Source organism: Oryctolagus cuniculus, chromosome 7, assembly GCF_051225735.1.
Source record: "Oryctolagus cuniculus isolate XC-2025 breed Fujian yellow rabbit chromosome 7, ASM5122573v1, whole genome shotgun sequence".
In the NCBI taxonomy this organism is placed as follows: domain Eukaryota; kingdom Metazoa; phylum Chordata; class Mammalia; order Lagomorpha; family Leporidae; genus Oryctolagus; species Oryctolagus cuniculus.
The window spans coordinates 152,209,676-152,466,394 of NC_142873.1; the positions used below are offsets into that span (position 1 = coordinate 152,209,676).

Sequence of the window (256,719 nt, forward strand, 5' to 3'; positions counted from 1 at the left end):
TCTCCCACGTGGGTGCAGGGGCCCAATAACTTGGGCCATCTTCTGCTGCTATCCCAGGCACATTAGCAGGGAGCTGGCTCAGAAGCAGAGCAGCTGGGACTCGAACCAGTGCCCATACGGGATGCAGCCTTCATAGGTGGTGGCTTAGCCTGCTGCACCAAGGCCTTCTCTCCAGTGAGAATTTATAACATCAAGAATGTGTACACACTTGCCCTAGCATTTTTTTCACTAGTTAAGAATGTGATGTCCCGAGCAGACATTTGGAACAGTGTTGGCACCACCTGGGATGCCTGCATCCCACACTGGAGTGCCTGATTTTGAGTTCTAGCTACTCCACATCTGTCTGATCCATCTTCCTGCTAATGCATACCCTCTGGGAGGTAGCTCAAGTGGTTAGGTCCCTGCCATCCACATGGGAAACCTGGATTTTGTTCTAGACTCCTGGCTTTGGACTGGCCCAGCCTGGCTTTTGGCATTTTGGGAGTGAACCAGCAGATGGAAGATCTGTCTCTCTGCCTTTCAAATGAAATGAAAGTAAATAAATAAAAATTTTTTTTAAAAAAGAAATGTGATGTTAGTTGAGACTTTTTTTTTTTTTTAAGATTTTATTTATTTGAAAGACAGAGTTACAAAGAGAGGTAGAGACAGAGAGTGAGGTCTCCATCCACTGGTTCACTCCCCAGATGGCTGTAATGGCTGGAGCTGCGCCAATACGAAGCCAGAAGCCAGGAGCTTCTTCTGGGTCTCCCACTTGGGTGCAGGGGCCCAAGCACTTGGGCCATCTTCCACTGCTTTTTCAGGCTGCAGCAGAGAGCTGGATTGGAAGAGGACTCCAACCAGCGCCCTGATGGGATGCTGGCACTGCAGGCGGTGGTTTTACCTGCCGCACCATAGCGCCTGCTCCTAAACTGTTGTTTTAAAACTTTTTATTCTGACACAATTTCAAACCTAAGGAAAAGCTGTAAGAATAGTAGAAAGAATTCCCAGGTGCACTCCTCCCAGGGTCCTCTGTGGTGAACATTTTACACATTGGCTGCTTCTTTCCCCATGTCCATTTTCTCTCAATCCAGTGGGTCCAACATTCCTGAGAGTGTAAGCCCTAGGAGATAGGAGTAGTAGAGCTGAGGAATGAAAACTGACATTTCCTTTTTTTCTTTCTTTTTTTTTTTTTTTTTGTCTTTTTAAGATTTATTTATTTATTTGTGAGGCACAGTTAGAGAGGGAGAGACAGAAAGGTCTTCCATCTGCTGGTTCACTCCCCAAATGGCTACAACAGCTGGAGCTGACCAGTCTGAAGCCAGGAGCCAGGAGCTTCTTCCAGGTCTCCCACACAGGTGCGGGGGCCCAAGCACTCGGGCCATCTTCCACGGCTTTCCCAGGTCATCAGCAGGGAGCTGTCTTGGAATTAGAGCAGCTGGGACTCAAACCAGTGTGCATATGGGATGATGACACTGCAGGCAGATGTTTAACCTACTATACCATAGCACTAACCCCTGATATTTTATTTTTCTAAATATTTATTTATTTGGAAGGGGGAGGGGGAGCTCTTCCATCCACTCCTCAAATTCCTGCAGTAGCCAGGTCTGCGCCACTGAAGTCAAGAGCCAGGAACTCCTTCCAGGTTTCCTACACGGGTGGTAGGGGCCCAGTGCTTGAGTCATTACTGCACTTTCCCAGGTGCATTAGCCAGGAGCTGGACCAGAAGTGGAGCAGCTGGGATTTGAGTAAGCGCCCATACGGGGTGCAGGCGGTCGGCCTAACAACCTCAGACCCTGATTACTCACTTTTGGAACTTTGTAAAAGTTTGAGCAGATTGACATCTCTTGCCCCTGGGAACTAATGGTTTATTCATCTGATTGTTTCTGAAAACACTGTAGCTATTAGAATTTGTTTCAGACAACTCTGTATCAGATGGAATTTTTTTCTGAAACAGAATTTTTTTTTTTTTTAATATGGCAACCCCATTATTTGAGCCATCATCACTGCCTCCTAGGGTCTGCACTGGCAAACTGAGTCAGAAGCCAAAGCTGAGAACTAAACCCAGGGACTGTGTTATGGGGCCAGATGTCCTAAATGCCAGGCCAAATGCCCACCCCAGTCTGTAGTTTTTATCTTATTTTCTTGACCAGAATATCAGAAGCTTCTGTTTCATCTAGAAGCCTTTTTTTCAGTCTGTCATCTAAACTTAGAACGTGGATGCCATTTTAAATCTTTGTGGCAACATAAGAGAAAACTTCCATGTTGGAATGGTGTAAAGGGAGATTTTTTTTAAGCTTTATTTTTAGTTATTTGAAAGGTGGAATTAGAGAGAGTGTCCATCTGCTGGTTCATTCCTCACATGGGCCAAGCCAAAGTTAGAAGCCAGGAACTTAGGCCATTGTCCATTGCTTTCCCAAAAGTAGAGTAGCCGGGACTTGAACTGGCATCCATATGGGGTGCCAGCATTGCGGGTGTTGGCTTCACCTGCTGCACTGCAATACCAGCCCACAAAGGGAGATCTGGAGTGCCTTCTTGTATCTGGAATGAGCCAGAAGCATCAAAAATATAAAATGTAGGTACAGATCTCCTTTTGATAGTTTGCACTTGACTTTTATTCTTTCTTTTCATTTTTTAAAACATTTATTTGAAAGGCAGAGGGACACCGAGAATGGGAGGGAGAAACAGAGAGAAAGAGATCTTCCATGTGCTGCTTCATTCCCAAGATGGCCACAATGGCAGGGGCTGGGCAGGCTGAAGCCAGGAGCTAGGAACTCCATCTGGGTCTCCCACGTGGGTGTCAGGGACCCAGTACTTGGGCCATCTGCTGCTGCTTTCCCAGGTGCATTAGCAGGGAGCTGGATTGGAAGCCGAGCAGCCAGGATATGGGATGAGGGCCTGGCAGGCGGCAGCTTAATCAGCTGGACCACACGCCCGTCCTGTTCTTTCTCTCTTAGCTATGGAAGATGGAGGGAGATAGAGAGGAATGGGAATATTTGATCTTTTATTTCCTGCAACCTTTTCAAAGGAACGTTTGTAGATTGTTCTTCGGTTAATATAAAATTAACGTACCAAAGTTACTATAAAATTCTTGGTATCCAGCTTTTCCTTAGGGCCCTGGTTCAGTATCTTGAAATAAAGCAGGGGTCAGCACTGTGGCGTAGCAGGTAAAGCCGATGCCTGCAGTGCTGGCATCCCAAATGGGCACCAGTTCAAGTACCGGCTGCTCCACTTCCCATCCAGCTCTCTGCTAATGCACCTGGGAAAGCAGAAGAAGATGGCCCAAGTCCTTGGGCCCCTACACCAGGTGGGAGACCCGGAAGAAGCTCCTGGCCCAGATCTGGCTGTTGCAGCCAATTGGGGAGTGAACCAGCAGATGGAAGACTTCTCTCTCTCTGCCTCTCCTTCTCTCTCTAAATAAATAAATCTTTTTTTTTTTTTTTAAAGAAATAAAGTAATATTTATTGTTGTGGAAAGTTCTTTTTTCCTTTTGCTTTCATGTTGGTACGTTCAAGAAACTTTGTGGGGCTGGCGTTGTTACAGAGCGGACAAGGCCGTGCTGCCTGTGCTGCCGGCGCCCAGGGCTGTTACAGCCATCTGGGGAGTGCACCAGCAGTGGACCCTCTCTGTAACTCTGACTTTCAAGTAAATAAAAAAGTTTTTACGATTTTATTGGTTTACTTGAAAGGCAGAGGTACAGAGAGGCAGAGAGAGAGAGAGAGAGGGGTCTTCCATCCGCTGGTTCACGCCCCAGATGGCTGCAACCGCCGGGGCTGAGCCAGGAGCTTCTTACGAGTCTCCCACGCGGGTGCAGGGGCCCAAGCACTCAGGCCATCTTCCACTGCTTTCCCAGGCCACAGCAGAGAGCTGGGTCAGAAGTGGAGCAGCCGGGACTTGAACCAGCGCCCATATGGGATTCCGGCGCTGCAGGTGGTGGCTTTACCCCTTCCGCCACAGCTCCGGCCCCTAAATAAATTTTTTTTAAAAAGAAAATTTCTGTTCTGAAGGAAGATCCCAACTGTTATTACTGAAGCCACGATTTCCTCCAAGACTGAACTTTGTTTCTAACGTAAAACAGGTCCTTTCTCGGGAGAAGGCGCGTTAGTCATCACGTGCCACGCTGCAGCTGGGAACAAGCGCTCGCACCCTGGACTTAGGGGCGCCCACGTCGCGGGGAGCTGTCCCCCGGGGGCGCACCGCCACCGGCGCTGTCCTGTCGGCGGCCACACTGCCCGTCGCCCTCGGGTCCTGCACCCCGTCATTTTCCGTAAAAGCCTCCGGTCGGGGGGGAATCGGGGGTGGGGGGAGGCGGGGGCTTCGGCGGTAAAGGTGTCCACAGCGCGGGCCAGACGCGGGGCGGGAGGGCCGCCGCGGCCGCAGTCAGCAGGTACGCTGACCTCGGCAAGAGCTGCGGACCACGCAGAGGCGGCCTGGGCGTGAACATTCAGTGATGAAAATGACCGAAGTGGCGCGAGGAGAGCTTGGTAGATGAGCAACGCTCCTGGACTGCCTGGTTGGGACTACACCTCCGCTTCTCGTCCTTAGCGGTCCCAGGCCGGGGCCATTAGCGGATCCTGCCGTCCCACTCTTGCTCAGCAAATCCAACTCCCAAACTCACCTTTCCCAACACCCGGAAGCCACTTTGCTCCCGCCTGCCCGAGCGACTGCCACTGCGCAGGCGCGGAGGTTAACGCTCTTCCCCCCTCCCCACTGGACTACATTCTGCGCAGGCGCAACGCCTCTGCCCGCCCTCTAGCCCGCGCCACTCTCTCGGCGGCGACAGCCCAGAGCTTCTCCAGCGTCATGTTGTTTGGTCGGCGACTGCGGCGCGCCGTCTGACGCGTTCGATTGCGTCACTTCCGCTCCCTCCCGGGAGGCGGTGCTGGGCCGGTGGCAAGCCCCCGGAGGGAGCCGCAGTAGTACGACGGAAGATGGCGACGAGCGGCGGCGATGAGGCGGCGGCAGCGGCGCCGGCGCCGGGGGCCCCGGCAGCGGGGGCGGACGCGACCCCGGGCTGGGAGGTGGCGGTGCGGCCCCTGCTGTCCGCGTCCTATTCCGCCTTCGAGATGAAGGAGTTGCCGCAGCTGGTGGCCTCAGTCATCGAGAGGTACCGGGCGGCGGCCCCGGCGAGGCGGCGCAGGGGGGGAGGGGAGGTCGAGCCGGAACGTCTGGACCCGCTTCCCGGCCGCCCCCGGCGCTCGCGGACCCCAGCCCCGCCCACGGCTTCGGGGCTTCCCGGGCCTGGGGGAGGAGGGCTTGTGCGGGGTTCCTTCGGCCGGCCTGTGTACATGATCCGTGCCTCAGTGTCCCCTTCTGAGCAAAGTTTGGGGGCCGCCCTCGCGGGAGGGCGTGGCGGGGCGCGCTCGAGAGGGGCTCGCGGTGCCTGGCGCCGCGAGGGGACGGCTCCGCTGCGTTAAGGTCACGGCGCGGATGAGTTTGCATTTCTCGCCCGCGCTGCCCTCGGCCCCCCGGCCTGGGCGGGAGCGGCGCCCGGGGTTTAGGTTGGAGACGGCCCGCGGAGTTTAATAACGGCCACTCCTGGGAGAGCCCCCGGGGGCGCGTGCTGTTTGTGGGGCCGAAGCCGCCGGTTTCCCCACTCACGACCGTGTATTTTGACGTTGGCCTCCGTGTGCGTTTCTGCTGTGTGTGAGATCCTTTACCCCCAGGAATGTATTCCTTCTCGCCCGCATCCCGGCTTCCCCTGCCCCGCCCGTGGGTGCGCTCCTGCGTGGTTTTGTCCCTCTGCACGGAGGATCTTAGGTCGCGAGGTTGTCTCGCACCACGCGGAGGTCTCGGGGCGGGGCGGGGGGCTGGCCTGGTCCTGCATGCAGTCCTGGTCGCGGCGTGTCGTTCGTTCAGGGCTGGGCCTGGGCCTGAAAGCCAGTCTCAGTTTTTCTAGCCAAGGCTCGCTGGAGCAGCTGCCTGCACAAGTGCTGACTGGGTCATTGTAGCCGCGGGCCCACCAGGGTCTACCTAACGTTATCGCGAGCTTGGAACTCGCCACTGTCACTCAGGGGAGGCCATGACTCGACAACTTGTTAATTGCGGTGCTGCTTCTTGGTGTCAGGCTTGCCATGTGTTGGACGGAGAGGTTTTGACAAATAGGAATGGTTGGGTTTGGTAGCTTCAGGGTTAAGTGCCCCGGTGGGTTTTCCTGTGTAATTATGAAGCAGTGTCCTGAAGGTGTGAAGCGGTATCAAGGAGGATGCTCTCAAACTATGTAGTTTCTCTCTTTTTTATTTTTTTTCATGGTTTTAAACATTGGAATTAGGGATATTTTTCCTGAGTCATGTTACTTATGATCAACAATGTACTTTATACATTTGCTTTTGTATTTTTATTTTTTTTTAAAGATTTATCTATTTATTTGAAAGTCAGGGTTACACAGAGAGAAGAGAGGCAGAGAGAGAGGTCTTCCATCCGATGGTTCACTCCCCAGTTGGCTGCACCGGCTGGAGCTGTGCGGATCTGAAGCCAGGAGCTTCTTCTGGGTCTCCCACGTGGGTACAGGGGCCCAAGAACTTGTGCTGTTTTCCACTGCTTTCCCAGGGCATAGCAGAGAGCTGGATCCGAAGTGGGGCAGCCAGGGCTTGAACTGGTGTACCTACGGGATGCCGGCGCCTCAGGTCAGGGTGTTAACCCACTGTGCCACAGCGCCGGGCTGCTTTTGTATTTTTACTAACATGAGCTGAGTAGGTGATGAAGTCCTGTATTCTGGGGCTAGGTCTTTAAGCTAGGATAGTTATGCAGCCTCCTCCAGGCTGGAGAAGGAACCAAAACTAAATATACTAAGCTAGGTTTTTGATTTGTCCTGCAGTGGATCCATCCGGTCGTAGCTGAGAAAATCAAGAGTTTGTAGACCAGTGAGATCTCTCCTACTGTGATGGATGTTTTATTAGAAGGGAAGATCTCTGAAGTCTGTTTTGGCTTTTCTGGTTCAGTTAACTTCCAATGTTATGTGTGCTCCTCAGAGTCTGTGAGAGTAGTATGTTTTTTTTAATATTTATTTTAATTTTTTAAAAAGACTATTTGAAAGATAGGGTTACAGGCCGGCGCCATGGCTCACTAGGCTAATTCTCCGCCTGCGGCACCGGCACCCCGGGTTCTAGTCCTGGTCGGGGCGCCGGATTCTGTCCTGGTTGCCCCTCTTCCAGTCCAGCTCTCTGCTGTGACCGGCCTGGGAGTGCAGTGGAGGATGGCCCAAGTGCTTGGGCCCTGCACCCGCATGGGAGACCAGGAGAAGCACCTGGCTCTTGGCTTCGGATCAGCGCGGAGCGCCGGCCACTGCGGCCATTGAAGGGTGAACCAACAGCAAAGGAAGACCTTTCTCTCTGTCTCTCTCTCTCACTGTCTACTCTGCCTGTCAAAATAAAATAAAATAAAATAAAATAAAATAAAAAAAAGAAAGGGTTACAGAGAGGGAGATGAGGAGAGAGAGCAAGAGAGATCCTCAGTCTGCTGATTTACTCCCCCAGTGGCTGCAACTGCCAGGCTGTGCCAGGTTGAAGCCAGGAGCCTAGAATTCCATCCAGGTCTCCCGGGAGGAGGAGGGAGAGCCGGTGAATGATCTTCCATCCACTGGTTCACTCCCTAACGTCTGCAACTACTAAGGCTGGAGCCACATGGACCTTCCACATGGGTGTAAGAAACCCAGGAACTTGAATCACTTTCTCCTGCTTTCTGGGGTGTGCATCAGCAGGAAGCTAGATAGCAAGTGGAGGAGCCAGGACTTGAACGTGCACTCCGATATGGAATGCAGGCGTCCCAAGTGGCATCTTAATCCATGGAGCAACAGTGTTTGCCCCTAGAATATCATCTTAAGAAAAATTTCCTAGAGAAGTGTTTGGCTTAGAAGTTCTTTTAAGTGAGAACAATTAAATGTAGCAGGTGTTAGTTTGGCATAGAGCACAAGTCAGGAAATGTTCTGCAAAGGCCAGATATTAAATAGTTGTAGGTCCTGTGGTCTGTCTGCAGCCTGCTCTACGCTGCCACTGTAGGGTGAAAGTAGCCATCCACAGTACTGTAGATTAATGAGTGGATGTGGCTCTGTTCAAAATATTTATTTGAAAGGCAGAGGGACAGAGAAAGATCTTCCATCTGCTGGCTTATTCCCCCAATGACTGCAACAGCCAGGTCTGGGCTAGGCCAAAACCAGGAGCCAGGAGCTCCATCCTAGTCTCCCAACATGCGTGGCAGGGGCCCAAGTATTTGGGCTGTCTTCTGCTGCCCTCCCAGGTTTATTAGCAGGAAGCTGGATCAGAAGCAGAGTAGCCAGGACTAACCAGCACTCTGATATAGGATGCTGGCATTGCAGGTGCTGGCCTGACCTGAGCCACAATGCCAGGCCCCAAAGTTTGCCAACCTCAGCTTAGAGGGTGCAAATCATGTCTAGCTATCAGTATTCTGTTCTTCAAAAATTTTATTTGCCTTTCTGGATGTTAGTAAGCATTTCAGAATTGTGGAAGTGTTTATTGCACTACCAGTTACAGCCCACAGAGTGTAGTGCCATCACTGATAGATGTTGAGGTGGACTTTGTTTTCTAGGCTCTACTTGGGTGGTTACCATTTCTATCTTCTGTAGTTCCCTTGTTTGTTTCTGTCATGCCTGCCATGTTCTCTCTCTCTCTCTCTCTCAAGATTTATTTATTTATTTGAAAGAGTTACACAGAGAGAGAAGGAGAGGCAGAGAGAGGTCTTCCATCCACTGGTTTGCTCCCCAGTTGGTCGCAGCAGCTGGAGTTGCACCGATCCGAAGCCAGGAGCCAGGAGCTTCTGGGTCTCCCATGAGGGTGTAGGGGCCCAAGAACTTGGACCGTCTTCTGCTGCTTTGCCAGGTCTTAGCAGAGAGCTGGGTCAAAGTAGAGCAACTGGGTCTCGAACCGGTGCCCATATAGGATGCCGGCACTGCAGGCAGCAGTTTTACCTGCTACGCCATAGTGCCGGCCCCCCATGTTCTTTTTCTCCAAAGACCTTCTGTTTTTCTGTTGTCATCTACTCTCTCTTGTTGGTTTTGATGTCCTGGCTCTATCATCCCAGCTCTTCCTATCTGGCAGTCTGCTTATCACTGAATTTCTCTGTTTTGACTGTGGGGTGTGATGACACATGTTCTAAGAGAGTCCTTGATCCTCCACCACTCTACTTTTTTTGTTTTGTTTTGTTTTGTTTTATTTGAAAGAGTTACAGAGAGAGGTAGAGACAGAGAGCTTCTGGTTCTGCTGGTTCACTCCCCAGATGGCTGCAATGGCTGGGCCAGGCCAGGCCAAAGCCAGGAGCCAGGAGCTTCTTCCAGGTCTCCCACATGGAGGCAGGGGCCCAAGGATAGGGCCACCTTCTGTTGCTTTCCCAGGAACCTTAGCAGGGAGCTGGATTGGAAGTGGAGTAGCTGAGACTTGGACCAGGACCCATATGGGATGCTGGTACTGTAGGCTACGGCTTTACCTGCTGTACCACAACACCAGCCCCCAAAATTCCTTTCTTAACTCTGGGCATGATATGCTGGTGAGCGTGTTTGTTCCTGAACAGTTTGCCTGAATGTGTAAATGAGCAAACATACCTCTTTCCCCTAGCCAGTCCTTCCTGGGCTGGCCTGGCCCGGCCCCTTCAGTGACAGATCTCTTTACAAGTCTCTGCCTCCTAGGTACTTCACACAATTTAGGGAAAAGAGCCCTAACAGGGCTGAGGGAGGCTGTTAGAACCATTCCATTAGATATTGTGAAGAAATTTCCTAAAGATCTTGAAAAGGAGAAAAGGACACATGGATGAAATGATCCTTTGAATTTATGATATCCATAGGATATCAGTTGATAGCGGACCTACAGGGCAGAAAAAAACAGTATCACCACCAAAAGATGGTGTGTAATTGCAGGGTTAGTCCTTGTGATGTTTCCATGTTTTGGTGTCGCATTCCCACAGATCTGTCAAGAAAGTGAGTGAAGCATCTGAAAGAAAGCTTTCAGCTCTTTGGTTAACACGGCGGGGTGTGTGTGTGTGTGTGTGTGTTTGTGTCCGCACATGCACATATTTCTGAATAAAGCATGGTTGAAAGTATCGTGAAACAAACATAATGGAGTCTGTACTTGGGAGCTCATGAATTTAATGAGAGGACAGAGGCTTATGGAGTTTCCACAGCTTAAAAAAAAAAAAAAAGTAGTTTGTTACCCAAGAGGGAGAAGGGAGGTGGATCCTTAGTCTTTTATTACGCCCCCTCCTCAGATTGCCATCTCTTCCTAAACAGAGCTGGACATTTCCAGAGCCTAGCCAGTGCTTTTTTTACTTACACATCAGATTGTCTTTCTGTGACCTGGCTGCTTCGCTGCTGCTCCCCTTTGTACTCTCCCTGCATTTATTTGGTCTGGTTATAAAAGCTTCAGATTCCGTGGCTATCAGCAGTGTTTGTGGCTCAGTGGTGCTTTTGTTGCTAAGTTTGTTAGATGAAGCAGGTGTTTCAGAAAGATAATTTGCCAGCCCAAGGAAAGACAAACTTTCATTTTTTAAAAAGATTTATTTATTTGCTTAAATGGCAGAGTTACAGAGAGCAGAGAGACAGAGGGAGAGGGAGAGGCAGAGAGGTCTTCCATCCACTGGTTCACTCTCCAGATGGCCACAATGGTCAGAGCTGGGCTGGTCTAAAGTCAATTAATTCTGCACTCCCTCCTTTAAGTATTTTTAAAACTAAATTTCCCCATTTTTATTCCTTGTTGCCCTAAGCATATTTTAAGTGGAACTGAGGACTGCTCTGTTTTTTCTCTCTCATTGTCTGTCTTTCCCCAGAGTGCCTTCTTCCCCTCCCTCCCTTCATCCTCCCTTCATCCTGCCTCCATCCTCTCTTCATCCCTCCCTCCCTCCCTCCCTCCCTCCCTCCCTCCCTCCCTCCCTCCCTCCCTCCCTCCCTCCCTCCCTCCCTCCCTCCCTCCCTCCCTCCCTCCCTCCCTCCCTCCCTCCCTTCCTTCCTTCCTTCCTTCCTTCCTTCCTTCCTTCCTTCCTTCCATTTGTTTATATTTGTGAAAGGCAGAGTTACAGAGAGAGGAGGATAGAGACAGATACCTTCCATGCTGGTTCACTCCCCAAATGGCTGCAACAGCCAAGGCTGGACGAGGTCAAAGCCAGGAGCCAGGCACTTTATCCTAGTCTCTCATGTAGGCACAGGGGCCCAAGTACTTGGCCCATCTTCTGCTGCTTTCCCAGGTGCATTAGCAGGGAGCTGGTTCATAAGTAGAGCAGCCAGAACACAAACTGGCGCCCATATGGGATGCTGGTGTCGCAGGCAGCAGCTTAACCCACTATGCCTCAATATTGGCCCCTTCTTTCTTTACTGGAAAAAGGCTATTGTATATATCTCGGGGAGGATGTTGTGTTTGTTAAATTACAGTGGGGTGACATTGAATGAGACAATTAAATGAGTTTATTCTTACATTGTGGGTGTATTTCATTATCAGAATAGGAATGAGAGAAACAGAATAAATTCATCCTTAAGGTTGACAGTTTCTGTCATACCTTTGGTAAACCTATTCTGGAAAAAAAAAAAAAGAGTGAGTGGCTATGAACTTTTGAAATAAAGCAGAGAAGGTAAATGGCTCAGTAAGACATTATACATTATTACATTATAGAGTGGGAAAACCTTTGACGAATAGACATGTACAAGTATGAAAATGGAAGAAAAACTAATGCAAAAGGAAGGGTTTAGTTGGGAGTTTGGTGACAGATATACAACAGGGACTTTTTAAGTGTTGCTTGGTATTTATAGGTTTTTGTTTCTTCCTTTTCATCTGTCCTGACAAACAAGGAGAAGTGACCTTTGGTGGACAGGAAGATCCTCACACATCATATGTGCTGCATAAGTTTTTTTCTTGATAAGGGGCTAGTCTAAGCTAAAGGACTACTTTGTGATACATTACCATTTATTCTTTTTTTTTTTTTTGACAGGCAGAGTGGACAGTGAGAGAGAGAGACAGAGAGAAAGGTCTTCCTTTTTTTGCCGTTGGTTCATCCTCCAATGGCCGCCACGGCTGGCGCGCTGCGGCTGGCGCACCGCGCTGATCAGATGGCAGGAGCCAGGTGCTTCTCCTGGTCTCCCATGGGGTGCAGGGCCCAAGGACTTGGGCCATCCTCCACTGCCCTCCCTGGCCACAGCAGAGAGCTGGCCTGGAAGAGGGGCAACCGGGACAGAATCCAGCGCCCCGACCGGGACTAGAACCCCGTGTGCCGGCGCCGCTAGGTGGAGGATTAACCTGTTGAGCCGCGGCGCCGGCCCATTTATTCTTGATAGATCCCTAAATAGTTTGCAGTGGCAGACTCCTCAGTGTGTGTGTGTGTGTGTGTTTTAAAGATTTATTTGTTTGAAAGACACAGTTATAGAGAAAGAGAATCTTCCATCTGCTGGTTCACTCTCCAAATGGTCCCAATGGCTGGGGCTGGGCCAGGCTTAAGCCAGGAGCCAGGAACTCCATCCAGGTCTCTCACGTGGGTAGCAGGGGCTTAAGCACTTGGGCCATCTTCCTCCGCTTTGCCAAGTACATTAGCAGGGAGCTGCATTGGAAGTGGAGCAGCCGGGAGTCAAGCAGGCACTCATGTGGAACTGCAACATTCCAGGAACCTGCTGTACTACAGCGCCAGCCTCATCTTCAGTGTTTTTAGAGGTGATTCGTCACTCACATTGGTGCCTTCCGAACATCAGTCTTTTTGGTTTTTTTTTAGGGATTTATTTATTTATTTGAAAGACAGAGTTATAGAGAGACAGAAGCAGAGAGAGAGAGATCTTGCATCCACTGGTTGACTCCTCAAATGGCCACAACGGCTGGAGTTGGGCGATCCAAAGCCAGGAGCCAGGAGCTTCTTGGTCTTCCATGTGGGTGCAGGGGCCCAAGCACTTGGGCCATCTTCTACTGCTTTCCCAGGCCATAGAAGAGAGCTGGATTGAAAGTGGAGCAACCGGATCTCAAACCAGCGCCCATATGGGATGCTGGCACTGCAGGCGGCAGCTTTACCTGCTGTGCCACAGCGCCGGCCCCACATTGGTGTTTTTGGCTCCTGTGTTCATTTGGCAGGTGGATAGTCTTGCTGGCAGTGAACAGAGTTCTGCTTACATTTCCCTTCCTAGGCTGATACTTCTTGCTAGGAAGCTTCTCCGGGGGGAAGGCATTAGTCACATCTCTTTGCCCTTTTGATTTAAATGAAAATATACATTTTAGTGCCTTTACATTTCAGGGGTTGTGGATTAGCATCTGATTTGGTAGAGAAGCTGATTTACATGTATCCAGGCCTTAGACCAAGGTGGGCTCCAGATTTTCACAGAAGAGGGCATTTCCTCAGCCGGGACAAGGGTGTGGATAAAAGTCACTGCATCTGTTGTGATTTAGCTTTAGCCTGCACACAGGGGGAGGTGGGGATGACTTGTACCTGGTGAATTTTGGACTTTAGCACTGCTCAAATAATTTCTTTAAAAAAAAATAATATTTATTTGAAAGGCAGAGTTATGGGAGTGGGGAAGACAGACATATAGATATATACATATATCTTCCATCCGCTGGTTCAATCCCCAAATGGTCACAATGGCTAGGCCTAGCCAGGCTGAAGCCAGGAGACTGGGACTCCTTCCAGGTCTCCCAGGTGGGTAGCAGGGGCCCAAGCACTTGTGTCATTCTCTGACACTTTCCCAGACACATTAACGAGGAGCTGGATTGGAAGTAGACGAGCTAGAATTTGAACCTGTGCTCATACAAGATGCCGGCATTGCGGATATCAGTCCAATCTGCTGTACCGCAACACTGGCCCCAGAAATCAGAAAATTTCTCTTACCTTGAGTTGTTGATTTTTATTTAAAATTTATTTTAATTTTTTCTTTGTAAATATTTATTTATTTGAAAGACGGAGCTACAGAGAGAGTTGGAGAGACTCAGCACCAAAGAAATCTTCCATCTGCTGGATCACTCCCTAAATGGCTGCAACAGCTAGTGCTGGGCCAGGCTGAAACCAAGAGCCTAGAATTCCCATCTGGGAATCCCATGTGGGTAGCAGGGGCCCAGTATTTGGGCCATTCTCTGCTGCTTTCCTTGGCGTGTTAGCAGGGAGTTGATTCGGAAGTGGAGCATCTGAGACTCATACCAGAGCTCATATGTGATGTGTCGCTAGTGGCTTACCCAGCTGTGCCACAACAGTAGCCCCAATTTTTGTTAAATTTTTTTGGGTTCACATGTATACTTGTACACCTTTTATGGGGCATAGTGCACTATTTCGACAGATGCGTACAGTGTACACTGATCAAGTCAGGCACCTCCCCACCCTTCCTCCACGTTTGGTGTCTACTGTTTCGTTGATGCTAATTAACTACATTATGGGCTAACCTTGTTTGATCTTCCAAATGTATTATTTAATTTGTATTCCCACTAATAGTATTTTAGTGCCCTGCTTTACTCTCTTTGGTTATCAATTAGCTTTTGGTATTTGCCAATCAGTGATATAGGAAAATACAGTATTATGTTTTTTCTCATTTCTTTATGTTCTAAGTGAATTTGAAGATGTTTTCTTTATATTAACCTTTGCTGCTCTTCCTCCCCTATTTCTCCTGCCCCATCCCCACCTCTCCTTCCTCTTCTGTTTTCATTTTATTTGAAAGGGAGGGAGGGAGGGAGGGAGAGAGAGAGAGAGAGAGAGAGAGATCATCCACTTGTTGGTCCTGCAACAACCAAGACCAAGAACTCCATCCGGATCTCCCACATGGGTGGCAGGGGCCCAAGTACTTTGGTTATCATCTGCTGCCTCCCACAGTACACATTAGCAGGAAACTGGAATTGGAAGTGGAGCTAAGGCTCCAACCCAGGCACTCCTGTATGGGATGTTGTTTTCCCAGGAAGCTTCATAATTAGTGTGTCAAGTGCTCCCCCTCATCATGTTGAGTCTGATAGCTTGAACATGATACTTAATTCTTGAAGCTTTGCTTTCTCAATCTTGAATACGCAGATAATATAACTACCTACTAAGTAGGATTGCCTAAAGAATTAAATAAGCCAGTGCCTACAAAGGGGTACCTGACACATAGTAAGCACTAAGTAAATGTCCGAATTTTTTTTTTTTTTGCAGTGAATCAGAAATCCTGCACCATGAGAAGCAGTATGAGCCATTCTACTCATCTTTTGTTGCACTTTCCACACACTATATTACAACCGTTTGCAGCCTCAGTAAGTATTCCGCTCTGTCACTGCCTTCTGAGAGCTTGTGAATAGGAGGATTGTTTGTTCTCTTGTTAGAGTGTCTGAACAAGTTGTTAATGAAGTCCATGTTTTAGCACTTCTAAGAGTAGAGTTCACCTAGGAGTGGAGACAGCTGTCTGTGATGGTGAGGCCCCAGATGGTCCCTGATCTAGGCTAATAAAAGAGTGGGAGTTAAATTTTGTTTATTTGCATTTTATTTGAAAGGCAGTGAGATAGACAGATGTGGGTCTGGGCTGGGTTAAACCCAGGAGCCCAGAATTCTACCTGGATATCCCACAGGGGTGGCAGGAACCCAGGTACTAAACTGTATCAGAAGTAAAGTAGCCAGGATTAAACTGGGCACTTCAGTATGGGATGGGGTTGTCCCATGTGGCAGCTTAACTGCTGTGCCAAACACTTGCCTCCCAAATGAGGTTTTTCTTTTTTTTTTTTTTTTTAAGATTTATTTGTTTATTTGAAAGAGTTACAGAGAAGGAGAGGCAGAGAGAGAGAGAGATCTCTTCCATCTGCTGGTTCTCTCTCCAAGTGGCTACAGTGTTTAGAGCTGGGCCAATCTGAAACCAGGAGCTTCTTCCAGGTTTCCCACATGGGTGCAGGGGCCCAAGCACTTGGGCCATCTTCCACTGTTTTCCCAGGCGCATTAGCAGGGAGCTGGATTGGAAAGTGGAGCAACCAGGACTCAAACCAGTGCCCATATGGGATGCTGGCACCACTGAGGCTTTACCTGCTACACCACAGTGCCGGCCCCCTAAGTGGGGTTTAAAAACTGTTGGGCTTAGATACCTGCTTCATAACCATTAATTCATATCCTTTCCTTTCTTGGTCAGAAACATTTCATTGATTTCACTAATGTCATTGTTGGTGTTTTAATTTCTTAACACATGGGGTTAGTAACTAAGGCTCTGCTGCTTGTTTGCTCTGGTGAGAGTGTGAGTTCTTCCGTTTTGTCTAGTATGTGAAGGGATTTTTAAGAACTATGTATTTTTAAATTTATTTCAAAGGCAGAGTAACAGAGGGAGAGACGAAGATATATTCCATCTGCTGGTTCACTCTCCAGATGACTGTAACAGCTAGGGCTAACCAACCTAAACCCAGGAGCCTGAAACTCCATCTTGGTCTCCCACATGGGTGGCAGGGACCCAAGCACCTGGGCTGTCTTCTGCTTTCCCAGGCATAGCCCCTGAAGAATCACTTTTTTTTTTTTTTTAAATATTTATTTATTGGTGCTGGCACTGTGGCGTAGTGGGTAGAGGTGCTGTGGTGTAGCGGGTAAAGTCACCGCCTGCAGTGCCAGCACCCCATATGGGCGCTGGTTTAAGTCTACGGCTGCTCCACTTTCAATCCGGCTCTCTGCTATGGCCTGAGAAAGCAGTAGAAGATGGCCCAAGTCCTTGGGCCCCTGCTCCCGGCTCCTGGCTTCAGATTGGCATGCTTCTGGCCGTTGCAGCCAATTGGGGAGTGAACCATTGGATGGAAGACGCACCCCCCCCACTGTGTAACTGTGACTTTCAAGTAAATAAATAAATCTTTTTTAAAAAGTTTATTTATTTATTTATTTGAGAGGCAGAGTTACAGAGAGGCAGAGGGGGAGAGAGAGAGAGAGAGAGAGAGAGAGAGAGAGAGAGAGAAAGAAAAGTCTTCCGTCTGCTAGTTCACTCCCCAGATGGCTACAACGGCTGGAGCTGCACTGATCCAAAGCCAGAAGCCTGGAGCTTTTTCCAGGTCTCCCATGCAGGTGCAGGGGCCCAAGGACTTGGGCCATCTTCCACTGCTATCCCAGGCCATTGCAAAGAGCTGGATGGGAAGTGGAGCAGCCGGTACTTGAACTGGTGTCCATATGGGATACCGGCACTGCAGGCGGCGGCTTTACCCACTATGCCACAGCACCGACCCTGGAAGAGTCACTTTTAACCTAAGGAAATTTTGTTTTTCTTTTGGGAAATTCATTTAGAACCTATGGGAAAGGAGAGAGAGAGTATAATGTGGTGTTTAAGAGCATGAACTCTGGAGGCAGACTTCTTGGGTTTTAATCTAGTTGTGCTTTTGTTCAAGTTATTTCACCTCATTTTGCTTCACCTTGATCATCTGTTAAAATTAAGGGAAAGATGGGATGGCACTGTGGCATAGCAGGTAAAGCCACTGCCTGCAGTGCCAGCATCCTATATGGGCACCGGTTCGAGTCCTGGCTGTTCCACTTCCAATCCAGCTCCCTGCCACGGCCTGGGAAAACAATAGAGGATGGTCCAAGTCCTTGGGCCCCTGCACCTAAATGGGAAACGCAGAAGAGGCTCCTGGCTTCAGATTGGCCAAACTCTAGCCATTGCAGCCATTTGGGAACTGAACCAGTGGATGGGAGATCTCTGTCTGCCTTTGCCTCTCAAATAAATAAATAGATGTTAAAAAAAAAAATTAAAAATTTAGGGTAAGGATGAGGCTGGCATTGTGGTGCTGGTATCCCACATGGGTGCCAGTTCAAGTCCTGAGTGCCCCATTTCTGACCCAGCTCACTGCTGATGCACCTGGGAAAACAGCAGAAGATGGCCCAAGGGTTTGGGCCCCTACCATTCACCTAGGAGACTCAGATGAAGTTCCTGGCTCCTGGGTTCTTCCTGGGCCAGCCTTGGCCATTTCAGTCATTTGGGGAGTGAACCAGCAGATGGAAGATTTTTCTGTCTCTCCTCTCTGTAACTCTTGATTTTCAAATAAATAAAAACAACAACAACAAAAATTGAGGGGAAGAAGATGATATCTATTTCATAGAATTGGCTTAAGGATTAAATGAGTTAATATATTTGAAGAGCTGGGTGCTGATTGTGATGTGAGTATTTTCTATTATAATTATCTTAATTTCCAGTGATTTTAAGATCAAATTGATGTGTAACTAGCTGATGGTTATCTGTCAGAATACCTTAGTCTCTTGGATTGTTGGTTGTGAATAATTATCAGAATGATATTAAGGATTCTGGGAATATACAGCTCAAAGCTTGTTTTGCTTGATTTATTGACTGTAAGGCTGAACAGTCTGAGGTTAAGTAAAATTTATATCTTTCTTAGTTCCTCGGAACCAGCTTCAGTCGGTGGCAGCAGCGTGTAAAGTCTTAATTGAGTTTTCTCTCCTGCGCCTGGAGAATCCAGATGAGGCTTGTGCTGTGTCCCAGGTGAGAGTGATGGGCCCAATTTCTGGTCCTAATTTTGAGGCAGGATTGTGACTAATGGAATTGATGGAGAATGGATGACATAGAGCAGAGGTTGGTAAAACATTTCTTTAATAGGCCACATGGTATCTCTTGCAAATAGTCACTGCCTTTGTAGTGTGAAAGAAGCCATGTTCAGTACACACATGAATGAACTTGGCTGTGCTCCATTAAACATAACTTACTGAAATGGGCCTGGGACTGCACTGGGGCTGTAGTTTGCTAATCTTTTGTACATGGAACTGTGTGATCTTTTTCAAGGACTGGAAATTTACATACCTACATGGATCAGGCAGGAAACAAAATGAGTAAAATGTGCTAGTTGAGAAGGTTTCAGGCCCCAACTACAAGGGCAAAATACTATTGGCCCTGGCTGATTGCAGCTGTGTAGGAATGGAGACTCAAAGTGCTCTGTCTGGTGAATCACTGCTATTTGTAAGGGAAACGTTCCCATTTTTGAAAAGCTGGCCATAACTTTAAATTAAAACAGAATACTGTGAACAGATTAAGACCAATCTGCAAGCCAAGTATGTTCTCTGAGAGCCATCAGCATGTAATCTCTGCTATAATGTTTTTTCTCAAATTATAGTTATTTCTATGAGCCTAAATTTGGCCCTTTACCCATTAGAATTCCTAAAAGTAGGAAGACACCTATTGAAAGACATAATTTGAATTTGTTTTCTTTTCAGAAACACTTGATTCTTCTAATCAAGGGCCTATGCACTGGCTGTAGTCGACTAGATAGAACTGAAATCATCACATTTACGGCGATGATGAAATCTGCCAAGCTACCACAGACAGTGAAGACGCTTTCAGATGGTGGGTACCGTCAACAGACCTGGTGACGTGGCCACCCTCCTAGCCAGCTTCTTCCTGTTTTACCTTTGGGTGGTGGTCTTCTCATCCCTTTTTGTGCTTTTGTGTTTTACAGTGGAGGATCAGAAAGAGTTGGCTTCACCAGTAAGCCCTGAGCTGAGGCAGAAGGAGGTCCAGATGAATTTTTTGAACCAGCTGACCTCAGTTTTTAATCCTAGAACTATAGCATCTCCACCTGTCAGTCCGCAGACTCTGGTGAGTTCCGTCAGACAGATGTCCTCATCTCTGGATTTAAGAGGGTAACCCTAGAATATGAAAGTGACATATTTGATGTTTGTGATATAAAATCGGGGGTTGGTGTTGTGGCACTTCAAGTTAAGCAATTTCAGCATCCCATATGAGTACCTGTTCAAGTCCCAGGTGCTCCACTTCCAGTGCAGCTCCCTGCTAAGGAACTGGGAAAGCAGCAGCAGATGGCCCAAGTGCTTGGGCCCCTGCACCCATGTGGAAGACCCAGATGAAGTTCTGGATTCTTGGTTGCAGCCACTTGGGGAGTGATCCAATAGGTGGAAGTTTCTCTCTCTCTCTTTTTCCCCTTGTCTATAACTCTGCCTTTTGAATAAATAAATAAAGCATTTTAAAAAAAGAGCGATGCTGTTTGGGATGTCTGCATCCTGATGTTTGAACAGTGCCTGGGTTCAAGTCCTGTTCTGCTCCTGATTCCAGATTCCTGCTAGTGAGCACCCTGGGAGGCAGCAGGTGATGACTGCAAGTAGTTGGGTCCCTGTCACCCATGTCAGAGACCACATTAAGTTCCAGGATCCTGGCTTCAGTCTGGCCCAGGCCTGGGTATTTTGGGCATTTGGAAAATTAAGCAGGAGAGAGATCTTTGTCTCTTGTGTCTCTCTGCCTTTCAGATAATAATATAAAAATGTGATTTGCATGCCATGCTAGAAAAAATAATTGAATAATTCAAGCAAAAAATTCTCTCTAGCTCCTCTCTCCATAGTTATTACTATTTTTATCACTGTTCATCTAAATATTCCTTATCACAAATGGACAAATATAACATATTACGGTTTTCTATAAAAGATATCACTCTGTATCCATAGAATTTGTATATTTAGATTTGTTTTATTTATTTGAAAGGCAGAGTTACAGGGCGAAGGAGAGTCAGAAACAGACACACAGAGAGATTGATCTTGGAAAAATAAACTATACTGGGACTGGTGCTGTGGTGCAGCAGGTTAACGCCCTGGCCTGAAGCGCCGGCATCCCATATGGGCGCCGGTTCAAGTCCTGGCTGCTCCACTTCCAATCTGGCTCTCTGCTATGGCCTGGGAAAGCAGTAGAAGATGGCCCAAGTCCTTGGGTCCCTGCACCCACGTGGGAGACCCGGAATCTGCTTCTGGCTCCTGGCTTTGGACCATTGCAGCCAGTTGGGGAGTGAACCAACAGATGGAAGACCTCTCTCTCTCTCTGCCTCTCCTCTCTCTGTGTAACTCTGACTTTCAAATAAATAAGTCTTTATAAAAAGAAAAACTGTATCATCTCCAACATTAGTGAGGAATGTTTTTCCACTCTTAACTGGAAATCTGAAGCGTGTCCAAGGTGCTACTGCTTACTTTGCACAGTTGGTTTGATTCTGAACTCCAGGGTGGCAGGCAGTGCACAGGGTCCTGACAGGCCTTGTGTTTTTCTTCAGGTGGAAGGGGAAAGTGATGAGCAATCATCCACAGATCAAGCTTCTGCTATCAAAACCAAGAATGTCTTCATAGCTCAGAATGTGGCTAGTCTTCAAGAGCTTGGTAAGATTCCCAATGACTGTCAGAAAGCTGGTTCCTCTGCTTACAGAAGTCTGTGAGAGCTGTTTGTAAGGTGCCTTTCCACTGATGCAGGTGGCTCAGAGAAGCTGCTGCGTGTATGCTTGAACCTGCCATATTTCCTACGTTACATCAATCGCTTCCAAGATGCAGTGCTGGCCAATTCCTTCTTCATCATGCCTGCAACTGTTGCAGATGCCACTGCAGTTCGTAACGGGTAAGGTACTCCACCCTGCTTATGCTTTGCATTCAAATGAGAAAGAGATCCAGCTGGTTAGTTTTTTGGATGCTGATTTTGTTTATCAAATTAAAAGTGAGTGATTCTAAGATCTTTCTGTTATGTTCCAGTTTTCATTCCCTAGTGATTGATGTGACTATGGCATTGGATACCCTTTCTTTACCTGTGTTGGAGCCTCTCAGTCCCTCCCGTCTACAAGATGTGACGGTCCTCAGCCTCAGTTGTCTGTATGCAGGTGAGACGTTTTGTCTGACGTCATTTTCTCTGTCAAGAACAAGTACTTTCAGGAAACTTTTTTTTCTTCAAGAAGCTTAAGAATCCTCTGGGCACTCTTTTCCCCTTTCTTCTAGGTGAAATGAGGTCTCACTGAGAAACTTTGTCATTGATCCTATTATTTCTTTTTTTTTCCTAAAGATTTATTTTATTTATTTGAAAGACAGTTATAGAGTTAGGTAGAGACAGAGAGAGAGGTCTTCCATCTGCTGGTTCACTCCCCAGATGGCCACAATGGTTGGAGTTGTGTCAGTCTGAAGCCAGGAGCCAGGAGCTTCCTCCAGGTCTCCCACGTGGGTGCAGGGACCCAAGGACTTGGGCCATCTTCCTCTGCTATCCCAGGTCATAGCAGGGAGCCGGATTGGAAGTGGAGCAGCCAGGACTTGAACCGGCACCCATATGGGATGCTGGCGCTTCAGGCCAGGGCTTTAACCCACTGCACAACAGTGCTGGCCCCTGATCTATTATTTTACTACTGGAATTGTGTTGATTTCATAGGATGTGCAGATATTGTCTACTATTTTAAAGGCCAAGGACTGTTTTTATATTGAGAAAAATAATACATAGTTCCTGCCCTTGAAGACGATATACCTGAGCAATGGAGGAAAGACAGTAGTATCCTATAAAGTGGGGTGATAAAAACAATAGGAGAGGGCCGGCGCCACGTATCACTAGGTTAATCCTTCCTAGCGGCACTGGCACACCAGGTTCTAGTCCCGGTCGGGGCGCCGGATTCTGTCCCGGTTGCCCCTCTTCCAGGCCAGCTCTCTGCTGTGGCCCGGGAGTGCAGTGGAGGATGGCCCAAATGCTTAGGCCCTGCACCCCATGGGAGACCAGGAGAAGCACCTAACTCCTGCCTTTGGATCAGCGCGGTGCGGCGGCCATTGGAGGGGGAACCAACGGCAAAGGAAGACCTTTCTCTCTGTCTCTCTCTCACTGTCCACTCTGCCTGTCAAAAACAAAAACAAAACAAAACAAAACAAAACAAAACAATAGGAGAGGCCGGTACCACAGCTCACTTTTCTAATCCTCCGCCTGTGGCACCGGCACCCTGGATTCTAGTCCCGGTCGGGGCGCCGGATTCTGTCCCGGTTGCCCCTCTTCCAGGCCAGCTCTCTGCTGTGGCCCGGGAGTGCAGTGGAGGATGGCCCAAATGCTTAGGCCCTGCACCCCATGGGAGACCAGGAGAAGCACCTAGCTCCTGCCTTTGGATCAGCACGGTGCGGTGGCCATTGGAGGGTGAACCAACGGCAAAGGAAGACCTTTCTCTCTGTCTCTCACTGTCTACTCTGCCTGTCAAAAACAAAAACAAAACGAAACAAAACAATAGGAGAGGCCTGTGGCACCGGCACCCCGGATTCTAGTCCCGGTCGGGGCGCTGGATTCTGTCCTGGTTGCTGCTCTTCCAGTCCAGCTCTCTGCTGTGGCCCGGGAAGGCAGTGGAGGATGGCCCAAGTGCTTGGGCCCTGCACCCGCATGGGAGACCAGGAGGAAGCACCTGGCTCCTGGCTTTGGATTGGCGCAGTGCGCCGGCCATGGCGGCCATTTTGGGTGCGAACCAATGGAAAAAGGAAGACCTTTCTCTCTGTCTCTTTCTCTCACTAACTCTGCCTGTTCAAAAACAAAAATGAAAAGGCAATAGGAGAAATACAGAATCTTCTGGACAAAGAGGGGAGATATTGAATCTTGTTATGGGTACAGTGCAGGTTTAAATGAGTTCCCTGGAATATAAAGAATGTTATTCACGTTCCCTTAAAATCCCCTTTTTTCCTCTTGCTTTTGCTGCCTTGGAAGCGAGGTCTGACAGCTGATGTTTCTTCTCTTTTCAGTTGTTGTCAAAGTCATTTTTTAACCCAAATCACTGATCCTTGGTTTAACTCTAAGACGTACCATAGCCTTGATAACAACTTCAGATGTTTGCTTGGTTTTGCACATGAAGGTTTGAGTAGGCAGTCTCAGGAGCACCAAGAAATTGGAGAGGTAGATTGATCTCCCTAAATTCTTCAGCAGCCTCAGTTTGAAGCTTGTGTACAAATAAGAGTATAAAGATAAAGGCATCTGTGCTCCCAGGGACCTTACTGTCTTTTAGAGGATAGTAGTAGATAATTTTTATGTGTAAGATACTGAATGAGAGTGAAGAGGAAATGCTATGGAAGTTAGAGGAGGCAGAGTTCACTTTCAGTTGGAGGAGGCAGTAGTTATAAAGGAGTTCTGGTGTTGTATTTTTTAAGACAGGTAGCATTTCATCACAACCATTCCTAGGTAGAAGTGAAAGCAGGGCCAGAAGTAGCCTAGATTTTGGGGGATGGTGTATGTATAAGCGTATAGTTTTTACCCTCCTCTTTGAATTTTTATTTTATTTTATGTATAAGATCTAGCATGGTTTTTCATTGGGTGGATGTCTTGGGTAAACCATTCCAGGAAGGCCACTTGGTTCAACTTTATGAAGCCTGTATCTTCTGTATACTGTTAGAAATTCTGGCAGCATATACTGGGTCTGTGTTTTCAACCATGCTGGTTGTATTATTATTATTTTTTTTTTTATGTTTTGTTTATTTATTTGATAGCCAACAGTGGCAGAAGGAGAAAGAGAGATACTGAGATCTTCCATTTGCTGGTTCACTCCTCAAATGCCTGCAACAGTAGGGCTGGGCCAGGTCGAAGCCAGGAGCCCAGAACTCCATACGGGTTTCCCAAGTGGGTGGCAGGTACTCGAGTACTTCAGATGGCATCTTCCTTCCCAGGCTCATCAGCAGGGAACTGAATCAGAAGTGGGGAGTAGCTGGATTAGAACCAGCACCCCAGTGAAAGATGTGAGTCTCCCAGCAGCAACTTAACCAGCTGTGCCATGATGCCCACCTTGCAGACTATGCTGGTTTGAGTAGACCTGATGGGAGTAAGAACCCTGATTTTATTTTTGCAGGTGGCGCTTGTCAGGCTACTTTCAAGGGTGCAATGAAGGAAAAAGAAAGAGCTAGTGCAACATAAGCTTTTTGGTCTATAGGCTTTGTGGGTAACAGTGGGTATTGTGTAGCTGAACAGAAGTAGGACTGCAGTCATTTGAACCTTGTCTTGTAGACTGATTTAAAAGGGTAACAAGATCTGATCTATATTTCAGGAAAATTGTTCAGGCAGCTGTATGCAGGATATTGTGTTGTGGGAAATACTAGAGGCAAGTGGACCAGTTAGAAGGAATTTGCCATCATTTGGGCAAGATATTCTAAGACCTGACCTAGAGCAGCTGCATTAAGAACAGAAAGCTAGGGGCCAGCACTGCGGTGTAGCATGTTAAGCTACTGCCTGCAGCACTGGCATCCCATATTGGTGCCAAATGGGTATGAGGCGTGGCTACTTCACCTCCGATCCAGCTCCCTGCTAATGTGCTTCTGAAAGCAGCAGAGGTAGCTCATGTCCTTGGGCCCCTGCACCCACATGGGAGACTTGGAAGAAGCTCCTGGCTTTAGCCTGGTCCAGCCTGGACCTATTTGGGGAGTGAACCAGTGGTTCGAAGATCTCTCTCTGTGTCTCCCCCTTACTTATGTAACTCTGACTTTCGATTAAATAAATAAATCTTTTTTTTTTTTTTTTTTTTTTTTTTTGACAGAGTGGACAGTGAGAGAGAGAGAGAGAGAGGAAGGTCTTCTTTTGCCGTTGGTTCACCCTCCAATGGCTGCTGTGGCCGGCGCGCTGCAGCCGGTGCATCGTGCTGATCCAAAGCCAGGAGCCAGGTGCTTTTCCTGGTCTCCCATGGGATGCAGGGCCCAAGCACTTGGGCCATCCTCCACTGCACTCCCGGGCCATAGCAGAGAGCTGGCCTGGAAGAGGGGCAACCGGGACAGAATCCGGCGTCCCGACCAGGACTAGAACCCAGTGTGCCGGTGCCGCAAGGCGGAGGATTAGCCTATTGAGCCACGGTGCCGGCCTAAATAAATAAATCTAAAAAAAAAAAAAAAAAGAGGGGACCAGTGCTGTGGCATAGCCGGTAAAGTCGCCTGCAGTGCTGGCATCCCATATGGGCTCCAGTTCAAGTCCCACTGCTTGACTTCCGATCTAGCTCTGCTAAGGCCTGGGAAAGTAGTAGAAGAAGGCAGGTGGGAGACCCAGAAGAGGCTCCTGGCTCCTTGCTTTGGATTGGCGCAGCTCCAGCCATTGTGGCCAATTGGGGAGTGAACCAGTGGATGGAAGATCTCTCTACCTTTCCTTTTCTCTGTGTAACTCTGACTTTCAAATAAATAAATCATTAAAAAAAAAATAGAAAAATAAAATGTGTTCTCTCCAGACCAATTTTCATTGCAGTTTCCTAGTGCTCTGCCTTTGACATTGGATTTGTGAATTTGAGGTTTATTCCAGTTTTCAGGGGATTTCTTATTTATTTGTTTATTTAAGGGGAACAGATTTCATGTATTTCATATATACAAGTTTTATTTTTTTAAGATTTATTTTGTTTATTTGAAAGAGTTACAGAGAGAGGTAGAGACAGAGAGAAAGAGAGGTCTCCCAAATGACTGCAGTGGCCAGAGCTGAGCCAATCTGAAGCCAGGAGCTTCTTTTAGGTCTCCTACATAGGTGCAGGAGCCCAAGGACTTGTGCCATCTGCTGCTGCTTTCCCAGGCCATTAGCAGAGAGCTGGATCGGAAGTGAAGCAGCTGCGACTTGAACTGGTGCCCATATGGGTTGCTAGTGTTGCAGGCAGAGGCTTAACCCTCTCCACCATAGCCCCAGCCCTGAAAATGTATTTTTTAAATATTTATATGTTTGAAAGGTTGATTTAGAGAGAAAGAGACATCTTCCATCCACTGATTGGTTCCCCAAATGCCTATAACAACTGGCACTGGGCCAGGTCACGACCTGGAGCTCACGATGCCATCTGGGTCTCCCACATGGTTGCAGTGGTGCAAGTACTTGGACCATCTTCTGCTGCATTCCCAGGCACATCTGCAAGGTGCTGGACTGGAAGCAGAGTATCCAAGATTCAACCTCACACTCTGATATGGGATGTCAGTGTTGCACATTGCAGCCTACCCCACTGTTAGAACACTAGTTCCTGTGTTTCAGTTTTGTGGATTCTTGAGAGTGCTCCACAATTGCAGTCTATCTTCTTTCTCAGGTGTGAGTGTGGCAACCTGCATGGCCATCCTTCATGTAGGCAGTGCCCAGCAAGTGCGGACAGGGTCTACGAGCTCCAAAGAAGAAGACTATGAAAGTGATGCAGCTACGATTGTCCAGAAATGTGTAAGCCACCATGTGGGAATATGGGCGCCTTGGTTGTTTAAATGAGAGAAAGTGGCCAGTTCCACTTACTTCTTGGAGAGAGGAAAGGACTTGGTGTATTCTCCACACTGCATTTCCTGGGTGGTGGATCTAGAGGGTCGGTGTTCAGGTTGCTCATTTGGCGTACTGGTTTGCACAGATGCTTACCTTTCTCTATGTGACAACTTTATGGTGGTAGTGGTCCTTGTGAAGGATTGTCATTCATTTGCAAATATATTTGAGGGCTGACTGTGTGTCAGTGTCCTTTCACGAGGGACATGCAGTGAAGGTCATGTCATGTAGTGGGAAGTGCCTCATAAATTGTGATCGAAGCTGACATGGGGCTCAGAGTCCTGCTTTAGATGTCACCTCAGAGAAGGTGGCATTGGGATTCAGCTCCTTGTGAAGATCAGGAATGTGATCATTGAAAAGGGACCCGGGACGTTTAACTGTTCAAGGTAATTTAATTTGTGTAAGATTTAGCATTTATAATGAAATCTGTCAGTTTGCTCAGGTTTTTTGTCTCTTTGATATTGGACAGCTTGAAATCTATGACATGATTGGACAAGCAATCAGCAGTTCACGCCGGGCTGGTGGTGAGGTGAGGAGCATGTTTCTGCGGTGTTTCTGTTTTATAATTGCTGAGACGTGAATATCTCTTTGTTCATGTTTCATTTTGTGCCTTTTACAACAGCACTATCAGAACTTCCAATTGCTGGGTGCCTGGTGTTTGTTAAACAGCCTTTTCCTCATTTTGAACCTGAGTCCTACTGCCTTGGCTGATAAGGGGAAAGAGAAAGATCCACTGGCTGCTCTCCGAGTCAGAGACATCCTTTCTCGTACAAAAGAAGGAGTGGGCTCTCCTAAACTGGGGCCTGGAAAAGGGTATGTGTCCATTTGATGAGTAGAAACTTATGTTTCATTTCCTTTTGTTTTGTTTTGTTTTGTTTCTCTGCCATTTTGTATTGATGAGGAACTAGTGTAACTCCTGTTTGTATTAGAAATACTTCTCTTTTGGGCCGGCACCGCGGCTCACTAGGCTAATCCTCCGCCTAGCGGCGCCGGCACACCAGGTTCTAGTCCCGGTTGGGGCGCCGGATTCTGTCCCGGTTGCCCCTCTTCCAGGCCAGCTCTCTGCTGTGGCCAGGGAGTGCAGTGGAGGATGGCCCAAGTGCTTGGGCCCTGCACCCCATGGGAGACCAGGAAAAGCACCTGGCTCCTGGCTCCTGCCATCGGATCAGCGTGGTGCGCCAGCTGCAGTGCGCCGGCCACAGCGGCCATTGGAGGGTGAACCAACGGCAAAGGAAGACCTTTCTCTCTGTCTCTCTCACTGTCCACTCTGCCTGTCAAAAAAAAAAAAAAAAAAAAAAAAGAAATACTTCTCTTTTACCTGGTTTGAAATTAACAATTCAGCTGATGGCCGTGGTCTCCTCCCTCTACATCATAGCTGCACAATTTTGGATAAGTCACCCATTCCCTTTGATCCTGTTTCCTCATCAGTCACAAGGAGAAAATATTTTTATAGTTTATATTTTAGGGTTTTTATGAAGTTCAAATTAGAGAATGTGCTTCTGATTTGTAACTGGGTCTGTTTTAGTTGGAGTTGAGTACTTGTGTAGTTAGCATATAAGGGTGAGAGTATTGTCATCCTGCTGTTTGCTTCTTGAAACATTTGAAACTGTTTTTGATGAAGTCTGTGCCATAAGCCTTGCTAGCTTGGAAAGAATTATTGTTTATTCATTCAGTTCCTATGACGTGCTAAGCACTCAAAGTGTTGAGGGTTTTGCACTAGAAAAAACAATGCCCTGCCTTTATGAAATTAATTGTCTAACTGTGGAAGGGCCAACAAAGTACACCAACAGATACATTATAGATTGTCACATACAGTAAGTATTGTAAGAAAAGCCAGAGCAAGGAGCTAGCAAGAGTTGGGCAAGTATTTAGTTAGTATGGTCCAGAAAGGGCTCTGCAGATGGGCTATGGAGATTCTATGTTATGAGACAGAGAATACCATGTAAGTATTTGGGTAGAATGGCTCAGGTTGGAGGCGGAAGTGTGATTGATGTTTTTGATGACCAGCAAGATCAGCACGGCTAGAATGGAGAAATTGAGGGGCAAGAGTTGTAGAAAATTAGGGTCTGGTGTTTTGTCACAGCGGCTTAAGCCCCCATCTGCACGCCAGCATCCTGGATGGGTGCTGGTTTAAGTCCCAGCTGTTCCACTTCTGCTGATGTGCCTGGGAAGGCAGTGGAAGATGGCCCAAGTGATTGGGCTCCTGCTACCATGTGGGAGATGTGGATGAAGCTCCTGGCTCCTGACCTCTGGCTTCAGCCTCTTCTAGCTGTGGTTGGTGCTACCATTTGGGGAGTAAACCAGCAAATGGAAGGCCAATTTCTTTCTGTCTCTGTCTCTCCCTTTCTTTGTAACTCTGCCTTTCAAATATATAAATAAATCTTTAACAAGAAATCAAAAAGAATGATAGAAAATTAGGTCAGAGAGGAAGCCAGTGGCCAGATCATTTGGGAACAAGTGCAGGGAGTAATTGTTAGAGGGTTTTCAACAGGGAAGAGCCGTGACATGCTTCATTAAGGATCTTAGAATCCACTTGTTGTATGGAGACTAGGCGGCAGAATCATAAGACAGCAAAGAGGGAAAATAGTGCATTACTCCAAACTTGCAACTTGGAATAGGGTGGTAGTGGCCAAGACAGAGAAAAGAGGTCCAGCTGAATATGCTGGAAGGTGCAGCTGAGAAGCTTTGCTGATGCCTTGGATGTCGGCTGTAAAAACGATGACAATGCACGTTTTTGGCTTGAGCAACTGGATTGTGTAATGTATTGACTTAGGTAATGCTGGTTTATGAATAGGTTGAGTGGAAGGAAGGAGGAGAAATAGTTTAATCTTGGCTATGGTGAATTAAGGTGACTACTAGGCTTCCTGATGAGATGTTGAGTAGGCTGAGTTTGGATATCTGAATCTGTAGTTCAAGGAAGAGGTCAAGTTCTGGACCTCATCAACAAATTATTCATTGAGTGTCTTCTCTGTCCTAGCTGTGGGTTAGTCTGGAGTGCTATATGAACAGCAACAAAAAGGACATATTGCCAAGAGACGTGAGATATTCACACAAACATGTCAGATTATATCTAAAAATACTGTAATGTCATTTTAAAAATGTTTATTTGGAAGACAGAGTGATACATAGATCTTCCATCTTCTAGATAATCATACAAATATATGTCATAATGTATCCAAAGAATATTATAATGGGGACTTCTGTTTTTGTTGTTGTTAAAGCTTTATTTGTTAATTTGAGAGGTAGAGTTACAGACAGAGAGACGAGAGACAGAGGGAAAGGTCTTCCAGGCCATAGCAAGGAGCTGGATTGGAAGAAGAGCAGCCAGGATGCAAACCGGAGCCCATATTGGATACTGGTGCTGCCAGTTTAGCCCATTATATGCCACAGTGCTGGCCCCTAATGGGGACTTTAAAACAATGTTTATTTTTATTTGCAAGGCAGAGTCTCTCTCACTCGCAGCAAATACACAGATCTTCTATCTGCCAGTTCACTCCCCAAATGGGAAACCAGTGGAAGATGGCCCAAGTCCTTGGGCCCCTGCACCCGTGTGGGAGACTCAGAAGTTGTTCCTGGCTCCTGGCTTCGGATCTGTGCAGCTTCGGCTGTTGTGGACATCTGGGAAGTGAACCAGTGGATGGAAGACCTCTCTCTCTCTGCCTCAGCCTTTCTGTAACTCTACTTTTTAAATAAAATAAATCTTTAAAAAAATAAAAAAAGGACACATATGCATTGTGTAAGCTTCAAATCACACAGATGAGTGTAAATATTAAAATAGAAAAATATCTTCACAATTTTTTTTTAAGATTTTTTTTTAATCCAAAAGGAAGAGATAGAGAGAAAGAAAAAGAGGACTTCCATCCTCTGGTGCACTCCCTAAATGGCTGTCTAAATTGCCAGAGATGGGCTGAGCTGAAGCCAGGAGCCAGGAGCTTCTTCTGGGTCTTCCACATGGGTGCAGGGGCCCAAGCTCTTGGGCTGTCTTTCACTGCTTTCCCAGGCGCATTAGCAGGGTGCTGATTTGGAAGTGGATCAGCCAGGACTTGAACTGGAGCCCATATGAGATGCCAGTGCTGCGACAGTGGCTTACTTGCTGTGCCACAGTGATGGCTCCAAAATCTTCACAATTTCTACGAGATAGATAAACCATTCTTCCAGACAGTTTTTTGTGCACATATATAAAATACATAAATTTACAAAACTTGAGATCACTCTATATAAAATACTGTAAATATTTTTCAGTGACACTGTTGCAGAGTATATCCAATCATTTAATGGCTGGTAGTATTCTACTATGTAAATATATCATAGGTGACTAATTCCTCTACTGATGCATGCTATTTAATAGGTTGCTGCTAATTTCTCTTTCTTTTCTTTAGAAGATTAATCTTATTTATTTGAAAAGCAGAGTTAGAGAGAGAGAGGTCTTCCATCTGCTGGTTCACTCCCCAAATGGCCACAACAGTCAGGGCTGGACCAAACTGAAGCCAGAAGCCAGGAGTTTATTCTGGGTCTCCCACATGGATGTAGGGGCCCAAACCCTTGGGCCATATTCTGCTGCCTTCCAGGCACATTAGCAGGGAGCTGGATTTAAAGTGGAGCAGCTGGGACTCAAACTGGTGCCCATATGGGATGCTTGCGTCTCAGCAGCTTTACCCGCTTTGCCACAATGCTAGCCCTGACTCCCAAATTTCTTGTTTTGATCAATCATGCGTTGATAAACTTTTGGGAACTTGTTTAGTTGTCCTTTTGGGGCAAATTCCTGAAAGTGCAATTGTTAGGACAAAGAGCACACATTTTCAGAAGTAAGAAGCAGAAAGAGAGACAGTACCTATCTGCTGATTCATTTTCCAAATGTATGAAACAGCTGGGGCTGGCCTGAGCTGAAACTGGGAGATTGGAACTCAATCCAGGTTTTCCATGTAGATGGCAGGAATCAAATTCTTCCAGCCATCACTGCTACTTCGCAGCGTCTGCTTGGCTGGAAGCTGGAGTCAGGAGCTGGGAATCAAACCTAGGCACTCTGATGTGGGAGGCAGGTGTCTTAAGAGCTCTGGGCTAAATGCTGGCTTACAGACATGTATAATGTTGCTAAACTCTTAGGAAAGTTAACACTGATTTGCATTCCCATGTATTGTGTATGCACATGTCCTTTGACACTGGGTATCATTAGTCTTCATGTTTGCTTAGAGGAGAAAAATCCTATGACATTGTTTCTACTGTGTTTCTTTGGTTAATACTGTAATTGTACGCCATTTCATATATTCATTGGTCCTTTTTGTTTGTTTTTGTAAAGTGCCTATGTCCTTGCCTTAGTTTTCTCTTTGATGTTTGTCTTTTCTTTCTCTTTTGTAAAGACTTATGTATTTATTTAAAAGCTAGAGTTCCAGAGAGAGAGGGAAAGACAGAGAGAGAGATCTTCCATCTGCTGGTTCACTCCTCAGATGACTATAATGGCCAGGGCTGGGCCAAGCCTAAGCCAGGAACTTCATCTGGATCTCCCACATCCGGGGCAAGAGCCCAGCTTGGGCCATGTTTTGTTGCTTTCCTAGGCCATTAGCATGGAACTGGATTTGAAGTGGAACAGCGGGATGTGAACTGGCACCCAAATGGGGTACTGGCATTGCAAATAGCAGCTTTACCTGCTATACCACAACACTAGCCCCTTTTTTCTGTTTAAAAATTTTTTTATTGGAAAGGCAGAGAGACAAGGAGAGAGAGAGACAATTAGTGAAGCCAGGAGCCTGGATCTTCCTCTGGGTCTCCCACATGGGTGCAAGGGCCCAAGCACTTGAGCCTTTTTCTACTGCTTTCCTAGGCCACAACAAATATTTGGATTGGAAGAGGAGCAACCGGGACTAGAATCTGTACCCATGTGGGATGCCAGTGCCACAGGCAGAGGATCAACCTATTGTACCACAGTGCTGGCCCCTAGAGATCTTTCATCTACTGATTCAGTCCCCAAATGCCCACAACAGCTAGGGCTGGGCCAGGCCTAATCCAGGAGCCCAGACGTTACTCTGGGTCTTCCTCATGGTTGGCAGGGACCCAGGTTCTTGAGCCATCAGCTCCTGTCTCCCTGGGTGCCCATTAGCAGGAAGTTGAATCAGAAATGCAGCTGACACTTGAATCCAGGCACCCCAGTGCAGAATACACACATCCTCAATGGACGCTTAGTTGCTGTGACAAGTGCTTAAACTGTCCTTTAATATTACTGATTTATATGACTGTTAAATGACATGTATATTCTGGATAAAAGGAAAGTTTTGCTTAAATGAAATGTAAAACCTTGTTTTCAATTCTCTTAGACTTGTTCAGATATTTTATAAAAGTCGGTAATATTAATCTTTTTCTTCTCAGAAAAATGATTCTTTAAAACTTCAACCAACTATTAAATGTCAGCATCTTCACATGACACCAAAGCTTTTTTTTTAGATTGATTTATTTGAAAGAGTTGCAGAGAGGGAGATGCAGAGAGAGATCGTCTATCTGTTGGTTCACTCCCCAGATACATAAAACGGCCAGGGCTGAGCCAGACCAAAGGAGCCAGGAGCTGCATCTGGGCCTCCCATGTGGGTGGCAGAGGCCCGAACACTGAGGCCATCTTCTGGTGCTTTTCCCAGGCCATTAGTAGGGAGCTGGATCAGAAGAGGCACAGCTGGGACATGAATTGTGCCCACATGGGATGCCAGGCGGTGGCTCTACCTGCTGTGCCACAATGCTGGCCCCTGTCCCCAAGGCTTTGAAATGATAGCTCCAATTACAAAACCCATTGATTGGGAAGAGTTTCTTCTGGGCCAGGAGTTCCTAACCTGAAGCCTGCTGATCCTTAGGCAGGCCACGGATGGGATTCAGTGAGTCTGTGACCTGAAATGATATGCAGATTTTGTGTGTGTGTGCACAGGGGAAGAGCTGTAGATGCTCACAGGGTTCTGTGAACTCAAAAATAGCAAGATGCATTGTGTCAGAGGTTGTAACTCATTGTTAATTATTTTAAGTTTTGTGTTTTCCTTTTTCTTTGTACAGGCATCAGGGATTTGGGGTGCTCTCAGTAATATTAGCAAACCATGCCATCAAGCTGCTAACTTCTCTCTTTCAAGACCTGCAGGTGGAGGCCCTTCACAAGGTGAGGAGGTCATTCTCAGGGAATCTGCATACTAATTGCTGGACCCTCTTCTGGGTAACTGAGTTTGGTCAAGTGACTTAGGTCATTCTTTCTGGCTGAGTCATTTCATTCACTCATCTTTTTTACCTTCAGGGTTGGGAGACAGATGGGCCCCCTGCAGTCCTGAGCATTATGGCCCAGAGCACTTCCATACAAAGGATTCAACGGCTGATTGACTCCGTGCCACTGACAAACCTGCTCTTGACGTTACTCTCAACCTCCTACAGAAAGGTGGGTTGTTTATTCAGAAGAACTTATAATATGTAATCTTTTTGAATAAGACTGATAATAACACCAAGACGTTTATAAATGGATATTTGTGATAATTTTCTTAAAATATTTTATTAAATATTTATTTATTTATTTATTTGAAAGAGTTACACAGAGAGAGAAGGAGAGGCAGAGAGAGAGAGGTCTTCCATCCTCTGGTTCACTCCCAAATTGGCTGCAATGGCCAGAGCTGAGCCAATCTGAAGCCAGGAGCCAGGAGCTTCTTCCAGGTCTCCCATGCAGATGCAGGGGCCAAAGGACTTGGGCCATCTTCCACTGCTTTCCCAGGCTATAGCAATGAGCTGGATCGAAAGTGGGGCAGCCAGGTCTTGAACCGGCACCCATACGGGATGCCGGCACTGCAGGCGGCAGCTTTACCCGCTATGCCACAGCGCCGGCCCTAAAAAGATTTTTATTATTTATTTGAAAGAGTGTCAGAGAAAGGGAGAGACAGAGAAAAAGAAATCTTTTCATCCATTGGTTTATTCTCCACATGGCTGCAACAGCCCCCAGGGCTGTGCCAGGTCAAAGTCAGGAGGCTGGAACTCTGTCTGGGTCTGCCATGTGGATGAGAGGGACCCGTGCGCTTGAGCCCTTTTGCTGCTTTCCTTGGCACATTAGCAGGTACTTGGGTTGGGAGCACAGCGGACAGAACTCACATTGATAAACTCCTGTTCCTCAGTGCTTGCCCTGTGGTAATAATTGTGAAGAGGAGAAGAATTCTTAACTGGTTGCCTGTAATCCTGACATTTTAATCTGTTGTTGATTATTAGTGTTGTGATATATGTGGCCGCTTGGTGGTTTGTATGATTGGCTTTCTAAAGCAAAAGCAAAGGACATACTTGGAGTGGGTACTGTGGCACACTGGGTGAGCTACCGCTTGAAATGCCTGTGTCCCCTGTCAGAGCATCAGTGTGGATTTCCAGTCCATCTTAATGCTAATGCATCGTGGGAGGCATGGTCCAGTAACTGGGATGGAGTTGCTGGCTCCTGGCTTTGGCCTGACTCAGCCCTGGCTGTTGAAAGCATTTGAGGAGTGAACCAGTGGGGGGAAAATCTCTCTCTCTCTCTCTCGCCCTGATATTCTGCCTTTCAATAAACGAAATTAAGCAAATAAATATTAAAGACAACAACAGAACTCTGAGGAAAGTCTGGAAGTCTTCCCTTCTGAAGTTCCCATTCATATCTGGTTGGGAGTGCGTTTGTGGGATAAAGCCAGCAGAGTCCTAAAGAAGAAAGTCTTTGGAGAAAGGCTTCTCAGATTTTGAATAAAAAGTGAGATATGGAGAAACGTTTTCATGGGCTGAATGAGGTTAAGCAGGATGGCTGCATTTTTGCAATCATTGTTTACAGAAGCTTTGCTGTCTTCCTAGGCTTGTGTCCTGCAACGGCAGAGGAAGGGCTCCATGAGCAGTGACGCAAGCGCCTCCACCGACTCCAACACTTACTACGAGGATGATTTCAGTAGCACAGAGGAAGACAGCAGCCAAGGTAGAGGCTGCTGTTTGCTTTGTCCAGGAGTGAGCTGCACAGGGCAGTGGGAGGTTTCCCAGAGGGTTACTGTTTACCGCTTTGTATCTGCCTAGCCTGCACCTTGATTGTGTGTGTATTCTAAAGTAGCATGTTATTTAAATAGAGCAGGTTGAACTACTGAGGTCTGAGTGATGTATACTACTTGCAGCCAAGCCCAGGTTGCTTCTCATTGCTTGTCCTCCAGAACCAAAATATATCTCAGCTGCTCAAATTTCTCCTCATGTAGACCCGTTTTGTGACCCCTGCACTGACTGAGCTCTTGTAGAAAATCAAAAGGTCACATGAGAGGTATTTCGTTTGGCTATTATAGATTCATAGCTTAGGGAAGCATAAATAGAGAAACTCATGACTTGTAATAGACGACAGGGCCAAACTAACATTCCCTCTGACGTAGTTTGGAGAGTGAAGAAGATAAATATCTTGGATCCCTGTGAGATATTGAGAGATGGGTGGTTCTTACATCATGGGGTTTACATTTGATAAGCATAAATTTACGTTTGAAATGTTTGGCTCATTTCCAGTAAAATGTGATTGTTTCTCTTCCTTTCCTGTGCTTCCTTTAAAAACAAAGCAGTTTTATTGAGGTATAATTTGTTATACAATCACTAAAATTCTCTCATGTATACATTTAGACACATTTTGATAAGTCTGTGTGACCTAAGCCCCACCACAATCAGGATATTCTTGTGTGCCTTTTGACCTAGCCACTTTTACAAAGCAAATCTATCAGTATTGAAAAAAATAAAATTCATATTTTTGTTGCTTTTTATTTCCCTATTCAGATGATGACAGCGAGCCTATTTTGGGGCAGTGGTTTGAGGAGACCATCTCTCCCAGTAAAGAGAAAGTGGCACCCCCGCCCCCTCCTCCACCTCCCCCGCTGGAGAGCTCACCTCGTGTTAAAAGCCCCAGTAAGCAGGCCCCTGGGGAAAAGGGCAACATTTTGGCAAGTCGCAAAGATCCTGAATTGGTAAGAGTGAATTTCTGAGGTTTCAGAGATGCGGATGTGGGGAGAAGGGATGTGGTGAAAAGCAGATCGTTTGCATGTTTTATAATTGGATAATTATATAATGTTTAGATATTTTTGCTTAGGACATAAATATATTGATAATGTTTCATTAAATAACTTGTACTCCTGGTATTGTTTCTCTGGTTGGTGGTTACTATCATAGCCTCTAGAATTAGAAGACAGAAAGTGGAGTCATTTGGTACAGTGGTTAAGATACTGGGCCAGTGCCGTGGCTCACTTGGTTAATCCTCCGCCTGTGGCGCCGGCATCCCATATGGATGCCGGGTTCTAGTCCCGGTTGCTCCTCTTCCAGTCTAGCTCTCTGCTGTGGCCCGGGAAGGCAGTGGAGGATGGCCCAAGTGTTTGGGTGCCTGCACCTGTGTGGGAGACCAGGAAGAAGCACCTGGCTCCTGGCTTTGGATCAGCGTAGTTCCAGCCATGGCAGCCATTTGGGGGGTGAACCAACAGAAGGAAGACCTTTCTCTCTTTCTCTCTCTCACTGTCTAACTCTGTCAAAAAAAAAAAAGATGCCCCCAATCTCATGTTGTAGCAGCTGGGTTAGAGTCCTGCCCATGCTTTTGATCCACATTCCTGCTAGTGCACACCTTGAGAGGTAGCAAGTGATGGATCAGAGTACTCAGGTCTCTGCTACCACATGAGAGAAGGGAGCTGGATTGGAGAAGGAATAGCCAGGACCTGAGCTGTTACCCATATATGTGATGTCGGCATTGCAGGCTGCGACTCAACCCGCTGTGCCACAGCACTGGTTCCGGCATCTTGTATTTCTTACAAATATTTGTGGTTTGTAGGAGCTTTGCACTCATAACTGATGTGAACTTTTATGCATTTCTTTTAGTTCTTAGGTCTGGCTTCCAACATTTTGAACTTCATCACCTCTTCCATGCTGAACTCTAGGAATAATTTTATCCGAAACTATCTGAGTGTATCTCTGTCAGAACATCATATGGCCACCCTGGCCAGTATCATCAAGGAGGTGGACAAGGATGGATTGAAGGGTCAGTGGATATGACGTGTGCCTGTGGGGATTTTTCTAGTGGGGCTTGGCTGTTGGCAGGGCAGTGTGCTATGTCAGCTGCAGGAATAATTGGCTTCCCTTTGTCTTCAAGGTTCATCAGATGAAGAGTTTGCTGCTGCTCTGTATCACTTCAACCACTCCTTGGTAACTTCGGACCTTCAGTCCCCTAACCTTCAGGTTTGTATGCACGATGACTACGTAGGCCAAGAGGCTTTTTTTTTAATTATTCATTTTTAATTTTTTGGGGGTATTTCTTTTTTTTAGATTTATTTATTTATTTGAAAGTCAGAGTTACACAGAGAGAGAAGGAGAGGCAGAGAGAGAGAAAGATAGGTCTTCCATCCGCTAGTTCACTCCCCAGTTGGCTGCAACGGCTGGAGCTGTGCCGATCCGAAGCCAGGGGCCAGGAGCTTCTTCTGGGTCTCCCACCTGGGTGGAGGGGCCTAAGGACATGGGCCATTTTCCACTGCTTTCCCAGACCGTAGCAGAGAGCTGGATTGGAAGTGGAATAGCCAGGACTCGAATTGGCACACCAGCCCCTAAATTTACTTATTTGAAAGCAGAGTTATAGAGAGAGAAGGAGGGATGTGGTGGGTGGGGGGTGGTTGGAGAGATAGTTTGATTTTCCATCTGCTGGTTCACTCCCCAGATGGCCACAACAGCTGAAGCTGGGCCAGACCGAGGCCAGGAGCCTGGAAGTCCATCCTGGTATCCCATGTGGCTGGTAGGAGCCCAAGCACTTTGGCCATCTTCTGTTGCTTTCCCAGGCACATTAGCAGGGAGCTGGATCAGATCGGAAACAGCTGAGACTCAAACTGGTGCTCATATGGGATGCCAGTTTTGCAGGCAGTAGCTTAACCTTCTGCACCCAAATGCTGGTCTTTCAGAACCTTTTCTACCAGCTCCTACAGGCTTTGGTTCTTCGTATTTGGGAAAGCTTGTAGGTCATTGAGTTGCTTCACTGGAAAACACATTGGGAGATTATTCTAGAGGTCTCTGTACTTTAATTAAGATAATTTCAAGAAAAAGTTAATGTTCCTGTTACCCCCAAGTCAGTAAGTGTAAAGAAAAGGAAAAACTCCAAAAAGAAACAAAAACTTCTAGTGATTATGCTAGTAGAAAAGTGAATAAGAGAACTATAAATAGCCAAAAGCCATAAGAAAATATGTTCAATGCCATTAGTAATTGATTGAAGATATACAAATTGCAATATTTGTTTTAAAAGAATTAAATTATAGAAAATGCTCTCATATACACTTTGACCCGCAAACCCACATCAAAAACATCTAGACCTTGATTGTGAATTTCCAGTCTTATGGTTTCTCTACCTTCTTAGGTAACTGGTGTCTTGCATTCTAAATCACAAGCTCCTCATTTCCTTAGTTCCATATGTAGCTATATTCCTTACATGAAGAACAGCTTATTCAGTTTTTTCTAGCTGGTGACATCATGCAGTGTGTAATCTTTTCAGGTCTTGTTTTTTTATTGTGTAACAATATCAGTTGCCAAGATCACCTTGTAAACTTCTGTAGTTCTTGTGTGGACTGTTGGATGATACCGTGTTTTGTTTATGATTGTACCACAGTATTCATCTTTTCCTTTTCTACTGATGGACGTTTGAATTGTGTCCGTGTTCATTGCTATTCCAGCAGCTCCGTGACCATTCCTGCGTGTGTCCCTGTTACACTAGACACGCGCTTCCCTTGCAAATGTGGCTGGGCATGGAATTGCCAGGTTGCAGAGTGCCAGACTGCTGTCTGCATGGCTGCACCTATTTTTAACCCAGCAGCAATGTGTCAGATCATGTGGATTCTCACCCTCTCACAGCATTTGGCAATGTCATATTTTTTTAATAACGATCAATTTATTTGAAAGGCAGAGAGAGGGGTTGGTGCTGTGGCATAACGAGTAAAGCCACCTCCTACAGTGCTGGCATCCCATACAGATGCTGGTTCGAGTCCCCATGGTTCCACTTCCAATCCAGCTCCCTGCTAATGTGTATGGGAAAGCTGTGAAAGATGGCCTAAATCCTTGGACCCCTGTACCTGTGTGGGAGACCTCCTGACTTCGGATTGGCTCAGCTCTGCCTGATGTAGACATCTGGGGAGTGAACCAGCGTATGGAAGTCCTTTCTCTCTCTCTCTCTCTCTGCCTCTCTGTAACTCTGCCTTTCAAATAAATAAATCTTTAAAAAAAAAAAAAAGAGAGAGAGAGATGGATCTCCCCAAATGCCTGCAACAGGAGGGGTTGGGCCAGGCAGAAACCTGGAGCCAGGAAGTCCATTGAGATCTCCCACCCTGGTGACAGGACCCAGAGGACTTGTCCCATCATCTGCTGCCCCCCCAGCCACATTTGCTGGAGGTTGGATCAGAAGTGAGGAGTAACTGTGACTTAACACAGACACTCCAGCCTGGGACCTAGGCATCCTAAGCAGCAACTTTAGGAATATAGTTGTTCTTCCCACCATACCTGGCCTCCCACCCACACTCCCATCCCTCCTCCTCCTCTCTCTCCCATTCCCAGTCCCATTCTCCATTAAGATTCATTTTTCTTTCTTTCTTTTTAAAATTATTTTATTTGAAAGCCAGAGTTATACAGAGAGAGAAGGAGAGACAGAGAGAGAGAGGTCTTCCATCCACTGGTTCACTTTCCAATAGATTGCAACGGCCAGAACCATGCTGATCCGAAGCCAGGAGCCAGAAGCTTCCTCTGGGTCTCCCACACACGTACAGGGTTCCAAGGACTTGGGCCATCTTTTACTGCTTTCTCAGGTCACAGCAGAGAGCTGGATCGGAAGAGGAGCAGCCAGGACTTGAACCGGTGCCCACGTGGAATGCCAGCACTGCTGGCGGTGGCTTTATCTGCTACACCACAGTGCTGGCCCCGAGATTCATTTTCAATTAACTTTATATACAGAAGACCAACTCTGTACTTAAAGATTTCAGCAGTTTGTGTGCATACTCACACACACACCCACAAAACTGTTTGAGAACAAGTTTTACAGTTAACTATTATAATACAACTCATTGAGGACAGAGGTCCTGCATGGAAAGTAAGTGCACAGTGAATCCTGTTGTTAATTTAACAATTAACACTCTTATGTATGATGTCAGTGACTACCCAAGGCTGTTGATATGAGCTGCCTAATCTGTGGAAGCCTTTTGAATCCACAAACTGTCAGTATTTAGCAATAATGACAATGACTTTTTTTTTCTTTTATTTATTTAAAAGTCAGAGTTACAGAGAGGCAGAGGCAGAGAGACAGAGAGGTCTTCCATCAGATGGTTTACTCCCTAGATGGCTACAACGGCCAGAGCTACGCCGATCTGAAGCCAGGAGCCTCCCCTCGGTCTCCTGCATAGGTGCAGGGGCCCAAGGAGTTAGGCCATCCTCTAGTGCTTTCCCAGGCTGTGGCAGAGAGCTGGATCAGAGTGGAGCAGCCGAGACTTGAACCGGTGCCTATATGGGATTCTGGCAGTGCAGGTGGCGGCCTTACCCGTTATGCCACAGCGCCAGCCCTGATAATGAGTTTCTTAAGATGTTAAAGTTAGTGTTCCTCAATCTTTAGTGTACCAGGGGATTCCTGGGAAGTTGAATAAAACTGAGTATTCCTAGTTGGAACCTTTCCTTTAATAGACTTTAATTTGGTAGGTCTCCAGTAGTTTGCCTTGAAACTACTTTGAGATTTTTTTTACTCTTAAGATTATTTCATGGATTCTCAGAATCAGGAAACAGCACAAAGGGAATGTTTATGCCTAGCGGGTAAGATGCTGGTTGGGATCCCTGCATCCCAAATTGGAGTGCCTGAATTTGAGTCTGGGTTCTGCCCTTGATACCAGCTTCCTGCTAATGTACACACTGGAAAATAGCGGATGATTACTGAAGCTTTTGGGCCCCTGGCCCTCCATGGGATACCTGGATGGAGTTCCTTGCTCCTGGCTCCAGGCTCCTGGCTCCTGGCTCCTGCCTTGGCTTTCCCTATGTGAGGAGTGAATCAGTAGATGGAAAATACCTCTCTCTCTCTCTCTCTCTCTCTCTCTCTCTACCCCCCTACCCCCCGTGATTCAGCTTTTCATATAGATGAAAATAAATACATTTTTTTAAGAAAGGAGAAACTACTTCAGTTGTATATAGCCTGCAGGACTTCTTAGACTGCATATTCAGTGTCGTAGTGCCCTGTCAAAGTTATCAGCTCCTTTCCCAGCTCTTAGTTTGTTTAGGGAAGCTTCAAATTTCATAGACTTTGGACTTTCCTGTCTAGACTCGCCCAAACAACACGGAAGTAGTATTTTTCTTTAGCAAATTGCAGTACTTAAAACTGCTATTATGACATTACTGTTTTAGCATTTAAAAAAAATTTCACAGATCTTGGTGTGGGTGTGCATCATGGTTACTGTTAACTACTGATGATATGGAAACATCCCTTTTCATTCTGTCTATAAACATGGGATTATAAATTCTTCCCCCAAATGTCTTTGCTATGATGGAAGAAAGTAAAGGATAGTATGTGTAATCTTGTCATCTGCCATTGAATTCCCTGACCTTGCATGTTCTTTTTTCCAAGCATGTGCAGTGTATACACACACACGCGCACATACACAATATCCTCCAAGGGGGTTTAATAAAGTGTATCTCAACCTGTGAAAGTAGACGATTAGAAGTTATATCTTTTTTTGTTGTTGTTGTTGACAGGCAGAGTGGATAGTGAGAGAGAGACAGTGAGAAAGGTCTTCCTTTGCCGTTGGTTCACCCTCCAATGGCTGCCATGGCCGGCACACTGTGGCCGGCACACCATGCTGATCCAAAGGCAGGAGCCAGGTGCTTCTCCTGGTCTCCCATGGGGTGCAGGGCCCAAGCACTTGGGCCATCCTCCACTGCACTCCCGGGCCACACCAGAGAGCTGGCCTGGAAGAGGGGCAACTGGGACAGATTCCGGTGCCCCGACCGGGACTAGAACCCAGTGTGCCGGCGCCGCTAGGTGGAGGATTAGCCTAGTGAGCCGCGGCGCCGGCCAGAAGTTACATCTTAAATGTTGTTTTCAGCTGTCAGGTCAGTAAAGGACTAGAATTCTCAGGAAGAACTGTAGGATTACTTGGTATCTAGAGAAGAAATTGAAAGTCATTGATGACTTTCAGGTGTCTTTAGTAGGTGAGCTTTCTGCTGAAAGACTGTGGGAGAGATATACTTAGTGTGGCCTCTCTGTTCTTTTCATGAATTTGTCTAATAATAGTAAGGTGGACAGGTAACTAAGTTCTTTTTGTTGTTACTGGTTGCTATGTTTCTTGATCGAAGTCTCTCTCACTACTCTCTTTAGTTGATATTAATGTCCTAGTAGCAAAGTACCCTGCTAAATATAGATGAAACAAAAATCCTATTGTCCAGGAATACAGTTTGGTAGGTACACAGATAAGTTATTGATTTTATTATTTATAAACATATTTATTCATTTGAAAGGCAGAGTGAGAAGGAGAGATGCAGATCTTTGATCTGCTGGTTCACTGCCCAAATGTCCACAATGGCACGGCCTGGGCCAAGCCAAACCCAGGAGCCTAGAAGTCCAACTGGATCTCCCACATGGGTGCAGGAGTCCAAGGACTTGGGCCACCTTCCACTGCTGTCCTAGGCCATTAGCAGGGAGCTGGATTGGAAATGGAGCAGCTGGAACTTGAAACAGTGTCCATATATGATGCCTACATTGCAGACTGAAGCTTAACCCTGCTGAGTCACAATACTGGCCCCCCAAAATGGTTAATTTAATATAGAATCTGCTGTGTGCCCATGTGCAAAAATGGAGTAGGAAGTGACAGAGAAAGGAGAGTGCTGGTGCTAGCACATGGAGCTGGGGAAGGTGGGCCTTTAGAGAAGCTGTGGCATGGGCCTGGGGGAGATGAGTACTGTTGGCAGGCCAAGTAGAGAATGAAGGGCAGAAGCCAGGAAAGTAGGGGCTGCATGATAGAAGGGTTTCACATGGACTGAGAGGCTACAGAGTACCTTGGAATTATAAAGATTATAAAGATTCCTGAGATCCATACAAAGGAACTGAAATCGTGGAGAGCCACTGGGCTGTGCTTCTGTAAGGTTAGTTTAGAAATAGGATGGACTCTGGGTAAAAAGGAAGTCAGTAACTGGTGTCAGTGAATTAGGACATGAAGGTGTTTATTTTTGTTTATTTATTTTTTGAGATTTGGAAGCAAGAAGAGAGTCAAAGACCCCCAGCTGGAGTGGCATGGAAGGGTACGGGGGATTTTAAGCACAGTTTTGGGAAAGAAAAAAACTTGACATTCTGTTACAAGGCAGGGACAAAACCCTTTGAAAGACTTGATTTGCAGTCTTTTACCCTATCTGGCTTGTTCTTGATGAAACAAAGAGCCATCTGAAGGGTGGGATAGGCAACATCACAGTAAACTGTGAGCGCTGAAGGGTGGAATCCCCACTCCTTTGCTCTTCTTATGGTGAAATTGGAAGCTTTCAAGGAGTGGGCAGGCATGAAAGTGTCTAAAATAATGCCTAGCTCAAAATCCCAATGAGATACCACCTCACCCCCGTTGGGGTGGCTGTTCCAGAAAAAGCCAGATTCAAAGTGAGTATTGGGGATGATACCTGTGCTTTGCTGGTGGGAAGGTCAAGTGATGTAGTCACTGTGGAAAAGGGACTTGGCAGTTCCATGAATAAATAACTGCATGTTATTCAGCAGTCCCACTTGAATACCCAAAAGGAGTGAATGCAGGGACTTGAGTGGATATTTGTATACCCATGTTCAGGTTCTTCAAGGAGAAGAAAACAAGTAAAGAAACATACATAGTAGTAGTATTCAGAACAGCCAGAAGGTGGAGACAACCCAAGTGTTTGCAGGCATTTAAATAGATAAACAAAATATGGCACATCCATCCAATGAATGTTGCTCTTACTCAAAAGGAAAGAAATTTTGACACATGCTGTCGCTCCCCCTCTTCGTGGAGGAACGACACAGGACCCTGCGCTGTTCTTTCGTCTGCTCGGCCCTCCCCGGGTTTGCTGCTGGTTCTTCCCGGGTTGGCTACTATCCCTTCCACCTCCGTGGAAGGGCAGTTCCCCCTGGCCACATTCCCCACTTCCGCAGGGGAGCGGCACACCGCCGGCCGGCTCTCTGGGGGCTGCACAGGTGTTCTTTCAGATGTTCCCCTTAGATGTTCCCCGGTGCATGTCGTCTCTCTCCTCCTTTATAGTCCTCCTCTGCCAATCCTAACTCGGCTGCCCACACGCCGAGTACGCTGCTCTCCTCCAATCAGGAGCAAGTCCTACAGTTTATTGATTGAACTGGAGGCAGCTGTGCGGAAGCTGTTTACTTCTCTCCCAGCGCCATATTGTGGGAGAGCAGATGCATAGAACAAGTCTTAATTCCAGTAACTCAGTCCAGTCCGGGCTGCTCCCCACAACATGCTACAACACAGTTGAACCTTTTCTTTCTCTTAGATTTATTTTTTATTTTACTTGAAGGGCAGAGTTAGAGGGAGAGACAGAGACAGAGCTAGGGCTGGGTCAGGCCTAAGCCAGGAGCCAGGAGCCTCTCTCAGGTCTCCTACATAGATGTAGGGGCCCAAGCACTTGAGCCATCTTCCACTACTTTCCCAAGTGCATTAGCAGGGAGCTGGGTCAGAAATGGAGCAGCTGTAATTCAAACTGGTGCCCATATGGATGCCTGTGTCACAGGTGGAGGCTTTACCTACTGTGCCACAATTCTGGCCCTGTCATGGCTGACTCTTGAACACATGATGCTCCATGAAGTTTCCTAGTCAAGGTAAATGCTGTGTGATTTCATTACATGAGGAACTTAGAGTAGTCATATGCATAGAGAGAGGTTGAATTGAAGTTCCCAGGTCTTGGGGGAGGGGAAATGGGGAATTTGTGTTTAACAGGCATACAGTTTCAGGTAAAGATGAAAAAAGGGTCCAGAGATAGATGATGGTGAAGGTTCCATAATAATCATATATGTACTCAGGTGCTACAGAACTGTGCATGTTAAAATGGGAAAATTTATCTTATGATATTTCTCCACAGAAAAAGCTTTTTTATAAGGTGCTTGGGAGGAGGGGGACAGGGGCTGTGGAATAGCAGGGAAAGCCTCCGCCTGCAGTTTAGGCATCCATGTGGGCGCTGGTTCAAGTGTCCCAGTTGCTCCACTTCCGAGCCATCTCTTTACTAAGGCTTGGGAAAGCAGTAGAAGATGGCCCAGGTCCTTGGGCTCCTGCACCCATGTGGGAGACCCGGAAGAAGCTCCTGGCTCATGGCTTCAGATCGGCGCAGCTTTAGCCATTGCGGCCATCTGGGGAGTGAATCAGCGAATGGAAGACCGACCTCTCTCTGCCTCTCCTCTCTGTGTAACTCTGACTTTAAAATAAATAAACAAATCTTTAAAAAAAAAAAAAAAGAAAAAGAAATGTTAGCTAGAATTATATGGGATTACGAGGAAAAGGTGAGATATGATATGGATAAAGGACTTAGTGCAGAAATCATGGCAAATTATTGAATGTGTTGAAGGTCATGGAGAGAAAAGAGTATTAATAGGTAATCATTGGGATTAAAACTAAGACTGGAGGGATGCAATTGTCATTGATGGAAACGAGTCAGGAAGGAGAGTTAGTTTGGTGGTAGGAAACATTGGATTTATTAAAAGAGAGAGAGAGAGATCTTCATCAGCTGGTTCATTCCTCAAATGGCTGCAATAACCAGGGCTACGCCAGGCCGGAGCCAGGAGCTTCTTCCAGGTCTCCCACATGGGTACTGGCACCCATATTGGATGTGGCATTGCAGGCAACATTATACCACAGTGCTGGCCGCTATCATCTTAAAAAAAAAAAAAAAAAAAAGATTTATTTTATTTGAGAGACAATATGACAGAGAGAAAGATCTTCCAACCACTGTCCTGACATGGCCAGGGGCTGGGCCAGGCCAAAGCCGGGAGCCTGGAACTCCATCTGGGTCTCCTACATGAGTGGAGGGACCCAAGTATTTGGGCCATCTTCTGCTGCTTTCCCAGGACTGCTGCTTTCCCAGGCCATTAGCAGGGAGCTGGATCAGCAGTGGAGCAGCCGGGACTCCACCTGATGTCCATATGGGATGCCAGCACTGCTGTCAGTGGCCTAACCTGCTACACTGCAATGCTGACCCCTGGATTCCATTTTATACCTTTTTTTTTTTTTTAAGATTTGTTTATCTATTTGATAGAGTTACAAAGAGGCAGAGAGAGCACTCTCATCCGGCTGGTTGACTCCCCAAATGGCCGCAGCGGCCGGAGCTGGGCCGATCCAAATCCAGGAGCCAGGAGCTTCTTCCAGGTCTCCCATGCAGGTGCAGGTGGTCCTTGGGCCATAGCAGAGAGCTGGATCAGAAGTGGAGCAGCAGGGATTTGAACCGATACCCATATGGGATACCAGCACTGAAGGCAGTGGCTTTACCCGCTATGCCACAGCACCGGCCCTAAAACCCTCACTTAAAAATATATTACAGGGGCCAGTGCTGTGGTATAGCAGGTAAAAGCTGCTGCCTGCAGTGCCGGCATCCCATATGGGCACTGGTTCAAGTCCCGGCTGCTCCACTTCCAATCCAGCTCTTTGCTCTGGCCTGGGAAAGCAATAAAAGATGGCCCAAGTCCTTGGGCCCCTGCACCCATATGGGAGACCTGGAAGAATCTCCTGGCTCCTGGCTTCAGATGGGTGCAGCTCTGGCCGTTGCATCCAATTGGGGAGTGAACCTGTGGATGGAAGACCTCCCCCCCCCACCCCCTTCTCTATCTGTGTAACTCTGACTTGCAAATAAATAAATAAATCTTTAAAAAAAAATGTATTACAAGGGTGGCCATTCCATTGTGGTGTAGTGGATTAAGCTGCTGCTTGGGTCACCCACATTTATTTTGTAGTGCCTGACCGAAGTCGTGGCTACTCTATGCTTATGATCCACCCTCCTGCTAATGAGCCTTGGAGGGAGTGGAAGGTCAATTTTCAAACCAAGAGATATGCATACATAAATATGAGTTATGAGTAACATATTATATCTACCTCCTGATACCGTCTTGTGTGTTGGAAGTGATCATGTTTGAGTAGTGCTTAGCTTAGGGCTAGGCCAGGAGTGACTATTCAATGTATGGAAACCACTCTTGAGATCTGCTATATTTTGAAGTAATATTTCCAAGGAATGGGGTCATCAAGGACGTTTTATAAGAATATAAATTAATTTGGCAGGCTTGGAAATTTATCCTGCATCCTGAGGTAACCATGATTTGTGTCTTCTGAAGCCAAGTGAGAAAGCACAGATTTGTCTGGTTTTCCGTTGGCATCCTGCTGATCTCTGTGTGCGTGTGTTTGAGAAGATAAGTTGTAGTTGAGATACAACAGAGCTCATTTGAAAGTGAAGCTCATTTGAAAGACATGCTACAACTGGAGGCAAAGAAGAATCTTGATTAGTTCTAGATGCCTTGACATCACACAGGCAAAATTTCCCTGCTAATATGGTTAATACAAGTTGTTGGATCTCCCCGTTTTGGGTTTTATGTGTATTATGTGACTGATTCTGAAAGAAAAACTGTCAATTATTGCAATTGCTTAAGAAGTTTTCTTTTGGAGATGGGCGTTGTAGCACAGTGGGTTAAGCTGCCACTTGAGATTTACGTATCCTGTATTGGAGCGCTTAGTTCAAGTGTTGGCTCCTTCATGCTTCTGATGCAGCTTCCTTCTAACTCACCTGGGAGGCCGCAGATGGTGGTCAGGTACGTGGCTTCCTGCTACCCACATGGGAGACCTGGATGGAGTTCCTGGCTTCAGCCTGGTCCAACCTCTGCTGTTATAGGCATTTGTGGAGTGCCTGTAATAAAAATTTATGATTAGTATTTTTAGTGAATCTCTCTCTCCCTCCCCCTCTTCCTCTAACACCATCTCTGTCAGTCTGCCTTTCAAATAAATAAAATCTTAATGTTTTAAAGAAGTTTTCTTTCTTTTTTTTATTTTTTATTTTATTTTTTATTTTTGACAGGCAGAGTGGATAGTGAGAGAGAGAGACAGAAAGAAAGGTCTTCCTTTTTTTTGCCGTTGGTTCACCCTCCAATGGCCGCTGCGGCCGGCGCATTGCGCTGATCTGAAGCCAGGAGCCACGTGCTTTTCCTGGTCTCCCATGCGGGTGCAGGGCCCAAGCACTTGGGCCATCCTCCACTGCACTCCCTGGCCATAGCAGAGAGCTGGCCTGGAAGAGGGGCAACCGGGACAGAATCCGGCGCCCCGACCGGGACTAGAACCCGGTGTGCCGGCGCTGCAAGGCGGAGGATTAGCCTATTGAGCCACGGCGCCGGCCAGAAGTTTTCTTTCTAAGGCACCAATTTTTCATGTTTTGTGTCTTTGGAAAATTATCCTGATTCTGCTGTTTAAATGCATTTCTCCCCCTTCAGAAGCTCATTTCATGGGGTTAGATTAGTAATTTTATTTTATTTTATTTTTTTTTATTTTTGGCAGGCAGAGTGGACAGTGAGAGAGAGAAACAGAGAGAAAGGTCTTCCTTTGCCGTTGGTTCACCCTCTAATGGCTGCTGCTGCCGGCGCACTGCGGCCCGTGCACCGCGCTGATCCGATGGCAGGAGCCAGGTACTTATCCTGGTCTCCCATGGGATGCAGGGCCCAAGCATTTGGGCCATCCTCCACTGCACTCCCTGGAAGAGGGGCAACCGGGACAGAATCCGGCGCCCCGACCAGGACTAGAACCCGGTGTGCCGGTGCTGCAAGACGGAGGATTAGCCTGGTGAGCCACGGCGCCGGCCAGATTAGTAATTTTTTTTTTTTTTTTTTTTTTTTTTTTTTTTTTTTTGGACAGGCAGAGTGGACAGTGAGAGAGAGAGACAGAGAGAAAGGTCTTCCTTTTTGCCGTTGGTTCACCCTCCAATGGCCGCCGCGGCCGGCACGCTGCGGCCGGCGCACCGCGCCGATCCTGTGGCAGGAGCCAGGAGCCAGGTGCTTTTTCCTGGTCTCCCATGGGGTGCAGGGCCCAAGCACCTGGGCCATCCTCCCCTGCACTCCCGGGCCACAGCAGAGGGCTGGCCTGGAAGAGGGGCAACCGGGTCAGAATCCGGCGCCCCGACCGGGACTAGAACCCGGTGTGCCGGCGCCGCTAGGCGGAGGATTAGCCTAGTGAGCCGCGGCGCCGGCCCAGATTAGTAATTTTTTATTTGTGCTTTTTTCCATGTTTCTGCAGACCACTTCTAAATCTGAATCTGGGTCCTTTGTTCTTTAATGTACTCCATCTTGTATTAAAATAGTGGACATTAGAGAGCAGGAATAACCTTTTGACCTTGTTGTTTTCTTTCATATCAGAATACCCTGTTGCAGCAGCTGGGTGTCGCTCCTTTTGCTGACGGCCCTTGGCCCTTGTACATCCACCCTCAAGGCCTCTCCGTGCTTTCACGTCTCCTGCTCCTCTGGCAGCATAAAGCTGGCACCCAAGGTGACCCTGACGTCCCTGAATGCCTGAAAGTGTGGGACAGGTAAGGAAACTCCAAGAGAAAGTCTACATAGAAGGTTTTGTACTTTTTTTATTTTTTTATTTTTATTTTTTGACAGGCAGAGTTAGTGAGAGAGAGAGAGAGACAGAGAGAGAGAGAGAGAAAAAGTTCTTCCTTCCATTGGTTTACCCCCAAAATGGTCACTACGGCTGGTGCACTGCGCTGATCCATAGCCAGGAGCCAGGTGCTTCTCCTGGTCTCCCATGGGGTGCAGGGTCCAAGCACTTGGGCCATCCTCCACTCCTTCCCGGGCCACAGCAGAGAGCTGGCCTGGAAGAGGGGCAACTGGAACAGAATCTGGCGCCTCGACTGGGACTAGAACCCAGGGTGCCGGCGCCACAGGCAGAGGATTAGCCTAGTGAGTCGCAGCGCCTGCTGGTTTTGTACTTTTTAAAAACATCTGTTTGACTTCTTTGTAGTTATCTTTGGCTTTGAGATCTTACTGTGATCATAAGTATTTTGCATGGGGACGATGGATGTGTGAAGGGCGAGGTGCAGGAAGATGTGCTGTTAAAAAAGAAGTATGTTGATTACGATTTAATAAAGAATGTTCCTATTACATGTGAGGGATTTGATGATCATCATTAGATAGGGCCTGGATCTTAAACATAACCAATTTTATCTTGACCTGATATTTTTGAAAGAGAGGGAAGAAAACCCTGTCCTTGGTTTTACTTTCAGCATGAATCCATTTAGATTGACTTTTTGGATAAATTTTAAAGAAATTTTTCCCTTGGGGGAAGCTCAGATTAATCATACAAATCCTCCTTAGATGGACCTGTATTTGCCATTTTTGTTTCCATGGTTAGTAGTCTTCAAAGCAGTTTGTTTTCCTAAAAGGCTTTGCTTTTCTATTCTCCATTCTAGGATCAAATAGCTCTAATGCTGGATTTGAGAAATCATAAACCTCCTTGAATGCCAGCTACCCAAATAAATTTTTCCTGGTGGAATCTTGCAAAAAGGCAGAGAGGATGGGAATGGGAGGCTGGGATTGGGGATGCTGTTGTACAGAAAAAGGAGCCCCTTTTTAAACACAGATGTTTTTCATAGTTTCCAAAGGCAGTGCAGAGAATTGGCTGGTTTTTTTTTTTTTCTTCAGAAAACCTGTTCTGATAAGTTCTCTGAATTGTATAATTTCTCTTTTATAGTTTGATAATATACTGTGTTATTTTTGACTATTATGCAGTGCTTTTAATGTTAGCATAAACTCTTGAAACTAGAATTACTTTTTTTTGAAGATTTATGTTACTTGAAAGTTGCACAAAGAGAGAAGGAGAGGCAGAGAGATTGAGGTCTTTCATCCGCTGGTTCACTCCCCAGTTGGTTGAAATGGCCAGAGCTGTGCCAATCCGAAGCCAGGAGCTTCTTCTGGGTCTCCCACTCGGGTGCAGGGTGAAAGGAAAGGCCACCACAAAACACACCAAACACCAGAGTAAGGGAAAAGGCTTATTGTCAGGTGGGGGAAACCTGACAGGCTGCCTCCCCGTGCACAGAGAGAACAACAGCCTGTACTGGGAAAACAGGTGTTACACAGCTTTGTGGAGTTAAGGAAGGGGGAGCGGCAAGTCCTGCTAGGGTGGGGGTGGAGCTGACACTTGTGATTGGGCTATTTGGTCATCTGACTTCTAGTAAGCTGGGCTGGGCTTAGGAAGATGGCACCATTTTACTTACACAGGGGCCCAAGGACTTGGGCCATCTTCTACTGCTTTCCCAGGTCATAGTAGAGAGCTGGATTGGAAGTGGAGCAGCCGGGACTAGAACTGGCGCCCATATGTGTTGTCGGCACTGTGGTGGCGGCATTACCTGCTACAGCACAGCTCTGGTCCCTAGAATTATATTTAGAGAATCAAAGTGTAGGGAAAAGTCATCAAATTGGTTCTTTCTGCATGTATTTACCTGTTACAAAGCAGCAGCAGCAGCACTTTTGGGAGTGATTCCTGGTCTTCCCGTCATCACACATCAACTGCCGTAGCCACAGTTGAGAGCTGAGCAGTTCTTAGACATGTTTTATGGCCAAATCTAACTTTTTTGTTGCCAAAACTTATCTCTTTGTGTTCTTTTTACCATGTAAATTTCTTCCCTTTTGTGTTTTTTATCTTAAAGCCTGGGTTTAAGAAGCTTAATTCTAGCACTTGACTTAGTAACTCTTTTCTGTTTTCTCATGGTAGATTTTTGTCTACAATGAAGCAGAATGCCCTGCAAGGTGTGGTGCCCAGTGAGACAGAGGACTTGAACGTAGAGCACCTGCAGCTGCTGCTCCTCATCTTCCACAACTTCACCGAGCAGGGCCGGCGCACCGTATTCACCCTCTTTGTCCAGATTATCCAGGAGCTGAGTGGCCACATGGATGCTCAGATGCGCTCCGTGCCTCTCATCCTGGCCCGCCTCCTGTTGATCTTTGATTACCTACTTCATCAGTACTCCAAAGCCCCTGTTTATCTGTTTGAGCAGGTACAGGTCAACACATTCTGTTTGCTTTACTGGTTTCAAAAACTTTGTTCTTCGTTGAATCTTTCATGGTCCAAAGCCAACATGAGTTGCTCACCTTTCCTTTCCAGGGTTGGTGGCGGCTTACGGAAACTACTGAGACTTGTAGAAGTTGCTTGCACTTGATGTTTAGCCATGACCGACGCAGATAGATTGCTGGCTTTGATGTGTTTGTTAATGTTGGAACATAGGCTTTGTTCCTGTGAGGGGCCTTGTTTTGCCTATGGCCTTGGGCCCCAGTGAGGACGGTCGATCCTCTGGATGTCTAGATTCTCTATCTGTGTGTCAAAAATTTTTGAGGAGCAAAATACTCAAAAAACTTAAAGACATCTGTACTGCATATGTGCGGACTTTTTTCCCCCTAAACAATACAGTGTAAGAACTGCATGTTGCTTACACTTTGTTAGGTCTTGATAGTAATCTAGAGATGATTTGAAGTCTATTGAAGAATGTGCACAGGTTGTTTGCAGGTCCTACACCATTTTATGTAAAGAACTTGAGTATCTACACAGTTTGGGATGCTTGCGGGTCCTGGAACCAATCCCTATTGAATATACTGAAGAGGAATCACATTCTTCAATGGTTGAAGGACGGCCAAGCAGTAAATTGTATGGATTAGTAAAGTGTTTGGTTGAGGTTTGAGGGGGTGAGTTAAAGGGTTACCTGCATTTCTGAAAATGTTTTCTTGGAGCACTGTTCCCTCTGTGCTCCATCAAAAAATGCTTTCCAGAAGTGGAAATGCTTTTCAGTTTTTTCTTTTGGTTTGTGAGTGTCTCATGCTTTGATACCTACCAATTGATTATCATGGCTGGAGTGGAAAGTAGCATAGTGACTGTGTATCTTTCTTAATTTGTGTAATTTCTGTTTTAAAAGGTGCAGCATAACCTGCTGAGTCCTCCTTATGGGTGGGCAAGTGGATCCCAGGACAGCAACAGCCGCCGGGCAACCACGCCTCTCTACCATGGGTTTAAAGAGGTAGAAGAAAACTGGGCTAAGCATTTTTCTTCAGGTAAGAAAGAAGGAGTCACCAAGAAAATGACTTACTGGTTCACTTTGGCAGGGCTGAATTTTAAACTGGGAGATGGCTAGAGGATCTTTGCCCACCTGCTATAGTCTGCTCTCTGGGTGTCTCTAATGTACCTGTAGATTCAAGATGTTCTTAGGAATTGACTCCCATATGCTCCAAATTTATTTGTAAAAATGTGGCAGTAATAATTAAGATTCCTTGTACATGGATTCTTGCCACTTTTGGTAAATAAATTTAATTTTCCTCAGTTTCTCTTAGAGTTGTGGTTCTGACCACAACTCAGCTTTCCTTCATGTGTTGGTGACAGACTTGTGGAAATAATGGGAACACGGTGTTCTCTCCAGCATGTGCTCTCAAACTGTAGCCTTCCTTTCTTGTAACCAGCTACTTCTTGTTTTCATTTTCAGTGTGTATTTGCTCTCAGCCTGAGGGTTATTGGATGTTAACTGTATTTTGTAGAAACTTTGATGAAGCCTTACTATGAGTTTACAGTCATACCTTAACAAGCTCATTTCTTATTGAGGAAACAAATAGCATTAAGGTTTAATGCGTTCAGTTTAATGATAGAATTTTGTAGTTATCCTGATTGTAGAGCATATTGGTTAGCTCCTATAGCTGTGGTTCTCAGCTGGGATGGGTTTTGTCCCAGTTCAGGTGACTTGGCAATGTCTGGAGACATCACTGGTTGTGTCAGCTCGGGGAGTGCTTCCAGCTTTCACTGGGTAGAAGCCAGGGATGCTGTTCGGTCTGTACCGCACGGGACGGATCTCTCAGCAAAGAATTATCTTGGCCCCACATCTCAGTAGTGCCAACTTTGAGAAGTCTTATTTGGAAGTATTTTCATAGATTTTACAGTTTATACTTGTTTGGCAGAGAAATGAAACCATTCTTACTGCTTTTCAGATGCAGTCCCACAACCCAGATTCTACTGTGTCCTGTCCCCAGAAGCCTCAGAGGATGATTTGAACCGGCTTGATTCTGTGGTACCAGAAATTTCAAAGCTCCATTTTATAAATTGTTTGGGTAGTCTCCAGTAAGATCAGGCTATCAAGGGGAGAGGGAATGATTTAGCTTTTGTAATGAGGGAATTTGGCCTGTACTAGGATTTCAGCTTATTCTAAAAGGAAAATGTATTTTGAGATTTATTTGCTGAGCTGTATTTTTCCTGTAGGGTCATCCTTTCTGATGGTTAACACCCTTCATGCATTATTTCTGAAGATTGTCCTAAGTTAGCACTTGTCATGTGCAAATATATTAATGGACAGAAGGAGATTCCTCACTGTTATTCTAAAGCCTGAGGTTGTGTGCTTAGAGTAGCTCACTGGCTGAGTGAAGCCCCAGAGTTAGAATCTGCTGCAAGGAGAAATTAAGGATAATTAATGGGCTGTTTTGTCAGTCATGAGATTGAGCGTTCAAGCATAGGTAGCAGGAAAAAATGTTTTAAAAAATGAGAAATGGGCCGGCGCCGCGGCTCACTAGGCTAATCCTCCGCCTAGCGGCGCCGGCACACCGGGTTCTAGTCCCGGTCGGGGCGCCGGATTCTGTCCCGGTTGCCCCTCTTCCAGGCCAGCCCTCTGCTGTGGCCAAGGAGTGCAGTGGAGGATGGCCCAGGTGCTTGGGCCCTGCACCCCATGGGAGACCAGGAAAAGCACCTGGCTCCTGGCTCCTGCCATCGGATCAGCGCGGTGCGCCAGCCGCAGCGCGCTGGCCGCGGCGGCCATTGGAGGGTGAACCAACGGCAAAAGGAAGACCTTTCTCTCTGTCTCTCTCTCTCACTGTCCACTCTGCCTGTCAAAAAAAAAAAAAAAAAAAAAAAAAAAAAAAAATGAGAAATGTTTCTTTCTTGCTTGCTGTTAGGCATGTGATGTGCTTTTCTCCAAGCTTGTTAAATACGACGAGCTTTACACTGCCCTCACAGCCCTGCTTGCAGCTGGGTCCCAGCTTGACACGGTCAGGAGGAAGGAAAACAAGAATGTGACAGCCCTGGTAAGACCAGCAAGTCCCCGCGTGAGTGTGGGCTGTGTGTGGTAGGGTTTGATGATTCTCTCAGAAATTTCCTTCTGGGATCTAATCAGTTTATTGAATGCTGTGGTGTTTCTGGGTCATTTGGTTGGTTATTTTCACTTCACAAATAATTTCATCATTTTTCCTTTTTTTTTTTTTTTTTTTTTTTTTGGTTAGTGCTGAGAGAAGTATGACGTTGAGAGCTAATAACCTTGAAATACTGTATCTCCCATGGGCACTGATTGATTTGTGATAATGAAAGCCTTGGGGCCAGCGTTTTGCTGTAATTGGTTAAGCTGCTTCCTGCAGCGTTGGCATCCCATGTAGGTGCCACTTTGAGATCCAGTTGTTCCACTTCTGATCCACATTCCTGCTAATGTGCCTGGGAAAGCAAGCAGAAGATGGCTAAGTGGATGACCTGGAAGAAGCTCCTGGCTTTGATTTGGCCCAGCCCCGGCCCTTGCGGCTTTTTGGAGAGTGAACCAGTGGATGAAAAATAATCTCTCTCTCTGTTTCTCTTTCTCCCCTTCTCCCCTTCCCTCCCACCATCCTCTCTGTGCCTCTCCCTCTCTTTCTCTTTGTAACTGTGCGTTTCAAATAAATAAAATAAATCTTTAAAAAATATAAAAAACCCTCACGTTTTTACTTAAACTGTTTTTTAAAAAGTTATGTATATAATTTATTTGAAAAGCAGAGAAAGAGATCTTCCATTCTCTGGTTCAGTCCCCAAATGCCTGCAGCAGCCAGGAACTCAGTCCAGGTCTCCCAAGTGGGTGGCCGGGCCATCACCTGCTGCCTGTCAGGGTGCACATTAGCAAGAAGCTGGGCTCAGGAGTAGAGCTGGGAATTGAACTCAGGCACTTTGATATGAGATGCAGGCATCACAAATGGTGTCTTAACTGTCATGCTAAATCCCCGTCCCTGAGATTTTGTATGGTCCTTTCAGTGAGTGTCTCTATGAGAGGACTTCAAAAAGTTAATGCAAAATATATATTATAAAAAAACTGCATGATTTCAAATTTTTTTCCACTAAAATAAGCTTATCTTTTAATTCCATTTTTCCATGAACATTTTGAAGTGTTCTTGCATTTGTGGAAGTCCTCACAGCAATTGTAGGCCACAGGAGGGCTGGATGATTGAGAGCCTAGCAAGCAGAAGGTCCTGCTCTGTTTTGGTTACTTGGCATATCATTGGGTAGCCAAAATTGTCTTCAAAAAGCCTTTGGGATTGTAAACAGTGGAGAATACAAATGCTGATTCTGTGCCTGCTCCTTTTGTTGCTTCCAGGAGGCCTGTGCCCTTCAGTATTACTTCTTAATATTATGGAGGATCCTAGGAATTTTGCCACCATCAAAGACTTACATGAATCAGTTGGCCATGAACTCTCCTGAGATGAGTGAATGTGACATCTTACACACCCTGCGATGGTCTTCCCGCCTCAGGATCAGCTCCTATGTCAGCTGGATAAAGGTACCTCAGTGGAACACAGAACTTGCTGCCGTGGGGTATTCAAAGCCAAAGTGTCTGTGCTTATTGGAACTTTTAAATTAAAGATAACGAAAGCTTTGGACTCTGTCTCCTAAGTCATTTCTTCTCGCTGTCCAAATAGGATCACCTTATCAAACAGGGGATGAAGATGGATCATGCTGGCTCTCTCATAGAACTGGCCTCTACCAAGTGTAGCTCAGTGAAGTACGATGTTGAAATTGTAGAGGAATACTTTGCTCGACAGGTATGTTATTGTTGGAATTGTAGTGATAGAACTTGGCTCCTACTACAGCCTTTTGTGATCACTAATTAGTATCTTGGCTATTTTTAAAGATCTCGTCGTTCTGTAGCATCGACTGCACCACCATCTTGCAGCTCCATGAAATTCCCAGCCTGCAGTCCATTTACACCCTGGACGCTGCCATCTCCAAGGTCCAGGTCTCATTGGATGAGCATTTTTCTAAGATGGCTGCTGAGACCGATCCTCAGAAATCATCTGAGATTACCAAGAATCTCCTTCCAGCCACGCTGCAGCTCATTGACACCTATGCATCATTCACCAGGTGTGCTGGACTGCCCACCCGACACGGCAGCAACCCGTCACTGGGCCCATGGCCCAGTGACTCAGTTTACACTTTCTTTTCATCAGCATAGGGTCCCATTCTGTACCCCCCATCTCCTTCCCCTCCGCACTGGGTATAATGTTTTCTTCTCCAATTTGAATGGGAACCTGATGAGGGGATTTTTAGGTAGTTCAGGAGGAAGTTCAGTTTTTATAATTCTTTAAATATTTTCTGGCACTTTACTTGTAGGGTACAAAGAAAGATAATGTAGTTCTCCTAAACACTATCATTTCTGTTACTGAGATGAAGCTCTTTAAATGCTTTTGAAGTTTCATGATATGTAGTTAGCTGAAAACATTCTGAATGAGTTATTGGTTGGAATTTCAGCTCTTCCTGTAACAGACATTGCAGATTATGTGTCCTGTAGACTTTGGCCTGCATGTTTAAATATTTTAAAATTCAGTTTAAAAAGATGTTAAAACCAATGGATAGAAGAACTTTCTGTCTTAGTCACTGTCTTTTAGATAAGTAAATTAATACATCTTAAAAAAACTAACAGAAGATACTTCTCTCCCTCTTTTTTATTTTTTTGTAAATGTTTATTTGAAATGGTTACAGAGTGAGAGGGAGAGACAGAGAGATATCTTTGATATGCTGGTTCACTCCCCAGATGGCTACAGCAGGCAAGACCGGGCCAGGCTGAATCCAGAAGCCAGGAGCTGCTTCTGGGTCTCCCACATGGGAGGCAGGGGCCCAAGTACTTGGGCCTTTTTCTTCTACTTCCCAGGCAGTTACCAGAGAGCAGGATTAGAAGTGGAGCAGCCAGGATAACCATATGGGTTGCTGGTGTTGCAGGCTGTGGCTTTACTCACTTTCACATCTCCGCCTCCCCTTTCTCTTTCTTACTCTCCCTCTTAACCTAGTGAATAAATCTGTAAAAAAATAAATAAACCACTAGATAGAAAATCTTTTTCTGTCTCTCCCATCATCTCTTTCTGTCATTGTGCCTTTCAAATAAGTATATCTAAATCTTAAAAAAGAAAATTGGGAGACTATTTGAAACTTTTTTGGCATTTTTTGAATTGGAAGAAGTAGCAACACTAGGCTTGACTTCCCACAGGACAGCAATTTAGTAGAGCTGAGCAGTGGCTTCTGTTTGTAGCATTTTTCATCTGACCTTTCTTAAGCCCATTTCCTATACCTGGTCCCTGTCAGACCTCACTGTTGAGCCCCTCTTCTGTGGGGTTTTCATGCTCACAGAGGCCTGGATCTTTGCAAAATGTAACTGTGTGTTTTAGTGTGAATGCCTTGAAGTAGAGAGAGGGCCGTCAGGTGGCAAGGTTTTTAACAAGTATGAGCAGTAAACATAAACAGTAAGTATGAGTGCCTGAAACGTTAGGTGCTTTTCTAAGTGCTTCAGATGCAACAGTGAGCAAAACAGACCACATTTTTGCCCCCTGGAGCTTGTCTTGTCTGGATTATTGGTACTCTCAACTGTGTTTAATAGTGAACTGAGGTGCAAGTTTTCAGCTTGTCTAGAGTTAGTGCCTCCTAGCTATGATGGGATCAAGTTTCTGTGGCTTCACCTACCCCCCTCCCCCGCCCCCTTTTTTTCTTCAGAGCCTATTTGCTGCAGAACTTTAGTGAAGAGGGAACCACTGAAAAACCTTCCAAGGAGAAGCTGCATGGCTTTGCTGCTGTTTTGGCTATTGGCTCTAGTAGGTGCAAGGCGAATACACTCGGTGAGTGAACGAGAGTACCTGTGGATAATGCTGTCACTATTACTACTAGTAGTACTGCTTCCCTCCCTCCCGGCCTGTTTATGGCACTTTCCTTTTTTTGGAGTCTCCTTGCTGTGTGTTGGGCATTAGCATGGGTTTATCTGTCTTGATCTTCACATAACCTATCAGGTAAATATTGTTGGTATCTCCTTTTTATTCATTGGGAAATTGATATTTAGAGAAGTTATTTGCCCAACATCCTACATCCTGGATGTGATGGAGTTGCGATCCAAGCTGAGATCAGTTGGTTCCAAGGCATTGCGCTATGTTCTTTTCATTTCTTGTGATCAGAAAGACTAGTCAGCTACTACCTCCTGCTTGGAAAAATCTTTCCTGGATTAGGAATGATCTGATGGAAATAATGAATGTAAAATCAAAGGACTTAAGCAGGATTGGAGTTAGAGTGCAGCAGTTTCCCTTTATAATTATATCCTTTTGTGTTCTCCTTAAATTCAAGCTTTAACTACAGTTTTTAGTATTTGTTTGAAAGTAGAGAGAGACAGAGATTTCCCATCTGCTAGTTGACTCCCCAAATGCTTGCAGTAGGCAGGACTGGACCAGATCAAAGCCAAAAGCCAAGAGCTCAATCTGAGTGTTGGTGGCAGGGACTCAAGTACTTGAGCTGTGTCCCAGGGTGCACATTAGCCTGAAGCTGGAATCAGGAGCAGAGACAGGACTTAAACCCAAGCACTGCAATGTGGGATATGAGCATCCCAAATGGTATCTTAACTGTTGTGTCAAATGCCTGCCCCTAAATAGTTTTCATTTAGTGCTACTTAACTAAATGCTGTTTTAAATGTGTGTTAGTTAAAAAAAAAAGTGTGTTAGTGATCCCTGCCCTCATGATTTATCATAAGGAGAAGAGATTAAAACAATATCTGTTCTAAGAAGGGGGAGCAGATGTTTAATGGTGATTTTTATCATCACTTGCTGTGATTCACCACCCTTTGCATCATGTTTTCAGTTTTCTTGTAATATTAGAAAATGAATGCGATAGGAAATGAAAACCTTATAATTAGTATTGTTAGCTATTAAGCAGTTAGCTGGTTCTTGGCTATAATACTGTTGTTAGAATGTCCATCTAGTAATTACTTTGACAACCTGGGCTATAGTGTTTTTTTCTGTGTTTGGGCTGGGCTTGTTAAATGCTCTGGGTCGTTCTTTCATGCAGTGCTTCCTTGTCCTTTTTGTTGCCTCCAGGTCCAACACTGGTTCAGAACTTGCCCTCCTCGGTGCAGGCTGTGTGTGAGTCCTGGAACAACATCAATACCAATGAATTTCCCAATATTGGATCCTGGGTCAGTCCCTGTCAGCTGTGTGATGAGAAATACTGAGCACTGGCCATCCTGTGTTCTGTTCTTGAGGTGTAGACTGGCCACCAAGAGGTCTTTGTATTGTGCAATGCTGTTTGCTGTGGCCGAATCCATAATCAACAAGTTTAATTATGCAAGTGGTTCTTTTCCTTAGAACTTTGTTCTGAGAGGATAAACTGTTTTGTTTCTCTCAGTCCCGGTTTCTTCTCCTATTAAATGCTTGGATGTGACAGTTAATAGGTTAAAGGAAAAAATGCCTAGTGTATTACCTGTCACATGAATTCTCAATAAATATTAGTTCTGTTTCATTTCCTTTTTAGATTATATCCTGTTCCTTTTGTCACAGTTGTTCAGTCTTCTTTTAATTTACTTGGCTTTGTGTATCTTATGTTCATACTGTCTCTCCTAACAGTTTATTCTGACATGGAAGTTCTTGGGAAAAGCTCAGTAGGTTACAGTCTTGTTATCCCTGACCTTTGTGTGTGTTCTGTACACACCACCCAGGGCTGTGGTACAGGATAAGTATGATCTGTATTACAGAGACCAGGTTTGTTACAAAATCCACATCCTTGTCAGTCATTGCTGACAAGCAGTGGTTTTACTGTTAAATATAATATATTCTAGGTGTTTTTAAAAAAGAGGTATTGGGATTTGTTGAAGTTAACTGTCATTTTTGTTCTAATGAAAACTTGTGAATATTTATTTGTCTGCCCTACTTTTCTTTTCCTTTTTTAAAGATTTATTTATGTATTTGAAAGTGAGAGTTTCAGTGAAAGAGGGACAGACACAGAGAGAGGTCTCCATCCACTGGGTCCCTTCCCAGGTGCCGCAACAGCCAGGGCTGGGCCAGCGGAAGCCACGAGCTTCTACAGGTCTCCCGCATGCTTAGCTGGGGACAAAGCACTTGGGCCATCTTCCATTGTTTTTCTGGGCCATTAGCAGGGAGTTGGATTGGAAGTGGAGTGGCCAGGACACGAAGCTGTACCCATATGGGATGCCAGCATTGCAGGTGGTGGCTTTACCCACTGTACCACAACACCTGTCCCTCTGCCCTACTTTTCTTCTCAGGCTGTTTAACAGTAAATACTGAGTAGAGGACACTGTTTATAAACCCCTGTGGGGTCTTAGTCAATGTCAACTTTTTTTCCATGTGAGAATTCTGTCCAGTGTAGACTGTCTATCCGTCATATCTGTTTTGCTTCCTTTCAGCGCAATGCCTTTGCCAATGACACCATCCCTTCAGAGAGTTATATCAGTGCTGTGCAAGCTGCTCACCTGGGGACTCTCTGTGGCCAGAGTCTGCCCCTGGCTGCTTCCCTGAAGCATACCCTCCTCTCCCTGGTCCGGTTAACGGGAGATCTTATCGTGTGAGTACCTAGTGCATAACCCTAAGTTAGGTCTGTTCATCTGTATTCTCTCGTAGCTAATGGAGGATAGTGAGAGATCTTCTAACTACGTAATGATGAGTTTTTTTTACTCCTTTTCAGTAGAGAGAACCTGTTGCTTCAAAGTATGAGGATTCACTTAGACTTTTTTTTTTTTTTTTTTTAAGATTTATTTATTTGCAAGGCAGAGTTACAGAGAGGCAGAAGCAGAGGCAGAGAGAGAGGTCTTCCATTTGCTGGTTCATTCCCCAAATGGCCGCAATGGCTGGAGCTGAGCCCATCAGGAGCCAGGAGCTTCTTCTGGATCTCTGATGCGAGTGCAGGGGCCCAAGTACTTAGGCCATTTTCTGCTGCTTTCCCAGGCCATAGCAGAGAGCTGGGTCAGAAGAGGAGCAGCCAGGTCTTGAACTGGCACCCATATGGGATGCTGGCACCACAGGCCGCAGCTTTACCCACTATACCACAGTGCTGGCCTGAGACTGACTTTTAACTTAGACCTGAGGGGGCAACAGAATACCTCCTTTCTTACTGTGTAGTATTTCAGAAAACACTTGCTTATTCTAAACCATTTTGTAATTTAAAAGTGCTTTTTGGTTTAAATTTTAAAGTGATAGTTAGTGACAAATTGATTATTTGACATTTCCCCATAGTCATTATGGGAATAAGGCAGGCCAATGAAGGGACTATTTCATCTTCCTGTATATAGGCAACAGGTACAGTTATATATCATGTTGCTTGAGTTATCCAGATTCCTGGAACTTCTTCCAGAAAGCTTGTCTGGATAGATCACTTGCTTAGGTTTCAGTTAATTTTTTTTTTTATTTTAACATTATAAAAATGTGTCTTACTAATTTAACTATTTATTTAAAGATCTATTTACTTATTCTGAAGGCAGTGTTACAGAGAGAGAGGGAGGGAGAGAGGTCTTCCATCTGCTGCTGCAGTCCCTAAATGGCCACAACTGCCGCAGCTGGACCTTTCTGAAGCCAAGAGCCAGGAGCCTCCTCCGGGTCTCCCACATGGGTGCAGGGGCCCAAGCTCTTGGGCCATCTTCTGTTGCTTTCCCAGGCACATCAGCAGGGAGCTGGACCAGAAATGAAGCAATCAGAACTCAAACTGGCACCCATGTGGCATGGTGGTGCCACAGGGAGCATTTTACCCGCTGTGCCTCAGCGCCAGCCCCTAACTTGACATTTAATAAAGGAATTTTTTCCATGGAAGTGATTTTTGCTACAACTATGAAGGGAAAAGACTAGAATAAAAGCCCTTTCCCTAGTAAATGATTGAATCACTCTATTCCTGCCTTGCAGCATTTTGAAGTGTGTGTATTTTCTAACATGGCTCCGTTTTCTTTGCTGAAGTTGGTCGGATGAGATGAACCCACCACAGGTAATTCGGACCCTGCTGCCCCTTCTTTTGGAGTCGAGCACTGAGAGCGTTGCTGAGATCAGTAGCAACTCCCTGGAACGCATCTTGGGCCCTGCAGAGTCTGATGAGTTCTTGGCCCGGGTTTATGAGAAGCTGATCACTGGCTGTTACAACATTCTGGCCAATCATGCGGACCCCAACAGGTGAGCCTGAGGGAGGAGAACAGAAGGTTCTTGTAACAAATTCTGCACTTGTGTGTATTTTGCATGCATTTGGAAATTAAAGAAGAGTTATTCAGAATTGTGTGATTAATGCTTAGGAATAAATATTAAGAAAATGGAAGGCTTAAATGTTCAGATTTGGAGATTTAAATAATTCAGTAAGTGATGCCCATGTTCTGTGTTAGATGTGATGAGGATACAGATCTGGCCAGTAGAGTTAGCTTGTAATGTTACTGTTTTTTAAAGATTTTTAAAATTTATTTGAAAGAAGTCTTCCATGTACTGGTTCACTCCCCATATAATCATAATAGCCAGGGCTCAGGCAGGCTGAAGCTGGGAGCCTGGAATTCCATCTGGGTTTCCTGCATGGGTGACAGGGCCCAAGCATCTGAGCCGTCTTCTGCAGCTTTACTCTGGCACTTTAGCAGGGAGCTGGATCAGAAGTGGGACAGCTGGGACTTAACTGAGGCCCAAATGGGTTGCTGGTGTTCAAGTGATGGCTTTACATGCTGCCCCACAGTGCTGGCCTCGGTTTCTAACATTTTTGAGACCCCACTTCTGAAATAGAATTAGGAGATCCCACCACATTGGGTGACCCTTGATTGTTTAGACTATGTTGGTGTTGGAAGAGCAATAAAGAGCAGTCATGTTGTTCTTAACACTCCATTGAGAACTCTTAAGTGGTCAAGTATTGAGTCATTTTTTGAACAGATAAAGAATTTGACACTGTTCATGCAGAAATGATTTGTCTCAAATTCTCCCCACCCCAAGAAAAGTCAGTGGCAGAATCTAGCTAATACTCTAAGCTTTAGACGGCTTTTCTGTTTAATTTTCTAGGAAAGAGAGTAGTCAAGTAAAATTAGAGTGCTACTGTTATTCATTAAATGTTTATTGAAATCTTCCTGCTGTGTGTCATGCTTTATATTAAGGTTTTTTTTTTTTTTCAAATATTTATTTATCTATTTGAAAGTCAGATTTACGCAGAGAAGGAGAGGCAGAGAGAGAGAGAGTCTTCCATCTGCTGGTTCACTCCCAAATTGGCCGCAATGGCCAGAGCTGAGCTGTTCCAGAGCCAGGAGCTTCTTCCAGGTCTCAACTGGGTGCAGGGGCCCAAGGACTTGAGCCTTCTACTGCTTTCCCAGGCCATAGCAGAGAGGTGGATTGGAAGAGGAGCAGCTATATGGGATCTGGCACTGCAGGCTGGCACCTGCACCCATATGGGATGCTGGCACTGCAGGCTGTGGCTCCACCCCTATTCCACAATACCAACCCCTATGTTAAGCTTTGACAGGGCACAATTGAGCATTGTCTTCAAAATCTGCTTGTAAACAAACAAGCTTACATTTTTAAACATCAGGTCAGGAAATTGAAACAGGTTTGATTACTGTTAATTTTTACTTTTGATTCTCAGTGGACTGGATGAATCCATCTTGGAGGAATGTCTCCAGTATTTGGAAAAACAACTGGAAAGCAGCCAGGCTCGCAAAGCTATGGAGGAATTTTTCTCTGACAGGTGACTATATTTCATTTTATTCAGTGAACATTTTTTTAATGCTCCTTGAAAGGAAGGAGCTGTATGTATTGACTCATTATTCTTTCTCAGAGAATACCAAAGGCCTACTTCGATGCCTGTATTTTGGGGAGGACTTAGGTTAATTACTGACTCCTTGAAGTAATTGATGAGGGGTTGGATTCCAGGAACACCTTATGTTGTTGACTCCCAGTAGCTATTTCCCTGGAGGAGATGAGATTGTAAAGAAATAGAAACGAATGCCTTTTATGTGAGGCTTAATGTGATTCTTCCATTTTCCCCCCAGTGGAGAACTTGTGCAGATCATGATGGCAACAGCCAATGAGAACCTCTCTGCTAAATTCTGTAACCGAGTTTTGAAATTCTTCACCAAACTCTTCCAGCTGAGTGAGTGACAGCTTTTGGTAATCTTCTTATGGGAACTTTGATGTCCAGCTAATACTGTGCATATCTTCTGCCCGAGTTTAACTATAGCATGAAAATGCTAACAAGTGGAGAGAATCCCTCGGAGAAAGTTTAGAAGGAAGTTGAAAACTTGCTTGAAGCCTTTTCCCATTTTCCTGGCCCACAGTTTGCCCTCTTCCCCATTTTCCCTTCACCTTCTTCACTGACCCCTAGCTTGTCGATCTGTTCCTAGCTGAGAAGAGCCCTAATCCTAGCCTCTTGCATCTCTGCGGCTCTCTGGCACAGCTGGCTTGTGTGGAACCTGTACGTCTGCAGGCCTGGCTCACACGCATGACAACGTCACCCCCAAAAGATTCTGATCAGCTGGACATAATTCAGGAGAACCGGCAGCTGTTGCAGTTACTGACCACATACATTGTTAGGGAAAACAGGTAAAACTTGTTTGTATGTTATGTGTCCCTAACAAGCCCAGAAATACATTGGGGGTGAATCTGTCTTCCCTGTAGGCATCAGTCGTAGCATTTTCAGGGGTTTCTTATCTCCGCTTCGCTAGACTAAGGGAATCCGGTTTAGTTTCTTGATCTTTCTCGTAGAAAAAGCTTTAATTACTGGGCCTGTCTGTTGAAACCTGAGTGAATGTTTTGTAGACTATATCCAAAACTGGAGTTGGGAATGTAGTCGTGTATTTAATTTTTAATTTGAAAGTTCTTTTGGTTACTCTTGCACATTTGAGATACACAGTCAGGTTTCTATTGGTTATTTATTGACTTCCTCTTCTTTTTTTTTTTTTTTTGCCAGCCAAGTTGGGGAAGGTGTGTGTGCTGTACTTCTGGGCACCCTGACCCCCATGGCAACAGAGATGCTCACTAACGGTGATGGGACTGGCTTCCCTGAACTCATGGTTGTGATGGCCACTCTGGCCAGTGCAGGTCAAGGTGCTGGTCACCTTCAACTCCATAATGCTGCTGTGGACTGGCTGGGCAGATGGTAAGATAATGAAATTGGAGGAACCCATCTGTAGGTTACAACATTGCTTTTGGAGAAGAGGGAGGGTAATTACACATTATTTTCTTTGTAGCTTGGAGTGAGTTTTAAAGAAAGTTCAATCTCTACCTTTTTATTGGGGATTGAGGTGACCCAGTCACTCTGTTCACGTAAGATTTAATATTCATTATTTTCCTGGTGGAATTTTCTGTTCATTATTAATTATTTCCTATTAATTATTTTTAAGAGAAGTCTTGGAAAGAGTATACCACATGTCAGTGATAATCCTAAGACCAGAACACCCCACACTATGACTGTGTTACTTATAGATTTGCTAAGAATGCTTTTTGCTCAGATTATCCATACATTGATTCAAGGTTCATGAAGATGCTTCCTTTGGTTACTTAGATGACTTTATGGCCCCCCTCCCCCTTTTTTTCCTTTGGTACAGTAAGAAATACCTGTCACAGAAGAATGTCGTTGAAAAACTGAATGCCAATGTAATGCATGGGAAGGTAAGACAACCGTCAGGGAGTGGGGAAGAGGGGATTCTCCTCTCTGGATCAGATGGAAGGCAGGCTGTCCTGCCCGTTGGCTTCTGTCCCTGGCTAGCCTACAGAGGATATAGCTGAAAGACCTTTCTAGGTGTGTATGCTCTCAGGCCCCTGACAAGTGGCCATTAGTGATAGGAAGGAAGTATTCTGGTAAGCAAGCATCCAGCAGGATCCTTCAAACAGTGAATTCCTGTGTCGCTGCCATGGGGTAGAAAACTGCACTGAGTCAGGGCCTTGAGGTTGCAGACGTCTTCCTCCACTCCAGGCCAGATGCCACCGTTGTTTAATTTGCCTGAAGGTTCAGGTCACTGTGGCATGTGAAAGGAGTTTGAAGTTGACAGAAATTTGTGTTCAGCATTTTTTAACCTCCATTCAACCCACGGACTTGACATAGCTGGTAGCTTGCCTCTGAGACCCAGCATGGTACCATTCCTTTCTCACTCCTTTCTTGCTGAAATGTCAAAGTGTGGAGTGAAGCAACTTAGAAATCTCAGTCTCTGACGCCAGCCTGTTGGGATTTTAGGCAAATTTGTAAAGCACCTGCAGTGATTGACTGGATCATTCTTCTCTTGCTCTCTGAAACTGTTCCTCTCTGAGAATTATTTTCACTAATAGTTAAAGAAAATGCTAATGTAGGGAAATTGTGCTAATGAGATAAGATAGCACCATTGTCTTGAATGATTTTAATATCATTTACTCCATTCTCCTATTCAATTTTATTTCATCTTATAAGGTATTGTAAAGAGTTATCTTTTTTTTTTTGTTTTGTTTTTTTTTTTTTTTTTTTTTTTTGTTTTTTGTTTTTTTTTTTGACAGGCAGAGTGGACAGTGAGAGAGAGAGAGAAACAGAGAGAAAGGTCTTCCTTTGCCGTTGGTTCACCCTCCAATGGCCGCCGTGGCCGGCGCGCTGCGGCCGGCGCACCGCGCTGATCCGATGGCAGAAGCCAGGAGCCAGGTGCTTTTCCTGGTCTCCCATGGGGTGCAGGGCCCAAGCACCTGGGCCATCCTCCACTGCACTCCCTGGCCACAGCAGAGAGCTGGCCTGGAAGAGGGGCAACCGGGACAGAATCCGGCGCCCCGACCGGGACTAGAACCCGGTGTGCCGGCGCCGCTAGGCGGAGGATTAGCCTAGTGAGCCGCGGCGCCGGCCCAAAGAGTTATCTTTGTGCTTAAGAATGAATGAACGGCCGGCGCCGCGGCTCACTAGGCTAATCCTCCGCCTAGCGGCGCCGGCACACCAGGTTCTAGTCCCGGTCGGGGCGCCGGATTCTGTCCCGGTTGCCCCTCTTCCAGGCCAGCTCTCTGCTGTGGCCAGGGAGTGCAGTGGAGGATGGCCCAGGTGCTTGGGCCCTGCACCCCATGGGAGACCAGGAGAAGCACCTGGCTCCTGGCTCCTGCCATCGGATCAGCGCGGCGGCCATTGGAGGGTGAACCAACGGCAAAAGGAAGACCTTTCTCTCTGTCTCTCTCTCTCACTGTCCACTCTGCCTGTCAAAAAAAAAAAAAAAAAAAAAAAAAAAAGAATGAACATAGGGCGAGCATTGTGGCATGGTGGCCAAAAACTGCCACCTACAATGCCAGCATCCCATATGGGTGCTGGTTTGAGTCCTAGCTTTCTCCACTTCCAATCCAGCTTCCTGCTAATGTGCCTGGGAAAGCAGTGGAAGATGGCCCAAGTGTTTGGGCCCCTACACCCGTGTTGGAGACCTGAATGAAGCTCCTGGCTTCAGCCTGGCCCAACCCTGGCTGTTGTGGCCATCTGGAGACTGAACCAGTGGATGGAAGGTCTCTCTTTCCATCTCTTTCTGTAACTCTTGACTTTCAAATACATAAATCTTTAAAAAAAAAAGGGGGGGGGGATGAATAAATGTATACTAATTCAGTACATTTTACTGGCCAGCTATCTACAAATATAGTGATAATTTCTAGGAAAATAGGTAATTGAAACCCAAGAGGCCAATGTTTCTGTGGGGTTGTGATCTTGTCTTACAGCATGTGATAGTCTTGGAGTGCACATGTCACATTATGTCTTACCTGGCTGATGTCACGAACGCTCTGAGCCAGAGTAATGGTCAAGGTCCAAGTCATCTGTCAGTGGATGGGGAAGAGAGGGCCATTGAAGTGGACTCGGATTGGGTGGAGGAGTTGGCAGTGGAAGAGGAAGATTCCCAGGCTGAGGATTCAGTAAGTACTATGTGATCTCTCAGTTCACCTCTCAAGGTAAGAACAGAATAGCACTCTAACAGGCCTTTGGCTCTCTATCCCAGCCCCTCTTGAGCTTCCAAATTTCCCAGTCCTTGTTACTTTGTTCCAGCTTATGTAACTAAGCCAGATTCTGATATATTTTAGGCATGGAGAACAAGCCAAGGGGATCTAACCTCTTGAGTTGAGAGTTTTTCATAAGCATATGTGCGTCTTTTACTCAGAATCACTTGTTGCCTACTTCTTCAGTCTTTGCATTCAGAATAGAATTTCGGGATGATAGGAACTCCCTTGTTAAGAAAGCATTCAAATTTCTTGTTTTCTTAACCACAAAGTCTGAAGGTTTCACCTGAAATTGCAGCAGATTTTCACTCAATTGGCTTTTTCCAGTTGGGCCAGGTTGCTGTTGACCATGTATGAGTCCACTCTTCATTCTTCCAAGGTGTTGAAGTAGGGTGTTTTTATGGGTATTTATGGGGAGCCCTGTATTTCTGAGTAACATGGCTTACTATCATTGAAGGATGAAGACTCGCTTTGCAATAAACTCTGCACTTTTACGATCACACAGAAAGAATTCATGAACCAGCACTGGTAAGAGTAGTTCTTCCTCTTAGGTGGGAGTTTGCTGGGCCTTGATGGTTGGCATTTCCAGGCTTATTTGCTGGTTCTTGTTTTTTGTAGGTATCACTGTCACACCTGTAAAATGGTTGACGGGGTGGGTGTGTGCACGGTGTGTGCTAAGGTGTGCCACAAGGATCATGAGATTTCCTATGCCAAGTATGGGTCCTTCTTCTGTGACTGTGGAGCCAAGGAAGATGGCAGCTGTTTGGTGAGAGATTTGGGGCCTTCATTGAGCTAAACAGTGTGACTTGCTAGCGCTAGTGACAGGGAAAAACTGGAGGGTTCCCATATCACCTCTGTGGTACCAGGGTCTAGGATTATGTTCTGGGTTTGTCACTGGGTTTGTACAAATCTGGCCTAAGCACTTCACTTAGAATGTTAGAACTAACAGGCTTATTTGTGATCTTATAGTCAATTTTTTTGAAAGATTTATTCATTTATTATTTGAAAGTAGGAGTTACACAGAGAGAGAAGGAGAGGCAGAAAGAGAGAGAGAGAGAAAGAGAAAGAGAAAGAGAAAGAGAAAGAGAAATCTTCCATCTGCTGGTTCACTCCTCAGATGGCTGCAGCGGCCGGAGCTGCATTGATCTGAAGCCAGGAGCTTCTTCCAGGTCTCCCACGTGGGTGTAGGGGCCCAAGAGCTTGGGCCATCTTCTGCTGCTATCCCAGGCCATAGCAGAGAGCATGATTGGAAGTGGAGCAGCCGGCTCTCGAACCGGCGCTCATATAGGATGCCAGCACTTCAGGCCAGGGTGTTAACCCGCTGCACCACAGCGCTGGCCCTGTAGTTAATTTTTTAAGACCTCCTTTTAATTGCAGATGTTCTAACCAAGGCCTAATGCTCTGAGTGAATAAAGAAGTTAGTGAATGTCATGAAGATAAGGGTGTAGCTTTTGGATAACATTTACTTACTCAACCAGTTTCTCCTTTGGTCAGATTTTCATCTGAGATTTTAGGTGTAATTTATTTCATCTGTGCTGTGGCTAGAATTTAGGAACTTTTGACATTTTCTGTCCCTAGGCACTGGTGAAGAGGACTCCTAGCAGTGGCATGAGCTCCACCATGAAGGAGTCAGCATTTCAAAGTGAACCCAGGGTTTCAGAGAGTCTGGTGCGCCATGCCAGCACCTCGCCAGCTGACAAGGCCAAGGTTACCATCAGTGATGGAAAAGTTGCTGATGAAGAAAAGCCCAAAAAGAGCAGCCTGTGCCGTACAGTAGAGGGCTGCCGGGAGGAGCTGCAGAACCAGGTGGGACCTAGTCTATGCCAGCAGGTAGTTCAGAGCCTGGCACGTTTGAGTGGGAGTAAAAGATGCACAAGGCTTGCAAGTGATACTTTTCTCTCTCTTTAGCAGTTTTTATGGTGTGAATATAGAAACTATGTGGTGTCAGCCCCTAGGGAAGGATTTAGGACTGAGGAGTATTAGGAGTCTGTAGGGGTTGGTGGGAGGGTAATTTGTAGCTTTGTAATGTTCTGGAGCACCTCTTCTGGTTGCACAAAATGATTTTTTGTGATTTCTTTATTAGTTTTCCAAGGGTGGTGTGTAGCCACTGTAAACCTATGAAGAACTTCAAAAAGTTCTTGAAAAATGAATTAAAACATAATAATTTGTGTAAAAAATTTGAAAGCCATGCATAATTTTTTAAAATAAACATTTTCCATGAACTTTTGAAGACCCTTCATATATATATATATAGGTACACACACACACACACACGCACACTCACTTCAAAATATGCCCTAAAATTAACTTATTCTTTTCATTCCATTTTCCATGAACTTCTTTTTCATTTCTAAGATTTGTTTTATTTATTTGAAAAGCAGAGTGACAGGGAGAGGGATGGACAGAGAGAAAGAGATCTTCTATCAAGTGGCTTATTCCCCTTATTGCCATAGCATTTGGGGCTGGACTGGGCCAAAGCTGGGAACCAGGAATTCCATGTGGGTCTCCCAAATGGGTGGTAGGGGCCCAACGCTTTTGCCATCTTTCACTGCTTTCCCAGGCACAACAGGATCAGAAGCAGAACAGCTGGCACTCCGATGTGGCATGCCAGTGCAACAGGCAGCAGCCTAACTCATTGTGCCACAATGCTGGCCCCTGAACAAACTTTATAACTATTTCATCAAGTATACAAAGAGGAGGGATTGGCCAGTTATATATGGTGTTTGCTTTCACACGTTAGGGTTTCTGTGTGACTCCTGCTTTAGAAAGATTGTTTTAGAGTTGGCAGCACAATAGTGTATTGACTGAAATCAAATTCAGGATTGTGGAGAGAATGAGATGATGGCTTGCTTAGCTAAATGGAAGTGGGGAAACTGGTTCTGAAGGTAGGGACTGGCAAGATTTTTCTGACTAATGTGACCCCTCTCCCACCTTTTGTTTCTGCACTTCTCAGGCCAATTTCTCCTTCGCTCCTCTTGTGTTAGACATGCTCAATTTCCTCATGGATGCCATTCAGACCAACTTTCAGCAAGCGTCAGCTGTGGGTAGCAGCAGCCGGGCTCAGCAGGCCCTCAGTGAGCTGCATACAGTGGACAAGGTGGTTGAGATGACGGATCAACTGATGGTGAGTGTGTCAGGGCCACACAGTTCGGTGGTTATGGAAACCAAGTGCTTGGAACATAGAGATGTGCAAAGTACTCTGAGGAATATGCTTAGAACAGTTCATCCCTGGCCCTTCAGAACATAGAATTTATGTCTTGTGGTTTTCCCAGAATTTCTTATGAACAATGTGAAAGCATATGAGGTGTTTCTTCAAAAGGAGGGAACCCAAGGTCATTTGAACCAACCCAGGATAACTTCAGTTTTTCACGTGACATGGCTTGTAAGTCCATGGCATTATCCATTTTTAAAACCTGCTGCTCTAGCACTGAATTTCAGTCTTTTGCTGTGGCCTTCCTGGTCTCTTTAAGAGCAGTTGTGTGAAGTAATGAAAAATAAAGTGATGGCAATTACTAAAGGAAAGTGAACAGATGTTGTGGATGAAGTAAACAGAATCAGTCTCACAAGCTGGTGCTTTCAAGGAATAACACTCGACTTGGGAGTACACACACATTCACAGCTGTATTCTGTGTTTTATTAGAAATCAATCACAGGTGTTTAAGATTTATTTGTTTGCAAGAGTTTCAGAGAGAGAGGAGAGAGAGAGAGAGATCTTTCATCCACTGGTTCACTCCCCAAATGGCTGCAGTGACCAGACCTGGCCTGGCCAAAGCCAAGAGCCAGGAGCTTCTTATGGGTCTCCCACGTGTGTGCAGAGTCCTGAGCACTTGGGCCATCCTCTGCTGTTTTCCAAGGTGCTTTAGCAGGGAGGTGGATGGGAAGCAAAGCAGCCGGGACACAAACTGGTGCCCGTATGGGACGTTAACACTGCAGATGGTGATTTAACTTGCTGTAACACATTGCTGACCCCATCCGTCACAGTGTTTTAGCACTGGATTTTCAGTTGTTTAAGATGAAGATAAAAAATCCTGGAGTAGGGTTGGTAACCTCTAATATTGCTGACTTCAATTTGCCAGTTTAAAGTAATGAAAAAAATTCCATCTGTTATCAACCATCATTTTATAAAAGAAAGGACATTTTTGTTTTTTGACAGGCAGAGTTAGAGAGAGAGAGAAAGGTCTCCCTTTTTTCCGTTGGTTCACCCCCCAAAATGGCTGCTGCGGCCGGCGTGCTGCGCCGATCCGAAGCCAGGAGCCAGGTGCTTCCCCCTGGTCTCCCATGCGGGTGCAGGGCCCAAGTACTTAGGCCATCCTCCACTGCCTTCCCGGGCCACAGCAGAGAGCTGGACTGGAAGAAGAACAACCGGGACTAGAACCCAGAGTGCTGGCGCCACAGGCAGAGGATTAGCCAAGTGAGCCGCAGCATTGGCCAAAAGAAAGGACATTTTAACATTTATAAGGCCAGTATTTTAATTGTGAAAGATTGTTTTGAAAGGCAAAATGATAGAGGGAGAGAGAGAGAGGGAGAGGGAGCTTTCTTTCTTTCTTTTTTTTTTTTTTTTAAAGATTTATTTAATTATTTGAAAGATTTACACAGAGAGAGGAGAGGCAGAGAGAGAGAGAAAGAGGTCTTCCATCCAATGGCTTACTCCCCAGCTGCCACGGCCAAAGCTGCGCCGATCCAAAGCTAGGAGCCAGGAGCTTCTTCCGGGTCTCCCATTTGGATGCAGGGGCCCAAAGACTTGGGCCATCTTCTACTGTTATCCCAGGCCCATAGCAGAGAGCTGGATTGGAAGTAGAGCAGTCAGGACTCGAACCGACGCCTATATGGTTTGCCGGCACTTCAGGCCAGGGCGTTAACCAGATGTGCCACAGTGCCAGCTTTCATTTGCTAAGTCATTCCCTAAATGTCTGCTACAACCAGGGGTAAACCCGGTCAAAGCCAGGAGCCAGGAACTACATCCTGGTCTCTCATGTAGGTGGCAGGGACTCAAGTACTTAGGCCATCATCATCTGTTTTCTCAGGTGCAGTAACAGGGATCTGTATCAGAAGTGAAGTAGACTGGACTCACACCTGCGCTCTGATAGGGGATTGCAGGCATCCAAGTGGCAGCTTAATCCACTGCACTACAATTCCCCCTCTCTCCCCTCAGCCACGTTATTGTTGGAATGATAATAACTTCAATAAATTTACCCAGCTATCCAGGGATTGGAACTTGAAATCTCTTCAATCACATGAATAGTGTAGGAATCCCTTCACTCCTACTTCTTATTTCTCTGCTTCCGTCTTTGCCAGGTTCCCACCTTAGGCTCTCAGGAAGGTGCCTTTGAGAATGTTCGGATGAATTATAGTGGAGATCAAGGCCAGACAATTCGGCAGCTGATCAGTGCCCATGTGCTCAGGCGGGTGGCTATGTGTGTCCTCTCTTCCCCTCACGGACGCCGCCAGCATTTGGCTGTCAGCCACGAAAAGGGCAAGGTGGGTCTTCACTTCGTCTCACTCATTTTAGGTTATGTTTGTCCTAAATACTAAGCAAAACAGATAGATGACCATGCTTAGCTTGGTTGTCTGAGGAAAAGTCCTTTGAGTCCAAAGAATATTTTTGGGATAGATCTCCCCGAGTTATCTGATGAGACCTACATCTGGTATGACTAGGTAGAGGCTGTTTGTAATTAGTAAAATCCCACTCAGCATATCCTTCATGCTCCTAGGAAAAGGTAGTGACAAGCCAGTACTTAGACCACTTGGCTCCAAGCTTGCCCATTTTGTGTACTGCGGTGGATACAGGCTGAAGGACAAAAGCCTGCCTAGGAAGATTTAGTGTTCCTTGCTTAACCCACCCTGCCCTCACAGCTTCTAAGGACACAGGGAGTTTGTGTGGCTTTTTAGAACTGGTAGAAGTTGGAGGAGTGCAAGGTGTTTCAGTTGTATTTTTTTTTATTTTATTTTATTTTTTTTGACAGGCAGAGTGGACAGTGAGAGAGAGAGACAGAGAGAAAGGTCTTCCTTTGCCGTTGGTTCACCCTCCAATGGCCGCCGCGGCCTGCGCGCTGTGGCCGGCGCACCGCGCTGATCCGATGGCAGGAGCCAGGAGCCAGGTGCTTTTCCTGGTCTCCCATGGGGTGCAGGGCCCAAGCACCTGGGCCATCCTCCACTGCACTCCCTGGCCACAGCAGAGAGCTGGCCTGGAAGAGGGGCAACCGGGACAGAATCCGGCGCCCCGACCGGGACTAGAACCCGGTGTGCCGGCGCCGCTAGGCGGAGGATTAGCCTAGTGAGCCGCGGCGCCGGCCTCAGTTCTATTTTTTTGTTGGATATTTTCTGGCCTTACCATCACCACTAATGTTATTTATTTATTTATTTATTTATTATTTATTTTTTGACAGGCAGAGTGGACAGTGAGAGAGAGAGACAGAGAGAAAGGTCTTCCTATGCCGTTGGTTCACCCGCCAATGGCCACCGCGGCTGGCACGCTGCGGCCGGTACACCGCGCTGATCCGATAGCAGGAGCCAGGTACTTATCCTGGTCTCCCATGGGGTGCAGGGCCCAAGGACGTGGGCCATCCTCCACTGCACTCCCTGGCCACAGCAGAGAGCTGGCCTGGAAGAGGGGCAACCTGGACAGAATCCGGCGCCCCGACCGGGACTAGAACCCGGTGTGCTGGCGCCACTAGGCAGAGGATTAGCCTAGTGAGCCGCGGCGCCGGCTACTAATGTTTTAAACTACTGTAAGCGAAAATAGGGATAGTCCATGGAACAGCTCTAAAATTATTTTAAAAACATTCAGAAAAAGCTAGAAAAGGAGTTATACATAAGAACTGTCAGTCGCTTTTGTAGAACGGTTCTTTGAAGAGAAGTGATTTCTTTGCTCCTCCCTTTTGCCCTCATTGGAAGTCGGGGGAGTAAGGGGGAGACATTTCTTGTCTTTCAACCAGGAGAAATAGAGGCTAATAATCACCAAATAGACTTACCCACGAAAACCCTGTGAACTTAGTCTGTGCTCTCTGAGAGGGTGAGGGTGAAGAATAAATTGGTAGTTGCTTCTTTGCAGATCACTGTTCTGCAGCTCTCTGCACTCTTGAAGCAAGCCGATTCCAGCAAAAGGAAGTTGACTCTGACCCGCTTGGCTTCTGCCCCAGTCCCGTTTACTGTGCTGAGCCTCACTGGAAATCCCTGCAAGGAGGACTACCTGGCAGTTTGTGGGCTAAAGGTAAAAATCCTGATTCAGGTTGGATTACCTTGAGCCTTGGAGCCTAGTCTCCTCTCCCCTGTTCTCAACCCTGCTGCTTCTTACTCATTGTTTATATTGTTAAAAGCTATTGGAATGCAAAGGATATCTTTCTATGCATTTCTTCTGGGTTATTCAGATTGCTCCTGTGTTAGAAACACCCTTTGCTTGCTCTTGAAACCTAGATATGTAAGCTGTCATATTCCTTACATGAAGGCAGGGACTATTAGGGGAGTGAAGGGAGTGCTAGCACCCTGTGTCCTTTAGCCTGCTTTCCAGATCCTCTTTTAACCATTGTGTTCCTTTCGTCTTGTCCAGGACTGCCACGTGCTCACCTTTAGTAGCTCAGGCTCTGTGTCGGATCACTTGGTGTTGCATCCCCAGTTGGCAACAGGGAACTTCATCATCAAAGCTGTGTGGTTGCCTGGTTCACAGACTGAGTTGGCAATTGTCACTGCAGACTTTGTCAAGGTACACTTATAATTCTCTGATGATAGGGTCCTAGAGTTGTTCTGCTTTTAAATCCAGAATGTTTAGTCTCCATTTTATATGCTAGCTTAAACAGAAACTAGTCAGCACACATTGTTGCCTTCTGTTACACTGCTGGACAGGGGCTTTCTGTGTGTAGGCAATGCGGAACTGACCTGTTAACACCTTCCACATACCCATACTACTACTGTACTTGTTGTCAAATTTTTATATGCATCTCTATCATTCCTTGAGGGACAATCAAGGGTACCTCATTCATCTTTGGATGCTCAGAGCCTAACACCTATAGGTGTTTGTTGAATGTAGAATGAGTGCTCATCACTCAACAGTTGTAGCTGTGTAGATTCACTGGGATATTTGGGGATGGGACTGAAAAAGAGCTCCTTTATTTAGTCTTTCTCCCGTTCTGCAGATTTATGACCTGTCTGTTGACGCCTTGAGTCCAACCTTCTACTTTCTTCTGCCGAGCTCAAAGATAAGAGACGTCACTTTTCTCTTCAATGAGGAGGGGAAGAACATCATCGTCATAATGTCTTCAGCTGGCTACATCTACACACAGCTAATGGAAGAGGCCAGCAGCGCCCAGCAGGGGCCCTTCTATGTCACTAATGTGCTGGAAATCAACCATGAAGACTTGAAGGTGGAGCACGTGTTGCCATTGCCTTCTGCTCTAGATTTAATCCATTTACCAACTCCTCTTTGTTCTCTTTGTTCCCTTCTAACTTTTAACCTAAAAGCAGAAATTCTTGTCCTTTAGGAATAAACTGATACAACCTGAAGTTCCTTTACCATCAGGGTGTTTGGGAAACTTAATCATGACTTAAAACTAGTAACCAGCATCAACTGGAAGCTGGTAGCCAAGGCAAAATGAGATGTTAATGTAAATTTATGTCTTTGTCCCTGCAGGACAGTAACAGCCAGGTGGCAGGTGGTGGTGTGTCCGTGTACTACTCCCATGTGTTGCAGATGCTGTTCTTCAGCTATTGTCAAGGCAAATCATTCGCAGCCACCATCAGCAGGATGACTCTGGAGGTGTTACAGCTCTTCCCCATCAACATCAAAAGGTGAAATGAGCATTGGATGTGCTGACATTCAGTAGGGGGTCTCTGTTTCCCTCCCAAGTACTATTCTGAGTCTGGTGAAACTGCATTTTTCTCCAGCAGTCTCATCTCTTTAAAATCAAGCAATGTCCACGGTTGACAGGTTGGGCTGTCCACGTGGTTTGTCATCCACTGTGGAGACCTCAAGCTGTAAGAGGTAGTTTGGGCCACTGCTAACTCTAAATGAAAATGTATAGTCAAAGCAGTATGTGTGTATGTGTGTGTGTATGTATATATTTTTTAAGACTTTTTTACTTGAAAGAATGGCACACAGAGAGACTGTCTTCCATTTGCTGGTTCATTGTCCAAGTGGTCACAACAGCCAGCTCTGGGCTAGGTCAAAGCCCATAGCCACAGGGCCAGCGCTGTGGCATAGTGGGTAAGGCCGCCGCCTGCAGTGTTGGCATCCCATATGGGTACTAGTTTGAGACCTGGCTGTTCCTCTTTTGATCCAGCTCTCTGCTGTGGTCTGGGAAAGTAGTAGAAGATGGCCCAAGTGCTTGGGCCCCTGCACCCATGTGGAGACCCGGAGGAAGCTCCTGACTTTGGATTGGCGCAGCTCTGGCCATTGCAGCCAATTAGGGGAGATTAGGGGAGTAAACTAGTGGATGGAAATAAATCTTTGTTCGGGGGGTTGGGGGGAGGCCCATAGACAAGGACACCATCTTGGTCTTCCATATGGGTGGCAGGTGCCCAAGTACCTGGGCCATCTTTTGCTAGCTTCTCAGGAAGCTGGATCAGAGGCAGAGTGGCTGGGGACTCAAACTGGTACTCCAATATGGGATGCCAGTGGCTCAGGTGGCAGTTTAACCCTCTGTGCCACAACATGTACCACAGTGAATGGAACTTAAATGTGCTCAGCAAGATTTGAAGAGGGACAAGTTTCTGATAGGCACTCATCTTGCCATAATGTCCTTAAAAAAAAAAAAAGATTTATTTATCTATTTATTTATTTATTTATTTGAAAGTCAGATTTAAACAGAGAAAGAGAGGCAGAGAGAGGTCTTCCATCCACTGGTTCACTCCCCGAATGACTGCAACAGCCAGAGCTGAGCTGATTGGGAGCCAGGAGCCAGAAGCTTCTTCTGGGTCTCCCATATAGGTGCAGTGACCCAAGGACTTGGGTCATCTTCTACTATTTTCCCAGGCCATAGTAGAGAGCTGGATTAGAAGTGGAGCAGCTGGGAGCAGTGGAGCAGCTGGCACTGCAGGCGGTGGTTTTACCTGCTGTGCCACAGCACTAGCCCCACCATAATGTCCTTTCAATTTACTTCCTGGGGGAAACTTAACTCTGTCAGTAAACTGAGCATGAGCGTTGTTGCGGGGGTGGTGTTGGAGTTAGAGGCTTCTATCAGGTTTCTTGGTAACAGAGGGCTATGTGAGGTAGTGAAAATTTTATTTAAGGAGGAAGGAGAGATTTAGGGTTTTTTCATATCTTTCTTAGCTGCCATTGGGTAGCCATTATAGCATTTTTTCTCTGGCCTCTCTTTTGGGACTTACCTGGTTTGAGATGAAATGAAGTGAAATGGACACCAGTTTGCCTAAAACTTAATGAGTCTGGAGATCCTTACAGGACAGTGGGTCACATTCCTTAAGCAGTCATGGCCCTATGCACGTGACAGCCTGTAGGTGCATAGGGCTACCTCTTCTCAGACTGTAGGGCCCAGCATTGGAGATGTTAAACAAGGACTCCTCCCAGGGGCACATGCTGGGGGTATGAGACTGGGTAAGCCTCAGAGTAACACTGACTCATGCGGAGTCTGGCCACAGATACCACTCTAGAGGCAGGCGTGTGGCTAGTTAGAGGACAGCTTCCAGGTCAAGAAAAGAACTCTTTAAGTGGTGATTAACATTCTAACTGTGGCCACTTTTGTTGTCTGCAGTTCCAATGGTGGCAGTAAGACTTCTCCTGCACTTTGCCAGTGGTCTGAGGTGATGAACCACCCTGGCTTGGTGTGCTGTGTCCAGCAAACCACAGGTGTGCCGCTGGTGATCATGGTGAGGCCAGACACCCTTCTCATCCAGGAGATCAAGACTCTTCCTGCTAAAGCAAAGGTCAGTGCCAAGTTCTCCCATCACTTCATTTTGATAGATACCGTTATGTTGATTTTTTTCCCTGTACTTGCTGTTTTTTTTTAAAGATTCATTTATTTATTTTATTTGAAAGGCAGAGCAACAGAAAGAGAGAGACAGGTTCACACCCCCAAATGGCCAGAACATCCAGGGCTAGTTTAGGCTGAAGCCAGAAACCAGGAATTCAATCCAGGTCTCTCCTTGGATAGCAGGGAACCAAGTACTTGGTCCATCATCTGCTACCTCCTAGGCATATTAACAAAGAGCTGGATTGGAAATGAAGCAGCTGGGCCTCAAACTGGGACTTAGATATGGGAAGCCAGTATCACCAGCTGCAACTTAACCCACTGCACAATGCTGGCTCTCTTCTCTTATCTGTTCCTATGGGGGCCTACATTATCCATTTTCTTTCAGACACCTTTCAGTGCCACCCTACCTAACTGAACTGGTTGTCTCTCTTCCTCTCTTTGTGGGCTCTGATCTGTACACATGGGAACTAACACATGCCTTTGTTGCTTCTTCCTAGATCCAAGACATGGTTGCTATTAGGCACACAGCCTGCAATGAGCAGCAGCGGACAACCATGATCTTGCTGTGTGAAGATGGCAGCCTGCGTATTTATATGGCCAATGTGGAAAACACCTCCTATTGGCTCCAACCATCCCTGCAGCCCAGTAGTGTCATTAGTATAATGAAGCCTGTTCGAAAACGCAAAACAGCCACGATCAGTAAGGCCTCTTCTCGGAAGATGGCTGTGTGTGTGTGGGGGGTGAGAATGAGTCTTCTACACAGTGACTCAGAACTTAGAATCTACCCATGAGTGTCTGGGAAGAGATGGTGACTGTCCCATTTGCACATTTGTAAAGTTACGGATATGTGCTAGCTGATTTGGTTCCAAATGACAAACACCCATTGGCTGTTTGGTGTAGGTCAGCAGCTCTTTGGTGTCCAGAAAGAGTGGTATCTTGCTCCTTGTTTGAGAAATTTTTCTCTCTGAGTTTAGAGGAAATGGCTTGCCTTCAGGATGGAACTGATTGAATAGTAGATCCCACTGACAATTGAAGAACCCATCTCTGAGCGAGTAATCTTGCTCCTGACTGAGAGGACTCCTCAGGGAAGTGAAAGCTTAAATTTAGTAGTGAGTGAATCTGGCTCAGCAAAGACCTTGCAAGTTCATCATATTATCTTAAATTTGTTCTGTAGGGTCTATATTTTCTATAATGGCAGAGCTTATCCTGTAAAGAGATGGCCTCCATTTTTAATTTTAAATAAAGCAACTGCCAGAGAGACTGTAGGGCACACAATACCAGGTTGTTTCTTGTTACTGAGCTCTGTTGTGCTTAGGGAGAATAACAGCCGGAGAGCTGGCCTCATGCAGGCTTCCTGCTGATGCTCACATTATGATCCAGAATATGCTTAGAAAGGCCAGAGTGTGTGAGTTGGGCTCAGCCTTGGGGAAGTGGACTGGGAGCAGAGGTGGTCGAAACTGCATATACCCATGTTCTTTGCTAATCTGATCTCCACAGCAACCCGCACATCCAGCCAGGTGACTTTCCCTATTGACTTCTTTGAACACAACCAGCAGTTGACAGATGTGGAGTTTGGTGGCAATGACCTCCTGCAGGTCTACAATGCACAACAGATAAAGCACCGGCTGAATTCCACTGGCATGTATGTGGCCAACACCAAGGTGAGGACTATGCTGGGCTGGACTCATTCCCTGGTGCAAGAACACATCTTCTACAATGCATGTGTGAATCACACATTCAGTCACCAACCCTCAATTCTAGTTACATGGTTCCTTAACAAATGAAGGACTCCTATCCCATAAGGTTAGGTTTCCATCATTACCAGCACGATTACTGTGCAGAGGACAACAGGGCATTGTTAATGTGGGGAGAAGGAAACCTGATATGGAAGAGAATCTACTCCCTGCCTCTGTGTTCCAGTCCTTGGAAGCAAGAAAGTCATTTCTAGGGAGTTAAGAAGGATAAAAGTCTTAACCTGGGAACACATTGAGACATATCAGAGGCAGGCATCAAGGCGTGAATTTAAGAATTCCTGTTAATTTTTCTGGTATGTGCCTTTTCTCTCTAGCCTGGTGGCTTCACCATTGAGATTAGTAACAACAACAGCACCATGGTGATGACAGGCATGCGGATCCAGATTGGGACCCAGGCAATTGAGCGAGCCCCATCTTATATTGAAATCTTCGGCAGAACCATGCAGCTCAACCTGAGTCGATCACGCTGGTTTGACTTCCCGTTCACCAGAGAAGAAGCCCTGCAAGCTGACAAGAAGCTGAACCTCTTCAGTGAGTCACCAACCCCTGGTGCACACTCCATCCTTCTCATTGTGACTGCTGAATTAGGGTCACTGATCTGTGGTCTCCAGTATTCTGGGATCTCTCTGCTCTACTGATTTGTCTGTGGTCTCTGCCATCAGGAAACTTTTGAGCTTCATTTGAAAAATAAAAAAGGCAAAGGAACAGGAAAGAGAGTGGGAAGAGTAACAGGGTAAAGTTCCGTTAAGTGTTCACGTCTGGGTGTTGGGTCAGCCTCACTGATGGGGCTGCTTCCATCCTTAGGCAGAGAAGATGCCAGATTGGCTGTGACATCACAAGGCTTTCTTAAAGCACAGATGAAAATCTCAGGCTACACTTTGCTAAGAGGTGTTTAGCAGTGCTTTGCTGTGCCCTTGGATACTTGAAATCCCGAGTACAAATCCAGGAGCCTTTCTTGAGACTGGCTGCTTTTCTTTCATATACTGGCCACTTGTCTGATGCTCTTTCTCCTAGAATTGCCATTGTTGTGAATGATGATGATCTGTTCTTTGAACAGAGGAAGTGCTCAGCAGTTGACCCCATGGTGTGAGGGGGGGCAGATGCAATATCCTAAGAGCACAAAGGGCTCCTTACAGTGATGTTTTGGGTCTTTTCCAAGTGGAGCTTTGTAGGCTCAATTCGTGAACTGGTTTACATGCACTCGGCATCTGTACACAATTAAAGAGCTGCTGATGTCTCTGGAGATGAAATCCCTCTGTCTCTGTAAAATTGATGTGATCTGCTCCTTTGCCTAGAATGATCTGGTCTGGTCTTTGGAGGTGTGGTATTAGCCCTTTAGACAATGGGCTTCCTAAAGGCTTCTCTTACTTATTGCAGTCGGGGCCTCGGTGGATCCAGCAGGTGTCACCATGATAGATGCTGTAAAAATTTATGGCAAGACTAAGGAGCAGTTTGGTTGGCCTGATGAGCCCCCTGAAGAATTCCCTTCTGCCTCTGTCAGCAACATCTGCCCTTCAAACCTGAACCAGAGTAATGGCACTGGAGACAGCGACTCAGCTGCCCCTACTACGACCAGTGGAACTGTCCTGGAGAGGTACCAGTGCTGGTGGGGGCTGGCTTCAGTTTTCATTTTCCACTCTCACTCCAGACCTTCCCGTGGCTTGAAACAGTCCACTTCTAATAACCATCCCAAGTTAGCCTATGACTTCTAAAATTTCATGTAACTCCCTGACATTCACTGTCTCCTTAGTGTGCAGATAAAACCTGAAAAATGTGCTCAGAGCCATCTGATGCCAGAGTCTGCCTGAGCAGAAGTTCTGACCCTTGTCTTAATGCTCAGGCACCCTTTGCAGTAGGCAGAGGCTGCAGACCAGAAGGTGCGTAAGCTGCTCTACGATACTGGGATCCAGCCTTGCTGAGGTCATAGGGAAACAGCCTCCCTTCCATCCTGATGGCATCATCTTCTCATCTTCTCCACAATAGCCACCTCCATGGCAGTAACCTTGCCAGCAGGAGAGGCTGCTGCTGCATCTCAGAGCAGAGTTCCAGGTCACCTTCAGGCTCCCTCCAGTGGCACTCTTAAGCATTGTGCTTGGCTTCTTTGTCTTAGGGAGCTGCTGGTTTGCCATGGTAGGCAAAATAATTCATGATGTAAGACTGAGTTTCTTACATTGTAAGTCATAAGAATAGCTTTGCTTGGAGTCACTGCTTCCCACCAGCAGCCTCCTCCACCCTGTCTTTCTCTTTCTTTTCCCCCACCCTGTTCATATATGGTTTGCTGAGGATGTGTTTCCAGGTTTCTCTGAGCTTCACATTTTTTTCCTTTTTTTTTCTTTGCTTCTCCCCCAAGTTCTGAAACTGAGTCCCTAACCAAGCTGGACCGGTTAGTATGCCCTCTTTCTTTTCTCTGCACGAGTGAGTGTGTGTCAGAGAGCAGTGTGCCCAATGATGTGGCTTTGCATTGATTCTGCTTCTGTTAAGAGTCCTCCTGCTTCTTTCTGTCCTGGTCATTGCATGGCTGCAAAGCTCTCCATGTGTAACAGTGGAGCATACGGAGGACTGTGAGTGCACACTTGGTGTTGGCCGTGTCAGACTCTCTCAGCTCTCTGTTCCTTACCCCAGTCCTATCTGCTTCTTCTCGGTAGTGGATGAGAAGTTGGGTGGGGGCAGAGGGGCAAACAAAGAAGTCTTGCCATCGGATGAGCCACTAGAGTGCTCGTTCTGTCCCTGTTTGTTTTCTACCTCAGTTACCTCTTCCCTTGTTCTTTATTCCCTTTCTGTAACCTTGAACCCTTTCCTCTCCAGCTTTCTCCGTACTTTCTCTGTCCAGAGCTTCAGCTGTTAGGATGTTGATCTTTTTAGTATCCCACATTACATTCAAAGGAATAAGCCCTGGGGAGCATGTTCCTTGGTACCTCTGAATAGATGGGTTTCCTGCTCCTTCTCTAAGGGGGGAGTTGTTCAGTTTTCTAAGGATGCTTTGTATTGCCCCTCAAATGCTGGTAGTTGGTACGCACCTAAACATACAGTTTGTTCTCCCTACTTGGAGACTCATGGGAAATGCCTTTGTGCATTTTCTTGGAGGTTTAAGTAAAATAAAACCTTAACCATGCCGGTATAAGAAGACAGCTTTAACCTTTCCCTTTGTGGATCCCTTTGCCCACTGATCTCTGGGCACCTGAGCTTTGGGTCCCATTGCATCAAGACTGTTAAACCCATCTCAGTGATCCCTGCCACAGGCAGCAGAAGGAAGCACATTTATCCTCTTTGAGGAAGAAAAGCCCTGTCTTTGAGTTATGGATTATGAACATGGCCTCAGGTTGATCTTCGAGCTCCTGGCCTGTAACACAGGAAACGATATGCATGGTGCCTATGGCAGGTCTTATTGTGCTTTGATTTTGTATTTGGCATTCATTAGCTGTCCCCAAGGTCCTCACGGCTATAGTTTGCCTAGGCTAACGCACAAGGCGGAGAAAACGGTGGTTGTACTCAAGCCAGGTTTTCTGTCTCCCCAGGCTGGTTGTGAGTTCTTTAGAAGCCCTGGAAAGCTGCTTTGCTGTTGGTCCAATCATCGAGAAGGCAAGTTACTTCTTCAAAGCACATGGGAGCTTTCTGAAGAACTGGGAAGTCAGTGGAGTTGTTTGAGACCCCAAGCCCTTGCAGCTATAAAAAAAAAAAATAGCATTTATAGCATAATCTTGATTTGCAAAGAAGCTCCAGAGCAGGCTTTAGCTTAAGGCCTTGCGTCCTACTTTTGGTGGCCTGTGGTGACAGCAGGTGGAAGAATAGGATGAGTCTTGGTACAAGAGTGCTTTCTTGGGAGTCATGAGCTTGGGGTCTGCTGCTTCTCCTGTTTGGAAGGATTCTAATTTCTGAAATCTTTTCCTTGCAGTCCGTGGAGTATAACAAACTCCTGGGGCCCCTTGAAGGATGGAAAGGGGAGGGTGGAGTGTAGACAGTTTATTCTGCATTGGGTTGATAGGATTAGTGATAACCCTGCCATCTTTTGCATCAGGAGAGAAACAAGAATGCGGCTCAGGAGCTGGCAACTTTGCTTCTGTCCCTGCCAGCACCTGCCAGTGTCCAGCAGCAGTCCAAGAGCCTCCTGGCCAGCCTGCACACCAGCCGCTCGGCCTATCACAGCCACAAGGTAATCGTTCCCTCTCGGGATGCCTTTTGTAAGAATGGAATTGTCGGTCCTGCAGGGAAACAAGGCAGTTGGTTCTTTGTGTGTAAAGCAAAGACATAGTGAAATGGAGGAAGGATTGATAGCGTTGAGATCAGACCCACAGAGCCTCAGGTGTGCCCTGAGAACTTAATGAATGCCACCCAAAACTGAAGACGAGTCAGCTCATGGGTCTCTGGTAAATCGGGGCTGATCAGCAAGGCTTAAGAAACAGAAGAAGGGGTAATGAGCATGGAGAGCCTCCCTCTGGAAAAGAGTGAGGGGAGGTGGATTGCTGAGATGTTTCCACTGCCCTCACTGTGGGATGATGTGACAGGTGTGCTTGTTGGTGAAAGTTGTTGAGTTGTTGGAGAGCCTCTTGGAGAAAATCTGGGCAGAGAGAGTCTCTCCTAAGAGAGTAGGGAGCTGCCAAAGGAAGAAAGTTGGGCGAGTTTCTGTGGATGGAGAAGAGGACAGACAGTTCAGACCCACAAGGAAGAAAGGCCCTGGGAGAAGCAACCAGCCCAGAAGCCCTGGTTAGCCTTTGTGTCTCCAACCAGATAATGGAGAAATGTGCGTTTAACTGCTGAGCCTCTCATAGAAATGCAGTTTTGGAAACACAAACAATTCTACTGCTGTAGGAAAGAAGTCTGAGGTGCTGCAGTTCTGAAGAATTGCACGGGTTCCAATTTTCCTATCATTCTTTCATAATGACCTCATGGCTTTTGGGTTTTTGATGACTTTAATGGTTTAGATATGATGAAGTTTAACATTGTTGAGCAACTATGAAGCTTAGTCTAAGTGGTAGTGATAATTAGCCTGTTCTCTTGACAGCATGTCCCTGCCAGCTTTCCTCAGCTCTTAGCGTGAGTGCCCAGTGGTGCCCAGCCCTTGCTTGTGTTTGATCCTCAGTGACCCTGTCGTTCCCTAGGATCAGGCCTTGCTGAGCAAAGCCGTGCAGTGTCTCAACACATCCACCAAAGAAGGCAAAGATTTGGACCCCGAGGTGTTCCAGAGGCTGGTGATCACAGCTCGTTCCATTGCCATCATGCGCCCTAACAACCTTGTCCATTTTACGGAGTCAAAGCTGCCTCAGATGGAAACAGGTGAACTTGGCCTATGTGGCCGTGGTCCTGAAATCAGTTTAGTCTGCTTTCTTTCTCATAGTCTCGCTGTGCTCACTGGCCTTGACTGACTTCGTGCTCTCAGATGGGGATTTTACTCCCAGTCTTTAAACCTGGCTGGGCTTTTGACATTGGGGTGGTTCCATGTTAATAAATTCCTCTTCCAGTGCTACCTCTCTGATGATCCTCAAGTTTATTTAGTGTTGTTGACATCAGAAGTTACAGCTACTTAGGATCTTCGGGGTGAAGCTAAGATTGGTTGGCCCCTGCTTGCTTTAAAGTCATAGAGTCGTATCTTACGCTTTAATGCTGTTCTTTTGCCATTATTTTACATGTACACAGTGGCCTTTCTTAGTGTTCCATTTTGTTGCCTTGTCTCTTCTCATGTTGACTGGAGCCCAAACCTGTTCTTCCATTGTCAGATACTTTACTGATGCCTTTACGACTCTGTTACTTGCTTCTGTATGTGGTCATTGTCCCATTCTTCTAATATTACAATCCCGAAATGATTCTAGAGAAATCTCAGATGTTCCCTTAGGGTTTAAAAGTTGAACAGTTGGAACCGACATCTTTGAATCTGCCTGTAAAGATCCTGAATGCTTCCCCTTCTACTTCTTTCTAACATACGCTGTTTTCTGTGATATTCCTTTCCCAGACTGTTTTTTTCCTAGATGTGCCTGCTGGAGTCTAGGGATAGTTGGCATATTGACTGGGGCCCCACTTGAAACTCCCTCCCCAGGCAAGCTTCCTTGACCTGAGTTAACCTTAAAACAAATTAAATTTCATCTCCATCTTACCATTCTTAACAATTGTCTTTCTCCTGCTTAGAAGGAGCGGATGAGGGGAAAGAACCGCAGAAGCAGCTGGAAGGAGATTGCTGTAGTTTCATCACTCAGCTTGTGAACCACTTCTGGAAGCTGCATGCATCCAAACCCAAGAATGCCTTCTTGGCACCTGCCTGCCTTCCAGGTATCAGTGTTAAAAGGAAGGATACTTGGCTCTTGATACAAAGTAAAACTTGGTATGAGTAGTCTTTGAGCAGCTGAGACCTTTACCCCATGGCCCTCTTCGTCCAGAATTAATAATTGAGATACTAAAGTCTGTTAGATGTGTGCATCGTTCTCACTGCAAGGATTTAGCAGTGTCAGAGAGTAGGGTTGTCTTGTATTGCATCTGTTCACACGAAGGGTGTGTGTGTGTCTCCTTCGTGGTGTTTATAGTTTTGTTTTGTTTTGTTTTTTGACAGGCAGAGTTAGACAGTGAGACAGAGACAGAGACAGAGAGAAAGGTCTTCCTTTTTTCCGTTGGTTCACCACCCCCCCCCCCAAATGGCCGCCATGGCAGGTGCACTGCACCGATGTGAAGCCAGGAGCCAGGTGCTTCCTCCTGGTCTCCTATGCGGGTGCAGGGCCCAAGTACTTGGGCCATCCTCCACTGCCTTCCCGGGCCACAGCAGAGAGCTGGACTGGAAGAGGAGCAACTGGGACAGAATCCGGTGCCCCAACCAGGACTAGAACCCAGGGTGCTGCCGCCACGGTGCCAGTCTATAATTGTTTTAAAAAATTTTTTAAAACCATGATTCAAAGCCAGTTCAAAAATTAAAAGCTAAGTATTGGCCTTTCTGGTTTTGTTTCTTTTTAAAATTATATACTTTTTTAAAAAAAGATTTCTTTATTTGAAAGGTAGAGTTACAGAGAGGTAGACAGAAGAGAGGTGCTCCATCTGCTGGTTCACTGCCCAGATGGCCACACGGCTGGATCTGGGCCGATCTGAAGGCAGGAGCCAGGAGCTTCTTCAGGGTCTTCCTGAATAGAAGATGGCTTGGACCATCTTCTATTGCTTTTCCAGACCATAGCAGAGAGCTGGATCGGAAGTGGAGCAGCTGGGACTCGAACTAGCACCCATATGGGAGGCCGGCTTCATAGACAGCAGCTTTACCTGCTATGTACAGTGCTGTCCCCAGCATTGGCCTTTCAATGATTCTATTTTCAGGCTACTACTTCCTTTGATACCTAACTTCTCAATACCAAAAAGTTCAGGTGGAGGAATAAGGATCTGAATAGCAATATAAAAAGTAGAATGACCCATCCTTTTTGTTTGGAGGTTACTTGCATAGTAATAAAGGTAAGCTAAGTTCCTGTTTTGTCATCACCTGAGGTTGAGGGGTAGTTAGGAGACATTTAATATCTGCCTGCTTTGTCGCATTTCTCTCACTTTCTGTTGACACTTGTAGAGAATAGACAGCTACTTATTCTTTGACGCAGGATAATCTGGGAAGCCTTTTCCTTTTTTTTTTTTTTTAAGATTTATTTATTGGAGCCAGTGTCATGGAATAGTGGGTTAAGCTGGTGCCTATGAAGCCGGCATCCCATTTTGGCACTTGTTCTAGTCCCAGCTGCTTCACTTCCAATCCAGCTTCTAGCTCATGCACCTGGGAAAGCAGCAAAAGATGGCCCAACATGGGAGAACTATAAGTTCCTGGCTTGTGGCTTCAGCCTGGCCCAGCCTTGGTCATTGCAGCCATTTGGAGAGTGAACCAGTGGATGGAAGATTCATTCTCTCTCTCTTTCTCTCTCTCTCTCTCTCTCTCCCTCTCTCCCTTTCTCCCTCTCTCCCTCTCTCTCCCTCCCTCCCTCCCTCTCCCTCCCCCTCCCCCTCCCCCCCTTCACCCCCGCCTTTCAAATAAATAAATTAAAAATATTTATCTGAAGGAGTTACAGAGATAGAAGGAGAGAGACATAAAGACAGAAAGTGAGAGTGAGATCTTCCATCTGCTGGGTCACTCCCCAAATGGCCACAATGGCCAGTACTGGGCCAGACCGAAGCCAGGAGCCTAGAATTCCATCTGGGTCTCCCACATGGGTGACAGGGGCCCAAGCACTTGGACTATCTATTGCTGCTTTCCCAGGTGTGTTAACAAGGAGCTGGATTGGGAATCGCTCTAGTAGCTCAAGTAGCTAGAGGTTTTTCCATCAGGTTTTCAGATAATGTTTTTCTTCCTTTTAGGCCTAACTCACATAGAAGCTACTGTCAATGCACTGGTAGACATTATCCATGGCTACTGTACTTGTGAGCTGGACTGTATTAACACAGCATCCAAGATCTACATGCAGATGCTATTGTGTCCTGTACGTATTGTTACAGCTCCCCATATCTCCCACAGCCCAGGATTATCTGGATGACCTTTAAAGTCATTTACTAACCTAATGAAATAGACTTAAAGAAGATGATTGGAATTAAGAGTTTCAAATATCAGTAAAAGCTTTCAGATCTTACTCTATGAAAAAGGAAGACTTAGAAGGGGGATGTACTTGGTTTTTCTTGTCCAGTGCTAAATCCTGAGGGACTAATCTGGTTATTGCTACATAGTTAGTGATAAGTAAACTTAAATGAACATGGAGTGAGCACATCAAGGTTTCTATTTCCAGTGATGTTGTCACAGAAGGAAAGTGTTTGATAAACTTGTTATAGCATGGAGCTAGGGTGAGCAGTACTGAGTTGGTCGTCTGATGAGTCCATTCGTAGAAAGCCAGAGTGGCTTCAGAAGCACACGGTCTGCAAGCCTGTTACCAGCAGCTGAAGGACAAGAAGGTGCTCGGTGGGGCCTCAGGCCAGGGCAGGAAATGTGGATGAACTTAACCTGCTAAGCTGTCTACTTAGTAGGTGAGAGTAGATAGGTCTTCCACATGCAAGTAATGATTGACCAAGAAAAACAAGTGTTTTAGATATTGTTTCATGAATAATATAAAACCTAAGCTTGACAGTTCACTTTTAAACCTCAGGATCCTGCTGTGAGCTTCTCTTGTAAACAAGCTTTAATTCGAGTCCTAAGGCCCAGGAACAAACGGAGACATGTGACATTGCCCTCCTCCCCTCGAAGCAACACGCCAATGGGTAATGTGAGGTCTGGGTTTGGACATCAGGTGTGGGTGGGAGGGAAGGAAGCAGGCGCGGCATTACGGTATGTTCCTGTTCACCACAGTCTTGGAGATCTGTATTTATTCATTTTTACCCTTTCCATCTTCCATAAGAAATTTAAAATTATATATAAAAATATTATAACTAGGACAAAAAATAAAATCAAGGCTGTAGGAAAACAAAGGTTCTATAGTAAAATCAAATTAAATATGCGGACAGTGCTTGACAGGATCCTGCATGGTTAAGTGACTATCTTGTCTTTGGCTGGAAACTTTGCAGTAACCATAGTAAAAATAAAATAAGGATAATTAGAAAAATCACAAAGGCCAAAGAGAGAAGATTTTTCAGGAAAAGTATACTTTACCTGGAACAAAAGTTCTTCATTGAAGGTAATGTTTTGTTGCCTGAAGGGGAGATTCCTCAATGAAGTTACCTACAGTAAGTTTGGTGGCAGGTTCACAGACATCTCCCGCACTATAGACATGGACACAGTCAAGGGGGTAACATTTTAGTAAAAACAGCTTTACGAGATGCTGGCATTCTTTTATAAAATGCTGTCTTGCTTTTATTTAGAAGTAAATTTCAAATGAAAGTCATGTATCTAATTTAAAATATTCTTGTAGCATGGTATAAAGAGTAAAAGGAAGTGAATTAATTTACTAACAATTTACTGTATCAAAACTATTGTTCCAACATTGTAGTCAATGTAAGAATTTATTAGTGAAATAATTAGTTTTTTTTGGTGCTTTGAAAGCCAATGTGTATTTCATGCAATAAAATGCACATCTTCATTTGTAGTAGCCACATTTTTTTTTTATTTTTTATTTATTTATTTTTTATTTTTATTTATTTATTTATTTTTGACAGGCAGAGTGGACAGTGAGAGAGAGAGACAGAGAGAAAGGTCTTCCTTTGCTGTTGGTTCACCCTCCAATGGCCGCCGCGGCCAGCGCGCTGCGGCCGGCGCACCGCGCTGATCCGATGGCAGGAACCAGGAGCCAGGTGCTTTTCCTGATCTCCCATGGGGTGCAGGGCCCAAGCACCTGGGCCATCCTCCACTGCACTCCCGGGCCACAGCAGAGAGCTGGCCTGGAAGAGGGGCAACCGCGGCGCCGTCCTGTAGTAGCCACATTTTAAGTGCTCAGTTCCTACTTGTGCCTAGTGGCTACTCTGGGATGGTGCAGATCTAGAGGAATGTATATGATGCTGTCACATTCAGACGCTCTTCCTTCAATATCACTTATCTAAGTGGTTTTTTTTTTTTTTTAATTTAAGATTTTTTTTTTTAAAGAGACAGACATTCCATTCACTGATAAACTCCCCAGGTGCCTGAAATAGCTGGGACTGGGCCAGAAACTCAGTCTGGGTCTCCCACCTGGGAGTCAGGGAACTATGCTGACTCCCAGGGTCTGTGTTAGCAGGAAGCTAGAATCAGTAGCAGAGCTGGGATTCGGACTCAGGAACACGGATATGGAATGTATGCATCCCAAGTGGGCATCAGGCATCATAACCATTCTGCCAAACACATGCCCCTTATTTAAGCTTAGGAAGAGTTCAGTAGCAGTTTGTAGCTGTTTTATCTGAGAAGAAGCTAGAGCGCGGATAGTCTATGTTTTTGTTGAAGTAATGCTTTCATCACCCACTGAATGGCAGATGAGGTCTCCACCCTCTTCTGACAGTCAGGAGTCTCCCCTAGACTTTTTCCTGTGTAGCAGGCCTCCCCTGCCTTCCTGCAGAAGCAGACCCTAGTGAGACCTATCATGGTGTTCTTTTTTTCCCTTTGATGCTTTTACATTTCAATTCTGGTTCTTCTATGTAATAGTTATATAGTAGAATAACAATCTCATTGACATAGTTGTTTTGGAGAAAAACCTAGTGAAATAAACTCAAACTGACATGACACATAATGTGAACATATCAGTTCTTTTATTTTTCTGGCCTTATCCAAGGTCTCCTGTGGGTCCTGCGGGTCTCCGATATCTCTGCTTTGTGGAAATCCAGGATCCTAGGTCCCGCTAGGTCAAGAAGCAAAAGAACAAGGCCAGGCATAGCACCCCGGAGCTTTCCTCTAAAGCACAGATGCCAGCTGGTAGCTTGTCTTGGGTTTTTGTTGCCCATGGCTTATCACACCCTTAGGTGACTGGGATTTCTCTGACTCAGGAGACAAGGATGATGATGATGATGATGATGCAGATGAGAAAATGCAGTCATCAGGGATCCCGAATGGTGGTCACATCCGTCAGGAAAGCCAGGAGCAGAGTGAGGTGGACCATGGAGATTTCGAGATGGTGGTGAGTCTCTGGCAGCAGGAGAAGGGGGAGGAGCTGCATACTCTCTCTGTGCTCTTATTCAGTGGACTTCCTAAAGTTTCCATTTCCACTAATAAAACTTTCTGTCTGCAGTCTGAGTCGATGGTCCTGGAAACAGCTGAAAATGTCAACAATGGCAACCCGTCTCCCCTGGAGGCCCTACTGGCAGGTGCAGAGGGCTTCCCCCCCATGCTGGACATCCCGCCCGATGCCGATGATGAGACCATGGTGGAGCTTGCCATCGCCCTGAGCCTGCAGCAGGACCAGCAAGGTAGAAGGCAGCTCCAGGAGCGAAGCCGCCCCTGGCCTCGCACAGGAAGGAGCGCTGGGCAGTTACTGATATCTAGCTGACGTAGCTCGACCCCAGATTTGGGGAAAGGTTGATCTGGGTGAGAGCTGTTCAGAGATACAGGTGGAGAGTGAGAGGGATTGTGGTGGGCATTTCTGTCTGGAAGCCAGTCTCATAGTTTCTTCTTGTTGGGCCTTTTGGATTATTTCTCCCTGCATCTGTTGGGTTCCTCCAGCCTATGTCTCGCTGAAGGAAGCATTCCATGGAAGCATTCCTTTGTCATTGACCTTGGTGGGTGGACAGCAGTGGCTCTTGATTAACTTCCTCTAGGCCAAAGGGAGACTCCAGAGGGCAGCAGTTGGCCAAAGCTGTGCTGTGGATGGGGCTTGGAGGGGACGTTGTGTTCACTCTCCACTTGTTTCTCAGGCAGCAGCAGCAGTGCCCTGGGCCTGCAGAGCCTGGGACTGTCCGGCCAGGCACCCAGCTCTTCCTCTCTGGACGCAGGAACCCTCTCTGACACCACAGCATCAGGTAACTGTCCACAGCGAGGAGCACGGCTCAGGGCCCTAGGACCCTCTGGCCTTGTTTCCGGTGCTGTGAGAGTGTAATGGGCAGCTGCTTTGACAGGCCATTCTGGACTTCCTGCTTCTGCCTTGGCTTTAGAAATCTGGGTGTAGATGGCATAGTGATGCAGCTTGGCAGTGATGCTCATGGCTCCGCCTCCTTACACTTTGCATGCCCGTTGTGTCGTCCCCCTGCCCCCGCTTCAGCTAATTCCCCAAGGAAAGGCTGAGAGAGCAGCTGGTAGGCTGATGAGTTTTAGGGCTTAAGTTACTGTCAGAGTTCTAACATTTTAGACAATATTAAAAGGGAGACCAGGAATTGAGTTCATAGTTTTTATGTCTGCAAATAAAAGTAAAGTTGCAAGTAGCTAAGTTATGCTTCAAAGCTTTCAGTCAAAGTAGCTTAAACCATCAAGGATCCGTGAGCTTGAGAGTGAGTGTTTTAATTTTTCCCAATCTGATAGGAACAAAAAATATTTTCTGAATAGAGACTGGGACCAAATAGAGGATGAAAAATCCACTGGAAAATCAACCTTTGAGTGATTTAGGGTTGATTTATAATTTTTCATACCGATGCATCTCTGTGTTTTTCTTTCTTTTTGGAGGGAGGGGTCTGAGGGGAGTGTTACCCTAGATAGACAGGAAAGGGAGAAACTGGCTGTCCCTACCTGCTGCCGTGGCTTGTTGCTTTCCTCAGGTCTCTTCAGTTGCTGTCATTCAGCTGTGCAGTCACCGTTACTGTTCCTCCTGTGCTCTGTGGTGTCTCGGCTCTCCTCCCATGTGCAGCATTGTCCTCCTGTCTCAGCTCAGCCCTGGCCCTGTGCTCTGTGGTGTCTCGGCTCTCCTCCCATGTGTCTCCTGCAGCATTGTCCTCCTGTCTCAGCTCAGCCCTGGCCCTGTGCTCTGTGGTGTCTCGGCTCTCCTCCCATGTGTCTCCTGCAGCATTGTCCTCCTGTCTCAGCTCAGCCCTGGCCCTGGATGCTGTGGCTGTCTCTGGGGAGTTCCCTTGCTTCATTATTAGCATTTGGTGACGATGATTAGGAAGTGTGAATTTCCCAGTGAGCTCCCTTCTGGGCCACTTGATTAAAAATAAAAACCGAACAGGGTCGATTCAAGAGCTCAGGATAAGTGATTTCCTAACAGAAGCACAAATTAAATACAAAACAAATCTCATTTCAATTTAGACTTCTGTGCTTTGAATGGCAATGGCCAGTGTAAGGTCTCTCAGCAGGTGTCAGTAACACCTAGTCCGTGGTGACCATGAAGCGTTGAGCTAGAAACTCGTGTCCATGTCACAGGTTCTGCGCTGTAATGTAGCAGCGAGGAAATGCCCAGTGACCTGGGTTTTCACTCTGTCTGAGTACTGTTTGCAGTGCACCATGTGTAGTGTTTGTTCTGTTAGTGATTAACCGGCACAGCAAATCTTTCCCTTTCTCCTCTGGTGACAGGACGTGTAAACTTCACTTTGAGGTTTGGTGCTTTCACCCCAAGGAGGGGTTTTTCCCTGTAACAGCTCTTGTTACTCTCTCAGCTCCAGCCTCAGACGACGAGGGCAGCACAGCAGCAACGGATGGCTCTACCCTTCGGACCTCTCCTGCCGACCATGGTGGCAGTGTGGGCTCGGAGAGCGGCGGAAGTGCGGTGGACTCAGTGGCTGGCGAGCACAGTGGTAATGTGCCTGGGGGTCCTGATCTCCTTGGGCAGAGGGTGGGAACAGAGCAGGGATCCCTGCCTGGAGCCTTGACTTGCTGTTTTGCATAGCGATGTTGTAGAGATTCATTGAAATCTTGTGAAATTAATTTGAACTCAATCCTGGAATTTAAAAATGTTCAGTGATAGTAGCCCAGTGGGGTTCATGTTGAAATATTATATAAGTGGCTTTTATTTCTGTCAGCAGGAGAAAAGCAATGTGGCTGCATAGTACCCAATTGTAGTTAGCCTGAGACACTTACAGTGTGACCTTGAGACCCATTACCCTCTGGGATTTTTCCTCTCTACCTGTTAGGGGAGGATATTTTTAGGCAATCCTGTTAGTGATCTGATGTGATAACATAGCAAGCCAGCCTCCGAGCATACCAGTTGATGAGTTGGGACTCTAGAATGAGGGAGCATGACAAAGGCGCTGTGCTTTGACCTTATAAATCAGTCTGTGGTTAACAATTGGAAATGAAAACTTTTTATGGAGGAGATTGAGTAGCTGATAATTTCCTGTACAGTTTATATTTCCTCTGCAGTATGAGATAGAAATTGATCAGCTGTTGAGATTAAGCTGGTTTTTGTAGGTGGAGTTTATGGACAGTGGAGGCATCAGTGGCTGCTGTGCGAGTGGTTTAGCACAGCGCTACAGGGCCAAGGTCATGAATTCAGTGCTTATTTAACTGCACATGCAAGGAAAAGTGTCTAGATCTACCAGTTATCTTCTAACCATTGCTGATTTCGGAGTGCTCCATACTTTGGGAATTGATGTATGCCTTTTTTTTTTAACCATTTCTCTGTAGTGTCTGGCCGGAGCAGTGCTTATGGTGATGCCACGGCTGAGGGTCATCCAGCTGGACCAGGAAGTGTCAGCTCAAGCACTGGCGCCATCAGCACCACCACTGGGCACCAGGAGGGAGATGGCTCTGAGGGAGAAGGAGAAGGGGAAACTGAAGGAGACGTCCACACCAGCAATCGGTGAGGGCCCAGCCCTTCCAATGAGGAGGCTTGCCTGCCCAAGAAGGGCTCAGGAAGACAGGGCTGCTTGGCTGCAGGAGGTAGAATGGTGATAACAGTATCTTTCTTTTGAAATATAGCAGTAATAAACTCATGAAACAGTTAAAAATCGTAGGAAGTATTCTAGATCTGACTTGGTTCACTTAGAATATCAAACAGTTTCAGAGAGGTAGGCATTTAGCCTAGTGGTTAAGACCACCCATGTCCTACACGGGGGTGCCAGGGTTCAGTACCCAGCTCCACCTACTGACTTCAGCTTCCTGCTAATGCAGACTCTAAGAGACAGCAGGTTCTGGCTCAGTTCCTACCACCCACATGAGAAAATTGGATTGAGTTCCCTGTTCACGGCTTTGGCCTAGCCCAGCCTCAGCTGTTGTGAGCATTTGGGGAGAGAATCCTAATGGATGAGAATTGTCTCTGTCTCTGTCTCTCTGCCTTTCAAATACATTTCTAAAATTAAATTAATTACAGAGAGAAAGTAGTCTTTTTCTTAAGGCTCTCTTAGTAACTGTAATGCCATGAAACCATGTATTTTCCTTACTCAAATCTTTTTTGATTCATTGTCTAATATAATCTTTATAAATGACACTGTTCTAGACTCAACAGTGATAATACAGTAATAATGCCAAAAACAGCCCCTTGTTCAGCACTTTGCTAAGATAAAGGAGGGTAGGTGTTTGGCTGCCTGTGATGCTGCAGCCATATTAGAGTGCCTGGATTTGCATCCCCCTGCTCGCTCCTCCAGCTCCCCGCCAGTGCACCCCTGGGGGACAGCAGGTGATTGCTCAGTTGAGTCCCTGCTGCCTGTGTGGGAGACCTGGCTCCTGGCTTTGGCCTGGTCCAGCCCTGGCTGTTGTGGGCATTTGGGGAGTGAAACAAGTAGATGGGCTCTCTCCCACACTCTGCCTTTCAAACAAATTAATAAATTTTTTTAAAAGTAAAGGAGGGAGGCTGGCACTGTGGCACAGTGGGTTAAGCCACCATCTACAGCACCAGCAGGACAAATAGGCACTGGTTCTAGTTCAGAGAATGGTGCAAGTGCTTGGGCTCCTGCACCCACATGGGAGATCGGGAAAAAGCTCCTGGCTCTTGGCTTCAGACCAGCCCAGCTCTGACCATAGTGGCCATTTGGGGAGTGAACCAGTGGACAGAATATCTCTCTCTCTCTCTAACTCCACCTTTTAAATAAGTAAATAAAGCTTAAAAAAAAAAAAAAAAAAAGAATTCTTTCACTGTACCAATCCAGTGTCAACTCCCACCATTTTTCTTGAGAGACAGAATAGGTTTTATACATTACTTTCAAGTTCATAATGTTCTAACACTGATATTTCTAGACATAAAGATCTATTTGCTATTGCTTTTTTCTCCTTTACTATATTTCAAGATTTATTTATTTATTTGAAAGGGAGAGTTAGAGAGAGACAGCGATCTTCCATCCACTGGTTCACTCCCCAATGGCTGCAACAACCAGGGATGGGCCATACAGAAGACAGGAGCCAGGAGCTTCATTTAGGTCTCCCACGTGGATGCAGGGGCCTAAGTACTTGAGACATCTTCTGCTTCCCAGGCACAGTAGCAGGGAGCTGAATTAGAAGTGGAACAGCTAGGACTTGAACTGGCACCCATATGGGGTGTTGGCGTAGCAGGCAGCAGCTTTACCTACTACGCCACAATGTCTTCTTAAACAGATGATGACTAGAGAAAGAGAAGAGGAGGAAGAAAAGCCTAAGGATAACAGTATTTGTTGAATTTCTTGAGGCCAGCAGTTACCACATTAGTGCAAAAATTGTGACAGCATGTTAAAAGGAATGATTTCTTTGAGGAAAATTTAGGCATCACAACTTTACCTTTCTTTTTTTTTTTTCCATATGAACGGCAGAGTCACAGAGAGGGAGAGAGGTCTTCCATCTGCTAGTTCACTCCCTGAGTGGCCACAGCAGGCGGGTTGGGCTATGCTGAATCCAGGAACTTCACCCAGTACTTGGGACACCTTCTGCTGCCTTCTCAGGCACAGAAGCAGGAGCTGGACTGGAAGTGGAGCAGTCGGTGCTCATGTGGGATACTGGAATTGCGGGTGGAGCTTAACCAGTGTGCCACAGTAACAACACCTAGTCCATTACTTTTACCTTTAATGTCTTCTTCTTGACTTATGGTATTGGCTGAGATCTCCGTGCAATGTTTTTGCTTTTTAAGATTTATTTTATTTATTTGAAAGGCAATAGTTACAGAGAGAGGTAGAGCTGGAGAAAGAGAGAGGTCTTCCATCTGCTGGTTCACTGCCCAAATGACTGCAGCAGCCAGAGCTGAGCTGATCTGAAGCCAGGAGCCAGGAGCTTCTTCCAGGTCTCCCACGCGGGTGCAGGGGCCCAAGGACTTGGGCCATCTTCTACTTCTTTCCCAGGCCACAGCAGAGAGCTGGATCAGAAGTGGAATAATTGGGACTCGAACTGGCACCCATATATGATGCCGGCACAGCAGGCTGGGACTTTAACCTGCTGTGCCACAGCACCAGCCCCTCCATACAGTGTTCACAGTAGCAGTGATGGGTGAATACCCTTATCTCATTCACAGATAGGACAGAAAAGTTTTGATGTTTTACTGTTAAGTATGGTGTTAGCATGAGGGCTTTTTATGGATTATCTTATTCTGTTCTTCTTTACCTAGGTACTTTTATTTTGAATAGATTTTTGATACTTTCTCAAGTTAATTTTATTGTATTTGTTACATTGGTGTTATTTTTTCCCTTTATTCCATGTAGTGTCAGTTACATTAATTGAATTTTTATTTCTCTGTTGCTAAGCCAACCTTGTGGAGGTTTTGGTCAAGATATGTTAACCTTTATAGCACTTCATTTAATTTGCTGATAGATGGTTTAGGCTTATAATTTTCATTTGAAATATTTTCTTTTTTTTTTTTTGAAAGATTTATTTATTTGAAAGCGTTACAGAGAGAGGTAGAGGTAGAGGTGGGGAGAGAGAGAGAGAGAGAGAGAGAGAGAGAGAGGGAGGGAGGGAGGGAGGGAGGGAGGGAAGTCTTCCAATCCACTGGTTCACGCCCCGGATGGCCACAATGGCTGGAGCTGCACCTATCCAAAGCCAGGAGCCAGGAGCTTCTTCCAGGTCTCCCACGCGGGTGCAGGGGCCCAAGGATTTGGGCCATCTTCTACTGCTTTTCCAGGCCATAGCAGAGAGCTGGATCAGAAGAGGAGCAGCTGGGACTAGAACTGGCACCATATGGGATGCCAGCGCGTCAGGCCAGGGCTTTAAACCTGCTGTGCCACAGCGCTGGCCCCCTGAAATGTTTTCCTTAGAGATTGTTATTCATGTTATTCTAACCTCATAAAATAAGTCAGGACATGATCCTCCTTTCTCTTTTCTGTGGAAGAGTTTTAGTAAGGTTGGTATTATTCCATAGTTCTTAGAAAATTTATCAGATAGGGGCCTGCACTGTGGTGCAGCGAGTTAAAGCCCTGGCCTGAAGCACCAGCATCCCATATGAGTGCCAGTTCTAATCCCGGCTGCTCCTCTTCCAATCCAGCTCTCTGCTATGGCCTGGGAAATCAGTAGAAGATGGCCCAAGTACTTGAGCCCCTGCACTTGCGTGGGAGACCTGGAAGAAGATCTTGGCTCCTGGCTCCTGGCTGCTGTTGCGGCCATCTGGGGAGTGAACCAGTAGATGGAAGACCTCTCTCTGTCTTTACCTCTCTTTGTAACTCTGTCTTTCAAATAAAAAAGAAAGAAACAAAGAAAATTTATCAAGTAAATCATCTGGCTGTAGACTTCAATGGAAACTTTTAAATTATAGCTCCATTCTTTAAATGTTAGTTATTTCTGTTTCTTCATGTATGCATTTTTGCATGTTGGTTTCCATGAGAAATTTGTTTATTTTAGTTAAATTGTCAGTTTTATTGGCATGAAATTGTTGATTTTTTTTTAAGGATTTATTTATTTGAAAGACAAAATTACAGAGAGGCAGAGACAGAGAGAGAGAGAGAGAGGTCTTCTATCTGCTGGTTCACTCCCCACATGGCCACAACGGCTGGACCTGGATCATGGTCAAACCAGGAGCCAGGAGCTTCTTCAAGGTTTCCTACATGGGTGCAGGGGCCCAAGGACTTGGGCCATCTTCCGCTGCTTTTCCTGAAAATTAGCAGGGAGCTGGATTGGAAGTGCAGAAGCCAGGACTCAAACTGGCACCCATGTGGGATGCTCGTGCTGCAGGCTGGGGCTTTAATCCAGTGCACCACAGCCACAGCCCCGATTTTTTTTTTCCTTTTGTAAAAGCTTTCACTTTTTATTTGGAGTAAAAATAATGTCATATTTAATATTTCTTTCACAAATTAGAAAGAATCCACTGTATTTCAAAGCGTTAAGTATTTTTACTGATTATGCTCTGTTTTCCATAAAAACTACCACAGGTAACCAACTAACTGATGAAAGAGAATTTCTCTTTACACACTATTCCAGCTAATAGATGGAGAAAGAATTAAAGAAGTAGTATATCTCCTTTTTGTAGCCCCTGTTGGGAATAAAGGTATATAAGGATACTTCAAAAAGTTTGTGGATTGTGTTGGCATTTAGCCTAGTGGTTAACATGCCCATGTCCCATGTGAGAATGCTTGGGATCCCATCCCTGCCATGCTCTGGATTCCAGCTTCCTGCTAAGGAAGACCCTAGGAGGCAGCAAGCGATATCCCAAGTGGTTGTGTACCTGCCTCCTGTGTGGGAAACCTGGACTGTAAGACAGTTGCAGAAGTTATTCTGTTCTCAGAATTACTTGAGCTGATAGCAGTTTTACAAAACTGCAAGTAATTTTTCAGAAGTCTTTTTGCCTCTTAAAGAACCAAAATGATAATTAATTTAGTGAGGCCTTAGATTGAGCCAAGCTACAAAGTGTTTTCTAAGCTTCAGAAGAGCACAGTAGTTCTTAGAAGTTAGTGTGTGATTTCCACTTTCATAAACCAAATCCTAGCAATTTAGTAAACTTGGGCCAGCAAAAGTCACTAAGCTTTGTATCAGTAGTGTTTCTCTTAGTACCTGAGACTGGCTACAGATAGGTCAAGGTCGCCATCCACAGTGAACTGCATTATTTTACCCTGGTAGCAGAATAGTAGTCTAATAGAGTAACTACACTCAGGAGCAGGTGTCGGGGTGCAGTGGATCAAGCCTCTGCTTGGGATTCCCACATCCCACGTAAGAGTGCTGGTTTGAGTGTTGAATACTCTGCGAATGATGTAGCTGCTGATTGTGTCCTGTGAGACAGCAAGTGTTCATGCCATACATGTAGAAGATCCCGATGGAGTTCACGTTCCTGACTTTGGCCTGGCCCAGCCTTGGCTTTTTAAAAAAAATCTATTTTTTATTTTGATTGAAAGAGCTAGGCAGAGAGAAGGAGAGACAGGGAGAAAGGAGCTTCCCATCCTCTGATTCACTCTCCAAATGGCCGCAACGGCTGGAGCTGGGTCAGGCCAAAGCCAGGAGCCAGGAGCTTCTTCCGGGTCTCCCACATTGGTGCAGGGAGCCAAGCACTTGGGCCGTCTTCTACTGCTTTCCCAGGCACATTAGATGGGAGGTGGATTGGAAATAGAGCAGCTGGGACTCGAATCGGCACCCATATGGAATGTTGGCATTGCAGGCGATGGCTTAACCCACTATGCCACAACACTGGTCTCAGCCCTGACTGTTTTAGGGATTTTGGGAGTGAATCAGTGGGTAGAAGTTCTCTCTGTCTCTCTCTCTCTCTGTTGTTCTGCCTTTTAAGCAAATGAAAGTAAATAAAAATTTAAAAATTAAAGAAGGTGAAAGGCTTTAAATAAAACTCTAAACTGAGGAGATATTAAAACTTTAAGAAATATAAAAATATTTAAATATAAATAAGGTATAATTTATATAAGATAGGAAAAAAGTTCTCACAACAAAAATAAAGGAAGAGAAATTGCAGAGTAATGAGAAATGGAAGTCTCACAATATGCTAAAAAGTACTTCTTTTATTTGCAACTTGTATTTATGTATTTTTTAATATGTCCATAATTTTTTTTGCCCTTTACCATTGGGATATGTAATGTTGTTCCTGTTTTCATTTTAGTTATTGGCAACTTAACATTACTGTTTTTTTTCCAGTTAGTCTTGGTAGGGCTTATCAACTTTATTTTTAAGAAACTGATGTTTAGGGCCAGCGCCGCGGCTCACTAGGCTAATCCTCTGCCTTGTGGCGCCTGCACACCGGGTTCTAGTCCCGGTTGGGACGCCGGATTCTGTCCCGGTTGCCCCTCTTCCAGGCCAGCTCTCTGCTGTGGCCAGGGAGTACAGTGGAGGATGGCCCAAGTGCTTGGGCCCTGCACCCCATGGGAGACCAGGATAGGTACCTGGCTCCTGCCTTCGGATCAGCGCAGTGCGCCGGCTGCGGCAGCCATTGGAGGGTGAACCAACGGTAAAGGAAGACCTTTCTCTCTGTCTGTCTCTCTCACTGTCCACTCTGCCTGTCCAAAAAACAAACAAACAAACAAACCTGATGTTTGGCTTTGATTTTTTTTTTAAGATGTATTTTTATTTGAAAGGCAGAATTACAGAGTGACAGATCTTCTATCTGAAGAAAAGTTAACTCTTTCCTTTAAGTTCTGTTTAGAATATCAGTTATTTATTCAAGTAGGACTCTGTACTTCCATCATCAAACTTATTTTGAAATATGCTAGATAGATGACTGCTAGGATATGTAATGCATGAAAAAGAGCGCACCTTGGAAAAAAAATATATATAGGCATATGGTTTCTTAGAAATAATCCCTATGAGGATGGCCCAAGTGTTTGGGCCCCTGCACCCACATGGGAGACCAGGCGGAAGCACCTGGCTCCTGGCTTCGGATTGGCATAGTTCCAGCCATAGCAGCCAATGGAAGAAAGACCCTTGTCTCTGTCTCTTTCTAACTCTGTCTAAAAAATAAATAAACAAAATAATGCAAAAGAAATAATCCCTATGGTAAATTAAGGCATGTACAGTTTATTAATTATGAAATTGAGCCCATTAATTTGCTTAAGAGTTGTACTTTAGTTTGTGTGAGAGTGTGTGTTCGGTGGGATTGCCATCACGCTGTCAACAGAACCTTACCTAATCAGTTCACAGTGGGCCTCCTGCGTCAGCGTGTTGGTCGGAAGTCCAGAAGAGCACACACTCAGTACAGAAGGTCAGCTGTGTATGTCCAGAAGAAGGCTAGGCAGCAGTTGACTGAGCCATCAGAAAGTTCATTAGTGTAGTAGGAAAGTTTTATACTGGGAAATGATGGACGAGGTGGGAACGTGAGCAAGTGAAAGTGTGATTGACCTTCCTAAGGACTCAAGAAACATGAAAAAGAAAGGTTTGGGTCACCATGCCACTGGGTAATATAAAATTGATCTATCGAAAAATTCCATAGAATAATGCTTGAAGGCTGGATGGGGCTTTGTGTTGGGAAGAGCCCTGAAGCCTGCACTTCTCATTACAGGCTTTCTTTCAGTGCCATCATTGTGCTTTGGAATAGTTGCAGTTTCTTTTCACAGAGCCAGGTGTTTTCATGTACTGCTTGTGTCTCAAATAAGCATTTCTTAGCATTTTTTTCTTTGTCAGAATCATTCCCAGTATTAGACTTGCTGAGTACTGTGGCGGCAGCCGGAAAGAACTGCCAGTGCAGTGCGCTTGGTCAGATCGTGTTTGTGTCCTGCCCCATGTTTCATGTCTTCCTCTTGACCTTTTAGGCTGCACATGGTCCGTCTGATGCTGTTGGAGAGATTGCTGCAGACTTTGCCCCAGCTGCGAGGTGTGGGAGGTGTCCGGGCCATCCCCTACATGCAGGTACCCTGGTTCACGGGCTTCTCACATGCCAGGCGAGCCGTCCTTGAGCATGCGCATGTCTGCCAGCGGACCTGCAAGCCTTGGTTTGGTGTTACAAGGTCACAGAAATGGCCGGCGCCGCGGCTCACTAGGCTAATCCTCCGCCTTGCGGCGCCGGCACACCGGGTTCTAGTCCCGGCCGGGACGCCGGATTCTGTCCCGGTTGCCCGTCTTCCAGGCCAGCTCTCTGCTGTGGCCAGGGAGTGCAGTGGAGGATGGCCCAAGTGCTTGGGCCCTGCACCTGCATGGGAGACCAGGAGAAGCACCTGGCTCCTGGCTCCTGCCATCGGATCAGCGCGGTGCGCCGGCCACAGCGCGCCAGCCACGGTGGCCATTGGAGGGTGAACCAACGGCAAAGGAAGACCTTTCTCTCTGTCTCTCTTTCTCACTGTCCACTCTGCCTGTCAAAAAAAAAAACAAGGTCACAGAAAGATGGAATAAGATACAAGCCACAGCCCTTTGTTTTATAAATGAAAAGGCTAAGGGTCAGAGAATTTTTAAAAAATGCTCAAGGTCATTTTTTTTTAAAGATTATTTATTTGAAAGGCAGATTTAACATAGGCAGGGGCAGAAGAAAAGAGAGAGAGAGGTCTTCCATCCACTAGTTCACTCCCCAAATGGCTGCAAGTGCCAGAGCTGGGCTGATCCAAAGCCAGGAGCTTCTTCTGGATCTCCCACATGGGTGCAGGGTCCCAAGGACTTGGGTCACCTTCCACTGCTTTCCCAGGCACATTAGTGTGGACCTGGATGGGACGTGGAGCAGCAGGGACTCGAACCGGCGCCCATATGGGATGCTGGCACTGCAGGTGGCAGCTTCACCTGCTATGCCGCCACACCGGCCCCTCAAAGTCATTATTTACAGAGTCAAGAGTAAAAGACTACTTCGGGAGTTCTTAGTCCAGAATATCCCTTTGGAGACACAATTGTTCATTTTTCTCTGTCTTTTTTTAAAGATTTATTTACTTATTTGAAGGAGTTACAGAGATAGAGGGAGAGAAAGAGAGATTGTCTGCCTTCTGTTTCACTCTCCAAAACGCCACAACAACCAGGGCTGGGCCAGGCTAAACTAAGAGCCAGGAGCTTCTTGTGGGTCTCCTGTGTGGGTGGGAGGCACCCAAACACTTGGGTCATCTTCTGCTGCTTTCTCAGGTGCATGAGCAGGGAGCTGGATTAGAAGTGGAGCAGCTGGGACAAGAATCAGCACTCATATGGGATGCTGGCATAGCCAGTGGAGGCTTAATCTACTATGCTGTGACTCCAGCTCCACAAAAAAAAATTTTTTTTTTCATTTGACAGAGTTATAGACAGAAAGAGAGAGGTCTTCCCTCCGTTGGTTCACTCCCCAAATGGCTGCCACGGCTGGCACTGTGTCGATCCGAAGCCAGGAGCCAGGTGCTTTTCCTGGTCACCCATGTGGGTGCAGGGGCCCAAGCAGTTGGGCCATCCTCCACTGCCCTTCCATGCCACAGCAGAGAGCTGGACTGGAAGAGGAGCAACCAGGACTAGAACCGGTGCTCATATGGGATGCAGGCAGAGGATTAACCAAGTGAGCCACGGCACCGGCCCCCGCAAAATTTTTCTTTAACTATTAGCTCAGTGCCCTATCTCAAGCTCATTTGGGTGGGTATATAATGTAGGTTAGTTCTCTAGGTTTACAGATTTTTTGCAGACCATTTTCTGTGATACCAAGCATGGCATGTATCAGGATTTGGCTTGTCTGACCCTGGACACTTCAGGTTTGTGTAACCTGGCATTGCAATCCTTAGTTACAGCACAGTTGGCAGGGAAGTCATGAAGGCTGGGATTTCTTCAGATACACCCTGTGTTTAGAGTGGATTTTCTTCAGGAAAGTGACTTTCATTGTTTTTCTTTGACTTCCAGGTCATTCTGATGCTCACTACAGATCTGGATGGAGAAGATGAGAAAGACAAGGGAGCCCTGGACAACCTGCTGTCTCAACTTATTGCAGAACTAGGCATGGATAAAAAGGTAGAACAGTTTTAAAAGGTCATACTGTATGAGAAGCAGTGCTTGTCAGAGATCCCACCTCGAGTTCTCTTTGCCCTCTTGAAGGAACTTCACTGAGTTTCGAGGAGTCTTAGTCTGCTTCAACAGTAATGTGTTCAGGGGCTAGTTTGGATCCTGGGTATAAATGAGGAACAAGACAGTATCCTGGCCCTCATGGATCTTTGTAGCTCCTTGGATGAAAGCATTAAATTAGGTGTTTGTATCTTAATCTGGCCTCCCACGTGTCCTGGTCATTAGTTATCCTGGGTGTAGTTATCCTGGGTGTAGTTATCCTGGGTGTAGTTATCCTGGGTGTACTTATCCTGGGTGTAGTTATCCTGAGTGTAGTTATCCTGGGTGTAGTTATCCTGGGTGTAGTTATCCTGGGTGTAGGCCTTGATACATTTGGAGCTGCTGTTCTCTGATTCAGTCTGAGCAACATCAGGACTTACAGGGTTGAGGAAATCTTATTCAAAAGATGCCTCAGCCTGGGAAAGCAGTGGAAGATAGCCCAAGTCCCTTGGGCCCCTGCACCCTTGTGGGAGACCTGGAGAAAGCTCCTGGCTTTGGACCAGCTTGGCTCTGGCTGTTGCAACCATTTGGGGAATGAACATTGGATGCGAGATCTCTCTCTGTCTCTCTCTTTGTGACTCTGCCTTTCAAATAAATAAATAAATCTTTAAAAAAAGAAAAATACTTCAAGTGTAAAGTAAGCGTAGGCTTCTGGGCCTCTGCTTCTACCTGCAGGATGTGTCCAAGAAGAATGAGCGCAGTGCCCTGAATGAAGTCCATCTGGTGGTAATGAGACTCCTGAGTGTCTTCATGTCCCGCACAAAATCTGGGTCCAAGTCTTCTGTCTGTGAGGTATTTTTGCTTTGAGAATGTGGGTTTGGGGAAAGGTAACAGGACTGTCTTGTTGGGCTAGGGCCGAGGGCAGAGGTGATAGTTCCCTGTTGAAATAGACTGTTTGTACCTAAGGGGAGGAGGCGTCTAAGCTGTCACCTCTTCAAGAGCAGAACCTCTACCTTTGGCAGAATCCTTTCCAAGCCCTGGTCTTTGCCAACAATCCCTCCATTGGAGGGGTTAAAGGGTTTGGAAGTTCCATTATTGAAAAGCAAGGGCCTGTTCTGCAAGGCACAGAGTGCCTAAGAGGATTCTCTGAGTGTCTGTTGCTATAAGGTATGGTAATAAAGCAGAGAGAAAGCAATGTGTGTGTGGTGAAAGGAGATTAGCACAAAGCAGAGAAGGTAGAAATTGAGGCTGAACTGCATCCAATCTTAATGAGCTTATGAGCTGTGGGGTTTGCTGGGATTTGCAAGGCTCTCCTAATGGTCTTATTTACAGTAGCTTTACTCCTACTTTTCTATGCATGTGATCTCTCACCCCCATCTCCTTTGGAAGCTGGTGTTGTGGAAGAGCTCCTGCAGGAGGGTGGGGGTGATGAAGTACCTATAGGAGAAAGTTTTCTCTCTCGTTGACAAGAGCTTCCTTCTAGTTGCCCAAGGGGAAGGAGAAAACCCAGCCCCTCCAGGGGAAGAGGTTCTCTAATCCTTGTTTCCCTGTACCCCTGGCACTTACGTGTTAAGAGTGGAGCATGGTATTTCTTAGTTTTCTCTTACCATGCAGCTGTTCAAAAGAGTTGAGCAAATGTTTGAGCTAGTTGGTAAAGTTTACCAACACAAGAGGCTGATTAACTCACTTTCGTAACAGCTAATCCTAAGACTGTTGTGACTGTTCCCTACTCCTTAACACCAACTTGGCCTCCAGTTTTTACAAGGCATGCTTACCCTCTCTGTGTATTTGTTTTCCCTTCCAGTCGTCTTCCCTCCTCTCCAGTGCCACAGCAGCAGCCCTGCTAAGCTCTGGGGCTGTTGACTACTGCCTGCATGTGCTTAAAGCCCTGTTGGAGCATTGGAAGAGCCAGCAGAGTGATGAGGAACCTGTAGCTGCCAGCCAGCTACTGAAGCCACACGCCACGTCGTCCCCACCTGACATGAGCCCCTTCTTTCTCCGCCAGTATGTGAAGGTGAGGTCTTTTCTCTGGCAAAGAAACGCTCTTGTCCCCCGTGCAGAACGCTGCTCTTTGCTCTCAGTGAACAAAGCTGGAGGAGCTAAGAGGAGGAGCCGCAGGAAGGGTTGGGTTCCTTGGTGGGTTTTAATCTCCGTGTGATTTAATAAGTAACCGCTTCTCCCAGCCTTTTCTACTGGGATTCTGATTTCTGCTGCTTTGTAAACCTGAGGAATTGAATGCAATTGGGTGTCTCATTTCACGTTAAGCTCCTTAGAAAAAGATGAGAATGTAAAAGCTGTGGGTTGTGTGCTCCTGTGTGTGTCAGATATTCCCCCTGTCGTAAGAGGCTCTTTTACCAGCTAGTTGAGAGGAGGGCTTTTTGATCAGATGAATTCATGAACACATCTCACCCAGTGAGCTTACTTACTAGCCAGGAAGTAGGGAGAAATTCTATGTAGCCTCAATAAGCCTGTTTCTACACTTGAGAAACAAGGTTACAAACAGTGTCTGCCTCATAGAATTGTTATGAGCACGGAATTAGGTGATGTTTATAAAAGACTCAGCACAGGGGCCAGCGCTGTGGTGTAGCAGGTGAAGCTGCCACCTGAAGTACTGGCATCCCAGGTGGGCACCGGTTTGAGTCCCGGCTGCCCCACTTGCGATCTAGCTCTCTGCTATAGCCTGGGGAAACAGTAGAAGATGGCCCAAATCCTTGGGCTCCTGCACCCACATGGGATGCCTGGAGGAAGCTCCTGACTCCTGGTTTTGGATCTGCCCAGCTCCAGCCATTGTGGCCATTTGAGCGGTGAACCAGTGGATGGAGGACCTGTCCCCTCTCTCTGCAAAAGAAGGACTCAGCATAGTGCCCAGCGCACACCAGTGCTCCATAAACGTTCATCATTGTTACAGCTTCTACTCCCTCTGAATCTAAGGAGTGGAGCTGAATGGGTTGAATCAGCTGTGCCTCCTACTGCCTTCTCAGAATGGCTTGAATAGGTAGAGATGGAGTAGGCATAAGATGTGAACTTGATCTGTCCCTCTTGTTTTTCATAACCCCTTTGTAGATTTCTGTAACTTCTAAGCCAAAAATTTGAGGATCCAGCTACCTACTTAACCCACCTGCCTTATCACCTCCAACTCCTCCATATGCGGTCCTGCCAGTCTGTGTATTTCTCCATGTACACTAGATTGTGTTTGTATTTACTGTTTCCTTGGAAATCCTTTCCTCTCCGTCTGTACCCCTTTCTTCCTCTCTGTAATTGCTAGTCCTTCAAGACCCAGCTCAAGCATTAGCATCTTTGGGAAACCTCCCCTAACACACCTTCCCTACTGTCAAGTCTGATCGAGAGAGCCTTTCCCCTCACCACCATGTTTATAGTAGCCCTGTTCACAATAGCCAAAATACGCAACCAGCCATGGTGTCCATCATCAGATGAGTGGATAAAGAAAATGTGGTAAATATATACAATAGAATATTATTCAGCTATATAAAAAGAATAAATTATGTCATTGCATCAAAATGACTGGAACTAGAGGACATGATGTTGAGTGAAATAAGCCAGACACAGAAAGAAATACTGCATGTTCTCTCTCAAATGTGCACTAAAATTTAAAAGAAAGAAAAAAGGTAGAAATGCCTATATCAGTTTTGCTGCAAATAATGTTTTGTCAAACTTTGTTTTAAATCTTTGTCAAATTGTTTAAAATTATATACTGTAGTTTTAATGATTTGGGGACTATTTAAAATTTACTTCATTTGAATGAAATTGAATATCTCTTCGTTTGACTATTGTTCATAGCCCTTGCCTATTTTCCTGCTTAACTGTGGTCTTTTTACTTTTTGTTTGTTGAACTCTGTAGTTAGTGGAGCATTAAATCTTTGATTGTAATATAAATTCAAACTATGTTATCTCAAAAAAATAATCTAGGGAGAAAAAAAGAGAGAGCCCTTCCCTGCCCTCCAGAGCACCCTGCTGCTTCTCGTCCAGACTGTCAGCAGAGGCTGTCTCAGTTATGCTTCAGTCACAGGAGAGAAGCAGAGCTGCAGCTCAGTGCTCCTCAGCTTTGCACAGTCTTCTGTTGATCACACAGCTTACGTCCCCAACCTTTGAGTGCCCCTGCCTGTTGGTGTGATGTGAACCCAGGATCCTGGCTGAGTTATTGTTGCTGGCACACATGGTTTATTTCAAGTATTTCTTGTGGGAAGTTTTGGTTTCTAGGAAATGGAATGCATTTCTTATGGAAAATGAGAAATCCCACTACTCTGTTTTTATTTCTTTGCCATTCTAGCTGTTCTAGCTCTAGTTTTTCTAGAAGCAGAGAATAATCAATCCCATGTTAAAAACCACAAAGTGAAATGTTAGAACGTTTAAGAGCAGTGAAGACTGTTTCCACTGTAAACTCTGCTTAAGTTAAATTGCCCCAAAGGGCCTGGGGCCTTATGGATTTGTAAAGTGAATTTTCAGTCAGGGATGGCCCCAGCTTTGAAAGGCGCCTTTCTCAACTCCAACATTTAGTATGCCCAGTGAGCAGGAAGCCAGCCTGCTTTCCAGTTGTCATTATAGAAAACTGGCAATCACAGGTTCTCATACAAATGTTCTTCTCCTAGGGTCATGCTGCTGATGTGTTTGAGGCCTATACTCAGCTTCTGACAGAAATGGTTCTGAGGCTTCCATACCAAATCAAAAAGATCGCGGACACCAACTCTCGAATCCCACCTCCTGTCTTTGACCACTCATGGTTTTACTTCCTCTCAGAGGTAAGTGCACGTGCCATGCGGTGTGTCTCTCAGGGAAGGGACACACCTGCATCTGGCTGCGTGGCCTCAGCTCCCTGATCCTCATTGGGCATTTCCCCCTGCAGAGTGCTTCCTACTCTTCCAGGTCCTGGTCTTGCCCCTCCAGGACTTGCTCTGTAGTGAAACTTTGGCAGATGCATGTCAAAGCAAGCCATCTGCTGTAGTTTCTGATTCTGTGTTTGGCTTCCTCCACATGGATATAGGTGCAAGCCAATAATTCAGATGCCGCCAGGAGAACGGTCAACTAGCTGTCTTACCAGAGATTACAGTGTGGGGGGTTGGTTAAACAGCTGTTTGAGAGCCAGAAAAATAAAGTGAACATTAAAGTAACAGATACCTCCCAGTAGCCGTGAGTGTGAAGAAACAAGGAGCAGTGGATCTGGGACATAGCTCTCTGCAGAAGGGCACTGCTGCTGGACCCTCAGGAGCTCTGAGTGGAGAAGCTGGTGATGAGAACTGACTGCTGGGGAAAGGCTGCTGTTGGCGCAGCCAGCAAATGGGAAGGAGCGAGCCCTTTCTTCCTCCTGCCTCCCGCTTCCTGCTCATGCCCCTTGGGCAGAAACTGAGAGCCTGCTGGCCGAGAAGCATTGCAGTAAACCCATTCTGGACTGGGTATCGTAGCACAGTTTGAGAGCCCAGAGCCACGAGCTCAATCAGCACAGCAAGCTGGAAAGAATCATCTGTTGGCAAACCTCAGATGACTTTGGAGTTGGTGTGCACTAGATCAGTTCTGCCCCTTCCCTGGCTCTTTGACCTGAACAGTGATTCAAAACGCTTTGCAGTCTAGTTTCACTCTGGGTGGGCTGGAACAGAGGGCAGCTTCCCTCTAGATCCCTAGGAACTTGAAGAAGAGGAGCATGAAGGGTCCTACTTTCTCTTTGGCTTTTTTCTGTCTCTTCTTTTCCCCTGGTCCCTTTAAGGAATACTTAACTTCACCAGAATCTGATTTGGCTGGGAGGAGATAGTTTGTTTTGGGTTTCTTACTTGTTTTTAGTAAAATTCACTAAAAACCAGGGTGCTAGAGTCACTGTTGGTACAGATACAGGCCACAAGTCACGCTTCGTTTTGCTTGTTCTCCCAAGTACCTGATGATCCAGCAGACACCATTTGTGCGTCGTCAAGTCCGCAAACTTTTGCTGTTCATCTGTGGATCGAAGGAGAAGTACCGCCAGCTCCGGGATTTGCACACCCTGGACTCCCACGTGCGTGGGATCAAGAAGCTGCTGGAGGAACAGGGAATATTCCTCAGGGCCAGTGTGGTGACAGCCAGCTCAGGCTCTGCTTTGCAGTACGACACACTCATCAGCCTGGTAAGAGGGCTGGGAAATGGGAGGGCAGGCGCACGGCGTGTGGTGAGGCTCAGCCAAGCCGGAAATAGGATGGAACAGGGCTGTTACAGAGTTAGAGAATGTGGGCCCTAGAGTTGAGATCTACGTAAATCTGTAACAGCCAAGTGAGTGCTGCATCAGTTGGCTTCAGGGTCTGGGATGTCTCTCTCACCACTCCTGTTCCCACCCCAAGAGTATTTCTTCCATTATGAGGTGGGATCACCAGTGTGATTTGCACATATCATGGAGAAGACCAACTTGAAATTTGTGCAACTTTGGTTTCTGTCCTTGAATAATTAAGAAACTGGGGGGTGTCATGTGAAAGTATATTTCTACCTAAAGGAAAACTGGATATTGGGAGTAAATTGTATATTTTTCATATGAACATCTGGTAAGAACTTCTTCAATATTAATGACTCCTGGGCTGCTTGTCTGGTGTTCTTGGCTGTTGTGTTTGTAGTAACAACAACAACAACAACAGCAAAAGCAAGCTGGAATGCAGTTTCTTGGTTTTTGGCTTACCTTTGTTGCTGCCTTATTGATGGTCTGTAGGTTCCTGAAAACAAAAGGCATTAGTGATAGAATAGAGCAGAGGCAGGCCTGTAAGAGCTGCCTTGGGCCCAGGGTCAGCAGACAGCCCTGAGAAGAGTGCCTTGCAGGACTGGGACCACTCCAGGCAGCAAGTGTGGTGCTCTGTGGTCTGCCTGCTGGAGGCACTCATTTCCTGTGGCCGCTTCCATTGCAGATGGAGCACCTGAAAGCCTGTGCGGAGATTGCTGCCCAGAGAACCATCAACTGGCAGAAATTCTGCATCAAAGATGACTGTAAGCACGCTGCTCATGTGTTTCTTCCAGAGCTGTATGTTGAGGTCTGTGTGTGCTGGACATACAGCCATGAACGAGATAGGTAGAACTCTGCCAAGTAAAGATGAATGAAGAGTGATAAGGGCTGGTAGTCAAAATTCAGGGTGTTCTAGGGGCACCTAGTAGGAGACTCTAACTCCTAGTTGTGGCAGTAAAGCTGAAGGGGAGCAGAGGGGTCTATAGAATCCCTTTCAGGCCAGGGTGGGAGCAGAGGGGTCTCGGCTTTGTGGCAGCTGATCCTGTTCACGTAAGTAGTGGTGGTCATCTCAGAGCTGACCCTTGTTCTGCTTTCAGCCGTCCTGTATTTCCTTCTCCAAGTGAGTTTCCTGGTGGACGAGGGGGTGTCCCCTGTGCTGCTGCAGCTGCTGTCCTGTGCTTTGTGTGGCAGCAAAGTGCTCGCTGCCCTGGCAGCCTCTGCAGGGTCCTCCAGCACAGCTTCCGCCTCAGCCCCTGCGGCCTCCAGTTCCGGACAGGCCACAGCACAGTCCAAGTCTTCTACTAAAAAGAGTAAGAAGGAAGACAAGGAAAAGGAGAAGGACGGTAAGAACACCCTCTTGTCTTAGTGACCAAGGCGATGGTATAAATTTTCTTTTGGAGCACAGGATTTGTTCTGTTCTTCTGGAAGGTGGGGGACCTAAAATACAGAAGCAGTTTAGAGTCTGCTCTGGTCTCGTGTTGTGCTGAAGGTGACCCCCAAACAGTGTGACTTCCCATACCAAGTGAAAGTCGTAGGAGGATCAAAGTACATGGAACATTTTTAGCAGGCCAAGTTTCTTTTTCCTGGGAACACTTGCTCTGTGGCGTGGTTGTCCAAGTGAAGTGAAGTGATGCCTAGTGGACGGCTCATTGCTTGGTGAATTAAGTTCCTTTTGCACACCCTCATCAGTTTCACTGCTTTCCATAGTCTTGCAGCCCTGAGACATGATCAGGACATGGGAGCAACAGCGAGGACCATCATCCCCGCAGTACTCAGATGTCTCTGTGTGGGCGTGGGTTAGTGTCAGCTCTTTGCTAGCACACTTCTGAATGGAAATTCTTCCAGTGTAACTCTATTTGGGCAGTGCCAGGCATGTAGGCAAAATAACCTGTGCCTTTTTGGGAGGCTTTATTATTATGTTTCATTTGAGGCTGACTTATTTGTCCCCCAGTAGGCAAGTGAGAATTGTTTGGGAATTAGAACCATGTAACAGAAACTTTCAGGAAGGGACAGAGTGTTCTCTCTCTTCACCTGACAGCACAAGCCTTGGAACCTCGAGTGGTACTGTCCTGTTCCTCAGCCCTCAATCTTGCCCTGATCTTGCAGGTGAGAGCTCAGGCAGCCAGGAGGACCAGCTATGCACTGCTTTGGTGAACCAACTGAATAAGTTTGCCGATAAGGAAACCCTGATCCAGTTTCTGCGTTGCTTCCTGTTAGAGTCCAATTCTTCCTCAGTGCGCTGGCAGGCCCACTGCCTGACGCTCCATATCTATAGGTAAGGCCAGGCCTTGGTTTGGCAGATCTGCCCTGGTCCAGAACCGAGGAGCACAGCATGTTTCTGTCCAGTTGTATGTCATGTACTCAGTCCATAATTGTCACTATTTAGACCAGCCTGAATCCTCCTTCATTAACCTGTCTTTTTCTAGCTGTTGAACAGATGTAGGCAAGAGTTTGGTTTTCCACTTAGAAGGCTATGTTTAAGAGTTTGTAAAATGACCAGGCTTGACTCTTTGGGCTAAAATAGTTGAGTTTCTGCTCTGAAGTAATGTTGGATGGTGGGAATGGACCACTTACTGAAGATAGTCAGTGACGATGCTGTGTCTTCTGAGCTTGACCACCCACAGAACAACAGAACCACTTGAGCTTACCTCTGCATTGTGGGCATTGTGGGGAAATCGATACATCTACAAACATACCTGGGCCTTGTGGTAAATAAAGGTGCCTCACGGCTTTCTGCTGCTTGTTAATATGAGCTGTTGTTTACCTACAGAAACTCCAACAAGTCCCAACAGGAGCTCCTGCTAGATCTGATGTGGTCCATATGGCCAGAACTCCCTGCCTATGGTCGGAAGGCGGCCCAGTTTGTAGACCTTCTAGGATATTTCTCCTTGAAAACACCACAGACTGAGAAGAAGGTAATAGTTGCTTATGGTCAGAGAGGCTAGTTTAATTTTGTGTCTCATATTAACTGTTCCCAGGATGTATACATCATGTAGATAATACATAAATGCAGTATGAATTTAACTTAGTCGGAAGTAGTAGGTCAAGTAGGGGAAGAAATGCAGCTCACTGAAGTTGTTTGGGAGGCAGAGTGCCCTTGGTTTTGGTGGTAGCCTCGATGCATACCAGAAAACATCCCTACAATTACACAAGCATTTCATGGCTTTTCCATAAAAATAGAAAATGTCTTCTTCCACAAAGTGACAAAATGACCTATCAATAAGATTGGGGAACTTCTACTAGAGATAGAATCTGTTAATGATTGGGAATCAGGCTCAGTTTTGTGTGATTTTCTGAATGGGATCTGAGACACCTGGTACTTGTAGGGCAGTGTTCACCTCAAAAGCCAGATACCAAAGTCTGTCTCCACTGATTCTCTCTCTCTGTTGAATTCTGTTTCAGCTGAAGGAGTATTCTCAGAAGGCAGTGGAGATACTGCGCACTCAGAACCATATTCTTACCAACCATCCCAACTCCAACATTTATAAGTGAGCTTTGTTTTGCTTTCTGCCTGTTTGATGCTCAGTTGACATGATGAGTAGGTCTTTGCTATTGTGTGTTGATAGGCTCTTACATATGAATTGATAAGCTCCTTGTGCAACAGGAGGCCTATCTGGGTGATCTTGGAATCCCTTCCACGTAGCCCAGATTTTGCACATAGAAGGTGCTCAAAATGTAATTGCTGATTTGAGGGTTTGGTGAACAGTGATACTCATAAGAAGAATCCTAATTTCAGGAGTTTAAGTCTAAATAATATAAAACAAGTTTATAGAAAACATCTTCCTTTCTTTAAAAAAAATTTTTTTTGGAAATATTTATTATTTGAAAGATGGAGAGACAGATACCTTCCATCTACTGTTTCCCTCCCCAGAAGGCATCAACAGCTAGGATTGGGCCAGGCCAAAGCCAGGAGCCAGAAGCTTCTTCCTGGTCTCCCACATGGGTGCAGGGTCCCAAGCATTTGGGCCACTTCACCGCTTTCCCAGGTGCATTAGCAGGGAGCCAGATTGGAAATGGAGCAGTTGGACTCGGACTGGTGTCCACCTGGGACGCTGGTGTCACAGACTGTAATGCTTTATCCCAGTCCCTGTTTTTTAAAAAACTTCTTTTTTTTCTTTATTTTTTAACAGGCAGAGTGAACAGTGAGAGATACAGAGAAAGGTCTTCCTTTTTTTTCCATTGGTTCACCCTCCAATGGCCGCTATGGTCGGCGCGCTATGGTCAGCACACTGCGCTGATCCGAAGCCAGGAGCCAGGTACTTTTCCTGGTCTCCCATGCGGTGCAGGGCCCAAGCACTTGGGCCATCCTCCACTGCACTCCCGGGCCACAGCAGAGAGCTGGACAGGAAAAGGAGCAACTGGGATAGAATCTGGCACTCTGACCGGGACTAGAACCCAGTGTGCCGGCGCCGCAGGCGGAGGATTGAGCCGCGACCTAAAAAACTTTATAAAGAGGACATTGGTTAAATTGAGAATTTATTATTTCCTTGGCTTATTTATTTATTTTTTAATGCTTTTCTGGGAATTTTTTTTAAAGATTTATTTATTTGAAAGAGTTATACAGAGGAGAGAGAGAGAGAGAGAGAGAGAATATGAGAGAGAGAGAATGGCCGGAGCTGCACCAATCAGGAGCCAGGAGCTTCTTCCAGGCCTCCCCTGTGGATGTAGGGGCCCAAGGACTTGGGCCATCTTCCAGTGCTTTCCCAGGCCACAGCAGAGAGCTGGATTGGAAGTAGAGCAGCTGGGTCTTGAACCAGCGCCCATATGGGATGCTGGCACGGCAGGCAGTGGCCATATACACTATGCCACAGCGCCAGCTCCTCCTTGGTTTATTAGTAACTTTGTTTTTGTTAAACCTTTATTGAGGTATAATTTCCATATCACAAGATGACCAATTATAAATGTACAGTTCAGTGATTTTTTTAAAAAATTTATTTATAATTCCTTTTTTTTTTTAAAGAAAGCTTTTATTTAATGAATACAAATTTCATTAGTATAGCTTTAGGAATATAGTGGTCCTTCCCCCCATACCCCAACCTCCCCCCACCCACTCCCGTCCCATCTCCTACTCCCTCTCCCATTCCATTCTTCATTAAGATTCGTTTTTAATTATTTTTATATACAGAAATCCAACTCTATACTAGGTGAAGATTTCAACAGTTTGCACCCACACAGACACACAAAGTATAAAGTACTGTTTGAAGACAAGTTTTACCATTAATTCTCATAGTACAACTCATTAAGAAGAGAGATCCTACATGGGGAATAAGTGCACAGTGACTCTTGTTGTTGATTTAACAATTGACACTCTTATTTATGATATCAGTGATCACCCACGGCTCTTGTCATGAGCTGCCAAGGCCACAAACTCCGACAGTATGTAGTCAGGGCCATAAGCAAAGTGCAAGTTCTCTCCTCTCTTCAGATAAAGGTAGCTCCTTCTTTGATGGATGTGCTGGATGAGCCTAGTGCTTCTTCCAGGTCTCCCATGTGGGTGCAGGGGCCCAAGGACTTGAGCCTTTTTCTACTGCTTTCCCCTGCCAAAGCAGAGATCTGGATTGGAAGTGAAGCAACTGGGACTTGAACCAGTGCCACATGGGATGCTGGCACTGCAGACAGCAGCTTTATATGCTGCGCTACAGTGCTGGCCTTTCCTATGACTTCTAATCCCCACTGGAATTTCTCACATTTCCTTGTGTCTTCACTGGAGTGGGGCTAACGTGGGGGATGTTGCCATGGGTTTTTCATGGCTTCCGTGCTTCCGAAAATGAAACTTTCCTCATGCTGAGCCTGGTTTCTTCCTTAGTACTTTGTCCGGCTTAGTGGAATTTGATGGCTACTACCTGGAGAGTGACCCCTGCTTGGTGTGTAATAATCCAGAAGTGCCATTTTGTGTAAGTAGCATCTTTCACATGACAGTCTTGAGGCCCGCGGGTATTTGGTTTCTCATTTCCAGAAATTGGTTGTTGCCATTTGGATATTCCCTTGTGATGTTTGGGCACTGACAGTATGGATGCTTACCCGACACACTTGTGACCTTAAATAGAAGCTTCATCTGTGGATGAAGATGGGTTGTACTGATGAATTCTGAAGAAGGCAGGAGGAGCTGTTCACCTGGAATTAAAACCAGGTTTTTGTGTACTCTTGCATTTAGTATATCAAGCTGTCTTCCATTAAAGTGGACACACGCTATACCACCACCCAGCAAGTTGTGAAGCTCATTGGCAGTCATACCATCAGCAAAGTGACAGTAAAAATTGGGGACCTGAAACGGACCAAGATGGTGCGGACTATCAACCTCTATTACAACAACCGAACTGTGCAGGCCATCGTGGAACTGAAAAACAAGTATGGGCTTTTCAGATTTGGCAGGGTGGCAGGTTTATAAGGTTCAACACCAGGTGCTGGCTTTGAGTCCAAGAAAGGGGCAAAACAAGTGTATCCTCTTAGCCACCTCATTTGTGTCTGAGGTGCAATAGTAAAATACCATTTCCTAAGGTTATTGACCAAAAATTATTTTAAAATCAGTCCACTGGAGTGCCAGGGTCTATGGAAGTTTCTCAGTAGCCTGCCTGGAAGAGGGGAACACAGCACGGGACCCTCCAGGCCCACTCATAGCCGTCCTAACTAGGTCAGGTATAAAACCTTCCATATTAGAAAGTAGTCACTTGTCTTGATTGATAGCTAGGCTCTTGCTTGTGAAACAGGAAGTATTTCTCTGGAAGCTCCTCTGGCACTTGTTCCTCCATTTCTGTCCAGTGCTCCTTTTCTTTCTGCCCATGTTGGGTCTTCTAGCCCCTGAATCCCCGTGTCTAAATCAGGGCATGTCATATAGGTCATGACAGGCATTAGTGTGCACTGCTATATTTACTGTCACAGAGATGGAGATGGATCTCTTTGAAGTCTCAGGCGTTGCTGCTGGACAGAGAATATAAGAGATGCTGCTCACATAGTAAGCCTTGCAGTGCTGTTCTCCACATAGAGTGAAAGTACTGCTATTATTCCAAGAGGCAAAATAAGGCTGGTATATACCACATCAACAAATGGCCAGGAGCTCTGCCTAAAGGAAATTTTCCTTTGAAAAGCAAGGTTGACATTGACAACCTGTAAGTAGAAGCTGCCTGTTAGGAGAACCAGTCCATCTTCTGGTGTACTCCTCAAATGTCCATATAGCCTGGAGTTGAGGTGGGGAGATCAGAGGGAGGTGGGGGCTCAAAGCCAGGAACGAGGTACTCAGTCCAGGTCTTCCATGTGGTGGCAGGAATCCAACCCCTTGAGCCATCACTGTTGTGCCTCCCAGGGTCTGCCTTAGCAAGAAGCTGAAATCAGGAACCAGGCATTGAATCCAGGTACTCTGAAGTAGAAAATAGGTGTTCTAACCAGTGTCTTAACCGTGAGACCAAATAAATGCCCACCCCCTGATTTTCTGTTCTTCTAAGTCAGGACAGCTACTGATAAATGTGTAGGTTCAGATTCTAGCTCTACCCCTCACTGTGTGACCAGGGGGAACTTCACTCTGGTTTCTTGAATGTAAGCTGGAGATAACCATTCCACTTCCAGGATCTTACATTCCTTAATTAAGTGAATAAATACATATAAAATCTGACAGCAAGGCTTAGCACGTGGTAAGTACGTTGTCTAGTTGTGTTAGTATGATCACCCCTGAATTACATGCCCTTTATCTTTATGACTTTACTTCGGACTTGCTCCAGACCCTGGTTATGTCCCTCTGGCTCTCTGAAGCAGCTGAGCTCTATCCTTGAACATGGTTGTCAGAATGGGAACTTGGTTGCCATCATTACCACTGCAACTCTTGGGGTTGTAGGCTTCAGTGTGGCATACTTTTGAAATGATGTCTTCTCTTGTTAGTGTGCTTCTGTTTTTCTGGACTCTCAAAAATGATTGTATATAACAGCTGAAAACACTTGTATTTTTTATCCCTTTTTTACTGAGAAAAAAATTCTTATATTATAAATTAAATTATAAAATTTATAGAAATTATAAATTAAATTATAAAAAATATTTACTGAGAAAAAAATAATTTTTTTTAAAGTTAGCTTACTGTTTGCCAGATTCCTTTCCTTGAAAGTAACTACTGATTGCCTTATAAAAACACATAGAAGTCTCTCTCTTCATTCATCAGACTGCCATCACTGAGAGTTAATGAGAGGCTCTCTGAACCTCTGTTACTCCACCTGACCCCCTCTCTCCTAGGCCGGCTCGTTGGCACAAAGCCAAGAAGGTCCAGCTGACCCCTGGGCAGACAGAGGTGAAGATCGACCTGCCATTGCCCATTGTGGCCTCCAATCTGATGATTGAGTTTGCAGACTTCTATGAAAACTACCAGGCCTCCACAGAGACCCTGCAGTGCCCACGCTGCAGTGCCTCAGTCCCTGCCAACCCAGGGGTCTGTGGCAATTGTGGAGAAAATGTTTATCAGTGTCATAAATGCAGGTAAGCCAGGACTTGTTTCCCAGGCTAGGGCTATTGAGATTCCTTGCATGTTTCTCCTTCTTTCTTTCTTTTTTTTTTCTTCTTTATTTGAAAGGCAGATGGCTGAAATGACCAGCGGGTACTGGGCCAGGCCAAAGCCAGGAACCTGGAAATCTGGGTCTCCCACATGGGTGTAGGGACCCAAATGCTTGGCCCATGTATCATTGATTTCCCAGGGAGCAGGCTTGGAAGTGGAGCAGCCAGGACTCAAGCTGGCGCCCATATTAGAACCAGTGTCATAGGCAGCTGTTTAAACTGCTGCACCACAATGCTAGCCCCACCTTGTGTTTTTCTGTAGCTCTCTTTGTGGGCAATTAGAGAATACTTAGAGGATTATTGTAATGTACAGTAGGTCTGTGGATCTCGAGAGGAGGGAGGAAGATGGAAGAGTGGTGTGCGTGCATATGTGTTTGCTCTCCCCATCCCAAGGTGGGCCTGTGGGGCCAGGAGGGAGGCCCATAAGTTTAGTTCTGGATCTTCCTTTCTTACTTGGTTACTTAAGTCATTCTCTGTCCCTGCAGTAGTTTCCAGAACATAGATGTGGTATGATGTGTCTCCCTAGAGTCATCTCACCCCACCAAGCATCTGCTGTCCTACTCACTCCAAATGCTTTGGTTTTCAGGTCCATCAACTATGATGAAAAAGATCCCTTCCTCTGCAATGCCTGTGGCTTCTGTAAATATGCTCGCTTTGACTTCATGCTCTATGCCAAGCCTTGCTGTGCAGTGGATCCCATTGAGAATGAAGAAGACCGGAAGAAGGTGAGGCCACGTCTGGCCTAGAGTAAGGGCAGTGGCCTTGATCTGAGCTCACAGTGAAGTATGGTTTCCTTCTAGCCCGAGTCTTCTTCCACGCAGCAGTTTCAGGCCCAGCTTCTGGGTGGGAGCAGATAGTGGCGTAAGGTGTATTAGAACATGGTTTGCCTGGGATTTGGGGGAAATGTTGGTTAGTGATGAAACTTGAGTATTTCAAGTATTTGGAAAAGCCAAAAGTAGTTGGATGATTTGCCTTGCACTTGTTCATAGACTGCTTTTTATTGGGGCTATTGGCCTTTTCTTGGTTTTGGGTTTTCCCTGGGTTAGTTCCCAGTCAGCATCGTGTGGTGGCAGGTGGGGAAGAGGGTATCTGGAGATTTAAAGGACAGTGAAAGCTTTGGGACCCACTGGGACAAAAGAACATTTAGCTTTAGAGTCAGAAAAACCAAAGTTCCCATTCCAACTCTGCTTTTTAATTCTTGTTTGACCTGGCATAAATTACTTATTTCCATATTGTGTTTTATTATGTGTCATGTGTATAGTATATATTCTTTTTATTAAAAATTATCTTCATCCACTTAAAAGGCAGAGCAACCTTCCATACACTGGTTCATTCTCCAGATGCACTCAATATTCAGGACTGGGTCAGGCCAAACCCAGAAGCCAGGAGTCTGAGTCTCCCATGTGGGTAGCATCATCCACTGCCTCCCAGTATGCATTGGCAGGAAGCTGTATTGGAAATAGAGTAACTGGGACTTGAACCAGCACTCTATTATGGGGTGCAGATGTCCCAAGCAATGGCTAAACCCACCACACCACAGTAACTGCCCCAGTTGTGTATAATTAAAAAACATACCCAACTTGCAGGATTGTCATGAAGAGTAGGGAGAATGTGTGAAACACAGTGCCTGACTTACAGGAAATGTTTCAGTAATGGATGACAATTAGGATTATTCCTAATTAGGAAAATCAGGGAAAGTCGTTATGCTGAAAAGCCTCCACACAGGTCTTTTCCTGTCTAGGCTGTCTCCAACATCAATACGCTTCTGGACAAAGCAGACCGCGTGTATCATCAGCTGATGGGACATCGGCCGCAACTGGAGAACCTGCTTTGCAAAGTGAATGAGGCAGCCCCAGAAAAGCCCCAGGTGATCCCATACTAAAGAAGGGGCGTGTAGAAAGGACATGGGTTGTGATGAGAAGACTGCCCCTCGGTGAGGTCATCCTAGGGCTCAAGTCTGACATTTCACCCTTGGGGTTGCAGGATGACTCAGGAACAGCAGGAGGCATCAGCTCTACTTCAGCCAGTGTGAATCGCTACATCTTGCAGTTGGCTCAGGAATACTGCGGAGACTGCAAGAATTCTTTTGACGAACTCTCCAAAATCATCCAGGTAGAGATGGGAGCAGCTTTCGGTGTGTTTTGTTGGGGTGTGATCAGTGTTTCCAGAGCAGTTCAGTTGCCGGTGCTGTGCTTGCCCTGTCGAGCTGAACAACAGAGCAGCCACAGCGAGCAGCATCTTCCCCACTGTGAGTTCTGCTGCTTATCAAAGAGCTGAGTTTGCTCTAGGAAACAGAATAATGGCGATGGGAAGGTTGCATAGATCAGTTTTTCTTGGCCATTCACAACTCATCTTTTAGTAGAGGGGTTACTGGTTTTCAAAAATGGAAAACCAAGATTTCCATTCTTTTTTGTTTCCTGGTGTGCGCTGTTTACAGGCTTGATGGGTGAGGACACTCCAGCTGCAGTCACCCTGAGTAGTTCAGTCATTAACTGGCACGTTACAGCCCTGCTCTCTGTGGGAGGGGAGGCTGGCCACTGACAGTGGCACCTCATATAAGGAGAGCAGCCAGTTTACCTGCCCCTCAAATTGCGGGGATGCCATTTTTCTACTTGTGTATACAATTCTGACATTTAGGTTCTGTAAGAGACAGTTTGACATGGGAGTTGGGAGCCTGACTGTGGTCAGAGTTCACTTCTGCCTCTGCCCCTTATTTCGTCAACCAGCTTCTCTAAGCTTCAGTGTCTTCCTTAGTAAAATGGAGATAAAATATCTAATTGGTAGAGAGTATTGAGAATGTTCAGTTATATAATGCACTTAAAGTTTATTTTCAAAAGCAAAGCTAGTTCCTCTTTTTCTTTATTTAATTGCTATTTTCTTTTTGTCTTTTATTCTTAGAAAGTCTTTGCTTCGCGCAAAGAGTTGTTGGAATATGACCTGCAGCAGAGGGAAGCAGCCACCAAATCGTCCCGGACCTCTGTGCAGCCCACATTCACTGCCAGCCAGTACCGCGCCTTATCTGTCCTGGGCTGCGGCCACACCTCCTCCACCAAGTGCTATGGCTGTGCCTCAGCTGTCACAGAACATTGTATCACACTGTTGCGAGCCCTGGCCACCAATCCAGCCCTGAGGCACATCCTTGTCTCCCAGGGACTTATTCGGGAACTGTTTGATTATAATCTTCGCCGGGGGGCTGCGGCCATGAGGGAGGAGGTCCGCCAGCTTATGTGCCTCCTAACTCGGTGAGAGCCTGTACCATGTTATTGGCACTGGGGTCAGTGGCAGCAGCGAAGTTGGGAGCACTAAAAACTGCCAAGAATTGTGCGTCTGCTGGCCAAATGGACTAGATAGTAGAAAAAGAGGAAAACAGGAAGATATCCAGGGTATAATGAGTGATCCTAGGGAGCACTGACTCTCAGATTTCCTTGTAAATGGTTTATTTGGCTTGCATTTGTGTTGTGTCCTGGTGAGGGAGGAGAAGGGAATGACTGGACACTTGGACTGTAGAAACTCTTACAGAAAGAAGGTGGTGGAGCACTGGGGCTTAGGGAGCAAGAGCTTGGAGTTGGGACCAGAGAGACCCAGCTCAGCATCTGCTTTGTCTGTGCCATGGACAAATTACTTCATTTCTCCGAGCCACTATTTTCCTCATCAGAAAAGTGCTAATGGTAGTGAACGCACAAAAGACTTGTGGTGAGGATGGATGAAGTAGTTCCTAATTATTAACTCACATTTGTTGAGTATTCAGTACTGAGTAAGCATGTGTACCAGAGACTGCCCCAGAGTTTTGTGTGGTTTATTTACTAAGTATATGTCATAAATTCTGGGACAGGTTAGATGTTTGATAAATGTTATTTACTAAATTATTTATTCACTCATTTAACAAGTTTGTACTGAGCATGTGCTGGCCCCAGGCACTGTTCTAGACCCTGGAGATTAAGTTCTTGCCCCCATGTGGCCTGCATTCCAGCCTGAGAGAACTACAGGGAAACCATTACATAGTGTGATCTTAGGAAGTACGATGGTGAAGAAAAATACAGCAGAAGTGGTGACCCTGATTTTGCAGGGGGCCTTGCTATTTTGCCTAAGACCATTGAGGAGGACTTCCTGGAGGGGGTGACTACCTGAGCAAAGTGCTGCATGACAGTGGGCACAAGCCGTGCCAAGATCTCCGGCAGAGGGCTGCATGCAAAGGAAGCAGCCAGTGGAGCCGAGGCTACAGGGCAGCATGTGCAGGAGCGTCAGGACCAGATCCTGTGGGGTCTTGCCGTCCATGTGATGACTTTGAATTTTATTCAGAGTGTGTTGGGAAGCAATATGCATACAATATAATACAGTTTATGCCTTTTCTACTCATAGTGGAGACATTATTGCAAAGGGCCACAGTGGGAAATGTAGATGCCTTGTGGGAAAGGACATGGAGGTACATGGAGAAGAGGAGGAAAGAGCTGTGACAAGACTAAGTGGCCTTCTGGGTTTTGGAGAATGATGCACCAGGCAGCAGCTGTGGGCTCTGCAGCCTGGGTTATAGATCCTGTAAGCTGGTGCTGCTCTTCATTCAGTTGGCATCTGTTTCCAGGAAAGGTGGCCGCGATGGGCCCTTTTCATTACAGACCAGGGTTTTGTGAGGGTTGGGAGGAGGAGGAGGAGGAGGTAGAAAATTTCAGGGCAGGTGGTCCTAGCCATTGGTGTGTTTTCCCTTGGCTTCTTTGGGCAGAATGATGGGTCACAAGCAATCAACAATAGCACAACTCTGTTTCTTTGCCTTTCTCCACCCAGAGATAATCCGGAAGCCACACAGCAAATGAATGACCTGATCATTGGCAAAGTCTCCACTGCCCTCAAAGGCCACTGGGCCAACCCTGATCTGGTGAGCAGACACCAGGACAGCCGCCCTCTAGGTCTCGCCCCTCATGTTCCTTATATCTCCCTCAACCTCCCCTCCAGTCCCTTTGTGGTGACTGACAAAGGCACCAGCAGCAGAGCTGCTCATCCCAGACGAACGTTCCCGGGGAAAGCGTGCACACAGGGTCTCCACCCGAGATCCTTTGTCTCTCACGGGGACACCCGTGAGTGAGCAGGCATTTTAGTTTTGAGGCTCTGGATCAGAACTTGGACCTAACGCCAGTCCTTGAACTAACTCTTCAGACTTGTCTCCACTCACGTCTCTCCCTTTTGGCCTCCTAGGCGAGTAGCCTTCAGTATGAAATGCTGCTGCTGACGGATTCCATCTCAAAGGAGGACAGTTGCTGGGAGCTCCGGTTACGCTGTGGTGAGTTTGGGGACATCTAGTTAGAAGCAAAGAGAGGCTTCACTGTGCGGTCCTGACTTTAGAAGGGGAGAGCAGAGGGAAAATGACACTTGGGCAGCCCCGCTAGTGCAGCTGCCCTGTCTGTCGTGATTGTGACTCTGCTTTTCCTGACCATCCCTAGCTCTTAGCCTTTTCCTCATGGCTGTAAACATTAAGACTCCCGTGGTTGTTGAGAACATTACCCTCATGTGCCTGCGGATCTTGCAGAAGCTGATTAAACCACCTGCTCCAACCAGCAAGAAGAACAAGGTACTGGGCCAAGTGGGGGAGACTAAGAGGGATGGGCAGGAAGGGCAGCAGCCCACCTTGTTCCCTGGTCACCTATGTGTCCTGAACTTGAAGATACAAAAGCGTAAGCGAAGTCCTATGAATAATGGCCTCTTTCTGTGGTCATATCTGATGTCTTGAGTTTCTAGAAACCGTACTCCCGTGTCTTAGCCCTTGCAGTATTGATTGGACCTTCTAGATTCTGAAGCAGACTTCTTGAGTTCACATCCCAGCTCTTTTCATTTTCTGGCATTGAGACTTTGAGCAAGCTGCTTACATTCCTCATCCGAATGGGCCATCCCTCAGTGGGGATTAGAGCACCAGGGTTTATGCTCATGGGGGAATCTAGCCTGTTTCTTGTGTCTGGGTCTGCCCAGACAGTCTTCAGGAAAGACAGGGTTGGGCTTCCCTTTGAGGAAAAACTTTGCCCCTCAGAGCTGATTCCGCAGCAGTGAAATTGGTCTTTGAAAAGTAGAACCTCATCCACATGAGGGAAAAGGAGATGTTCGCCTAATTACTTACTCTCTAAGCATGGAAGCCCAGTGTTTGCTTTGTGCTCTGGTTTGACCTGGAGAGAACACCACTTCTCCAGATAGGGTTCTCAGACCCCAGCTGTTCCAAGACTTCCAACCGGGAGTCTGTGAGGACTAAATTCTTTTCCTGATTATCCTAAGACACTGCTTGCCCTTTTCACTCTCTTGATGTTTGAGCTCATGTGCCAGTCTAACACTGGCTGAGGCTGAGCAGCAGGTTCACCAGCTGCACTAGCAGTTCTGCACTGTGTGTTGTTTTCATCAAGAACATCCTTGAGGCAGCAGCACAGATTAATTTTATTAGGTCTCCACTCTTGAGTGCTAGTCTTTTTAAGGCCCAGTATAGCAGAAATGAGAAGTATACCAGAAGCACCTCTCCTGCAGCCCAGGGGTGGTGGTTGTCCTGAAGGCCAGCACCGTGTGAGACGTGAGCTGAGCCAGGCGGAGCCCACTTGTGCTTGAAAGAATGGCTAACACAGGCAGGTGTTGGTTGTTCAGACTTGGATATTTGATAGCTGTTTTCTTTCAAACATCAATGAAGTAATAAGTATGTCACTTTAAGAAGAATTGACAAAACTCTACATGCCAGTATTTTTCCAAATGATCAGTGTATGTTAGAGTATCCTGTGTGAGTAAAAGATAAAGTTTAGTATCCTGGAATACTCACTAAAGTTATTGATGTGTTTTCAGGGTTCACATTAGAGCTGATCTTTTTTTTTTTTTTTTTTAAGATTTATTTATTTTGCTTGAAAGTCAGAGTTGCACACAGAGAGAAGGAGAGACAGAGAGAGAGAGAGGTCTTCCATCCGCTGGTTCACTCCCCAATTGGCCGCAACGGCTGGAGCTGTGCTGATCCAAAGCCAGGGTCAGGAGCTTCCTCTGGGTCTCCACCTGGGTGCAGGGGCCCAAGGACTTGGTCCATCTCCTGCTGCTTTCCCAGGCCACAGCAGAGCTGGATCGGAAGTGGAGCAGCCAGGACTTGAACTGGCACCCACATGGGATGCCAGCACTGCAGGCGGTGGCTTTATGTGCTACGCCACAGCGCCGGACCCTAGAGCTAATCTTTAAGAATATTCAATTTGTTGAATTTTGGTGTTAAGTTCAATTAAATAAACTATTAAAATATTCTTCCCTTTTTGAAAAGTTTATCTGTGGAGGCCAGAATTTTTCATGTCCTTAACTGACACAATGTATCACAACAGTTTAAATTCAGAAGCAGATAGGAGAATCTAACTGCTTTATTCATAAAGCAATCATTAAGCAATTTTCAAAAATATTAAATAGTGTCATTCCTTCCTTTAGATTATTTTTGCATGGGAAAATGTTTAAAATGTTACATAGATTGACAATTCATAAGTATTTTTAAAATCTCTCAGTTTTAATTTTTAATGTAATCCATATCAGTAGATACAACCACAAATGAAAAAAGCTCTTTGGAGCGCTCAGCACCTTTTGAAAAGTATTAGCAAGGTCCTGAGGTCAAAACTTCAGAGCAGCCGCTTACAGTGCCGGCTGGGGCTCATTCTGGTTAGAAATGGCTCCTTGCATTCTGGTGACTGCTCGTGACCCTTGAAGCTTTGTGCTTTGGGAAACTGCAGATCAGTCTGGGGTAGGCATCAGTGTATGCTGTTGTAGGGCTGTGTGTAGGAAGCTAGCTGTGGCTTTCCCACACAGTCAGTGAGCTGAAGTTCAGCACGGAGGTGCTGCTGGATCAGGTGGTTTCATGGGAACAGAAGGTCCGCTCGCTGCCCTTCCTGAGCTGCCTGCCATGCTGTGGGGCCTGGGGCTCAGACGCGCTCTTGACCTCTCCCCTTGCTCCCTCCAGGATGTCCCCGTTGAGGCACTCACCACAGTGAAGCCTTATTGCAACGAGATCCATGCCCAGGCTCAGCTGTGGCTCAAGAGAGATCCAAAGGCATCCTATGAAGCCTGGAAGAAGTGTCTTCCTATCAGAGGTGCGTCTGTCTCTCCCAGACCTGGGGAACAGGACACTCCTGCCTCGGCCTTTTTTTTTTTTTTTTTTTAAAGATTTATTTTATTTATTTGAAAATTTGAGTTATAGAGAGAAAGTGAAAGACAGAGATCTTTCCATCTGCTGGTACACTCCCCAGATGATTGCAGCGGCCAGGGCTGGGCCAGGCTGAAGCCAGGAGCCAGGAGCTTCATCAGGGGCTCCCATATGGGTAGTAGGGCCCAAACACGGGCTATCTGCTGCTGCTTTTCCCAGGCTGTTAGCAGGGAGCTGGATCAGAAATGAGCATCTGGGACATGAACCAGCACCGAAATGGGAGGCTGGCGTCACAGGCAGTGGCTGTACCTACCATGGCAGTACATTGGCCCCCTCCTGTCTCAGTCTTGACAAGTCCCTGTCTGCCACTCTCTTGCACTTACCCATCCCTCCCACCATTGGCTTCTCAGGGATAGATGGCAATGGGAAAGCCCCCAGCAAATCAGAGCTCCGCCATCTCTATTTGACTGAGAAGTACGTGTGGAGGTGGAAGCAGTTCCTGAGTCGTCGGGGGAAGAGGACCTCCCCATTAGATCTCAAACTGGGGCATAACAACTGGCTGCGGCAGGTGAGTGGCCGTCTCCTGGGTCCCTCAGCCCCGAGCCTCGCCCTGGACGCCACGCAGTGTGTGTCTGCCCCTTGTCATGTCATGTGTCTGCTCTGCTCTACCGTCTGCTTGCTCTTCCAACATCCTTCCAAGCAGTAGGGAGGTAGAGTCTCTTGGGTGGCAGCCACTAGCATGGGGGACTGGCCAGACAGAATCTGCTTCTGCCTTTCCCATCAAGCTTGTGCGCTTGTCTCCTCCCTGCCCTCTTCACAGAATGGACCTCAGTGTCTGTGCTGCCCGCTTTTGCTTCTGTTACCAAAGACTTTGCTAAGGGACAGTCCCTGCTTGCTTTTTCCCTCCTTCGTCTTCTGAGGGTGTGTTCACCAGTTTAGCTGATGTAGAGAAGTGCCCTTCCCAGCAGTTGGATCTTGATTTAGCTGGGGAGTTGTACCTTTGACTTTTTCCTAGAGAGGGTCGCAGAGAACTTCCCAGGGGTGGGTGGCAGGTGACTGCCCACTGAGGTCTAGGGAGACAGGGCATCCTCTGACCTGGGCTCTGCCTCACTTGTCCTGCAGGTGCTCTTCACTCCAGCCACACAGGCTGCACGGCAGGCCGCCTGCACCATCGTGGAAGCTCTGGCCACCATCCCCAGCCGCAAGCAACAGGTCCTCGACCTCCTCACCAGGTACCCCTGGGGTCTGGGACAGGGAAGGTGGCGAGACTTCCCCTAGAACCTTTGCCTGTTTCCTGAGGAGTCCATGGGTCAGGGTTTGGGAGGCACATCTGTGGTCTCTGACTGATTCATCCCATTTGGAAGACCACAGAAACAATGACGTGTTAGAAAGCTGGACTGCAGTGTGCAGTAGTAGCAGCAGGAGCCAACTCTTAGGAGTGCATGTTTTGGTATGCATTATCTTGTGTAACACTCACAGCAAAAAGGATAAAAATAAGAGTGCTTGAAGAGTGCGGCATTCATTCCTTGTTTTGTGCTATGAGTTATTCCCAAGGGATGGGTTTGGGATTTTTCTCAGATGCCCTCCCGCCACCACCTAGACCCTGGAGGGAAGAGGTGGGCAGCAGGAGATAGGAAAAAGAGGAGCATTGGTACTTTGGGCTTCTCTGATGGGCCCTGTCTCTCTGGTGGCAGTTACCTGGATGAACTGAGCGTAGCTGGGGAGTGTGCGGCCGAGTACTTGGCTCTCTACCAGAAGCTCACCACTTCAGCTCACTGGAAAGTCTACCTGGCCGCTCGGGGAGTCCTGCCCTATGTGGGCAACCTCATCACCAAGGTATCCCATCTCACTTCCAAGAAAACCCCCTTTTCCCTTGCTTTCCATTCATTGTACTGATACAAACTTTATGGTTTCCTTTTTGCTGAGAAAAAGAAATGCTGAAAATACATTTTGTGGCTTTATTGTTTGGCTACAGCAGTCTTTGGGGGGTAGGTAGAGTCTTCCCAGTTTTTACGCAGTCTCTTAGCACTGCAAGAGAGTCATAGAAAGGAATTCTGCAAGAGCGTCCTTGGGGACTGCGATCTCCCGCAATGGTGGTGGTGACCAGGACCGTGGACAGTGCTGTCGTACATTAACTGTGCTTGTCCCTTTTAGGAAATAGCTCGCTTGTTGGCCCTGGAGGAGGCCACTCTGAGCACTGATCTGCAGCAAGGCTATGCCCTCAAAAGCCTCACAGGTAGAGTTCCCTGGCCTTCCATTAGGGCATCTGGGTTTGTGTGAAGCACGGAGCCTTAGTTGCGTGGGTGATGGAGAGTTAAGCTCTGTTTCCCTCCTCGTTGATGGGTTTATATATTTGCATTTCTGTTTGGTATTGGTCAGTTCCCTTCACTGAGCACCTGCTCTGGGCTTTCCCTGTCTTTTTGTTTACAATCTTTTAAAGACACGGAGCTTCCTTGCTCCTTTTTTATGTCCCCACAGGCCTTCTCTCCTCTTTTGTTGAGGTGGAATCAATCAAAAGGCACTTTAAAAGTCGCTTGGTGGGCACAGTGCTGAATGGATACCTATGCCTGCGGAAGCTGGTGGTGCAGAGAACCAAACTGATTGATGAGACGCAGGACATGCTGCTGGAGATGCTGGAGGACATGACCACAGGTAGCACTGCTGAGCTCCCCGGAGCCTGGGGCGGTGCCCCTCGTCCCACAGAGCCGGAGCAGGAGTGGCAGACGTCTCTCTGTGAAACCCAGCTCTCAAGAGAGTGTTGGCTCTTGGATTATTGATGCCAAGCTAGGCTCAGTCAGTTTGGACATTTTAGGTTAAGCTTAGAGATCAAGGGTTTTCAGAGGATATCACTTACCAGTCTGGAAAATTCTCAGCCATTGTTTCTTCATTGCCTCTGCTGTAGTTTCTCTCCCTTTTCCTTGTGGAACTCCATTCTCACTCTTGGCTACGTCTCTGCTTTTTAAAATATTTATTTATTTACTTATTTATTTCAAAGAGTTACATAGAGGGAGAGACAGAGGGATCCTCCATCTACTGGTTCACTCTGCAATGACCAGGCTGAAGCCAGGAATCTGGAACTCCATCTGGGTCTCCCATGTAGGTGGCAGGGGCTCAAGCACTTGAGCCATCTTCCACTGCTTTCCCAAGCCATAGCAGAGAGCTGGATCTAAGAGGAGTAGCGGGACTTGAACTGGCGCCCATATCAGATGCCAGCGCTGCAGGCTGGGGCTTTAACCTGCGTCACCACAGAACTGGCCCTCCCCACCCCCCCAGCCCAGTGCTGTATTTTAAGGAAAGACAATTTCCCTTTGGCTGTATAGTTGGAGGAAATGGGAGCATTGTTTCCAGCTGACCCTTACACCAAAGATTTATGCATGAGAGTGTATGTAGTTCTGTTGAACTCATAGCCTCCACAGATTTGGGGCTTTTTTTTTTTTTTGACAGGCAGAGTTAGACAGTGAGAGTGAGAGAGAGAGACAAAGAGAAAGGTCTTCCTTCCGTTGGTTCACCTTCCACTACGGCCAGTGCACCGTGCTGATCCGAAGCCAGGAGCCAGATATTTCCTCCTGGTCTCCCACACGGGTGCAGGGCCCAAGCACTTGGGCCATCCTCCACTGCCTTCCTGGGCCACAGCAGAGAGCTGTACTGGAAGAAGAGCAACTGGGACAGAATCCGGCGCCCAACTGGGACTAGAACTTGGAGTGCCGGCGCCGTTGGCGGAAGATTAGGCCAGTGAGCCACGGCACCAGCCAGATTTGGGGCTTTTTATCCAATTCTCAAATCCTGGCAGGTTGTGGAGATCAAGGTTCAAAGTAAAACTGGCATCATTGTTTTGCTTATTTCCTTGGTTTTTTGTTTTTTTTTTTGACAGGCAGAGTTAGACAGTGAGAGAGACAGAGAAAAGTCTTCCTTCCGTTGGTTCACCCCTCAAATGGCTGTTACAGCCGGTGCGCTTATCCAAAGCCAGGAGCCAGGTGCTTCCTCCTGGTCTCCCATGCGAGTGCAGGGCCCAGGGACTTGGGCCATCCTCCACTGCCTTCCCAAGCCACAGGGATTAGCCAAGTGAGCCATGGTGCCGGCCTTTGCTAATGTGGCACTTCATTACTACCTTTTAATTCAAATTTTTTAAAAGACTTGTTTATTTATTTAAAGGCAAAGTAACAGGGAGAGAGAGAGAGAGATCTTCCATCCCCTCATTCATTCCAAGGGACTTGGGCTATCTTCCACTTCTTTCCCAGGCACACCAATAGGCGGCTGGATCGGAAGTGCAGCCGCCAGGACTCAAACTGGTACCTGTATGGGATGCCAGCCTTGCAGATCGGGGCTTAACGTGCTGTGCCACAGTGCCAGCGCTTACTTCAACATGTTAAATTGTTTTTACCTGGTGGGGAGTGGGTTGTAGGTCAGGGAACCTCATCTGCCATTTTGCCCACAATGGACACTTTTTTTTGTTTTTTATTTATTTGAAAGGCAGAGAGATAAGGGGAGACAGATCTTCCATCCACTGGGTCACTCCCCAAATTGCCGCAACAACCGGCCAAAGTCAAAGAGCCTGGAGTTTTTTCTGGGTCTCCCACATGGGTGCAAGGGCTCAAGCACTTGGGCCATCTTCCACTGCTTTCCCAGGCACATTAGCAGGGAGCTGGATTGAAAGCGGAGCAGCAGATCTTGAACCAGCTCCCATATGGGATGCCAGCGTCGCAAGTGGAGGCTTAATCTGCTAGACCATGATGCTGGCTGGTGGGACTCTTAAAAACACCTTACTTCCTCCCTTTTAAAAAAAAAAGATTTATTTATTTATTTGAAAGTCAGAGTTACACAGAGAGACGAAAGACAGAGGGGTCTGCAGGTTCACTCCCCAGTTGGCCCCAATGGCCTGAGCTGTGCTGATCCGAAGCCAGGAGCCAGGAGCTTCCTCAGGGTGTTGCACGTGAGTGCAGGGGCCTGAGGCCCTGGGCCGTGTTCTACTGAGATGATGAGATCGATCAGAAGTGGATCAGCCGGGATTCAAACCAGCACCCATATGGGATGCTGGCACTGCAGGCGGTGGCTTTACCCACTATGTCACAGCGCTGGCCCCTCCTCCCTTTTTTATAACGCAAAGTTATCTCTTTGATTCATAGAGGGCAATTTACCTAATCTTTAGAATGGAGCTTAAAAGTATAACTTCCCAGGGCCGGCAGTAAAAGATGGCCCAAGTCCTTGGGCCCCTGCACCCACATGGGAGACCTGGAAGAAGCGCCTGGCTTCGGATTGGCGCAGCTCCGGCCATTGCAATCTGGGGAGTGAACCAGCAGATGGAAGATCTCTCTCTCTGTCTCTACCTCTCTCTGTAACTCTGTCTTTCAAATAAATAAGTCTTTAAAAAGGCAGACAAAAACTATAACTTCCCTTTGATTGAACTAGAGTACAATTAAGATTATTATTTGGCATTTTTTGAGTACTTGTTTTGGACAAGGGGATGCTAAGTTGAATAAGACATTGTGCCTTTCCTTAAGGAGTAATATACTCAGGGCAATACATGTTGACCTGGCATTAGGTTATTGAATCGAATGTAGTCTGGGTATAAAGCAATTAGTCTCGAGTTTCCAGTTGAACTGTTGGTGCTGCCGTGTAGGGCATTTATAGAGTTACTGGGCTTCAGGAATCTGTCAGTGATGGTATTGTCATTTAAAGTCTCATCTGTTTACACAAGTGAGCTGTTTCCTGACTGACTTGGCCACTTTGGTTTTTTGGCAGGTACAGAGTCGGAAACCAAGGCTTTCATGGCTGTGTGCATTGAGACAGCCAAGCGCTACCACCTGGATGACTACCGAACTCCTGTGTTCATCTTTGAGAGGCTCTGTAGCATCATCTATCCTGTAAGCAGGGTGCTCCTTCCTTAGGGTGCCCACATGTGAGCATGAGACATTTGTCCCTGAAGCCTCTTGGTGATTGATCGTAGATATGGGGAATCTCACTGTGAGCACTTGGGGGCCAGTCAGCATTTCAGGAAGATCCACTGACATGAAACACAAACAGAAGCAACCTCAAAAATCTTCCTGTTCCTGGTGAGAAATCAAGACCTCCCTTGGTCTTATTTCCTAAATTCAAGGTCAAGATTAACTTTTTTTTTTTTAACTAGAGCTAATCTTCCACTGGGAAAATCCCATTGCTTAATCAGCCCACCGTGTTGTGGAAGAGGTTTTTTGTTTGTTTTAAAGATTTATTTATTTATTTGAAACGGAGATATTTTTAAAAAAGATTTATTTATTTAGTTAGTTTAAAGATTTATTTTATTTATTTGAAAGAGTTACAGAGAGGTGTAGAGACAGAGAAAGAAGTCTTCCAATCCGCTGGTTCACTCCCTTAGATGGCCACAACGGCCGGAGCTGTGCCGATCTGAAGGCAGGAGCCAGGAGCTTCTTCCAGGTCTCCCACGCGGGTGCAGGGGCCCAAGGACTTGGGCCTTCTACTGCTTTCCCAGGCCATAGCAGAGAGCTGGATTGGAAGAGGAACAGCCGGACCTAGAACCGGCACCCATCTGGGATGCCAATGCTTCAGGCCAGGGCTTTAACCTGCTGCGCCACAGCGCCAGCCCCAAGATTTATTTATTTATTTGAAAGAGATACACAGAGAGATGAGAGAAAGAGAGAGAGAGATCTTGCATTCGTTGGTTCATTCCCCAATTGGCTGCAACAGCCGGAGCTGTGCTGATCCAGGAGCTTCTTCCAGGTCTGCCATGTGGGTGCAGGGGCCCAAGGACCTGGGCCATCTTCTACTGATTTCCCAGGCCATAGCAGAGAGCTAGACTGGAAGTGGAGCAGCCGGGACTCGAACCGGTGCCTGTATGGGATGCCAGTGCTTTAGGCCAGGGCATTAACCTGCTGCACCACAACACTAGCCCCTGAAACAGATCTTTCCTCTGCTGATTGACTCCCCAAATGACCATAACTGAAGCCAGTGGCCAGGAACTCTGTCCAGGTCTTCCACATGGGTGGCAGGGACCCAAGTACTTGGGCCATCATCTGCTAGTTTCCCAGGTGTATTAACAGGGAGCTGGATCAGGAGCTGAGCAGCCAGGAGTCAAATCAGCACTCTGATATGGGATGCTGGAGTTGCAAGTGGCAGCTTAACCCAGTACCATAACAGTTTTGAGCTAGAATTTAAAAACATTTTTTTTTTCCTAAAATTTTTTTATTTGTTTGAAAGGCAAAGAGAGAGAGAGAGAGAGAGAGAGAGAGAGAGAGGTCTGTCTGCTGGTTTATTCCCCAAATGCCCACATCAGCTAGAGCTGGACAGATACGAAGCCAGGAGCTTCATCTGGGTCTCCCATGTGGGTGCAGGGGCCCAAGCACTTGGGCCATCCCCTACTGCTTTCCCAGGTGCATTAGCAGGAAACTGGATCAGACCAGTGACTGTATGGGATGCCGGTGCCATGGGTGGAGGCTTAGCCTGCTGCGGCACGGTGCCAGCCCTGTAAAGACGTTTTCATGCTCTTCCTTCTTTCTTACCCTTGTTTTGTGCATGCCTGTAGCGTGTTTGTGTTTCCCCTGTCCTGAACTATGTGGAAGCGTGGTGTGATCAGAGACCCCTGCTACAGTAGAGGAAGGATGCACTGATTGTGTCATCAGTTCACAATGAGATTGTCCAATGTTGTGTCCTACAGAGAAGCCCTCTGCATGAACCTCAGGGTCAGCAGTGACAAGTTGTTCAGCCCCTGTGTGGATAGCTTCGCAGGAGGCATGCCTGCCACTTCTCATCTGCTTATTTTGTTAGACTCTCTCCTCATCCTCCTATGAGTTTCAGAGCAGATGCTTAGTGTTTCTGGCTTCGGGAATCGTGTCTGGGTGTTTTGGAGTTTCCTCCGAGCTTCCTGTCTTCATGTACGAGAGGCTGTCAGGTGTCTTCCTCAGAGTGTCCATAGAGAAAGGTAGCCTGGTGTGACTCTGCATCTGCTGTCCCTTGATGCGCCCTTCACTCTGTCCTGTAGGAGGAGAATGAAGTCACTGAGTTCTTTGTGACCCTGGAAAAGGACCCCCAGCAAGAAGACTTCTTACAGGGCAGGATGCCCGGGAACCCATATAGCAGCAACGAGCCAGGCATCGGGCCGCTCATGAGGGACATAAAGAACAAGATTTGCCAGGACTGCGACCTGGTGGCTCTCCTGGAGGATGACAGTGGGATGGAGGTAACACACCTGGAACCTTATTGCCCTTGATTAGAAGTAGGTTAAGGATTCGGACCCAGGTGCTTCCCTGAGTAACCACTTGACGTTGGGCAAGTTCTTTTATTTTTATTTTTTTATTTTTTATTTTTGACAGGCAAAGTGGACAGTGAGAGAGAGAGAGAGAGAGAGAGAGAGAAAGGTCTTCCTTTACTGTTGGTTCACCCTCCAATGGCCACTGCGGCCGGTGCACCACACTGATCTGAAGCCAGGAGCCAGGTGCTTCTCCTGGTCTCCTGTGCGGGTGCAGGGCCCAAGCACTTGGGCCATCCTCCACTGCACTCCCTGGCCACAGCAGAGAGCTGGACTGGAAGAGGGGCAACTGGGACAGAATTCGGCTCCCCGACCGGGACTAGAACCCGGTGTGCTGCACCGCAGGCGGAAGATTAGCCTATTGAGCCCCAGCGCCAGCCTGGGCAAGTTCTTGATTCCAGTTTCTCACCCATAAATTGGGGTTAATGATTCCCACCTTCCCTAGTGTTAAGGTTCACTACCTGTGAAGGGCTCTGCCTGGTGCTCGGCATGGAATAAGCAAGTGGTTAGTGCCTAGTGGTGATGGTGGTACATTTTTACTGTTGTTGTCACTGCTGACAGAGGCATCTCAGTGATTCCAAGTTAATTGAGCTCCCTGAATACTGGCATTATAAGCCCTTTGCAAGTGTGTGGCCTGTATCTGACACCTTCCAACAGAAAACCTTTAGGATTGGGCATTATTGTATACACGAGATGGACAAAGGACAGGAGAACGTCCTTAGCAGGGTTTCTAAGTGGGAGACCTTGGTTGAGTTACGGATTTTTGCGACCCCTGGAACTCTGCACACATGTGCATTTGGTTAGAGCAGGAGCGTCTGTTGAGAGGTCCCTGAGCCCTGAACCACTGGTAGAAGGTGCCCTGTGATCTTGGGATGTATTTGCCTTGCAGTTGTTTGGGTTAACAGCCTTATCTGCTTCTCTGTTCAGCTTCTGGTGAACAATAAAATCATCAGTTTGGACCTTCCTGTGGCCGAGGTTTACAAGAAAGTCTGGTGTACCACAAATGAGGTATGTGTACCTGTGTTCTTCTTGCAAGTGTGCTTTTCCTTTTCTGACTTGGGCCGACTTGAACCAGGAGAAGCCATTGTGAATCATTTCTCATCCAGCTTGCTGCAGGACTTGGAGCTTCCCTTCTGCTGTGTGTGGGCAAGTGGAGGAAACCAGTGATCTTGTCATCCTCTGGAGGTTTCTGACTCGTGAGGGTCGAAGGGCCTCAGGAGAGCCTGAGCCTTTCCTGCTTGTGCACAGCCCAGAGCCTTCAGGCCAGCTGGCTCCTGAGGGCACACTGTAATGGGGAGGGCCTGATGCCTGCACCCTTCTCTTTTCATTTGAATGCCTCTCAGCTAGATTAATTCTCAACTTTTATGGGCTTGTTCACTTTTCAGAACATTTTCCCAATAGTTGGGTCAAAGGTCTCGTCTATGGTTTCGTGTTTTTTTTGTTTGTTTGTTTTTGTTTTTTTTTAAAGAATTATATTATTTCTTTGAAAGAGTTATATAGAGAGAGGTCTTCCATCCATTGGTTCACTCCCCAAATGACTCCAACGGCCAGAGCTGAGCTGATCCAAAGCCAGGAGCCAGGAGCTTCTTCCTGGTCTCCCACGCGGGTGCAGAGACCCAAAGACTTGGGCCATTTTCTGCTGCTTTCCCAGGCCATAGCAGAGAGCTGATGGAAAGTGGAGCAACCAGGACTCGAACCAGTACCCATATGGGATGCTGGCACTGCAGGTGGCAGCTTCACCTACTATGCCACAATGCCAGCCCCTCCGCCTTTTTTTCTTTTTTTTTGGGGGGGGGGTGTCTTTATTCCTTTTCTTTCTTCCTGTGACGTTTCCATCTCCGTTTGTCTTTTAAATGAATAAAATATATAACTTAATTCCAGCAAGCTACTGTGCCAGTGAAACACAGCAGACTTTTTGTTTTTAGACTTATTTATTTGAAAGGCAGAGTTACAGAGAGGCAGAGGCAGAGAGAGAGAGATCTTCTGTCTACTGATTCACTCCCCAAATGGCCACAGTGGCTGGAGCTGAGCCAATCTGAAACCAGAATCTTGGTGCTTCTTCTGGGTCTCCCACGCAGGTACAGGGGTCCAATCACTTGGGCCATCTTCCACTGCTTTCCAAGGTACATTAGCAGGGAGTTGGATCAGAAGTGGAGCAACCAAGACTCGAACCAGCGTCCATATGGGATACTGGCACTGCAGGCAGCAGCTTTACTCACTATGCCACAGTACCGGCCGGCCCTCTTCTTCTGAAACTAAATTGAACAGCATATTATTTGTACATTTGACCTTTAATCAGTTATACATTTTGGCCTTGCTCATTTCTGTTCTCCTACTTGTGCTGAAGTATCCTTGCAAATAGTGGTAGTGAGCTCAAAGAATACACATGGGCATCTCCTCTTTTGAACCATAAGGCAAGTTAGAAGTTGAGAATCTTTCCTCCCTCACATTGGTGTGCACTGTCCACAGAGGAGTCCTCTTGCCAAGTCCAGAGTTTATAGTAGCCTTAAAGATTTATTTATTTATTTGAAAGGCAGAGTTATTTGTAGAGAGGTTGATAGAGATCTTCCATCTGCTGGTTCACTCCTCAAATGGTCACAACAGCTGGTGCCAGGCTAGGCTGAAGCCAGGAGCCAGGAACTCCATCTGGGTCTGTCACATGAATAGCAGGGGCCCAAGCACTTGGGCCATCTGCTGCTGCTTTCCCAGGCGCATTAGTAGGGAACTCGATCAGAAGTGGAGCCCCTGGGACTCGAACCTAAGCTCATGTGGGTTGCCAGCATCATAGGCGGCAGCTTCTGCTGTGCCAGAATGCCAGCCCCCAGCCTGTCTCTCTAGCTACTCGCCACAGCCTGTTTTGTTTTCTGTGTATTGTTGGTGGTGGTTCTGTCTAAGGAGTTCCCATTGGGCTTCCAGGGCTGAAAACCCTTGTGGAACTGGCCTTTCTCTGCAGGTCCCACTTCTGAAGCTGAGTATGAACTTGAGTTAGGGTGGTAACTGCCTCCCACTGAGTGTCCTGTGGTGTGACTGAGCCTGTTTCTCATCTCCAGAGTGAGCATCACGTGTGATAGTGCTGTGCTCAGTGTCTGGCATACAGTGAACTCTCCTGATTTAGTTCAGTAGAAGTGCTATGATCTGATTTGAGGAAGCTTTGTTTCTAGTTATTTCTATCAGGCTATGGATTTTAAATAGAAAAAATATGGATGAACTGCCTCCTTTCTTATGGCGATGTGAAGACCTGAGACTCACCATACGCAAAGATTGATGTCTTCTCTTTTCTTGCTTTTGATTTTTGAGTTTTGAATCAAAGCTCTTTGATATAAAGGAATTCACTTGTCCTGATTCTTTGGGTAGTGGGCTCTGTTGATTGCGGATTATCTACTCCAGGGGGAATGCAGGTTTGGGTTTAGACCTGGGCTTAAGGTGGGTAACTTTGAACAAGCTGTTTGACCTTACTTAAATGGGAGTTATAAAATGCTTAGTTAGCATAGGGCCTAGCACGGAGTAGAACACTCAATAAATAGTCATCGTAGTTATTACATGGTGTTTTGATGAGATTGAATGAGATCATGTTTGTGAAGTATTTCATACAATGTCTAGCCTGAAGTAGACACTGAATAAAATCAACTTCCTTGCACCTCAGTAGGCTTCAGTGTGTTTGGATTCTGAGAGATTTTGTGGTTAAGCGGTTCTCCCACATTGCTGAAGCATTAAGCAAGAGTAGGTGTCGAGTCCTTTGCGTTTTTCTGGTCCTGTTGACAAGTAAGTTTCTGTGTTCAGGGGGAGCCCATGAGGATTGTTTATCGGATGCGGGGGCTGCTGGGTGATGCAACCGAGGAATTCATCGAGTCGCTGGACTCCACCACAGGTAATAGTGGTCCTTCCCCTAGACAGTGTTGCAAAGTGGATTTGAGATTTTGGACTCCTGAGTGGGTCACATCCCAGGACTTGAGTATTCTTAGCAAATACTCTGCAGTACCTCTGCATCAGAATTGTGGAAGGGAAAGCCATCAGCATCTGTGGCCTACTTCAGATACCTGTAGGAGTTGAGAAAAACTTAGCTTTTATAGGGGAAAATGCAGTAAGCAACAGACTTGTTCAGATTTATTTTTAGCTAGTTTTTTCTGCCATTGATGGTAGTAGTACATATTTTCACATTTGAGTAAATAATTTTAATTGAAACCTTAAGCTCATAAGAGTGAGATGCTGTAGTTTACTGTCCAGTTCTGACCCTTTTATTAGCTGTGTCTTTATTGGAGATTAGGAAAAGGCTCTTGGCTCCCATCCTGGAAGGGGGCTGTCCGTCTGGTTTCCACACTCACCTGCCTCTGTTTCTGCTTGGCTTCCTTCTCTGCAGATGAAGAAGAAGATGAAGAAGAAGTGTACAAGATGGCTGGGGTGATGGCCCAGTGTGGGGGCTTGGACTGCATGCTTACCAGACTGGCAGGGATCAGAGATTTCAAGCAGGGGCGTCACCTTCTAACAGTGAGTTGGGGTTAGCAAGGTGGGGGCCAGCCTTCCAGCATTGACAGCAGCCATTGTGCCACTCCACCCTAGAGGGCAGCATGGTGCTGTGGGCCAGGGCAGGCCAGTGAAGGACCTGGCAATTCCCTCATCCTCCCACCCCTACAACCATAGTGACGGGGCTTTCTCTGATACCTCTTTAATCACCCCTAGGGCCCGTGTCTGATTGTCTTTACCCAGAAAACTGCACTTGTGTCAGTCATCGTTATTATTTTATGATTGCTTTTTAAATGGAATTTTGTAATGTAGCTCATTTCCCACATCATAGGATTTTGTTGGGTTTATACCATTGTCTCATTAATAACGATTAGAGGCGTCCATAGGTACCTTTTCACCACTCGGGGTGCCTGAGAACATGTGTCATTGTGCCCGTGGTTTAAATGACGCAGTTCTGAGCTCATGGAAGCCATGAGCTTTGGGATCATTCTGCCTGCTGTTAGTGCTGGGATTTCCCCGAGGCAACAGAACAGCACCTGTCCCATTAGGAACTGGATTCTTGCTGTAGAGAGGAAGGAAGATGTACCCAGCCTGCGGGCACCATCCCTGGAAAACACTGCTGTTCACAAGCTTATCTGAGAGCCCAGCCGTGGCCCCTGGAGGGTCACCGCTCCTCCCTGTGCTCTGCATTTCAGAAAGTGCACTTGGTGATCGTGCCCAGCCCCTCTTGGCATTTCCTTCCTGCTCGTCCCTGCACCCTATACTTGCAGACAGCCACATGGGTTTTGACTGTCTTCTCTTGTCAGGTGCTGCTAAAATTGTTCAGTTATTGTGTGAAGGTTAAAGTCAACCGTCAGCAGCTGGTCAAACTGGAAATGAACACTTTGAACGTCATGCTGGGGACTCTAAACCTGGTAAAGAGTGTGGGCTGTGGGTGATGAGGAGGGAGCCTTACATGTCCTGGTGGGGGAAGACATCTCAGTTCTGGGCTCAGATAAAGTGGCCTCAAAGCTTCACCTCAAGCCCTTCTGCTGTCTGGCTCTGAGGAGGCCAGGCTTGGGTCACTGAGCTGACCCTTCTCCTGGCTCACACTTGTGCAGTTGCCATGGCATCAGAAGGTTCCCTGTCCCTCTCCTGAGTTCAGGTGAGAGATGAGAGAAGGCACTCCCTGCAGTGGTCCAGATTCTATGGTGCACACTCAGTCTGGGAATTAAGACCATGAAGGGCACTCTTGAGCAGATGAGTGGATGTAGGGTTGTTTTGTTTGTTTTAATGACACAGGAAGAAAGACCTTCTGTCTACTGGCTTACCTTCCAGATGCCCACAGTAGGCAGGGTTGGACCAGGCTGAAGCCAGCAGCCTGGAATTCTATTCAGTATTCTCATGTGGTGCCATCCACTCTGCCTCTCAGGATGCATTAGCAGAAAGCTAGATTGGAGGCAGAGTAGCCCGGACTTAAATTAGTACTCTGATATGGCAGCTTAATCTGTGCCACAGTGCCAGTGTTGCCCCCTGTAGCTGCAGTTTGGTTCTGAGAGTGACTGGGTCTCCCTCTCCTACAGGCCCTGGTAGCTGAGCAGGAAAGCAAGGACAGTGGGGGAGCAGCTGTGGCTGAGCAGGTGCTTAGCATCATGGAGATCATTTTAGATGAGTCCAACGCTGAGCCCCTGAGTGAAGACAAGGTGAGTGGGGTCCTCTCCCTGCATCTGCCTACACTGTCTCATTGCCAGCAGAAGACCTGCTCGCGTCTTGCTGAGTTCCACCGAGGATGACGGTCTGCTCGTATCATTGAATCTCTGGCTGCAGCTCCCACTTCAGTTTCTCTCCACCCCTAACTTCTCCCATCTAATTGGTACTGACTTGGTTAGAGCTGTGAGCGCTCAGTGTCCAGCAGCCTCTCTTAGGCAAAGAGGAGATTGAATGTTTGAATGGATGAGACTGTAAATAGAACCACCTAGAAACTTAGACACTAACTTGAGTAAAACTGAATCCTGTTTCTTATTCCCTAGGAGGTACTGGGACACAGTTCTCCTTGGGCCACTTCTGGTGGCTCTAGATGGAAGTGGGTTGACCTTTGTGGTCAGCTGTTGGCTGCAGCCACAGTCCTGACCTCACCAAGGGCCTTGTCCTCTCTTTGTTGCAGGGAAACCTCCTCCTGACAGGTGACAAGGATCAACTTGTGATGCTCTTGGACCAGATCAACAGTACCTTCGTGCGCTCCAACCCCAGTGTGCTCCAGGGCCTGCTTCGCATTATCCCATACCTTTCCTTTGGAGAGGTGGAGAAAATGCAGATCCTGGTGGAGCGATTCAAACCATACTGCAACTTTGATAAGTATGTAGCTGGGGTTCCTACAGCTAGGTAGGAGTCTACACAAAAGTCCTCAGCTGGTCCTCTGGGACTAAGGACGAATCACCTGAATTTCTCATAGATTATTGTGTACCACGTCTGGCTTTTAAGGGGCTCAGTCTAGTTGGGGAGTCAATAGTTAAAGTAGCAACTGGCCAGAAAGAGGTGTTGCTGTTGGTGAAATGGGAAGGGGTCTGACAAATTGGAGAGAGTCAGGTATGAGGGTGTGAAAATGCAAGAGACACTTGTTGAGTGGGGGTGGGGGGGGTGCTAGGAGCCAGGTCCAAGGGTCTTCATGTTGTGTGAAGGGGTTTTGACCAGGTCTGTAGCTGGTTGAAGGTTGTTCACCAAGAGAATGACCTGATGGGCTGTGTTCTGCCTGTCACACCCTCAGACTTGCTCTTCCTGCCTAGGTACGATGAAGACCACAGCGGTGATGACAAAGTCTTCCTGGACTGCTTCTGCAAGATAGCAGCCGGCATCAAGAACAACAGCAATGGGCATCAGCTGAAGGATCTGATCCTGCAGAAGGGAATCACCCAGAATGCCCTTGACTACATGAAAAAGCACATCCCCAGTGCCAAGAAGTAGGAACCCCTGCCTCTGAGGGGCTGCTCCCCTCCCCTGCGCCTCCCTGCAGCCTCTTGGTGCATGAACGCTTCCTGCCTGCTTCCTCCCCCTCCTTGAGGCCTCCTGCTTGCTCTGAAGCTCTCAGAGTGACCACTCAGCCACTGCAGATCCTTAGGGGCTGTGGGGAAGGAGCCCATGTTTTGGTTTCTCTTCAGTTACTCACCTCTTGGGGGCTTCACAGTGGAGCTGGGTGGTCTTTGTGATTCTTTATGACACTCTGGGGGTGTTGTGTTTGAACAAGCACTGCAACTTTAGGGAAGCCAGAACTACAACTGGTTTCTGGGTAGTCTTTGCTTCCTGGACCTGCTAACGGGCCTTCCTCTGCTCTGCAGTTTGGATGCTGACATCTGGAAAAAGTTTTTGTCTCGCCCAGCTCTGCCGTTTATCCTGAGGCTTCTCCGGGGGCTGGCCATCCAGCACCCTGCCACCCAGGTGAGCAGCTAATGTGCACGTGTACCTTACTCTGCAGACAGGACTAGCAGGGTGAGAGCCCTGTGCACCTCTCTTCTGTCTGCCTCTGACTGAACAAATACAGCTGCCTGATTCACTAGGGACGTGATTTGCCCTAGTGAATGAGACTGGAGTTGAAGGGACTCGGAGCTCAGCTAGTTCACCTCTGTGCAGGGAGGAAGTCATATTTCTGAATTTCTTATTCAGATCATTCTTAGGTGGGGCTTCACTGTCCCCTGAGTCAGCTGTGTGGCAGTTGAACTATGAGGGTGGTGAGCAGACTGGATTTCTGGCCAGAGTCCCTGAGGCGGCTGAAAGCTTCATTCTGGGGGAGGTCTGCCTGTGTCATTCTGCAGCTCATTTCCTCATCTCTCTCCCACTGCAGTGAACTGATGTCTGTTAGTCCACACGAACTGGCCCTGCAAGAGGGACGAGGGCCAGGTTTGTTTTTTTTCTTTCAGTCACAGGTTTTGAGTTAATTGTAGGTTCATAGAGAAATCGTGGCTGGGAAGTAATTCAGAGGGCAGGCTGTGTGGTGCAGCTGCCTGAGCCACTACTGGGGATGCCTGCATCCCATGTCTGAGTGCCAGTTCAGCTTCTGCTTACTCAACTTCTGCTTCTGCATCCTGTGATACAGCAAAGGATGGCTCTAGTACTTGGGCCACTGCTATGCATGTGGGGTGCCAGGTAGAGTTCCCAACTCCTAGCTTCAGCCTGGCCCAGACCCAGCTGTTGTGAGCATTTGGGGAGTGAACCAGTGGATGGAAGATACAATCCATGCCCACCCCCCCTTCTCTTTTTCTTTCTCCCTATCAAGCAGATGAAAAAATAACTCTCTCTCTCTCTCTCTCTATATATATATATATATATACATACACACACACACACACATACACACACACACGCTCCCTATCAAGTAGATGAAAAAAAAAAAACTAAATACACACACACAGAAAATGTATGGATGATTTACCCAGTATCTTGCAAAACAGCACACATCATGGCCAGAATGTTGATTTTGATACAGTCGAGATACAGGATAGTTTCATCGCAAGTACCTTCCTATTGCCCTTTCATAGCCACATCCACCTCACCCTGTGTACCAGTGATGAACACATGACGGCCGCTGACATGGTCTCCACTTCTGTCATTTCAAGAATGTTACACAAGTGGAATCATACAGAGCTGCTTTTTTCACTCTAATTTTCTGGACATTCATCTAGGTCGGCACATTCATCGATGACTTATTCCTTTTTACTGCAGAGTATGGATTATCACAGTTGTTTAGCTATTCATTGATTATAGGATATTGGGATTATTTCCAGTTTGGGGCTGTTCTTATAAAGTCATTATGAACATTGATGAGGTTTTGCATAAATATCAGTCTTCATTTTTCTGGGCTAAATGGCCAGTGCAGTTTGCATCAGTGTTGTAAAATGTACTCAACTGATTTCTAGAGTGATTGTATCATTTATAGTTGTTCACAGTCATTAGGTGAGGGATCCAGTTTTTCTGCGTCTTTGCCAGTATTTTATGGCTCTTTTTCTTTTTTCTTCAGATCTTTTTATTTATTTGAAAGGCAGAATTGGGAGGGGAGGGTTGTTGCATAGAATGAGGTCTTCCATCTGCTGGTTTACTCTTTCTAAATGGTTGCAATGGCCTGAGCTGGGCCAGGCTGAAGCTGGGAGCCAGGAGCTTCTGGGTCTCCCATCTGGGTGTGGAGGCCCAAGGACATGGACTGTCTTCCACTGATTTCTCAGGTGCATTAGCAGGGAGCTGGATCAGAAGTGGAGCAGCTGGGACTCAAATGGTGCACATATGGGATGTGTGCTCTGCAGGTGGTGGCCTAATCTGCTATGCCACAGTGCTCAAGTGGCTCTTTTTAATCTATAACCATTCTGGTAGATGTGCAGTGATGTCCATTGTGGGTTTAGCTGTGTGTCTCATGTTGGGTAATGATGTTGAACATCATTCTGTGCTTAATGTCTTCAGTGTCCAGATCTCACCCCTCTTCTCTTCTCTCTCTTCTTTTTTTTAAGATGTATTATTTATTTGAAAGGCAGAGTTACAGAGAGGCAGAGAGAGAGAGAGAGAGAGAGAGGGAGGGAGAGAGAGAGATATCTCCCATCTACCGGTTCACTCCCCAGATGGCCACAACAGCCAGAGCTGTGCCGATCTGAAGGCAAGAACCAGGAGCTTCTTCCAGGTCTCCCACATAGGTGCAGTGCGGGAGGCCAGGGACTTGGTCCATCTTCTACTGCTTTCCCAGGCCTTGGCAGAGAGCTGGATAAGAAGTGAAGCAGTGGAGACTCAAACTAGCGCCTATGTGGGATGCCAGTACTGCAGGCGGTAGCTTTATCCACTATGCCACAGTGCCGGTCCTTCACCCATTTTCTAATAGGATGGTTTAACTTTGAGTATCGGGAATCCTTGGGGTTGGATACTTTTCCTGTTTATAGTTTCTTCGTTGAATATTGGTCCCCTTCTCATTTAATAGTCTGTTCTGATAATCTGTCCAGAAGTTTAGTGACTGGATTTCATGTACCTGGCACAAGTCTCTAATAGTCTAAACTGTTGTTCACCTCAATGGATATAGTCATAATTAGTACATCTTTGGGTAAATATTTTTCCCATGTTTCCATATCCTATTTTGCATGAGAGTAAATTAGGCAGCAGAGTTATAACTTGGCCAGAGGCAAAATGATGAGCTTAAAATACAAGTCAGCTGATTTCCAGGCTTATTCTTAGTAAAGTGGATTACTTTCTGTAGAAGGTTTTATCTAGTTAGATATTTGATAGTCACACCCTGACCATTCATTTTTCTTTGGACTGCATTTAGTCTGGAGGGAGCCAGAATGGAACAACAGTGTGAGAGGTAGAGTGTGGAAGGGGTCAAAGGGAAGAGGAGTTCTTTTTCAAAGATTTACTTTATTTAAATGAGTTAGAGAGAGAAGTGTTCTGTCTGCTGGTTCACTTCCCAAGTGGCATAATGGCCAGGGCTGAGCCAGGCTAAAGCTAGGAGCCAAGAGCCACATCCAGGTCTCCCATGTGGGTGGCAGAGGACTAAGCACTTGGGCTATCTCCCACTGCTTTTCTCAGGCCATTAGCAGGGACCTGGATCAGAAGTGGAGCAGCCGAGACACGAACTGGTGTCCATATGAGATGACTGTTCAGAATCAAAGGCTCTGCCTGCACCTGTTGGTAGGGTTGTCTAATTGGAGGCATGTATATCTCTCTGGTCTTCTGGCAGGTTCTGATCGGAACTGACTCCATCACAAACCTGCATAAACTGGAGCAGGTGTCCAGTGACGAGGGCATTGGGACCCTGGCAGAGAACCTGTTAGAGGCACTGCGGGAACACCCTGATGTAAACAAGAAGATCGACGCGGCCCGCAGAGAGACCCGGGCTGAGAAGAAGCGCATGGCCATGGCGATGCGGCAGAAGGCTCTGGGCACTCTGGGCATGACGGTAGGGCCCCACCTCAGTCCCTACTTGCTTGCCCTCCTAGTTAATGAGGAGGTGGCTGTGGCATGGCCATCTGTGCTTCAGGACAGAACGGGGGCTGAGGATGGGGAAGGTGAGGAGGTGGGAACTAGGTGTGCTGGGCATCCGCAGAGGTGTGACCATTATTGTTCTGCCTCCAGATGAGACGAGTGACGTGAACTGAGCAAGTTCACAGTAATAGTAAAAATGGGGATCGTGACCATGTTTATTGAGGATTTGCTGTATGCTTCAGTTTCTTCCTTGAAACGTTTATATAAATGGTTCTGTGAAGTTGACATTATAGCCATTTTCCAGATGAAACTGAGATGGAGAGGTGAATTCAGTAGGCCTGAGCCTATAACTAAAATGTAGTTGAAAGGATTTTGGGTTTTGGACCTGGGTCTGTTGGACACAAGGACTCTGCCCTTTTCAGTGTCCCACCTGAGAGGAAGCAGTAATCCCAGGAGAGCGTTCTCGCAGCCAGTGGAGTTGTCAGCAGCTTAACACGTGGGAAATGGATCTTGGAATGGCCCTTGGCAGCTGAGACTTGGTGCTGCTGGCACAAAAAGGGGCTTTTTTTTTGTAGCAAATGGCAGCCTTCCAGGGTTCCCACTGGGTGGTTTCCTGTGCTTCAGCGGCTCCTGTCGGAAGGAGAGAACAGCAGAGGAGTCTGGGCTCTCCTCTCCTCGTGCTGCAGCAGTCCGTGCCGTCTGTGTGGAAGGGCACACTGCTGCGTGCGTCTCCTGGCTAGGGTAGGAGGGCATGTGGCAGTCCTCTTCTGACCCAGCTCCTCGGTTCCTCTGCAGACAAACGAAAAGGGCCAGGTCGTGACCAAGACGGCGCTCCTGAAGCAGATGGAGGAGCTGATCGAGGAGCCGGGCCTCACGTGCTGCATCTGCAGGGAGGGCTACAAGTTCCAGGTACAGCTGCTGGGCTCTACCTGGGCCTGACGCGCAGCCCCGCCCTCGTTCCAGGTGGCCTCTCTCCTGCAGAGCGACTTGTGCTTGATGGGAACATTGGTCTTCCTCCTGCTCTTGCTCACAATAGCCCCTTTAGACTCTGTCTGTAGACAAGGCCTCATGCTCAGAGCTTTATGTAAACTGGATAATTTTATCTTTAGGCCCATGTAAAACGCCCCAGCTTCTGGTTAAGAAAACAGAGTCAGAGCCAGAATTCCAGCCCAGGCTCCTTGGACTCCAAAGCTGAGCTTTCAGAAACATACCATGCTGCTTCCATTCAGGGCACCTGGGGAGTCCAGACCCTGCCCCTCGAGCTCATTCTGACAGATCATCCCTGAAAGGGGCAGAGCGCCGAGGGGCCTCCTTGCCTCCTGAGGCTGCAGAACGGCCCTTTCGTCTCCAGCACGCATGCAGTACTCGGCACCCGGCACCGTGCAGCCTGCTGGTCCGGTGGTAGCACAGGCTCCTCTGCTCCGCCTGGCAGCCTTTGAAGAGCAGGTGACGTGTCAGTCAGCCCTTGTCATTTTCAGACAAGTGAGGCAGCTTAGCTTAGGCTTGCATAGCACCCCCTTCCTCTTTTCTTGAGGCCATGCCTGGCCAAGTGCTTACCCCACGGCTGAGGGGCTGACCTCACCTGCTCTCCAGCACACACACCCTCAGCAGCCAGAGTGCCACGGCGCTGCCGCAGAGGGGACAGACACTCCGTTCCCTGCTCTGCTTTGCCTCCCGAAGCCTCCCTGGGACATGTCCTCACCTCGCCTCCTCCTCCTGTTGTCGTCTTTGCAGCCTACCAAGGTGCTGGGCATTTATACCTTCACGAAGCGGGTAGCCTTGGAGGAGATGGAGAACAAGCCCCGGAAGCAGCAGGGCTACAGCACCGTGTCCCACTTCAACATCGTGCACTACGATTGCCACCTTGCTGCTGTCAGGTAGGCCCGGCTCGTGGAGAGCAGGCTTCTGCAGCAGGCGCGAGTGGGCCTCCTCCCGCGGCCTGGACCTGGAGGCAGTGGCACTGCCAACCTTGAGGGTGCTCTCCTTAAACCATGTAGGTTCCTGAGCTTTCCCTCCGCAGCAGGAGGTGAAAGCAGTCTTGCTTGCCTGAATCAGGGAAGCCGGCATTTGCTGTCGAGGTTACAGGTAGTTGTTTCCACAGGGGCAGGAGCGCGGATGGTTCCTCTCCTGTCCCACTCACTCAGTTAATTCCAGCTCTCCTACCTGTCCAGGTTGGCTCGTGGCCGGGAAGAGTGGGAAAGTGCTGCCCTTCAGAATGCCAACACCAAGTGCAATGGGCTCCTTCCTGTCTGGGGTCCCCATGTCCCTGAATCAGCTTTTGCCACTTGCTTGGCAAGGTGAGTATTGCACATTTTTCTAGTAGAAAGGAGGGGATTCCCAGGAGATAGCTATGAGCCCAGCTGCCGATGGCACCATTTCCTGTCTCCTCCACGGGAACCCATGTCTCTCCTGGCTTGTTGTCTGGGGTGCTGTCCAGAGCAGTTGCAGATAGGGGAGGAGGGCTTACTGTGGGGGTGGCTAATGTGGCCCACCCACAGGGTGACAGCAGCCAACACCCTCAGCATTTGAGGCATGGGGTAAAATATCTAGTGAGTCATGCTCTCCTCTCCTTTGTTGATCTTGCGGCCTAAGACCTGGGGCCTCCAACCTCTGACTTGGTCCTTGAGGCCAGGATTTCCCAGAGTTCTTTTGTACAGTGGGTAGGTGGCTCTGATGTTTAAGTAATGAAAGTGGCTCAGTGTCGGAGGGGGATATTGGGCTCCTTGTGAAGCCGCTGTGGTTGTAAAATTCCAGACAAGAGTAGCTAAAGCTTCCCCAGGGGCCTCGTGTCGTATTGATGCCCTGTTGTAAAGCTCAGGATGAAGAGGTCCTCACCGTGAAATGGGCCCCTGGCAGCGGGGACAATAAAAATGAGCGATAGAGTTGAGTGCTTGCTCTGTGTTGTTGTTGTACCCATTCTGCAGATGAAAGAGATTGAGGTGACTTAACGCAGGGTCACCAGTTACCTAAGCAGGGCCCAGATGAATGGGAGTGAGTACTGACTTAGGGAAAGCCTTTGATTCAGAGGTTGAAGAGCTTGTTTTTATGGAGAGAGGACCTTGTGAGCCAGACCAGATAACTTCTGCTGTTTTTCCTACAAAATGTGCTTTCATAGATAGCCTCCCTGTGTCCTGTGAAGTCTGCCAAGGAATGGGCAGCAATGACCGTGTCCTGCAGGCCCAGCCCCATCGTGGGCATCCCCTTGATCTTGTCCATTTATTCACCTTTGAGGCCATCAGGCTAGGGGCACCCAGGGTGGGGCTCTGTTTTCCAGTCTGGGCTTTCACCTGGAATCTCACTTCCAGCATATGTTCCGCTTTCTGCAGGCACAATACTTACCTCCAGGAATGCACGGGCCAGCGGGAGCCCACGTACCAGCTCAACATCCACGACATCAAGCTGCTGTTCCTGCGCTTCGCCATGGAGCAGTCGTTCAGTGCGGACACCGGCGGGGGCGGCCGGGAGAGCAACATCCACCTGATCCCATACATCATTCACACTGTGCTTTATGTCCTGAACACGTCAGTATCCCATCCCCTGCAGGCGACTCTGGACTCACCCACCTCACACCCCACACCCCTCTGCCCCAGCTTCCTGTCTCCTCCCTGACCAGTTCCAGGGAGCCTTTGTTGAGGTGGGGAGGTTCATCTGTCTTTTGAAGTCACATAGAATAAAGCAGCAAGGGTGACTTCCTTTCCAACAGTGTCCCATCTCCCAGTATGGGCAGCCAGGAGCTGCATCCCTTAAGTGACCTTCAGTCTTGAGGGCAGCCCGGCCATCGAAGTCTCTGGTTTGATGCAGCCACTACTACTACTTAGAAGATTCTTCTTGTGAGTTGAGAGAGGCCAAGGGTTGGGCTCCACTGTGATCTTTAGTCCAGGACATAGGAGTTGTTACAGGGGAGTTTCCCGTCAGGGAGGGGCAGCAGAACTGAGGGCCCGTCTCATCAGTGCAGAGCTGGGTTGGTGGTCCCTGCTTTCTCTCCAGTGCATGATGCTTCTGGCAAGTGCAAGTGCAAGGGGAGAGGGGTTGGTGCAGGTTTATCTGGGAAGGTCAGCCAAGGAGGCAGCCAGCGACCGCAGATGGTATTTTTGTCCAACATTAGGTTGATACCTGAAAGTGTGATTTTAAAGAAGCACTTGGAGGGGGTAGGGAATATCCTTTCATTCCACTCAAGAATTTAAAAGTAGACTAAGAGGTTTATTACGCCTTAGCACGTTCATTTCGTTTAAATGGGTTTGTACTTGTAAGCCCCATTTGCTGCAGTCTCACAGGCCTGTTGGGCAGGGCCTGGCACCTATGGCAAAGCTGTGGACTGCCCACCTGTGTGGCCGGCATGCAGTTCAGACAGCAGGACAGCCTGTCTCTTGTTCTTTCTGATCCTCCCTCTTCAACAGTGTTATTTTCTCCTTCCCTCCCCTTTCCTTGAGACTGCAGGCCTCATTGTTAAAAACACAAGGCAGGTCTCCATCAGCACATTACATCACCTGCTAAGCCGCAGGGGCTGTCGGAAGAAACACCTGGCTTCACAGACATTCCCACTGTGCAAGCCATGCAGCAGGCCTGAGCAGGGCTGATTGCCAGTACTCCTGGGGCCGCCGCCAGCCCTTGTTTTTTGCAGAGACATGTCTCTTGGCAGCCTTAAGGTGGACTGGACTGTTCCCTTCTGCATGGAGAGAACAGACTCAGCTAGGGAAACAATTTCTACAGACTTCAGGTGTTCCATGTTTCTCACGTGCCAGGCTTTTTTTTTTTTTTTTTAATAATTTGAAAGAGTTAGGTAGAGTCAGAGAGAAAGAGATCTTCCATATGCTGGTTCACTCCCCAAATGGCTACAACGGCCAGAGCTGAGCTGATCCAAAGCCAAGAGCCAGGAGCTTCCTCCTGGTCTCCCACATGGATGCAGGGACCCAAGCACTTGGGCCATCTTCTACTGCTTTCCCAGGCTATAGCGGAGAGGTGTATTGGAAGTGGAGCAGCCGGGACCCATGTGGGATGCCGGTGCCACAGGCCGGGGCTTTAACCTGCTGCCTCACAGTGCCAGCCCCATGCCAGGCATTTTTAACTCCTGCTTGTGTCCCTTCGTTGGACAGGGAGTTGGCTCTGTCACAGTGGCCTTGGTCAGTCAGTGGCTGAGCCAGAAGCTTTGTCGAGGGGCACTGTTTTCTCTGCTACAGGCTGTCTCCCTAGCCAGCCACTTGACGTCGGTGTGCTTGGTCTCAGGGCATCTGGGTGCCGATGGTGAAACTTTTGCGTGTGAAGACAAGTGTGTCACACCCTGGCTACCATGAGCCAGAGTGGGGCCTGAGTAGGTCCTGTAGTGGCCGAACATCACCTGACCTGTGGGTTCAGAGATGCATCCAGGATACCCCTGCATTGTGTCACGCGCATTCTGCTGGTGCCTCGCACCCTGCCCTCCTTGCCCACAGCCCCATCTGGCAGTGCCACATGCAGCCCTGGAGACAGGGATCCTGGTGACTGCTGGGGTCATGCTTGTCGTCTCCCTGTGGACGTAGGCGAGGGCATCAAGCGTGCCTGGCATGCAAGTACCTTAAGGAGAGTGGAGCCGGAAGCACAGCATCAGGAAGGACCTCAGTGACTTCTTGGTGCCCGCTCCACGAGCTGTTGTCAGACTTCTCCTGAGGAGGGCAGTAGAGCGCCAGCATGGAAGGCTCGGGCCAGGCTGCCTGGGTGCAGCACTGCATCCTGCCCCAGCGTGACTCTGGACACGAGAGCTGCCGGCTCTGTACTAGCTTCCTCCTCTGGAAGGGTGGGGCAGTGCTGGTGCCCGTCTGTTGTTCTGGTGAGGCTCAAACGAGAGGATCCACACGGAGCACGTGGAATGGTGCCTGCGTTGGTTTGTTGTGATCATCATTGCAGCTCTGGTGAGAGTGAGGACAAGAAGCAGCGTTCACCTGGCAGAAACGATTCTCAGGAGCGAGGGGACACAGGCCGTAGGGAAGCTGACCCCAGTGGGGAGCCTAGGACGGGACCAGACACGTACTTGACGCAAGCCCCTGGGATGTCGAAAGACTGCTGGAGTGCAGGAGAATTGAGGTGGTGAATGCAAGTTAGGGAAGCAGCTTTGCTCTCTCACTCACGAGCCTGGTGACTTTGGGCTTCCCAGTGGTTAGGACAGTCCCATGTGGAGTGTCAGTGTGCCTGCAGCTGACTTTCAGGAGTCACTAGTTGTTTGGAATTGTGTGGGAACCACAGAGGGGTCGGGATAGGTGTCACAGAGGAGGGCCTGGGAGGAAGAAGGTGCTTGGATTGTCCGGGAGGAAGGAGGGAGGCCTCGCGGTTGGGGTCAGAAACTGCAGAGACAGACAGACATCAAGCCTGTCCTGCTCCCCTCCTGGCTGCTGCCGCCTCCCCAGCCCTGCTCCCATACCCCTTTCCTTCCAGGACCCGAGCAACTTCCCGAGAAGAAAAGAACCTCCAAGGCTTCTTGGAGCAGCCCAAGGAGAAGTGGGTGGAAAGCGCCTTCGAGGTGGACGGGCCCCACTACTTCACAGCGCTAGCACTGCACGTCCTGCCCCCTGAGCAGTGGAGAGCCGTTCGCCTGGAGATCCTGCGGAGGCTGCTGGTGACCTCACAGGCCCGGGCAGTGGCTCCAGGGGGTGCCACCAGGTCAGTACTTGCTTCAGAGAGCTGCTGTTTGCCTGGTGTTTCAAGACTTGTGTGCTACGCAGAGGCTTGCTCTTTTGACTCAGCAGTTGGCACTGACTTCGGTCTGTCAGGCCAAGAGGCTAGGCCAGTGGCTGGCAATTGCCTGGTCTCTGGGTTTTTGTTCCTGTTTTTAAACTCCCCAAATGGGCACAACAGCTGAAGCTGTGCCAATCCAAAGCCAGGAGCCAGGATCTTCTGGATCTCCCACGTGAGTGCAGGGGCCCAAGGACTTGGCCATCTTCTGCTGCTTTCCCAGGCACATCATCAGGGAGCTAGATCAGAAGTGGAGCAGCTGGGACTCAAACCGGTGCCCATATGGGATGCCAGCACTGCACAGGCGCAGCGACAGCCCAGGTCTCGGGGTTTTGTGTCTAGCCACTGGCACGGTGGAGCCAGGCTCACCTGCTATAGGAAATTTCAGAGGATGGCTGCCAGGCACAAGTGATACAGCTAATGAGGAGAAGATGAAGCCATCAGGGGACTAAGACTGGGCCAGATAGATTCTTGTGGTTTGGGCATACGTAGGAATGTTTCAGTGGAGCCACAGTTGGGAGTTTCTGATCAGAAACTCACAGACCCTCACCCCCTGCCCATTCTGTTCCCATCCCACCTGCACCACCTCCGTGCACCTTTTACCTCTGGACCCACTCTCCTGCTGATGTGCTCATCTCCCAAAGAAGAGGGTGCCTCTCAGCAAGGAAGTGGCCTTGTGTTTGTGACCTGGGCTGTGCTTTCCGTCAGTTGGGAGGTGTCTGCAAACAGCAAGCACCACCATTTCTTTGAGGTGACTCCATTGATGGCTGTGCAGCGTGGACCCATGGGCGCGGCTCTGCTGATACTGCCCGGAACTGTCTGTCTGGGCTAGGGAGCTGCAGAGTGGGGAGTGGGCTCGCAAGTCTCCGTTTCTGGAAAGTCCGTCCCTGTGCTGCTGCTGCTCCCCTGGGATCCTTAAGTCTGTGTCCCAGAGGGTCTTTCCAAGTCTGCAGGTCAACATGGAAGCAGAGAGGGAACTCCTAGGCCCAGGATAATGGCAAACCAAGTGAAATACTGCTGGGAGCTTGTCTGTGGGCACCCCACGTGCACAATAGGAGGGGGCGAATCTTGTTAGAGTCCTGTGTGACTCCGCCCCCCCCCCCCCCCAGGTGTCACATTCCACTGTTTCCCAAGAGCATTGCTAGTTAACCAGCTGCCAGAAATCAACATTCAGCACAGGAGGATGCCAGGGAGCTGATAGGGCAGACCCGGCCTGCATCCATGGCAAATGCTGTGAAATCCGAACCCACCAGAGCCGCTCTGCTTTTAGCAACCGTCCCAGCAGTTAAGCAGCAGCTTGCCCCAGCTTACGTAGGAAAATGCAGTACGAGCTACGCTTGTGAGTTGCCATTCTCTCAGTGGTTGAGTTGGGCTGGATCACTCAGGATGCCTGCTCACCAAAGCAGAACAGTTCCAGAGAAGGACCAAACCTGGCCAGGGGCTAGGGCCGTGAGCCTGGTGCACAGGAAGAGAATCCTGACAGGAGCAGCCGTGGCTGGAAAGGCATTAGGAGGGTGTCTCCTGCTGCTGGCAGTGTCACTGGCAAGCAGGCCTTGTATGTTTGTTGATGGGGTGGGTGCAGTAGCAGACACAAAAATGCAAAGCAAGAGAAGCTGACCTGCATGTTTTACAGTCAGGAAAAAATGGTCCTCCTCTTCCAGGAACTTGCCGGCATTGAAACCTGGGGTTGCATAAGCTTCCCTCACGGCCTCGCCCGTGACCGTCTGGAACTGACTGTCGTCCTCATGCAAGGGCCACTTTCTTTCATTTTCACTTCAGGCTGCAGCATCTGCAGGCGTCATAGGCAGAGCAGAGAGTGAGTGGAGGATGCTGGAGGGGAAGCACAATTCAACACACGAGGACTGTGTCATTACTTTATGTCTTGGGAGTTAATTAAGCAGTGAGTGCAGGTGTGAGTGGCTGTCCCATGCTAGGTGGTTCCTGCACTTGAGGCCAGGTAGTTTTAGTGTCTGAACTAAACACCATCTATACTTGTCCCATTTTCACAGTTCTTCTTTTAAGATTTTTTTATTTGTAAGTCAGAGGTATCTTCTATCCACTAGTTCACTCCCTAGATGGCCTAGATGGCCGCCAATGGGTCTCCCATGTGGGTGCAGGAGCCCAAGGACTTGGGCCAACTTCCACTGCTTTTCTCAAGCCATTAGCAGGGAGCTGGATTTCGGAAGCAGAGCGTCTGGGACTCGAACCAGCATCCAAATGAGATGCTGGTGTTGTAGGTGGCAGCTTTACCCGCTTCGCCACCACACCAGCTCGTCTTCACGATTCTTATACTTGCACATGCATGTTGTTACCAAACATTCTGATACGTGTCCCTTTAGTCGTGGGATATTTTCTAAGATTTAGGGTACTCTGGGACAAGAGTTGGTCTACCCTTGACTTGGGATAGATGTGGTGGCAGTTTGTAAATGAAGTTTCTCATGGAGTGTTAGATGATGGAAACCTAACCCTGACCCTGGTATTTCACTTGCTCTGCCCTGAGAAGTCTGGTCTTTCTCTGTTTCATGGTGGCTCTAGCCGCTCTACTGTTTCCTTAAACCGAGAGTGTCTGCTGAGAAGGCCGTGAACATTGTGCGAGCACCCCTGTGCTCCAAGGCACCGTCTTTAATCCTGAACTGAACCACTCGGTGAAGTAGAGACGGTAACACTGGAAACCAAGGAGTGTGGTGAACAGTTCTGGGATCATCCCAGGGCTCAGAGGTGTCAGGTGGCTGCACATCCCACCCGAGACCCTGCTGTTGTTCAACACCAGTTTCTACTAGCCGGCTGTTTTGTCACAGAACACGCATTTGAAAACCCCCATGTTTGGCTGGTTTGGGTCTTCTGACTGATAATAAATCTTTCCTGATGGGAATGGAACGACTGAAGTACAGAGCCTTGCTTTCTACTTAATCAGTTAGGTCCACTGAGTGCGTGAGCTTGTGTGGGGCTACATAAGGAAACTTGGGGCTCCTTCACATTTACGCCAGGAACCTTTATTTGAAAAAGACATTTATTTATTTGTCTTTATATTTGTTTAAAAGGCAGAGCAACAGAGAAAGGAAGAGACAGGTCTTCATCTGCTGGTTCATTCTCCAAGTAGCGAGGTCTGGGCCAGGCTGGAGCTAGGAGCCAGGAACCACCCACATGGGTGTCAGGGCCCCTACTACTTGAGCCATCTTCCACTGCCTTCCCAGGAGCATTAGCAGGAAACTGGATCAGAAGCAGAGCAGCTGGGACTCAAACTGGCACTATGATATGGATGCCATTTGTCTCAAGTGGTGGCTTAATATGCTGTGCCCCAACTCCAGCCCCAAGAGGGCTTTTGATTGCCATTGTCCTGTTCTCATTTTCCTCAGATTTGGAAGTTGAGTACTAAGCCAGTCAGATGCATTTCATGGAACCTTCTCTTAATAAATAAGCCGCTGGGTCCCAGGTCTTCAGAATTTCTTGCCTGTAGCTGCTTTTCTCCAAGAGGTTTGGCAAGTAGCTGGGACCACGTGATGTGTCGCTTACAGGGACTCTTGCCTGGCACCCCAGTGCTCTGCTCTGTCCTATGAGTCTCCAGGGGACTTCATGGGATGGGACTTGATTTTCTTTTCCAGGCTGGCAGACAAGGCTGTGAAGGACTATTCCACCTACCGTTCTTCCCTTCTGTTTTGGGCCCTCGTCGATCTCATTTACAACATGTTTAAGGTAAGGACACGGCATCCAGGTGGCTCTCCTCTCGGCCTGGGGGTGCTCTGCTCCTGAGACGCAGTTGGCTCTCCCGTGGAGGGGGGAGGCATTGTTTTCAGCCTTACCGTAAGCCCACTTCTACAGGAAAGTCTACCCTCCCACCTCTGCCTTAGTTGCTCGTGAGCCCCCGTGGCCCCGTGGGACAGACTCACTGCAGACTGTCCAGTAACAGGCCGCTCCCCGTGCCTGGAGAGAGATCCGTTCACCCTCTGAAGGAGGCAGCTCATCCTGGGGGCTGTCGACAGTCCCTTCGGTTTGCACACGCAGACGTGATTGTAGGGAGGAAGGAATGTAGTCGCTCGTTGGAGCTGTAGGTGCAAGAGCCGCGGTGCGAGTAAAGGGTCTGTAAGGAGAGGAATGACACTGCCGCTCCTGAAGGGGTGGCACGCCCCAGGGAGAGCTCGGATGTGTGCGGTTGGCTGGGCTGGGGACTGGCTGCCTGGAGTCATTCGCTTGCCCAGCCCTGTCTCCTGTTGGCTTTTGCAGAAGGTGCCTACCAGTAACACGGAGGGAGGCTGGTCCTGCTCTCTGGCCGAGTACATCCGCCACAACGACATGCCTGTCTACGAGGCTGCCGACAAAGCTCTGGAGACCTTCCAGGAGGAGTTCGTGCCAGTGGAGACTTTCTCAGAGTTCCTTGATGTGGCCGGTCAGTGTCAAGGTGGCCTCCTCCACCCATCCTCTGTGGGGAGGCCCAGGGCTTGGTCTTCACGTAGCAGAGGCAACCACGGGCAGCACAGCCTGTGAGCTGCCACTGGTGGGAGCAGCGGCTCGAACGTGTGCCACCCAGCACTGGGCTGCTTACTGTCCGTGAGCCCAGTTGAGGCCACCCTGGGTAAGGTGGGAACTTCGGTTACCTCCATTTTACAGAGCAGGTAACTGAGGCTTTGAAGGTTAACTTGCTGCCCACAGGATCTTAGCTGGAGAAACTTTTTGGTTCTGGCTGTTAATAACAGTTTACAGGATTAAAATGCAAATAGGAGTGTGCCTTTCTTCCTCTGCCTTTTGGGGACTGAGACCTCCGGGGTCGCAGCTGCCCCCGGGAGATTCTGAAACAGATGATGAATGTCAGAGCAGAGCACTCCTGAGCCTTCCGGGTGACATCCTGTGAGACACAGTGGAGGCCTCACCCCACAGCTAGCGAGATGCAAGGCCATCCTTCTCTCCTGTGTACAGTTTTTGTATGACAGATTGTCACACTAACTACAGACACATGAAAATGTGTTTGGATTCCATAAGAGACATCAGATGACAGCGAGGAGAGGTGACTTGTGCTTGGAAAGTCCACCTAGGATTGAAAGCTCCCTTCCTCTTGGGTTGTGGGCACTTTGACGTAACCCGTCAGTTCAGCCACTCAGCCAAAGCAGAGGGCACCAGATCTGGGTGCTGTCTTCATAGCTTGCGTCGCTGTTTCCTGATGGTCGTTGTAGAAATTTTACACTGTGCAGAAGCAGGCGGGAACTCCCCAAAGAGCCAGTGTCAGGAGGACATCTCTGTTAGCATGTTGTCTGCTTCCCTCCCCGGGAACAAGGCCTGCGGAAGGCCTCGGTACTGCTCAGTGGGTTCATCTTCCCAGCTCAGCGCTGACTGAGCCATCTATCTTGGAAGCACTGGGTGGTATCAGCCATGCATGGCCCTGCCCACCTCTGTGTCTTTGATAATTGCTTGCCCCTCTCTGGTCTCTTTTCAGCCTGAACGTGAGCACACGCCGTGCTTTCTCCCCCGAAAGTTGGCCCTGACTCGGAGCAGATCACCTGCTTAATTTTCTTTGCCCTTGGTGCGGAGCCCTGTGCCTGTCACAGGGGACCCTGCCAGTGTGGCTGTGAACGCCAGGGCTCCGCATCAGCCCTGAGCTAGTGATGGTGGGGAGAGCCATGGCCCCCGCCAGGCAGAAGCCGCTGGCCTGCCCCTCCTCAGTCAGCTTCTTACCCAGTTTCAGCTGTTAGTGTCATTGCCGCAGACACACCCTGCTGCAATTCACAGCACCTTCCAGTGCCAGCTCCAAACACTGCTGCCTCGGTTAATGCAGGGACTTGGGAAGTGACTTTGGTTTGCCTGTGGCCAGGCCAGCAGGGTTAACCACTCCACATCTATGTAACCTGGGGCCCCAGTGTCTCCTGTGCCCTGCCTGGTGAGGAGGGGTGGGCTCCAGGGGCTCTGTAGGGACCTAGCACCTTTGTGCACAATCACACGATTGGTCTCATTTCATGCCCGCCCTGAGGCATCATGATGGCTGCGCACGGTCTCTGTCTGATGATTGACAAGTGGAGCTCCTGTGCTTGGATCGCATGCACAGGAACTCAGGACTGTGGTGGGCTCAGAGCTCAGGAGAACCCAGGCCCCCTGCCTGCTCTGCCCCTCCCCGCCCTCCAGTGCAGTGCATCAGCCTCTCGTTGGTCCCAGAACTTGCTGAGAAGATGGGAGAGGCTGGCACATGCTCCCTTCAGAATATTCGGTTCCTGTCGTTGGCAGCTCCTCTGCCTGAGCCAGGTTCACATCCTCCACTCCAGGCTCGGGCTGGCCTCAGCACTTCCCCTGCAGCAGAACAGGGCGTGTGCCCAGCGACTGCCTCTCCAGGCACTGCTGGTGTCAGCGAGTGGCTGCTCCGAGCTTGTCGGGGCGCAGCGTGCTCTCTGTGTGGGTGCACCAGCCGTGACTCAGTGGGGCTGTGCGCGACGCTCCTAACCAGCCTGGGCCCTGTGTTTTCCAGGTCTCCTCTCAGAAATCACTGACCCGGAGAGCTTCCTGAAGGACCTGTTCAATTCAGTCCCCTGACCGCCACGCGGACACCACTGTTGACGAAGACTGAAGCGAGCTTGCTTCCCGCCCTCTGTCCCTTCCCGCGCGCCGACTCCCCATGGGGTGCTGCATCATTGCCTCCCCCCATCCCTGGTTTTTTCCTGGAGTGGCTTGGAGTTTTAGGCTTCCTGTTTGTCTGTGCGTGTGGTGCACTAGCGCTGAAGTTGTCTGTGACCCCAGCCATAGAAGGACCTGTACATACCTGGGAACCATGGCTTGTCCTGGCCAGCGTAATACTTGAGTGTGCACATCTTGAGAAATAAATGAATGACTGAATACACATAGAAAGCTCTGCCGAACCCGTCCTGGTGGTGCAGGCCACACGCTTTGCTTAACTGCGTCGCCTTTCTAGTGCCTGCCTGGGAGACCGCTGTACCAAGATCACCGGGCCTCCCGTCAGCACCCAGTGGAGCCGGTCCAGTCTCGGCCAGCGAGCTGGGGTGTTCGATGGTTGTGATTTTTTTTCCCCAGCACAGAGCCCTTGGTCTTGCTCTTCATTTTGTGGCTCTGGGAGCTGGAACCCAACATGGAGCACGTTGGCTTTCGCAGTGAAGGCAGGCGCGGTGGAGCAGGCTGTGGTCTTTGTTGGCGACCACAGGCCTGGGGAGCACTTGCCATTCCCATGCTGACGCTCTCCGGGGTTGTCGTGTTAAGGAAAGGCCGGGAGCAGGCGTGGGGTGAGAATGCTGAGGGGCTGCCTCTGCTTGCAGGCACCCAGTGGGCTCTTGTTTCTAGTCTGACAGCCCCGGCAGGAACCAGCCACGCTTGCTGGAAGCCACTGGGCCCTCCGGGAGCCTCTGTGGCACTCTGGTGAGGCTCTAGTGAGGCGGCAAAACCAGAGCAGGCTGACCCGATGTGGCCCCGAGAGGAAGTGCTTGCATGCGTCTGTCTCCTTTTGTTCCCTGCGGCCGCTCTGTGTGGCATGAGCCTCCCCCTCTGCCGAGTGGTTCATGCGGCTGACCCCTCAGGCCAGACCATCTGGGACGGGGCTCCTCTGGGAGCAGAGAGATCCACAGCCAAGCTGCCCGCCGCTCCTCAGTGCCCCAACCGTGCAGCCGCGAACAGACAAAGGCGGTTTGTTGCCAGGTCCCGCTGGCAGCCCTGGCAGCCCGGAGCATGTGTGCCCTCGTGCACGACTGCCCTCATGTTCATGTGGGGACACGGGCTCCTGTGGGAGCAGCTTGGCCCTGGCATGCGGGAGCAGCGTCAGGTTGTGGTCAGGCCTCGCCTGTAAAATGGGGGCGTCAGTCTGCACAGGTCGGGTGTGGCGAGGTCTGCGTGAGGTCAGTGAATGGTAGCTTATTAATAGTGAACTCGCAGTCCAGGTCTCTTGGGCTCTGAAACCCCTTCTCAGGCCCTTGCTGACCTGGTGGGAACTGGTTGTGCTTAATGCTGGGGGGGGGAGGAACACAGTAGGGAAGGGGGTTTGGGGAGTGTGGTGCACGGTGCCAGGGAGGCAGCCTTGGGCCTGTGCCGAAAGACGAGGCTGGCCAGAGTGCGTTTCCCGGGACTGCGCCAGCGCTGCTGCGCCAGCTCTGACCCCCGTGCTGCCCCCACCAAGACGGGAGGCCGGGGGCTGGGGCCCGGGAGCAGTGGCGAGAGTGAGCTCTACGGGGCTCCCAGCCTGTCTGCATGAGGGCTCTGGGCATGAGTTCAGGAGAGGGTCCTAGAAGCGGGCCCCACCCAGCATAGCCTGCCCTGGCTGTGCCCAGCGCCGCCCTGGGGCACAGGAATCTCATCGCCCTTGCTTTCTCTGGGTGTCAGGATCGACATCCAGCCTGACGCACATGCACATGTGTGTGCGCACGTGTGTGCTCATGCATGTGCACACGCCTCAGCACAAGTCCCGTTGCTCTGTGGTGTCTGTTTCCTGCCTCAGGAGGCTGCTCCCTTCCTCCCCTTCCTTGTCTGTTGCCTCGTCTCAGAGCCTGGCCCATGTCTGGGTGCTGCCGGCTTGTCCCCTTTGGCCTCCTGATGAGCCAGGAGAAGCAGCTGCAGAGTCTCCTGTCACTCAGGGGACTGGGTCCAGCCTGGGAGGGGACGCCGCCCTGGCCAGCCGTTCTCCACATCTCACCCTGGGCCCCTCTGCTCTGACCCAGGACACAGACAGGGAAGGACTGCTCAGGGCCCTGGCTTCAGGCCTGGCAGCTGCCCGGTCACAAAGTGGGAGAAGAGGCGCCAGGCTCCGAGGTGAGGAGGAAGGAGAGAAAGTGACAGTGAGGAGCACCCCCGGCTCGCTCCTCCATCCACCCTGGGCTCCAGCTGCCCCCACCCCCATCCCATGCAGGTCCTGGGCCACAGTCAACGTCAGTGTCAGAGATCGGCCAGGCCTCCAGGGTGCAGGGAGCTGATTTCCTGGGGCACCCCTGGGTGAGGAAATGGGGCTGGGCAGGAACAGCAGGAGCTGGCTTTCCTGGGGAGCCCGGGTATGGGGGAAACCAGTGAGAGCCTGGTCTCACCCATCAGGGCAGTGTGGGCTCGGGCGTGAGTGTTCTGTAGCAGGAGTGACGGCTTGCTGCTGTGTCTTCCAGGTTCCTGTGACTCTGTCACTCCATCTACCCCAGCCGTCCCCGATTGCCACAAGGGGCCCTTGCCAGACCCCTGCAGGCTGTTGATGGTTTTAGAAACTTGGGGGGCCCCCCTCCCCGGACTCCTGCTATGTCACTAATCCTCAGTCCCGTTTTTTGTCTCTCTGTTTTAGATTTATTTTATTTATAAGTCAGAATTACAGAGAAAGATCTTCCATCTGCTGGTTCACTCCCCAAATGGCTGCTTGGCCAGGGCTGGGCCAGGCCAAAGTCAGGAGCTTCCTCCAGGTCTCACATGGGTGCAGGGGCCCAAGCATTTGGGCCATGCCCTACTGCTTTCCCAGGCACACTAGCAGGGAACTGGATTGGAAGTGAAGCAGCTGGGACTTGAACTGGCACCCATGTGGGATGCTGGCACTATAGACAGTGGCTTAACCTGGTCACAGCAGTGGCCCTGTGTTGGCCCTGATTTAAAGATAGGGAACCATAGGCTCAGAGAGATAAACTCACTTGCCCAAGGCTGTTCAGCCTGTAAGCAGGATGCAGCCCGTCTGCCTGGGCGGCCTGAGCCCTGCTCATTTGCCTGATCTTGCTCTCCCTCTGGTCTGGGTATGGGCTTGGTTAACTCATCCCAGCTCCCAGCAGGAGAGCACAGCTCCGGGAGCCAGGGCTTGGCCAGGGCTTGGCCAGGTCCCAGTGGGTGGGGCAGCCACAGCTATGGGTTAATGGGCTGTTCACAGGGAACTCTGCTTAGGGCTGGTGAGGGTGAGGGGCAAGGCCCTGGGAACCAACTCTGCATTGGGATGGCAGGACAGGCACATGGGCTCCACTTGGCCCTAATGTCAGGGCCACAGGGCGATTACAGGGGGGCTTATGTTGGGGGAGGCTGCAGGTATCCCAGCCCTGGTCCCTCCATGGGGCAGATACCTGCCCATTCATGGGGACGGGGTCCTGGCCCTGCCCAGCAGCCTGCAGACAGCCAGACAATGCCACTCTTGTCTTCTCTCCCGGCTCCCGAAGTGACAAGCGGGGGCTGAGCCTCCCAGCTTAGTTTGCCTTGGGTCACCTACCCTGCCTGCTCCTGCTCCCGTTGCCGAAGGGGACTCTGAGCACCTCCAAAGGGAACCCATGGAGTGTCCCAGGCCGTGGCTAACGGCCCACTGCCCTGCCCATTTTCCTGGCTTTGGCCTCGGCACCCCTACCTCAGCCCCTGCTCATACAGGGGCTGTGTCCAGTGCCTGACCGCACTCTCACCCATGCTTGCTGAGGTAGGCGTGGCTGGTATAAGAATATCCCTTGCGGGGCCGGCGCCATGGCTCACTTGGCTAATCCTCCACCTGCAGCACTAGCATCCCATATGGGCACCGGGTTCTAGTCCCAGCTGCTCCTCTTCCAGTCCAGCTCTCTGCTGTGGCCCAGGAAGACAGTGGAGGATGGCCCAGGTACTTGGGCCCTACACCTGCATGGGCGACCAGGAGGAAGCGCCTGGCTCCTGACTTTGGATCAGCGTAGCTCTGGCTATAGCATCCATTTGGGGGGTGAACCAGCGGAAGGAAGACCTTTCTCTCTGTCTCTCTCTCTCACTGTCTAACTCTACCTGTCAAATTAAAAAAATATATATCCCATGCAACAGTTGGGACAGACTTCAGTAACAAACATCCTGGTTATTTCTCTGAAATTCAGACTTGGCATCCTGTATTTTTGTTGTCAAGTTTTGGTGACCCTGGCTCTGTTGCTTGCCAAGCGCACTGATTCCTGACCTGGAGGAAGCCCCTGCTCTTAGCGGCAGAGGTGAGACCAAGACAGAGATCCCACTGGGGCCTCTGCCCAGGAGAGCTGGGGCGCCTGGGGGACTTGCAGCTTCCCAGGCCTGGAGTGTCGGGGGTGGCAGCATGACAGGGCCCCCAGGGGAGCAGGTCCCAGAAACCTTGGCTTTGATCTTTGTGCAGCGGCTTCCCCTACATGGGACTGTGCTGAGACCCCATGCATGGGCCAGCACAGGACCTCCACAGCCCCTCCAGCCTGCTGTGCCCATCACAGCCACTCAACTCTGATCGGACGACTCAGCAGGGTGGCAGGGGTCAGATTTGGGTTGAGGGCTGGCTGTGTTGCCTGGGACAAAGCCCTTCAGCTCTCCTGGCCTCCGTTCCTTGGTGTGTAAATGGAACAAGCCTCAGGCCCGCCTGGTGCCTACCCAGGGGAGGCCTGGGGGACGGAAGTGCTTCAGGTGTGAATGACTGAGCCCCAGCAGGGCCTGGGTCCCCCGGCTGGCAGCAGGGCTCCTACTGGGCTGTTTAGGGTGAGGGAGACTTCAGTCATTGGAGGTGTCCGTGCCGTGTGTCAGCTTCCCACATTGTCGTCTGACACCAGAGCGTCCCTATAAAATGCCAGGACCAACTCTGTCCTCCTGGGTGACCCCAGGGCAAGCCAGGCACCTGTCCTTTTTTTTCTTTTAATTTATTTATTTGAAAGGCACAGTGACAGAGAGCTAAAGATCTTCCAGCCACTGGTTCACTCTCCAAATGGCTGCAGTGGCCAAGGCTGGGCCAGGCCAAAGCCAAGAGCCCCGAACTCCATCTAGGACTCCCATGTGAGTGTGCTTGGGCCATCTTCCACTGCTTTCCCAGGTGCATATGCAGGGAGCTGGACCGGAAGTGGAGCAGGAGCAGGTGGGACTGGAACCAGTGTTCAGATATGGGATGTCGGTGTTGTAAGCGGCGGCTTACCCCACTCACTAGCCCTCAGACATCTGTCTTTTTTTTTTTTTTTTTTTTTTTTTTGACAGGCAGAGTGGACAGTGAGAGAGAGAGAGACAGAGAGAAAGGTCTTCCTTTGCCGTTGGTTCAGCCTCCAATGGCCGCCGCGGCCGGCGCACCACGCTGATCCGATGGCAGGAGCCAGGAGCCAGGTGCCTCCCCTGGTCTCCCATGGGGTGCAGGGCCCAAGCACTTGGGCCATCCTCCACTGCACTCCCTGGCCACAGCAGAGAGCTGGCCTGGAAGAGGGGCAACCGGGACAGAATCCGGCGCCCCGACCGGGACTAGAACCCGGTGTGCCGGCGCCGCAAGGCGGAGGATTAGCCTAGTGAGCCGCGGCGCCAGCCAGACATCTGTCTTTAGTGGACACCTGAGCCCGCCTCCTGGTCTGGGAGGAGGCATCATGTGGAGGCCACGCCCACAATCTCCTCTGATGGCCTTGGCAGCCTCCCTTGCAGCTGGGATGTGGTCCAGATGGGACTTGGCCCATCGGATGCCCCTGTCCAGACTCTGAACCCAGAGCTGGGGATGCACGAAGGGGGGCAGGTTGAGGAGGCCTACGTTGACCAGTTCTGTTAGCAAGAATGAGGGCAGGGAGGCCGCTGGGCGGCCCAAAGGATGGACAGGCAGACACAACTGCTGCCCAGGGCTGCCTGCCTGCCACATTGCTGCCCCCGCCCCTTCCCAGTGGGGATCAGGGTCTGCGCCTGGCCCACCCTGGCAGGGAGCACGTGTGACCCAGCTGTAGGCTTCCTGTGTCTCCCCAGAGGGACTGGTTTTTGACCATGAGGGTATCCAAGAGGGGTTCCCTGAGCAGCTGGTGCAGGGACCTGCATGCCCTGTCTCCTCTGATGTGCTCAGGTGGGGGCAGCCGCTTGGGGAGGGAGGAGGAAGCTGGCCTGGCAGCGGAGCCCACACTCTTGCTCTGAGACCTGGGCCCCAGCCACTCCTGTGTCCACCCTCCCTCCGCACCTGCCAGAGAGGGCGGCAGCGCTGTGCAGGCTGGGGTATGCTGCAGGCCCTCCACTGCCCCTCCACCCGACAACACTGGCACCAGGGCCGCCTGGGTCGGCAACTGGACCCTGCCTCAGCAAGAGGCCCTGCGACTCGGCGACCTTGGACAAGCCCTGGAGGGGTCAGGATCCTCACCTGCAGGATGGGGCCGTGTGCAAGGTGTAGGTGCGTCAGCACGTCCGGTGGCTGCCATGTTCTGTGCTCACAGTTCTCAGGGGGTACGTGAGACAGAGGTTCAGAGAGGTGGATTCACTCACCCAACACTGCACAGGCTGCAAGAGGCAGAACTCCGAACCCCCATCTGTTGGACTCCCAACGGCGGGCTCCTCCTCCCTACGGAAGGGGCAGGAGGCCTGTAGAGCAGCCGCTGGGGGCTCGGTGGTGTCCCGTCTCTCCCCACATCCAGGCTTTGTCTGAACCCTGGGTTTGGCCGACTTTCTCTGTACAGAGCCGGTGAGTCCAAGGGTGTTGCAAACTCTGCTGGGAATGAAGTTGAGAGAGACGCTGACTTCGGTGCAAAACGTGTTTAAATCCTTGCAGTTTTGCACATCCCAGTGGCAAAGCGCTCTGTCACTTCTGACAGGGAGGCCTCAGTTTTCTCATCTGTAAAATGGGACCTCCTAGGTTGGTGGTGAGGAGTAAGCACCCTACCTGAGCAAGGCACGTGTTGGGCTTAGTGTGGATTCAAAGTAGTCAAGTCAACATGGAATCTGGTGCGAGCCACGTGTGGGGAGCTCCTGGCCACCCGTCCTGGCACGGGCACTTCCTCCGGGCGGTGCCCGACACAGCTGTGAGCCCAGCCATGTCTGGGACCCACCAGCGTGGGCAAGTCCCTGCCCCTCTTCGGGTCTCAGTTTTCCTGTCTCAAAAAGTTGATTGGACCATCTCACCAAGGGCCCGCCCACCCCCAGGAGGTAATAAAGCTGCCCGGTGCCCACTGCTCCCCAGGCTGGCGTCTCCTCGGACTAGCTCGGGCACCTCCGCTGCCCTGGCCAGGAGAAAGCCCCAGGTCCCAGACGTGAGCCCACACTGCCCATCCTGCAGGGGGCGCTCTCAGCCAACACCTTCCCTGGGTCCCCTTGGGACTCCTTTCTCGCCATCCCCACCAGGGCTGACCAGCAGCGCGGAGCCAGCCCAGGGAAGGCTGTGGGCTGTGGGCTCGAAGAAGCGGCTGCCCGATGTGGCTCTGGCATCTGTGGTCCCGTTTATCCAGGGAGGCCGGGCAGGGCCGCTGTCCAGGGTCACACAGCCAGAATTCGGCCCCAGCACTGCGGCGCTCCCCACCTGCTACCCAGGCCTCAGAGCCGGACATGACCTTGGATAGCATCGTCCCCAGTGTGGCCTCCACAACTCAGGAGCCCCCAGCTTAGGATGTGTGCTCAGCTGCTGGCTGGACAGGCCCAGACCAAGGACTTTGCCCTCTGTGGCAGGCGCCAGCCCACCCCTGGGCCACCCAGAAGGCCACACACAAGTGGTATTTTACAGGGACGCCTTGCACTCACCGTGCTGTGCACCTTGGGCAAATGGCTCAGCCTCTCTGGGCCTCTGCTTTCTCAGCCCCAAAGAGAACACTGCAGGAGCACCAGGCACTTAGCCTGAGGCTGGACAAGCGAGGGGTCCCGTCACTAACCCACGCAGCTCTTAGTGCGAGCTGCTCACGGGGAGGCTGGGAGGCAGGAGAGAGGGCGGCCTGGCCGCAGTGGACGGGCGGTGGCACCAGCCCGTGTGCCCAGGCCTAACACAAGAGGCTCACAAGAGAGCAGCCCTCCTCCGCTTCTGGAAGCTTCTCGCCAGCCCCGAGAGGATGTGAAGCAGATCTGGGCCTGCCTGCCGGATGTGGGCACGAGCACTGTGCACAGCACCAGTGCCCACTAAGGCGCCTCCTTCTGTTGGTGCCTGCAATGACACCAGTTCCACCCCACTCGCGGAGCGCTTCCTGCGTGCCCAGTCCCGGGAGTCAGAGACGGGCGAGGCACCAGCAGGTGGGCAGCCTGGAGGGTTCTTTCCCCCAAGGAGCTCTGCCCTGCCTCTGTGGGCGTCTCGGTGGGGGCGGCGGGGGCGGTGACATCTGTCGGGCATCAACTCAGAGCAGACGTCGGATCATCCCCATTTCACAGAGAGGAAAACAGAGGCTCAGAGGAGGCGAGTGCTTCCCCTGAGGTCTCCTGGGAGGGGCGCGGCGGAGCAGGGACGTAACCCGGCTGTGACGCACTCCGGAGCCTGCGGGCTGGGCTGCCCTTGTGAATGGTTCGTTCCCGAGTGTGGACAGAGCCCGGAGTCCTGGCTCCCAGCCTGGCCCCTGCCCTGTTCTGCTCCCCTGGCCCTGGCAGCCCCCGGCAGAGCCCCCACCCAGCAGTCTTGGAGGGGCTGCTCAGGATGGATTTGTCCGTAGCACCGAGGCAGAAGCAGGTGGCCCACCTTCAGACAGGAGCCCGCTGTGCAGGGAACTGTGTGGGCAGGGAGTAGGAGGACTTGGTGACCCCAGCCCTGGGTCAGCTCTGGGCTTAGAGTTAAGGCCACCCTTGGAGCCAGGGCGCAGAAACACGGCTGGGATCAGGTGTCATCGTCTCCCAGACGAGCCCGTTTGGAGCTTGTTAGGAGCAGGAGAGCCGGAGACTCCGTCCTCGGTCCTCCCAGGCTATGAGAGGGCGCCCCCTTGTGGCGGGGGAGGCAGAGCCTGTTAGTAACACCTGCCCCCACCCAAGCCACAGCCCTCAACAAGGTCGCAGGTCACTGGGTGAGCGGGGAGAGGCACCCAGCGCAGGGTCAGTCCTCCTGGGGAGGGGCTGCCGCTCTGTGGCTGCATGGGGAGGCCAGGTCCGGCCCCGGGTCCAGCTCGGCAGCATGCTGGGCGTGTGGCGCAGGCCATCCTGCCACCACCAGGGACTGCAGGTTGCCCTGTCCCTCACCTTTGAGGCCTGTCCCAAACTCGGACCCCATCCCCCATGGGATCCCTGTCCCTGTCCTGCACCGGGCTCAGCCACGCCCACCTCCTCCCTCCGCCGCTGCTGCCCTGAGCACGGGGCTCCAGCTTCTTGCTTCTGGAACTTTCCATCTCCCCCACTGTGTCTTACCCTCCCATTTTACAGATAGGCAGACTGGAGGCTGGGCTTGGGACAACGGGGACCTCGCAGGGCCGGGGTCCGTGAGTGGCTTCGAGACAGGGATCTGCTTTTCTTCATGCATAGCATTTAGCTGTCTTCTTTTTTTTTTCTGTTTGTTTATTTATTTATTTTATTTGAAAGGCAGAGTGAGAAAGGGAGGGAGACAGAGAGAGAGAGGAAGAAAGAGAGAAATCTCCCATCCACTGATTCACTCCCCAAATGGCCATCTTGGCCTTTGTGGCCAGGGATTGACCAGGCCGAGCCAGGAGCCTGGAACTCCATCTGGGTCTCCCACGTGGGTGGCAGGGCCCCGAGCCCCTGGGCCATCTTCCCCTGCTTACCCAGGCGCATTAGCAGGGAGCTGGATTGGAAGTGGCGCAGCCGGGATGTGAACGCTGCAAGCAGCAGCTTAGCCCACGGCGCCGCAACGCCGGCCTCTAGCTGTCTTCTATTCTCTTTGGTTCTAGAGACGTCCACCCCACCCCCACCCCACCCCTGCCCCGGCAGTGTGGCTGCTGTCTTCTCTGCCTGTGGTGTTTTCCATAAGCAGGAGGCCGGCCCTGGCGGGCTGACCAGGCCGGTGCTGAAGTGTGGTTCGGTGGGGCTGCAGACCCACAGCTGGCTTCCTGTCATCTGCTGTCTTCTAGCCAGGCAGAGTTAGGGGTGTCCCTCTGGGGTGTGCTGTGGACAGGAGGGGCGGTGAGGCCGTAAGGAGCCTGGTAGGGGGCGGGACTTGGGCAGAGACAGGATGTCAAGGGCAGCGAGAGGACAGTGCAGGGCAGGGTGCGAGGCCAGGGGCAGCATGGAGTCCCCGGGGCACTGAGAGGGTGACAGGAGCTGGGGGTGTCCCTGAGAGGGGAGTGCTACCGAAGGCGGGGGCCCCGAGACCTCAGCATCTGCGAGGGGCTGCCGGCCACGGTGTGGGGCTGCTGCGCTGAGCCGCCAGCCGAGCCACCGCGGGGTGGGGACCTGTCTGCTGCCTCCCTCCACCCTGTCTGCCTGTCCCTGCCTGACACTTCAATCTGGAACATCAGCCAGCCCAGCCCTCAGTGGTGGGAAAACCTGCTCGCACGCGCCCCTCCCCCACCCCGGCTCTACACCCTCCGCACCTGTCCTCCAGGGAGGGCTGGGGTCCAGGGGTGCAGTCAGGGGACGGCCTGCCCTCCCCCTGCTCTCCCCGCCCTGCTGTCACTGTCTCGTCACCCCTGGCAGGGCTGGTCCCCAGGCCAGGAGGCCCAGGGTCACCTCCTCTTGGGCAAGCGCTGTCTGCCAGGGCGGGGCGCCACCAAGCAGAGCCTGGCACGTGTCAGGGCACCTGAGCCCACGCAGCCTGGGAGGGGACCAGAGTCCCTGTCTCTTGGGGGTTTTCTCAGCCTGCCCTGGCGGCCTGGGGTCTGGTCTCCGTGGAGACAGGAATTCTTCTCCTCTTGCAACTCTGGGTCCAAATGTGACGCCGGGATGGGCTGAGCTGCCAGAGATGGGGGAGGCAGGGAATCCATTGCGCGGCTGTCTCAAGGTGCCAGCATTGGTCTGGGGGGCTGGGCAGTGTCCCCAAAAGCCGAGGAGGCCTCCTGGCATGTGAGGAATTTGCTCTACTCACACTGGCCCCTTCCACCCCAGGGCCTTTGCTTGTGCTGCGCCTGTGCCTGGAAGGCTCTTCCCGCGGGCTTCCAGGGCTCCTGGCGTTGTGTGGCTCTCAGTTCCTCCCCAGAAGGGCCCTTCCCGAGCAGGCCCCCCGCCACGCCCCTCACTCCGCCCCCTGGCCCTGTCTATCGTTTCGCCACACTCTGATCTTACTGCCCGTCTCTCCCTGCCCACCAGCCCGGCTCCGTGGGAGCCTCCCTGGCGGGGCGCAGTCGCCTCTCTCTGTGGACACACAGGGGTCTGCTTAGGGGGTACAACACGGTGTCCTGGACTCTGTGTCAGGGTGATTGCCACGTGCCTGGCCGTGTGCCCCTTGGTGCGTTTCGGTGGCCAGCACACGTGGACTTTGCTCTCTCAGCGACCTGCAGGTGCACGGTATACCTTGACGCCACCATGGTCACCAAGGTGTCGCATCCCGTGAGCGCGTCCTTCCCGGCCAGTGGCAGGTGGGTCTCCTTTGCTCAGCCCCTCCCTGGTGCGCACCTCTGACCTCTGCGGTTGTGAACCCAGCTGTGTGAGCGTCCCCAAGGAGACAGCACACGGCGTGTCCCTTTCTGACGTACGTCATGGACTGGTGCGTCCACAGGCTCATCCACGCTTCCTCCTTTTTATGGCCGTGTAATGCTCCGTGGTGTGGCAATGCCACACTTTCTGTCTCCAGTCGTCTGTGGCAGGACCCAGGCTGAGCCCGCCCCTGGGCTGTTGGGTTCAGGCTGCAGAGAGCACGCGTGCCGGTGCCCCTTTCCTGGGCTGGCTGCCTTTCCTTGGGCCGTATTTCCCAAAGTGGGATGGCTGGGCCTGCGGGTTCGACTTTTAACCTTCGAAGGATTGTCGTCTCGCAGGTGCGTCCTGGCACTCTGAGCCCCCCTACCCCCTGCAAGGACAGGAACACGCCCCTGACCTTGAAGTAGGATCCTGGGGCAAGTGTCCAGCCTCCCAGCTGGTTTCATCTTTGCCGTTTCGAAGCTAAGTTCTTGGGGGAGCTGAGGCGGCCCTCAAGTCTGCTCTGTCCCCAGCCTCATCCCCAGACCTGGGCCCGCTCCTACTTGGGCACCGCCGGTCTGGGCGGCGTGGGTGCCGGCAAGGAGGCTGGGAACGGCTGCCCGAGGGCTCTGGGCTCCTCCCGGTCTCACGTCCTGCTGTTTCACAGCCAAGCCTCAGCCGGAGCCGCCATTCCCCGCCCTGACCTGGGAAGAGGTGGCCAGGCTCCAGCACTGGGCCAGCCTCTCACCCCGCCCGCCCGGGCAGCTCCCTGGGAAATCGTCAGGCAACCACTGATGGGAAACAGTGGGCAAGCTGAGGCCCCACTGGGGAGTGCATGGTGCTGAGCCAGCCTGCGCCCCCCAGGGACCCTCCCAGAAGCCCCCGCCCCCGGTTCATTCCGTGGCCTTGGTTAATCTGCGTCCTGTCCCCCCCTACTCCACGTCCTGGGGACAGCATTTTGCACAAGGCACATCCTTTACTAGGGCCATGGAGGGTCCCTGGGGCCACAATCCTGCCCCAGCAGCCCTCGGCTGCCTGTGACCCGTGCCCAGGACCACCTCCGTGAAGGTGAGGGGGGCCAAGCCACAGGGAGCGGTGGCCCTGGCAGGGCCAGGCGAGGCGCTTAGAGCTGAGCTCAGCTTGGGGCTGACTTTCGGCGGATGCCTCTCCTACCCGCCCAGACCTGTGGGCCAGACCCACTATGACCCTGGGACGGGGCGACGGGAATGGACTTGACCTTGGCTGTGGTTTCTGAGACGGCACCTGCTCCAGGGAGGCCGAGGGTGCCACAGGGAGGTGAGAGCAGTGTGGGGGCTGGGTCAGGGGGTCACCTCTTTAGCCCTCAGCTGGGGTGGGGGAGCTGTGAGCCCCCCGGAGGGGAGCATAGTGGTGGGGGGTGGCTGAGCAGGCTAGGGCAGCCAGCCCCGAGTGGGATCCCTCCTCTGACACCCCCAGCTGTGTGAGGTGCACTTGGGGTCAAGGGTCTCAGTCGAGTCCCCCACCTTCTGGGTTGACCGCTCCTCCCCGGTGGGGCTACTGAGGAGTCCAGCCGCTTGATCGCGGGCCGTGGGAACCGCAGGGTGCAGACGCACAACTCGCCCCGACTCCTGCGTTCCCCGGGAGGCTGCCCACCAGTGGGAGTGGGGCTTGCTCTGTAGCTTGGGACGGCCCGGCAGGGGTGTGCCCTCCCACGGCGGGGCCGGTCCCGCCCCTGCCCGAGCCCCTATGCTCTGGCTGGGCTCGCTCTCAGGCGCTGGGGAACCCCGGGATCCGGACCCCGCAGAGCCGGTTTCTATCCTGGGCGGCTGAGTGCCTCCTGCATGGAGGGTGGCGGGGAGGGGGCCGGTTGGAGAGAGGGCACTGGGGCTGATGGGACTGGTCCATGTGTTAAAGATAAAGGAAGGCGGGACTTCCACCCCAGAGAAGGGACTGACAGCCCCGAGGGGGAAGCGAACCGGAGCCCTGTGGTTTTACACTGGAGTTTGGGCCATCTGTGTGAGCTGACGGGTTTTTTTAAAGGTTGAAGATAAAATTGGAAAGACTTTTTTTTTAAGATTTATTTATTTATTTCAAAGGCAGAAATAAGACGGAGAGGGTCACACACACAGAGAGACACATAGAAACAGTCAGAGGAGAGATCCTCCATCTGCTGGTTCACTCCCCAAATGGCTGCACTGGCCAGGCCCACGCCGGGAGCCAGGAGCTTCTTCCCGGTCTCCCGTGTGGGAGGACTTGGGCCACCTGCTGCTGCTTTCCCAGGCACATCTGCAGGGAGCTGGATGGGAAGTGCAGCAGCCAGAACTCGACCCAGAGCCCAGATGGGTGCTGGTGCCACAGGCAGAGGCCCAACCCTCTATGCCACAGCACTGGCCGCGAGCCGATGGTCTGACACACAGAGAGAAACACATAAATGCAGGTATGAGTGTGTGTGGCGTGTGTTGACAAAATGCCCACATGCACCACCCCCTTCTGCCTGGGGTGCAGGGGACGGGGGAAGGGGCAGCGCACCAGCTCGGGCCAGGGCCAGGGCAGGTGCTGCGGTCTCGCTGCCTGCCCCCCCCTCACTGGCCGCGGGGCCCCAGCTCCCAGCAGGGACCAGCTATGGACGCAGGTGAGAGCGAGCAGCTGGTGAGCGTGACAGGGCCCAGGTGTCAGCCCAGGTGCCAGCCGAGGCAGCCGGGCCCCCGGGACCGCGTGGCAGCCTGGCCCCCAGGACCGCGTGGCAGCCCGGCCCCCAGGACTGCGTGGCGAGGCGGTGCAGGCTTCGGCTCCGTGTTCCCTGGAAATGCAGGATGCAGCTAAGGTCCATGTCCCAAGCCAGCTTAACAGCAACTCAGCCAAGAAATGGACCTGTGGGCCACACCCACGGTGACCCTGGGACTTGACCTTGGCTGTGGTTTCTGAGACGGCACCTGCTCCAAGGAGGTCGAGGATGGTCAGATTGGAGGAAGCCCCAGCGAGGGCACTGTGGGGGTTAGAGCAGTGTGCGGGCTGGGTCGGGGTGTCCCTGGTTATCCTCTCCTTGGCTTCCTGTGCTACCGCCAACGGTGAATCAAAACAAAGCCGAAGTCAGGGCGCCAAGAATGCTGGGGACTGGAGTCACCAAGACACTTTTATGGAGGAGTTCCTGGAGGAGGTAACTTACCTGGACGGGGCAGTCTCAGAAAAGTTTTATTTATTTAAAGGCAGAGGGTGGGGGAGAGATAAACCTTCCATCTGCTGGCGCACTCCCCAAATGGCCACAACCTCCAGGGCTGGGCCAGGCCAAAGCCAGGAGCAGAGAACTCCATCCGGGTTTCCCACATGGGTGGTAAGGGCCCAAATATTTGGGCTGCCTTCGCAGACGCAGTAGCCAGGAGTACCGCTTCAAGGACTCCGGTTTTGCCATTTTTAGGGGCCTGACGCCTACACAATTCGGGTGGAGGAGGAAGCCTGGGAGAAAAGTAAGGCAGGGGCGGGCGTTGCGGTGCAGGGCGCTCCGCTGCCACTTGGGACGCCCGCGTCTCAGGAGTGAGGGCTGGAGTTCAAGTCCCAGCTCCGCTTCCCACCCAGCTCCCTGCTAACGTGCACCCCAGGAGGCAGCAGGTGACGGGTCCCTGCCGCCCAGAGAGACCTGGATGGAGCTCCAGGCTCCTGACTGCAGCCGACTTCAGCCTGACTCAGCCCTGGCTGTGGCGCACATTTTGGGGAATGAACCAGCCGATGGAAGGTCTCTTTCTCTCTGCCTGATCAAGTAAATAAAAATTAAGGTAAATTGAAAGAAAACCAATGCACAAATATCTCACCTTTGCCAGCTGTGTGGATGCATCCATGCAGGTGGGCCTGTTGCTGCCTCTCCTTACTGCCCCCCACCCCCCGCCATTACCACCCGGGACTCTGGAGAGGCCTCGGTTGAAGCCCCACTACTTCCTGGGAGATTTGCTGGGCCCAGAGCCGCAGAGTAGGCTGCCCTGGGTCCTTCCGCTCCCGAGGAAGACTTGGCCCCATTTCCTGGGTGAGCCCGACCCGTCCTCTGCGCCCCCCAGGCCCCTGCCCGAGGTGAGAGCGGCTTCCTGAATCCTGCCACGCCCCTGCGCCAGATGTGGGAGGGGCTCTGTCTGGTTTTGGGGTGCAGAGGGGGGCTGGAAACCCCACGTCGAGGCTGGGCTTCAGAATCACCCCGGGAGTTTGTCAAGAATGCTTATTCCCGGGTGCTCAGCGCCCAGACACGGAGTTCGTGGGTCAGGGCCAGGACCTTGGGGAGCTGTCGTTTCAAAGGTGTCTCCAGATACGGCAGGGGCATCACCCTCTTGGGACTCACTGTTTTGGGGCACCTCCGCCTGCCCCGTAAGCTCTGTTTCTGGGGCCCTTCCGGGCTGGGCTGGCACTGCGGGCAGGCGAGGTTTGGGTTAACAGGCTGCAGGCACAGTGGCTCAGCCCTTAGGTATGCAATTAGCAGCCCTGACAACAATGCCCTTGTTTTAATCATTACCCTCCCAGCCCGCTGCTAATTTGTTGCTTCTTCCATTGCAGTAACAGCTCTGGCGGGCGGGGAGGGTGGAAGGAGCTCTCTCCGCACCTCTGGCGTCCCCAGACATCTGCTGAGAGCTGTGGGAGAGCAGGCGACACCTAATGCTCTCTGGGGCAACCTGGGAAGACTTGCTGGGGGAGGTGGCTCTGCCAGGACCCAGAAGGGGGCTGGAGTTGAGCCAGGCACTCAGGATGCAATGAGTAGAATGAATAGACACCATCCAGTCAGCTGGAGACCAGTGGGGAGAGAAGTCACCAGGGCGACAGAGATGACCGAGTTGGTGGACGAGAGGGCGCCCAGCTCAGCCAGGCTGGGCGGTGGTCAGAGCGGACTTCCTGGAAGTCGGGAGGACTGGGATCTGTGTCCAGCCCTCCTCGGCCCTCGTGGGGTCAGCAGCAGCAACTGGAGCCGCCACAGGCGCGACACGGCAGGAGGGGTGCTTGGGAAAGCCCGCATTGGAGGGGCGGCCGCATGCTAGACAGACAAACCAAACTTGGAGTTGGAAGCCCCAGGAGTGATCCGAGTGCGAGCCCCAGGACGTCCCCTGCAGAGCAGGGGTCCTCACCCCGCTGCGTCCCTTGCCCATCCAGCTTCTGCCGGGCTGCTCGAGTGACAGGCGCTCAGGCCACCCCACCACGCTGCCCTGGCCTGGGTCCCCTGGCTCCGGGCGTCGTGAAGTCCCTTCTCGGGACCAGCCGCAATCAGGCCCTGGGCTAGAGGTAGAGACAGAGAGAGAGAGAGAGAGGTCTTCCATCCACTGGTTCACTCCCCAGATGGCCATAAAGGCCAGAGCTGCGCCGATCCGAAGCCAGGAACTTCCTCCGGGTCTCCCACGTGGGTGCAGAGGCCCAAGGACTTAGGCCATCTTCCCTGCTTTCCCTGGCCACAGCAGAGAGCTAGATCGGAAGTGAAGCAGGTGGCAGCTTTACCCACTACGCCACAGTGCCAGCCCTTGTGATTTTACTGAACCAGGTTGGCATTAGCCTAGGCTGCAGGGACACTGGGCAGGCATCGTCCTCCCGAGTCCAAGGCAGCTCTGTGCGTGGCTGTCATCCTCTCCCCGTAGCCTGGCTTCATCCAGGTCTCCCATGTGGGTGCAGAGCCCAAGCATTTGGGGCGTCCTCTGCTGCTTTCCCAGGCGCATCAGCAGGGAGCTGGAGGGACCAGGATGAACCGGCGCCCAGATGGGATGTTGGCATCACAGGCAGTGGCTCTATCGGCTAAGCTACAACACCGGCCTGAAGGTCTTTCTTTCTTTCTTTCTTTTTTTAATTAATTAAAAATTTGTTTATGTACTTAAGAGGGAGGCCGAGAGAGACAGCACTCTCACCCGCTGGTTCACTCCCCAAATTCCAGGATGAAGCCAGGAGGGAGGAGCTCAAACCATGTCTTCCATGAGGGTGGCAGGGACCCAGCTGCCCAAGCCACCACGGCTGCCTCCCAGGGGGCGCTCAGCAGGGAGCTGGAGTCAGGCGCCTGAGCCAGGACCTGAATCCTGGCACCCAGATGTGGACGTGGGGGTCCTAAAGGTCTGCCCCAGCTGGGTTTCTCTGAGAGGGCTGAGGGGGCAGAGGGTCCCTCTCCTCTGCAGACGGGATCCCCGGTTACTCCCTGGTGTCGGGGCTCTCTGGACATTGGTCAGTTCAGCTGGGATTGTGTACCCGCCACTGTGCTGGCGCCCCCTGCAGGCAGGGACAGGAACATCTCGCAAAAAAAAAATGTCCTTTAGAATAGAGTTAGAAACGCTTGCGGTAGTGCCCTGAGCTAGAGAGGGGAGCAGCTCGCCTGTGACACTCAGTCAGGCAGCAGCACCCACGGAAGCGGGGCCAGTGGGGCTCACCGGCTCGGAGAGAACCAATTCCCCCCTTCTGAACGTCCCCGTTGCCAGGTGCAGACCCAGCTGGAGCATGTGACCTGAATTCGGCCAATGGGTATACACCAATGCTTTGGCTTCAGGGATTGGCTCATGGGTTGACACGTGATCAAAGCAGGACCAATCAGAGTGAGTCTCAGGATGGGGGGGGATGCTGGGACAGGGATGCTTCTGTTTCCTGCTGCAGGCCATCGGGCGGCTTGTGGGGAGCCATCTTGGTCTGAGATGGTCCAGCCATGAGTGGCACGGACTCTGCGGCCGTTGCAGGGGGATGGTGGGAAAAAGTAGGCGCCTGGGTGATTTTTAGAGCAGCTGTTGCCTGCCTCACCCGAAGCTGGAAGTCGTTGGGACCAGGTGGAATCAGACTTCCTTGAGTTGGCTGTGGCTGACCCTGTCCTAAAGCAGGTCCGTCCTTCCTTCCCAGGCCCGGGCGGGCAAGCATCTTGGCCAAGGGCGCGTCCAGGCTCCTGAGCCTTTGACCTCTGAGCCCCACCTTCACAGTGCCCTGAACCCTGCCCACTCCAAAGAGCCTGGCCGTGGGACCCAGACGAGTCGCCCACACCTGACTTCTGGCCCTGGGGCCGCTGTCGGGGCTGCCTTTCCCACCAGGCCCCTCCCTGCCCGCCCCCGGTCCCCAGAGCCACAAGCCCCAGGCTCTTCAGCTCCTGAATCATCCTCCCTCGGAGGCCTCCACACCTGAGCCATGAGGAAGCTGCCTCTGAGCCGAATTCCCCTCGGTGCAGGGGAAGCTTGTGACCCAGCTGTGGCCTGGTGCTGGGAGGTCACCCAGGGGCGCTTCCCACGCTGGCGCTGGCTTCGGTTGAGGGTGGTAGCAGCAGTGACGGTTTGATGCAGGGTCTCCTGCAGGCCAGACGCTGAGCCAGGCGTCTCCGCTCAGTCCCCGGGGGCCAGCAGTGTAGACCCGGGCACCAGCATAGGGGCCCAGGAGCCAGGTGGCCAGGAGCTGAACCCCAGCCCAGCCATGTCTGAAGGGACTTGAAAAAATTTGTGGAAAGTGGAGTTAAAAGTTTATTTGGGGGCTGGCGCTGTGGTGTAGCGGGTAAAGCTGCTGCCTGCAGTGCTGGCATCCCATATGGGCACCAGTTCGAGTCCCGGCTGCTCCTCTTCCGATCCAGGTCTCTGCTACGGCCTGGGAAAGCAGTGGATGATGGCCCAAGTCTTTGGGCTCCTGCACCCACATGGGAGACCCAGAAGAAGCTCCTGGCTCCTGGCTTTGGATTGGCACAGCTCCAGCCTTTGCAGCCAATTGGGGAGTGACCCATCGGATGGAAGACCTCTCTCTCTCTGTACTCTACCTCTCACATAAATAAATAAAAATTTTAAAAAATTTATTATTTCGAAGGGCACAGAGACAGTATATAGAGAGCTGTTTCGTTCCCCAAAGGCTCACAGTGGCTGGGGCTGGGCCAACCCAAAGCCAGGAGCCAGAAAGCCCAGGCCTTGCAAGGGGGTGGCCAGGACCCGTCAGCTGCTCACTCCCAGGGTGCACGGGAACTGGAACAGGGAACAGAGCTAGGATGGAGCCCAGCGCGTTCTGTGTGGGATGCGGGGGTCCCAGGCACATCGAGGCCGCCACGCCCAACGCCCTCCGAGTCACAGAACTGGCAAGGCTCTAGGTGGCCACCGTGCACAAGACCCCTGCGCCCTGAAGGAGACCTACACAGTCAAAATGCAGGAAGTCGCAGGCGTACAACACACGCTGGCTTGGGAAGACCCAGACGCGGACGAGGCTGTCGGGAGCCCGTCACCACTTCCTGTGTGCCGCGCCTGTCGGGGTTACGGAGACGCCGGGTTGAAATGCGTTTCGCTGGAGACCTTTCCTCTTGGGTGTGGCTGCCGGCGCGTACGTGGCCACGTGGCGGTCCTGTCGCGGCGTGGATTTGGCCGGTGTTCCACTGCGCGAGTGAGGAGCACGGGGGCTTCACTTTGGGGTTTTTGTCGACTGCGCTGGGCCTCCAAAGTCAGGCTCCAGGCTTTTCCGGGGAATACTTACTCCTGTGGGATGCAAGAAAAACAATTATTTTTTTGAAAGAGAGAGAAAGAGAGAGATCAATCTCCCATCCTTCACTGTGTCATTCCCCAAATGCCCGCAGTGGCTGGGGTTGGACCAGGCTAAAGCCGGGAGCCAAATACTCCATCCAGGCCTCTCGCGTTTGCCTCGCAGGGTGCACAGTAGCAGGAAGCGGGAATCGGGCCCGGCTGCTGTCCTCCCTGATTCCCGGATGAATGCTAGTTGGGCCTCCTGCCTCCCGTGGCCACCCTCTCCCCTTTCCTGCGTGGGAGTGACGTGTGCGGAGGGACAGGTGCGAGGGAGGCGGCTCCCTTTGAAGGGCAAGGCGTCCCCCCTCCCTGACTCACCCGCCTCGCTTGTTGGCCCCCACCATGCACCTTGCCTGTTGAAACTGTCCCAGGCGCTGCCCCTCCAGGGAGGGGGGAGCCCGCGGGGAGGCTGACTCAGCGGTGAGGTCACCCTTGCCTGGCTTCTCAGACAAGCACCTTCTTGCCTGGCCTGCTGGGTTCTCACTGGCACCCCAGCTCCACCCGGGCTGGCACGTGGGCCGGAGCCCCGGACAGGTAGTCAGTGCGCGGAGCGTGGCCCCGGGCCCATTGCTCCCCTGCCGTCGCTGGGTCCTGGACCTGGGGCTGCGGGCTGACTCTGGGCGTGGGCACTGGGGTGTGAAGGTGAGGGTCTTCCCAGCTCCTGCTGGGCCCCGGGGAAGGGAACACACGGAGATCTCTTTCTTATTGTTATATATGTGGAAGGGTGAGATGATAGACGACAGATGGTAGCTAGATCAATAGATGATAGACAGACAGATGGACAGATCCATCTTCCATTCATTGGTTCATGCTCCAAATGCCTGCAGCAGCCACACTGGCCAGACTGAAGCCAAGTGCCCACACTCAACTTGGTCCTCCCAGGTGCGTGGCAGGGGCCCAAGCATTTGAGCCATCACCTGCCGCCTCCCACGGTGTGGATCACAGGAAGCTGGGATCAGCAGTGGAGCGGGGACTTGAACCCCGCTCGTGGATGTCCCATGGGGCGCGTTAACCACTGTGCCAAATGTTCAGCCCCCCACGGAGGTTTCAGACTTACCCAGAGCCACATGGGGCACTGAGGAGGGGGTACCCCCTACCCCGAGATCCAGGGAGGAAACCACCAGGACGCTGGGGGCCGCAGAGGGGTTTGGGGCCAGACAGTGACAAGGCCAGGTTCTGTTTCAAGGGCAGTGGCGCCTGCGACAGGGTGGGGAGGGTGGACACAAGGTGGAGACAGGTGGCAGGAAGCCCAGGCAGACGCTGTCACAACACCCAGGGGAGGTGGGGAGGAACTCTGGACCGGGTGGGGCAGGGAAAGGTTTGGAAAGCCCAGGGCCCCCGGCTGTGAGAGGCACACAGGGGCCGCTTCTCCAGGACGGCTCCCTGCAGGCTGCCTCAGCCCGGGGTCACCCCCTCCAGTCCTCCCTCTCGTGTCCGCCCCCTGCCAGCCCTCCTGTGGGCTGTGTGGGGCGGTGTGAGGCGCCCATTGCTCAGAGGAGGGCACAGCTCCCGTCGGCCTGGGGACTCCTGCAGGTGCACCCGTTCTAGAGGGTGGGGGTGTACCCCCACCCGCAGCGGGATCCAGGCCCCGAGCACCGGTGTTGAAGGCAGGCAGAGAGCCTGGCGCAGGGTTCCCACTGCCCACGGTGTGCCCGGGCGAGTTCGCCACCCCCGCTGCGCTATTGGTTTCGTCCCTGTAAGGGTGGGAGACTTGGACGAGTCCGTATGCGCCTGGACGGGGTCCACTATGCATTCTGGGCTTTCATCCTGCACGGGGCTGCTGCCCCCCCAACCCCATGCCTGTCAATCACCTGGCTGTCCCAGGACGGGCCCAGGGGCTCCTGACCGCCAGGGCTGGCTTTGCAGGGCGTCTTCCCCACTCTCCCTGGAAGGCGAGGAGTGGGTCTCCTGGAGTCTGCACACGTCAGCTGCCCTCACAGACATCTGTGGCAGGGGCCACTTCCGTGTCGCCTGGCCTGAGAGAGAGCTCCGGGGCTCAGGGCTCAGGGCTGGCGGCTCCATCGCCTGGCCAGGCCCTGATCATCTGGGCCCGCTGCACGGCGGGGCTTCATCTGCTCTGGGGGTCGGAGCAGGTGCCGGCCGGCGCCTCTGCTTCTGTGTCCACCAGCGCCATTTGCTCCTCTGCACCGAGGCTGGAAAGCCACGAGAGAAGGAATATAAACAATAAAACAAAATAGCCAGCAAGAAGCACTTCCTTGTGTCCACTGCGGGGGTCCTGCGGGGGACACAGTCCAGCAACTCCACCCATTCCGGTCTCTCTGACTACACCCAACAGAGACGAAGTCAAGGACACGGCGAGGCCCATGCCACGCAGCACTGCCTGTCCTGGGGGCTGGCGCTGCGGTGTAGCGGGTTAAGCCTCTGTCTGTAGTGCCTGCAACCCATATGGGTGCCAGTTTGAGACCCACCTGCTCCATTTCTGATCCAGCTCCCTGCTAGTGCTCCTTGGAAAGCAGTGGAGGATGGCCCAAGTGTTTGGCCCCTGCACCCCTGTGGGAGACCCAGATGAGGCTCCTGGCTTCTGGTTTGGCCTGGCCCAGCCTTGGCCATTGCGGCCATTTGGGGAGTGAACGAGCGAATGGAAAATCTCTCTCTTTCTGCCTCTGCCTCTTTTTCTCTGTAACTCCGCCTTTCAAATAAATACATCTTAAAAAAAAAAAAAAAGAACACCCCAAAGCCAGCATCCTGGCTCCACCATCAGTGGCATGAAGCTGGGCCACCCCTGGCTGTTGACTGTACATGGCCAGTGAGTGAACAGTAGGAGGGTTTAACTCTCCATTGTAAAATGTAGATTATGCAAGAGCCTAGAGAAACCGGCCGAAATGTCGACAGTGCCGATTCCTGGAGGGGGGTTTACAATGCTCCTCCCTTTCTAAGATGCATTTATTTGAAAGGCAGAGTGACTGGTGGGGGGGGGGCGTGGGCAGAGAGAGAGAGGGAGAGAGAGAGAGAGAGAGAGAGACAGCACGCACGAATGAGCTCTTCCACCTGCCGGTTCACTCTCCAAAAGGTCTCCATATCCAGGGCTGGGCCAAGCCGAAGCCAGGCCCAGGAACCCTACCCAGGCCTCCCACGGGGGTACAAGGGGCCCAAGCGCTTGGGCCACCTGCATTCGCAGGGGCTGCAACAGACGCAGAGCCGCTGGGAATCAAACCAAGTGCTCCAGCGAGAGAGGCCAGCGTCGCGTGCAGCGCAAGCCCTGCGCCACCCAGCAGCCCCGACCTTTCTCTCCTTACTGACGTCTCTGGGTGTGTAGAGTCCAGGCTGGTGCCCGAATGCTGCCCTGGCCTGTGTTTGTGCAGCCAGTTAGTAAGAGCAGCTTTTGTGTTTTTAAAGGGTTGTGAAAACAAACAACAGAAGAATGTACCAAGATGAGCAGAGAGGACACACAGAGCCTAAAATATGTAAGCCCTCCACACACACACACACACACACACGTGCGTGTGTGCATACCCACACCCACAGGTACACACACACGTGCACACACACGTGAACACATGTACACACACACGCATACTGATCCTCCGTCTAGGACAGAGATGCACTGGCGAGTAGCACTGTTCCAACAGTGCGAGCAGCCACACTGTCCCTTTGTTTTCTTAAAACCTTTATTTTATTTGAAAGGCAGAGTTACATAGAGAGAGAGAGGGAGAGGGAGAGACACAGAGAGAAAGATCTTCCATCCGAGGGTTCATTCCCAAATGGCCACAATGGCTGGGGCTGAGCCAGGCCAAAGCCAGGAGCCAGGAGCTTCTTCTGGGTCTACTACATGGGTGGCAGAGGCCCAAGCACCTGGACCATCCTCTGCTGCTTTCTTAGGCACATTAGCAGGGAGCTGGACCAGAAGTGGAGCAGCCAGGACTCGAACCGGAGTCCATAGGGGATGCTGGTGTTGCAGGCAGCAGCTTTACCTGCTAAGCCACAGCACTGGCCCTGACATTGCCCTCTCTTTGAAGGTAATAAGTTCCCCTTAGCAAGACGAGACTGCCTGGTGCCCTCTCTCCCTCCCTCCTTTCTTTCCATCCTCCCTGTCTCCCATGTCCAACCTCTGAGTTGGGGTTCTAGGCGCCGAAGGCTCATAGCCTTATGGGAAGACAGGCGCAGGAAGAAGTCGCCATGACCCCTCGTCCCAAGGGCTACAGCCACCTGTTTGGGAGCAGGGCGCCATGGTGGGAGTACTGGCTTGGCCTGGGTGTCCGTGCAGGGTGCTCCAAGGAGGACTTAGCATGGGGTCTCCTGAAATCACGTGGGAACCAGGACAGACCCCTGGGCAGGTGACTCCCATCTCCAGGTGACCCAGGCTGGGCCCCAGTGGGCAGTGCTTGGAGTCTCCAGGACTAGGGTGACCAGGAGTGGCTTGGTGACCAAGCAGGGGCTATAAGAGTTGGAGTCAACACATGGAAAACCCAGTGTGGTGTCGGGTTGGCGGGGGCCTGGCGTGGCTGAAGCCCAAATGGCAAAAACGACGGGGGCAGAAGTTTGGAACGTGGGGACTCGCGGGCTGAGCCTGGCGGACAGGGCATCGCGTGCCAGGCCGAGGAGTGGCTTCCGCTCGGTTGATGGGGATGACGGCCAGCTCTGTGCCAGGGCCCGGGGGCGATGACGGACACGCGGGCATCCTGCCACGGCCCGGGTGGGGTGGGCAAGGCGGCCGGCTGGAGGCAGCCGGGCTGCGGCAATCACACGGGCCCACACCTCCTTCCCAATAGAAGGAATTGGGCAACGGCTGCGTGGGGTGGGGGCGGGGAGCCGAGGGACACCTTTGCTTCCTCTTAGTCACCGGCGCTAACTTTCAGCACATCTTTCCAGCGTTAGTCATGCCTGAGCTGGTGGTGACTTCCCTAGCACCTGGGACAACTGAGGCAGGGCCCAGGTTGCCAGGGAGGCGCTCCCTGGAGGCCGCCCACCTGCTGCCTGGTCTCCTGGGAGCTGGGACCTAGGGGACAGCTTGAATGGGCCGGCCAGACCCAGCCATGGGGTTTCTGAGCTGAGGCTTTGGCGACGCAGATCATGGTTCGAATCCCAGCTCTGCCTCTGGGGGACTGGGGCGGGTCACTTCCCCTCTCTGGACCTCCCCCTCGTCAGCCTCCTTCCCAGGCTTATAAGGAGACCCCGGGAGGCTGCGTTCTGCCCTCCATGGGTCTCCCGTGTAGCTGGGACCAAGCCACCCACCTAAGACATTTAGACACCTGCGCAGAGCCCAAGCATCCTCCAAGGCTATGCAGCGCCGTTCACACCCACACTCCAGGCTCCTCAAGGCCATGGCCAACTCCACCTGCTCATCGGGGCTCCAGACAGTGCCCCGAGCACGCTGGGCCCCCAAGCAGGGCCTTTGCACGGGCCATTCTTTCCACTTACATCACCATCCTTCTTGCCGCCTGCCTGGGTCCTCGCCCCACTGACAGCCAATCAGCATCCAGGAAGTGGCCTCCAGGGCTGTTCTCAGAGCTTAGAACAGAGAGGCCCAACCCAGTTTCTGCAACACCCTGGGGAGACTCCAGTTATTCCAAGGAATGTCAGGAAACTCTCCAGGCAAGATTGGATTTGATTCACTTTAATTAAAAATGAAATGACAGCCACCTGGCACTTGGGGGTGGGCGGGAAGTGAAGCCTACAGCCGGGCGGCCCCACGATCTGGGCGCCTGGGAGGAGGCGGCTCTGGGCCCTTGTGTTCTGGAAGGGGGTGACGGCTCCCTCCTCTGTGCCCCCAGCCCTTGGGACTCGGGGGACGCCTTGCCACATTGCTCTGCAATGATGGGGTCGCAGGCCTTTCTGTCCCCCTGGACCAGGCAGCTCAGTCTCAAGCTTGTAGCACGCGGAGGTCAAAGCAGACGTTAATGTGGGTCAGCGCCTGCAGTCTTGGTCCCGCACTTGCCTGCCCCGCAGCGGTTGCCTGCCCCGTTTTCCTCTGCAGGCCTGCCGAGGTGCGTTCCCACCCACGGGAGCCTCCGCCGAGTCTCGGGGAACGTGCACGGCCACGCAGTCACACTCACGGCCTGGCTGAGCCTTCTTCCAGCGCCCGAAACAACTCCTGTCCCTTTGCCATCTGTCTCCTGCCCCAGATAACCGCCAGGCCGGTTTCTGTCATTTTGCTGTGCCCAGAGTTTCCTGTAAAACCCCAGCCCCTGCCTGGCTGTCCTCACGGGGCGAGCTGGCTTTGGGGTCAGCCGCTGCGGGCAGGGAGAGGGCTCAGCCCTTCTGCTCAGCGGCATTCCACGGGTGGATGTGTCACCGTTTGTTCCATGTTCTCTTGCTGAAGCATGTTGGGTTGCATCAATTTTTGTTGTGGTCTGAATAATGCTGACGCGATCCTTTGTGTATGCATCTTTGTGTAGACGTGTGCTTTTAATTCCCTCAGGTAGATAGAGGTTGAACATTCAACTCCAACGATCTAAGAGTCCAAAATGCTCCAACAGCCGACTTGTGGAGGACCGGCCCGACGCCACAGTGGAAAATTCCGCGCCTGAACTCATGGGCCACGTTGCAGGCAAACTGCAGCTGCATTAAAGATTTTGTGTAATTCTATCTTCAGGCTATGCGTATTGGGTGCACATGACACATGCATAAATTTCATGTTTAGACTTGAGTTCCATCCTCAAGGTATGTCTACACACATATACCAATACTCCAAACACCTAAAACACTTCCGGTCCCGAGTATTTGGATAAGAAATACTCAGTCTATACTTAGGCAAAGAATTACTGGATCATAAGATAAAGTGCTTTAAAAAAAGATTTATTTATTTATTTATTTGAGAGGCAGAGTTATAGAGAGAGGGACAGATAGGGAGAAAGGTCCTCCATCCACTTGTTCACTCCCCAAATGGCCACAATGGCCAGAGCTGATCTGATCTGAAGCCTGGAGCCCAGAGCTTCTTCTGGATCTCCCACGTGGGTCCAGGGGCCCAAGAACCTGGCCCATCTTCTACTGCTTTCCCAGGCCATAGCAGAGAGCTGGATTGGAAGTGGAGCAGCTGGGACTCGAACCGACACCCAAATGGGATGCTGGCACTGCAGGCGGTGGCTTTACCCACTACGCCACAGCACCTGGCCCTGGCTGGCTATTCTACTTCTGACCCAGCTTCTGCTAATGTGCCTGGGAAAGCAGCAGAGGATAGCCCAGTGCTCGGACCCCTGCACCCAGGTGGGAGACTCGGACTGAGTTCCTGGTTCCTGGCTTCAGCCTGGCCCAGCCCCAGCCACGGCAGTCATTTGGAGAGTGAACAGTGGATGGAAAATCTCTCTCCCTCTCCGTGTCCCTCAGCACCCCGCCCCCAGAACTCTGCCTTTTAAATAAAGAAATATTTAAAATATAAATCCTGTCAAGCTGTTTTTCTTTTTCTTTTTTAAATAATTATTTATTTATTTGAAACTCAGAGTTACACAGAAACAGGAGAGGTAGAGAGAGAGAGAGGTCTTCCATTCACCGGTTCACTCCCCAGTTGGCCACAATGGCTGGAGCTGAGCCTATCCGAATCCAGGGGGCAGGCACTTCTTCCTGGTCTCCCACACAGGTGCAGCCCAAGGACTTGGTCCATCTTCTACTGCTTTCCCAGGCCATAGCAGAGAGCTGGATCGGAAGTGGAGCAGCTGGGACTCGAACTAACGCCCCTATGAGATGCCAGCATTGCAGGCAGAACCTGTACCCACTACGCCACAGCACCGACCCCCAAGCTGCGTTTCCCAGAGGGTTTATCATTTCACATTCCCATCAGTCACGCCTAAGGCAGAGTGCCTCTAACTGCACCAGCGCTCTGTAGAGTCGCTTGTTTCATTTTGTTTCCATCTGAGCCTGATGGGCGTCTGTGCACCACGTGGAGTAGCAGTGGTGAGAGCAGACCTCCGCTGCTGATTTCCAGCTGGACATCCGGTCTGTCCCCACGGGATGGGGCGCCAGCTGTGGGCCTCACGGATGCATTAGCAGGTGGCGGCGTGCCCTTCCCCTAGCGTGCGTGAAGCGGCTCCTCTTTTTCACCCTGAATGGGCATTGGGTTTTGCCCGCCTCTGTTGCGAGGGCTGTGATCATCTCCCTCACGTGATAATCGGGTGGCGTGTGCAGAATGACGTGGGGTTTCCCAGGACAGCTCTTCCTTGGCCGTGAGGTTGGCGCTCAGCTGGGTTGGTTAAAGAATTCTGTATCAGGGCTGGCGCTGTGTGGCAAAGTGGGTTAAAGCCCCAGCCTGCAGTGCCAGCATCCCAAATGGGCGCCAGTTCGAGTCCCGGCTGCTCCACTTCCGATCCAGCCCTCTGCTATGGCCTGGGAAAGCAGTAGAAGATGGACCAAGTGCTTGGGCCCTTGCACCTGCATGGGAGACCTGGAAAAAGCTCCTGGCTCCTGGCTGCAGATCAGCCCAGCTCTGGCCATTACAGCCATCTCGGGAGTGAACCAGTGGATGGAAGACTTCTCTCTCTCTCTGGCTCTACCTCGCTCTGTAACTCTTTCAAATAAATAAAATAAATCTTAAAAATAATTAATTCTGTACCCAGGCTCATGAGGAATCTTGACCCCTAGTTCCCCAGCCGGGGAGTGCTTCCCCCTGTAGTCTCCAAGTTTCTGGAGGATTGATGGGAGTCACCAGTGAAGCCAGCGAGGCGTGGCTGACGTTTTCTTTGTGGCTAGGTTTTTAACTGCCAACTCAATTTCTCTTTCTCTCCCCCCCCACTCCCTCCCTGAAGTATTTATGGGTATACACCTATAATTGCTATATAATTAGGCCACATGTACTTTTATCATTACAAAGTGTTCCCTGCTGTTTACAATAACACACCTTGTCAACATCTATTTTTGTTATGAATACGACCCATGGAACCCTCTCGGGCTTCTATTTGCACATTATTTTTTTCTTCAACCTCTCTCCTTCTTAGCACATAGTTAGATCTCGCCTTTAAATCTAGTCTGAAGTATCTGCCTTTTGATGGAAGGTTTAGTCCATTCACTTTTTTTTTTTAAAGATTTATTTATTTATTTGAAAGGCAGTTACAGAGAGGCAGGGGGTGGGGTTTCATCTGCTGGTTCACTCCCCAGATGGCCGCAATGATCAGAGCTGAGCCAAGCTGAAGCCAGGAGCCAGGAGCTTCTTCTGGGTCTTCCACGTGGCTGCAGAGACCCAAGGACTTGGACCATCTTCTACTACTTTCCCAGGCCATTGCAGAGAGCTGGATAGAAAGTGGGGAAGCCAGGACTCGAGCCCGGCTTATGTGGGATGCCAGCACTGCAGGTGGCAGCTTCACCCGCTTCGCCATAGCGTTGGCCCCATAGCCCATTTAATATAGCTATTGGCCTAATTAGAATTGGTCTTAGAATTTGCTATTTTTAAAAAAAGATTTATTTATTTGAAAGGTAGAGTTACAGGGGAAGAGAGAGAGAGAGAGAGAGAGAGAGAGAGAGAGAGAGAGAGTCTTCCATCATCTGCTGGAACATGGCTGCAATGGCTGAGGTTGGGCCAAGCTGGAGCCAGACTCTATCCAGGTCTCCCATGTGGGTGGCAGGGGCCCGCGCTGTTGGGTCACCTCTGCTGCTTGACCAGGCACACTAGCTGGCAACTGGATTGGAAGTGGAGCAGCCGGGATTTGAACCAGTGCTTATACGGGATGCTGGAGTCACAGGCTATGGCTTAACCCACTGCGCCACAACACCGGCTCTTGCTATTTGCTTTCTACTTGCCTCATCTCTCTGTTATTCCTCTGTTTCTTTCTATACTGCCTTTTTGTAAAAAAAAAAAAATTTAAAAGGATTTATTTGAAAAGCAGAGTGACAGACAGTGCATCTCCACGTTACTACAATCAACTTCAAAGTCCGAAGGATCAGTTTCCAGCCAGTTTGCCCCAGCATGGTTCAGTCAGCCACCTTTCTTTGCCCTATTGTTGTGATGTCAATGTGTTTGTGCTACAGTGCTACAGTTTTTGCCTTAATCATCATATATCTTTTAAAGAAATTAAGAAAATGAAAAAAAAAAAATCGCCAGCCCTTAACAACGCCAGGGTTCTTCCTTCCTCCCTCGGCTCTGCATGACCGCCGGTCCCGGTTGCCTTTGGTTGAAAGCTTTGATTCAGTTTTCCTTGTAAAACAGAACTTGCATAGACGCGCAGCTTTTATGGTTTTGTGCACCTGTACGAGGCGTGGCTCCCCGTTGAAGACCAGTGTTGCTGTGCAGAGTCTATGGGCGAGGTTCTCGTTCTGCACGTGGTGTCACCCCGGTGTCCCCGCCTCCAACATCACGGTGAGACCTCAGCTGCATCGTGTCCCTGTTCCTCGTCTTCCTGTTCCTGCCTCCAAGAGATTCGCTGTGTCTTCTTTCCTGCGGTTTGGCCGAGACCCCGGGCGCGGCTGTCTGTGCCGAGCCTTCTCGTTGGGCTTCCTGGATTTACTGGCCAAGGCTTTCCACCAAGTCTGGGGCGACGTGGCCGCGGTGCTTGCGTTTCCTTCCCGCCTTCTCTCTTCCGGGGCTGCGTTACACGGATGCTGGGATGCTCACTTTACCCTTTCGATTTCCGAGGCTGTTTTTTATTCTTAATTTCCCCCTGCTTTTCAGTTTGGAGAATTTCTATTGATTTCTTTTCAGATGTAACATTTATCTTTTCTGCTAACTCATCTTCTATTGAGACTATCTGGTGCATTTTTTAAAAATAATCAATTATTACACCTTTTCGCTCTAGGATTTCTGTTTGACTTTTACATAATTTTCATTCCTCTGTTGGGAAATTCTAGTTATTCACTCACGTGTTCATTTCACTCTTTGACGCGTTTATGACAGCTTCTGTCAGGGTCAGTGTCTATTGACGGTTTCTCCCCCGGTACGCAGCGTCCTCTCCCTCTCTGTGTGAACCACAGTTTTTGCTTGAAAACTGGGTATTGCAGGACACGCATGGCGGCAACTCCGGCTGTTTCGTTTCTCTGAGGCTGCTGGAGTGTTTGCTCTCCAGCCGATGCATTCACGGGGACAGCCGGCTCTCTGCTGCAGGGCGAAGTTGCTGTGGCTCCTGGGGTCTCCTCTGTGTCCCAGCACCCAGGGTCAGCCAGGGACTGCGCAGAGCTCTGAGAAGGACTCAACCCTCCGCCACCTAAAAGCTTGGGGCGGGCTGAGCGCGTTCGGAGCCTGGTTTCAGGCTGAGAAGGAGAGGGAGGGGGCGTGCAGGTGTCGGAAGACTGTGCCTGTCCGCTGGGCTCGCCTGCACGGATGCTTAGTGACCGGGTAGTCGAATCCACGTGGACAGCCCATTTCCTCGGCTGTCCATAGGCACCTCCTTGTTCAAGGTGCCGCCTCTGAAGTGTGGCCACCACCTTTGGCCAGCGAGGCTGTAGGCTTTTACCGCCCTTATATGGACACACAGGAACCCTTCCGGGAGTAAAAGCCGACGTCACCGTCCCCAGCCCCGGCTGGCGGCAGTGTTCCCTGCGTAAACACTCAGCAAGTTGTCCCCTGCCTGCGGCCACTTCCCGCTGAGGGACTTGTGTGCCAGTGCCTCTCTGTTCTCATTAGCAGCCTTGCCGTGAGTTTTGCAATCCGGAAGCAGGAGACTTCAACTTTGTTCTTCCTCGAGATTGGTTTGATTACTTAGTGTCAGGTTTCCATGTGAGTTTTAAGATGGATTTTTCTGTTTCTGCAAAAAATGGAGATGATATACACCGTGGTTTTTTTTTTTTTTTTTACAAGATTTACTTATTTATTTGTAAGGAAGTGATAGGGGGCTGGCACTGTGGTATAGTGGGTGGAGCCGCCGCCTATGGTACTGGCATCCCATATGGGTGCTGGTTCATGTCCCGGCTGCTCCACTTCCAATCCAGCTCTGCTATGTCCTGGGAAAGCAGTGGAAGATGGCCCAAGTGCTTGGGCCCCTGCACCCATGTGGGAGACCCAGAAGAAGCTCCTGGCTCCTGGCTTCGTATTGGTCCAGCTCTGGCTGTTGTGGCCATTTGGGGAGTGAACCAGCAGATGGAAGACTCTTTCTCTCTCTGCCTCTCTCTCTCTCTCTCTCTCTCTAACTCTCTGGCTTTCAAATAAATAAATAAATAAATATTTGAAAAAAGAAAGGTAGTGGCAGAGAGAGAGAGAGTAAGAGAGAAAGAGAGAAAGAGAGAGATCCTCCATTTATTGGTTCCCACCCCAGTGCCCACAACAGCCAAGGCTGGGCCAGGCTGAAGCCAGGAGCCTGGAACTCCCTATAGGTCTCCCACACTGGTGGCAGGAATCCAAGTGCTTGGGCCAAGTGCTTGCTGCCTCCGAGGCACATTAGCGGGAAGCTGGATTGGAAACAGAGCCAGGCTTGGCCCCAGGCACTCTGCTATGGGCTGTGGGCATCCCAGCTGCACCGTGACACCTGCCCTTACACACTGCTTTTAACCACCTCTTGTTTCACAAGGTATTACACACACGTGATAAACGTATCCTGAACGTCCTTCATGTTCATGATGCACTTCCGTGTCACTTGTAAAGGCTGCCTAGTGGAAACATTGTAACTTAAGTGTGTTCTATCGCCTGGCTCCTGGCTTCTTGATACGGAAAATGTGAGATGTCTATTCTTGGGCCATTAGCCTTCATTCCCTGGCTTTTTTGATGAGGGAGGGGGAGTTTCATTAACAAGCCTAATTATAGAGAGAAAAGGGGTGGAGAAGGAACTTTCCAAGATTTCTGCTGTATTTCCTCTGTTTTGCAAACGGAGCACAAACGGTGCCCTGAGGGCAGGTGATTTGTAGACGGTCCCACACTCAGCTGGGGCTGGGTTCGAACACTGGTCAGAGGGATGAGCTGGGGCTTCCGCCTGCTCCGTGAGCTCGGGGCTCATGTGGAAGATGTGAGACGGGCAGCTCCTCCTTCTCCTCCCTAGTGCCGCTGAAACTCCAGCTCAGGGTCTTTCTGAACCTAATTTCCCCATTACTGCAGCCAGAAGCCTGGGGCGTCCTCCAATTCCTTAGTCTCGCTTGGAGGGAAGGGAAAGGAAAATCTTCCTCCTCCTTTTAGCTCAGCACAGCCCTTCCTCCTTCACTAAGGAAGATCTATAGTAGCCATGTAACACTGTGTGGTCTAGTGTGTTTTGTGTAAGGGAGCTCTATTCTGTACAGCATAAACTACCCACTTGGCGAGTGTTAATGCACTCAACGCCTTCTAGCTGAGAAAGCAAAAATCAGCGTGGGCTGGGAAGGCGCAAGCCAGGCTGGTGATCGGTCAGTCAGGGACGACAGAGGAGGATAAAGCCCGCCGCAGAGTGACCAGGAGACAGGGACAGCCGTGTGTGGGGAATCCCACAGGAGTCCCAAAAGAGTTACGGAACACGCTAACCCAAAAAGAAAGATATAAAGCAAAGCCAAAATGGAGCTACTTAAGCTAAGGCCACTAAGCACCAGGAACTGCCCAGACCATCTGTCAGAACAGACACAGGTGGCGAGGTAAGGACTGGGTGACGTCACATCGTAAGAAGCAGCCAACCAGCTGGCTACTGCATTGCTTCACCCACACCACTGCACCATGATTGGCCACACCCAGGAGACCCCTAAAACACCACTGGTCACACCCAGACACCCCAAAGGATTGTGATGTTGGTGACACCCCAAAGGATGAGCTTATGGTTGGTGACACCCCAGGGCACCTTCACCGCCCACCTACCCCAGCGGGGGGGGGGGCGGGGGGATGAAAAGCCAAGCTGCACAACTGCTCTGCTTCCCCTCGGGGACCGGGGCTCAGTGCAAGGGACGGAAGCTCTGCTCGCCTCTCCGCTGGAGCCCACCTCGCCTGGGCGTCCCAGGCGTCGGAGCCTCACCGGACCTCTCATCAGGTGACCGGTCCACCCCTTCACCTCGCCGTACGTCTGGGAACGTCGAGCCTACTGCCCAGAGCGCCAGTCATCCCACGACTCCTGCCCGTAAGTGACTGTTCTGAGATCCGTCTCTCCGAGTGGTAACGGAGACTTTGGACTCTGGACTTTGACTTTTCGTGGCCATGGTACGAACCCTGAGAACGCAGCATTCGTATTGCATCCTTAGCCATGAGTGCTTAGACCGGTTATGCTTTTATGCTTTGCATGTGTTACACTTATTACTAGTGCTGGATAATTTTAGAGATTGTCTTACTCCTAGATGTGTGGACTAATGACATACTGAGTGGTATTGAGCTTTAGATGTGTGCATTGAATATATATATTGAGTGGGATTGAACAATAAAGTCTATTGAAAAGGCTATCCAATTCTGTGTGATTCCTCCCCGTTCTCTGAATGTCGCATTAGCCTTTTCGAGCTGCGTGACAAGTGGCGTTCACGACACTGGCTGACCAGCCTCCCAGCAACCCACTTCTTCCAGAGACTCCTGCTGCCTCCCCAGAGGACTTTGTCCTCTAACATCACGGGCCCCGGGGGCCGGCGTGGCACGGCGGGTAAGCCACCTCCTGCAACAGTGGGACATCCCATATGAGCACTGGTTTGAGTTCTGGCTGCACCGCTGGCACCCGTATTTGGTTGCGGGTTCGAGTCCTGGCTGCTCTGCTTCCAATCCTACTCCCTGCTAATGTGCCTGGGAAAGTAGCAGAAGATGGCCCAAATATTTAGGCCCCTGCCACTCCCAGGGGAGGCCCGGCTGGGATTCCTGGCCCCTGGCTTTGGCCTGGCTCAATGCTGGCTGTGAAGGCCATCTGGGGAGTGAACCAGCAGAGGAAGATCGATGTCTGTCTCTCTGTCTCTCTCTCTCGTCATTCAACATTTCAACTCACTCACTCACTCACTCTTAAAAAAGCCCTATTGAGCAGAACCACCGAGGACTTTAGGAGGGAGCCTGCGTAGGGAGGTGACGGCCCAAGGGCGTGAAGTTCCAGATGACCCCAACCCCGACAGCTCTCACCGAGTTTCTCTCCCTCTTGGAACAGAAACTGAGCGGCGAAAACTTCTGGATGAAAACCCTGACTCCTTTCCGTAGAATTCCCGGACTTCCCGATCCTCGCCCCAGGCGAAGGCTCCTGGGCAGTGCACGCACGCGCAGCGCGGGCCAACCCCCCGCCCCCACCTCCTCCCTGTCCACCGCCCTCTCTGATGCTCCCTTTTCTTCCCTGGTCTGAGAGAGCCCGCGGCCCTCTTTCAGCTTCCTTTACTCTGTCCCTAATGACACGTGCATTGCTTTATGGATTTCCAAGGACGTGTGAGGCAGGCATTTCCTGGTGACCGGCACCTGACCCTGGCTTGGCTGCGGCTCCATCACCCAGGCAGGTGGTTCTCCTATGTCCACACTGAAAAATGGATCACCTTTCAAACAGAGCCGCCGCTTCCGCCGCCATCACCAATGACAAACCTGACCTGTGTCTGGGGCACCCCCTGCCTGTGCCGCCACCTGCCCTGGCTGCACAGCCTTGTGCCAATCGCAGACGCTCCCAGCCCGCAGCAATCTGCCCTCCGCTGAGAGCCGTGCTGGGGGCTGAATTCCTGATGCACTCCGTCACACTTAATACACACCCAGCCCGGCAAGCACCTGGTGGCCCCATTCCACAGCCAAGAAAACTGAGCCTCTGAGCAGGGGGGACTCGCCCAAGCAAGAAAGCGGTGGCACTGAGGCTGGAAGTCAGGGCCCGGTCCCCAGGGTGCTGACTGCCCCATCGCAGCCCCCGGGGCCGACTGTGGGTCACCTGCCCAGCCAGAGCCTTCCTGCTGCCCGGGGCCCACCTTGTGTTTGCAGCCCTGTGCACCAAGCCCTGCTCTGTCTTGTTTATTCGCCAGCGTCGGGGGTGCCTCACTTGCCCTTCTCTGGGGAGCCTGGGCTCAGCACAGGCCAGGCACACAGCAGGCGCTCAGAGTTGCTTCAGGTCCCCCCTCTCCCTTTGCCTCCGCTCCTCTCTTCCCAGAAGTACTGACTTGGTGAGCGCAGTTGTCACAAAAAACTATCCTGAGGAGGAGGAAGTGTCCCCACTCCCACCCTGTGCGTCCACTCTGTACAGAGACCCGCGTCATCTGAACCACCCTCCCCGCCCAGGGCTGCGGAAGCCTTTCTCCGCCAAGGGCCGTTCGGATCTTTATAACATCGTTTGTGGGCCATACAAAATCAACAGCTTCAAGATTAGCCTGCTGGGTTAGCGTTGTAGCACAGCGGGTTAAGGCAGCGTCTGCAATGCCAGCATCCCCTACAGGCGCCGGTTCAAGTCCTGGCTGCTCCTCTTCCAATCCGCCTCCCTGCTAATGCGCCTGGGAAAGCAGCAGAAGTTGGCCCAAGTCCTTGGGTCCCTGCCATCCACATGGGAGACCCTGATGAAGATCCAGGCTCCTGGCTTCAGCCTGGCCCAGCCCATGTCTTTGTAGCCATTTGGGGAGAGAACCAGTGAATGGAAGATCTCTCTCTGTCTGTTCCTCCCTCTCTGTAATTCTGCCTTTCAAATAAATAAGTAAATACTTTTTAGAAAATACTTAGCCTGGAGCCGGTACTGTGGTGTAGCAGGTTAAAGCGCTGGCCTGAAGCGCCAGCATCCCATATGGGCGCCGGTTCTAGTCCCGGCTGCTCCTCTTCCGATCCAGCTCTCTGCTATGGCCTGGGAAAGCAGTAGAAGATGGCCCAAGTGCTTGGGCCCCTGCACCTGTGTGGGAGACCTGGTAGAAGCTCCTGGCTCCTAGCTTTGGATCGGCATAGCTCCGGCCATCGTGGCCATCTGGGGAGTGAATCAGAAGATGGAAGACCTCTCTCTCTCTCTCTGCCTCTACCTCTCTCTGTAACTCTGTATTTCAAATAAATAAAATAAACCTTTAAACAAAAAAATAAAATACTTAGCCTGCTCTCCATTTATTGGAATTGGAGTCTTGCCCACGGTCGCCTTGCCAGGGCCCAACCCAGTGATGCTGCCCACGGGCTGGATGTTTCCCACACCTGTGGCCTATACCCATTACAACCCTAAAGAAAGCAGCGAGAATTCTGGGTTGTTGAGTATTTAGTGTTCCTGCAATTGACGCCACCGTTGAAGCTGCGACCCGACACGCCTAGAGTCTCGTGTGGCAAGCAGCAGTCCCTCCTCTCCCTTCTTTCTCCTCTCCCTCGGTGTTTTCTGAGCGGCCTCCCTGTGCTGAACCCTGAGCTGAGGCCAGGGAGGTGCCTCGGCAGCCTCAGCTCCCCGGGTGTGCACCGCTGGGTCCGGGTGACGGGCTGCCCCTCGATCGGCCTGTGTGCCCTTTGTAAGACAGGAGTAGTGCCTGGGCCGGCACCTGCGTTTTCTCCCCTCCTGAAACAGAAGGAAGCGGACCTCGGACAGGGTGTGATTTACTCTCAGGCACTGTGGGGGAATGAGGAGGCCATGCCAAGATGGCACTGGCAAGCGAGCGTCAGTTACTCAGGAATGGCTTCAGAACCCACTTGGCAAAGGAGCCTGCCTGGCGACAGGCTGTGACTGGTTAGGGCATAGACCGCCCCTTGACTGGATTGGCTGCCTCAGCTATATAAGCTGCTGCTCCAACTGAAATAAACGAGTTTGCGGGCTGCTCACCTTAGCCCACTTTCACCCGGCTCCTGGGGTCTGTGTCGTGACTCCATGCCTCTTGCCCCCATTGTGCTCCTCCTCTCAGAATGAATCCACAGCAACAGGGCAGCAGCCCAGGGGTCCCGGGGCCCCCACCCCCGGGCACAGCCTGGTGTCCCCGAGGATCCTGCGTCCTGGGCAGGCGAATGCTGAGTTCAGCCGCAGACTCGCCTCCCGGGAACGACTGCTGGGCTGAAGTTTCGCTGCAGTTCGTGAACACCAGATCATAGCAGGGGCTTTTCAAATCACAGAAAAGTACAATGAGTGGCTAGAATACCGTCAGCTGCCGCTTGTCCAGTACTTACCGCCTCCGTTCTGTGCTGTCACTGAGTCTATGATGATGTCTGCTTTGGCCCCAAATTAAGTTTCACCCACATTCACCAAAGTCCCCTGGGAAGGCAGCTGATTGCAGTGGGAAACTGCCCCAGGTGGCTGCGAGCCTGGTCCTGACTCCCTCCCTCCTGCTGTCCACAGAGCAGCCCTGTCCTGGTGGTGGCACCTGGCCCCAGTCCTGCTTTCCCAGGCCACAGCAGAGAGCTGGACTGGAAGAGGATCAGCCGGGACTCGAATTGGCACCCATATTGGGATGCTGGCACTGCAGGAGGCAGCTTTACCTGCTATGCCACAACACTGGTCCCTCTGTTTTTTTTTTAAGATTTTATTTGAAAATCAGAGTTACAGAGATAGAGAAATCTTCCATCCACTGGTTCACTCTCCTAATGGCCACAATGGTGGGGCTGAGCCAGACCAAAGCCAGGAGCCAGGAGGCAGGAGCCTCTTCCAGGTCTCCCATGTGGGTGCAAGGGCCAAGGACTTGGGTCCTCTTGCAGCTTTCCCAGGTGCATTAGCAGAGAGCTGGATCAGAAGAGGAGCAGCCGGGACTTGAACTGGCGCCCACATGGGATGCCGGCTTCCTAGGCAGCGGCTTTACCCGCCGCGCCACAGGGCCGGCCCTGCTGTACGTTTCTTTAGAGTCACCTCCATCGTGGTGACTTCATTTTACAAACAGAGAAACTGAGGCCCAGAGCTGAGACTTGCCTCGGTCAAGGTCCAGAAGCTCGAAGGGGACAGAGTGGGACCTGCGCGCGGGCCAGGGCTCAGCCCGGTGGCGGCCTTGGCACTGCCCCAGGCCGCCAGCTCCCCTGGCGGTTTGGCGGGTTCGACAGAAGCAAAAAGCCCAGAGTTTTGCGCGCGCTCCGCAGCCGCTGACCTCACCTGGGCCGCGGTGAAAGGCTTAGCAGAAAAGAGCTGAGGAGAGAATACTTTCACAGTGAATGAGCTGGCCGGCCCGCGGCCTGACTCACCCAGGGTTTTCACTTTATAAGGACGTGAGCGGGCCTCCCGCCCCTGCCCCGGGTGTGCCTCGTGCCCTGTGTCCCGGTGTGGGAGAGGCTGGGTGACGTGAGCCCAGGCTGAGCGCTCGCAGCCCTGGCTGGACCCCGGGCTCTGCCGCTGCGTGTCCTGGCCCTGCCCCTCCTTGCGCCCAGCCCGTCTCCCCAGGTGGCCCCAGCCCGCGCCTGCAATCCCGGTTGCGCTAATAACTCCCCCAGATTTCAGGAGCACCCGGCTCCTGCCAACCTCGCCTAATCAGGTCTGGGGGTCGAGTGTGTCCCCGAGTCTCAGGTGCTCACAGCCACCGCCCCTGCCAGTCAGCCTGGCTTCTTGGCCACCGCCCTCCTCTGGAAGGCCATGTGCCCTTGAAGTCCCCGATTGGCTCTGACCCCAGGAGCCGAAGTCTCCTGCAGGGACGCCCAGGGGCTGTGCACTGGGGCTCCCCGCCTCCCTGCGCCCCTGTGCTGAGTTCCCAGCCTGCCTGCGCTGCTTGGATCTGCTGGGGGCCACGTCCTCCCGGGCACACACACCTGGCTCCCTGCCCTGGTTGTGTTCCGTCCTCTTCTCGCACGCGGGCCCAGGCTGTGTTAGGGTCCTGGCAGCCGCCTCCACGTACCCCTGATGCTTCTTGCAACCACGTGGCAGGCCACGTTATAACCCATCCATTTCAGAGCTGGAGAGGCTGAGGCCCGTGAGGTGAAGGCATCCGTCCATGGCCTTCACCTGCAAGGTCAGGTGGGGAGGGGTCGGCAAAACCCTGGGAGCAGGAAGGGGCCCGGAGGCATCTCAGGAATTTGTGGGAGCCCTTGCTGCTGATCCTCCAGGTGTTTGTGCTGTGCCAGAGCAGGGTAATGATTAAGCCAAGTGTTGGGAGGGGGAGATAAGGAGGGTGGGTTGTGGCGCAAGGAGAGAGGCCAGGTGTGAGCAGAGCAGGGACCCAGCCGCCCCCGCTCAGGGAGCCGGCACCTGGCGCTGTCTCTGCCGCCAGTGGCAGCACCCGCTCTGCAGGCCTGGAGCAGGCTGAGGAGTGACACCGCAAGGTCCTGGGCTTCTGCGTCTGGGCTGAGCTGGCGAAGGGCCCTGGTGTTCTGACCGGGCCAGCTTCTCCCAGCAGCCTGCTCTACGAGCAACATCAGTGCCCCTGTCCTGTCTGGGGGCAGACCCCGGGGCTGACCCCCACCTGTTGAGCCTGAGAGAGTCGTCTCTCCTCTCTGGAGCCCAGGGTCACCCGTAGCCAGGGGTCTGACGTCAGCCACATGGTAGGATTTGTAGCAAGTCTCCAGCAAGGCGGTGCACGATGACGCAATGACGTCCAACGGTTTCCGAGCCGTGATCCAAGAGCCAGAGGTCTGGAGCGGGGCCCGAGTGCCTGCCTTTGCAGCGAGCTCTCGGAGGCACCGATGCCCAGAGCTGGGACCACACTGTGAGTCGTGAGCTGCGAGATGCAGGCTGGGATGGGGAGCAGGAGCCACAGAAGTGCCTGCGGGAGGACCGGGAAGTGGGCGCCATCGGGCTGCCGTAGCAGATAGGAATGAATGAACCTATTGTTTTATTGTTCGACCAGGAAACGCCTCGGTGAAAGGGGTGGGGGCGTCAGTTCCTGCACGGGGAGACTGGCCAGGGTCTTTGCACCTCAAACCAGAGAAACTGTGGCTGCTCAGGGTCTAAGACAGGGCCCTCGCCCCAGTTCAGGGGTCAAGGGTCAGGGGTCAGGGGACGCCAGCAGAAGGTAGGGGCCATCTAGCTGGGTGTCCAGCAGGTATGGGGACAGCGGTTACACGGATGTGCACAGTGGACAGAATCTGTCTCTGTGTCCCCATGTCACGGCCTCCCGTGGAGGAAGGTGCCAGGCGGGGAGGGAGGGGTCACAGCTCTGTATCATTCGTGCTGCGTGATGTCACCAAGGGACAGCCCCCTTCAGGGCCTTGGTTTCCTCTTCTGTAGCCAGCAGGCGATGGTTCCCACTCTGAGTGCTCTGGGGAGGTGGCTGGCCACTCTGGCAATGGGGACAGTCCTGTCCCAGCAGGAGGCTCTGTCTCCCAGGGGCCTTCATGGTGGGCGGGGAGCCCTGCGCTGTGCTCCACACACCTTCCCGCAGCCCCCAACCAGGCCTCCGGGCAAGGGTCCCAGGGCTTGGTTGTCCCCGCCTGGCAAGAACCCGGCTTCTGGCCAGGATAACAGGTTCTGGGCACACAGAGCCCTCCTGGGCCAGAGGGAGGAGAGTCGGAGCAGAGGCCACTGTCCTGCCCCGGCTGACACCTGGTGGCATTCCTCCCCCCACCCAGACCTGGCTTCAGAGCTGCCCCTGGGTCTCGCCCCCTTCCAGACCCTGCCCGCCCGCACCTGCCTGCACACTGTTTGTTTATGCAGAGCAGGCAGCAGGTGGGGAGGAAGAGGGTGTGAGACCTGCCAGCAGATCTGCTCCCGGAGCCCGCCCCTGGGAGGCGCTTCCTGGGACAGGGGACTCAGTTTCAGCGCAGAAGCAGTCCCAGGAAATCCGCAGGGGCTGGCCTCTCTGCTCATCCCCGTGAGCCTCAACTCACTCATCTCTAAGATGAGACTGAAGGCCAGAATTGGGATGCAGTGGGTTAGGCTGGGTCAGGATGCCGGCATCACTGTGAGCGCTGGGTTGAGTCCCGGCTGCTCCACTTCCAATCCAGCTCCCTGCTAATGTGCCTGGGAAAGCAGGGGATAACGGCCCAAGTGCTTGGGCCCCTGCACCCACCCACATGGGAGACCCAGATGGAGCCCCTGGCTCCTGGCTTCAACCTGGCCCAGCCCAAGCCATTGCAGCCATTTTGAGGAATGAATCAGCAGGTGGAAGACCTCTCTCTCTCTCTCTCTCTCTCTCTTTCTCTCTCTCTCCCTCTCTGTCCATCACTCTACTCTGCTTTCACATACGTAAACCCATCGCTAAAGAGGAATAAAGCAGAGAGGGCCGCCGTGTGTCGGAGGCGCCAAGGGCACAGCCCAGGACCGCCGCTTGCCCGCGGGGAGCCCTCAGCAAGTTCGCTCCGCCTGGAGGGAGCGCAGGGCTTCAACCCTGAATTCCTCACCTCCCTGCGCCCAGGACCTCTGCAAACCAACCACAAGCGGGTCTGCAACTGAGAAATCATCACACCTGCCTGTTCTGCTACTGCCTGATGTCTTTTGATTGACAAACTTGAAGCAATGAACACGGCCGGTTAGTAAAGTGAGGCAGACGGGAAACCAGGAGGCCGGGCCCGGTCTCCGCTCTGCACCAATCTGCTGTGTGACCTGGGGCAAGTTGCTCTGCCTCTCTGGGCCTCAGTCTTCCCACGAGCAGAATGGAAGGGTGAACAGGGGGGCCCCAGGTGGACCTCCAGCTGCAGCACTCGGCACCCCGCTGTGCTGATGGTCGCTGCCCAGGCCCGTTCAGGGGGACAACAACGGTGGAGGGTGAGGAGCCAAACTCGCTCGCCCTAAGCACCAACCAAAACCCGGCATCAGCTGGAAACTGACAAGGGCATCTTAGAGCGAGCGCAGCCAGCTGGCGTGGGCAGCTGGTCTCCTGGTGCCTTGTCCTGGCAGCCGGTTCCTCACTCAGCGGCTCCTTCACACCCCCTTCATTCGTTCATTCATTTGTTCAGTCAAGTCAGTGGTTCACTGAGAGGCATCATAGCACACTGAGTGAGAGGCCAGTCTGCCTGGGTTCGAATCCCGGCTCTGCCGATTCCTGGCTGTGCCGCGACTTCTTTGCGCTTCCGTGTCCTCATCTGCTAAGCGCAGGCACGAGAAGTGCCCGCCTGGTGGGGGTTTCGTGCTAAGGGAGGGAGTGTGTGCAAATGCCGGAGCCCTGCCTGGAGCGTACCAAGGGTTGTATACACATCTGCTGCTGTTGTTTGTTTATTCTTTTGTCATTTCCTAAGAGACGGTGCCACGGCGGGCCCTGGGTTGGGCAGCTACCAGGGATTCAGACCTGAAGGGCGATCCCTGACCTTGAGGAAGTCGCAGAGGGCGAAACAGGCAATTATCAAGCTATGAAGTCAGTGTTATGGAGCAGGTAAGCACAGGGCACCATGGAAACACAGAGGCGGGGCACCCGGGCTGGACGGGCTGGGCTGCAGATGAGTGTGTGTGTGTGTGTGTGTGTGTGTGTGTGTGTGTGTGTCTGGGAGGGCTTCACGGCAGAGGTGGCTCTAGCTCTGGGTCTCATCAGTCTGGAAGTGGAGTGGGTGAGCGGACGGCAGCTCGGGGAGAGGCTTGGAAGGGAGAACGCAGGTGTTGAACAACAGGCCTGCTTGGGTGTGGCAGGCGGGGCGTCGGGGCCACTGGAGGTTCCCGGACTGCGGGGAAGTCAACACTGGATCAGCTGGGCGAGTGTCTCCCGCTCTGAGGATCACGCTCAAAATAAACCACAACAAGCCCCCTTCCTGGCGTGAGACTTCTTCATGGCTAAATGATTCACATGCACTCACACAGACACAGCGTGTGTGTTATAGACACACACAGACAGGAGAACTGAAACCCTAGCTCGAGACACAGGAAAAGACATTCTGCGCTTGGTCGACCTTGAGCCAACGGCTCTTCTCTCGCACTCCCAGGATTGCACCCCACACCCACTCCGAGCTCATTGCTGTGTACCGCGGGGCGCCCCAAAGAGGGGAAGGAGGCGAGCAGGAGCCCGCCTGGGCGTCGCTTCCCCTGCCCACCCCCCGCCGTGGCCCTGTGAAGCTCAGCTGCTGTGTTATTCTCAATGCAAGGGGCGAGTCCCTTAGTCAGCAAAGCAGGGGACCAAGCCCACATCTACCCGGATGCAGGAACTTCCGTGCAAAACCCGAGACAGCCCCCCGTGGTCAGGGTCATCCTCGCAGGCTGCCTAGAACAGTCCAACTTGCCTAAATAAATGCATAAAGCACTGAAGGTGTAGAAGAGGATTGGAAGGCTGTTCCCCCAATTTTTTAAAATATTTATTTATTTATTTGAAAGTCAGAGTTACACAGAGAGAGGAGAGAGAGAGAGAAGTCTTCCATCCACTGGCTCATTCCCCAGTTGTCCACAACGGCCAGAGCTATGCCGATTCAAAGCCAGGAGTCAGGAGCCCCCTCTGGGTCTTCCCACGTGGGTGCAGGGGCCCAAGCACTTGGGCCATCTTCTACTGCTTTCCCAGGCCACAGCAGAGAGCTGGGTCAGAAGTGGAGCAGCCGGGACTTGAACCGCTGCCAATATGGGATGCCGGTGTTGCAGGCGGCAGCTTTACCCACTACACCACAGCGCCGCCCTCCCCACCATGTTAATGTGCTCCAAATGGGGCAGGGGGCTCAAGGGGAGCTCCTTCTCACTTCTATTTATTGGCTCATTAATTCCTTTCTTTGGGTTGTGCTGGCCCGTAGTAAATATTTTCACACAGGAAATGTGTCTTGTGTGGCCTTTAAGCCTGCGGAGCCTGGGAGTGCGCAGGGCGGAGCAGATAGGAGGCGGCCGAGGCCTGGGCCGATCAGGGGATGCAGAGCCTTGAGCTTGGAGGTGGCAATGGGGAGGGAAAAGCGGGCTGCGAGAGCAATGAAAGAGACCCCACGGGGCTTGGGCCATTAACTGTGGGAACAGGCGGGCAGGGGGTGCGGGGGGAGGCGACTTCCGAGTTTCTGGATGGTGCCATCAGCTAAGGCAATCACTGGAGGAAAGCAGCGTCTTGAGGAGGGGAGGAAGGGAGGAACGCAGAGCTGATGCCCTGTCGGCTTGGAGGCGGCGGTGTCTGGAATCCCCAGGAAGGGAACGGCCGGGGGACCCATCCCGGAGCCCAGGGGTGGAGGCGGCACCACAGATGCTGACTCTACCAGCTTCTCTGCAGACCCTCAGCCTCCCGGACCCACCACGGGCCTGGACGTCCCTCCTGATGCACAGCCTGGGTGGACAGCAGCTAGGTCTTTTTTTTTTTTTTTTTAAGATTTATTTATTTTATTTGAAAGTCAGAGTTACACAGAGAGACAAGGAGAGGCAGAGAGAGAAAGAGGTCTTCCATACGCTGGTTCACTCCCCAAATGGCTGCAACGGCCAGAGCTGCACCGATCCAGAGCCAGGAGCCAGGAGCTTCTTCCAGGTCCCCCATGCAGGTGCAGGGGCCCAGGGACTTGGCCATCCTCCACTGCTTTCCCAGCAGAGAGCTGGAACGTAAGTGGAACAGACCGGACTTGAACCGGTGCCCATATGGGGTGCCAGCACTGCAGGCGGCGGCTTTACCCACTACACCACAATGCCAGCCCCAGGAGCTAGGTCTTAAGACCCAGAGGGGCTCCTGGCTTCAGCCTGGCCATCGCGGCCATTTGGGGAGTACACCAGTGGATAGAAGACCTCTCCCGCCTGCCCGCCCTCTCTCTCTCTCTCTCTGTAACTCTGCTTCTCAAATAAAACAAACAAACAAACAAACAAACAAACAAAAAACAGTAAAAACACGCACAATTCTCATACCAATGTTTCTCTTTGTGTCTTTCGGCTGAAGGAGCCTGCGCCCCACCTTATCTTTCCCCTCCCCAGCACGCTGGCGTGTCAGTCCCTGGGAGTGCATGGAGACTCACTTCATGCCGAAGCTGTCCACGCACCCGGGAGCGGGTGCCATGTGGCCTGGGAGTGCTGTGTGCTCTACTCTCGGGTGGGGAGGACAATAAAGGCAATTAGGCCAAGTCAGCTGCTGGTGCCCAAGCCGCCTTGATCCCCGCTGGCTTTCCGTCTCCTGCCCCGTGCATTACAGAGGTGTCGGCACTGCCGGCTCTAATTAGGGATTTGTCATTTTCTCCTTGCAGGTGTGTCCATGTCGGCTCCAGGTATTTTGCTGCTCTGTTATGAGACACAGGTGTGTTTGGGAGAGTTCTCGCCTCTTGGTTGACAGATCCCTTTCTCACGGATGAATGTGGTTTTTTAAAAAGGTTTATTTATTTATTTGAAAGGCAGATGGAGCCGGCGTTATGGTATAGTGGGTCAAGCCGCCGCCTGCAGTGCCAGCATCCCATGTGGGCACCAGTTTGAGTCCCGGCTGCTCCATTTCTGATCCAGCTCTCTGCTATGGCCTGGGAAAGCAGTGGAAGACGACCCAGGGGCTCGGGCCCCTGCACCCATGTGGGAGACCTGGAAGAAGCTCCTTGCTCCTGGCTTCAGATCAGCACAGTTCTGGCTGTTGCAGCTATCTGGGGAGTGAACCAGCGGATGGAAGACCTCTTTATCTGTCTCTCTCTGCCTCTGCATCTCTGTAATTCTGCCTTTCAAATAAATAAATACATCTTTAAAAAAAAAAAGGCAGAGTTAGAGAGAGAGAGAGAAAGGTCTTCCATCCAATAGTTCATCCCCAAGTGGCTGCAATGGCCGGAGCTGAACTGATCAGAAGCCAGGAGCCAGGAGCTTCTTCCGGGTCTCCCACATGGGTGCAGGGGCCCAAGGACTTGGACCATCTTCTACTGCTTTCCCAGGCCATAGCAGAGAGCTGGATCAGAAGTGGAGCAGCCGGGACACAAACCAGCACCCAAAGGGGCTGCCGGCACCCCAGGAGGTGGTTTACTAGCTACGCCACCGTGTTGTCCCTTAATTTCCCTTTCCTGGATTTCTTTTGGGTTGATTATTTTAAGAAAATTATTCCATCTTATTCTGAGCGTTTTTGTGAATAGTTGCTTTAGGGTGAATGATATGGGTCTTTGACCTTTCACCTCCCAGTCCCGTAATCTTGTGCCGCTTTACGTATGTGAGCACTTTCAGCCTATGGAAAAGCAGAAAATAAAAAGATGAGGTTATTTTGGTACAAAAGAAGTTTTCAGTTCATGTAGTTTTGTCTTAATGCACATTTCCCATGAACTTGAAGACTTCTCATATTCGTGTTCAAAGAAACAGAACATTGAGAGTGATACAAAGCAAGGGATCTTATACAATTTCGTGGGGTTGGCTGAAGAGTCAGCAAAACACGGCTCTGTGTGTCTGGTGCTGGCGCACTGACAGTGCAGTTTGGCAGAAGGAAGTGGATTGAAAGTGGGGGGAGCAGGAGGGAGAGCAGGAACAATCTAGAACCTGTACGGCACACCTGGTGTCCCACACCTGGTGCTGGCATTGTGGCGTAGCAAGTTACGCCTCCACCTGTGATGCTGGCATCCCATATGGACATGGGCTTGAGTTCCAGCTGCCCCACTTCTGATCCAGCTCCCTGCTATGGTCTGGGAAAGCAGCAGAAGATGGCCCAAGTGCTTGGGGGCCCCTGCACTCATGTGGGAGACCCGAAAAAGTTCCTCGCCCCTGGCTTTGGCCTGGCCCAGCCTTCCTGTTGCAGCCATTTGGGGAGTGAACCAGCAGATGGAAGATCGCTCTGTATATGTGTGTGTGTGTGTGTGTGTGTCTCCTCCTCTCTCTGTAACTCTGCCTTTCAAAAAAAATCTTTAAAACTAAACAAATAAACAAACACACATCTGGGCCAGGGCACAGAGAGACTGAGGGGTGTCCAGCTGGAGCAGGAGCTGGGGAACTCCCTGCTGGCTCCAGACAATGAGGTGACCCAGCGGTGAAGGGCCAGTGTGTGTGCCCGGCAGCACCTGCTGTCCCTGCATCAGCTTTCTGAGTGACAGGGAAAAAATGGCAAACAGCTGCTATTCTACTGCATTCTCCAAATGTCATGCAAAATGTCTCCTGTGACCCGGCTAATTCAAGACCACGTGGGGAAAGGCATCCTTGGAAAGGAACCACGGCTCCAGCATGAGGTGGACCCACTAGGAGAACCCAGAACAGCACCCCTTTCCTTGTGTGCCCATGGAATACAGCTTGCTTTGACACTCATGCTGCTCCACTCCCACTGTCATCATATTTTTTTTTGCATTAAGCAGTCAGTCATCTTTAAGAGAAATTGAAAAGTGAGGGGAACCCCTCTGTATGAACTCAGCTGTTTCCAGTCCATCTCATTTGGCTCTCACTTGAAGAACTTCCTTTACTAGTCCTGTGGTGCAGATTTGCTGGTGACAAAAAGCTTTACTTTTGCCATCACTGCTTAAAGGGCTGGGTATAAAATTCAAAGTCAGCAGTTTTCTTTCTTGTTCCAGGAAAGTTCCATTATCCCTCAGCTTGCATAGCTTCTGATGAGAAGTCTCTGAGAATCTGTGTGTAGCAAGTCTTTGCTTTAACGATCTTGTTGTCACTGATTTTAGAATTTGATTATAATGTGCGTTGATGTGGGGTTTCAAGTTTGTCCTGCTTGGGGTTCTATGGATTTATAGTTTTATCAGATTTAGAAAACTTCTAGACATTATTTCTTCAAACATATCTTCTGTGCCCCTCCCTTCCCCTTTCCTTTCCTTACCTTCAGTTGTACGTATTTTAGACAATCTGATGTCTTATCTCAGGCACTATTCATTTTTCTCCAGGCTTGCCTCTTCTCTGTTTCAGTTATTATTTATTTATTTATTTATTTATTTATCATTTTATAATGTGCATTTTCCACGAACTTTTTTTTATTCACCCAGTTTTATTTTTGATTTGAGAGTCAAAGAGACAAAGACAGACATACACAGAGAGATCCCATGTGCTAGTTCACTCCCCAAATGTCTGGACCCGGGGCTGGTCCAGGATGAAGCGAGGAGCCAGGAACTCAATACAGGTCTCCCGCGTGGGTGACAGGGACCCAACCACTGGGGTCAGCACCTGCTGTCTCCCAGTATCTGCATTAGCAGGACACTGAGACTGGGAGACAGAGCTGAGACTCAAACCCAGGCACTTGCATATGGGACATATGTTAATCATTAGGCCAAACACCCACCCCAGTGCTTCAGTGGAGATAAATTCTGTCTCCTTTGGGGCCAGTAGTATTATCTTCTGTGGTGTATAACCTGCTCTTAATTCCAGCCAATACATCTTGCATTTAAAATATTAGGTATTTTCATCTTTAGAAGTTCCAATTGGTTCTTTTTTACATTTTCTATTTCTCTCTTCCCTGATTAGCTTTTCCTGTAAATACTTCAGTGCAGTTATAAGACTATGAAGCTATATAAAAACAAACTCCAGAACACTGTAAAAGCTGACCTCTTTGGGTGCCACTTGCATCATGTCTCTTCTGGGTCTGCTTCTATTGACTGGTTTTGCTCCTGGTTCTGGGCCCCGCTGCCTGCTTGTTGGCATTTTCGGTCATTTCTGACCAGCTGCTGGCCATGACGGACGGTACACTGTCGAGTGACACCAGGTTTTTGGTTTTCCTTAAAGAACACTGGGCTTTGTTCTAACAGGCACTTGGGTTACTTGCAAATCAGTGTGGTGTGTTTGAAGCCTGTTTTTAAGCTGGTGTGGACTAAGTCCACACCCTGGGGCAGCTCAGCCGGCTGCTCAGGCATGAGCTCTGCAGAGCCCACGGAATGTGTTTTCAGTGAGTTCCCAGCACTCGGAGGTTTGCAACCCAACCATCTCCTGACCTGCTGGAGCTCTGGGAACTGTCAACTTTCCAGCTGTTCTTTGCTGAGTCTCGGGATTTCGCCCCAAGTGTGTGTGACTTAGAACTCAGCACCAAGCCAAGCAGGCCCCAGCACATGTCCTCAGCTGCACGGAATTGTGTCCCACGTGTCTAGCTGCCCCCATGATTGCAGTCTCCGGTTCCTGCACCCAGCAAGACCCCAGTCTTCTGCTTAGCATGCTTCCTCCCCGTGATGGTCTGGAACTTTGACTCCAGGCAGAGATCCAAGGTGATTCCTAGTCTCCCTTTTGATTTCTCTTCTCATTGGGCTCACATCGTCCCATCCCCGGGCTTTAATATTTGCAAACAGTAGTTTGCTTTATTTTTGCTCACTGATGCCGCTCATCACATCCGGAGGCAGAAGTCAGGACCTGGTTTAGACGCCACCTGTGCCCCTCCACCGTACAGCCTTCCCAGCTTCTTCTCTTCTGTGTGACTGTCACCCTCCACCTTGACTTGCCATCACACGCCTATGTGACTGTCAGTGGACCATAGGGCTGTGAGGTTGGGCACAGCGAAACTTCCCCGAGCTGGGCCGGTGAGAGGCGCTTGGAAAGTGAGGTTGGATTTCCTTGCATGGCTTGGCAGTGAACTGAAGTGACCCTGATGAGGCACTGGGTGTCCCCGGCTGGCACCCAGGAGGACTGGCTCTCTCCCTGGTGCGGTCACCAGCAGGCAGACTCCCAGGTAAAAATCACAGGGCTGCACAATCCTCCCTTATTAGGGCAGGAAACCAATGGGGAGATTGGCTGAAAGAATCCGAGCCTGCCCAGACCCGCCAAGCACATCAGGCTGACATCAGAGCTCGCAAAGCCGCCGGTCCTGACACAGGGGAAGGCCTTGACCACAGGCACCCTGACCGTGGCAGACCGTCCTCCCCAGGGGGCCAGACCGCTCCCAAGGGTGGGTCCCTGGGCCCAGGATCCCGTAGCCTGGCACAGGTCCTCTGGAAGTGGAGCGAGGACAGGCAGTGGAGAGGCAGGGGTACCAGCCCTCGCTCTGTGACTCAGTTTCCCCAACTGCACAGTGGCATCTCAGACAGATGGACTTTCCAGTTCTGGCAGTTGATGCTTGGTGGTCTTGTTTCTTGAGCTGGGGATTCTAAGAGTTATCTATTTGTTTAAAGATTTATTTATTTATTTAAGGATTCCCTTAGTTTAAAAAGCAGGGTGAGAGAGAGAGAGAGAGAGAGAGAGAGAGAGAGAGAGAGAGAGAGAAATCTCCAACTGCTGGTTTGCTCCCCAAATGGCCATAAAAGCCAGGGCAGGCTGGGCCAGCCTGAAGCCAAGGAGCCAGGAGCTCCATCCGGGTCTCCCACATGGGTGGCAGGGGTCCAAGCACTCGAGCCAGCTTCCCCTTGTCTTTCCAGGGATGTTAGCAGGAAACTGGGTCAGAAATGGAGCAGCTGGGGCTTGAACTGGTGCTCACATGGGATGCTGGCCTGGTGCCCTGGTCCCAGCCACCTGTGGTTCTGATGGCCACAATCTGTGATGACTCTGGGGCACTCTGCTGGGGTGATTTGGGACCTGGTGCATCCACTGCGCCCGTCTCCATCAGCAGCCATGGGATGGGTGTCCCCTGGGAGCCAGCCCTGTGTCTGCCTGGGAGAACCCGAGCCTGCTCTTTATCTGCTCCCCGTCGCTGTTCCCAGGGTCATTCATGCCCAGTGATTCACTGCGGGAGCCAGAGAGGAGCAGAGGTGCGGGCAGAGCCAGCGCGGCTGCCCTGGGCCTGAAAGGGCCGAATTGTCTGCTGCCTGAGAGGGCCTTTGTGCTGGGCTGCTCGGTGAGGGCCGGGCTGGCTGCGCCGAGAGCGGGGGCGGCCCCGCGGCCCTGGGCCCTAGCTGGAGAGCGTGTCTGCTCTCGCGGCCCACTCTCCTACACCTGGCTGTCCTGATGACCCAGAGCCGCAGCGGGAGCAGTGAGCTGGAGGGCAGGATGGGGGCCCACTGCTGACCTGCCTGATTCCTGACTGGCCCTGTCTGGGGCACGCCACGCCACGCCACACCACGCCACGCCATGCCACGCCACGCAGTTCTCTGGGGTTCTCTCCTTGGGATGTCTTTGCTTCCATTTCATCTCCCTCTAAAGGAGGACAAGGATGCTGCTTCCTGACTTGCTGGCCCACGGATCTGGGACAAACTCCTAGCAACCCATTCTTGAACTGTGTGGCTGCTTGGGGTCAGATCCCAACACATGGGGATGGCCGGGGGGCGGGAGCAGGAGATGAGGCCAGCAGACAAGACACCCAGTCTGCTCCCTATTTCCTGTGTGACCCTGATCAACTCACGTCCCCTCTGTGTGCTGCACCTGTAAAATGGGACAGTGGTACCAACCTCACCACTGCCACGGAAACACATGTGTGGTGTGTGTTCTGTGGACAAAGGGTTCGTGGGCAAATGGGAGGCTTGGTTCCCCGTGCCACCCCACAGGTGGGTTCGCAGGCCCAGCTCTGTGCCTTCCAGCGGGAGCTGCAGCCTCTGAGGGGAGCGTGTCATGGGGAGATATCCACCTATTCATTCATTCATTCATTCATCTGTAGAGTGACTGGTTCATTTATCCGCTCACTCACTCCTGCACACATCCATTCACCAAGCTCAGCCTGCTTGTCAGTTCTTGTTTGAGGCATGGGTTTGTTCTCAGAAATTCAGCTGAAGGAAGGCTCCACTGCGCTCTGGACTCGGGGTACAAGGGTGTGGAGGGGCCAGCCAGCCTCCCCTCAGCCCTCGTGGGGAAAAGAGCTCCCGGCCTGGGCTCAGAGCAGGCGTGCTGGGGTTGGCCAGGCGTGGGTCTGCCATTACTGGCCTTGCTCAACAGCCTTGGCCAGATGCCTCAGCCTCTCTGAGTCTCCGGTCATCCAAGTAATGATCTTCTCGCTCGAGTAACCGTGACAACCGAAAGCTAGCAGTTGCAGCCCTGCATAACCAGGCGCAGGTGCCGGAAACAGCCACTCCAGGGCGGAGGTCAAGGTCATTGGCACCGGATGAACTGCGCCGGAACCTCAGCTCTGCTACTTGTTGGCCTCGAGGAAGCCCCATGGCCTTTCCTGCCTCGATTTTCTATTCTGTCAAATGGGGCTCTTGGGTAAAGTGAGGATTAACTTTTTTAAAAAAGATTTATTTATTTGAGATGTAGAGTTACAGACAGAGAGCGGAAGAGAGAGAGAGAGAGAGAGAGAGAGAGAGAGAGAGAGAGAATCTTCCATCCGCTGGTTCATTTCCTAAGTGACCACTATGGCCATGGCTGGACCAGGCTGAAGCCAGGAGCCAGGAGCTTCTTCCAGGTCTCCTACACAGGTACAGGGGCCTAAGCACTTGGGCCCTCTTCTACTGCTTTCCCAGGCCACAGCAGAGAGCTGGATCGGAAGTGGAGCAGCTGGGACTGGGACTCGAACCAGTGCCCATATGGGATGCTGGCACTACAGGCAGAGACTTAACCTCCTGTGCCACCAGCCCCCAGGATTAAATTTTTTAAAATGTAGATCATGGAGCACCAAGGCTGGGTCATGATACCTGATGGCCCAGCCTGCGTGGGCTTCACTTGTGACCGTCTCGGGGGTGCTGGGGGCTGTGCAGGCGTGAGTGTCTGCTTATACTGCTTATCTATTTAACACAGCCGCTCTTCTACAGTTCGTATTCTGTATATTGATATCTCTTGGTTTTGGCCTGGCCCAGCCTGGGCTGTTGCAGACTTTTGGGGAGTGAATCAGCAGATAGAAGATTTCTCTCTCTCTTTCAGAAATAAATAAAAATAAAAATAAATAAATGAAATAAATAATAAAAAGCTCTGCATTTTGAGAGTGGACAGATAGGTTGGGGAACTACAGGCCTCTGGGTAGAGGAGAGCCTCCTTCCCCACCCCACACCAGGGCGGCTGTGGCTGGGCTCTGTGGCCTCCGACAGAGGCTCTGGCCACAATGGGGATTCGTGGTGGAGCTTGGGATTTCTTTATATGGAAAGAGGCTGCTCATCTGGCACCCCTGACCCAGTTGGCCGCACCGGAATTTCTGGATTCCTAAGCCATTGGTGAAGGAGCGCCCCTCCTCACCTCTCGCATTTCCTGGGAAGGGTTTGGTCTCTGTTTTGGAGCCTTGTTTTGGGTTTCCATGGGGCTGCCTGGGCTTGGTGATCGCACGGATCTCGGCTGCAACACCCCACTATCAAAACCAAACCGTCCAGGCGTCCAGGGAGGCCACGCCTGCAGCCACCTTCCTTCCGGGGCGGGGTGGAGGCAGACCTGTCCCTGCCCGGTGCAGCATCACTGAGCCGGGAGTAAAACCCTGTAACGGGTCTGATCCACAGGGCGCGGCCCAGGAGAGCCAGGCCAGGGCCCTGCCGGTGTCAGGAGCAGAGTGCTTGGCCTTCCTCGCTCCGAGGCCAGCTTTCTGCTCCCTGTGTGTTCCTGCTTCTGATGCAGTGGGCTCCCAAGGGGTCTGAGAGTGAATAGGGGCTCCGAGAGCAGTCGTTCGTTCATTCACTCATTCAAGATGTCGCTGAGATCCGCCCATTACATGCTGGGCCCCCCACCAGCACTTGGGAAACTGGGGGGCTGGGGAGCTCACAGCGCTCAAGCAGCCCACAGTCAGAGGACCTGGTCAAGTTATCACCCAAATGAACGGCCGCAGTGGCACAAAGCGCTGTGTGTGTGTTAGTGTCAGAGCAGGATGAGCCCTCGTCCCCGGAAACGTCACAAGGCCACACGTGGGCGTTCTGTGCACGTGTTCGTGCGCTTCCCTCTCATCCTCCTGTGAACCCCAGATCAGGAGTTCCAGAGCCAGGGCAGGCACTGTGGCACAGCAGGTAAAGCTGCCGCCTGCAGCACCAACATCCCATAAAGGCGCTGGTTCGAGTCCTGGCCACTCCACTTCCAATCCAGCTCCCTGCTAAGGCGCCTGGGAAAGCAAAAGTGCCTGGCTCCTGGCTCCCGGCTTCAGCCTCGTGCAGTCCCTGCCATTGTGGTCATTTGGGGAATGAAGCAGTGGATGGAAGTTCTCTCTGTCTCTTCCGCTCTCTCCCCACTCTGCCTTTCCGATGAAAAAAAAAAAAAAAGTCTAACAAAAAGAGTTCCAGAGTCACCGTGGAGGCCCTGCTGAGATTCGAGCCGGGAGCCTGTGGGAGAGCGGCCTTAGAGAGTGCTTCTTCATCGAGGATTTGGGGACATTTCTCGAGCACCAACTCAATGCCATCTGTTGGGGTTGTACCATGAACACCCTTCGTGGGTGGGTGAGCTGGAGGCAGAGACACAGGCAAAGGCCAGATCACAGAGGCCTTGTGGGCAGCAGGAGGAGGTCGGGAATGCCCCCTGCGGGTCACAGGAAGCCAGGTTTCATCTTAAGTTTGGGTTTTAAATTTGCCCAACTGCAAGTAGCAGGTGCATGGTGTCTGCCTCCTTTCATATGATGTTTGATAGGCATAGATTTCCAAAAAAGACTTCTTTTATTCCTTTGTAAGGCAGAGAGAGAGAGAGAGAGAGACAGAGCACTTTTATCCTCTGGTTCACTCCCCAAATGTCTGCAATGGCCAGGGCTGGGCCAGCCCACAGCCAGGAGCCAGGAGCCCAGTAATCCACCCAGGTCTCCCACATGGGTGGCAGGAGGCCAAGCACTTGGGCCCTCTTGCCCCGCCTTCCCGGGCGTCTCAGCAGGGAGCTGAATCGAAAGTGGAGCAGCCAGGGTCGCAACCAGCTCCCGTACGGGATGTTGACGTTGCCGGCAATGATTTAACTCACAACCCCCTGATAGATGCAGGTTTAAATCAGTTCATTTTGTTTTAACTTCCATCTAGCATTGTTTTGTTTTAAAGATTTATTTATTTATTTGAGAGGTAGAGCTACAGAGATAGAGACAGAGAGAAAGGTCTTCATCTGCTGGTTCACTTCCCAAATGGCTGCACTGGTCAGAGCTGGGCTGATCCAAACCCAGGAGCCAGGAGCTTCTTCCAGGTCTCCCACATGGGTGCAGGGGCCCAAGGACTTGGGCCATCTTCCACTGCTTTCCCAGGCCATAGCAGAGAGCTGGATCAGAAGAGGAGCAGCTGGGACTTGAACCGGAGCCCATATGGGATGCTGGTGCTGTAGGTGGAGGCTTAGCTCATCACGCCACAGCGCCGGCCCCTTCTGTCCAGCATCCCATGGCACACACACATCGTATGTTATTCTTAAATCCTGCTGTTGAAGGACATTAGGTCGCCCACTGTTTTTCACTCTTACAACTCGTTCAGAAGTGGGGAACGCGGCCACAGGCTGCGCACATCTCCAGCCCGGTGAGAAATTGCCTGCGGGCTCCCCGGAGTCGGCAAGCTGATGCTGACTCGCTCTGGCCGCATCTGAAGGTTCCGATGTCTTTATATCCTTGCCAACAGTTGGTCACGTTGGCTTTTTAAACTTTTGACAATGCTTTGGGTGTAAAATGGTAACTCGCTTTAATGTGTGCTTCCACGATGACTCGTGAAGTTAATGTGTAATTTTATATTTATTGGCTGTTAGGATTTCCTCCCCTGTGTGCGTTGTCTGCTCATATCCCGTGCCCATGTTCTCTACAAGACTCTCCTTCTACTTGACCTGCGGGAGCTGTTTCTGCACTTGAGTTACGACCCCACCGTCTTTTAGCAATGTCACAAATGTCCTCGCCCACACTGTTGAACAGTAGGTTTTAGGGACAGGAGGGGCTTGATCTGATTGGTGGCTTTGATTGATGGCTCTGGCTATGGGTTGACGCATGGATGGTGATGGACAGGACGGAAGTGGGCAAACCAGCCGGGTCACTCTGGTGGTCCAGGGAGGGAAGCTGCCCCATTGGGCCAGGGTGGTGGGAGGGGAGACAGGGAGAGGCAGACGGTTCTAGGGCAGGTTCTGGAGGTACAGACGACAGAACTTGCTGATGGGCTGGTAGTGGGGTGAGAAGAAAAGATAAGGATCGGGGTGACTCCAGGTTTTTGGCTGCGCGACGGGGCGGATGGTGGTGCCGTTGGCTGGGATGGAGGACGACAAGTGGAGAAACTGGTCTAGGCTGCAGATTTAGGGATCAGGATTTCTACTTCCAACACACGAAGTCTGAAGTGGCCCATAGGTATCCGAGCGGGAATGTCAGCTAAGCAGTTGGATCTAAGAGCCTGGAGCGCGGGAGGCTCGGCCGAGGCTGGGGCTTGACACTTGGGAGTCACCAACCCGTGCACGGAATTTACCGTGAGACGGGATAAGATGGAAAAGACAAGGAGTTCGTGGTTGAGCCTCGGCACTTGTCAACACAGGGGTAGGGAGCCTTTCTCCAGCCAAGCGCCATTGGGGCATTTATCAGACCATACAAAATTATCAGATTAAAAATTAGCCTGCTATAGAGGTATTGGATTTCAAGTCCCACCTGTGGCTGTCTGGCAGGGACAGACACAATGATTTCAAGGGTCTTCTTCTTCTTCTTTTTTTAAAAGATTTATTTATTTATTTGAAAGTCAGAGTTACACAGAGAGAAGAGAGGCAGAGAGAGAGAGAGAGAGAGGTCTTCCATCTGATGGTTCACTCTCCAGATGGCCGCAACGGCCAGAGCTGTGCCGATCCAAAGCCAGGAGCCAGGAGCTTTTTCCGGGTCTCCCACGTGGGTGCAGGGGCCCAAGCACTTGGGGCATCTTCTACTGCTATCCCGGGCCGTAGCAGAGAGCTGGACAGGAAGTGGAGCAGCCGGGTCTCGAACCGGTGTCCATATGGGATGACGGTGCTTCAGGCCAGGGCATTAACCCACTTTGCCACAGCGCCGGCCCCATTCTTCTTCTTCTTTTTAAAAAATATTTACTTATTTATTTGAAAGTCAGAGTTACACAGAGAGAGGAGAGTCAGAGAGAGAGAGAGAGAGAGAGAGGTCTTCCATCTGCTGGTTCACTCCCCAGTTGGCCGCAATGGCTGGAGCTGCTCTTTTCCGAAGCCAGGAGCCTGAAGCTTCTTCTGGGTCTCCCACTGGGTGCTGGGGCCCAAGGACTTGGGCCATCTTCCACTGCTTTCCCAGACCATAGCAGAAAGCTGGATTGGAAGTGGAGTAGCTGGGACATGAACCGGCGCCCATATGGGATGCTGGCATTGCAGGCGGCGGCTTTACCCGCTATGCCTCAGTGCCGACCCCTCAAGGGTCTTCTATGGTCTGTGGGCCCGGCATCCCCCGGGCCTGCTAGATGGTGAGCAGAGGTAGAGAATCAGCGAAGCCTGTCCTGCAGCCGCACGCCACGAGCCCGGACTTCATTACCACCGACTGCATAGCCCGAGGCTTGGCACACAGAGGCTCCCCGCAAACGTTCGCTGAGAGAACACGCGCACGTTTGCTGAGAGAACACGTGGAAGAACCAGTGAGGGAAGAAGAGGCTGAGGAGGAGAGTGAGGCCTGTGGAAGCCAAAAGAAAGAGAAAGAGAATTTCCAAGACAGTGGGACGGTCGGTTGTGTTGAATGTTGTCGGGAAGCTATGCAGGAGCTGGACCGAGAAGTGACCCCTGCATCTGGCAACACGGAGGTCACTGGTGACCTCGGCAAGAGCAGTGGAGACTGTGAAGATGAGGAGTTTGCCAGGTCCTGTGACGTGGAGCGGGGGGCGGGGCTGATGGGGGAGAACGGCGTGGGAAAATGCCGGAAGACGAGAGCGCGGGGCTGGCTTGCGCCCTGCAAGTCGCTCCAGCCGGTGACAGGGTGGGAATGATGACAGCCGTGAGAGAGGGGGCTGGGGCCAGGGGAAGGGTGGGTTTCAAGGCCACGGGCAAGGCCGAGGAAGGGCCAGGTGCACAGGGAGCTGAGGGCGGAGAGCAGCCTGGTGGCTTCTGACTGTGGTCACTTGAGCTGAGGCTAAGGGGGCAGGTGGGTGGGTCTGGGTGTCATTCAAATTTTAGGGTTCAGAATTCCAGTTTAAACTGTCTTAAGAGAAAGGATTTTCCCCCGATGGAACTGGAAAGCTGGGGTAAGCCTTGGGCCCCCTTCACGCCAGTTCTCCTCTCCTGTGCCCGGCTTCCTTCTCGGTGGGCTCTCCTCGCTCAGAGGCAGGTCTAAGCTCCCACCCCAATCCCAGAACAGCCCCAGCAGAAAAGGCAAGCTCATTTCCCAGCTTCCAAGCACACAGAGTCCCATTGGCTCTGCTGCCGGTCATGTGTCATTCCTGAACCAATCACAGCGGCTAAAGGAGAAAACTCTGCTCTGATTGGCCAGGCCTGGATTGCACATCCATCCCTGTGCCCAGAGTGAAGGTTCTATTTGAAACAGTCTTCCTGAAGAGCAAGGTGCCCACAGGAAAACGAGGTGAGGAGAGGTGCAGCGGCAGACAGGCGAGCCCGTAGGGCCTGACTACCTGTAGATTTGTAGAATAAAAGAACTGCTTTAGGGGCTGGTGCCATGGTGTAGCCACCGCCTGCAGTGCCAGCATCCCATACAGAAGCCGGTTCAAGTTGTGGGGAGCAGCCCGGACTGGACTGAGTTACTGGAATTAAGACTTATTCTATGCATCTGCTCTCCCACAATATGGCGCTGGGAGAGGAGGAAACAGCTTCTACCCAGCTGCCTCCAGTTCAACCAATAAACAGCAGGACCTGCTCCTGATTGGAGGAGAGCAGCGTACTCGGCGTGTGGGTAGCCGAGTTGGGATTGGCAGAGGAGGACTATAAAGGAGGAGAGAGACAGCATGCACGAGGAACATCTAAGGGGAACATCTAAGGGGAACACCTGTGCAGCCCCCGAGAGAGCCGGCCGGCGGTGTGCCGCTCCCCCGCGGAAGTGGGGAATGTGGCAGGGGGAACCGCCCTTCCACGGAGGTGGAAGGGATAGCAGCCAACCCGGGAAGAACCAGCAGCAAACCCGGGGAGGGCCGAGCAGACGAAAGAACAGCGCAGGGTTCTGTGTCGTTCCTCCACGAAGAGGGGGAGCGACATAATGGTGCTGTGACTCGGATAGGAAACCTAGGACGGATATGAAACTTAGGAGGGAAGAAACGGGAAGAACTGGGAAAATATCGGAGAGAGAGACTAGCAGACAGCCTAGGGAAAAGCTGGACAAAAAGGTGCCGGAAGAAGCTATTGAAAGCCTAGGCATAGACTCGGATACGGACTACGGGGGGAAGCTGGGAGAAATCTCTAAGGGCGAAAGCGAAAGTGAAAGCTAGAACAAACAGATTCGGATGCGGACTGTGGGGAGAAGCCAGGAGAAATGAGGGAGGAGTATTGTTGGAGGAAAGCTTGGGGAAACATACCGGGTAGAGAAAAATGTTAGGGAAATTGAAGCCGCGGGGGGCAGGCCGAGGCAGAGACGAAAGCCACTTTGGGATTCTCAAGTTAGCCCGGGAATGGGGGGCGAAAAGTTGAAACCAGAAGCGGAAACATAAGCCAGATTGGGATCCGTCTGATTAGCCCGGGGAGCAAAGGACGGGAAGCCAAATCGTGGGGCGGAGACGTGAGCTGGGTTGAATTCGCCAGGCTAGCCCGGGGAACTTAGATTGAATGCTAGTGGCGGAGACGTAAGCTACGCTGTGTGACTCGTGGAGGCTGCCGTGCGCAGAGAGAGCGTGCGGGGCACAAGTAGATAGGGAACGCTGGGCTAAGTGCGAGACCGCGGAGTGTGCGCGCAAAGCCGAGCTGCGCAGATGAGAGAGGCGCGGGCTGAAGCGGCTCAGAGCCGGAAAGCCGCCTAGAAGCAGCCTCGGGGCGGGCGCCGGGAAGCCGCAGGGATAAGAGAAACAGAAGTTTAGAAGTAAAATGAGAGAAATAGGAATGCTGGAAGTTTAGAAGTAAAATGAGAGAAATAGGAATGCTGGAAGATAGAAGTAAAATGGGAGAAATAGGAATGCCCGGAGATAGAGGAATAGAGAAATAGAAAGGCCTCCCCACAATACTGCAATGAGAAGGCTTGGATTCGGTCTGCCTGATTAGTGAGGCGATGAGCACCTGCAGGCGGCTAGCAGCTTATGCGCCGCAGGTCACCGAAGACAGGCACGTTATCAACACCAATAAGTCACCCCACAACATGGCAATGAGAGAGCTTGGATTCGGTCTGCCTGATTAGTAAGGCGGTAAGCACCAGCAGACGGCTCGACCAGAGTATGAGCCGCAGGGCACCGAACACAGGCACGCATCAGCGCCTAAAAACCTCCTCACAACATGGCGAAGAGAGGACCCGGATTCGGTTTGCCTGATTGATAGGACTTGTAAGAACCTGTGGCAACTCTAGCAAGTAGAGCAGAGTGTGTACCGCGGGACACCGAAGACAGGCGCGTATCAACGCCAAAAAATAAAAAGAAAGGGGGATCTGTGGGGAGCAGCCCGGACTGGACTGAGTTACTGGAATTAAGACTTATTCTATGCATCTGCTCTCCCACAATATGGCGCTGGGAGAGGAGGAAACAGCTTCTACCCAGCTGCCTCCAGTTCAACCAATAAACAGCAGGACCTGCTCCTGATTGGAGGAGAGCAGCGTACTCGGCGTGTGGGTAGCCGAGTTGGGATTGGCAGAGGAGGACTATAAAGGAGGAGAGAGACAGCATGCACCAGGAACATCTAAGAGGAACACCTGTGCAGCCCCCGAGAGAGCCGGCCGGCGGTGTGCCGCTCCCCCGCGGAAGTGGGGAAAGTGGCAGGGGGAACCGCCCTTCCATGGAGGTGGAAGGGATAGCAGCCAACCCGGGAAGAACCAGCAGCAAACCCGGGAAGGGCCGAGCAGACGAAAGAACAGTGCAGGGTCCTGTGTCGTTCCTCCACAAAGAGGGGGAGCGACACAAGTCCCAGCTGCTCCACTTCCTGTCCAGCTCCCTGCTATGGCCCAAGTCCTTGGGTCCCTGCTCCTGCATGGGGACCTGGAAGAAGCTCCTGGCCTATGGCTTCAGATCAGCCTAGTTCCGGCCATTGCAGCCATTTGGGGGAGTGAACCAGCGGATGGAAGACCTCTCTCTCTCTCTGTCTGCCTTTCCTCTCTCTGTGTGACTCTGACTTTCAAATAAATAAATAAATAAATAAATCTTAAAACAAACAAAAGAACTACTTTAAGAGGCCCCCCGACTCAGTGCTGTCCAATAAAAGTGTCCATTGCCCGTGCAGCTTCAAGAGTTCTGGGACCCACACTACACACGAGAAAGAGAAACAGGTCAAATAAGCTCAGATAATCATTGGATTTAGCCCGTTAAATCAAAAGTGCGATCACCTCAACAGGGATTCAACATAAAAAGCACTAATATAGTTATCAGGCAGAGTGGACAGTGAGAGAGAGACAGAGAGAAAGGTCTTCCTCTTGCCGTTGGTTCACCCTCCAATGGCTGCCGCAGATGGCGTGCTGTGGCCGGCGCACCGCGCCGATCTGCTGGCAGGAGCCAGGTGCTTCTCCTGGTCTCCCATGGGGTGCAGGGCCCAAGCACCTGGGCCATCCTCCACTGCACTCCCGGGCCACAGCAGAGAGCTGGCCTGGAAGAGGGGCAACCGGGACAGAATCCGGCACCCCGACCGGGACTAGAACCCGGTGTGCCTCCGCAAGGCGGAGGATTAGCCTAGTGAGCTGCGGCGCCGGCCTCCATTAAGTTTTCAAGACCTGTGTTTTATAATCTACACCGCACCTCATTCCCAGGGAGTACTTGGTGTGTGTTCAGATCTTATCAATTTACAATCGAGAAAAGTAGCTAGTTGTTCCAGAGGTACTTACAAATCCTCCAGTGACTGACTTGAGTAGCCCTAATTTTTAAACTCAGGTGAATTAAAACTCAATAAGGTTTCAGATCCAGTGGCTGCATCCCACTGACCCCGTGGAAGTGTGTGGCCGCCACATTGGACAGCGCAGCCCTGCCCCAGCGGGGACTCCTGACCAGGGGCGGGGGAGCGCCCAGCGCCCGAGGTCCCTGCGCTGAGCGGGAGCGGCCCGGGGCCCCTCTGGCTGTCGCAGGGCCCTTCCGCTCTGCTTCACTGCCTGTCCTATTTTCAGTAGCTGAGGTCAGCGTTTCTGAAAAGTAGAGCGAGGCTCCCACGTCCCTGGTCCACTTCCCGGCCAAGAGCGCCCGAGCCTGCAGCAGGCACGGCCTCCCCAGGGAGCTCCCTGTCTCTGGGCGCTCAGATTCCTCCTCGGGCTGTGACCTCGCAGCGTGGATCTGTAACCGTGTTCACTGCTGCAGAATGAGTGCGCGAGGAGGCAGTGCCTTAAGTAGGCACCCACTGAGCACCTGCTGGGTTTTCAGCACAGCACCTGGCCTTGCGGGGGGTGGGGGGCGCAGAGATGAAGAAGGCCCCGCTCCTGTCCTCGGGGACACCCCTCTGCCCAGGGAGGACTGTGACACACGACCAGGGTGTGCGCTGGGTGGCGTGGTGCCCTGCAGAGCCGCCGGAGAGCCCTGTAGGGCGAGCAGGTCACAAGCCCTGGGAGCAGAGACAGCAGCAGGCAGCCTCTCCAGGGCTGAGTCCGCTCCCAGGGCTGGATGGGACCTTGGGAAATCCGTGGGGAGCCCACACCTGGGACTGCTGGGTGCCGGGCGTGGCCGGTTGGGGTGGGGGTGTTTGGGTCACAGCCCCAAGGCTAGGAGGGGCTGTTTGTCTCGCTGTTTGGAACTGAGAGGGGCCATTGTTGGGTGAAGTCTTGGCTTGCTGGTGTGTGGGGTTGGCTCAGGATTTGGGGCGTGTACTGGCTGGGGTGTCATTGCCCTTGAATTTCAAGATGGTGACAGCAGAGTATTCAACCCAGCGCAGGAGCGTCTGAGCACAGGTCCCGTGCCCAGGAAGCTGGCTCTGCACACACACGGACACACGAGGCCCCCACTGCTGGCGCTGGCTATGCCTTCCCTGCTCACCGCCGCTGTGAGGGTGCCAGCTCACGCCCTCCGCCAATCCCCGACGGAAGCCACGCTGTCAGGCCCGCTTCGCCTATGAGGACACGAAGCCACAGAGAAGGATCTGGTCTCAAACCCAAAACGCATCTCGGCCCAGAGCCCCAGCTCCCTCTCGGCCTGTCCTCCTGAGAGCAAGGGGCCGCCCATTCTTTGTGTTCTTTCTATGTTGCTCTAGAATTTCTTTCCTCTGAAGTTTCAGATGGTGAATCTGGTGGGAAGATGGAATCGGGGTAGGTGTTGTAGCGCAGGGGGTCATGCTGCTGCTTGCAACACCAGCATCCTATATCAGAGTGCAAGTTCAAGTCCCGGCTGCTCCACTTCAGATCCAGCTCCCTGCTGATGTGCCTGGGAAAGCAGTGGAAGATGGCCCAAGTCCTTGGGCCCCTGCACCCACATGGGAGATAGGAAGCAGCTCCAGGCTCCTGACTTCAGCCTGGCCCAGTCCTGGTCGTTGCAGGCATTTGGGGGATGAACCAGAGGATGGAAGATGGCTCTGCCTGTCTTTCTGTCTGCCTCTCTCAGTCTCTCTGGCTTTCAAATTGAAAATGAATAATAAAGGACGGTGCCATGGCTCACTAGGCTAATCCTCTGCCTTGCGGCGCCGACACACCGGGTTCTAGTCCCCGGTCGGGGCGCCGGATTCTGTCCCGGTTGCCCCTCTTCCAGGCCAGCTCTCTGCTATGGCCCCGGAGTGCAGTGGAGGATGGCCCAAGTGCCCTGCACCCCATGGGAGACCAGGAGAAGTACCTGGCTCCTGCCATCGGATCAGCGCGGTGCACCGGCCGTGGCGGCCATTGGAGGGTGAACCAACGGCAAAGGAAGACCTTTCTCTCTGTCTCTCTCTCTCACTGTCCACTCTGCCTGTCAAAAAAAAAAAAAAAAAAAGAATAGTAAAAAAATGTTTAAAAAATTAAGAACATTCTTCCATGTAAAATGTGTCTTGTGTGTGAGACATAAATAATAGCAATGGCATTAATAATACTAACAAACCCATGGACCCAGCACCCAACCGTGGAGAGCTGATGTTGCAAATTCCAGGAGGTGCCTGCACCCCTCCTCAGGTCTTCTCTGCCCGAACCCTGCACTGTTATTCCTGTGCCTTTTCCCTAGTGTTTCCACACGGTGGGTGCAGTTCTGTGCACTGCCTCGTGCAGTGTTTCCCTACAGCTGGGGTGTTTCTGCTCCACAGTGCAAGTATGCCTGTGAGAGTCACCCAGCGTCTTAGACCATTTTCTTTCTTTCTTTTTTTTAAGGTTTATATATTGATTTATTTGAAAGGCAGAATGCCAGAGAGAGAGAGAAAGAGAGAGAGCGTTATCAATCTTTCATCTGCTGATTCATTGCACAAATGGCCACCATGGCCAGGGCTGGGCCAGGCCAAGGCAGGAGCCCAGAACTCCATCTGAGTCTCCCACGTGGGTGCAGGGGCCCAGGAAAGCGGGCCCTCCTCTGCTGCTCTCCCAGGCACATGAGCAGGGAGCTGGATTGGAAGCAGCGCAGCCGGGACTCTGAGAGGAGACGCCAGCATGGCAAGCCGCGGCTTCCCTGGTGTGCCAGATGCCAGCCCCGACCTAGTGTGTCTTCTGCCGCGGGGCGGGGGAGCACAGCACAGACCAGGTGACTTGGAAACAAGGGGAGGGATCCGGCCCAGTGCGGAGGGGCCACGCGGTGAGCGCCGTCGGAGCCTGCGACACCGAGAGAGCGGGGAGAGCAGGGCGTGTGACAGCGGGAGAGGAGCTCAACAGCCCACTCCCCTGAACTCCCTTCTGCGGGTCCCTCAGGGCAGAGCCCCCACGGCCTGATCAGCTCTCATGGGTCCTGCCTCCACGCCTGTCATCACAGCCATTCAATTCCACGCGCATTTTGGAGGGGACACTCACAGCCCAGCACCCGTGTTGTTGAGCACGCCTGTAATTCACTCACCTTCACTGCCGGGGGGGACTGCGCTGTGTAAGTCAATCACACACCCCAATCCTTTCTCTTCTTGATGGGCATTTATTGTGTCTTGGGGCTGTCACCGTGTCACAGCTGGTTAAAGCCACCGCCTGCAGCGCCAGCATCCCGCATGGACGCCGGTTTGAGTCTCAGCTGCTCCACTTCCAATCCAGCTCCCTGCTAATGCGCCTGGGAGAGCAGTGGAAGATGGCCCAAGTGCTTGGGCCCCTGCATCCATGTGGGTGACCTGGAAGAAGCTCCTGGTTCCTGGTTTTGGCCTGGCCCAGCCCCATTGGTTGGGATCATTTGGGCAATGAATTAGTGGATGGAAGACTCTCTCGCTCCCTCTTTCTCTCCCCCTCACCCTGTCTCTGTCTCTCTGTCTCTCTCTCCCCATCTCTGCCTCTCTCTCTCTCTGTAACTCTGCCTTTCAAATAAATAACTCAATCTTAAATTAAAAAAAAGGTTGATTGCCTTTCTCAGCGTGAGAGTCTCCGGGTGAGGCACCAGGTAGGGAAATGCTGGGGAGTCAGGGCTGTGTGCCTGGACTTGGCCAGACAATGCCGAGCTGCTTTCCAGCAGGGTTGTGTGAATGTTCGCCCGCCCCACGGAGTGGATAAGAGCTCGCATTGTTTCCCAGCCCAGCAGACACTCGGTGTCGTAAGACTTCCACACTTTGCCAACCGGGTGGGTGTGAACTGGCATGTGGCGCAGGTTCTAAACTCGCATTTCCCTGCTAGCAGATGAGTTTGGACATCTTTCCATGTTTATTGGCAGCACTTGCTTCCGCGTCTGTGCACTGTCTGCTTATGTTTTTAGTGCTTTTTCTAGCGCATTGCCTTTTTCTTATTGATGCTTCGGGAGCACTCCATAGACTCAGATCCTAATCCTTCATGAATCAAGTGCACTTGAGCTTGGCATTGTGGTGCAGCAGGTGAAGCCACCGTTCATGACACCAGCATCCCCTGTGTGTGTTGGTTCCAGTCCCAGCCGCTCCATTTTAGATCCAGCTCCCCGCTAATGCGTCTGGGAAAGCAGCGGAAGATGGCTCAGGTGCTTGGTGGATGGAGTTCTGGGCTCATGGCTTCCGCCTGGCTCGGCCCTCCCCATTGCAGCCATTTGGGGAATGAACCAGCGGATAGAAGATTTCTGTCTCTCCCTTTCTCTTTGTCATTCTCCTTTTAAAATAAATAAATTTTTGAAAAAATTACATAAAATTTTAAAATTATACCTGCTCTGTCATTTGCAATCTGTGGCTGGCCTGTTTATTGTTCAGGCAGAGTGTTCTGGGAGCCCGAGCTCTTATATTACGTGTAGTCGAAGTTGTGGATGTTTTCCTGGCTGGGATGTGCTTTTGGTGTCTTTTTAGAGAAATCGCTCCCTCCCCTGAGGTCCTGGAAACAGTCTTTTATATTTTCTTCTAAGCGTCTTGCCTGGTACATCTAGGCCTAATCCACCTGGAATTGATTTTGCATAGATAAAGATCTAATTTCATTTTTTCCGTGTGGATGAGCAAGTGCTGGAGCCCTGTTTACTTGGGAGCTCGTCTTCCATGCGGTTACGCAAGCCATGACTTCTCTACTGATCGCATTTCCACACACGCCCAGACTGCCTCTGGACCCCCTGGTCTGGTCCCCGAGCCAGCTCCACGCCGTCCCAATTACTCACACTGCAAAACTAACCTTTTTTTATTTTAAGATTTATTTATTTATTTGGCAGGCAGAGTGATAGAAAGAGAGGGAGAGACAGGGATCTTCCTCACATGCCTGCAGAGCTGAGGCTGGGCCTGGCCGAAACAGGGGCCGGGAACTCCGTCCTGGACTCCCACGTGGGTGGCAGGCACTTGGGCCATTGTCTGCTGCCTTCCCAGGTGCATTGGCAGGAAGCTGCGTCAGAAACAGAGCAGCCGGGAATCGAACCTGCAGTCTGATGTGGAATGCTGGCCTCGAGAGCAATGGTTTAAGACCCCCTGTGCCACGAAGCCGGCCCTGTAAGGCAAACCTCAATCCCACTGTTCGGGTGTGTCGGAATACCTGGCAGAGCAAACCCTTCTTTAGTATCGGGGTTTCCCCCCGGATCTCGGGTGAGACAGGATCATACTACTCATTGTGAGTCCAGGAAAAGCCCCAAACTTCACACCCGGAAGTGTGGCTTCCATGAACGCCGAGCGCCATTGCGGCGGTTGAGCCACCGGAAGCTGAGAACCAGCTGTGTTTGCTCATTCCTACACTGTTCTGCTGAGTTCTTTTCCAAATCTTCATGGCTCTTTTATAGTCTCCTGTTCCACGTTCAGTTTGAACCTCTTTTCAGTTGAATCGGTTCTTTAAATTGAATTTTGGGGGCTGGCGCTGTGGTGTAGCTGGTAAAGCTACACCCAATATGGGCATCAGTTTGAGTCCTGGCTGCTCTACTTCCGATCCAGCTCTCTGCTATGGCTTGGGAAAGCAGAGAGCTTGGGCCCTTGCACCTGTGTGGGTGACCCGGAAGAAGCTCCTGGCTCCTGGCTTCTGATTGGTGCAGCTCCAGCCATTGTGGCCATCTGGGAAGTGAACCAGCAGATGGAAGACCTCTCTCTCTGTCTCTCTGCCTCTGCCTTTCAAATAAATAAATCTTTCAAAAAAAAAAAAAAAAAAAAAGTGGAACCTGAACTCAACCTGGTCTCAACTCTGATGTGGGACACAGGCATCCCAAGCGGGGTCTTCACCCTGAGCCAGAAGCCTGGCCCTGAACGTAACTTCCTGTCCTTCTTTTCTTTTCCCGGCCCTACACCAGCGCCCATATGAGATGCCAGCACAGCAGGCGGCGGCTTTACCCGTTATGGCACAGCACCGGTCCCTCCACTGTTGGGAGCAACCCGGACTGGACTGAGTTACTGGAATTAAGACTTATTCTATGCATCTGCTCTCCCACAATATGGCGCTGGGAGAGGAGGCAACAGCTTCTACCCAGCTGCCTCTCACCAACTTGACAAGCTGCAGGACCTGCTCCTGATTGGAGGAGAGCAGCGTACTCGGCGTGTGGGCAGCCGAGTTAGGATTGGCGGAGGAGGACTATAAAGGAGGAGAGAGACAACATGCACCAGGAACATCTAAGGGGAACACCTGTGCAGCCCCCGAGAGAGCCGGCCGGCGGTGTGCCGCTCCCCCGTGGAAGTGGGGAATGTGGCAGGGGGAACCGCCCTTCCACGGAGGTGGAAGGGTCGGTAGCCAACCCGGGAAGAACCAGCAGCAAACCCGGGGAGGGCCGAGCAGACAGAAGAACAGCTCAGGGTCCTGTGTCGTTCCTCCACGAAGACGGGGAGCGACACTCCACCATTTTTTTTTTTTTTTTTTGGACAGGCAGAGTTAGAAAGTGAGAGAGATATTGAATACAAGATGAATATATACAAATGAATGGATTAGTATGTTCCACCAAGAAAAATGATTTTAAGTGACACAATAAAGAATAGCAAATAAAAAAAAAAAAGAAAGTGAGAGAGAGAGAGACAGAGAGAAAGGTCTTCCTTCCATTGGTTCACCCCCCAAATGGCTGCTATGGCTGCATGCTGCGCCAATCCGAAGCCAGGAGCCAGGTCTCCCACGCGGGTGCAGGGCCCAAGGACTTGAGCCATCTTCCACTGCCCTCCCGGGCCACAGCAGAGAGCTGGACTGGAAGAGGGGTAACCAGGACAGAATCCGGCGCCCCAACTGGGACTAGAACCCAGGGTGCCAGCGCCGCAGGCGGAGGATTAGCCTAGTGAGCTGCAGCACCAGCCCCCTCCACCACTTTCTTTTTTTTTATTTTTTTTTAATTTTAATTTAATTTAATTTTTTTTTTTTTGACAGGCAGAGTGGACAGTGAGAGAGAGAGACAGAGAGAAAGGTCTTCCTTTGCCGTTGGTTCACCCTCCAATGGCCGCCGCGGCTGATGCACTGCGGCCGGCGCACCGCGCTGATCCGATGCTTCTCCTGGTCTCCCATGGGGTGCAGGGCCCAAGCACCTGGGCCATCCTCCACTGCACTCCCTGGCCACAGCAGATAGCTGGCCTGGAAGAGGGGCAACCGGGACAGAATCCGGCGCCCCAACCGGGACTAGAACCTGGTGTGCTGGCGCCACAAGGCAGAGGATTAGCCTAGTGAGCTGCGGCGCCGGCCTTTATTTTTATTTATTTATTTATTTTTTTCCCCTCCACCACTTTCAAGTCAGCTTCTTGCTAATGCACGTCCCAGGAGGCAGAGTGACGGCTCCTGCCGCTGATCTGGGAGTCCTGGGTGGAATTCGTGTGGGTATTTGGGAAGTGAGCCAATGGATGGAAGTGCTCTGTCTCTTTCAAATAAAGTGAAAACAAATAATTAAAAATGAAAACAATCACCGTAAGGCAAGACAGAGAGATTTCTAGGGTGAAGGGAATGCTCCAGCCGACAGAGCAAGGTCCTGGCTGGCAGGGGGGTTCTGCGCCCACAGGGAGGTAAGAGCTGGGGGTCCACGCACAGCATTGGGGGACGGCGGAGTGTGGGGCCACCTGGTTTGGGAAGGAGGTGATGTATGGGTGTGTGCTCTCTCTTCTGGTTGCTTCTGCTGCCCCAGGAAATCGGAGAGATGGGCACTGGCTGGGAGGGAGGAGGTTCCAGCTGGGAGACGGGGAGGTGGGTGGGTGCATGAGTGGGTCGGGCGGTGTGACGGGCCTGCCTGGGAGCACGCAAGGCCCAGGGGAGCTTAGAGGGCTGGACTTGAGCGGCTGAGCAGCGGGGCTGTGCTTTGCCCAAAGTGCAGATTTCACCGCCTCCTCGCTAGAACCCTCATTCTCTTCCCCGCTCTGGACTCCTGTGTACGGCATTCAAGTTCCCCCGCGAGCTCAGCTCTCCTAAGTCCCGATCCTGTCCTCTACTCCCCAACAAGCCAGAGCTGTCGCAGTGCCCTTTGCACTGGTCTGCCCTGCACCTGCTGTTCGCACTTCCCAGAGCGCCCTTCCGCGTCCCCGCCCCCAGCAGCAAGCCTGCGCCGAAGCTGGCTTCACTTCAGCCTCCTGCACTCACGCACCATTCCTGGTGCAGCCTCTTCTCGTCTGTTATAGCTCCCATTAAACTCCATGGCCCTCAGTCCCCCAACGGTCCTGTCTCTTCCACCAGCCTGTGGCCTTGCTGGGGGCGCAGACTGCATCCGATCCTCTGTGTCCCCAGCGTCCTGCACCCAGCAGCAGGTGCAGAGAGAGTGGGCCAAGACTTCCGGAGGAGCGCTGGGTCAGGCCATCAGGGGTATCCCCGGGGAATGTTCACTGGACTGTAGAGAGGAGACAAGAGCGGTAGCCAGGAAGCTGGGCCAAGGCCGGAGGGCAGGAGGAAACAGGCCTCGCTCCCAGGGGTAGCACCATCCGTGAGGACAGAGGGAGGCAGCTGAGGCTGGGGGAGGGGGAGGGAGCGGGCGAGGTGGAGCTCGAAGCACCTGGCGGGAGGGTCCTATGCAGGGCTCTGGCCCTTGGTGCTGGGCAAGCACACAGGCTCCCGGGGTGTGCAGAGCGGGCTGCAGCGAAGCGCTCTCCATGGGGGTTTCTGCCAACCCCAGGACTCTCTGAGGTTCGAGGACAAGAAGCCTCTCATCTCTAAAGAACCACAAGGAGTAGACTCAAATGGGATCTGGAGACAGACAGGCTGTGGTGCTGTGGGCACCTGCTGTGACTCTGCACCTGGGGAATGTGGGGGAGTGGCACTGTGGTGTAGAGGGTAAAGCCCCAGTCTGCAGTGCCAGCATCCCATATGGGCGCTGGTTCGAGTCCTGGCTGCTCCACTTCTGATCCACCTCTCTGCTATGGCCTGGGAAAGCAGTGGAGGATGGCACAAGTGCTTGGGCCCCTGCACCTGCATGGGGGACCTGGAAGAAGCTCCTGGCTTCTGGCTTCAGATCGGCTCAGCTCCAGCTGTTGTAGCCATGTATGGAGTGAACCCAGCGGATGGAAGACCTTTCTCTCTGTCTCTCCCTCTCTCTCTCTCTGTAACTCTACCTGTCAAATAAATCAACAAAATCTTAAAAACAATAAAATAAAAGTGGACAAGAGATTTGCACAGACATCTCCAAAAAGGACAAACATCTGACAAGCACACAGAAGCTGCTCCCTGTCCTTTGTCATCAGGGACACACACGGCGAGACGCTGCTCCGTGCCCCCAGCACGGCCGTCCAGAGAAGCCGAACGCTAACAGGTGCCATCGCTGGCGTGGCGAGCGGCTCGGCGGCAGGGGTGTGCCCACGTGAGGAAGTGTTACTTGGCAATGCAGAGAGACGGAAGCATGGAATGTCTATGGTGGGGATGAAGCCCTAACAAGTGGTGCTCAGTGAGAAGCCAGACACAAAGGCCCGTGTCATGGGTGATTCCATTTATAGGGAATGTCCCAAGCAGGCAACTCTGCAGAGACAGAGAGCAGTGAACTGAGCACCCAGCCAGTGCCCGGGGCTGGTGCGGGCTGCAGGCGGTGGGTGGGAAGTGCTATGTGGGGGCAGAATTCTAACGTTAGATGGTGGCCTACCCTCACTGTACTAAGAACATCGAATTGTACACTTAACGTGCGAATTCCGTGGTATGTAACTCATGCCTCAGTAAAGCTGCTTTAAAACGGGGCAGTGGGGCACTGCTGGCCGAGTTGGCTAAGCTACCACCTGTGACGCCGGCATCCCATACCGGAGCACCAGTTCAAGTCCAGGCTGCTCTGCTTCCAATCCAGCTTCCTGCTGATGTGCCTGGGAAGAGAGCAGATGACGGCTCAGTGCTTGGGCCCCTGCCACCCATGGGGGAGACCAGGATGGAGTTGCTGGTTCCTGGCTTCAGCCTGGACCAGCCCTGGCCTTTGCAGCCATTTGGGAAGTGACCCAGCCAGTGGACAGAAGAGTCTCTCTCTCTCTCTCTCTGCCTTGCAAATAAACACATCTTTTTTTTTTACAAAATGAAAGGGGGAGGCAGTGTTATCCATCTGGCGAGGCGATGGGGGGACTGAGTGCAGAACCTTGTGTGTGGCCCCTGCATGCCGGGAGCCCAGTAGGCACCTGTAGCAGAGGCAGGGGCGCCCCCCTAGTACCCCCTCCCGGTGAGACTGAGCTCTCCCCGCTCAGTGGTAGCAGCTGCCTTCCCTTTTCTGTCTCTCTTCCCTGCTGCCCTCCTGCGGGTCCCCGACATCACGTCCCCAGCGGGCGAAGCTCAGGTGCGGGAACCCTTGTGTCCAGTGAGCTTCAGGGGAGCCCATCTGGGGCAGAGCTCCAAGCCCGGGCTGTGATTGGTCCCAAGGGGGCCAATCGTGTCTCAGGCCCTCAGCGGGTCCACCTGCATCCAGCTCCCATTGCGCTGTGCAACCCGGGCTCCCCGTTCTTTACAGAGGCAGGGGTGGGGGGTGACTTAGCTGGACGGAGCTGGGGCCCAGAGGGAGCGAGCCAAGCACTCTCCGGGAGCCAGAGGCAGTGCCTGCAATGACGCAAGAGCTGGGCGAACTGAAGGTTTGCCGTGTGCCTGACACGGTTTGCAAAGCACTTCTCCAGTATTCATTTGTCCTCACAACAGCTCTGTTCGAGGGGAGCTACGATCCCTATGTTACCGAGTTGCACACCGTGGCTCAGAGAGGGAAAGTGACTTGCCCAAGGTCACACAGCTTTGATGCTGTGAAATCTGAGTCCAAACCCAGGGCCAGCGTTCTGTGTCACTGCATGTGCCGGCCTCTCGTGGGGACGCGTCTCACAGCTGAGCCCGCTCCTTCCCACCCGGACTACTGGGAACCCTGGTTTTACAAGGGAGGCTCCACCCTGCACTGCATGCTGCGGCCTGGGCCCCTGACAGCCGTAGGACACCGTCCAGGCCTGGGTTGCTTTTTTATGGTTTGGTGGGCGCCTGTGCACAGGAGACAGCCCAGGGGCTGGACGGGAGCACCGCTGTGGCTCCTTTGAGGCCTCACGGACTCAGGGACAAGGCCAGGCTCTTAGTCTATTTCCAGGCCTATGAACTACATGGATGGGCTACCAGGATCAGATCTGCAAGGGGCTGGAAGAGCTGCCCAGGGACCCCCGTGGGAAGGGGCACTCGCAGGAGGAGTCTCCCCGCCCTCCCACCCCACCCAGGTCGGTCTGCTTGGTTCATCTGGGGTCAGGGTAGGGAGGAGGTGCAGAGGAAAGAAGTTAGGAGGGAAACGCCCCTGCCCCGAGTTCCTAACCTGGAGCTGGCTCTGCCCAAGGCTCTGGGGAGCTGCCCCACGTGGAAGGAGCCAGCCCCCAGCCCCACGGAGCCCCTGATTGACTGGGGGACAACGGGATAAAGAACTGGCGGCTACAGACCCAGGGCAGAGACACTGTGACAGTCACTGAGCACTTAGTACGCGCGGGGGCTCCCTGGGGGTTGTCCCATCCAGTCCTACGTGGCCCTGGGGACAACCCACCGTCACTGCCGCCCAGGGGCACACTGCCAGACTGGAGCCCCAGCGTCTCATCAGCTGAGCCACCCATTCCACAGCCTCATCCACAGCGAGGGGCCGGGAGGCAGCCCAGGTCGGGGAGAATCTTCTCTGCTGGGGTGGGGGAAAACGGGGCACACGGTGGTCTTCATACTGATGCCTGCTTGAGGCTTTGCGGGATGAATAGGAGTTCGGTGCAGAAAGGGTGGGGAGGGAGTTTTTGGCAGGAGTAGCCCGCTTAAGGACAGGGTCCTGAGCCAGCGTGGTTAAGGACAGGGCCCCGAGCTGGCGTGGTGGGTTTGGGGAGTGACAGGGAGTACTGGGGGAGCTTCAGGCCCAAGCAGAAGAGTGATGAGCTGACGCTAGAGACCAACACAAGGCACGGAGGCCTCTCCTGTCCTGCTGAGGCCCTGGGACTGTGGATAAGGCACTGCCTCACCCTCCAGGCACTGGGAGGGGAGGCCTGGCAGAGGAAACAACGGTGAGTAACCCACAGCCCTGTGGGCGTAGCCCCTGCTGGCAGCAGAGAGCAGAGGACCTGGGGCCGCCCTGGGACTGGGAGAGATGGGGGCTTGGGGGAGACTTCCTGGAGGAGGGGCCGTCCTGCTCCTCCCTCCCTCCCTCTCCCCCCTCCTTCCTTCCTCTCTCTTTCTTTTTCTTCTTCTTAAGATTTATTTATTTGAGAGGCAGAGAGAGAGAGAGAGAGAGAGAGAGATCTTTCATCTGCTGACCCACTCCCCAAATGACCCCGACAGCCAGGCAGAAGCCAGGAGCCTGGAACTCCATCCGGGTCTCCCACATGGATACAGGGCCCCAAGCACTTGGACCGTCCTCCGCTGCTTTCCCAGTCACATTAGCAGGGAGCTGGATTGGAAGTGGAGCAGCCGGGACTCAGACCGGCGCTCATAAGGGGTGCTGGTGTCGCAGGAGGCAGCTTAACCCTCCGTGCCACAGTGCTGGCCCTGGCGAGCGTTTCCCATGGAGCGTTGAGTAATAAACATTTTGGACTTTGGGGGCCACTTGGTCTGTGTTGCAGGGACGTCGCTTGGCTGCTGCAGCCTGAGACAGGAGGGGCCTGGGTGCGTGTCAACTCAACTTTATGTAAGGGCACTGATGGGGAAATTTCATACATTTGTCACTCGTCACCAAATATTCTTCTTCTTTTGATTTTTTCCCAGCCATTAAAAGATGTGAAAACCATGCTTAATCTGTAGACTGTACAGAAACGGGCAGGGAGGCGGGCGGTTGACCTGGCAACGAAGGTGCCGGTTAAGACGCCCCGAGTCCCACGTGGGAGACTGGGTTGAGTTGCCAGTCGCTGGTAGATGGGTGCTGTCTGTCTCCCAGGCAACAACCATGCACCGAGACAGGCATGGGCCACTGTTGGCCAACCTCTGCCCAAACCTATCATTTCTTTGCTCCTTTGTTTAGATTCACCTTTGCCTGACTTGAAACGGGAACTTCCTATCTCACCAACATCACTTCACCTCAGCAGGAGGCGAGTGTATAATAACCACGACTCCAGCAAACCGGCATGGCTAAAGTTCCCGACAGGTGCGGAGGCCGGCCTGCTCCGGGTCCTGGGGGGAGAGCGGGGGTCACAGACAGAGCAGCACAAGGCCGCCTCCCTCTCTCTGTCAAATTCAGAAAGCAAAACACCTAGGGGGGTTAGTGCACCATGTAAACTGATTTTTCAATGCTGTGCCTTGCGCGGCCTTAACCCAGCCTGGCCCCGCCGTGCGGACGGCACCACGCCTGCCGTGTGACTGCGACTGCTGGTGGTGGCGTGTTGTCCCCACGTCCAATCAAGATCCCTGAATACCTAGGGAGAGGACGCTGTCCCTGGCCAGCCCGCGGCGAGCGAGTCAGCGTTTGCTAAGGGTTTTGAGGGCGCCTGTGAACGAGTTGATGGCCGGTGCAGAGAATTATGATTGCTAATAAAACCCTAATCACAAGACTCGTGGCTCCGGAGTGATGAGATGTGAGCGCCCGAAGGCTCAGAGCACCTTGGAGAAGCATCGCGAAGACAATAATGAAAATCCCAACAAGGCCAAGCCAAGGGCGTAGAGGCGGCAAAGGCCTGGTGGAGAGGTCAGCTGAGGGCCCCACGACCCCGGCCGCCCTGGCTGACCATGGCCGGCTTACCCGGGATCTTCAGAAGACAAAACGACTCAGGTGGTCGGGAACTGTAAGTTTCTGAGTGGGATGAGGCCTTCCGACTTGCCAGGCCTCAGTGGCTTCATCTGAGAAATGGGAATAAAGATACTTTATGTGCAGAGGGAAAGGGCTGGGCTGGATGGGCTCCCTGAGCCTGTGCCGGGCCTGCCAGCTCTGACCTGACGAGTCGTGAATCCTGGCACAATGTGCCAGGTGTCCCCTGTCCGGGAGAAGACAGACACCTAGCTCGGGGTTGCAGCCTTGCTGCCTGGGGCTGCATTTTTGGACTGGTATAGTTAAGATTCCGGGCATTTTGGCCCAGTGGGCTCAGCTACGGCTTGGGACACCCTCATCCCACGTCAGTGCCTGGGATCACTCTGCTTCGGAACCGGCTTCCTGCTGATGCGCATGCCAGCAGGTAGCAGAAGATGGCCAAGGACCTGGGTGACCCTGCTATCATCTGGGAGACCCCGAGTGGAGCTCCTGGCTCCTGGCTTCGGTCTGGCCCAGACCTGGCTGTGACAGGCATCCGGGGAGTGAACCAGCGGATGGAAGATCCTCCCCTGTCTCTCCCTCTCTCACTGTCACTCTGCCTTTCAAATAAAAAGCATCAAAGAAAGAAGGCTTTAAAAAATAAAATAGAAAACAATTTGAGGGGTTTATTATATAGAAAATACTTCAAAAAGTTCATAGAAAAATGAAATTAATTTATCAGGAGCTTTTAGAAATCCCTGTGTGTAAGGATTGCAAATTATCTTTTTTTTTTTTATTTGACAGGTAGAGTTATAGACAGTGAGAGAGAGACAGAAAGGAAGGTCTTCCTTCCGTTGGTTCACTCCCCAAATGGCCGCTACGGCAGGTGCTGCGCCGATCCGAAGCCAGGAGCTGGGTGCTTCCTCCCGGTCTCCCTCGCGGGTGCAGGGACCCAAGCACTTGGGCCATCCTCCACTGCCCTCCCGGGCCACAGTAGAGAGCTGGACTAGAAGAGCAGCAACCGGGACTAGAACATGGGGTGCCGGCGCCGCAGGCGGAAGATTAGCCAAGTGAGCTGCGGCGCTGGCCTGCAAATTATCTTTGAATTCATTTCCATGAACTCCCCTCTCCCCCCTCCTTTTTTTTTTAACCTTTCTGTGATTGCATAGCAGTTCAGGATCTTTCTTTCTTTTTAAGATTTGTTTATTTTATTTGAAAAGTATAGTTACAGAGAGGAAGAGGGAGAGAGGGAGAGAGAGGGAGAGAGAGAGGTCTTCCATCCACTGGTTCACTCCCCAGCAATGTCTGGAGCCGCACCAATCCAAGGCCAGGAGCCAGGAGCTTCTTCCAGGTCTCCCACGTGGGTGCAGGGGCCCAAGCACTTGGCCATCCTCTATTGCTTTCCCAGGCCACAGCAGGGAGCTGGATGGGAAGTGGAGCAGCCGGGACTCTAATCCCATCCCACATGGGCTGCCGGCCCTGCAGGTGGAGGTTGCCCCGCTGCGCCACAGCACCGGCCCCTCCACAAGCTTCTAGAAGTGCCGTCATAAACACTGTGAAGCAGCGACAGGAAAACACGCGCAGTACAGACGCAAGGAGCTCAGTGAGCTGTCGCCTTGCAGACGGCTGGGCCACCCAGGGCAGGACAGGCGAGGGGGTGCGGCACACAGGCCCTCCCAGGACCCCCAGCTCCTCCTCTGACCACATCGCACTCGATTTTTCTTCGGTTTCTGGTTTGACCAGGTACTGTGCTTGCTTCTAACAGCACTTCTGACATCAAATCGGGTGTTTTTCCTTTTCTCTTTCTTTTTTTAGATTTATTGATTTATTTGAAAGAGTTGCAGAGAGAGCGAGAGAGAGCTAGAGAAATCTCCCATCTGCTGGTTCACTCCCCAAATGGCTGCAACAGCTGGAGCTGGGAAGGTTCAAAGCCAGGAGCCAGGAGCTTCTTCCAGGTCTCCCCCGTGAGCGAGGAGCCCAAGCACTCAGGCCGTCCTCGCTGCTTTCCCAGGCGCATTAGCTGGGAGCTGGATTGGAACCGGAGCAGCGCCGGCCCTGGTGGTTTCTTTCCCACACCAATTCTGCCATCCTCCGACATCAGCTGGGGTCTCAGTCAGTGCTGACACTAACTTCTTGGAATCACTGCAGACCCCACAAGTCAGAGGCTCAGCCCACAAAACTGTCCCCACTTCAGGCAGCAGCCCAGAGTCCGGGGAGGCCACTACCTGGCTTCTAAGTCAGGGATTCCCCTAACTGCCTCTGCAGGTTTAATAATTCAGGGGCCTGACTCAGAGAGCTCCGGGAGACACGGCTGACATTGGCCATTAATTACAAAGGCTGCCACTCAAGAACAGCTAAGGGGACAGGTGCAGAGGGCAAGGGCACGGAGCTTCTAAGCCCACGGTCCCCGAACCCTCCCGTCATCAACAACCCAGGAGCCCGGCAAATCTTGTCCTTTGGGGGTGCATGGAGGCTTCATCCCATAGGTGTGGGTGAGAAACCACTGGCCATCGGTGATTAAAATTGGTCTTTGGTCCCTCTCCCTTCCCAGAGAGGGGAGCGGGGGCGCCCGGGAAGTTCCCGTCTAACCACAGCCTCTGTCCTGAAGCTCTCTGAGGACCCAGGAGTCATCTCCTTTGCACACAAAAGGCAGTGAGAGGGCCTGCGCCGGGCCTGCCAGCTCTCACCTGACGAGAGCCGTGAATACTGGCAGCCCGGCCGTCACCATGTGCCAGGCATCCCCTGTCCGGGAGCAGACAGACGCCTAACTCGGGGTTGTAGCAGTTCAGGCCACCTCTGACCAGGCAGTCCCCGTGAGCACCGGTTCGAGTCCCGGCTGCTCCTCTTCCCATCCAGCTCTCTGCTGTGGCCTGGGAAAGCAGTAGAAGATGGCCCAAGTGCTTGGGTCCCTGCACCAGCATGGGAGACTTGGATGGAGCTCCAGTCTTCTGGCTTCTGCCGGGCCCAGCCCTGGCCATGGTCATCCGAGGAGTAAACCAGAAGATGGAAGATTCTCTCTCTCTCTCTCTCTCTCTCTCTCCCTCTCAAATAAATACATCTTTCTCTTTTTTTAAAAGATTTATTTTATTTATTTGAAAGAGTTACAGAGTTCCATTCGCTGGTTCACTCTCCAATTGGCTGCATGGCCGGACCTGCGCCAATCCGAAGCAAGGAGCCAGGAGCTTCTTCCGGGTCTCCCACACAGGTGCAGGGGCCCGAGGGAGACACCTGCCCACTGTTCTACACAGAGAGCCCATTCCTGTTCTCAGAGACCTCCCAGATGGAGGCCCCCCTGCCCCTGCCGCCCCCCATCCCAGCCTGCGGGGCTGTCCCGCCCACACCCCTCCCGCTGTCTCAGGCCTCTGTCCCCTGGGGCTGGCACCTGAGGATTTCCCCAGGACAGGCTGGATGTCAGGGCACTGGAGGAGCTGCACGGAACCTTCTGGAAGGAGTGAGCTCTCAGCAGAGGGAGGCGCTGCCCACCTCCCTTGGGCCATCTTCTACTGCTATCCCAGGTCATCGTAGAGAGCTGGATCCGAAGAGGAGCAGCCAGGACTAGAACCCATGCCCATATGGGATGCCGGCACTTCAGGCCAGGGCTTCAACCTGCTGCGCCACAGTGCCGGCCCCAAATCTCTCCTTTTTTAAAAGAAAGACTGTGTTGCAGGAGTTTTGGGTGCTCTGAGCCTGGAACCAGGAACTTGGGACAAAGATCCAATACTGATTTATTACACGGTGGACAGACACACTCCAGTTTGCCACAGACCCCACCACTCCCTGTAGCTCAGCTCTGCCTGGTTCATAGGTTTGTGTTTCTGCTCAGCCTCTCTAAGATCTTGATGTCAGTGACAGAACAGCTCCCAGTGCGCAGGGGAAAGAGGGCTGAGTGGTAGTCACCATGATAACACTGTGGGAAGAATAAGTGGTGACCCACGTTTTAAAGATGTATTTATCTGAAAGAGCTACAATGAGAGAGAGAGAGAGAGAGAGAGAGAGAGAGAGAGAGAGACCTTCTTTCACTGGCTCATGTCCCAAATGGCTGGGGCTGGGTCAGGCTGAAGCTAGGATCCTTGAACTCCATCTTGGGTGCAGGGGTCCAAAGACTTGGTCCATCCTCTGCTGCTTTCCCAGGCGCATTAGCAGGGAGCTGGACTGGAAGTGGAGCAGTGGGGACTTGAACCAGTGTCCATATGGAAGGCTGGCGCTGTAGGCGGTGGCCCAACCTGCGATGCTACCACCTGGGCCACTGAAGTGCGTCTCTCACTGTGAGTGGGGACCAGGGTGTTGGGAAGCCACGCCCACCCCTGCTCTCAGAAAGCACGCCCTCTGCCCACGGAAGGGGTGGGGTGGCACCCTTTGGCCACTCAGACGTGAGGCCCCAGGAGACCTCAGGGTGGCATCACCCCAGTTAACGCCTCCTGCAGGATGCTTGGGAGAGAGCGAGGGGGGAGCAGCCAGCAGCAGGGAGGTGGGCAGCGGCTCCCTCAGCTGAGAGCTCACTCCTTCCAGAAGGTTCCGTGCAGCTCCTCCAGCCCCCCCCCCCCAGCCTGTCCTGGGAAATCCTCAGGTGCCAGCCCCAGGGGACAGAGGTCTGAGACAGCGGGAGGGGTGTGGGCAGAACTGCCCCGGAGGCCGGGATGGGGGCGGCAGGGGCAGGGGGGCCTCCATCTGGGAGGTCTCTGAGAACAGGAATGGGCTCTCTGTGTAGAACAGTGGGCAGGTGTCTCCTGTGGGCGAGGCTCTGATGTCACGGCCCCGGGCAGAGGTGGGCAGGAAGTCCCGCGGGGGAGGGGCAGTCAGCGTGGGACCACAGAGTGACAGGGTGGGGCCGCTCCTCCTGCGGGGGAGGGGGGGACCCGCCTGCTGTCGCTGCATGCTTCTGGGACTTTTCCAAATGACAGGAAGGACTTCCAAGAGTTTGTGATAGCAAAAGTCTAATGTGTTTTTGGCACAAAAAACTGAGCTCTACGCACAGTTCCTTCGTGATGCACATTTCTATGAAGTTCTTGACCCCTCGTGAACTAAAATGTTTTTACGGGGCCAGCGCTGTGGTGTAGCAGGAAAAGCCACCACCTGCGGTGCCGGCATCCCACACGGGCCCTGGTTTGAGTATCTGCTGCTCCACTTCCAATCCAGCAGATGGCCCAAGTCCGTGGGCCCCTGGGACCACGTGGGAGACCCAGAAGAAGCTCCTGGCTCCTGGCTTCAGATCAGCCCAGCTCTGGCGATTGTGGCCATTTGGGGAGTGAACCAGTGGATGGAAGACCTCTCTCTCTGCCTCTCTCTCTCTGTCTCTGTCTCTCTCCCCTCTCTGTAACTCTGCCTTTCAAATAAATTCATACATCTATAAAGTAATTTAAAAAATAAAATGTTTTGGCCGGCGCTGCGGCTCACTAGGCTAATCCTCCGCCTTGCGGCGCCGGCACACCGGGTTCTAGTCCTGGTCAGGGCGCCGGATTCTGTCCCGGTTGCCCCTCTTCCAGGCCAGCTCTCTGCTGTGGCCCGGGAGTGCAGTGGAGGATGGCCCAAGTGCTTGGGCCCTGCACCCCATGGGAGACCAGGAGAAGCACCTGGCTCCTGGCTTCGGATCAGTGCGATGCGCCGGCCACAGCGCGCTGGCTGTGGCGGCCATTGGAGGGTGAACCAACGGCAAAGGAAGACCTTTCTCTCTGTCTCTCTCTCTCACTGTTCACTCTGCCTGTCAAAAAAAAAAAAAAAAATCTCTCTGTCTCTCCATCTCTCTCACTAACTCTGCCTTTCAAATCTTAAAAAAAAAAAATAAAATGTTTTTGTTATTGCGTTCAAGTGTACATAATGTAAAATCAACCATTTCCACCGGTTTTTAAAAAATGATTTACCTATTTATTTGAAAATCAGAGTAACAGAGAGGGAGAGCTCTGAGAGGTCTTCCATCCATTGATTCACTCCCCAGATGGCCACAACGGCCAGTGCTGGGCCAATCTGAAGCCAGGGGCTTCATCCGGGTCTCCCATCTGGGCACAGGGGCCCATGGACTTGGCCATCTTCCGCCGCTTTTCCCAGGCCGTTAGCACAGAGCTGGGTTGGAAATGGAGCAGATGGGACTCGAACCTGTGCCATATGGGGTGTTGGCATCATAGGTTTTACCCACTACGCCACAGCGCCTACCGCCATTTCCCCCATTTTTAAGTGTACAATCCAGCAGCAGAAGGTAAACTCACACTATAGTGGCGCGACCTTCACCACGATGGGTTTGCAGAGCTTCCGGTGCCCCAGGCTGGCACTCTGTGCCCTGTAAGCAGCAAGGGGCCGGTCCCCCCCGCCCGCCCCAGCCCCGGCGGCCTCCAATTCGGTCCCTGTGACGTCGCCCACCCCAGGCTCCTCGTAGAGGTGGAACCGTCTGGTGTTCCCGGCTGGCTGCAGTGTTTCACACAAGGTCCTCCTCCAGGCCCGTCCGTGCGGCAGAGATACTCCACTGTGCGCGGAGTGACACGTGTTTCTCCATGCATGCCGATGCTTTGCGGCGCTTCCTCCTTCGGGCCATGGGGAATCAGCCGCTGCAGACGTCAGTGTGCAAGCGCCTGTCTGGGTCCCGGGTTTGCCCCAGGAGTGGCAGAGCTGACGATTCTGACTCTTGAAGGCACCACAGAGCTGTTTCCACGCAGGGCTCCAGGGTCTGTCCCGGCTGGCAGGGCACGAGGGCCGCGATGTCTCCACATCCCAGCCTACGCCTGCTCTTCGTTTTTTGGGGAGCGCTGTCCCCGTGGGTGGGAAGTGGTGTCTCGTGGGGTTCTCTGCCCCCTGGTTTTCAGGAGAGGTGTGACGGCTCATTTTACAGACTTGAGGCGGTCACAGGCTCAGAGCTGGGATTTGATCCCAGATCCCTGTGGCCCCAAAGCTGCCAGCCTCCCCCACTGCGAGTCCTGGGCGGCAGGGACTCTGCTCCTTCGTGGACACCAAGAGGGAGGGGGGCTCTGTCTAGAACCACTGGGTCTGGGGGAGCCCGAGGGGCCCTGGAGCTTGTTGGGCTCCACCTTTTGGGCTCAGCTGGGGAGGCTGCGGCCGGGGGAGTAACGTGAACCTCAGGACGAATGTCCCTGTGTCCACTGGCTCTCCCGGAAGCACCCCGCTCCGGCTATGCGCTGCCTGCTCCTGTGACCCAGGGCCGCCCGTGTGGACTCTGCCGACCCCTCCCCAGGGCCTCCTCTCCCAAGTGGTCAGCTCCATCCTGCCTGAGGGCCAGGGGGTGGGGGGATAGAGGCTTCCTTGACAGAAGGGGATGGGGCCAGCCTCGGAGGGGCCCCGAAGAGGAGGGCAGAGAGAGACCGGCTCCTTCCCCAACACAAGCGGGGGCTTTGTCCCAGGAGGGGGTGCTGCCTGACCTGGGCTTTGGGTGAAGGCAGGTGCAGTTCCTCCTGTCTCAGCAAGGAGGGCGTGGAGTGGAGGGACACAGTGTGGGGCGGAGAGAGAACCGGGGCTTTTTGTTTGTGCAGCCCCTGTTGCATCACCCAACTGACTGGGTGGCATTTGCAACTAGCCTCGGTTTCCTCCTCTGTAAAATGGGTGTGTGAGCACATCCTCGTGGTGCTGCTGAGAGGATGACATGATTGTTTAGGCAAATAGTGCTAAGCACAGTACCCAACCTGTACTGGCTGCTTGACATGCAGGCATCCCATAATATGGACACTGATCTGAATCCCAGCTGCTTCACTTCCGATCCAGCTCTCTGCTATGGCCTGGGGAAACAGTAGGAGATGGCCCAAACCATCTTCCTGCTGATGCACCTGGGAAAGCAGTAGAGGATGGTCCAAGTGCTTGGGCCCTGCACCTGTGTGGGAGACCCGGAGGAAGCTCCTGGCTCCTGGCTTCGGATCAGGACAGCTCCAGCCATTGCAGCCATCTGGGGAGTGAACCAGCGGATGGAAGACCTCTCTCTTCCTGCCTCTATTTCTTTGTAACTCTGCTTTCATTTTTTTTAAAAGATTTATTTATTTATCTGAAAGTCAGAGTTACACAGATAGGGGAGAGGCAGAGAGAGAGAGAGAGAGAGAGAGAGAGAGAGAGGTCTTCCATCCGATGGTTCACTCCCCAATTGGCTGCAACAGCTGGAGCTGCTCCATTCTGAAGCCAGGAGCCAGGAGCCTCCTCCGGGTCTTCCCATGTGGGTGCACGGGCCCAAGGACCCGGGCCGTCCTCTACTGCTTTCCCAGGTCACAGCAGAGAGCTGGATTGGAAGTGGAGCAGCTGGGTCTCAAACTGGCGCCCATATGGGAAGCCGGCACTTCAGGCAACTTTACCCACTTTGCCACAGCGCTGGCCCCTAACTCTGCCTTTCAAATAAATAAATCTTTTAAAAAATTAGCTGTAGTTTAATTTAATGTCTTTTTAAAAAATGATTTATTTTATTTATTTGGAAGACCAAGTTACACAGAGAGAGGGAGACAGAGACATCTTCCATCCACTGGTTCACTCCCCAAATAGCCACAGTGGCCAGGACTGGGCCAGGCTTAAGCCAGGTGCCAGAAACTCCATCCAGGTCTCCCACGTGGGTGGCAGGGGCCCAAGCACTTGCGTCACCTTCTGCTATGTCCCAGGTGCAGCAATAGGGAGCTGGTTTGGAAGCGGTAGCGAGACTCAACCGCAGGCACTCTGATCCAGGATGCGGCTGTCCCAAGCGGCGCCACAACCCGCTGGGCCACAGCCTCACATGCAGGTGCTTCCAGCAGCGAAAGTCATCTGCTGACCTTCGGGACACCTGTACCGGCTTGTATTCTGTGTGTGGACACACGGACAACCCCACAGACACGTAAGTGCGCTTTTCAAAATGGGGCTGCCTTTTATCCTGTGATGTCACCTTTAACCACAGGCAGAAAAGCTTGCCTATCCTGGAGCAAGCTATCCTATCTGTTGCTTTGATATATATCACCATATATATCACCATCACCATATATATATATCACCATCACCATATATATATATCACCATATATATATTACCATATATATACCCCAAATATATATATGTGTGTATATATATATATATATATATATTTGAAAGTCAGAGTTACAGAGAAAGAGGGAAAGACAGAGAGAGAGAGAAACAGAGATCTTGTATTCACTGGTTCACTACCCAAATAGCCACCATGGCTGGGGCTGGTCCAGGCTGAACGAAGCCAGGAGCCTGGAACCCCATCTGGGTGGCATCCACGTGAGTGCGGGGGCCCAAGCCCTTGGCCTCTTCCACTGCTTTCCCAGGTGCATCTGCAGGGAGCTGCATCAGAAGTGGGGCAGCCAGGACTCAAACCTGTGCTCATATGGATGCTGGCATTGCACGTGGCAGCTTGACCCTAACGCCACAGGGCCGGCCCCCATGATCTGTTGTGAGGGGGCTGGTGTAGACTGCGGACGCCACGACCATGGATGGAGAGGAATTTCCAGGTTGCTTAGGGACAACGAGGGAGCCTCTCAGTCAGCAGGCTGGGGTGAGCTCACCTCGCTCCTGTCCAAGGCGGTGGTGGATGGGGCGTGCTCCCGGAAGGAGGCTTTTTGACTCACTCCTTTCTTGCAGGCCCCTCCTAGGAGCTGTCCCCATTGCTGGGACATCTGTTTCAGCAGAAATGGGACGATGAGGCCGCAGAGGACCTGCCCTGCCCTGTTCCGAGGGCTTTCGCTGACACATGAGAAAGCCATTTGCACAGCAGCAATCAGAAGGCGTGGTGATAGGGCGGGGGCGTGGCCCCAGCTCGCCCTCCGATGGGAAGACCAGGGGAGCCCCACATGGCAAGGAGGCCCTGCCGGCCCCTCCTGTGCTTTCTGGAACTCCCTGGGGCTCCCTGGTGACCGGTCACTCACCAAGGTACCTGGATAGCCACTCAGTCCTCCCTCCCAATCCCTGAGGTTCCTGGGCACATGGCCATGTTCACGGTGACACCAGACAATGACCAATGACTCGAGGTTTTGGCCCTGTGATCTCCAGGCCCTGGAATGAGGAGAGGCTCTCTCTCTGCCTACCTCCTCTTCTGCAAGCCTCAGTCGCTCCATCGGTGACATGGGAACGATGACTCTTCCCTCAAATGGCTGAGGCTGCGGAGACGATGCACCTGTAACAGCGCGATGCCCGCCACACCCAGTGCTCTGTCAGCCATCGCTGTGAGGACGGATGAGTGGGGTAAGGGAGGGTGAGCGAGATGGGGCCTCCTGGGGCAGGGATCCGTCTCGCCCGTGGTGCTTCAGGCCCTTGGCCGCTCTGTGATGCCGCTGCTGCTGAGAGCCAGGAGGCAGCAAGGGGCCATCTCCTCCCAGGGAGGCTGCGGGCTCCGGGTGGGCTCATGGAGCCACCCTCACGCGGCGTCCCCTCTGCCAGGACTTCATCAGCTCCCACCCCTCCCGTGGGACCAGAGCATCCTTGTTCTTTTGTAGATGGTGCAACCACGGCTCAGAGAGGCACCAGCTTTGAACTGACTTGGGCACAGCACAGAGAGGGGCCCTGGGTCCTCAGGCCGAGATGACAGCTTAGCAGGGGAGGGGTTGCCTGGAGCTGGGGAGACAGGCTGGCTTCTCCTTCCTGAGGGAGCTCTGGGTCAGGGTCAGAGCTGGGGTCTCTCCCTCCCCTTACAGCACAAGGAGGACAGGTGTGGGAGAAGTCGGTGCCCTGATGGGGACGAACGGGAGGCTCCTGTGCTTCTAGGGGGAGTTGCTGTCTCCACCCTCACCAGAAAGTCTGCAACAGAGAGGGCGGATGAGAATAAGCCACAGCCGGGAAGTGAGGCCATCAAGGACGGCTCAGGGGGTGTACGACTGTGCACAACCTGGGTGGCTGGGCTGCGGCAGTGTGTGCCAACACTGCACACACATGTACCACACGTGCTGCCACACAGCAGTCCTGCCCCCAGGGCTCCGTGGAGGCTTCACTCCTAACAGCCCCAAATGCTCTCCTGCAGCAGAATGGGATAAATCAACCCCTGGAATACTATGTAGCAAGACACTGCTACACAGAGCTGTGGGGAGGAGCCTCTTACACACAAGGTTGAGTAAAAGGAGCCCCGAAAGTGGAGTCTGATTGCAGCTTCCTGGCAAAGCCCACCCTGCAGGCAGTAGGTGGACCCTGGTACTTGGGTCCTTGCATTGTGTAGAAGGCCCACACTGAGCTCTCCGCTCCCGACTCTGACCTGGCCTAGCTCCGACTGTTGCAGGCATTTGGGGAATGGACCAGTGGATGGAAGCTCTCTTTGTCTGCCTGCTCTAAGTTTGTTAAAAAAGGAATTAAAAGTTAAGTTTAGGGGCTGGCATTGTGGTGCAGCAGGTTAAGCCAATACCTGCAATGCTGGCATCCTGTATGGGTGCCAGTCTGAGTCCTGGCTGCTCTACTTCCGATCCAGCTCCCTGCTAATCTGGCTGGGAAAGCAGCAAAGGATGGTCCAAGTGCTTGGTCCCCTGCACCCACATGGGAGACCTGTATGAAGTTCCTGGCTCCTGGCTTCAGCCTCGCCCAGTCCTGGCCATTATAGCCATTTAGGGAGTGAACCAGTGGATGGAAAATCTCTCTCCCTCTCTCTGTCTCTCCCTCTCTCTATAACTCTGCCTTTCAAATAAATAAATAAATCTTTTTTTTTAAAAAAAGTTAAGTTTATTTTAGTGGAAAGATTTTTGAAATCTATCCACACAAGGGGTCTCCAAAAATTCAAAAAGTTCATCAAAATGCTTGTTATGTAAAAAATTATGCATAGATTTCAAAATTTTTTGCACTAACATAAACTTATATTTTAATTCCATTGCCCATGAATTTTTTGAGGCATCTTCGTATTGCATGATTTTTTGGACATGAAGTCCTGGAAGCTGAGACGGGAGCCAGGGCGGGAGAAGTCAGCACCCGAGCACCTTCGGGAGTTTTCGGCTGAGAGGGGGCAGGCGGGAGCCTCCTGCTGTGACCTCCTGGTGCGCATCTGCAGAAATGCACTGAACTGAGCCCTTCCTATTCGTGCACGTGACCGAACATAAGTTACACCTCTACGCAAAGCCCAGACAAAGGTCAAGACGGAGACGTGCTGCCAAAGCCTCTATCTGCAGGATAAGCGAGAGCCGGCCTGTGAGGAGGGGGAAGGCAGCCTGGAGGCGGAGCCGGCAGGTGCAAAGGCCCTGAGGCGGGGGTGCTGCCTCTCCTCTAGGCTCTGGTCTCCTCTGATGGTGCCCCAAACCAGGATTCTCCTGGCCTCTTCCCATGCATTTGTGGGTTTCCACGAAGGCCTTGGGACAGGATGCTAGAGTCGTTTCAGCAGCTGTGTCGTCAGCCTGTGTTTGAACGCCCTGCCTGTGAGCTGTCGCTGGAGGAGCTACGGCCCAGAGGGGGATGGAATCTGCACTCAGAGCTCAGCTGCGCCAGCACCCGCGTGTGCTTAGCTAAGCCCCTTCTCCCTCCTGTCCCTCAGCTTCCTCTTCTGGCAGAGGGGTCTCTCGTCTATGGGGTTTTAGTTCAGAGTTGGGGTGAAGGTCTGAAGGCCAGGGCCGCCCAGAACCTGCGGCCCTTCAAAGCCACCCAGCAGGGCCCCACTGGGGGTCTGCTCACCTGCCACGTGGAGTTCGAGCCACCACGCCCACAGTGCCTGGCACATACCTGGAGTCCCAGGGATGTTGGCTCGTGGCGCTCAGCACTTGCTCCATGCCAAGCTCACCCCTCACCCCCGTGTGACCCTGCCAACTACTACCTCCCATTTTACAGTGAGAGAGACTGAGGCACAGAGATTGAGTGAGCAGGTCACGTGGTTCACAATCACTGACGGAGCCTGGCTGTGGCTTCCCTGTTCCTAACCGCACCTGCCCTACAGCCAGAGTCCACGGTGCTGCCCAGGCTGGCCTTCCTGGAGCTTCCTCCACTGGGAGACCTAGAGAAGGTGCTGGAAGCAATTGGGGCTCTTCCAGGGCTGCTGACCGAGATCGGCGCCGTCAGGGCAGCCAGTGGGACAGGCTGGCGCCTCGGCTTCGCTGGAATCCACGCCCTTTTCAAGGAAGGTGAACCCACCCAGGATAATTGCAGTGCCAACCGGCGGCTTAGGCGGCTCGTAAGCCCAGAGGTGTCCGTGGAGGATGAGGCCCTGCCACGTGCACGCGTCACCTTTGCCAGGGCTTTTCTGGCTGGTACTGGCATCATTGTTTTTTTTGGTAGGGAGGAGGCAGGGGATTAATCTGCAGCCGCAGCAGCCGTGGACTTGCAGCCACTCCCTTCCTCTGTACCACCATGTTTCACTGATCTCATTCTGTTCACCATGCAGAAACCTGATGGAATGTTCTAGAAACTCCAGCCCCAGGCTGAGGATGGGGGATACACTCAAGGTTCCTGGAAAGGAGTCCTGGGTGTGGGATGCTTTTTTACCCAACCTGTTTTTTTTCTACATTTATAGACTGTTTACATTTGCTTAAGCAAAAATACAAAAAAAAAAAAAACCGAGGAGAAAAATTATGGTGATTTTCAAACATGGAAAGATAAGACTCTATGACAAAAAACATGCTACACGGAGGATCTCTGCGAGACCTCAGAGGAAAGAAAGTGTCGTCAAAAAAGGAGACACTCTTCTCTGAAGGGAGGAGAGAACATCCACTCTGCTTGTGGCCGGGTCCAAATACCGATGGATCTGCGGTCACAAAAGGCCTCCACAGCCCTGGCAGCCCACGACAAGAGCCTCGGATGATCACTGACATCATAAAAAAGAGTGTTAATTGTTAAAGGAACAGCAGTAGCCACTGTGCACTTGCTTCCCAGGTAGGACCTCTGTCCCTATTGAATTGTAATATGAGAATCAACTGCAAATTCTCTCCCCAAACTGCACTCTGTATGTTGTGTGTGGGCCAATTGTTGAAATCTATGATTAGCATAGAGTTGGGCCTCTATATATAAAGTCATACTAAAAATGATCCATAATGAAGGAGATGGGAGAGGGAATGGGAGGTGGGATGAGAGTGGGGTGAGGGGTATGGGGTAAAGAACCACTATATTCCTAAAGCTGTGTCTATATAAAAATGCATTCAGTAAATAAAAATTAAAAAATAAAAACTAAAAATTATGGTGATGACAGTTAGCACTTACTGAGAGGCCGGTGTGGTGGTGCAGCAGCTCGGGTTGCCACTTGCCACGCCGCCATCCGGTATGAGCCAGTTCTGGGCCTGGCTGCTCTGCTTCTGATCCAGCTTCCTGCTGACGGACCAGGGGAAGCAGTGGATGATGGCCCACGTGCTGGGCCCCGGATGGAGTTCCTGGCGCCTGGCTTCAGCCTGGCCCAGCTGCAGACATAGCAGCCATTTGGGGAGTGCACCAGCAGATGGAAGATCTCTCGCTCTTTCTGTCTCTCCCTCTGTCTGTCACTCTACCTCTCAAATAAATGAAATAAATCTAAAACAAAAACAAAAAAACACTCAAAACTAAAAAAATCAAAACCCACTGACATGCCTTGAGCAAGTCTTGAACAGGCTAACTTCCCAGGTATGGACGCGTGAATCCTGCCCACCATCTAGGAAGTACGCATTCGTCTGAGTCCTCTTTCTGGACAAGAAATTGAAGTTCAGAGAAAGAAACTAAGAAAGGCGGTGGAGCATTCACACTGCTAACAGTTAAAAAGGGATCCTCTGTCAAAAGGAATGAACAAAGAGGCCAGGCACACAGCCGTCCACCATAGGATGCCGCTCAGACAGCGGCTCTGGGAAGGGCAAATCTGATGCGAGTGGACCAGGGGTTGTCTGGGGCAGGGAGTGGAGATGGGAACCAGCTGTAAGTGGACACAGTGATTCTGAGAGATGGAGAATGTTCTACCAATGACTGAGACGGGTGGTTGCACAAGTTGCTAAGCTTCCCAAAAACCAACAAAATGGGTGAGTTTCACGATAGGTCAGCTATTCCTCAAGGACATTGTAAAGCAAATAAATGTAACTGAATTTGCAAAGACATTTATCAAGCACTCATTATGCATTGTGTAGGAATTTTGCCAGTACCAATGGCTCATGCATTTTTTTCCTCTGAACGCATCTTTGTTGAGCAACTACTATGGGCCAGGCGCCACGTCAGGGTTGGGTTACAGCGATGAGTGAGACCTGCTTCTGGTCTGAGATTCCTGTCCTAATGGAGACCCTGGACCAGCGAGGATTGGAAGGTTAGAGGTGGGAGGGGTGGAGATGTGGCTGCAGGTGGCTGGGACTGCCTCCAGGTGGAATGGTGCTGACCTCCAGCCCAGGCCTGCAGGGTGCTGGCAGAGCATGGCTTTGTGCGTGGGGCTGAGGCCCAAGGGATGAGGGGTAGTCAGCCACCAGGCGAAACGGCAGGGGAGTGCAGAGGACGAAGGCCATGTGTTCATTCATTCATTGCTCCATTTATTCAACAACTCAGCAGCTGTTCAGTGTCCAGGCAGGGCAGACGTGAGGCAAGAGTGTCGTAAGAGCCTTTGTGGGTAAAGCTATGCCCATTTCCTGATGAGCAAATGGAGCCTTAGGGAGACAAAGTGCTGGAGCGGGTGCTGTGGCGTAGTGGGCTAAGCGGGCATCCCATATGGGCACCTGTTCGCATCCAGCTGCTCCTCTTCTGATCCAGCTCTCTGCTATGGCCTGGGAAAGCATTGGAAGATGGCCCAATGCTTGGACCCCGGCACCTGCGTGGCAGACCCAGAAGAAGCTCCTGGCTCCTGGCTTTGGATCAGCTCAGCTCCAGCCTTTGCACCCATGTGGGGAGTGAACTAGCAGATGGAAGACCTTTCTGTCTCTGTAACTCTACTCTCAGATAAATAAATAAAATCTTTTTTTTTTTTCTTAAGATGAAGTGACTTGCCAAGTTGCATGGCTGGAACAGATGCACAAGCGTTAGCCAGTCTCCTGTCTCGGAAGCCAGCCTGCCTCTTTCCACTCTCCCCTCTTGCCTCTGGGTTAGACATACGGCTGTGACTGAGGACCTAAGAGGTGCCCTACTAAACAAACAAACAGAACCTCCATCTTTCTAGGCAGCAAGTGGAAGCTGGCATCCCCTGGGGTTGTTTATTTATTTTGATCATGCCCATCTGGTGAGGACCCGCCTCTAGCTCCCTGTGGACCTCGCCTGGGGGAGGCAGCCTGCAGGTGTTCAGGGCCGAGGGAAATGGATCGCTGAACTCTCGGGCTCGGGTATGGCTGAGCCATAGCCCAGGCATGGGAGCAGAATTCCAGACCGAGTTTTGCTGCCCCTTCTCTAGGTGACCTGGGGTGAGACCCCCTGTCTCTGGGTCTCGGTTCTTGCTCCCCTAAAATTCCCAGCCCTGTCTGGCCGACTCCGCCAGCCAGGATGTCTTTATGGACAGGCTCAAGGGTGAACAAGGTGTTCTGGCTTGCTTGGAATTTTTCTGGGTTTTAGCAGTCAAAGTCCTGCATCAAGGGAGACCCCCCGCCCCAGTCCCTGGCAGATGGGAACAGTTGGTCCACCGGACTGGACAGCTGCAAAGAGCAGAGACACATAGCGTCTCGCTGCCAGGCCTTTGTGGCCATGGGGCAGCGTGTACGCCAACTCCTTGGCACGTATCACGCTCAGCTGAAGACCCCTGCAGTCCAGGCCCACTCCCAGCCGTTCCCGGGGCTCCTCCGTCTCCTGCGCACCCTCTGGGTGGTTTTCCTGGCTGTCGCCACAGCTGTGGAAGCACCGCCCTCAGCCTGTAGTGTCTAAGCTTGAACAGGACCGCCTGCCCTGGCCCCCATCCCACCACGGGAGGGTTTCACACCCTGGCCCCGCACTGGTGCTGGCAGGACAGAGCCTTCCTGGGAGAGGTTGTGGGGAGCCCAATCCCCAGGTGTGGATCCTCAACCCTTTGTGTTCCACAGGCCCCTTGGGAATCTGGGGAAGCCTGTGGACCTCATCTCAGAATAATTTTTAAAAATGCTTTAGGATTATAATGACAACAATTTTACTAAAATACAAATATCAAAGGATTAAGGACAAATTTGTGATGTAGTAATGTATGTCCTTTCTTAATACATTAAATAATATTCACTGGTGGGTCTAATATGACTTTGATTTCAGAATTGTGGCAGCTTACTTGTTATCCTGAGATATCTTTAATAATTGTGGTGTGATATGAAAAATCTGATTTATTTTTAAAGATACATTTCATTTATTTATTTGCAAGGCAGAGTGACACACAGAGAGGGTGACAGATGGCAAAAGACGTAGAGAGAGATATTTTTAATTGTTTCACTCCCCAAATGCCTGCAGTAGTTGGGTTGGGTCAGGCTGAAGCCAGGAGCCTGGGTCTCTGTGGGTGGCAGGGACCCAGGTACTTGTGATCCCCCTGGGTGCACATTAGCAGGAAGTGGAGCTGTAAGGGGGAGCAGCACTTGACCCCAGGCACTGTGACCCCAGTGGTGGCTTCACCTGCCGCGCCACAACACCCACCCGAGATTCCAATAGGGACAAACCACAAGGACTTCCACACGCAGCCTACGCTCACCCTCAAAGGAGAGGCTAAACACCATTTTAGAACAAAGTGCAAATAAAGATTGAACTTCTGTCCACTCCAATGTCACGGGCAGCGTCCTATCCTCCGCCAATCCCTGCTTCAAGGGGATTTGATCCTGTGGGTTAGGGAAGCCAGCCGGTGGCCAGATTGGCTCGTGGGGCAGAGGAGGGATCCAGGGCAGGTGAGTTTCGGAGCTGGCTGTCCCACGCCAGGGAGCAAGGGGCTGGGGCTGAGGTCAGGAACTCCCGGGAGGCTTTGTTCTTGTCCCTGCCTCAACAGCACACAGACTACCGTCACAGCCATGTCACCCCACAGGAAGCCCATCTCCTCGGGTTTCCTTTGTCACTCAGAGCACCGGGGCATTGTCCCTGGAAGACAGGGTACCTGCCCTTAAGCTTCTGCACAGAGACAAAACAAACACAAACGTTGCTAACAAGTCAGAAATTAAACTGCAATTCAAACAATGTGGCTGGAAGAACCTGCACCAGGCCACAATATCTGGACAAGCCACAGTTGCTCAAAGGTCGCGGTCACCTCCCCTCCCAGGTTCACGGGCAGGGGCAGTGTCAGAGGCCGCTTAGAGCAGGCGCTTTGGAACCCTGGCGGCTACCTAGGTCTCGGGGACTTGCTCTGTGAAATGGGGGTAACAAGCGAGCAGGACACGGCGCATACACCAGTGTCTGCACCAGGAGGGGCGCAGCTGGGCCTCTAGGGGGGCAGC

At 50.8% G+C, this 256,719-nt stretch overlaps 1 protein-coding gene and 3 long non-coding RNA genes across 18 annotated transcripts; 3 read left to right on the top strand and 1 right to left on the bottom strand.

Moving 5' to 3' along the window:
• Positions 1–2,566: 2,566 nt before the first annotated feature.
• LOC138850721 (uncharacterized) lies at positions 2,567–4,672 on the bottom strand. The gene is made up of 2 exons (XR_011390872.2): positions 4,595–4,672; positions 2,567–2,933 (listed from the first exon to the last, which is right to left on the bottom strand). It is a non-coding gene; the product is annotated as an uncharacterized LOC138850721 (long non-coding RNA).
• A 192-nt stretch (positions 4,673–4,864) lies between these two features.
• UBR4 (ubiquitin protein ligase E3 component n-recognin 4) lies at positions 4,865–163,366 on the top strand. 14 transcript variants are annotated; one of them, XM_051858039.3, is made up of 109 exons: positions 4,865–5,083; positions 15,052–15,149; positions 18,237–18,340; positions 19,066–19,195; positions 19,308–19,447; positions 20,898–21,000; positions 21,091–21,232; positions 21,364–21,488; positions 26,634–26,758; positions 27,318–27,377; positions 27,471–27,661; positions 33,875–33,974; positions 34,107–34,244; positions 35,657–35,774; positions 36,599–36,786; positions 37,682–37,841; positions 37,953–38,038; positions 38,511–38,585; positions 50,190–50,359; positions 52,546–52,828; positions 53,738–53,873; positions 54,795–54,874; positions 55,749–55,877; positions 57,182–57,364; positions 57,504–57,626; positions 57,716–57,945; positions 59,566–59,687; positions 60,927–61,024; positions 62,249–62,406; positions 63,786–63,995; positions 65,425–65,526; positions 65,831–65,931; positions 66,182–66,380; positions 66,748–66,936; positions 67,385–67,448; positions 69,480–69,671; positions 70,210–70,280; positions 70,371–70,518; positions 71,331–71,558; positions 72,706–72,876; positions 75,048–75,230; positions 76,804–76,962; positions 77,299–77,451; positions 77,882–78,109; positions 78,376–78,533; positions 80,453–80,624; positions 81,169–81,370; positions 82,169–82,332; positions 82,740–82,956; positions 83,803–84,019; positions 84,776–84,808; positions 85,941–86,004; positions 86,441–86,575; positions 87,522–87,696; positions 88,370–88,453; positions 88,543–88,683; positions 90,721–90,842; positions 91,497–91,608; positions 93,793–93,923; positions 94,035–94,212; positions 94,657–94,761; positions 96,325–96,462; positions 97,292–97,466; positions 105,232–105,328; positions 107,249–107,356; positions 108,122–108,238; positions 109,191–109,400; positions 111,994–112,143; positions 113,265–113,492; positions 114,256–114,334; positions 114,668–114,913; positions 115,677–115,845; positions 116,341–116,485; positions 116,973–117,058; positions 119,377–119,464; positions 119,725–119,918; positions 121,785–122,024; positions 122,686–122,824; positions 123,841–123,966; positions 124,083–124,211; positions 124,998–125,341; positions 126,879–126,969; positions 127,287–127,371; positions 127,532–127,659; positions 130,036–130,165; positions 130,629–130,786; positions 131,341–131,450; positions 131,913–132,054; positions 132,373–132,454; positions 132,697–132,870; positions 135,958–136,079; positions 138,191–138,388; positions 139,385–139,465; positions 142,238–142,325; positions 142,815–142,942; positions 143,725–143,832; positions 144,481–144,600; positions 145,062–145,252; positions 145,681–145,854; positions 146,230–146,329; positions 149,598–149,816; positions 150,638–150,751; positions 151,577–151,719; positions 152,014–152,139; positions 153,169–153,363; positions 156,248–156,472; positions 160,147–160,237; positions 160,766–160,928; positions 162,990–163,366. In XM_051858039.3, exons 1-109 carry the CDS (start codon positions 4,908–4,910, stop codon positions 163,052–163,054), a joined length of 15,738 nt encoding a protein of 5,245 aa, XP_051713999.2. In that variant the 5' UTR covers positions 4,865–4,907; the 3' UTR covers positions 163,055–163,366. The 14 variants fall into 14 exon arrangements, with proteins under 14 accessions (XP_051713999.2, XP_089157552.1, XP_051714003.2 ...); XM_089301426.1 differs by having other exon boundaries at positions 4,866–5,083; positions 96,331–96,462; XM_051858043.3 differs by lacking the exon at positions 94,657–94,761 and having other exon boundaries at positions 4,866–5,083.
• Positions 163,367–176,786: 13,420 nt separating this feature from the next.
• LOC149125821 (uncharacterized) lies at positions 176,787–182,313 on the top strand. Of its 2 annotated transcripts, none has more exons than XR_016236772.1 (3): positions 176,787–177,023; positions 181,006–181,119; positions 182,127–182,313. It is a non-coding gene; the product is annotated as an uncharacterized LOC149125821 (long non-coding RNA). The 2 variants fall into 2 exon arrangements; XR_016236773.1 differs by lacking the exon at positions 176,787–177,023 and adding an exon at positions 178,477–178,645.
• Positions 182,314–202,783: 20,470 nt separating this feature from the next.
• On the top strand, positions 202,784–206,439 carry LOC127493641 (uncharacterized). Its single transcript, XR_011390046.2, has 3 exons — positions 202,784–203,295; positions 205,763–205,896; positions 206,148–206,439. It is a non-coding gene; the product is annotated as an uncharacterized LOC127493641 (long non-coding RNA).
• The last annotated feature ends 50,280 nt before the right edge of the window (positions 206,440–256,719 follow it).

Coding starts and splice junctions, on each gene's coding strand:
- UBR4 (XM_051858039.3), top strand. CDS start 4,908: ATGGCGACGAGCGGCGGCGATGAGGCGGCGGCAGCGGCGCCGGCGCCG. Junction 19,196..19,307: donor AGTGAAGACGCTTTCAGATG/GTGGGTACCGTC, acceptor TGTGTTTTACAG/TGGAGGATCAGAAAGAGTTG. Junction 84,809..85,940: donor TCCCTAACCAAGCTGGACCG/GTTAGTATGCCC, acceptor CTGTCTCCCCAG/GCTGGTTGTGAGTTCTTTAG.